At 31.6% G+C, this 280,972-nt stretch overlaps 6 protein-coding genes and 3 long non-coding RNA genes across 23 annotated transcripts; 4 read left to right on the top strand and 5 right to left on the bottom strand.

Annotated features, from left to right (window-relative positions):
• Positions 1 to 19,444: 19,444 nt before the first annotated feature.
• Positions 19,445 to 28,959, bottom strand: LOC143072329 (uncharacterized). Its single transcript, XR_012977139.1, has 3 exons — positions 28,848 to 28,959; positions 20,805 to 20,868; positions 19,445 to 19,875 (listed from the first exon to the last, which is right to left on the bottom strand). It is a non-coding gene; the product is annotated as an uncharacterized LOC143072329 (long non-coding RNA).
• A 3,738-nt stretch (positions 28,960 to 32,697) lies between these two features.
• On the bottom strand, positions 32,698 to 42,273 carry LOC143072328 (uncharacterized). Its single transcript, XR_012977138.1, has 3 exons — positions 42,138 to 42,273; positions 37,138 to 37,199; positions 32,698 to 33,291 (listed from the first exon to the last, which is right to left on the bottom strand). It is a non-coding gene; the product is annotated as an uncharacterized LOC143072328 (long non-coding RNA).
• Positions 42,274 to 50,216: 7,943 nt separating this feature from the next.
• Positions 50,217 to 76,502, bottom strand: LOC143072327 (uncharacterized). 2 transcript variants are annotated; one of them, XR_012977137.1, is made up of 2 exons: positions 76,388 to 76,502; positions 50,217 to 51,172 (listed from the first exon to the last, which is right to left on the bottom strand). It is a non-coding gene; the product is annotated as an uncharacterized LOC143072327 (long non-coding RNA). The 2 variants fall into 2 exon arrangements; XR_012977136.1 differs by lacking the exon at positions 76,388 to 76,502 and adding an exon at positions 53,511 to 53,852.
• Positions 54,108 to 60,064, top strand: LOC143072326 (uncharacterized). Its single transcript, XM_076247219.1, has 7 exons — positions 54,108 to 55,197; positions 56,338 to 56,408; positions 56,998 to 57,054; positions 57,535 to 57,834; positions 58,336 to 58,461; positions 59,260 to 59,353; positions 59,915 to 60,064. Coding segments are annotated over exons 1-7 (981 nt in total). The 5' UTR covers positions 54,108 to 54,866; the 3' UTR covers positions 59,917 to 60,064.
• On the top strand, positions 61,928 to 67,344 carry LOC143072325 (uncharacterized). Its single transcript, XM_076247218.1, has 6 exons — positions 61,928 to 62,157; positions 62,690 to 62,894; positions 63,119 to 63,213; positions 64,110 to 64,281; positions 64,717 to 64,827; positions 65,384 to 67,344. The coding sequence occupies exons 1-6, from the start codon at positions 62,014 to 62,016 to the stop codon at positions 65,962 to 65,964; spliced, it is 1,308 nt and encodes a 435-aa protein (XP_076103333.1). The 5' UTR covers positions 61,928 to 62,013; the 3' UTR covers positions 65,965 to 67,344.
• An 18,019-nt stretch (positions 76,503 to 94,521) lies between the features above and the next one.
• LOC143072323 (uncharacterized) lies at positions 94,522 to 172,581 on the top strand. Of its 12 annotated transcripts, none has more exons than XM_076247209.1 (15): positions 94,522 to 94,607; positions 105,418 to 105,561; positions 109,355 to 109,394; positions 143,989 to 144,032; positions 147,259 to 147,346; positions 149,242 to 149,345; positions 153,351 to 153,446; positions 154,642 to 154,719; positions 157,705 to 157,752; positions 158,472 to 158,823; positions 159,528 to 159,585; positions 161,406 to 161,447; positions 161,847 to 161,957; positions 163,106 to 163,211; positions 164,327 to 172,581. In XM_076247209.1, exons 4-15 carry the CDS (start codon positions 144,009 to 144,011, stop codon positions 164,396 to 164,398), a joined length of 1,179 nt encoding a protein of 392 aa, XP_076103324.1. In that variant the 5' UTR covers positions 94,522 to 94,607; positions 105,418 to 105,561; positions 109,355 to 109,394; positions 143,989 to 144,008; the 3' UTR covers positions 164,399 to 172,581. The 12 variants fall into 12 exon arrangements, with proteins under 12 accessions (XP_076103324.1, XP_076103323.1, XP_076103325.1 ...); XM_076247208.1 differs by having other exon boundaries at positions 105,418 to 105,587; XM_076247210.1 differs by lacking the exons at positions 94,522 to 94,607; positions 105,418 to 105,561; positions 109,355 to 109,394 and adding an exon at positions 118,859 to 118,966.
• Positions 172,582 to 174,778: 2,197 nt separating this feature from the next.
• On the bottom strand, positions 174,779 to 180,406 carry LOC143072322 (sperm-associated antigen 8-like). Of its 2 annotated transcripts, none has more exons than XM_076247203.1 (6): positions 180,237 to 180,406; positions 179,268 to 179,445; positions 178,731 to 178,776; positions 177,743 to 177,863; positions 176,897 to 176,959; positions 174,779 to 175,511 (listed from the first exon to the last, which is right to left on the bottom strand). In XM_076247203.1, the coding sequence occupies exons 1-6, from the start codon at positions 180,318 to 180,320 to the stop codon at positions 175,389 to 175,391; spliced, it is 615 nt and encodes a 204-aa protein (XP_076103318.1). In that variant the 5' UTR covers positions 180,321 to 180,406; the 3' UTR covers positions 174,779 to 175,388. The 2 variants fall into 2 exon arrangements, with proteins under 2 accessions (XP_076103318.1, XP_076103319.1); XM_076247204.1 differs by lacking the exon at positions 180,237 to 180,406 and adding an exon at positions 179,788 to 179,829.
• An 11,313-nt stretch (positions 180,407 to 191,719) lies between these two features.
• On the bottom strand, positions 191,720 to 203,177 carry LOC143072321 (caspase-7-like). Its single transcript, XM_076247201.1, has 6 exons — positions 203,021 to 203,177; positions 197,193 to 197,217; positions 195,721 to 196,238; positions 194,612 to 194,850; positions 193,352 to 193,577; positions 191,720 to 192,151 (listed from the first exon to the last, which is right to left on the bottom strand). Exons 1-6 carry the CDS (start codon positions 203,103 to 203,105, stop codon positions 191,913 to 191,915), a joined length of 1,332 nt encoding a protein of 443 aa, XP_076103316.1. The 5' UTR covers positions 203,106 to 203,177; the 3' UTR covers positions 191,720 to 191,912.
• Positions 203,178 to 205,750: 2,573 nt separating this feature from the next.
• On the top strand, positions 205,751 to 220,121 carry LOC143072320 (uncharacterized). Of its 2 annotated transcripts, XM_076247199.1 has the most exons (10): positions 205,763 to 206,108; positions 206,412 to 206,542; positions 207,151 to 207,265; positions 207,492 to 207,597; positions 207,982 to 208,206; positions 208,789 to 208,895; positions 209,194 to 209,296; positions 209,804 to 209,957; positions 210,300 to 210,389; positions 211,646 to 212,109. In XM_076247199.1, exons 1-10 carry the CDS (start codon positions 206,056 to 206,058, stop codon positions 212,017 to 212,019), a joined length of 1,458 nt encoding a protein of 485 aa, XP_076103314.1. In that variant the 5' UTR covers positions 205,763 to 206,055; the 3' UTR covers positions 212,020 to 212,109. The 2 variants fall into 2 exon arrangements, with proteins under 2 accessions (XP_076103315.1, XP_076103314.1); XM_076247200.1 differs by lacking the exons at positions 209,804 to 209,957; positions 210,300 to 210,389; positions 211,646 to 212,109 and adding exons at positions 216,932 to 217,085; positions 219,776 to 220,121 and having other exon boundaries at positions 205,751 to 206,108.
• Positions 220,122 to 280,972: the final 60,851 nt, after the last annotated feature.

Below are 280,972 nucleotides of genomic sequence, written 5' to 3'. Positions count from 1 at the left end.
AATATTAAAAGATAGGCGAAAGTTACCACAGGGACGCTCAAACTTACAAGTCGAAAATAAACTGACAACGCCATGACTAAAAACACAAAAAAACACCAAGAAGACTAAAAAACAAACAGAGAAAAAGACAAACAAAAGTACACAAAACACAACATATAAACTAAAGGTGATGACAGCACAAAGTTGCAACTGCGATATTTACGAAAAGCATTAATGATATTATATTAATCCAGCCGGTTACGCATAATGCTGGAGCATACTATATGTTAGAACATCTTAGAGAGAATGAGTAGCTCAAATGTACAAATGCTGTTGTCCGTTCATCAGGTATTCAGCTGGTATTGATGATTGTTGTAAAATTAGCGAATAATGATAAAATATTTAGCTGCTAATTCCTTATATATTTTTAGACATTCTATGGCTTATCATAGAACGACATTTAGCTAATAGTTTGAATATATTTTTTAATAGTAATGACCTTCTTAATACTACACAGTCAGGTTTCAGACCTAAACATTCGTGCACTACTGCACTTACTAAACTATTAGATGAATGGTTAGAAAATATAGATAATGGAGAAATAAATGGAGATAAATTTTTAGATTTAAAGAAAGCTTTTGATCTGGTTAATCATATAATTTTATTGAAAAAACTTGAATATTATAATGTTTTAAATTGCACACTAGACTGGTTTAAGTCATACTTGTTTAAGCCAACAAGTTAAGGTCAATAACGTCATGCCTACTACTAAGTACATAAAAACTGGTGCACCACAAGGCTCTATCCTAGGGCCTCTATTATTTATTTTATATATCAATGATTTACCACTTAACATAGAACATTCATAAATAGATTTATATGCAGATGATTCTACATTACATAGTAAAGGTTATGATGTACTTCAGTTAACTTCTAACCTTCAAAATGATATTCATGTAATTGAAAACTGGTGTTCGCAAAATTGTATGAAATTAAATGCCAAAAAGTGTAAATCAATGAGTATTCGTTCAAAACAAAGGCTTTGTTCAACTGGAAATAGTTTAGATATCAATATTTCAAATGAACAAATAGAGACTGTAGTTTGTGAAAAACTTCTTGGTTTATATATTGACAAAAACCTAAATTGGAATGAGCAAATTGATAAAATGTCATGTACAATATCAAATAGAATCAATTTATTACAAAAGATAAATAAACATTTACCTATGCATATCATACGTATTATCTATTTTAATGCTTACATTCTGCCATTATATGATTACTGTTGCGATATATCCGATATCATTTGTGAAACGGTTATTCCATAACGGTCAACCAACTTGTGATGGCGTCCGTAAAATTTACAAAGTGATGATTTCAACTTTGCAATTTGGAACTCTTTGTTTAATAGCTTCCACAGAGCAGCAACCCTCTATCAAGAAAATCATGATAGGAAATGCAAGCACGGGAATATCGTACCAATTGGGAGATATATACCCCGTATGCAGGTGCTGCTGGAATGTTGCTACTCAGAAATGGAAAGTTCACAATTGGAAAGCTGAAATCATCTCTTTTGTCGTAAAGTTTTGTTTTCAACAGACCCTCATTGTCAATTTCTAGATGTAAGTCAAGATAGGATGTCGACTTAACTGTATCTGTTGTATCCATTATCTCTAGTTCGATTATTAGATTTTGTCGCATCATTGAACAAATTTTGAGTCCATTAAATTAAACAAGCAAATAAAAACAAGCAATCCATGTGAAATATATATCTCGTTATTCTCCTTAAATCTTTAATGAGTTTACTGTCTCATAAGAGGAAGCGAGTTATGGTATATTTCAATTTCAATCAGACTTGAGGACAAAAAGTATTTAATAACATTTAATTTTGTGATCACAAAATACGTAATATGGTTCAAAGACAAGGCAGCAATTGACCTTATCGAAAGTGTACGTTGCCCTTTTTTTGATTTGAATACAGTCCCGACAGAAAATCTTACAGTTATTACGTGATGAAGCATATTATGTCTTTGTTTGACAAGTAATTATTGAAGCTAAGTGAATCTCAACGTGAACCTGAGTACTTCATATATATGTATGTATTGTCAATTCAGGTAAACGCTTATGAATAATTAAAGATCATTGAGCAAGGTCGCAGATACCACGTTCCAAACTTATCTATATCATTAACGGGAAGCTTAATACAAAAATTCATGATAAAGAGATGATTTTTCATGTCCTATCGTTAATTATCCATTTTTAGATGATGACGTTCCCTTGTCACCATCTTATGGTGTTTATATATCCTAAATAAACGTATTACATTTTAGCGAGAGAAATTTATGTTTTATTGAAAAATTATTACACCAGGGTTTTCGATATCACAAACTAGTCAAAACATTTACTAAAATTTATCATGATAAATAATTCGTTAATATAACTCAACATGCAGACATTTTATACGTTCAGGTATTTCACATCCAGTCTTTTATGGTAACATTCTTTACAAAGCACAAAAATGTCAATATTCACCTCAAAAGCTTACAAAACCTTTAAACAGACTTATTAAGAAGGGATATAGTTACGATACTGTTCTCAGGCCATTAAAGATTGCATATTTTGGCTTTAATATTGATTCACTTATAGGGTCTTTGCATCTGAATTAAACACATTTATTTAAAAAAAAACAGTTGTTGTCATGACACGGGTTATGTTCTTATATTTTATGATAGTATGATACTAAACCCCTAACGGGAGGGATTGTGCCTGATATTCATATGATGAAGACATAATCTTTCAATCAGTTTAACTGCATGAGGCCTCGAGCTGGCATGTCAGTTAACTGCTAGTATTCTGTTGTAATTTATGTATTATTGTCATTTTATTTATTTTCTTTTGTTACATCTTCTGACATCGGACTGCTCTTGAACTGAATTTTAATATGCGTATTGTTATGCTTTTACTTTTCAACATTGGCTAGAGGTATAGGGGGAGGGTTGAGATGTCATAAATATGTTTAACCCCGCCGCAATTTTGCGCCTGTCCCAAGTCAGGAGCCTCTGGCCTTTGTTAGTCTTGTATGCTTTTTTTAAATTTTAGTTTCTTGTGTATAATTCGGAGTTTAGTATGACGTCCATTATCACTGTACTAATATACATATTTTTTAAGGGGCCAGCTGAAGGACGCCTACGGGTGCGGGAGTTTATCGCTACATTGAAGACCCATTGGTGGCCTTCGGCTGTTTTATGTTCTATGGTCGGGTTGTTGTCGCTTTGACACAAACAATAAAGGAGCAATAATGGCGAGAAGAAATAATAAGGATTCTGTTCACAAGTCCCCTCCCGAATATTTGAGATTTTTCTTTTTAGATAGCAAAACAGTTTAAAATTTAGTTTCGCATTTTGGCTATGATGAATTCTTCAAATTTGAAAGTTATTTTGCAATAAAATGTATTTTCAGATAGCTGAAGAATAATATAGCCTTATAAGTAGGTTTATATAAAAACCAATATTGTTTTGCATGTTTTGTAGGCCCTTTTTACTGTATTTCAGTCCGCATTTATACATCCGTGCCGCGAATGGGTTCATTGAAATGAAATCTATTGTATTGTTTTCAACACATATTTGACCATCAACTTTTCTTGAAATTTTATTGAAAAACGAGATTATTTTTACATCTGTATAGATAAACGTCCATGATTTCAGAAAATGTTCACTCTAATAGATATACAGCCCGTAACAGAGTAGTGATCGAATTCGCGTTTCTTTACCGTCAGAATAAGTTACGTTATCGACAAACTTATTTCAGAAGTGACATAATTTAATTTTCTTTATCGACAAAATATTTCATGTCCAACGTGTAAGTTTTCATTGTTTAAGTCGAAGTTTTTTTTAACACAGTAAAACATTTTTTATAATCAACCTCTGTCATTGGCATTTTCATTTTAACGGTAAAGGATCAAATACGGGATCTCCGAAATTTCTATCATTTGTTACGAGGAAATCATTATTCAATCGAACATATGTCTTTGTTCATGAAACATATTATGAAATACAAAGGAGTTGAAATGATCAAATACTTGCGAACTGACGGAAACAAAAATACATAATCTAGAATGTGTGTTCTGTCATAAACAATGGCTTCGTCTTGCGAATCGACGAGATCATGTTACATGTAACTGATCTTAGCTGTAGAAACAGTTGGTGCGACCTCGATAAAATCTTTATCAATTTAATATAAGCGATAAATATTCATGACTACTTGAATGTTAATGAATTTATTGGAGTCACATCCACTGTTTCTACTGTAAACATGAACTCGTCGGTTAGTGCAATGAAGACACTTTTAAAGATTGAGATTGTTGGTTTATTCTTTACACCTTCGAGGTATCAAAATTATTTCAGTGTTTATTTAAAGTTAAATTTATTTTCAAATCTGCTCTGTTTAAAATTGTCGAAACTTCCGTTTAAGATTTCTGTGGTAAACTATCTATTCTATAGTAGGACCATTTTATAATAAATACCCTTTTGTACAAGAATACTTTCTTTATAGAAGTATAGATCTGCTGGTTATAGATTTTTTTTATAACTTTCATTATTGTGACGACGCGCTATGAAATTCAGATTAATTTATAAATGAAGTTGTATATAAATTTTTGGTCATAAACACAAATCTTTTAAACAGTTCGACGAGTGCGTCAATGTTACAGTAGTCTGTTTACTGTAAGTTACTAAGCTTGGTCTGATTCATCTGTCATTTATGGAAACTAATTCACCACTTTCTGAGACATTCATTTTTATTTCACCATCAGACATGGAGCTACATTTGTAAGTAAAGGAAAACTCTCAAATTAAAGAAATTGGACATGATATACTGAAACTTTCTTATAATCAATTAAACGGCTGCTTTTCTTAGATATGTGATTTTTCATGGTCAAACTTTTTCATTGTTAACGGACATTTTGAGATTTTTTATTGTAAAAAAAATGGTGTTTTTTAAAGAAATCAACATTCAAAATTTAGAACTTCATGAACATGTACAGGAAGCTGAATTATTGCACATCTATGTACTACTTAAAATTGTACTTCGATCTGTTGCGTCCTTAAAATGTTCTGACCGTCCAAAGATTTAATGTACGGAAATGTTTCGGTAAATTAAATTCAAATCCGAATTGAATGTTTATGACACACAAAAAGAGAAACCAGAATCTCTTGATGACCAAACGTATGTACACGTTGGGGCGATTTAGAGCCTTTCAGAAGGAGTGAGATTCCACCCTTGTTGAAAGCCTTGTGGAGACCTCTAGATTTTTAAATTCCCTCCGTTTTTCTCATGGAAAGAGTGTGGTCTCTCTGTAAATTACCCCCATATCTTTTCATTTTCCTATTTACCGAAGGTTCCAGGTGAAAATTTCCATTGGATCATATCTGTTAAACTAAATGTACAAAACAGGCTCAAGAAAAGGCGAAATTTCTTTTTCAAACCCGAACTAGAAATTCATTTTTTTTTTCTAATAGAGCACCTTACATTATCGTCAATGAGTTCAGGCATGTGAAAAATTGTATATAATCATACTCAAGAAAGAAACCCTGAACAGGCTTTTAGCAATAATTTTTACCTATTTAATATTAAGTAAATATTAACATGTACATGTATTTGATAAAGTACAGATATAACAAAGAAACTGCCCGGTATCCGACGTAAGAGTACACTTTTTACTGCACAAGTAGTCGGGTGCGTTCACTACGAGGACACTTGTAATCAACTACGCGTGAAGTATGAGTACAGAATCGTCCCATACAGGACATTTTCTATGTTATCCTAGTATATTATCCGACAGTTAAGAATCTGGTCAAATTTTGAAGTTGAACATGTGGGAATTTTTTATTTTTGCCACGGACCATTTAATTTTAATGGAGGAAGGGGCCTGCTAGTTTTTAGAAAACAATATTCTGACCCTGATTTCGACTTAAAAAATCTGCTGTCTCAATATTTTGTCATATGAAAAAAAAATTGTCAACAAAATTTTCCTGTATAAACTGTAATAGAAAACAGAGAAAATGTGCCCCCGCCAAACAGGAAGTAGACGAATGACAGACCTGAAAAGGGGACACACGGTAAAATTCACCTTGACAAAGCTTCAGACCAAATATCATTTACCAATCCGACATACACAAGCCGATATATATTTGACAAAAATTTTATAGACCGGACGTACAGACGTACAGACAAGGGTAAATCTTAATGCCCCGTCAACTAAAGGCGGGGCAAAAAAATCTGACCAGTGAAGCGGTTATTAAAATATTCTGAGATATATAACTATATACCCCCCCCCCCCTTTTTCCCCTCCTGAAAATCAAATGTTTCGTGCCTTAGCAGATGTGTGTTAGCACTAAGTTGTTCAATTAACGCGGTTAAGCAGAAATGTATGTGTATTTCGACAAAAATTGGTAAATTAACACCAGAGATTCCTTCGTTTGATCGAAGAGTTTTCTTGCTTCAAGCTGAATAATTCACTCCGTTCTACATGGAAAAAAAGATTTGAAAACCTAAGTTCCGGCGGGCTTTTTCACGTAAAGGAAATAATACTATCAAGACGTCCTTCCATAATTCTTTTTTTTCTGTTCTGACTTTGAAGAAATGACTACTTTTCGCCCTATCGAAATGGTGCATGGACATATTTTGTTTCATATTATTAGAATTATTTTCAATATTATCGGTATTGAACTTGATTATCGACACATGAAAGTTTGTCAGCATTGTCAATCTTTTTAACGTTAAAGTACCAATAGTTCGGTCACTACTCAATTAAGTTTGTCGATAACGTAGCTAATTTTGACGGTAAAGAAACATCAATTCGATCACTTCTCTGTTACGGGCTGTAATTTCCTCTTTGGGCAATATTTGGGGACTAAATAGCCATTTTACTCCCTCTCCCTTTTTTAGCAATATTTTGTATAAAATAAATGTAGAATGCAGATTGTTGCCATGATTACACCAACATTATTTATTTATTTTATCCTTTTTAACCATTAGAAATAAAAAAAATCGATCGGAGATTCTGTTTCCATTCATATACGTCAGTGTACGTACGTATACATAACACAAACACGAAGCTCTATTTGTAAGAAAGCAAAGGAGGGAGGGTGGTTAAAACTATGAGTGTCAATTTTATTATTTTCCCCTATGTTTACCTTAAAAAAACAGTGAAGGCACTAGCATGGCGACAACAAAGTGGTTACGGACGGAAACACTGGCTCAAACTATCATACTGCGAGTATCATTTAGAGGTTTGATTAGGTTCTTTCCGTTTTGAATTTACCTCGAGTTCAGTATTTTTTTTATTTTACTTTTTGCTACTATATTGATTTGTATCACCAGATACAAGTGAAGATGATTTCAGTATACACATATTATTTATTCGCTTCATTTGTAAGAAAACAGTTGTTGTGAAAAGCAAAGGAGGGAGGGTGGTTAAAACTTTGAGTGTCAATTTTATTATTTTTCCCTATGTGTACCTTATTTAATTCGAAAAATAGCGAAGTCACTAGCATGGCGACAACAAAGTGGTTACGGACGGACGCACTGGTTCCAACTATTATACTGCGAGTATCATTTAGAGATTTGATTAGTCTTTCCATTTCGAATGTTCCTCGAGTTCCTCGAGCGAAGATGATTTCAGTATACACATATTATATATCCGCTTCATTGGTAAGCACAATAAAAGATTGAAGATGGTGTGCCTATTTGAATTTCATGTGCTTGTCATTCCTTTTGGCGTTTACTAATATTTTTTAACTTTTGAATATGCAATTTATAAACTTGGTATGTTTTCATCTTTTAATTTTGGTATGCTCAATATACAAATCTGATTGAAGTAACGCATTCGTACAATACATAACAGAATTAAACTAGACCGTTACGGAATTTTCATGAAATTGAATATTAAACATTTACTGTCAGTAGAATGTAACTCCATTCTTTCTATCTCTGGAAAAAAAAGTAATATGCGTTTAAAACAATCGAATCAAAATTTACAATGGTAGCTAGGCAACCACAAACCAGATGGCGTTTTGAAAAAAATCAAGAGGATGAACAATAATAATGATAACAAAAAATTAAAAAAATGCTTTCGTTTATTATAAGATTAATAGATTTTTCAATTTTGTTATTTGTCGACTGATTCAGTGAAAGCTACGTATACAAATCAACCACAACCATAAAATCTGAATCAACGGTCACTATATATGCTACTCAACTACAACGATGGACGTCAAGTTGGTTACCTATTCCCTATTCCCTATTCGTTACCTATTCCCTATTCCCTATTCGTTACCTATTCCCTATTCGTTACCTATTCGTTACCTATTCCCTATTCCCTATTCGTTACCTATTCGTTACCTATTCCCTATTCCCTATTCGTTACCTATTCGTTACCTATTCCCTATTCCCTATTCGTTACCTATTCGAACAAAATTTGGAGACTTATTGTTTTTGCTTAGTTCTTATTATTTTTATTATTCTTCTTCTTCCTCTTCTTCCTCTTCTTCTTCCGCCACTTTAAAAATGAACTTGTCCGCAGCATTTCTCCAAAACTACTTGTCAGATTTACTTAGGATTTCATAAAATGTTAGACTAATATGTCTAGGTGGGCCATCAATCGTTCATTTGTGCATTGGGGTCTATTAAGGGGTATTTTTGGGGGCAGAAAGAAGGGAGGTGTTTACTATAGAACCCTATGGGATTTTATTTTCTAAAATTTTCAAATGAATATAACTTGATAGATACATGCAGTCTTCAGAAATGATTAAAGGACAATAAAACAAATCACATGAAATATAGGGGAGTCCATGGGGGTCATCCCTACCCCTTCAATTCGAGAATATGCTTTTAACTTGTAAACGGTCCAGATCCCCACCCCTAAACCATATATATTCTTGTATGGGACAACAAAACTAATCAAATGAAATTAAATGGAAGTTCCTGGGGGTCACCCCCACCCCGTTCAATTTGAGAATGTACTATTATCTTGTAAACGGTCCAGATCCCCACCCCTAAACCATATATATTCTTGTAGGGAACAATAAAAATAATCAAATGAAATTAAATGGAAGTTCCTGGGGGTCACTCCACCCCGTTCAATTTGAGAATGTACTATTATCTTGTAAATGGTCCAGATCCCCACCCCTAAACTATATATTGTCTTGTAGGGGACAATAAAACAAATGAAATGAAATAAATGGAAAGTCCCTAGGGGGTCACCCAACCCCCTCTTGTTTGAAAACTTATAAACAGTCAACATCCCCACCCCTAAACTATATATATTCTTGTAAGGGACAATAAAAATAATCAAATGAAATTAAATGGAAGTTCCTGGGGGTCACCCCCACCCCGTTCAATTTTTGAATGTACTATTATCTTGTAAATGGTCCAGATCCCCACCCCTAAACCATATATATTCTTGTAGGGGACAATAAAACAAATGAAATGAAATAAAAGGAAAGTCCCTAGGGGGTCACCCCACCCCCTCTTGTTTGAAAACTTGTAAACGGCCAACATCCCCACCCCTAAACTATATATATTCTTGTAAGGGACAATAAAACTAATCAAATGAAATTAAATGGAAGTTCCTTGGGGTCAACCCCACCCCGTTCAATTTGAGAATGTACTATTATCTTGTAAATGGTCAACATCCCCACCCCTAAACCATATATATTCTTGTAGGGGACAATAAAACAAATACAATGAAATGTAGGTAAGGTCCTGAGGGGGTCACCACCACCCCCTCCTGTTTGAATACTTGTAAATGGTGGAGATCCCCACCAGTAAGCCATATATATTCTTGTATGGGACAAAAAAATCAAATCAAATGAACATGGGACCATATGAGTAGCGAGTTATGGAAGCTTTATTTGGGAGACTTCGTAACAGCATCCTGTTACAATTACTTCTTGTTGTTTATATAGATGAAATACCCCTATTAGCGCATATTACCCGTTCCAGCGCTCGGATAATACCCGGTTACTTATTCGTTCCTTATTCGCTTTTAATGCGCAGGGTATACGTTGCACCTTGAAATAAATCGTTTTTTAATTGTGTTCGTGTCTCTGGTGGTAACAATGTCTTCTTAGAGATGAAATGACCCTATTAGCGCGCGTGTACCCGTTCCAGCGCTCGGTTAATACCCTGTTACTTATTCGTTACCTATTCGTTACCTATTCACTTATAATACATTTGTTGTACGTTGCACCTTTTACAAAAGGATTTTCAATTGTGTTCATGTCTCTGGTGGTAACAATGTGTTTTTAGAGATGAAATGACCCTATTAGCGTGCATGTACCCGTTCCAGCGCTCGGTTAATACCCTGTTACCTATTCGTTACCTATTCGTTACCTATACACTTATCATACGTTTGTTGTACGTTGCACCTTTTAGAAAAGGATTTTCAATTGTGTCCATGTCTCTGGTGGTAACAATGTGTTCTCAGAGATGAAATGACCTTATTAGCGCGCATGTACCCGTTCCAGCGCTCGGTTAATACCTTGTTACCTATTCGTTACCTATTCGTTACCTATTCACTTATAATACGTTTGTTGTACGTTGCACCTTTTAGAAAAGGATTTTCAATTGTGTTCATGTCTCTGGTGGTAACAATATGTTCATAGAGATGATATGACCCTATTAGCGCATATGTACCCGTTCCAGCGCTCGGTTAATACCCTGTTACCTATTCATTACCTATTCGTTACTTATTCGCTTTAAATACGTTTGTTGTACGTTGCACCTTTAAGAAAAGGATTTTCACTTGTGTTCATGTCTCTGGTGGTAACAATGTGTAATTAGAGATGAAATGACCCCATTAGCGCGCATGTACTCGTTCCAGCGCTCGGTTAATACCCTGTTACCTATTCGTTACCTATTCGTTACCTATTCACTTATAATACGTTTGTTGTACGTTGCACCTTTTAGAAAAGGATTTTCAATTGTGTTCATGTCTCTGGTAGTAACAATGTGTAATTAGAGATGAAATGACCCTATAAGCGTGCATGTACCAGTTCCAGCGCTCGGTTAATACCCTGTTACCTATTCGTTACCTATTCGTTACCTCTTCCCTTATAATACGTTTGTTGTACGTTGCACCTTTTAGAAAAGGATTTTCATTTGTGTCCATGTCTCTGGTGGTAACAATGTGTTCTTAGAGATGAAATGACCCTATTACCGTGCATGTACCCGTTCCAGCGCTCGGTTAATACCCTGTTACCTATTCGTTACCTATTCACTTATAATACGTTTGTTGTACGTTGCACCTTTTAGAAAAGGATTTTCAATTGTGTTCATGTCTCTGGTGGTAACAATGTGTAATTAGAGATGAAATGACCCTATTAGCGTGCATGTACCCGTTCCAGCGCCCGGTTAATACCCTGTTACTTATTCGTTCCTTATTCGCTTTTAATGCGCGGGGTAAGTATACGTTGCACCTTGAAATAAATCGTTTTTTAATTGTGTTCATGTCTCTGGTGGTAACAATATGTTCTTAAAGACGAAATGACCCTATTAGAGCGCATGTACCCGTTCCAGCGCTCGGTTAATACCCTGTTACCTATTCGTTACCTATTCGTTACCTATTCACTTATAATACGTTTGTTGTACGTTGCACCTTTTAGAAAAGGATTTTCACTTGTGTTCATGTCTCTGGTGGTAACAATGTGTAATGAGAGATGAAATGACCCTATTAGCGTGCATGTACCCGTTCCAGCGCTCGGTTAATACCCTGTTACTTATTCGTTCCTTATTCGCTTTTAATGCGCGGGGTAAGTATACGTTGCACCTTGAAATAAATCGTTTTTTAATTGTGTTCATGTCTCTGGTAGTAACAATATGTTTTTAGAGACGAAATGACCCTATTAGAGCGCATGTACCCGTTCCAGCGCTCGGTTAATACCCTGTTACCTATTCGTTACTTATTCGTTACCTATTCACTTATATTACGTTTGTTTTACGTTGCACCTTTTAGAAAAGGATTTTCAATTGTGTCCATGTCTCTGGTGGTAACATTGTGTTTAGAGATAAAATGACCCTATTAGCGTGCATCTACCCGTTCCAGCGCTCGGTTAATACCCTGTTACTTATTTGTTACCTATTCGTTACTTATTCCATATTCCCTATGCGTTACCTATTCGTAACTTATTCCCTATTCCCTATTTGTTACCTATTCGTTACTTATTCCCTATTCCCTATGCGTTACCTATTCGTTATTTATTTTCTATTCCCTATTCTTTACCTATTCGTTACTTATTCAATTTTTGATATCCTCACCCTTTTTAATTTTTGTCGAGCCTGCAACTTTTGTTGCAGAAAGCTCGACATAGGGATAGTGATTCGGCGGCGGTGTTAGCTAACTTTTTAAAAACTTTATATTTTAGAAGGTGGAAGAACTGGATGCTTCATACTTTGTATATGGATGCCTCATATTAAGAAGTTTCTGTCAGTCACATGTCAAATGTCCTTGACCTCATTTTCATGGTTCAGTGACCACTTGAAAATAAAGTTAAGATTTTTTAGTAATGTTGAATTCTGTCTTATTTTAAGTAATAGGATAATTATATTTGGTATGTGCGTACCTTGTAAGGTCCTCATGCCCGTCAGACAGTTTTCACTTAACCTCGACCTCATTTCATGGATCAGTGAACAAGGTTAGGTTTTGGTGGTCAAGTCCATATCTCAGATACTATAAACAATAGGGCAAGTATATTCGGTGTATGGAAGGACTGTGAGGTGTCCATGTCCAACTGGCAGGTGTCATCTGACCTTGACCTTATTTTCACGGTTCAGTGGTTATAGTTAAGTTTTTGTGTTTTGGTCTCTTTTTCTCATACTTTACATAATAGATCTACTATATTTGTTGTATTGAATGATTGTAAGGTGTACAAGTCTAGCGTGCAGATGTCATCTGACCTTGACCTCATTTTCATGGTTGAGTGGTCAAAGTTAAGTTTTTGAGTTTTGGTCTTTTTATCTAATACTATATGCTATAAGTCAAATATATTTGGTGTATGGAAATATTATATGATCTGTATGTCAGTCGCGCAGGTTTTGTTTGACCTCGACCTCATTTTCACGGTTCATTGCTCAGTGTTAAGTTTTTGTGTTTGGTCTTTTTTTCTTAAACTATAAGTAAGAGGTCAACTATATTTGTTGTATGAAAGCATTGTTAGCTCTACATGTCTGTCTGGTATGTTTCATCTGACCTTGACCTCATTATCATGGTTCATTCAATTTGGTTTTTGTTATCTTGCTTAATGTTAAGTTATGTGACAGTTGTTATAAAGCTTTATACTTAAGACTATCAACATAATATCAATGATTAGTAAAGAAGGCGAGACATTTCAGCGTGTGCACTCTTGTTATAGATCTAAATTTGTTGAGGTAAAATGACCTTCTTATGACCTATTTATATGTGTTTGTGCTCAACCGATCCTGTTGCTTTATGTTAGATACTTATTTGTTTATTATTTGATTTTTATACGTTCTACCTTTTAAATGTTTTATATTCGTATGTTTGAAGATCTGGTTCTTGGTTCGAAGAGGTGAGCGCTTGTATAAAAATGAACATTTTAGAAAATGATTTTCAATTGTGTTCTTGTCTCTGGCGGTAACTATGTGTTCTTGGAGATGAAATAACCCTATTAGCGTGTATGTACCCGTTCCAGCGCTCGGTTTATACCCTGTAACTCATTCGTTCCTTAATCGCTTTCAATACGCGTGGTATACGTTGCACCTTGAAATAAAACGATTATCGATTGCTTTCATGTCTCTGGTGGTAATTATGTGTTCTATGAGTTGAAAAAAACTATTAGCGCATATGTACCCATTTCACCGCTACACTGATACCCTGTTACTTAGTCGTTCCTTATTCGCTTTTAAAACGTGTGTTATGCGTTGCACTTTAAAAAGAAATATGTTTGTGTCCCTGGTGGTAACTGTCGGTTCTTGTGGGTGAAATAACCCTATTAGAACATATGTACCCGTTTCAGCGCTCGACTGATACCCTGTTACTTATTCGTTCCTTATTCGCTTTTCATACGCGTGGTATACGTTGCACCTTGGAATAAATCGATTATCTATTGCTTTTATGTCTCTGGCGGTAATTGTGTGTTCTCTGAAGTGAAAAAACCCTATTAGCGCATATGTACCCGTTTCAGCGCAACACTGATACCCTGTTACTTATTCGTTTCTTATTCGCTTATAAAACGTGTTGTAGCGGTTAGTGCATCGGACTACTAACACAATGGTTCCTGGTTCGATTCCCGTTCGGGATGAAAATTTCAGGAACTCAATTTTCGGCTCTCCCTTGACACCATTTGCGACTATGGTCTTCAGGAAACGATGATGGTCCGTCGGAAGGGGACGATAAATGGCTGACCCGTAATAAGAGAGAGCCATATCTCTTGCACGTTGAAGACACCCTTGTAGATTTCGAAAAAGAGTAGGCTGATGCCGCTACAAGTCAGCACTCGCACCCGAAAAGTGGAAAGGGGTAAATATAAGTTGCAAAACTTGTTTCCCAATCCGCTATGAATAAATATGTTTAAATTAAAAAATAAAACGTGTGTTATGCGTTACACTTTAAAAAAAGAAATATGTTTGTGTCTTTGGTGGTAACTGTCGGTTTTTAGAGGTGAAATAACCCTAATAGAACATATGTACCCGTTTCAGCGCTCGGCTGATACCCTGTTACTTATTCGTTCCTTATTCGCTTTAAATACGCGTGGTATACGTTGCACCTTGAAATAAATCGATTATCGATTGCTTTCACGTCTCTGGTGGTAATTATGTGTTCTCTGATCTGAGTTGAAAAAACCCTACTAGCGCATATGTACCCATTTCACCGCTCAGTGATATCCTGTTACTTATTCGTTCCTTATTCGCCTTTAAAACGTGTGTAATGCGTTGCACTTTAAAAAGAAATATTTTTGTGTCTCTGGTGGTAACTGTCGGTTCTTAGAGGTGAAATAACCTTAATCGAACATATGTACCCGTTTCAGCGCTCGACTGATACCCTGTTACTTATTCGTTCCTTATTCGCTTTAAATACGCGTGCTATGCGTTGCACCTTGAAATAAGAAGTAACGAATAGGTAACAAGGTATTAGCCGAGCGCTGGAACGGGTACATACGCGCTAAAAGGGTTATTTCATCTCTAAGAACACATTGTTACCACCAGAGACATGAACACAAATAAAAATCTTTTTCTAAAAGGTGCAACGTACAACAAACGTATTATAAGCGAATAAGTAACGAATAGGTAACAGGGTATTAACCGAGCGATGGAACGGGTACATGCGCGCTAATAGGGTCATTTCATCTCTAAGAACACATTGTTACCACCAGAGACATGGACACAATTGAAAATCCTTTTCTAAAAGGTGCAACGTACAACAAACGTATTATAAGTGAATAGGTAACGAATAGGTAACAGAGTATTAACCGAGCGCTGGAACGGGTACACGCGCGCTAATAGGGTCATTTCATCTCTAAGAACACATTGTTACCACCAGAGACACGAACACAATTAAAAAACGATTTATTTCAAGGTGCAACGTATACCCTAAGCATTAAAAGCGAATAAGGAACGAATAAGTAACCGGGTATTATCCGAGCCCTGGAACGGGTAATATGCGCTAATAGGGGTATTTCATCTATAAGAACACATTATTACCACAAGAGATATGAACACAATTGAAAATCCTTTTCTAATAGGTGCAACGTACAACAAACGTATTATAAGTGAATAGGTATCGAATAGGTAACAGGGTATTAACCGAGCGATGGAACGGGTACATGCGCGCTAATAGGGTCATTTCATCTCTTAGAACACATTGTTACTACCAGAGAAATGGACACAATTGAAAATCCTTTTCTAAAAGGTGCAACGTACAACAAATGTATAATAACTGAATAGGTAACGAATAGGTAACGAATAGGTAACAGGGTATTAACCGAGCGATGGAACGGGTACATGCGCGCTAATAGGGTCATTTCATCTCTAAAAACACATTGTTACCACCAAAGACATGAACACAATTGAAAATCCTTTTCTAAAAGGTGCAACGTACAACAAATGTATTATAAGTGAATAGGTAACGAATAGGTAACAAATAGGTAACAGGGTATTTACCGAGCGCTGGAACGGGTACATGCACGCTAATAGGGTCATTTCATCTCTAATTACACATTGTTACCACCAGAGACACGAACACAATTAAAAAACGATTTATTTCAAGGTGCAACGTATACCCTGCGCATTAAAAGCGAATAAGGAACGAATAAGTAACCGGGTATTATCCGAGCGCTGGAACGGGTAATATGCGCTAATAGGGATATTTCATCTATAAGAACACATTATTACCACAAGAGACATGAACAATTGAAAATCCGTTTCTTGAAGGTGCAACGTACAACAAACGTATTAAAAGCGAATAAGTAACGAATAGGTAACGAATAGGTAACAGGGTATTAACCGAGCGCTGGAACGGGTACATGCACGCTAATAGGGTCATTTCATCTCTAATTACACATTGTTATCACCAGAGACATGAACACAAGTGAAAATCCTTTTCTAAAAGGTGCAACGTACAACAAACGTATTATAAGTGAATTATAGGTAACGAATAGGTAACGAATAGGTAACAGGGTATTAACCGAGCGCTGGAACGGGTACATGCGCTCTAATAGGGTCATTTCGCCTCTAAGAACATATTGTTACCACCAGAGACATGAACACAATTAAAAAACGATTTATTTCAAGGTGCAACGTATACTTACCCCGCGCATTAAAAGCGAATAAGGAACGAATAAGTAACAGGGTATTATCCGAGCGCTGGAACGGGTACATACGCGCTAATAGGGAGATTTCATCTATAAGAACACATTATTACCACCAGAGATATGAACACAATTGAAAATCCTTTTCTAAAAGGTGCAACGTACAACAAACGTATTAAAAGCGAATAAGTAACGAATATTTAACAGGGTATTATCCGAGCCCTGGAACGGGTACATATGCGCTTATAGAGTTATATCACCTCTAAGAACCCAAATCTACCACCAGAGACAACAAAACAATTGAAAATCATGTTTTAAAAGGTGCAACGTATGATACACGAATTATAAGCGAATTATAAGCGAGTGATGGAACGAATTAAACAAGGTAATAGCATGCTCCGAAACGATGTACACCCTGCTAACATGTTTAACCCCACCACATTATGTTAGTATTTGCCTGTCCCTAGACAAGAGCCTGAAATTAAGTAGTTATCGTTTGTTTTTGTGTTACATATTTGTTTTCCGTTTATTTTTTTGTATATGAAATACGGCCGTTAGTTTTGTTGTTTGAATTGTTTGAAATTGTCATATCTGGGCCTTTTATAGGTGACTACACGGTTTGGGCTATGCTCATTGTTGTAGGCCGTACATTGACCTATAGTTGATAGTTTTTGTGTCATTTTGGTCTATTGTGGGTTGTTGTCTCATTGGCAATCTTACCACATCTTTTTTTTTTCGAACCAAGATCCATCTTCAAACATACGGACATAAAGCAGTTAAAAGGTAGAACGTATAAAAATCAAATAAGGAACAAATGAGTATCGAACATAAAGTAAAAGGATCGGTTGAGCACAAACACATATAAATAGGTCATAAAAAGATCATTTTACCTCAACAAATTTAGAACTATTACCAGATATAAGAGTATAAACAACAAGAAGTAATTGTAACAGGATGCTGTAACGAAGTCTCCCAAACAAAGCTCCCATAACTCGCTATTCATATGGTCCCATGTTCATTTGATTTGATTTTTTGTCCCATACAAGAATATATATGGCTTACTGGTGGGGATCTCCACCATTTACAAGTATTCAAACAGGAGGGGGTGGTGGTGACCCCCAGGGACTTTACCTACATTTCATTTTATTTGTTTTATTGTCCCCTACAAGAATATATATGGTTTAGGGGTGGGGATGTTGACCGTTTACAAGTTTTCAAACAAGAGGGGGTGGGATGACCCCCTCAGGACTTCCCTTTTATCTCATTTTATTTGTTTTATTGTCCCCTACAAGAACATATATGGTTGAGGGGTGGGGATCTGGACCATTTACACGATAATAGTACATTCTCAAATTGAACGGGGTGGGGTTGACCCCAAGGAACTTCCATTTAATTTCATTTGATTAGTTTTATTGTCCCTTACAAGAATATATATAGTTTAGGGGTGGGGATGTTGACCGTTTACAAGTTTTCAAACAAAAGGGGGGGGGTGACCCCCTAGGGACTTTCCTTTTATTTCATTTCATTTGTTTTATTGTCCCCTACAAGAATATATATGGTTTAGTGGTGGGGATCTGGACCATTACCAAGATAATAGTACATTTAAAAATTGAACGGGGTGGGGGTGACCCCAAGGAACTTCCATTTAATTTTATTTGATTATTTTTTATTGTCCCCTACAAGAATATATATGGTTTAGGGGTGGGGATCTGGACCGTTTACAAGATAATACCACATTCTAAAATTGAGCGGGGTGGGGATGACCCCCAGGGACTTCCATTTAATTTCATTTGATTTGTTTTATCGTCCTTTTCAAGAATATATATGGTTTAGGGGTGGGGATCTGAACCGTTTACAAGATAATAGTACATTCTCAAATTGAACGGGGTGGGGGTGACCCCCAGGAACTTTTATTTAATTTCATTTGATTAGTTTTATTGTCCCATACAAGAATATATATGGTTTAGGGGTGGGGATCTGGACCGTTTACAAGTTAAAAGCATATTCTCGAATTGAAAGGGGTAGGTATGACCCCCATGGACTCCCCTATATTTCATGTGATTTGTTTTATTGTCCTTTAATCATTTCTGTAGACTGCATGTATCTATCAAGTTATATTCATTTGAAAATTTTAGAAAATAAAATCCCATAGGGTTCTATAGTAAACCCCTCCCTTCTTTCTGCCCCCGCCCCCCCAAAAAATACCCCTTAATAGACCCCAATGCACAAATGAACGATTGATGGCTCACCTAGACATATTAGTCTAACATTTTATGAAACCCTAAGTAAATCTGACAAGTAGTTTTGGAGAAATGCTGCGGACAAGTTCATTTTTAAAGTGGCGGAAGAAGAAGAGGAAGAAGAGGAAGAAGAAGAATAATAAAAATAATAAGAACTGAGCAAAAACAATAAGTCTCCAAACTTTGTTCGAATAGGTAACGAATAGGGAATAGGGAATAGGTAACGAATAGGTAACGAATAGGGAATAGGGAATAGGTAACGAATAGGTAACGAATAGGGAATAGGGAATAGGTAACGAATAGGTAACGAATAGGGAATAGGGAATAGGTAACGAATAGGGAATAGGGAATAGGTAACCAACTTGACGTCCATACTACACCGATACAAATCAGTGACAAAAGTTACCAAATAAATGAATTACAAACATAAAAAAATAATCAGTCGTAAAAGTTACTTCATAAATCATTCACAATAACACTGATCGAATGAGTGGTAACTACACTTTATATACAAATCAATAAAATAAACTGGTTCATTGGAAAGTATAATAAAAGTTAATCACGATCCCTTGTGGTGCGATAGGCAGCGTAAGCTGCCCCACCACCGATGGCCTTCCCTGTCAATCCAATAGCCCCCGTTGCCCCTATGGACTGAGCAATTGCAACAACGCTCCCGGTGGCGACAGGTGCAGAGGCTGACATCGCAGCTGCTCCCAATGAGCCTGCTGCAATTCATGTAGCAGTAAAACCTGCCGCTCCAAGTGCCGCTGGTATAACAAACGGTGCAGCTACAACACCAGCCGCTCCTGCTAAAAACTCTCCAAAGGTCAAAGCTACAATGTAAAAAATGATATCATCATTTTGTTATTGTTTTATCAATGAGTATCCTACAAACTAATTTGGAAAAAGAAGTGATTGGACAAGTTTAAAATCTGACAAATCTTTTTTTGTGTGAGTTTATATAACTGTTTTTGAGTTGTTTCTATGACAGACACACCCAGATACATCGGTGTATAAAACATACGTCTTTGCTAAATGTGACATCATTTTTTATAAACAGCTTCTTTTAAATTTGATATACTGTACACCAACTAAATTTTGCGATCAATTTATCAGAAAAATAATGCGAATTTATATATCGTCGCGAATAAAATTATTTAAAACGTGGACCTTTCCTTTTCAACGACTTCAAACAAACAAAAATCGCAAACTTGATCTGAAAATCGGGTTTTATATTTCATCATCAAATTGTATACATGTATACATGTATCTCCATTTATGAGCTTAATAGGTCTTGAAATTCACAAATCCATATACCGCATTTTGAGTTCTTCCAAAAAATGTTATATAATGAAATAGATTTCAAAACTATCAATAATAAAATAAAAGTAACTGCACAAAACTGAGAGGCCTTCTACATATTGAAAAACATTGTCAACTTTCAAGTAATCGGTCTTTGCATAATTGGGTGAAAAAATAAAATAACAAAAATATCGAACTCAAAGGAAAAATTGAAAACAGAAAGTCCCCTAAGGACCCTTCCTAATGATAAAATCAAACGTGTGAGCGAAAAATAAGAATTGCCTGAAATCTGACGTTCAAATATCTGAACTCAGAGATCTGCAACGACTAGCCGGAAATTGATAGTAAAATCGAAAGGGAGTTATATACGGTTTAATCAGTTTTGACCAATAATACTTTGCATGACGATCATTTATATACCAATGCCTTCTTTTTTTTTTTTAAATCTAATTAAACATACCATGACAAACTGGAGTAGTTAACAGCAAGATACACACACACACATGGGAATTTTCTTTGCCATTCTGAAAATAATGAACCTGAAAGATTATTTAAACAGTTATATATTTACCTGCTGCATATTTATCAAGTGCGTACGACCTATGCAAGATAACTTTAATTTAGTAACATATTCTTTCAATATTATTCTTTTTGTAAAAATATTTCCTTTCTCCCGATAAACTGTATACCTAACAACAAAATTATTTTCATTTACATGTACCTGTGTAAAATATTATTGCTATGGCGGTTTATTGGTTTTTTTTCTAAAATTGTTTAACATTTCACAGCGGTATAATACTATTTAATACTTAAAAAGTAAAATCACAAAAATACTGAACTTAGAGGAAAATCAATTCGGAAAGTCCATAATCACATGGCAAAATCAAATAACAAAACGCATAATAAACGAATGGACAATAACTGTCATATTCCTGACTTGGTACAGGCATTTTCAAATGTAGGAAATGGTGGAATAAACCTGGTTTTATAGCGCTAACCTATAGATCCCTTAATTTATTGATTTTTTGTTTACATTGTGTCATAGATCAAATCTATTCGTTCAGTGTATGTTCACTTGTAATAAAATGTCTTTTGATTGAGTTAAGCCATTTCAATTGATATTTTATAGTGTGTCTTTCTTTGTTTCTAGTTTTGTAGTTTTTTTTGTAATTATTTTATTTTTGAAGATGAAACATGTGAAATTACATAATACAGTATTAGACACAAGTATAAAAAGTTAAATAACACTTGTATGGTCAATTAAATCATAATGGTATAATAAGATATAAATATTACAATTGATTTTGTTAATTTAATGCTGCTTCTAACAATTGCCACTTCTGATCCAATTTTATTTTTTGTGTAGGGGTTAAGAAACATACAGAGTATTTTTCTATTTTGATCCAATACTTTAGATATTCTATCCCACCATATTTTGTGGGCAATACGCTCTTACATCTACATTTGTATATATAGTATTTAAGTAACAACAAAATATTATTAACTGTTTTACTGTTGACAAAATCCTCAGACACACCTAAAATGACCTCTTTTGCACTAAAAGGCAAGAAGATGTCATAATTTCTAATCCAATCTATAATGGAAAACCAGAAGTTTTTTGTTACATTACATTCCCAAAAAATGTGAAAAATATTTTCTCTAACTTCTGAACAAAATGTACAAAGTTCAGTTTCTTTTAATTTACATTTATATAAAAAGGAATTACATGGTAAAATTCTATGAACAATCTTAAATTGAAAATTTTGTAAAAACGAATTTCTTGTTATAATGAAGGGCATGGAATAAATAGCATTCCAATCTTCAATCTGTATATTTAAGTCTATTTCCCATTTGTTACGGGAAGATAGTGATAATACTTTATTATCCTCCAGAAATAAATTATAGAAAAATTTACAAGATTTTGGTTCTTTTTTAACTTTATCTACTAATTTATTTTCAATATTATCAAGTTTAGAACTACCTTCTATCCTACTTTTCTATCTATTTGGAATAGCACTTAAAATACCATAAAACTCTACAAAATTAGTCTTGATATTATACTTTTTCTCAAATTCTTCATATGAGAATAATGTATTATTATCCGACACCAGATCATTGATAAAAATATACAATTTTCAATATATTTACCCTTCAAAATCATCTTGCCATCCATTTTGATGTTTGGATTTAGCCATATGGACTGGGCCAGAATATCGGTATTGTTTTCAACTTTCAACTTATTTTTCAATTTTGACAAATTTACCAGGATATCATGCCAAAAGGGATTGACTTTTTTTGCTAAATAAAGCAATCCTTCCTTACTTAAATGTAAAATTTTGTCCCCCCCAAATTTTTGTATATAACTAAGCAGCAAAACTTTCCAAGGAGAATAATTTTGGGGGTCTAGTAATTTATACAGCCAAGACATTTTTACACTATAACAAAAATAGTAAATATTAGGCATCTTAAGACCGCCATCACAGTGTTCGGACATAACCACTGTTCTTTTCACTTTATCTGGTTTTCCTTTCCATAAAAAATTGAAAAATATATTTTGAATCTCCTTCAAAACCCCATCTGGGGGGTTAGGAAGGACAGTCAGAACTTGAACCAAAATGGGAAGTGCTAAAGTTTTAATAACAACCACCCTCCCAATATATGTTAGTTCTCTATAAGCCCAAGTATTAAGAAGTGACTTGATACTGTTTATCTTGGCTGTAAAATTACATAGAGTCTTATCCCTTTTAGCAAGCTCAAACCATATACCTAATAGTTTGAACCTCCCAGAAAGGTTCCAAACAAGATTTTTTTCTGGCAAAAGTTTTTCCATACTACCGTTTTTTGACCCAATCCATATGGCTTCAGTTTTGTCAACATTACACCTAAGTCCAGCACATTCTGAAAATTTATCAAACAAATTGAGGCATTCATTTAGAGACTTTTGGTCACCATCCAGGACTAGGGAAGAATCATCAGCATACTGACTCAATAAAAATTCAGAGTCATTAATTGATACCCCAGCAACATCAGGGTCATTTTTAATAGCTGCACTAAGTAGTTCCAAAACTAATATAAATAAATAAGGAGACAGAGGATCCCCTTGACGAACCCCTCTTTTCAATGAAAATAATTCTGAAATATATCCGTTGTTTAACACTGCACTAGAGGCATCACAGTAGCATGCCTTAATCCAACTTATAAATGTATGGTCAAAGCCATAAAACTGCAAAGCCTCTAGTATAAAAGACCATTCGACCGTGTCGAAAGCTTTTTCAAAATCGACTAAAAGTAAAAGTCCAGGAATGTCGTCTTCCTCCATCTTTTCCATCAGATCATAAATAAATCTAGTACAATCGCCTATATACCTACCTTTAAGAAATCCTTTTTGTGTTTGACTAATTATATTTACCAGCACCTTTTTTAGTCTATTTGCTAAACTTGCTGTAGCTATCTTATAGTCTACACACAAAAGTGTGATAGGTCGCCAGTTCTTTAAATAAAATTTTGACTTACCCTCCTTTGGTATACAAGTAATGAGTCCCTGCCTTTGTGTGATTGAGAACTTTCCATATTCTAAAGCCTCATTTAAACATCTTACCAGTGGTATTTTAATATCATTCCAAAAGAATTTATAAAACTCAACAGTAAATCCATCTATACCAGGTGATTTGGAGTTCTTCATAAGTTTAAGAGAAGACAAACATTCTTGCATTGTTAAAGGTCCCCCACAGGAACCCACCTCTTCCTCATTCGGTTTTGTAATAAAAGGATTATCATGTTGAAGAAATGTGTCCCTGTGAGTTTTCAGTAACAATGGTTTACAACTAGTATATAATTTTTTATAAAACTGTTTTTGTTCATTTCTAATAGTAATGGGATCTGTTATCTCAGTCTCGTCCTCCAAAATAAGTTTAGGAATAATTTTTTCTGTGTAATGTTTTTTTTCCAAATTACAAAAATAGTTACTTCCCTTCTCCCCCTCTACTTGCCATCTTGCCTTAGCTCTTGTTATTATCCCTTTTACATTTTTTTCCCTCAATATTTTTAATTCTAGTTCGATCCCTTCCCTTTCTTGGTATACTGATGGCAAGTTATTCTCCAAAAGTTTTTCATCTAATAATGATATCTTATATAGTAATTCTTTTTCTTTTTTATTTCCTTCTTTTTTCTGGAAAGACGAAAATGAGATTGCAGATCCACGGACTTTCATCTTAATCATATCCCATAAAAGCTGATAGCTTATATTAAACTGTTTATCCTCTGTCTCAATATCCATAGATGGATCAGACTCGTATTCTTCAATGACAGTTTTGATGTCCCCTTTTACTTTATCAATAAATTCAGTTTCCCTCAAAAGACTGTTATTAAATTTCCATGTACCCTTCCCTCTTATCTGACTAGAAAACCTTAAATTAATCAATACAGGAGAATGATCTGATCTATAACTTATCCCTATATCTGATGAAACTACAAATGCTTCTATATCCGAGGTAATCATGAAATAGTCCAAACGACTTTGTTTGTGATTTGGACCCCGCCATGAGTACCTATTATCAAAAGGGTGCTGCTGGCGCCATATATCTAATAAATCTAGTTCATGCATAACCTCATGAATCTTGGCTTTTGACTGGGGGTTATTTTCATTTCTATAATGTAATGTGTCCATGTCATAATCTTGAACAACATTCCAATCTCCCGCTACTACAATTGACGAATTGCCATAGTGGGATATTTTGTGTTTTATGTTCTCAAAAAAGACTGGGTCATCATTATTCGGTCCATATATAGCTGCCAAAGTTATACGGTAGTCCTGAATGGTGATATCTAGTATAATAAAATTATCCATCAGGTCTATAGTTTCCTCATGGATCTTGAATTCAAAAGTATTTTTGAAAAGAATAGCTACCCCTCTACTTTTACTAGAATAAGAACTAAATTTCCCCACATATCCCCATTCATGAAGCCATTGTTTTTCTTTTTCAGATGTGCTATGGGTGTCTACTAATATAGTTATATCATATAAGTCCTTATATTTTGTAAATATATCAATTCTTTTGACTGTTTCTGATAAACCCCTGCAGTTTACGCTACCAATAGTTATAGTCGACATAATATAATAAAGTGTTTAAAAATGAGTAGCATAAATAATATAAATATCTACAAGCACAATATATCAAAGCAGCATCAACAAAATATACACATATGCATCTATAATACGTAAAAGTTGTTTCACAATGTTTCAATTTTTTACTTAAAGTTACCCCCACCCCCCAAAGATTTTTTGTCGAAAGCACCATGCTATAAATAGAATGAGCAATTACTTTTGTGCTAAAATAGAAATAAAAAATATATCATAAAAGTTCTGTAAATCTCCAATTTTTTTGTTTTTCAATTTGCTCGTTTTAAATTTTAAATTTGTATCGTTTGTATAAAGGAGCAGATAGACAAACTAAGATGAATTAATAATAATAAACATCATAATGGAAAAACTGAAGAAAAAAGTAAGTGAAGAAAAACAAACAACACAGAATATTTAACAACACATAAACATGATAAACTTGTTTTCACACAATGTAAACAAAACACATATAAACATATACACACATGTGCCCCCACATACATTTGCTGAAACCAGAACATACATCTATACATGTACATGTACATGCATATATATATATAAAAATATTGCTGACTCCATCTTAACTGTATATGCAAGTCTCCAATTTTTTAGTTATCGAGAATCAAAAACAGGTACATGTACTATAACATTGATTGTCTTATAATAGAGTACTTTCAAGTTTTAAATGGATAGCGGGAATCATAGGTTTCCTGCCTGAATTTTTAAGCGGCACAGATTTACGACATTTCCATGAACATGTACATGTACATTCTCTTTATTTTGCATAAAATATTGTAAGAAGAGTGCCAATTTTTAAGTATGAGCATACCCAGATTTCACGAATCTGTATAAAGAAGTTATTTTTGCATACACATAAAAGATGATCCGTAATTTTAATAATGAACTATCTAAAAGTACATGTGAACCCATGACCTATCACCTTTCACCATGTTGAAGTTGTAGCTACATGTACTAGTTCAAATGGGAATTATAAGGTTAAAAAACCTTTGAACTGCATTTACACATATACTTATAGTCAGAACTGATTTACCTCTATTTGTTATTAATTACAATGTTATCCTGCTTGTGTACTGTTTATTTTGCTCACTATTTGGAAAGGGAAAAAGAATTCTGTTTGGAGAAAGCCTGTTTCAAATAAATTGCATGCTAGTATGTTTATGCATACATATAAGGTTTATCTCTAACTGGTTCATAATTCCATGTTATCAGACTAGTTTTATCAAAGTATCTAAACGGACCAAGAAAACACAAGTAATAGTGTTCGTTTTTAAGTTTAGATCTTGTCGTGTAGAGTAATTAAGATTTTACTTATATTTCATAGAATACGCAATATTGGGTGCACTTTTGCATATCAGTGTAGTGCCATTTAAGTTTTTGAGTTAATAATCACAGTAAAAAACGATTAATTCCTACCAATAATCTTTATAAAGTGTATTTTCAATGTGTGTTTTGATAAAAAATAAATTAAATTCAGATAATTCTGGCTACAATACAAATATTCATACTTTCAACTCTTATGTTAAATCAATATTCAATAGGAAAAAAACAAAAATACTATAGGAATAACAACAAAAAACTAGTAACAACTTTAAATAGCTTGAAGTGAATGAACATCAAATATTAAATGGACATTACGAATCTAAAATATTCTATGATTTGAGTTTCTGCCTTATGTTGTCATAAATGTCAAAACGATGTCGTTCTCCATTATTGTCAGTGCCATATATGTGTCCGTTGAAATACCACGCACTGGTAACATCCTCATGTAGGTATAACCGATTAAGAAGTCCTTGGTTTAATCTTGTGACATCATCAGAAATCCGAACTTCCAGCTTCTCGTTGATTAGTTTTCTATTTCGGAGTAAAGCAATTTTAGATTCCATGTGGAGAAATTTTACTAGAATTGGCATAGGTTTGCCCGGTTTTCCCGGAATCCTGTGTGCTGCTACAATTTCTGATGGGTCAATTTTAACGTCCAGTTTACCTATCTCATTAAGAAAATTATGAGGCAATTTTTCCCCCCTTTTTTCTGGAAAGTCAAATATTTTAACGTTTTTCTTCCTTGAATATTGTTCATTCCAATAAGATAATTGCATTGCATCAGTTGCTCGCCTACCCGTATTTTCAATTTCTTCTTTCAGTAGTCTGTTTTCTTTATGAAGGCTTGCGTTTTTTTCTAAAATGTTTGCATTGTCAAATTCTACGCTATCAATTCTTGCACTTAGCCTAGATACCTCTGATTTAAAGTGTTGTTCTACTTTCTCTTGGTTAGTTTGAATGTCGACCATCATTTCTTTTTTTAATTCTTTTTTCATCTCTTTTTTCATTTGGGTAAGTAAGCTTGTTACAGTTTTTGTGACTATCAATTTAACATCTTCTTTTTTCAATATGTTTTTCATGGAATTTCTTATTTCATTTAATTCTGTTTCAATGCATAGACTGTGATCTCCATCGCTAGATAGACATGTATGCGGGCGTTTTGCAGATTTTGGTTTTGCGGGTGTTGAGTCACTAAATACAGAATCGTCATTTTCCTGTGTGGCAGATAGTTTGCCAACATTAGCTGTCGATACAAAGCTTGTAATTTGCTGTTGTAGTGCCATTATCGGAGGACGGAAAATGTTAATGTATAAATACTATAATATACAATATAGATATATGGCTTTGTTTTGTTTTTGTTTACAAAGTTGTGTAGTTAGTAAAACCTCCCACTTGTATGACAGTTATTCATTATTGTTTTTATATTGACATAATGGGATGAACAACCCTAACAAACATAGTACTAGGTTAAATGTTTCAATCATATCATTATCGATTAATTATTTAAAATCATCAAACATCGAAAATATAGAAATAAACTTATTAGTAGGCATGTATCACTGTTTACAGACCTAGTGTATATAAGCTACAAATGTTAGACTTTTGTGTTTATTTGGAAGTACTTAACATGTATAAGAGAGCTGCAAAATGTAATTTTAAGTAAAGTGGACCTTTATCTCGCCTATATTTCTCTTGAAAGGAGAGAAATGTAACACAATGACCCAATAAATAAATAGTATTGATTTTTTTTTAAAATCAACATATAAAGCGCGTAGGGCAAATGAAATGAATTCAATACGAATATTTAAGTATGGATATTAATTGCTTATGAGGTAGCATCTATTCTTGGATATTTTTTGGGGTACTCTTGGAATGTTCATTTTATCAATATCTATATAAAACACGGTTTATAAAGTATTCCGTCGTAGATACAGAATCTTTATGGATAGCATTGCATACCAAATCCCTACAAATTAGATAATTACCGGTTTGCAAAAACACCGGTAATGATAACAAAATTTTGATGAAGATATAAAAACTTACCTTTGATATGTTTTGAATGACCACACTATATAGTAAGCTGGACCCCTGTAGTTGTTTCGAACCTATCTATATTTGTGTCGAAGTATCAATCAGAGGGTGGCCAGTTAAGACTATATAGCAGTTAAGCGTCCAATGAAAAGCAAACACGTTGACTCATTATATTTAACATTGACAAAACATAACCTCGGTGGATTTTTGTATTTATAATTTTTGGTAATGTTTATTTATAAATATCTTTAAGTTAAATGAAAAATGAACTCAGTGAGTGACAATTTAATTGTTCCAAATATAATAAACAAAGAACATTCCAGCGGCTTTTTTTTTAAATTTAAATGTTTTAAAGTTGAAAACCGGTGCATATTGTTTTTAAAACCTGTATTATCCGAATGATTTCATAAGATTTTTTTGGTTCAGAATGTATTCAATCAATCTTTTTCTATTTCTTCCGACTAAGGTCTACAAACGAATAATCATAATAATGTTTTATCTTATCTTTACGATATGTCATTTAGTTTGAAATCATTTCAAGTGCAATAAAACCATGGAGAGAAAAACTTAGGCCTTTCAAAAGCAAAATATCTACACTCAGTCTGCTTTAAATATCATACCGCTTAATTCTTCTCTGAAAAATCAGTCCCTCTCAAGTAGACGTGATTTTTTTTCCCTTTTTACAATGGAAAATATTCTCACTCATTCAGTATGATGTTTTACTATTATTTAAAATATTAAAAGATAGGCGAAAGTTACCACAGGGACGCTCAAACTTACAAGTCGAAAATAAACTGACAACGCCATGACTAAAAACACAAAAAAACACCAAGAAGACTAAAAGAACAAACAGACAAAAAGACAAACAAAAGTACACAAAACACAACATATAAACTAAAGGTGATGACAGCACAAAGTTGCAACTGCGATATTTACGAAAAGCATTAATGATATTATATTAATCCAGCCGGTTACGCATAATGTTGGAGCATACTATATGTTAGAACATCTTAGAGAGAATGAGTAGCTCAAATGTACAAACGCTGTTGTCCATTCATCAGGTATTCAGCTGGTATTGATGATTGTTGTAAAATTAGCGAATAATGATAAAATACTTAGGTGCTAATTCCTTATATATTTTTAGACATTCTATGGCTTATCATAGAACGACATTTAGCTAATAGTTTGAATATATGTTTTAATAGTAATGACCTTCTTAATACTACACAGTCAGGTTTCAGACCTAAACATTCGTGCACTACTGCACTTACTAAACTAGTAGATGAATGGTTAGAAAATATAGATAATGGAGAAATAAATGGAGTTAAATTTTTAAATTTAAAGAAAGCTTTTGATCTGGTTAATCATATAATTTTATTGAAAAAACTTAAATATTATTATGCTTTAAATTGCACACTAGACTGGTTTAAGTCATACTTGTTTAAACGAAGCCAACAAGTTAAGGTCAATAACGCCATGCCTACTACTAAGTACATAAAAACTGGTGTACCACAAGGCTCTATCCTAGGGCCTCTATTATTTATTTTATATATCAATGATTTACCATTTAACATAGAACATTCATAAATAGATTTATATGCAGATGATTCTACATTACATAGTAAAGGTAATGATGTACTTCAGTTAACTTCTAACCTTCAAAATGATATTCATGTAATTGAAAACTGGTGCTCGCAAAATTGTATGAAATTAAATGCCAAAAAGTGTAAATCAATGAGTATTCGTTCAAAACAAAGGCTTTGTTCAACTGGAAATAGTTTAGATATCAATATTTCAAATGAACAAATAGAGACTGTAGTTTGTGAAAAACTTCTTGGTTTATATAATGACAAAAACCTAAATTGGAATGAGCAAATTGATAAAATGTCATGTACAATATCAAATAGAATCAATTTATTACAAAAGATAAATAAACATTTACCTATGCATATTATACGTATTATCTATTTTAATGCTTACATTCTGCCATTATATGATTACTGTTGAGATATATCCGATATCATTTGTGAAACGGTTATTCCATAACGGTCAACCAACTTGTGATGGCGTCCGTAAAATTTACAAAGGGATGATTTCAACTTTACCATTTGGAACTCTTTGTTTAATAGCTTCCACAGAGCAGCAACCCTCTATCAAGATAGGAAATGCAAGCACGGGAATATCGTACCAATTGGGAGATATATAACCCGTATGCAGGTGCTGCTGGAATGTTGCTACTCAGAAATGGAAAGTTCACAATTGGAAAGCTGAAATCATCTCTTTTGTCGTAAAGTTTTGTTTTCAACAGACCCTCATTGTCAATTTCTAGATGTAAGTCAAGATAGGAGGTCGACTTAACTGTATCTGTTGTATCCATTATCTCTAGTTCGATTATTAGATTTTGTTGCATCATTGAACAAATTTTGAGTCCATTAAATTAAACAAGCAAATAAAAACAAGCAATCCATGTGAAATATATATCTCGTATTTCGTTATTCTCCTTCAATCTTTAATGAGTTTATACATTGAAGACCCATTGGTGGCCTTCGGCTGTTTTCTGTTCTATGGTCGGTTTGTTGTCGCTTTGACACAAAGAATAAAAGAGCAATAATGGCGAGAAGAAATAATAAGGATTCTGTTCACAAGTCTCCTCCCGAATATTTGAGATTTTTCTTTTTAGATAGCAAAACAGTTTAGAATTTAGTTTCGCATTTTGGCTGTGATGAATTCTTCAAATTTGAAAGCTATTTTGCAATAAAATGTACGCCCTTTTTACTGTACTTCAGTCCGCATTTATACATCCGTGCCGCGAATGGGTTCAAAATCTATTGTATTGTTTTCAACACATATTTAACCCTCAAACTTTTGTTGAAATTTTATTGTAAAACAGGATTATTTTTACATCTGTATAGATAAACGTCCATGATTTCAGAAAATGTTCACTCTAATAGATATAATTTCCTCTTTGGGCAATATTTGGGGACTAAATAGCAATTTTACTCCCTCTCCCTTTTTTAGCAATATTTTGTATAAAATAAATGTAGAATGCAGATTATTGCCATGATTACACCAACCTAATTTATTTATTTTATCCTTTTTAACCATTAGAAATAAAAAAAAATCTATGGGAGATTCTGTTTCAATACATATACGTCAGTTTACGTACGCATACATAACACAAACACGAAGCTCTTTTTGTAAGAAAGCAAAGGAGGGAGGGTGGTTAAAACTATGAGTGTCAATTTTATTATTTTTCCCTATGTTTACCTTAAAAAACAGCGAAGGCACTAGCATGGCGACAACGAAGTGGTTACGGACGGACGCACTGGTTCAAACTATTATACTGCGAGTTTCATTTAGAGGTTTGATTAGGGTCTTTCCGTTTTGAATTTTTCTCGAGTTCAGTATTTTTTTATTTTACTTTTTGCTACTATATTGATTTGTATCACCACATACAAGTGAAGATGATTTCAGTATACACATATTATTTATTCGCTTCATTTGTAAGAACAATAAAAAATTAAAGATGGTGTGCCTATTTGCATTTCATGTGCTTGTCATTCCTTTTGGCGTCTTCTAATATTTTTTAACTTTTGAATATGCAATTTATAAACTTGGTATGTATTCATCTTTTAATTTTGGTATGCTCAATATACAAATCTGATTGAAGTATTTTCATGAAATTGAATATTAAACATTTACTGTCAGTAGAATGTAACTCCATTCTTTTTATCTCTGGAAAAAATGTAATTTTCGTTTATAACAATCGAATCAAAATTTACACTGGTAGCTAGGCAATCACAAACCAGATGGCGTTTTGAAAAAAACCCAAGAGGATGACGATTATAATGATAACAAAAAATGAAAGAAAACTGCTTTCGTTTATTAATAGATAAATAGATTTTTCAATTCTGTTATTTGTCGACTGATTCAGTGGAAGCTACGTATACAAATCAACCACGACCATACAATCTGAATCAACGGTCACTATATATGCTAATCAACTACACCGATACAAATCAGTGACAAAAGTTACCAAATAAATGAATTACAAACAAAAAATTAACCAGTCGTAAAAGTTAATTCATAAATCATTCACAATAACACTGAACGAATGAGTGGTAACTATACTTTATATACAATAATATAAACTGGTTCATTAGAAAGTATAATAAAAGTTAATCACGATCCTCTGTGGCGCGATAGGCAGCGTAAACTACCCCACCACTGATGGCCTTCCCTGCCAATCCAATAGCCCCCGTTGCCCCTATGGACTGAGCAATTGCAACAACGCTCCCGGTAGCGACAGGTGCAGAGGCTGACATCGCAGCTGCTCCCAATGAGCCTGCTACAATTCCTGTAGCAGTAAAACCTGCCGCTCCAAGTGCCGCTGGTATAACAAACGGTGCAGCTACAACACCAGCCGCTCCTGCTAAAAATTCTCCAAAGGTCAAAGCTACAATGTAAAAAATGATATCATCATGTTGTTATTGTTTTATTAATGAGTATCCTACAAACTAATTTGAAAAAAGAAGTGATTGGACAAGTTTAAAATTTAACAAATCTTTTTTTTTAGTGTGAGTAGTAGTTACATTTATATAACTGTTTGAGTTGTTTCTATGGGGAACAGACACACCCAGATACATCGTTGTATAGAACATACGTCTTTGCTAAATGTGACATCATTTTTGATAAACAGCTTCTTATAAATTTGATATACTGTAAACCAACTAAATTTCGCGATCAATTTATCAGTAAAATAACGCGAATTTATATATCGTCGCGAATAAAATTATTTAAAACGTGGACCTTTCCTTTTCAACGACTTCAAACAAACAAAAATCGCAAATGGTATCATAAGGGGTAAAGCGAAATAAAAGAGGGACGAAAGATACCAAAGGGACAGTCAAACTCATAAATCTAAAACAAACTGACAACGCCATGGCTAAAAATGAAAAAGACAAACAGAAAAACAATAGTAAACATGACACAACATAGAAAACTAAAGAATAAACAACACGAACCCCACCAAAAACTAGGGGTGATCTCAGGTGCTCCGGAAGGGTAAGCAGATCCTACTCCACATGCGGCACCCGTCGTGTTGCTTATGTGATTACAAAATTTTAATCCGGTAAATAGTCTAATTCGGTAGGTCACATTCATGAAAGGGAAGGGAATTGTAGTTACGACGTAAGGAACATATCCGATATCATTTGTGAAACGGTTATTCCATAACGGTCAACCAACTCATGATGGCGTCCGTAAAATTTACGAAGGGATGATTTCAACTTCACCATTTGGAACTCTTGGTTTAATAGCTTCCTTTTGAGCAGCAACCCTCTATCAAGAAAATCATGATAGGAAATGCAAGCACGGGAATATCGTATCAATTGGGAGATATATACCCCGTATATGCAGGTGCTGCTTGAATGTTGCTACTTAGAAATGGAAAGTTCACAATTGGAAAGCTGAAATCCTCTCTTTTGTTGTAAAGTTTTGTTTTCAACCGATCCTCATTGTCAATTTCTAGATGTAAGTCAAGATATGAAGCCGACTTAACTGTATCTGTAGTATCCTTTATCTCTAGTTCGATGGGATAGATGCGTTCCACATAGTCACCAAATTTTGAATTGTTTAGTGAAAGAACATCATCTATATAGCGGAAAGTAGAGTTAAAGGATATTGCTAACTTCTTATCTTTCTTCCTAAGAAGTTCCTGCATGAAGTCAGCCTCATAATAATAAAGAAACAAGTCGGCAAATAGAAGAGCACAGTTTGTTCCCATTGGAATGCCGACAGTCTGTTGAAAAACACGTCCTCCGAACGTAACAAATATGTTGTCAATCAAGAAATCAAGCATCTTGATAATATCAGTTTCAGAGAATTTTTTGTTTGAATCAGAGTGATTCTTTACAAAGTAGGATTTATCCCTCCCTAAGACAAGATACTTGTATCTACGTTGGCCATTCTTTTTTATGAAGCAAAGTAATACCAACTCTTTCAATTTGTCATTTAGTTTGGAATGTGGAATACTTGTGTAAAGAGTAGAAAAGTCAAATGTTTTAATACAGTTACAAGATGAAAGAGAGTTAGATTGTATGTACTCTAAAAGATCTTTGGAATTTTTAAGTATCCACATCTGATTCACGCCACCTCTAGAATAGGCAGTTTCACAATAACTTTGAAGCCCGTCTTTGATTGCTGATAAAAAAGATGTTAATAATTTAGAAAGAGGTTTCGTGGAGCACTTGGAAGACCCAGCAATATACCGTTGTTTGTAAGGACACTTATGTAGTTTAGGTATCCAATACAGTGATGGAAGATCCAGTTCTTCATCTTTGGTTGAAATTCCAAAGGAACATAGAACAGACCTATGATTATCCAGGATTTCTTCTTTGGTAAGTGTCGTGAGGGTATATGTTGAGTTTCCAAGTGAATTGTCAATACCTAATTCGTTTATCAAGCATTTAATGTAATGACTTTTACACACAAAAACAATGTTATTTGGGGCTTTATCTGCGGGGACAACAACATATTTGTCATGGAGGTCGGATAGGTCTTTTGCAACATTTGGGTTTTTAAAGATTGACGTAGCATGGACATTGATGGACCCATTCAGTTTCTTAATTCTGATTTGTATCAACGACCTCACTGCCTCAATCCATTCGGAAAGAGTGTAAGTAACCGCGAAAATAAGTTGGTTTACAGTAAATGTATTGATGCTTATTGTAACAAAAAAATAACTTTCGACCGATGACCAAAGAATAATGCAATTGTATTGTGATCAGTTCCGGCTGTTCTTTTTATGCTTTCAACCATTGATGATCAAGCTTTCCATAATTTTAGTCTCGATATCACCTGCTGAAGGTTATACTAAAAAATACTTGATCTGAAAAGCAGGTCCAAGCTGTAATTTAAACATCATGATGAAATTGCTTATGTAGACTAAACGCACGTATGGTGTATTATATTATAAGCCTGGTACCTTTGATGACTATTAGCATGTTGTAATGTCCTATTGTAATGTTTATTTGTGTATTTCTTTGTCCTGAATGTTCTTGTATGTATTTGTACGGTATTCCTGTCATGTAATCTTGTCATTTTAATGTTATATTAAACATTGCCATTAAAGTGCGAGGTTTGGCTAGCCGCAAAACCAGGTTCAACCCACCATTTTTTGTTCTTAGAATGTCCTGTACCAAGTCATGAAAATGACCATTGTTATATTATACAAGTAGTTCATTTCTGTGTTTGTTACATTTTAGTGTTGTGTTTCTGTTGTGTCGTAGTTCTCCTCTTATATTTGATGTGTTTCCCTCAGTTTTAGTTTGTAACCCGGATTTGTTTTTTTTCTCAATCGATTTATGAATTTAGAATCTGGTTTTGTGGCATGCAAAACCTCCCGCTTTAATGGCAATGTAAATTAAAACATTAAAATTACAACATTACATGACAGGACTACACTAAATAAATGGGAGAAAATATAGGACAGAGAACCAAACGGATAATAGCCAACAAAAGGTACCAGGTTAAAATTTTAATAAGCCAGACGTGCGTCACGTCCACACAAGACTTTCCAAGAAGTTGTGACCAATACGGCCAGGGTTACCCGCCGGGGACAAAAACATCCTTATTATTTAGAATAATTCATACTTTTGCAAACAGTAAATTTTATGAAATGACTATATAATAGATATACATGATTGAACTGCAGCAGTGACTAGCTACAAAATAAAAACGGATATATTACAAAAGTACACAGCCGAGTTAGCCAAAGCCAGCGCAACGCCCAAAGTGATCTCACATTTGAATTTCTAAAATAGTCAAATCTAGAGATATAAGATATATTTTGTCTGTGTTTACTGTTTGTTCAAGATAATATTAATGCCGCTACTATGAGGAAGTAGTTTTAACAACAAGTTTTTTTTCCTGTTTTAATCACCCATTTAACTTTTAAATATAGAATTCTCTTTCATATCGTAAAAAAACAAGCATTTTGATGTGTTGTTTTGATTTCAATCAGAAGAGTTGTTTTTATTTCAATCAGAGGAAAGATTCGTGTCTTCCCAAAACAAGAGTTGTATCTATATTTGCCATTCTTTTTTTTTCTATTAAACACAGTTGGACTAATTCTTTAATTTGTCTTAAATTTATAAGATTAGAAGTTGGTAAAATGATTAAAATTTTGCACTAGGAGAGATTTAGAGTGTATGTTCTAAATCAGATTATTGTACTTTCTTATTATATATTTTGGCTCTGAAGCGTTCCCGGTGAAGTTTGTAAAATCTTTTTTTTTACATACCATGACAAACTGGGGCGGCTATCAGCAAGATACAAACGATAACGGGAATTTTCTTCTCCATTCTGAAAAACACAGAATTATCTTGTAGGGTAGCATCATACAAATAAACAATATTCGGACAACCATAATTCTTAAACTATCAGACATTGAATTATTTTCCTTAAAGTGATATGTTTAGTTTAAAAATTAAATTCATGTATCCAGCAACTACCACTGAATTACAGTCTTCTGACATGGAACTATTATTTTCGACTATTGGTTTATCTGTTTTTGTTGACCTAATTATTTTTAATTAACACATATCGATGTTTTTACGAATCGCAAACTCTGATAACATTGAATCATTTTGAAACAGTTGTTACTAATTGGTCTATAACAACAAGTAATATCTACCGCCTTGTATGGGGGTGTTAGACAAGTGATTATATTCGTGCTAGTCTCACTTTAAGTGAAACAAGACGATCAAAGCAGAAAAAAGAAAAAGAAAACGTATAAAAGATCAAATAAAGGCAAACAAAGCATATATATACCCAAGTGAGTATGGATTATTTCTGAATATGTTATGTTGGATAATGTTCCGTTAACTGTTGTGATCAATCGACTGAATTTAATTTCAACATTTGTGCTTTTAAGAGGGTGTCCATAGAAAAACCAGGCAGTGGATGGCACATGACATATTTTGTTTTCAATTTTTTTTTTATCTATTTCATATCACAAATTCATTCTTTCTCAAAGTTAATTTTTTTTTTTTTTTTATTAACTGCAACAAATAAAGAGAAAACAAATACATAGAAAGCACTCATTGAAAATGGGAGATAACTCTTCATTTTGTACAAAATTTTGTTGCATTGTTAGTGAACTTTAAAATCATTTTCTGAGCCATCCACTGTTGATTCAAAAATATCTTTGACACATTTATCCTTTGTATGATATAAACATTGCACTGGAACCAAAAATTCAGTGGGAAAAAAAATTATGTTGTGCCACCCATATTATATAGGATTTGCCTGATATTTTCTTGGACAGCCTCTAAATAAGATGAGTAAGCGAGTTACGATGATTTTATTTAAATTATATTATTAATACCTGTAGTCTTTTATAATTGAATTGACAGTTTTGTAAGCTTTTTGAAACAGATGTTGCGAATCAATGAATGTGTTTGTAGACAGATGTGGTTTGTGTTTTGTTATGTATAAACATTGACAGACAAAAATATGTGACGTATATCTATATGAGGTATTAAAAGATGAAGAAGTTTTAATAAAACATTTTCAAGATCAAGGTAAACCTTCATCTATAAATAATGCTTTTATGATCGACATTGAATCACAATTAAAGCTATTAGAAAATAATATAGATTTCAAAGCTGAAACAGATGCTCCAATATCTTGTTCAGAAGTAAATAAGGTAATCAGAGGACTAAAACTTCAAAAGTCTGCTGGACCGGATAGAATTATAAATGAAATAATTAAAACCTCAAATCACGTAATAATTAAGTCAATTGTTAAAATATTTAATTTAATTCTAAAAACGGGTATATACCCAAAATCATGGAAGGACTCATATATAATTGCACTTCATAAGAAGGGAGACAAATTTGATCCCAATAATTACATCTAGGTATATCTTTAATCAGTAATCTTCCTAAAATATTCAATACTGTACTCAATAATAGACTAATCACAGTTGTGGATAAACAGCTGAATAACTGTCAGTTTGGCTTCAGAGAAAACCACAGAACTGCTGACAGTATTTTCATATTAAAATCTTTAATTAATAAATATATACACAAAAATAACAAAATAATATATGCATGCTTCATTGACTTAAGAAACTGAGGCATTTGACTCTGTATGGAGGACAGCCCTTCTATATAAATTATGCAAAATGGGAGTAGGAAAGTCTTTTTACAGGGTAATAAAACAACAATATTTAAATACAAAACCTCTTTAAAATATAAAGATCACATTTCTGACTATTTTGACATTACTAGAGGTGTGAAACTAGGGGACTCATTAAGTCCTACTTTGTTCAATATTTTTATAAATGATATCACTAAAGGTTTGGAAGTCCGAAGATGACAACTCAAGTCCATTAATGGAGCTCATAAATAGTAAACTAGGCTCCCTCCTGTTTGCTGATGATCTGCTTTTACTATCAGAATCTAAGGAGGGTCTCCAAAATAGTCTAAATAAAGTTTCTATGTTTTGTGAAAACTGGCAGCTTTCTCTAAACATAAATAAAACAAAAAGTATGGTCTTTTCAACAACAAAGCAAAAGCCTGAAACATCTATACTTGTATATAAAAACAAAAAAAAATAGAGAATGTTATGGAATATCCTTACTTGGGTCTGCTGATTAAATCAAATGGTAATCTCAGTCATAGTACAACTGAATTAACAAAAAAGGCAAAAAAAGGTTTTGTTTTCTATTAAAACATATACTAATTATCTTGGCAGCCTTCCTATCAGAGTGTCAAATAACTTATTTGACACCTTAGTGAGACCTATATTAACTTATAATTCTGAGATAACATATTTGGACTCATATATAACATATTTCAAAGCTAAAAAAAGAGCTTTGGTTTCGGGAAAAATTGTGGACCCATTTAATTTTATTGACAAGACTCCAATAGAAAACTTGCATCTTGGTTATTGCAAGTTTACTCTTGGCACTAACAAGAGTGCCTCAAATTTTGGTACAAGGAACGAATTGGGAAGACTGCCTATTGAATGTCATATAAAAACCCAAACTATTATGTATTTAGCAAGGCTTTTCACCTCAAATTTGAATCCCTCATTACATGAATCTTATCAATTAACTAAAACTTTGGATTCTAGTGGCTCCTATTCATGGTTCACTTCTGAATCTAACATTGATATAGATAGACTAAAAACCTGTAATAATTTAAAACAATTAAAAAATATTAAAAGCTATATTAAACCCCAAATAAACTCATATTACAACAACCTGTTGATGAATAAGTTGAAATAATTATTGATGATAAAAGTAAATTAAATTTTTATAAAGGACTTGAGCCAAATCTATTGATCAAACCTTACCTCTCTAACCCAAACTTTGAATTTAGAAAATTAATTACAAAACTTAGAATCAGTGACCATTCATTATTAATTGAAAAAGGAAGGCATTTTAAAATTCCTCGCGAAGAGAGACTTTGCAAAAAATGCAAAGTACTAGATGATGAGAAACATTTCTTAATAAATTGTTCTCATAATTCAAATATTAGATTAACATATTTTAATTGCATTAACAGAGAAAGTAATTCATTTGCTAATCTCACTGACAATGACAAAGTTATATATATACTTAACCCATCAACACCAACACAAGTGAATAAACTAGGATCCTTTATAAAAAAAGTCAATGGAACTGAGGACAGGGGACCCTTTAATATTTACCTGAATTTGTGTATATATATTGAGTCACTTAGTTATTGTCTTTATTTGTTTGTGTTGTTGTTATATGTCACAAACTGTATAGTTTATATGGCAATAAAACTTTGAATTGAAAAAAAAATTGAATTGAATTATATAAATTTTACTGACGTCAGACACGCGAATCAATGAATGTGTTTGTAGATAGATGCAGATGATTTTGTTTTCTGTCATATTGTTCCTTTTAAAATTGTTACACGATGATGACTGCTGTACGGTACCCATATTTTGACTATTTTATTTATTATTTCTGTTTAGTTCACGCATCATTGTAAATATAACGGAATTTGATGAGACTGTCATCAAAGTGAGAGGTTTAGCGCTTTAAACCCAGGTTTAATCCACCATTTTCTACATTTGAAAATGTCTGTACCAAGTCAGGAATATGACAGTCTTGTCCATTCGTTTTTGATGTGTTTTGTCATTTGATTTTGCCATGTGATTATGGACTTTCCAATTGGATTCTCCTCTGAGTTGAGTAGTATTGTGATTTTACTTTTTACTTGAAACTGCAAATCAATGAAGACATATCTTACTAGTATAAGAGGGAATATAAAGGATTAATTTCTTGCTGTTTATTTCCCATGTTTTCCTCATGATTAAAATTAAACTTACAAACTGTATTTCATTTATCTTATTGTTTTAATGACAGCAATATGATTAATTTACTAACTAAAAAGTATCAAAGTTCCAACTAAGAGTGTTTGGGTTCCTGAAATTGCTATAACCAAAATATATTCTTATGTTATATCTGAGACTACTGTGTTATAGTAGTCTCAGGTTATAGTTGTACAAAGTTTCGGTGATTAACACAAGTTATACATATTTTTTTTTTATCTCTTTGAAATTAAATGATAGCAAAGATAACGTTTCCTATATTATAATTAACCCAATCAACCAAGATAGCTTTTTTATTATGCCATTTCTAGTGCAGAAATTTCTTAACCTTCTGTCTCTCTGAAATGGAGATCTAAAATCTTAGAGGAATATGTAGACTGGTATAGTATTGTTCGTGAAATGCGTTTATGATATATCATGTATTTCGTTCTAAAATGGATCATTTGCATTGTAAAAGAATGTAGAAAATTAATGCACAATTTGATTAGGGACTTTCCGTTTTGAATTTTTCTCGGAGTTCAGTATTTTCGTGATTTTACCTTTTTTTCTAAAAGTAAAAAAAAATTCTGTGTAAGCACAACTTTATTTGTTCTGATGTTGATTTCTTACTCTACAACTAACCTCGCATGCATGCTACTACAGAATAGGATCGTCTGTCTTAAACTATAATACCTTTTTAGCATATTAAATTTCTTTTTCTCGAGCATGAATAGGTTCATATGAATGTAAAAGCGAAAAGTATGTTTTAATCAAATTTATGATCAAATGTCTCACATTATTGCATTGCAGCTGTTTGTCTACTAAACTTGGCATTTACAAAAATATTTGTATATCATCCTGATCATTCAATATAAAAAAAATTCAGAGCCATTGCGGTCACCGTAAAGTGAAATGACCACTGATAAGTTCAGAAATTTCCCAACTTACCTTTGAAATGGTGTGTCGAATTGTTATAACCAGTAACAGTTAAACTGTAAGTAAAATTCAATTACAGGATATATATATATATATATATATGATATCTTAGCGACCACTGAAAAAAGACTGTGACGCATTCAATTTGTTTTTAAATGTGGCATATGTTATGTCATAACATATGTCACATGTTTTTTTATCAACTTTTCAATTGAAGTTTTTATTGACAGTCCTTTCCATCAATATTTTAGTTTCATTTATTTTCGGGAATTACATTGTATTTTCACTTTTAATTTGCAGACATTAGGAAACTATCATTAAACTTAAAAGGGGTGCATGAGGGTTATAATTGTTTTTTCTGAAAAAAAAATATATTCTGATCCCCAATTAGATGAAAAAAAAATTCTGGTCAAGCATAGATCAACAAATACATATCCTTTTTCCAGTGCACATGAAAAGCGAAATTATGTAGATTTGATTTATTTGCAATAAAGAACATTTTTTTTATAGGAAAGGTACATATATATTAGTTACGACTCCGATCGATGTTCGGCCTCTAATCGACGTCCATTCCTTAAATTTACAAAAGGAAAGGGTGTTTAAATTGAAAATACAAGTGATTTGTTCATATTTACAGTAAAATGCAAAAAATAAATTGAAATTAATGAAAAAAAACAAAATAACGAAATTTTCAATAAAGGGGGAGGGCTAGAAAAAAATTGTCCTATCCTAGGTACCTATGTCATTCAAAAGCTATTCAGATCAAGCTGTCAACTATTGATTCTAAATATAAACTTTAAAATGTATTATACCTTGCAATCTTTCTTTATACCAATAAACTGTTCACATATATATAGCTCCTCTTTGTGTAAATTTGATAGAATAATGCAATAGGGTGAGGGTTTGGATCCCGCTTACATGTTTAACCCCTTATGTGCCTGTCCAAAGTCAGGAACCTGTAATTCAAAGGTTGTCGTTTGTTGATGTGTAACATATTTGTTTTGTTTATTTTTTGTTAAAAAAAATTAGCCAGTTATTTTTCTCGTTCGAATTGTTTCACATTTGTCATTTCAGGGCCTTTTATAGCTGACTATGCGGTATGGGATTTACTCATTGTTGATTGAATGCCGTGCAGTGACCTATAGATGTTAATTTCTGTGTCATTTGTTCTCTTGTTGACAGTTGTCTCATTGGCAATCACACCACCTTTTTTTTCTATAAACAACGATAAAGCTAAAAAGAAAAAGACAAACAACAGTACACAAAACACAACATGCAGATCTCATATGCTCCGGAAGGGCAAGCAGAACCTGCTGCATATGTGGCACTCGTCATGTTCGTTGGAAAAGTGGATGGGATTGTAGTTACGATTGAAGCATATCCGCCATCATCTGTAAAATGGATATACTATGACGGTCAACCGACTCCTTTTAATTAACGCAGTGATTACTTCAACTTAATCGTTTGGAACTCTTGGTTTATAAAGCTACATAATGAAAGTTATAGTTTATCAAAGAAATTTGATTGGAGATACAAACACTTAAATTTGTTATCAACTGGGGGATATATATTCTGTACATGCATGAAATCATCTTATAATAGACCTTCGTTGTCAATCTCTAGAGTTATGATGCAGACTTAACTGTATTCTTCAAGTTCGATGGAATATTTCACCAAATTTTGAATTATTTCGTGAGAGAACATCCTCCTTCCTTTTCTGCCCAAGTTCCTGAGTGATGTCAGACTCATAAATAAAGTCGACAAGAGGAGCACAGTTGATCCTCAAATGAATACCGATCGTTTGTTGTAAAACAGTCCTTCAAACGCAATTAATTTGCTCTCGATCAAGAAATCAAGCATAATGTCAGTTTCAGAGAACTTTTTGTTTGCAACTATGCAAAACATTCAAAATCAAAGAACCATGATTGAAGGTGCCTGACCAAATAGTCACCATGGAAACCAATAATATCATAGCTATAACAATTGTACACTAAATACCATGGACTTGTCTGAAGTTGTTCCATTTGATCTAACCTATATTCTAAAGGGAAAATAGGCAACCTAGCAATTTAATGGAAACTGCCGTGTGGGTCATATTTTTGTCGACTGGTTCTTTTTGCTGGGGCTGAGTTTCTTTCTATCAATTATAGTTATCAAGATAATTGCCAAAAAGAAATGAGGTATTATATTGACAGCAGACTCACCTGTTTTCTGAAATAGCTAGGGCAGATGGTACAAATGGAAGTTGTGTTTTTAACGACGGTTTACCCAATTATAGATCAAAGATCACATTTTATATACATGAAGTCAATTCTGCCTCCATTTTGTCAAATGCAACCACATCATCAACTAAGGGAGCTACCATTTGATTTTTATGGGGGGGCTAGGATGAAAAATTTTGCCCTGCTTTTTTTTTTAGTTGTAATCTCTGTCCTGCCTTTTTATTTTTTACTCTATTCGTTCCTGCCTTTTTTTTTTACTAGTTTATCCTGACTTTTTTTACACAAATTGTCATCCTGCCTCTTTTTTTTTAACAAGTTTCTCATCCTGCCTTTTTTTTTACTCAAAACTCCTGTCCTGCCTATTTTTTTCAAATTTCATCCTAGCCCCCCCCCCCCATAAAAATCAAATGGTAGCTCCCTAAAGAGCCTGTATTGCTCATCTGCATCTTCCGACTATCAGATGTGCTTTTTTAAGTTTCTATCTATCTATAACAGTTTTAAGATAATACTAGTAGATCCTAGAAGGCATTACGCAAATATAAGAAAAATCGTCATTGAAGGGCGATAACTTCAATGAGAAGTCAACTAATCATTTCGGTCATGTTGATCTATATATGTAGACTTGCTGATCAGTTTTGGTCTGTATAGTTTTTATTAATAAATTAAAGAACCTTAGTGAGCACGCTCACATACCCCACGTCCCCACATTGTCATTGGAGAAATGAAATAAGTATAAGAAAAAATATTGAATAATAATTTCCTGTCAATATACATAGTATGTCCTTATTATCTACAAAATTTCATGAAATTCTGTTGTGTGTTTTCAGAGGAGTTGAGATGACAAACTGTTGCAGAAGTACATTGAAGCAAATAAGTTCAAAGGGGCATAACTCCTAGAAAAAAATTGAACCGTAATTTCCTGTTGATATGCACATCTACATAGTATGTCCTTATTATCTACAAAGTTTCATGAAATTCTGTTGTGTGGTTTGAGAGGAGTTGCGATGACAAACTGTTGCAGTAGTACATTAAAGTAAATAAGTTCAAAGGGGCATAACTCCTAGAATAAAAATTGAATCGCAATTTCCCGTCGATATGCACAACTACATAGTATGTCCTTATTATCTGAAAAGGTTTCGTGAAATTCTGTTGTGTGGTTTGAGAGGAGTTGCGATAACAAACTGTTGCAGTAATACATTAAAGTAAATAAGTTCAAAGTGGCGTAACTCCTAGAAAAAAAATTGAATCACAATTTCCCGTCGATATGCACAACTACATTGTATGTCCTTATTATCTGAAAAGGTTTCGTGAAATTCTGTTGTGTGGTTTGAGAGGAGTTGCGATGACAAACTGCTGCAGTAATACATTAAAGTAAATAAGTTCAAAGGGGCGTAACTCCTAGAAAAAAAATTGTATCGCAATTTCCCGTCGATATGCACAACTACATAGTATGTCCTTATTATCTGAAAAGGTTTCGTGAAATTCTGTTGTGTGGTTTGAGAGGAGTTGCGATGACAAACTGTTGCAGTAGTACATTAAAGTAAATAAGTTCAAAGGGGCGTAACTCCTAGAAAAAAAATTGAATCGCAATTTCCCGTCGATATGCACAACTACATAGTATGTCCTTATTATCTGAAAAGGTTTCGTGAAATTCTGTTGTGTGGTTTGAGAGGAGTTGCGATGACAAACTGTTGCAGTAATACATTAAAGTAAATAAGTTCAAAGGGGGGTAACTCCTAGAAAAAAAATTGAATCGCAATTTCCCGTCGATATGCACAACTACATAGTATGTCCTTATTATCTGAAAAGGTTTCGTGAAATATTGTTGTGTGGTTGGAGAGGAGTTGCGATGACAAGAAACAGGACTGACGGACGGACTGACGGACGGACGGACTGACGGACGGGTCAAAAACATTATACCCTCCGCAACTTCGTTGCGTGGGGTATAAAAAAGTAGTTTTGAAGATGTGAGCTTTAGACAAAAATGCAAAATAGTTAAAATCGTCATGTTAGGCCAAGAAGTCTAAAAAGCTGTTGACTGAACCGACTTATTTGTAGATCTTGTCTTGCTGCTCGTTTTGCTCTTTAAAGATTCTGTCTATGATCTATTAAAATTTTCAGGACAAATAGCACAGGCACTTGTCTCAGAAAAGAAAATCCTATATACATGTTATATAAGTATATAGCAAAAAAATTTCAGAGACAAGTGCATGTGACAAATAGGCGAATAATTTTAATAAAATGCTTCGTTGAGCGAACCCTGATACGACTGCAGAGGTTTAACCCTGAACAGTTGGACAAAATTTGGACACGCGACAATATTCAAGATTGATACTATCTGAATTTGGATTGTTATCATTTTTTTTTACAGAAAATAAGTTTCTGACACATAACAAATATCAAGATATTACAAAGCTACATTTTATTGCGCAATACTGTGCAATTAAAGATTTCTTCTTGAAAGTTTATACAAATTTTGAAGAAAAAAATGAAACCCTTTAAAAAAATGAAACCACTAAAACGTTTTGAATCCCCCCTTGGAGCAATTTCCCCCACATTCGATCCCTGCCTTCCTTTGTAGTATGGAACCCTACAATTTCAGGAAGAGATCCATACACTTACAATGTAAACACAAGTTAGTATCTGGAAACTAGATATATGCTCGTTTTGGCCCCTAATTTCTGCATGAAAGGGGCGATATATAACCCCCAAACTCAATCCCAACCTTTGTTTTGTGATATGGAACCTTGTGGTACAATGTCAGATAGATCCATACTCTTACATACAAGTTATTGATCAGAAACTACGAAAATGCGTTTTTTTTTACCTTTAATTCCTCAACTGTTAGCACCATAACCCCAAAAATGAATCCAAACCTTCTACTTGTGGTATTAAACATTGTGGAACAATTTCAGAGCAATTGAAATACTTATACACAAGTAATTATACTGAAAGTAGAATAATGCTTGTTTTGGGCCCCTTATTCCTAAACGATTGGGACCATCATCCCTAACCTTACCTTTGTGCATGGTATTGAACAGTTACCTTCTTATTAAATTTCAAAGAGATCCATTTATATAAACTTAAGTTATTGTCTGGAACCAATGCATCTTTGGACGACGCAGACGACATCATACAATTAAACAATCCTCATGTTTTATTTTTAGCCGTGTCAGCCTTCTTGTTTGGTTAGCAGGGTCATTGGACCGTTTTTAAAACTAGATACCCAAATACTAATTGTGCCTCTTAAGTTCCTGCAATAAAACTCAACTAGTGGCTATAAGGAGTGTGTCACTTGCCCATATCTATGTTGATTTTCAAGATTAAAGGCTTAAATATAATTCCTGACTCAAACCTTTCATTGTTGATTAGTTTTGCTGATTGTTGTACTGGTTTCAGTTAATCTCCTGTCTCGATCTACCATAGTTAGATGTCCAAAGTACAAAAAATGGTCAATGTCATCAGTTAATTAAGAACAAAAACCTCTGAATCAAGAAGTGGACTGCCAATTTTCATCTTTGTTGTTTGTAAATCTTGTCTATAGCTAATCCTTTTAGTTGTGTTGAGTTTCTCTTTATCTTATATAGTTTTGCAAAACTAGAGGCTCTCAAGAGCCTGTGTCGCTCACCTTTGTCTATGTGCATATTAAACAATAGAGACAGATAAATTCATGACAAAATTGTTTTTTGGTGATCGTGATGTGTTTGTAGATCTAACTTTACTGAACATTCTTGTTGCTACAATTATCTCTATCTATAATGAACTTGGCCTAGTTACAGTGGAAAATATTTTCTAAAAATTTACAAAAATTTATGAAAATTGTTAAAAATGAATATAAAGGGCAATAACTCCTAAAGGGGTCAATTGACAATTTTGGTCCTGTGTGACTTATTTGTAGATCTTACTTTGCTGAACATTATTGCTGTTTACAGTTTATCTTTATCTATAATAATATTCAAGATAATAACAAACAAGAATGTGTCCAAAGTACACGGATGCCCCACTCGCATTATCATTTTCCATGTTCAATGGACCGTGAAATTGGGTAACAAATCTAATTTGGCCTTCAAAGTAAAAAGATCAACCAAAAGGGAACATGTGTACTAAGTTTCAAGTTGATTGGACTTCAGCTTCATCAAAGACTACCTTGACCAAAAACTTTAACCTGAAGTGGGAAGAACGGACGGACGGAAGGACGCACAGACCAGAAAACATAATGCCCCTCTATACTATCGTAGGTGGGGCATAAAAACTGCAAAATTTCCTTAAAATTACTAATTCTGGGGCAGCAACCCAACAACGGTTTGTCTGTTTGTCAGAAAATTTCAGAGCAGATAGATCTTGACCTGATAAACAATTTAGCCCCTGTCAGATTTGCTCTTAATGCTTTGGTTTCAGAGCTATAAGCCAAAATCTACATTTTACCCCTATGTTCTATTTTTAGCCATGGCAGCCATCTTGGTTGGTTGGCAAGGTCACGCCACGCATTTTTTAAACAAGATACCCCATTGATAATTGTGGCTAAGTTTGGTTAAATCTGGCCTTGTAGTTTCAGAGAAGAAGATTTTTTAAAATACATAAATTTTAGAAAAATGGTTAAAACTTGACAATAAAGGGCAGTAACTCCTAAGGGGGTAAACTGACAATTTTGGTCATGTTGACTTATTTGTAGATCTTACTTTGCTGAACATTATTGCTGTTCACAGTTTATCTCTATCTATAATAATATTCAAGATAACAACCAAACACTGCAAAATTTCCTTAAAATTATCAATTCAGGGGCAGCAACCTAACAACAGGTTGTCCAATTCATCTGAAAATTTCAGGGCAGATAGATCTTGACCTGATTAACAATTTTACCCCATGTCAGATTTGCTCTAAATGCTTTTGTTTATGAGTTATAAGCCAAAAACTGCATTTTACCCTTAAGTTCTATTTTAAGCCATGGCGGCCATCTTGGTCTGTTGGCTCACTGGACACATTGTTTTTAACTAGATACCCCAATGATGATTGTGGCCAAGTTTGGTTAAATTTGGCTGAGTAGTTTCAGAGGAGAAGATTTTTTTTAAAGTTTAGACGCCGGACGCCAACTGATGAGAAAAGCTCACTTGACCTTTCAGGTCAGGTGAGCTAAAAAGGGTTAAAATCCTACTTGAAAATAAAATAGCAACACTAAACAATGCAAGTTTTGCAAATAAGTCAATGAACTATGACTGAAAGTACATGGCTAAACAATCCCCATGAATGGGGATGTGTCAATGCTAATACAACTGCATACAAAATACCATTGACTTATCATAAGTAGTTCCCTTTAAACAAACCTAAACACAAACTAATACATGTAAACTAAGCAAAAAGTCAATAAATAAACCATGACTGAGGGGGCGGGGTCAAAGGATCTCCATGGTATTGAGATGTGCCAATGGTTATACAACTGCATTCCAATAAGCATTAACTTACCCCTAGTGGTTCCCCATAAACTGACCTAATCACACACTTATACATGAAAACTAAGCTAAAATTTCAGTCAAAAGACCACGACCGAGGGGGCGTGGCCAAATTATCTCCATGGAAATGAGATATGCCAATGCTTATACAACTGCATATCAATTGCCATAAACTTACTACTAGTGGTTCCCCATAAACTGACCTAATCACAAACTACATGTAATACATGAAAACTAAGCAAAAGTTGCAAAGTCAATAGACCATAACTGAGGGGGCGGTGCCAAATAATCTCCATGGTAATGACTCCTAATGATGTCCAGGAAAAGAAGGTTTGAGAGATTGATATCTCAGAACACATTGTATCTGTATACATGAAATGTAGCAACTCAATGTCTGGCATTCTGCAAAAATTAATTCCAAGTTGATAAGTCCTTATACATTGTATAGGGAAAATTTAATTTACATGTAAACAGTGTAACAAATAAACAAAACTACTTTGAAGCTAACTACAAACTGGAAGCACTGTCCAACATTTACAAAACAAAAGGCTGTAATAGTTCTATATAATCTACATCAGTGTACACTTATGTCAAAATGACTTACAATGAATAAAAAAACAACAAACTTTACATTAAACGTACATGTTTGCACACAAATTTTAGCATGCTTAACTAGAAAAGTGAATTTATCCATGCACATAAGCTTGTTTAATTTAGGTTCAATTCTTGCTATGGAGCTTTTCAAACTAGATTGAAATCTAAATATCGATGAACATACACGACTGATTTTCCAGAAATCCACAAAAATAAGGCTTTTTAATTTTTCGCATAAAAAAGTCATTTATTGAATGGTTTAAAAATGGCAGACATTTTTTCTTCCACTGGTCTTTATCAATGGAAAACTCTTTCATCACAGCCTTTGCAGTAGCGAACAAAATATCATGATCAAGCTCCAAGTATTTTTTTCCTTTCTGTCCATTCTTCCAGGCAACATATAATTCACCAATATTGAACACTCTCCATATAAGATCCCTTGCCAAGATATGAGGCTTTTCAATATCGGTAGGACTATAAAAATCAGGATCAAACTGCTTCATGACTGGATCAAAAAAGTTGCCATAGCCTTCTTCATATACAGGAGGTATATTGACGAAGTTTACCCAAGCTTTTAATTTTATTTCCTCTGCATAAGGTTCATATTGGAACAGTCTTGGTTTTAACTGCAGCAACCTTTTCATGATTTTCCTACTATTTTTGGCGGGAAAGTTATTTGTTATCTTAATGCCTCTGTAATCAGAACAGATCAACCCTGCCAGTTCTGAAGGAATGTCTTCATTTTCTTCAGACATGCCTTGCTCTGAACATGTACATGCCATTCCTGTAAAAAAAGAAGAGTGTACATGTACTTACATTGTTTGTCAAGAAAGTTTTCCTTAAATAGCAATTAAAAATTTGTGAATTTTGAAGAATGGACCAAAATGAGAAGTTAGTTATAGCTATTTCATGAAAAATCTGCATATAGACATATCAGATATAAATTTTATAATGCGGCTTCCTAACTTTGAAATGCTCCCTCAATTGTAATGTTTGCATCAATAAGATCCTCAAATAAACAGTGACATGCACTGTATGTCTAACCTCATATGTATCTCTATAACAATACACTTTTAAGTAATATCCTTTACCAGAAAAAATCGTCAGTTATGCGTCTCTTTCAGATTGCATCTACCAGAGAGCATTGAGAGAGGGGACCATCTGTATCCCTGCCCTTTTAAAGCTCATCAAGTATCTTATTGATCGTCATAATACCAGATACACTTGTTTGGTCTGCAGTTTCCCTAATGACGGCATTGTGATTATTGATTATAACAATTAACAAATCATTTGTGCAATATATGGCATCATCTTTATTCAATCGCTGGCTTCACATTGGAAGGAAGTGATGATGCCCCTAAACACACAACTATACTAGCTTTTCAGCCATTCTCGAGAGTTGTCTCATTGCCTCTCATACCTCAAAGCGATGGATACATTAAAACAGCCTTAGAAAATAGAATATGTCCTTTATGCCATAAAAAGGTGATAGATGAATTCCATTTTATTATAACATGTACTGAACTTATAAACCTAGGATCAAAATGTTTAATGAAACTTCAAATATTGTCCCCTGTTTTAATTCAACAAGCAGTGAAAATAAATTTGATTTTGTATTTTACTCGTGAATAATGTGACACATGTATATTAATTATCATTGTTGACAGTATAATTCAAATGTATAATGAGAGAAACTATAATGTCAATATATATAAACTGTGTAGGATTGGTGACTTACATGATATTTGAGATGAGAACTTAATAGATGAGGCATGTTGTAGAAATAGTATTTTAATAAATATTAATAATCTTTCTTTTTTTCGATGCTACATGTTTGTATTGTTTTCTATCTATCTTTTTTTTATCTACAAATGTATATGTTTGACAACTTTGTTTGTTTTACGTTTATTTCGTAACTATTCTTTTGTTTGGATTTGAGACTAATAAAATTCTTAATCTTATTTCCACAACTTCCAATCTACATTGTACCTGATCTATACATACACCAATACTTTATGCATGTACAAAGAATGCAATCGAGAAAAAAATACAAAAAAAATCCTTTGCTCAACCCTTCAAAGCTGTGACCATCATATGACGACCCTGTTATATGGCTCCAATGGCGTTCCATACTTTCAGAAGTCAATTTTATGATATTTATATCAAAAGTATTGCATGTTCCGTCAACCTGAGGCTATCTATAGTCATGTTTCATGTACAGTATAAATTGTATTTTGAGCTCAAATACAGACTCCATAAATTGAGATTGGATGAAACTCGGTTTTCTGGAGGGGTGCATAGGCGGATCCAGGGGGGGGGGGGGGGGGGGCCTAAGCCCCCCCTTTCGTGGGAAAAATTTGGTTGATTATATAGAGAATCATTGAAGCATGACTGTAGCGGCCCCCCCTTAGGAAAAGTTCGGGATCCGCCACTGCAGTGCATTGCTTCCCTTCAGTCGTTTATCCAGTGGTGTAGTTGTTTGTTGCTGTATGTCATATATGTTTTTCAATCATTTATATTTTGTACATAAATCAGTTTCAATTATTTATATTTTGTACATAAATCAGTTTCAATTATTTATATTTTGTACATAAATCAGTTTCAATTATTTATATTTTGTACATAAATCAGGCTATCAGTTTTCTTGTTTGAATTGCTTTATATATAGTTAATGTCATTTCCAGGCCTTTTATATGTGGGTTTTGCTCATTGTTTGAAGACGTTGCAGCAAACTATGTGATGTAGTGACAGTGGATCTTGCCATTTATAGAAAACAAGTGCCTGTGGGTTGGTGTTGCTTTTAAATCTTCTGAGTAATGGTTTACACGAACTTTTATCTTTTTTTCCTTTCCTCTAGAATACCAGTTTCACTCCAATTTCAGATTTTTCAAATACACAAGTTTTAAAAGTATTACAAATGACAAATGAATGAGTTGCACAAGGAATAAAGGTGTGTGGGTTTGTTTTTTGCTTCAGTCAAGAAAATTGCATTATGCCATTAGCAAATGTTTTACATATCTAAAACAATTTTTGAGAAGTTTCCTGTGTGATATTTATCCAAGGATTTGTATAGTAATTGATTTATCTAATAACGATTAAAACACGTGTATGTTTTGTCATACCTGTCTGAACTGTCACACCACGCAAACTTCTACAAACAAACGAAAGATCAACTTTTTTAACAGCAAAGAAAAAATGACAAGCATTCGCGGGCTTTTTATATAAAAGAATTAGGGGAGGGTCTAAAACGCGGAAGTGGAAAACGCGGAAGTAAAAATTGGGTGTATTGTAACTAATATCTCTGGGACCTCTAAAGCTAGATTGATAAATAAAACTGATTTTGAAAGCTAATATAATAGACTATCAGATAAAATTAAAACATAATATATTTAAATATGCTTTTTTACCGAAAAGTTGACCGGAAGTCTTTCTTAGCGTGACTCTGGCAACACATTTTTGAGCATTAAAACTTAATTTCCTGAAAAAGCATATAACCCGGTCCAAATCTGTCAATTGATTCTTAAAGAAAATTTAGTGAAAAATAATATGATATAAAGAAAAATATGAAAACATTAAGTAAAAAGGGTAAAAAGTTGACCGGAAGTCACAATGATTCTGAAAGACAATTTAATGGCAAATAATATTATATAAAGAAAAATATGAATACGTTACGTAAAAAGGGTAAAAAGTTGACCGGAAGTCACCCTTGTATATTAAAAGCAATTATCTGTAATGACCAAAATTAGCTGGAAATGCATGGTTGCATATTTTTTAAATTTCAACATAAATTTGAAGGACCTCCTGATATATGTTGAAAAACATAACTTTGATTCATTGAAATGTTTTGGTTACCATGGTTACGGCATGCAAATTTTCCTTACTCCACATTTCCTGTGAAAATATAGCTAACATACTACAAAGATGTATTTTGATGCTTTCTCTAATAAATAAATCTCCATGACTGGTTCCATTTATCAGAGTGATATCCAAATAATTCTTAAATTTGGAGAAAGAAAATTTTATGCAAAAAAAAAATAAGTTTGTTGTCCCATGAAACTTAGTAATATGACCTAGATTCGGTCCAGCTCACCTATTTTTGAACACAAAAAAAAATATTTTGTCAAAATCAGAAGATTTAATTCTTTTTCCCATTTGGAAGAAAAAATATAAAACTACATATTTTAAAACAAAAATTGGTGGGGTCTATGCTTATTTAGAAACATTGGCCTATTGAACTCCCCCAATTTCCCTCATTTTCAACAAGAGTTATTTCCCCTTGCAGAACTCTTCAGTGTAAAAGTCAGTAAGGAGTGTGTGTCTGGCAGACACAATCTGAACACTATTTTTTAAAGTAAAACATATTATCCATACTTAATTTCTTGGAACATTTGTTAATTTTCAAAAGAGATCCTAGTTAAAAGCCATATGAGGAGATGTTGAAACAAAAGTAGAAAAACATTGATTTGTAAGTGACTGGCATGAGTTGTAAATTTAAAGCTAGTAAATATTCAGGTGTAGGGTGTGATGGACAAATTATTCTACTAGCATCTGTACAGTCGGACGATGCAGATCTACTGTTATCTGAAATCGGTCTGTTAAACACCTACAAAACAGAGGAGTACACCATTTGTGGTGAACATTTCAAGTATATAAAAGAAGAAAATCGTCTTTCATGGGTCAGGAGAAAGTGCTGCATTCCATCCTCAATTTCAGCACACAAAAGTGTGGCTAAAGGAGACAGAAAAATAACAAAAGATGTCATGTATAAAATTCTTACTACAACTGGAGTTGTAGTGCCTATTGGTGCACGTAAGTAGTTTTATATTTATAATTTATAACATATACTTCATTTCAAGAGGGTGGTCGGAGGGGTCCTGATCCAGAAATCCCGGGCGTAAAAACATGAAATCCTGAGGTCATGAATTTAAAGAAATTTAAATCCCGACATCCTGAACTTTAAAAAGAAAGGGTCAATCCCGAAATTACAAGCTTAAAAACACCTGATCCCGATGTCCCTAAAAAGGTCATGCCGCCCCTCTTTCAAGAACATATTAATTTATAGTTACAATTCTTTAGTTTAACAATTTCCTAATTTTTTTTAATAAGAGGCCAGGCTTTTTTTAAAATTTTATACAAGAGGGAGGGTTGCAGTTTTTCTTCTCTTTTTTTTTGTCCCCCTAAAATTATTTGAAGGGGAAAAAATAATTTTAGAAAAAAGGGGGATCCAGTAATGTTTTCCTTGACACGAAGAAAAAAAGTGAAATCTAGTATCTACTAAATCAGATACACATCTAGTAATGTAGTCTTACTCTTTCAATTTTACAGATACATTAATTGTGAATATGCTTAAAAAATAAACAAATGAACAAATACTTTATGTTTTTGACACCTTTAAAACCTTTCATAATTTCACATGACTGTCAAGGCTACATGTAGCTATAATGAGAGATGAGAAGTTGGATTCAAAGTTCAAAATTTTATATATAGTTTATCAACATGATCAAAGTATGGAAGTCTGTTTAATACTTTTGCCTCTTTTCTGTGTAAACTGTTGGCTGTTTTTGTTCATTGTAAAGAACTAGGAGAAAAAACTTCAACCTAGGGAAGGTTTTTTGTTATTTGTGAAATATTGGTGCAAGTTTACTTTTTACTATTGTACTGTAACATGTGTGATGACAATATGTTTAACAGCCGACCAACAATTTTGGATGAGACACAGACACCACACATACTCTAAATTCTCAAATGTACAATGTCATATATGAATGGAACAAAACAGATACTAATACAGAGGTGTATTGTAACAAAATAAATTGATAGGACCTCAGAGCTATACCAACTTATCTTAATCTTACACATTATGACTTTTTCTTATTTCCTAGTACTAAATGTATTCACAAATGATTAATATATATATACATAATCATGTAAACTGTATTTTTCCCCCAGCAATTTGCACAAACTGCAGAAAAGAGTTGTCAGTTAAACCAGTAGAGACTATTTGCCATGAATCTTATGCAGTAAGTTATTTACAAAATGTATTGTTTACAAAAATTATACCAGTTGCACATTTTACTTGTTTCGGTCTCATATTTGTTGTTCATAAATTATTTTGTTATAAATTAAGTAGGCTGTCAGTTTTCTTATGTTTTCACAGTTGTCAGGATAAAACCTTTTATTTGTTCAACAATGTTCAACTACATGTACCTGTATATGGTATGGGTGTTTTACAAATTGTAAACAGTACTATGTTTTATTACATAATTATTTAATATAATATATTCATTTTATTATATAGATTTAGTAGTTTCATTTGCAGTAATAACACACTTATTTTATGCAAAAATATTAAAAAAAGGAACATAGTTTATAAGAAGAAAGATGTTTCTCTTGTTTATACAATTTGAATATATATTAGCATACATGTTTATTTTTTTTATTAATTGTACATGTTCATCTTAGAGTCAACAATTTAAAAGTGATATTATAAAACTTATACAATCATATGCAAATGTGAAATAGCAAAACTGTTCATTTATTTTAGGATACTAGTACATAGGTGTATTTGGGCCATTTTTCTCTAAATAATATTTTTATTTATTTTTGTAGGAGGGTGCCACATCATGCATTGCTGAGGAAAAACGAGAACGACACACTATTGTTGAGGTTAATATAAATTTAGCTACAAATAAGCATTTGAATCACAGCCTGAACAGTAAATAATGCTTGTAATTGGAACTTGTGTATATATATGTACATTTAAAAAAGATGTGGTATGATTGTCAATGAGGCAACTCTTCACAAGACAAGAAACCAAAGTTAACAGCTATAGGTCACTGTATGGCCTTCAACAATGAGCAAAGACCATACTGCAATATATTTATGTAGAAATATCCACTATATGATATATTAAGATTGATCTTTTTCACCTACACGAAAATAGCACTGACCTAAGTTTGTTCCCACAATGCAATAAGTTTCTATTTGTTTGTTAGGATATTTAACAAATAGTCTTAAAGAAACAGAAAACCAACATAAAGGTAAATAATGACCTAACTTAAATATTAGTGAGCTTCTAACACAATTGATTAAGACATCCATTTCTTTCATATAGACAAGTTGTCAAGTTTTCTATCACTTTTACAGGTAAATTGTTTTTCTGATGCTGATAGTGAAAGCCAGCCAATATTCAGCCAAGACTCTGAGGCTTCTGTGTGTGGCATTGGAAAACTTGAGAAGCTTAATGCTTATCTTGAAATAACAAATGTTTCTCCAATAAAAGAAAAGACAACACCATTAAGTACTTCCTGTGAGAAAACAAGAAAAAAGTGTGTATCCAAAGCATTGGAGTGCCTTACTGCTATTTGCAGCACAATATGCCCAGGTGAAGGGGAAGAATTGGAAACCATGGTTTTACAGGCAAAACAAACTCTTCTTAATGAAAAGGTAAGAATTTAAATTGCAAATATGGCAGTTAAACATGATAAACTAAAATCTGTAGTTAAAACAATTGTCCCTGAATATAGAACAAATCAATTGGAAATTAGCCTTTTTAAAAATACCTATAATTGCTTACATCTACTATGTTTGAAATTTGATGGATAGTTGTCTAATTGGCAATTATACCACATGTCTTTTTTATATTTTTGAATTGTATTAATGATGTATGACCCCATTACTCTGATGATATCTATATACGTCTGTACATGTACATTACAATTAAAATATTGTTTTTCTAGAACTCTTTATTATATATCTAACTGATCCTGTAATAACATAATTATTGTGTTTTGATGTGTCATAGATTTAGTGTTGATATTGCCTTTATTGACCTAGACTCAGTCTCAGTCAGTGTTGGTTCTTTATGTGGAATCTCACCATATATGTATGTACATATATATAATATTGACTCACGTTTCTAAAAATTTTCTATTGTTACTATTATAGATTACAACATTAGATCAAACTAGCTTTATACTGAAGGAAGTGTATTTACAAGCTGAGTCTTGGACTTTACAGAGGCAAATACTGTCTATTATTTGCAAGGAAAGAACTTTTGGAGAGATTAAGGAAGTAAGATCATTTAATTATAGAAATAATAAAAAAATGATACTAGCTGCTTTGTGTAAAATATTATCCTGATTTAGAGTAATTTCTTGCAATTTGCTTGGCTGATATTGTCCTAATAAATTTCAGTACAATTTTTAATTAAGTCAATTGGAATTATCTCCCTTATACTATTGACCTAATAAAATTTAAAAAAAAATTAATTGCTTTATAGTCCTTATATTTTAAATTTTTCACGGTTTTAGATAAAATATTAAAAAGGACCATTTAAGTGTATTTTCGGGAATTTGAAGAGTATCACCAGAATGCCAATCAATAACTTTGTGGAAAGGCATGTGATATAAGTCGAAGCATGTGATAAACTTTTCATATCAGCTCGCTAAGCGCCAATTTGAAAAATACGGATTTTACGTGAATTAAATGATAACAATCATACAGTAAAAACCATATGTTATTTAGTCTAAGTATAGGATAAATATATATATATGTATAGGCATCTATTACTACAGTTATGTGTATGCCATAAAAGACTATTTATATTCTCAAATATTTAGAGGGTTATTGTTCATGATTAATTTCCAAAAATAATTCATTTTATGGATTTAATAATAGTCAAAGAATAGATCTTTATTTAGAATTTTGGGGGATTTTTGCCAATAAAAAAAATGCAGTTATCAGATCCTAATTCAGATGTTATATTATTGACAGGAAATAATTTACTTTCTAGACTTACAGACAGTTATATTAAAACATAAATTTCCTGGCAAAATATTAAAAATATTTTACTTTATCACTTTTTTTCAGTTATTACCAAATGTGTCAGCCTGGAAGTTCAATAAAGCCAAGCACCATACAAACGATGTTGGATGTGGTATGCCAGTTGCACTTGACAAAAAATGTAGGAACAGGGTAGACAATGAAAAACTTGAACATTTTATTGACTACATCAGTCTGCACTGTTAGCCACTAGTCCGATGCCCCAGACTAGTAAAATTTCATTCGGACTAGTAAGTTTTTGCAAAATTTTGTTTGGCCCAATAAGAAAAATGTCAGAATATTGGTCTTCGGACTAGTAGTTGAAAAAGTTTTTGGTGCAGACTGCTACATACTGTCATCTAACATTATAAAGGATTTGCCTTATGGGACAAAGACCATGAAACTTTCTTCAGGAGAGGTTGTTGAAGTCCCAAACCTGATAAGAAGCCTAGCACCATCTTCACTGATAACACAGTACACACAATACTGTGAAGCAGAAGATATCAAACCATTAGGTATAATAGAATATTAGAGTTTGCATATTTTTTCTTTGAAATGTTTTAATTTTGCTAATCAGAGATATAACGACACATAATAAAAATTAAGTTGAACCTCTATATAATAACTACATTAATATTAATTTTATCTTCCTCCAACTCAAAATTGGATCTTTACGATTCACAATTTATACTTCCTTTTACAGGATCCTCAACATTATACAAGATTTTAAATGATTGTTCTGCATCTGTACGAAAATGTATAGAGGGATTAGACTACTATGTGGCTGAGGGGGGAAGATCTTTCCTAGACCTGGAAAACATTATAGAAAAATTAGAGATCACTGATGAGAGAAAGAAAGATTATGATTTCATGTCTTCTTAGTGGTAAAAGCTATCTAAAGTCAGACTTTTAGGTAATATATATAGAGTATGCACATATAAACCAGAATATTTAGATCAATGATATTGGAAATTTGTAAAAAAAAACAACTTGAATGGCTAATAAATCAGAACATGGGCAATATGTTCCTCATAGCTTCATATTAAACTAAGATTTATTTGTGGCAAGCCATTGTCTTTTCTATTCTAACTTTAAGTTATTTCATATGATATAAAAGATATATCATATAATATGTAAGATATCTCATATAATATGTAGGATATGTCATATGATTTATAACATTTCTATATCTCAATTAATATAGTTTTTATGAGATACATTGTATTAATTTACTTATAAAATTTATTATATATTACTTTATAAGATATAAAGATATCTTCTTTAAAACTTTTTATATTTAAGATAACTTATTAATATTTTTTATGTAGGATATCTATCTTATATAGTTTATAAGCTATATCATAGGGAGAGTTTATTAGTAATCTCATGTAATTTGTAAGATATAAAGAAAATTATATGAGATAGCTTATAAAATATATGAGATGTGCTGGCTGGTTTACCATCCGACTTTAGAGGAGATATGTTAAAAAGTAGCAACTAAACATATATGATCTTTACAAGATCAAGTATTTATTTTATGCCATCAGTCATGAAACACAAAAATTAACAAGACTCTAGAATCAAATTTAATGCTTGTTCATTTATATACATGATATATGTTATTTCTTCAAAAATTCTCAAATATTGACTTGAATTACAAGAACAAATTATTTTGATAGGTTCACATAGAGGCTGAATCAAATATAGCAGATCATTGCAGACTTTTTGCATTGAGTGAAGGTGAAGAGCAGTGTGGTCACAGTCATACAGAAATTTGTCTGCAATGCAGAAATCTTGATGAAATCTTGAATGAAATTTCCACAATTGTTCAGAGTGTCAACTGGGAAAACAAAGATGCAGTACTTTTTCAGGTACTATACATGTTTTTTCTACTGTAAAATAATTAGAATATGATTGCATCATTTTGTAGTTATGATTTAGAATGTTCTTGAGGCATGTTTTTAGTACTCCCTTTTTGATCATTTGTCAAGTAGGTTATCTTTCAATCAGTTTAATTGAGGTCTGGAACTGGCATGTCAGTTAACTGCTAATAGTCTGTTGTTATTTATGTATTATTGTCATTTTATTTATTTTCTTTTGTTACATCTTTTGACATCGGACTCAGACTTCTCTTGAACTGAATTTTAATGTGCGTATTGTTATGCATTTACTTTTCTACATTGGCTAGATGTATAGGGGAGGGTTGAGATCTCAAAAACATGTTTAACCCCGCCGCAATTTTGCGCCTGTCCCAAGTCAGGAGTCTCTGGCCTTTGTTAGTCTTGTATGATTTTTAATTTTAGTTTCTTGTGTATAATTCGGAGTTTAGTATGACGTCCATTATCACTGTACTGGTATACATATTTTTAGGGGACAGCTGAAGGACACCTATGGGTGCGGCAATTCTCGCTACAATTTGAAGACCCATTGGTGGCCTTCGGCTGTTGTCTGCTCTATGGTCGGGTTGTTGTCGCTTTGACACATTTCCCATTTCCTTTCTCAATTTTATCATTATGTCATTTCATTGAGAGAGGTTTTCCTTTATATTTTTTAAATACTTTTGATGAATGCAGTGTTTAAATTGATATTCGATTACAAGTTGCATTGCTTAAAGTATAACCACTTTTTATTTATTAATTTTCCATCAGGTTGAATCAGCTGTTGATAGCATTACAGACTGGAAAGCTTATATATAATATATAATATAATTATATAATGAGATCACGAAACCAAGAAGATGCAAGGTTAGATCTTGTACGAGATTTGAAAAATGGACAAGTATTAGTGACCTGTGATTGGGCAATGAAGATGTTGCCAAGAAAGTATAGGGAGGGTCAAACCGACTGGTTTGCAAAGAGAGGCATGAACTGGCACATATCCGTGTCAGTTTTTAAAGAACAGGGATGCATCAAAAACTTCACACATGTGCATATATTTTCAGCTCAGGTATGATTCTATATTTTTACTTGCTAAAACACCATTTAATTCACTCACCAATTTTTGAATGTTAGTTTTAGAACAACACGTAAACTCACATACAGTGAAACAAGAAAAAAAATGCATTGCAACAGCCCTTTTATTTAATTTTTCTGGATCAGAAAGTACCTGCATGGAGGCCTTCATCAAAAAGAAAGCACCAATAGCAAACAGTAGTTCTACATCTATGCCTGTTTTACTCACATATGAAGGGCTATCAACAAATTACAGAATAACTAATAAGATATGTTTACAAACTCTTTAGTGAAAAACAGAACAATTTGCGCTACAACAATGACAAGATAAATGTGTAGGAAATAATTGTCAGGAAGCAGAAAGAATTAACATGTACACGCACAAGTGCTGCAAAGAAAAAATAAAATAAAGTTTAAAAACAAACATTTTTGCATATTTGTTGTTTCAAATTTAAGTTTAGAAATATGTGTCTGGTTATTATTTGTCTTATTACATGTATTAATTAAGTCCACATTTTGTTATTCAGATATCTCAAGATTCCCCTATAACATCATCTCTGATCAAAGATACTGTTGCTGATCTTCATACCTTGATACCAGATATTCAAGAAATCCACATATATTCAGACAATGCAGGATGCTATAAAAACACATTAATGATGGCTTCACTCAGAAGAGATGTTGGCAATAAAATCAAATCGTACAACTTTTCAGAAGCTCAGGATGGCAAAGGTATGATCTGCAGCATTTATTGTATACACTTGACAAAAAATGAATCATTTCAAAATTTATTTTGTTTTAAAACTTTACATTATAAGGACCGCTTACAGAAAATTGGCAAAATGTCTAATGAATTTCTTTACAACTTAAAGTTAAAATGATGACACTGTCTGCATATTTCTGTGCAGATACTAAATTAATTTGCTTAATTGTTGCATTTTGTCTCTTTATTTTAGGGCCATGTGATCGTAGAGCCTCCCATATTAAGTCAGTTATCAAGCGATACATAAATGAAGGTCATGATGTTACTTCAGCTGAAGAAATGAAAGTAGTATGTATATATATTAAATTTGTAAATATATCCAGTAATTTTGATATCTCATCATTTTTATATGACCGTAAAACAACTTAATAAATATTTCTAGTAGTATATATTGGTATTACTTTGTTGTTATCATCCTCGTCGTCCGAAGACATTTGGTTTCCAGACAATAACTTTAGTTTAAGGGCATGGATTTTTTTACTAATAACTTGTGTTTAAGTGTATGGTGCTCTCTATGCTGGGATTGAGTTTTGTGTTAATTGGTCCAAAAAGGGGTGGGGGGAGTATTTTTTTTCCAAATTCTTTAAGGGGTTCATATTTTTTTTCAAATTTCAAATTTTTTAAAAGTTTCAAGAACAAATCTTCAATTGCACAGTTATTGCACAATAGACTTGTTAAATCTTTGTCCACATTTATTTTGTGTCAGAAACCTATAATATATCAACAATTTGATCACAATTCAAATTCACAGCATCAAGCTTGAATATTGTGTCCAAATTTGCCCCAAATGTTTAGGATTTAATCTCTGCAGCCGTATCAGGCTGTGCTCAGGGAAGCATTATATTCACATGTAAAATGCAATTGTTTTGTATGATAATATTTAGCATGCAAAAAGAAATTATTTAAAGTAAACAAACTTCATAAGTCTTTTAAACTATGAATTGATGGACAAACTTCAGTGACAAAACAGTGCTAAATAGTTCAGTGATTTTTCTTTTCCTGTATTTGTGTCTGTTTAGATATACACTATATTTGGTTCTGTACAGACACAAGTGGATGCCGACTTTGCTACGAAATTAATACATCATAAAATAGAAACCCTACTAATGTATTATGTGTCTTATATAAATGTGTTTTCAGACACATCCATAATAATACATGTATCAACAATGTATATTTTTTAGGCCATAGATGCAAGACAAAATGATCAATTTAGAGTTAAAGTTGTGGACACAGTAACCGTTATCGATGGTGAAAAAAACAATACCAAATCAATTGCAGGAATTACCCAACTCCATAACTTTCACTTTGAGTCTGATGGATTGAGAGTATGGAAAGCGTACAAAATAGGAAAAGGTAAAGGGTTCTGTGAATTACATAAAGATACTTTCTCATATACCAGTATAAATAAGAAGATATGGTGTCAGTGTCAATGAGACAACTACAAAAAATGTATCCATCTAAGTCCCAATGTATAAAAAGTTAACAATTATAGACCTGTCAAGGTATATCATGCTTTATCAGTAATGTTTTAAGAAGTATTTATAATTCAACCCAATAATTTGATCACTCTAACCTTGAAACAACTCAAGCTTTTGTGGCCATATATTGTCCATCCATCTGTCCCTCACTAAGCCATTACCAGTCATAAAAGTGATAACTGTAAGCATATATAGTGTGTCCAATATTTTCTGTATGAATGACTTGATGACTTTGCTAAGTGTTTCATTTACATTTATGTTATCATTTAGCTCCTATTTGTAGAAAACATATTTGTTTCATTTATTTTAGGACAACTTATTCCTTGGAAATCACTTGGGTCTCCACCAAAGCCAGCTGAACTTCTCATAAAATTGAACTGGACAAATGAGGAAACTGTCAGCAGATCTTTGAGTACTGAAGGTAAGGAACCCTAAATTATAATGTTGCATTCAGCTGGCAGTATGTTATAATTAAGAAAATATTAAATCAGATAGGGAAAATATTTCCCACTGGATGAGATAAGCATTGCTCTAATGTTGTGATTATTATACTGAATGTCAGTGGCTAAATTTTAAATAGATCTAAAATGAAACCTCAGTGCATTTACCAACTTTATTAAGTTTGTAACATGACCCTAGAACTAAGACATAGAGGAAAGATACAGATGACTTGTAAATATGATTCATAAAAGCAGACAAAGTTGCCTAAAAACAACTTTGAGTGGGCCTTCAAAATGTTCAATACTTTGACAACCTAAAGAAAAAGACAGATACAAGCACACAGGAACACATAAAGACATGCACATATATACACAAATATGAAAACTAAAGCTTTGACACTATTAACATAAAGCGATAATGCTCCTGGACAGGAAGGTAATTTCTGCTCAGCCTGTGATAACACTCATTTTAATAAATCGCCTAATTAATTGTAGGCTTGAGTAATGTATTTGACAGTTTTATCCTTTTTTTTAAAGATGAAGATCTACACCCTAAACCAAAGAGAAGGAAACTTTCGTATGATTGTCCTAAAGATGGCTGCATCAAATCATTTAGCTCTAATGAGACATTGGATAACCACCTTCTGCTGGGAGATTGTAACTATGTACAAGTCATTTCTGTTCATGACAAGGCTAAAATTATGTATGGCACAAAAGTAAACAGCCTTTTCATTAATACCCAGTCAGTGTCAATACCATCAGACTCAGTTGTAGGAGAAAGTGGGCTGCGTCAGGGATGGGCTCTGAAAACCAAGAAAAAAAGAGTAATTTTCAGTGAGGCTCAGCGGAAATACATGCACGATAGGTTCTATGCAGGAAAAAGAACTGGCAGTAAGATAGATCCTTTTAGAGCTGCAGAGGAAATGAGAAATATGAAGGAAGAAGATCAGTACCTTTTCAAAAGGAATGACTATTTGACTGGACAACAAATTTCGTCCTATTTTTCAAGACTTGCAATGAAAGACAGGAATTCTGAACCTGGGGATTTTAAATCAGCTGAAGAAGAAGACAGCAAACATGAACTGAAAATTAAAATTTTGCAGCAAATTTCTAAATAAGTCCAATTTAACTAAATTTCAATGCTACTTATTATCTTATCTGTTATTTGTCAATTTTACACTTTAAAAAGATTTATTAAAGTTTTCAGTTTGGGCTGAGTTAGGCCTCTGAACAAATTTAGTTTTTTATACAACTTCTGAAAAAATGATTAAGTGATTAATATTATTTATGTGAGAAAAGAAAAACATCTAAAGATTAATGTTCCATGTTGGAGACCATAAGGTAACATTAAATTGTTTTCATCAACAACATTTGGTTTTGGATGTTGATTTGTTTCATTGGCAGTCATAATTTTTTTTATTGTTATATCATTAAACAAAAAATGTTGACCTATATGCAATAGACACGAATTAATACAGACAAGATATAATATAGAATAACATGAAAATGTTTCACACAAAGTTTATTTATATGATGTAAAGAGGCAGTTAGAAATAGACTTGCCAAGCATTTCTATCAGGTTACATGCTGAGTGTAAAACCATCTGTGATCTCTATATTGCAAAACTCAAATTGATCATCAACCATATCCCAGTAAAAAGTAGTTAAAACTCAGATTCTTTAGGAGAGTAAGAAGTTTATTTTGCTTATTAAAGTCACCTGTTGTCAAGTTCTGTTAAAAAAACATGATCATAGAGAATTTGATAAAGGTCGAATGAAAAAATCAAGGGAAACAAGAATTTTAAAGTTGATGTTAGTATTGTTGCTATGGTGATATAGCTGTTTCTATGGTATATTTTACATAGCTGTTTATCAGTATTGAAATATGCATCTATCTAAATATTATCTATAAATAAAAAAAGAAATTTCATTCATTGTTATCTTTAGGAATTTTTGTATTCATATAAATTTCTTGATTTTTTGGGAAAAAATATGTTACTATGGTAACAATATGTTGCCATGCACACAAAATAAGGCATTCCCTTAATTTTGAATCTTTTTTCTTTATAATTTGAAAACCACACAGTGATCCATATAACTACTGATCAATTATATAAGCAATTGTGAAAAAAAAATTTAAAATAAAGATTTTGGTTGTATTGGCTTAATTTGACCTAATTCCAATTTATGCTATTTTTAGCATGATTTTTAATGGATCATCCATCGAGACCCCACTTATTTTATTTTTTTTCTGAATTTATTAATGATATACCTACTTGGTGAACAAAAGATCAATTCCAATTTATGTTGACAACTTTTAGTAAAATTAGTTTAAATTATGCCAAAAAATGCAAAATTCTGAAATTGTAGATTTTCTGAAATTAGCACATGTTTGTACTATTTTTTTCTTGAGAATGTGTTAAACTGAAATGATTGAGATGTAGTAAAAATATTACCAATAAAGTGTATAATGCATGAATGGTATTGCATTTCCTTCAATTTGTAGTTGTTTTGTTTTATTTGAGACTGGAAAATGCTCTTTTTTCCTTAAAAAAGGCCTAAAACAGAGCCGAAATCGACTGGTTCCCGTAACCATGGTAACGCACTAAATTTTTCCAAATTTTTTTTCTTGCAGTAATGTTATATGATGAGATGAATCATTTGACAAAGTATGACTGAATTCTAAGATCATTCATTTCCAAGCTCCTATTTAAATAGTATGGTCCTTACAGAGAATTGGTATTAATGATATAGTAAAATTTTCCACTGTGAACTAAAATTCATAAAAACATAAAAAGCACGGTCAAATTAAAGAACATGATTCTGAAAGTCAATTTAATGGCAAATAATATGATAATCATATCTGACTTTTCCAAATATGCAAATCCTAGAAGGGGTCTGACATATTCCCGTATATGGTATATACATTAATACAATTATACCGCGGCTCGTACGTCCTTGGTAAACCGTCATTCTCTGTATATTAAATTTGACTAAAGATAGCACCCTCACTTATAAAAGATTCTTGAACTTACGTTGTAGAAGAAAAATATATAATATATATTACTGTGTGGTATGTATAATTAGAATCTATAATGTATTGTTGTAACATATTTATGTGTAATAAATTGCAAGTGTTGATGTTTTGCAGTTATGTTCAGTATAGATACCAGAGAGTGCTTAATCTTGGTAGTACCTGATTTAGTGTATTACTTTAAAAATAATAAAAACTTTCGTAAAAGTTTTAGTGTATATTGTCAAATTCAAAGGGGTTATGTTTTGTTTTTATTTAGAAATCTTAAACTGATAAATGTTACCCTCAAGCTCTGTTACAACTTTTAAAAAGCCAATATTTAGAAATGAAAAAAACCAAGGATTTGTATAGTAAATCTATATCTATAGTAAATACTATACAAATCCTTGAAAAAACTAAAAAGAAAAGGTAAATAATATATATCTACCAAATTCTACTGTGAGCAGAAAAAAACGTTTTCTTTTTTATGCGTCAAATATGTTTATAAGTTTTGCAAAACATTTTCTCATTTCTTAATTGACAATGTGGATTAAGTTAAAAGTGTTTCTCATTTCTAATTAACAATGTGAATAAAGTTTGCAGTACTTCCCTTAATTTATTTTTTTTTTCTTGTGTTTATGTGTTCAAATTTGTGTATACTGTGTTATGCCAGAGACATATATACACATATGTGTATATATGTCTCTGGTTATGCATTGATATTGTATTCGCATCACTATCTCTGCTAAGGGAGGCTAATAAAGATATATACTCATGTTTCCTTTTGGGAAAAGAGTAACAAAGTATTTTCTTTTCCTGCCATTTCATATTTCAATATACAGGTCCTTGGATAAACGCACCTTGTTGTGGAACCAAAGTTATTTTATTGTCAACAATAAACCATGCCAAACTTTGTTGACTGCAATCAGTATTAATTGTCCGGTAAATTATGACAGGTTGTTGATTAACTACTACCTCATTATTATCTAATTAGGTCTGATTAGTGTTCTCATCAGAGTTTATCAATATTATCTGTTAAATTTCTTAAACAATACTGATTTCAATGTTTTCATACAAACAATTAATTTAAAAGCCATTAGCCATTTAAGACAATTGAAGACAACTTTCCTACGAACAAAGGTGGGTGGGCTTAGGTTTACTCCTGGTTTGGCCACTTTTAATTCTATCAATTTAAACAAAAAAGACAAAAGGTTTAATGAGCATACAATTGTATAGTCTGTTCCAACTTAGGTATATATATATATATATATATATATATATATATATATATATATATATATATATATATATATATAGTTTGTAAGTGTTTTCTATATATTCAGGTTGGTTTTTTTTGTCTAGAAAAAAAAATAAAAATAAAAAAAAAATTTTCAATTATTTAATATAAACATACATACATACATGTACACAACAAACAAAAAAAAATGATATTCAGTTACAAAAGTGTCTTTATAGTTCATTAGTTTCTGAATTGCATAAGGAAATATGTAAAATGACGAGAAATACAATCTTTTATATATACATCAAAAGTCACAAAACATTATATTTACAAAGTCATAATTTACAATATTTCACTTCATTGTTCAGTTCAATGGAGAAGATGGGATCAGCGGCTGCGTAAGATTAATCTACCACGTTGATGAGTCCTTGTTGGAATCGGTCTTTCAGTAGTTGGAGTCTGGTGTCTATTACTCTGTATCGTCGTCTTTTTGGTGGGCGGGCTCCTCCTGCTGCATACTGGATAATGTTGCATTCTGTTAGTGCCTGTGTCTTCCTTCAGTAGCTCATATATGTTTGGGTGAGCATGTTTGAGTCTCTTCTTAAGTTTTTTGTGCCATTCTTCCAGGTGATTTGTGGTGCAGGGTCCTTCTGTGTAATAGTGATTCCATAGAAAGCGGTTGCTTTCAACCCAGAACTCTGTCATGTATTCTATAAATGAAGTTGTAGCGGGTATGATTTTAGCTTCTCTAATGTCTTCTTAAGTGTTTAGCCAAACATCCTCAACAAGATGGGTTGGAACAAGAGGTAGTAGTGCGGCTCCTCGTATCAGTTGAGTAATGTCTTCATTTTCTTTAAAATAGGACTGATGTCCATATTTCTGTGCCTATTGCCAAATAAACTGTGTGAAGTGGAAGAGGCAGTCTTTCACATTTACCCTTGGTCACACTGTTCGTGCTGCGTTGTTGGTTGCTGTCTCATAGTCAATAAATAGTCTTTCTGGTTGAAATTCTTACTAGTGTTGTTAGCAATCATTATTAATTGAATATTGTTGTTGTTGGTTTTTTTTTTTAAGAAAATGGTAGCTTGTATGCAGATTACTGTTCAAATGTTTCATATTATAGCTTGGCTGCTAAACAGTTGCATTTATATTCTAGTTGTTGGAATTAATTGGATATTTTTTTTATATTAAATTTCTTAAAAGTGTATTTTATCAAAATTTAAAAAAAATTAAGTTGAATAAAGTCAAAGATATTCAAATGAGATTTATTCTGATAAATTTTTAGTTTCATTCTTTTACTTTTTACTTTTTTGCATGAACCCCCTGAGGGGTTCATGCTTATATATTGGCGAGTTTTGGATGTGTCTATGGGCCACTCGATATCTCTCGGCTGGAAGTCAGAATAAAATTCTCGGAACGTCTCGAAAGTTTTCGGTCATTTATACAGGTCTTAACAGGTTGCTATCTACGTCTTTGATATGGTCCCTTGATGGCCCTTGACGACGCAATTATATTTGTTACCACTGTACACTGTGTGTATCTGGGTCAATTATAACGTGGTATTGTATGTTGTCTCGATAACATGTGAACTAATTATGTTTGAAGATTTAACCACGCGATACTGAGTGTGTATTTCATCATAGACTTACGGGAGAGAAGATTCTGGTTAAAATACTAATATTAGATCGGAAAACAGAAAGATAATATTCTTATCAAAAGTATTTAATTCAATCGGAATCAAAGAAATATATACAAAATATATACTGTATTTATGTTTCTGAAGAAACTAACAATGATTGAAATCAGAATATTTTCAGAGTTGCAATTAAGAAATAAGTATTTTACATTACAAGATACTCTGCTTTGGTATTTTTAAATATTCATTTGTAAAGGAAACATAAAAATCAAATCTAAATAAATTCTTGCATCCTACAAAAAAAATGTTTATAAACAATAATCATTATATTTCTACGTTAATTATTTCATACCATTTTAGTATTTAGGTTTTATGAGAAATTTTTTTGTTTTTTTGTATTGTAATATATCCATAAAACAGAAAGTAAGATAAATTTAGTAAATATATACAGGAACGTTAGTTTTTTATAAAATTTAAATTCAATTTTTGTTTGTTTGTGTTAATAGTTTAACCGTATAGCATCTACATATTTGTACTATATTCAACGGTTTTGAAAATTGTATTCATTGTGTTGACCAACTATCCTACACCTCTTTGATTCATTCACATTATAGATCACATTTCAAAAGCACACTATCGATTTGCATTCTCAAAAATTTCGGATAAATTGTCAATGAATCCGGAGTCAAAACATTTAATGTATGCCGTTTGACATTCGAATTTAACTATTAGATTAAGATATGTGATGATGCAAATGCGTATTCTTTTCCTGAGTATCAGTGAGATGCTTTCTATTTACTATTTCGTGCGCTAAGATACTACTTGCATGCAATACTATTAAATTCACTCGTGAAAGCTTATTTTCATTTTTGTTACCTAAATTCAGGACACGGCAGAAAGAGCTTCACATGCATGTGACTTTCAAGCACGGTCATCATTTATAACGGTATTCTGACCTCGAGTTGTTTCTCTTTTGTTTCTTTTTTGAGTCACTGTCCTATTATAAACTTTGACCTTTTCGAAAAGCTAAGGATTGTCTACCCAAGGAATAGATTCCTTAACTTTGTAATGCATTTAGCCTTTTAACTTTTTTCATTCGAGCGTCACTGATGCTTTTTTTGTATCTACTGAACTCGTGTCTGGCGTACATCATTTTAATTCTGGTATCTTTTTATATCTACATACCTTTTTATATAAATTGGTTATTTTGAAGAAATTCTTTGGCAAAACTAAGTTTCCCTGTAGAATGTTTGAATTGATTTAAGTAAAATCAGGAAATCCTTAAAATTTGAGATGTTTTATTGAACCAAAATAAGTCTCTTCATAAGAGGTCCCAATCAATTGCATGCCACAGGTTTCACCGCATACAACATCTACCATGAGTAAAGACAGCTTCAAATACGAGTTGAGAATATAAAGGCCTTCATGTAGGAAACAAAATATAAAGATATGATAGATAACATAAATGCATCCAGAATTCCAGATTATAAAGCAAACTGAGTAGGTTTGTGCAATTTGCATAAGTCATCCGGCTAGTAGAAATTAGGATTTGCCAAAGCTTTGGTTATAATCGGAAAAATTATGTACATTCCCAAGTAATAAATAAAATAGTCGAGCTTTAAAATAACTATTCAAATAGAAGCTGTAGATATATACTTTCAACTGGCTTCTTATATTCACAGTCAATTATTTCAATTCAAAAGCAAACACAAATTCAGCAACAATCTTTTGGTGACCCGGCAGTCAGCGGTCTTAGGTTCATGTATTGCTTTTCTTTTTTTAAAGAAAGCAACTTGTTCAGAATGTTCACAATAATTAAAACTATTTGTTGATAAATTGGAATAATAATTCATTTTGAGTGCACATTTTTTCCTATTTGAAAAAAATACATTTTCTATAATGTTGAAATGTTCCTGAAATTTATCATAATCATACTTAAACAAATTACTAGAAGTTTGTTCTTCTTTGTAAGTGTTTAAACACTCACCAGAGCCATTAGTTCTAACTTCTTTATTGATACCTACTTTACTTTTCTTATTTCTTCTTAAATATGTTAAACTTTCGTTTGGAACTTTGTTGTGAGCTCTTTTTCCCTTAATAGATTTTTTTGTTCTGATAATTTTCGTTTTTCAGTGCAATGCACAGTCGAATCCCTGTCAGTACTAGAAGTAGCACTTGTCGTTTCATGGATCAATTCATTTAAATGAAATAATACTGGTGATACGTTGAAGTTGTTACCATAATACGTGTTTATCAAATATTGCATTAATGTTTCTCTATTCGTAAATTCTAATAAAACTGCTGTACCATGTATAGCGATATTACCGTGTCTATCTCTGCTGTGAGAGTCGTAAATAAAATAATGATGATTACTTCTGAAAACAGCTATTGTCAGGTCATTAAAAGTAGTTAATAAAAAGTTTGAAACTTCAAATCCCGTTTCGAAAGCTGTGAAAACCGACACAGAACCAAAATCTGAATCATAAGAACGCCTGCCTTGATTTACAACCCCATAAAATATATCTGTAACAGTATTTTTTTTTTTCATACATATATGGGTCATTTTCAAAAAATGTCGAATTTTGAAATTGAAAAAATTATTAAAAGTTACTTATTCAAACAACCCTCTACATAAGATAATCAAAACAAACAGTACTTTAAGAACAACATATTAAAAGATGCAATCTTAATGATGTCATACAAAAATATGTTGAAACATTTTTTGATCGGTGGTACATTATTTTGTCTATCCTGTTACCATTTTCAAAAGAAATTTTGGGTTATTAAGAAAAGGTTTAGATAAAATGTTAAGCTTGTTTTACGTAGACAATTAGATGGTTTTAAAGAGAATAAACTTCTATATATATTCATTCTGTAATATAATAGATTATTTGCCAATTTAACAGGTTGTACTGAAAAATGCCTCTAAAAATTGGTTTTCAAAGGTTGTAAAAATTACCACCAGTAATGCAAGTCTAAGATAGCATTTATATTGTTCGGCATTTTTTCACCCTTTCAAATAAACCCAACATCAAGTAAATCCCTCATAAGTTAGTTTACTTTTCTCTATATTTCATTGGTAACAGGAACGTACGTTTCTGATATATTACTATATAAAAGTCTATCCTGTTACCTTTTTGTCTATCCTGTTACCGATATCAGTATTGCACCTGCGAATGCTTAATTGGGAAGATTAATACGTTATAACCTTAAGATGACTTCAAACAACGAAATATTTCATTCGTTTTGCACCTATATGTTAAGATAAAAAAAAATAACGACGTTTTTGTCTACAATTGTCTATCCTGTTACTGTAACCATAGCAACAATAGTAACAGGATAGACATAACAGGATAGACAAATTTCCTCGTTTTTGATTGCTGTTGTGAAATAACTACTCCCTTTGGTGGAGTGATTACGTTTTTCTATTGTGAATTTGGTTTCCAACACGTTATTGCACTTTTCAATGAATCCGGAGTCAAAACATTTAATGTATGCCGTTTGACATTCGAATTTAACTATTAGATTAAGATATGTGATGATGCAAATGCGTATTCTTTTCCTGAGTATCAGTGAGATGCTTTCTATTTACTATTTCGTGCGCTAAGATACTACTTGCATGCAATACTATTAAATTCACTCGTGAAAGCTTATTTTCATTTTTGTTACCTAAATTCAGGACACGGCAGAAAGAGCTTCACATGCATGTGACTTTCAAGCACGGTCATCATTTATAACGGTATTCTGACCTCGAGTTGTTTCTCTTTTGTTTCTTTTTTGAGTCACTGTCCTATTATAAACTTTGACCTTTTCGAAAAGCTAAGGATTGTCTACCCAAGGAATAGATTCCTTAACTTTGTAATGCATTTAGCCTTTTAACTTTTTTCATTCGAGCGTCACTGATGCTTTTTTTGTATCTACTGAACTCGTGTCTGGCGTACATCATTTTAATTCTGGTATCTTTTTATATCTACATACCTTTTTATATAAATTGGTTATTTTGAAGAAATTCTTTGGCAAAACTAAGTTTCCCTGTAGAATGTTTGAATTGATTTAAGTAAAATCAGGAAATCCTTAAAATTTGAGATGTTTTATTGAACCAAAATAAGTCTCTTCATAAGAGGTCCCAATCAATTGCATGCCACAGGTTTCACCGCATACAACATCTACCATGAGTAAAGACAGCTTCAAATACGAGTTGAGAATATAAAGGCCTTCATGTAGGAAACAAAATATAAAGATATGATAGATAACATAAATGCATCCAGAATTCCAGATTATAAAGCAAACTGAGTAGGTTTGTGCAATTTGCATAAGTCATCCGGCTAGTAGAAATTAGGATTTGCCAAAGCTAGGGTTATAATCGGAAAAATTATGTACATTCCCAAGTAATAAATAAAATAGTCGAGCTTTAAAATAACTATTCAAATAGAAGCTGTAGATATATACTTTCAACTGGCTTCTTATATTCACAGTCAATTATTTCAATTCAAAAGCAAACACAAATTCAGCAACAATCTTTTGGTGACCCGGCAGTCAGCGGTCTTAGGTTCATGTATTGCTTTTCTTTTTTTAAAGAAAGCAACTTGTTCAGAATGTTCACAATAATTAAAACTATTTGTTGATAAATTGGAATAATAATTCATTTTGAGTGCACATTTTTTCCTATTTGAAAAAAATACATTTTCTATAATGTTGAAATGTTCCTGAAATTTATCATAATCATACTTAAACAAATTACTAGAAGTTTGTTCTTCTTTGTAAGTGTTTAAACACTCACCAGAGCCATTAGTTATAACTTCTTTATTGATACCTACTTTACTTTTCTTATTTCTTCTTAAATATGTTAAACTTTCGTTTGGAACTTTGTTGTGAGCTCTTTTTCCCTTAATAGATTTTTTTGTTCTGATAATTTTCGTTTTTCAGTGCAATGCACAGTCGAATCCCTGTCAGTACTAGAAGTAGCACTTGTCGTTTCATGGATCAATTCATTTAAATGAAATAATACTGGTGATACGTTGAAGTTGTTACCATAATACGTGTTTATCAAATATTGCATTAATGTTTCTCTATTCGTAAATTCTAATAAAACTGCTGTACCATGTATAGCGATATTACCGTGTCTATCTCTGCTGTGAGAGTCGTAAATAAAATAATGATGATTACTTCTGAAAACAGCTATTGTCAGGTCATTAAAAGTAGTTAATAAAAAGTTTGAAACTTCAAATCCCGTTTCGAAAGCTGTGAAAACCGACACAGAACCAAAATCTGAATCATAAGAACGCCTGCCTTGATTTACAACCCCATAAAATATATCTGTAACAGTATTTTTTTTTTTCATACATATATATCACTAAAATTCAAGCGACTGTGTCGTGAGCAAGAAACTGACCCTCTCGAAAACTTGAACTGTCGTATATTATATTATCATAGAGAAAATTTCCCTTAAAAAGAATGTCATCTACGTGAGAAGATTGAAAACTTTCGGGGTAAAAATCAAAAATACTACTGTGGAAAAAAACAAAAGCTAAAGCATAATACGCAATAGCAGTGCACTGAACGCCCCCGTTCCTAAATACTGAATTTGCTTGATGAAGCGTTCCAGAAATAACCCGCAGCATCTTTAAATTAAAAAAATAACAAAATTGCTTACCTTCTACTGTAATTTCTTCTGTTTGTTTTCTTACAACTTCTTCTCAACAACTTGGAACAGAATGACCTGGAGACAGACCGATGTGACCAGCGTCCCGACACCACGTGACCATCACACTAATTAGCATATCATTTAAATAAAGTGAAACTTACATAAATGATCGTAGGAATCAACCATTCTTTATTAGGGTGCAAGAAAATACAATTTTTAAATGAACTAACAATAATTAGTTAAAACAGAAGTATTTTATATTGTTACTCACAATTTAATAATTTACAATATGAAAAGCGATAGAACATGAAAATAGGGTGTACTTAAGCAAAAATAAGTAAATCACTATTGTAAAGTACACCCCTATAAAAATTGCGATTCCGAAATTTTTGGCATGTTTATAAGTTGTTTAATGCTTCATGTTTAAACCGATTCTTATTCTAATTTCAAATACTTTTTACAGTTATAAAATAAAACGAATAATTCAATAAGTGCCCAATCAATTATTAAGGAAAACATAACATTTAATTGCAATACAAATGCAATTACATAAAATACAACCAAAGCTTGAAATCATTAAAAAAAATCCTCGTTACTGCTAAAAGTGACTCTTTGATAATTTAAAAGGTTTAAGAACAACTATTTAAGGAGAACAGTAGGAAAATAATTTGTTTTTGGCCAGCTAACTTCGCAAAATTATTAATGGATTTAAAAATACAGTGAATTGGGAGACACCTGCAATGTCGTCCCTCCTCTGTGTACCTCCGGTGGGGAGAAAAAGATTTTTATTGTTGCGAGCAACCATTTGAAGAAATATAACTGGGTATAATAAACTTTTTAACTAAGACAGGAACATAAAAAGTAATTCATCTTAAGGGCATACGATACAGTTTTGATCCCGTATTTAAGTTTTGATGAAAATTTGCATGTAGGCTATTTTTTACCTGATTAAATCAAATATGTAATAAAAAATATACCTTCATATGCTACTTTTTGAGTTAATTGAGGTTCAACTTTCAGATATTTCCCCAAAATACGGATTTTTGGACGTATTTTTCCTTTCGATAGAAATACATAACTTTTTTGTTTTAAAAGAAAAACGACATTTTGTTTCATTTTGCAGGGAGATTATGTCGACCAAATTTTATAAAACTGTAAATAGTGCAATTTTTTTAATTTTGATAAATATACAGCAAAAAAATACGTTTTTTTCTCAATTCATGACCATTTGATATATACGAGTTATTTCTGAATAAAATATGCATAAATTTTTAGGATACTTATAAAAAACAGAAATTACAAATTATTTAACATAAGACAATTTGTGTTTATCTTTTAAAACAAAAAAGTTATTGCTTTCTTTCGAAAGGGAAAATACGGCCAAAAATCCGAATTTTTAGCAAATATACAAAATTTCTACCTGATTTAACTCAAAAAGTAGCACATGAAGGTATATTTTTTATTACATATTTGATTTAATCAGGCAAAAAATAGCCTATATGGAAATTTTCATCAAACTGTAAATACGGAATCAAAACTGTATCGTATGCCCTTAAACCGGCGTTTTGCATTTGCGCCGATTTGCATTTCATTGTAACGATTTTTTGTACTGTCCTTTTCTTATAGTTGGTAATTTCTGTGTCATTTTGGTCTTTTGTGTTGTCTCTTTGGCAATCATACCACACCTTCTTTTTTATATCTATTGTACACATTTTGTTTTTGTCTCTAATATAGTCACCTTAAAAGGGTTCCTTGATAGAATCTTAATTGTCAAAATGACTGGTTTTGTGCTTATTTTCACTTCAAATACCATAGATAAATATAATAGGACAGCAAGAAACAACCAATGCAATGCATATGCAATGCATGTGCAATGTATTTGATAAATTTGGCCAAGCAATTCTACAGGAAAGCTCCAAGTGATTGTACAGGAAGGCTCCGAGTGATATTACAGTAAATTTGCAAACGATTGTACAGTCAATAAAAATATCCGACATGGAGAAAATGAATATATTTGGATTTCTACTGGGACAATGGCTTTGAAACTTTCAGACAGGTAAGACTATATATCAGAAAAGGTACATGTGAAAATTCAGGTAGCAAACATTGATTTTTCGATGTTTATTTGACATTTTTGATCGCTGTTGTGTGACAATTTTGATCGTTTTACACGGAGCTCCACCATTCTAAGGAAAACGTTTGGATGCATATATCTTTCTTATTATTTTATTGGTTCATATTTACATAAAGAATGTTTTAGCTATCAAAACTTGAAACAGAAACGTTTTATAGTAGCATAAGAGTTCATCAAAGTTTCCATCAAGCAACTTGTTATTTTGCAAATGTCGGAGCCCCGCTTGACAGTCTCCCGCATGACCAATTTATTAGAAAACCGTACAGTTCCGTTCCCACACTGTGAGTTTTATACGAGAGCATGTCATATGCAAGGTTTCCTTAAGTAGTTAACGACTAAAAAAATATAAAAACGTTATTATAATACGAAAAAAATCATTAACCTCGCAAGATTTTCTGTTATTTTTTTTTAGTATTTTTTTCTTTCTAAATTAGATTACTAAAAAATCATTTGAAAAGGCTATTGTCTCATTCGTAAAGTTTACATCTCACTAGACCTGCTTGGACTTTACAATGTAGCTATTATGTCAGCAACAAATGGTAACAACAGGCGTCGCTCTATATAATTAAGAATCTCTCTGTATCAATTAAAAATAATTTTATATTCACTTACTGTCTTGTTAACTAATTAATTAGTACAACAACCGATTTGTTTTTGAAAGGCTAATTTAACACCACAAAGAAACACATACAACCCATACACCGTAGCGATTATATAAGACATCAGCAGTGGCGGATTCTTGCTCGGACTTTTTTTCTTTTCTTTTTTTTTGTAAAATGATTAATCAGACTAGACTTCGTGAATTTTGCCATTTCCCGTGTATTTAATTTTTATACGATAAAATTGAGAATGGAAATGGGGAATGTGTCAAAGAGACAACAACCCGACCAAATAAAAAACAACAGCAGAGGGTCACCAACAGGTCTTCAATGTAGCGAGAAATTCCCGCACCCGGAGGCGTCCTTCAGCTGGCCCCTAAACAAATATATACTAGTCCAGTGATAATTAGTCTGTTTCCCGGCCGTTATTGAAATTCTTGACCTACTGTATTGTCGTATGGCGTTCATTATCACTTAGGTTGGTCCCCTCCGTAAAACATTCGGTATGCCTTCGGAATATACAAAGGCATACTGAATGTTTTACGGAGGGGACCAACCTAAGTGATAATGAACGCCATTATGGCATAGGACAATACAGTAGTTCAGGGAAAGCTTGTTCGCGACCTAGAATTCTGAGTGGGTCAAGCGTTTAATTAAAACTCATGCGAGAATATACGAGATTTGGTTGAACTGGGGGCAAAGTCATATATGGTACACATCAATATTCGGTGTTTAATAGGCGTTTATTAGGACGCCTGCAGCTTTCCCGTTTACCTGTGAAGTCGTTGAGTGTCATCTGTTTTTTGTTTGTTGATATTTATGTGTAATAAAGTAAAATAAGTAATATTTTGAAAAATTTCGGGACATAGTGTTTAAAAATTACGGGAGAAAATTGGAAAAGAAAATTGAAATTACTGCTTGCAAAAAGCCAAAACGAAATGTTTGATAAAGAAGGAACGAGGTCCTTCAAGTCCCTGGAAGCTGTTAAGAACTTTGAAGAAGTTTATGTGCAGAAATATAATTTTTTGTTGATTGAGAATAATTTCCAGAAACATTCTGGCGTAATGGCATTAATTGCCAAAACAGTATAGCATACAATGGTGACACTACATAATTTATTCTCTTTAGCCTTTTTTCGGGAGAATATAGATAAACAATCTAAACCATATGAATGTCATGTAAGACGGAGCTTTTTGAAAAGTTGTTGCTGGTCATAACACATAGTCGTAATAAATGATATTATGCGATGTATTCAATAAAAAATAAACATCATGGCTTCATAAATGTTATGTTTTCAATATTGTATAAATAATCTGACCGTTAAACCTTGGTACAGTATATACGTTCCTTGTTCAAACCATAATAAAAATATAAAGTTCCGATAAAATCAAACAGCTACAGATCGTCATATGGAATTAAAATCTTAGCAAAAAAGCCGCACCCACTTATAATATATATAAATGTCTTTACTCTGACTGTTGCATTTTGAACACACGAGTGAAAGTCCAGCGCAATGTAGAACAAAATAGTTTCAACATTCATATATCATTATCATGATCTTGACCTGCATGGATATGCATTTAACTTGCAACTGGACGATTAAACAAAACGGTTATTGACGACTGCACAAAAACCTTTACTTCAGACAAAACATGAAATTAACTGTTCAGGAAAAACGAAGTCCATCTAGTAGTAAACTACGGAAAAATGAAAATAAATATTTGCAAAATTTTGCCCTGGATACTGTATTTTGGACAGAAAGAAGCTCCCAATTTCCCGAAATTCCATTATGTTTGACAACGATTTTGATGTAAAACAAAACTTTAACCACAGACTGAACCTAAATGCTGAATTAGTCGGCGTGAATGCTGACGACGGAACCTAGCATCGCTAAGTATCGCTTTCGGGAAACTTGTCAAAAAGAAGGATGTATGTCAAAAGATCCAAGTAGGCAGCTATTTCACTCATAAATCTTAAAGACCTCCTTGCTTTCGACAAGACGACAATAATTGTTTTATTTTTCTCTAGGGGGGGGGGGGGTGGGGTTCTTTTTTCTATAGTAATTGTAGTAAAACAAAAAAAATCGCATTTAGTATCATTTTTCTACCTACTAACGTGAATTTTCTGACACAAAAATAAATATACGACAGAACTGTGCAGCCTTAAAAGTATGTAATCAAATGCCAAACTATATATATATATATAAAAAAGTCTATAAAAACGACCAACCAGCAAATTTACTATGTACCGGATCGTCTAGAATAGGCGATACTATGCAGATAAGGAAAAAATTATATCAGTCTAAAGATTTGCACAACGGTACTGATATAAGATGTTATAATACGAAAATGTTGTTATTAAATCGTGTTGACAAATATTTCGGCTCAACAAATGGCCTTCTTCAAGTGTCACAAGTTTTAACAATACTGAGACATAAATGTATAAGGTGTAAAAATAGATCAGTAATAATACAGGTAAGTTTTGGTCGATTGATTTTAATCCAAAATCCTGAATATCATAATATAAACAAAACACTATAATTCAATAAACGTGACTGTGTATATTAACAATAAAAATGAGTGAAAAACAAAACCGTTAGTATTTCTTATTGATGCCGTTTGGATGATGTACATTAAGTTCCTTTATCCAAAAGCTTTCCCGAACCTGTCGCTGGGCATCACTCCAGTGAATGTTCTGTTCAATCACTAGAATTTTCATGCGGTTAAAGTCATCAGGTTTGTGACCCGACTGTCTGAAGTGCTGAGAAACTGGGAGAAGTGGCTTCTTAGAGATATCACTCCTATGGCCATTGAGGCGTTTGTGGATAGGCTGCTTTGACTCACCAACATATTGGAGGCCACAAACCGAACATTCTAGTATGTAAATAACATTCATACTTTTGCAGGTAACATTGCAAAATATCTTATAGTTGTTTTCGGTTGCCTTACTGTGAAATGTTGATGAATGCTGCATCTGTAGGCAGCATTTGCAGCGTTTTTCTTCACACGAACGACATTCTCCAGAAGTACTTCTATTATCATATATTGGAATTAACTAGATGTTCTGTATACAATATTATGTATGCTTCACAATATATCAAAATAAAATGCTGAACGACCCATCTCCCCCTCCTTTCAAAAATTGTCAATATCCGATGCATTTGAATTAAGCACAAAACATTTATGTAAATACACGCATGCAATCAGGGCTAGCATTTTGAACATATATTTTAATGGTACCTAACTGTCAGAACATGATTACGGTTATTAAGGGTATATAAATTGTCTCTAACTGTCGCCTGGTGACATTAATAGTTTAAGGTAAAACTTTATGATACCATATGGCCTAGGTGTTGATTGACTTTTATTTTTATGACCTAAGATCAGTTCCTCATATATGGTAATGAAATAGCACCTGTACCTTCTTGAATATACAGACGATCTGCTAAGTGAACATCACAGCATGAATCTGTCCATTTTTGCGTGAAGGTAACATTCAAAGTCAGGTGACATATATCTAACCGTTCCTTTTGTAATTAAGATTAATTAACATAACGGTCAAAATAGTCTGTTTTAATATGTCAGTGGAATCTTCAGCTTTAGAAGAATGTAACAAACTTTGTATTTATAAACGATATAAAGTAGTATTTGGTTTTGAAAGATACTTGGATTTTCATTGTAATGTATCTATATTAACAAAATTGCGTAGCGGCACACTTAGATTAAATGTTGAAGTTGGTCGTTATCTGAATACTCAAAGAGAAAATAGAATTTGTATATGTTGCAATATGAATGTTTTGGAAGACGAATATCATTTTGTTTTATCATGTCCAACGTATAGATCTGTGCGCATAGAATTTCATATTTATTCTACTATTCTTGGCCAAATCGGCACAAGTTAGATAATTTATTCTAAATCTCTGACAGTAAAACTATGCATTTATTCAAATGCAGCCGCTTGGAAAATTAGATCACATATAATGTCATAATATTATTGGTCATTATTGTATACTCTGTAACTTCTGTTCTCTGCTGCCTTTTATTTGTCATATGTTGTATATATTTTCGTTTGCCATAGCATGTGAAAATAAATTATGCATATGACTACAGTAATAACGATGCCGATCTGGTAAATCAATAAACTGATAATGCCCCCAGTTTATCAAATCTCGTATCTAATTAGTCGATAATGCAAAATCACGATCGATCTTGCACATGCGCATTGCTTCCCTGAACTAGAGTATTCTTTACTTATAAAGATATTTTAGCTGATATTTACTGATTGTCAAAAGGCATGTGATTTGCTATGGTGGAGGTGACCACTGCGATGAAAAAACGTCACTCGGTCATTTTGAAATTCAAATTACAGTAACACGTTGCTTAGGCTGAGGATGTCATGACAATCATGAAACCTTCAAAGCGACACAGGATTGAGCAAGAACGTTTTACTTCTATTTCACTATTCCACCAAACAGAAAGTAATAGTAAATACTCTATAGAGTATTACACTCTCATGAAAATTTTTTCCACCATATTATTTACCTACAAATGTACGAAAACATGTTTAACCCCAAATGCCCCAACCTATTTTATAAATAACAAATTTAATAATGACCCCAGTCAGTATTTATAAGCTCTAAAAAGATTTCAAGTCTCAGGTACGAACCATTTAATTTGAGGTGGCAGTCTGAGATATTTGAGAGAAAAAAAAACTGACTCTGATTCTTACCTTAAGCAAAACTCCGTTCTGGCCGTATCTGGATTGAAACAATAGTCTTGTCCACTTTTTTGCTATTAGAAACTAAAATCCCAACAAAATTATTTAGCATTAAATGAACATGATGAATAAAGCGGGCGTATTTTTTTTTTGTGGCCGAGGTTTGCATGTCTGACCGGAATGTCTGTTTCGCCGGACTTATATATTGAATACTTTTTTCAAGACCAGACTGTAACCTGCCTGCTAGGTGTGGCCTTTATGTCTCCATTTGTCGACCGTTATTCATAAATTCGTTGTCATTTCAGACTCTTTCTTAGCCTTTGGTTGATTTGGAACCCCTCACTTTCCTTAGTTTTGTTGGGTGAAAACTGCATGTTTGTCTTTTTAACTCGTGTCGGATGTATTGTAAATTTCATCGAATAGCCCGGCGTATATCTTGTTTACAAGAAGAAATCTGTGAGGTTATGACAACTTAACTTGCAACAAACCGTCGAGAATTTCCATGTCTATTTTTTACTGACAAATCCCACATCAAATATATCAGTACATAGTTTTGGATCCATGCTATCATTATATGATAGACAATTAATAGGGAGAATACAGTATCAAAAATGTCCAACCCTTACACTTTACAGCAACTATAAAATATACATGCCCCACGCAAGGAAACCGTTTAAATAGTACATATACTGACACTTATTTTATGTTTTTTTAGCCCAAAAAGGTCCCAAAATTTTTTCGCATCGCTCCGCTCGGCGAACTTTGACACTCCCGCCCCCTTTCCAAAATTCTGGATCCGCCCCTGATCAGAGGAAGTTTAGTTTACACAGTTATGAGAACAGTTGACCAGGAGCTTTTAATTAATTTATAGATAACGCGTTTATATCAGTACATTATCAAAATGATCACACAAAGCTTTGTTGCTTTTGATAAAAATTAAAAAAAAATATCATTAATAAAACCATGGAAGTAATATTTAAAAGGAATAACATCGACTAATTAGCATGTATTAACGGCCTGCAGAGCCCTGTACTAAAGTCATATGATTTTATCCAATTATAGTCTCAGCGGTAAGACCCCTTAAAGCCTTTGGTTACTATCTGTGATACCGCGGTTGTAAAATGGCATCTGGAATTTCTTATCAGTCACGTGATTTTATCGAGTCCGGTAATTATAAAGTACCTGTGTGAAATCCGAGGATTATTAATAAGAAGGTGGCACTGTATCATATAAAATCTCTACCTTCAGATGAAGTCGTATGATGTAAAAAACTTGAAAAACGGATCAGAATTGTTCAAACTACAGCAGTTTAGCATGGAAAATTGTATTTAATTTAGCATATTTTTGCTTTTTACCGTTTGTTTTAAACTGTTCTAAAAGTATTTTCCGGTTAAAAGCGGATCTAAATACTGATGAATCGATCAGGTTTCCCATGATGTTTAATAACTCGAATAATTCAAGCCCTTTCCGTGTCCGATTTTCTCCCACACGAGGTTAATGTAGCCCTAGTAGATCAGCGGAATATAACGACTGAATTATTCGGGTTAGATGTTTAACAAAATAATGTAGGCAAATCTAGACATAGATTTGTTTACTGTTGAAATGTGCAAAGTTTATCGAGATTGAAAAAGAAGGGTATTTACTTTCAAGTATTCTAAATTTATGTATATGTCATAAATGTCATTGATTACATTATTGAAACTGGACAACTTAAATGGGGATAATATTTTCGTAAATATATATTTTTTTAAAAATTGTTTATTGTGGAATGCTTGTATAAAATAACAAGCTACAGCAAAAATTATAACAAACCGACGAAATGGGCTTGAATCTATCTGTCTTAAGGCAAATTCATTTTTTACACAAATTAGTTTATGTATCAAGAGCTTAAATTGAAGACTAGAACCGTTTAGAATTGTGAATATTTTAATTGACTAATACACGAAAGACTTAGATTTTTCGCATTTAATAAAGGGGGTCCAAACGTATTTTTTGTACAATCATCTTCTTATATTTATATAATTAACTTACGGAAATGTTTTTTTTTTTAACTGTATGTAAATATTAAAATTGAAAATGACCCAGCCTTGTTCTCCAATTTCGTATGTGATAGGTGTCGGTTTAAACTATTAAGACTGAAACTAACCAAAAATAGGAAAAAAATGGACTAAAATAAAAATTAAACGAATGACTCTATTCGGTAGCGTATATCAACGGAATGTAACGAATGGACTATTCGGGTTACCTCGCACGTATATACGACAAAAATTTGTTTGTTCGTAATTCTCCGTGAACACGAAAATGACTGATAAGTGTCAGTGATTAGATTGATCACATGCGGAGAATCAACTTCCATGCCAGCTATTGAACCAATTAACGAGTTATCGAAAGATGGGCGGTAACGCAGATGAAGCCTTTGAAGTGACGACGATGTTATTCCTTTCAATATTACTTCCATGATAAAACAAACTACAAAATTTCATAAAATTATTTTACATGCATAAAAAACCTAAATATCAAATTAAAACATAATCTATAAAATCCGAAAATTCATTATCTGATTGTTTTCACAAAAAAATAATTATTTAATTTTTACGTAATGTATTCATATTTTTCTTTATATCATATTATTTGTCATTAAATTGTCTTTAAGAATCAATTTACAGATTTTGACCGGGTTATATGCTTTTTCAGGAAATTAAGTTTTAATGTTCAAAAATGTGTTGCCAGAGTCACGCTAAGAAAGACTTCCGGTCAACTTTTCGGTAAAAAAACATATTTAAATATATTATGTTTTAATTTTATCTGATAGTCTATTTTATTAGCTTTCAAAATCAGTTTTATTTATCAATCTAGCTTTAGCGGTTCCAGAGGTATTAGTTATAATACACCCAATTTTTACTTCCGCGTTTTCCACTTCCGCGTTTTAGACCCTCCCAAGAATTAGAGTTATCTAACTTTTCCCGTCTATTTTCGAACCACTATATATAGTGTTCATCTACGCGCTTGTATCGTTGTATTGATTCAGATCCATTTGAACATTTACATATACAATTTCTTAAGGAAATTTTAGGGGTATAGTGTAAAACAACAAATGTTCCCGGATGTGGGCCTGCGCTGGCCCCTTAATAAAAATGTGCACTACTTCTGTGAAAATGAACGTCATACCGGCCTAAGACAACTATAACACAGGTCATACTAAACTCCAAAACATAAATTAATGAACTAAAATTAAAAAAAAAAAACAACAGACAAGACTAACAATGACCAATAACTTCTGACTTGGGACAGGTGCAAAAATGCTGCGGGTTTAAACAAGTTTTGTGAAAATTGAACCCTCTCCCTATACCTCTTAATTTAAACATAGTTTATTGTCTATATATACAATAGGATTGGATACAAGTTCCATATAAGTACAATATTCAAAATTTCAAGATGACAGCAAATATATAATTCAGTACAATATGAAAAATATACACAATAAATATATTATGTCAAACAGTAACAGTTCGATACGAGTACACTTTAAGATACAACAATATTAATCAACAGAATCTTTGTGTATGGCGTATATAACTATGCACATTTCTGAAAAGGATTGCCTTTTGTTCAACAGCAATTTCGTCTGTTCCAAATAAAATATGATGCGAGTATGGAGATAACCTCTAGCAGATAAATCTCTACTTCTTGCCAATGTAGAATAAAGAAACGCACAGCAGTATTCAAGCTCAGTAAAACCTATTTTCTCACAATTTGATCATTTTCCTGTAGCATAATGACGATCATAACACTGCATGAACATTTGCGCAGATTTTAAAAGAACAAATATGTTGATATGATTGCCAATGATATAGTTTGGTAAATTCTAAATTCAAAGTAGAAACGGAAGAGAATAATTACCGAACACTATCACGGTTCTCACAGAACGGTGAATCCAGGAGTCCAGGCCTTGAAGGCATAAAACTTTGCTCAGTGCTTGGAGCACAAAAATCGTGCTCGAAACATGAAATCCAGCAATTTGATTGGTTGATTTTCGAGTCCGACTGAGTTCAAAAATCATGCTCGAAAGTTTTATGACCGTGAGGCCAGGCCTTGCGGTCATAAAACTTTCGAGTCAGTTTTTCGTACTCGTACTCGAAAATCAACCAATCAAAATGCTGGATTTTATGTTTCGAGCATGATTTTTGTGCTCCAAGCACTGAGCAAAGTTTTATGACTTCAACCCCAGGACTCACGAAGAATTGTCTGAACACACCGGCAATTTAAAAACTGGTGAGTCCAAAGATGCATCATGAAAGATAAGGTCATGGAGACTAAAATAACAACTTATAATGCAATTAGATATATCTCAGTTCTTGTTACTGTTGGACTCACCGTGGCCAAAAATGACGAGTCCCTGCGCTCGCCTTTATAAATCCTTAGTTAGAACCCTACACGATGTGTCCTTCAACAATGAAATAACCCTAGACCATACATATAGTAAATCCTTGACTAAGTTATTTTTGATGTCTGCTTCATTTATCAGATTCTATTAATTTAAAACCATGCTCTGTAAGACAACACGATAAACAATAGAAAAAGGGACCACCGTCATGAAAAACGTTCACATAATTAAAATAAAACACTGAAAACAAAAACGAAATAAAGGCACATGGCAGACATGACAATGACTGAATAAGAGGTTCCTGGCTTGGGACAGGAAAAGGAAGCAGGCATGGGTAGATATCATAGGCTGTCGGTTGGCACACAACCCCCCTCCTAGTGAGACAGAGGTGTAGCAAAAAAAAAAAAAAAAATGCATTATCACAGAACTGCGCAAATGATTGTAAAAATAAATTTAAGTTTATCATAACAGAATTAATAAAATAAAACCGTGCACTTGAATTAATTCATGCCATAATCATGCAAATAGTTGTATAACTATGCACTTGAATGGAATCGTTGCAGATATGTGCAATGAAAATTGTAAATGGTGCATTTGAACTGGAACTATTATACTCACTGCTATGATAGTCTCAGTCACACTTGAATGGATTATTGAATCATGCGAAATATTTTATTTAATTGTGATCGGTACAAAAATAAATTGCAGAATTATATTGCAAAAAAAAAATAAACGCCCGTTTGCACTGGAAACACAAATGAAAATTTTAAATAAGTATATGAGGATTTTATACTTCATATGCTAATACTAGTAAGGAAAATGTATTAAAAGAAGGTTTGGTGTTTCGCAAGGCAACATTTTTTTTTATTATTATTAAGTGGTTGTCATTTGATGCTGTATAACATATTTTTTTTTCGTTCATTATTTTGTACATAAATTAGGCTATTAGTTCTCTGGTTTGAATTGTTTAACATTTTATTTTGGGGCCATTTAAAAATGACCATGTGTCATGGGCTCTGGTCATTATTGAGGGCAGTTCAGTGGCCTATAGTTGTTAATTTCTGTGTCATTAATCTCTTGGGTTGTTTCATTGACAATCATAACACATCTTCGATCATTTTCTAAAAAATAACAATTCATGGCGGGATGAGATGATGTCTTTTTTTTTTTAAAATTTGACATGATAAGTTTAATTCAAAGTTTTATTTGAAATCTACATTATAAATACTATAGATATGTAGTTTTATGGCAATAAAGATTTGAATTGAATCATATTCAGTAATAAAAACGCTACATAAACACAAATTGTAGTGAACTTTTCAAATCGAATTTGTTGATATATTATATTTCAAATGCGTTCACGGTTGTCTTATTATTAAATGCCTGTAAGATTCAGTCATCTTAAATATTGACTGTAAATTGACTTGGGTTGTTATTTTTCCAGGCGTTTTACAAAACACCAGACATTAATTAACATATTGAAATGTTCGCATAAACCTATTGATGAAATCCCCACAAGCACTCAGTCTGTACTTGACATGCAAATATCTTTTGTTTCATTAAGTGGTTGGTTGGCCAACATTCTGTCAATCATAGCTTAATTCAAAGAGGAATTCTTTTATCTGAGTCAACCCATTACAGAACGTAAAAAATCCTATATATTTGATATGCTATCAGATTATTTTTTTCTAAATTATGTACGCAATACTGCTACTGAATGAATACCAACGAAAAATCAGTCAATGAACACTTTCTTTTTCTCCACTTTAAATTACACACATTTGTTTTGAAACGTTAGTTTCTAAAAACATAATTGTAAATTTTGTTATATTGTAAAAGTTGTTTGTCCTCCTTTCATCTTGACAAGAGGCTAATAAAATTAATATCTAAAAATACGAGAGTGGCTAAATTCTAAACGTAGTTTTGTTTGTTATATGTAATTAAAGCCATGTCTATGTTTTTTTTTATTTCTAGTTCTGGAAATATATTTAAATGGAATCAAATCAGAAAATTTTGAATGTTGATGGAAAAAAACACCATCAATCATAACTGGATGTGAAATTAAAGGATCACCGCCAGAGGTGAAATGACATAGAAGTTATCAGCTATAGGTCACTGTCAGCCAGCCTTCAAGAATGAACAAAAAGGTCTTGAAATCACAAATGTAAAACCTTTTAAACGAAAAACTAACGGCCTAAATTATGAAGGAAACAATAAATGATTTACAGTAACCATTGAATTACAGTCTCCTGACTGTGTGGGACAAACACTGAAACATAACGTGGCATTGATAAAAATATGCTGGCGCCAAACCCCCCTAACAGGGACTATAGTGTAACTGTTCATCGGAACAAACTATAAAAAAAATCGTTCAACGAGCTTAACTCATCAGAATGACACAAAGTACATAAAATCATAAAACTGACACTGTATAAGAGTACTCGCAGTTACTTGTTCAAGCCAAGAAAAACTATTACGAATCATGTGTATAAGAATAAAATATATCAAAGACTACGTACACATCCAACATCCAGTTAAATACGCAACATGCCAAAATAACTTGCGGTATCACTGACAGATTATAGAACCGTTAATTTACATACATGTATACGGTATGGCAAGCCGTTCTCATCAAAACTATGTTTAAACCCTTTTTTCGAAAAAAATACACACTGAGATTTAAAAACCTAAAATAACACACTGAGAAATCGAAATTACACACTGAGATTTAAAAAAAATAAAAAACACACACTGAGAATTCAAAATTACACACTGAGATTTTAAAAAGACACACTGAGATGAAATAAATTGAAAAACACACACTGAGAATTGTTAATTACACACTGAGATTTCAAAAATACACATTGAGATTAATATGCAAATTACTAATGAATATTCATGAGATGAATAATTCAACAGATTAATATCTTGATCTCAAGAACACTTGTCATTATAATGAAATGCGATTCCTTCAACCAACATTCGTAATAAATTTCAAGACTTAACATCGCTCATATTCATAAGTTTGTTGCCTATAATTCAGATCATTACTACCATTGTATCGGGATGATTTTTTTTTAACTTAAAACCGTGGGTCCCTTTTCAAAAGTCTTCCAACTATCTCCCTGATTTCGCTAGTTAATCTTTTATATTTTTGTTACGTTTATATGCTATAATAGACACTTTCAGTAAAAATTTCACTGCATTCTTTTGCAGATTGTTCCAATGTTTTCTTATAATTTCAGTAAAGTTTTTCACCATTTGGTTATATTTTGTAATAAGAGTAAGTGGGTATTTTTCTTGTTCTTGTATTTTTAAATTTTTTTTTTTATTAATAATTTGTAACCAAATCGAAGGACTAACGAGTTATGTCCCCTTGTTGTTTTAAGCTTGTAATAGATTCAGATTAAGTATGCTAATTAGATATGTGCGCATAAAAAGTGCGCACAAATCTCAGTGTGTAATTTTAAATTCTCTGTGTGTAATTTTAAATTCTCAGTGTGTAATTTCAAATTCTCAGTGTGTGTTTTCAGTTTATTTATTCTCAGTGTGTCTTTTTTAAATCTCAGTGTGTAATTTTTAATTCTGAGTGTGTAATTTTCAATTCTCAGTGTGTAATTTTCAATTCTCAGTGTGCGTTTTTCATTTTTGTAATCTCAGTGCGTCTTTATGAAATCTCAGTGTGTAATTTTTAATTCTCAGTGTGTAATTTTCAATTCTCAGTGTGCGTTTTGAAGTTTTTAAATCTCAGTGTGCTTTGTTGTAATTCTCAGTGTGTAAATTTTTCGAAAAATGGTTTAAACATAGTTTTGACGAGAACGGCTTGCCATATGTATGTGTATTACAACAATATTTAGCTTTGTTTTGATTGGATGATAACAAATTATTATTTATACTATAAAAACAATACTCAAAGATCCGTAATCTGACAGTGCCGGATCAGTGAATGCTTGAGTTTCCCGTGTAAATATGATGGAAATAGTTATATATAGGAAAAACAGTTCTTATCGTTTATATTTGATGAACTAAAGGTTTCTCTTGGTATTCTTAGGCAGTTTAAACGACAGAGTTGGCATTAAACCACAGTCATAACAGTACCAGTCATATGATAAAGAGGCGCCGAATTGGTGCCCATAGAATCTGTACAACATGTTGATAAACTTTAAATTTATTGTCGAAACTTATACAAAAACTAGTATCTCAAATGTTTGTAAAACAATTGAAAGGTCTTTTCTGTAAAAGTGATGTTTTCGTAATATACATTGTACTTGTTACGACCTTTCATTTGATATACGACAAACATACCTTCGGAACCTTTTGGCTTTTTACACTTAATGACCCCATCCGCCTTAATTTTCGAGATCAGAAGTATGATATATGTAATGTAGACTTGATGATCTTTCATTTGATATACAACAACCTTATCTTAAAAGAAAATTTATATTTTGCACTCGATGACCCCACCCAACCCATTTTTTTGGGGGGGTATCAACTTGATATTTGAAATGTACGCTTTATGGACTTTCATTTGATATGCAACAACCTAGCCATCTGAGAAGTTTAAATTTTTTGCACTAAATGACCCCACCCTTTCCCCTGGGATGAAAAAGGGGTTTAAAATTTTCATTTTTAAGTAGAGTTTATTAAGACCTTCAATTTGATATATCAGATGACCCCATTTGACAAAGTGCCAAAAATGATGCAATATCAATTATATAAATAGAACTTTTGCAACTTACAAAGTCAATGCAAAACATGAAAATTTCAAATTGATTTTTTGGTGGGTTTTTTTTCCATGGAATGTTTTTTGTATTTGGTCAAACATATAACTATGTTAACCTCTTCAATATCTAAAACATTTTAAGAGGTAAGCTGTTGTTGATTCAGAAATACATGCCTCCGCTCGCAAAATTTCAAACTGCATTATCTCTAAAACGACAATAGACATCTCAAATCTGTTAAATGATAAATGATCTACAGTTGAAGGACAATATTAAAGAAAAAAATCGGGACAGTTTCAAAGTTCATCAAGGTCATAATGAATAATCAAATATATGATGCAATACCAAACTTGAGAACCGGAAGTCGTGGAGACATTCAACTCAGGACCACTTGAACTTTCAAATATCACAAGGTCAAGGTCATAGTTTACTGTGAAGGTCAAGGTGAAATTTCATCATGACCTTTCATTGATCTCAAATTGAAGGTCTTGACTTACGGATCATCTTTGCAGTTTATAGTACATTGATATCTGTGACCTTTAAAAAAGATATGCACACAATACTATACTTTTAAGAATCATCCCGTTGTAACTTTCGAATAGACGGTCGGACATTTTTGGGCTTATTGTATAAAATGTAGAGCTCGTCGAGAGGAACAATTTATACGCTGTATGTATGCAGCAAAGTCTTATCGTTTTCCTAATATGTAAGCTTGAAATTGCAGCGTATTTTTTTGCACTCGATGACCATTGACCTTGGGTGCAAATTGAAGGTCACGTAAACCTAAGATTACTGGTGTAGGTCCCAAGTCTCTATGACTTCCGGTTCTCAAAATACATTTTTTCAAAAATTGTGTACAATTTTTCAAAAACTGTGTCGATTTTTCAAGGGGAATAACTCCTTATAAGGGTTGATAGCAAAATGATTGTATATGTTCATTAACATTGCCATATGTTCCTATACATTTTGCTGTTTTTAAATCGATTCTATCTCTAATACTTTTTGAGAAAAATGCAAAGGAAAGAAATTGTTTCAAGGGGATATAACTCTCATAGGGGACGATGAAATCCTATTCAGCCTCATATGGTAATACATCATGATGAGATCTACCTTTGGTCCAAATAAGGTCATGATATCTTTAAAAACAACAAGGGGGCCATGTTGAAAAAAATCAATAAAAGGGAGATACCTTCTTAAGGAGATGATGAAATCCTTAACCGGGTCATCTGGTACTACTTCATGATGAGGTCTATCAATGGTCCATATTTGGTCTTCACAGCTTCAACAGAAACAAGAGGCGGGCATGTCAAACAAATGTTGGAAGAAAAAAAAAGAAAAAAAAAACATTAGAAAAACAATAAGGTCTTTCTTCGCGTAGAGGAAGACCTTAATTATCAAAGAGACTATTTACAGTTTCAATTACACCTTCAGTCTACGGGGAAATATATTTTGTTTATTATCGGGCAAGTTATTAGATCTGATCTGAGTTAACAGTACTTTAGTACTTTGATTTATAACAGAAGCTGAGGGTGTCTTCATAGACGTCCGCGTTAAATGAACATACAATTAACACTTTACCTATCATAACATATGGAATCAGCTGATACTTCCGGTCAGAGACGCCACTCGACCGGGTAAATAAATAACCTAGTGATCAGGCCATAGAAGACAATCGGTAAGATGCATTGTGATGACAACTCTGTTATAAATGACATTAAATGTCATGTTAAAACATGATTAAAAAAGACATTCAAGATGCCTCCTTATATTAACCGTAACTAAACCGTTCGCCCTTGGCCTTGTGATAAATTATCAAAGATCGACACTTAAAAAATGAGAGATATGTTTTTGCCAAATTGCAAATGACACAACTGTCCATCAGAAACCTAAGGACGAGGATGTCAACAACTGCAAGTTACCCTATGGTCCACAACAAAATGCAAGTCATATTGATTCATTTATAAGGACTAGAGTATAAATATGACCTATACCTGCCAACCCTCCTGTTTAGAGCCAGAGACTCAGCTCAAATGGTGAGATTAGGGAAATCTCCCCCTTACCTGTACCCTCCCGAACATGAATATTGAATCTCCCGCTTTTGGATATTTTAACCATGAATGACAAGCTAAGTCAACATTAATTACTTTTGTGTCAATGATAAAGGTTGTTGTTACATGACATACCTGTAAATCACTGACCATTTGAAATTAGATGGCTTTACTTGACAGCTTGGGTTTCAAACATAGTACTAATTAACAATCATTAACGACTTTTGCTTCAAGCTTTGTTTTATTCAAACACTTCATAGATATTTCAGGTTAATTTCCCTGTTTAATCCTGTTTTAAGTTACCCTTCTAATATAATAATACTTTATTCTATATAAAAGCAAAAAATACTGATATAGTATGGTATTGCCCAATATCATAAAATCTTGAATTGCACAATAGCAAGAACTCTTCACGTAGCATTGGGCAATAGCACCAATAGCACACTATTGCACAATAGCAAGAATCTTTCAATTGTAAAGTATTGCCCAATAGCACAGTATTGCGCTGTAGCACAGTATTGCACAATATCATAGTATTGGGCAATAGCAAGAAATCTTCAATTAAATATTAATACAAATATTTTAACCCATTTCAAATTTTAATAATCTTTCACCACATTAATTTTGTGTCAGAAACCTACAGTATACGTGTAGTTTGCATCTGCTTCTTTTTAAGTTAAAACACTTACAGTTGTTTAATATGTGGGTCTTTTTTATGCTGAGGCTGCCAAAAGTAAATATGCTGGTAGACTAATACAGATAGTATGTCTATATATATATATATATATATATATAGACATAAAAGTTGCCATCCTGCTCATCTTACCAAGAGTATTCCATACAGTCAGGCACTTAGAGTCAAGCGAATATGTTCCAACACAGAAACAACTAAAAGACAACTACGTCAACTTGAAACTCGCTTGAAGAAAAGGGGCTACAAACACAGAAATATCAAAAAAAGCTTTCAGAAAGCGGAATCAATTCCCAGGAGTGAACTATTGGAATACAAAGTTAAAAAGAAAAATAAAAGGACTCCATGTGTTCTTACTTACCACCCATCTCTCAAAAACAGCTTTGGTGTCATTCGTGAGCATTGGAAATCAGTTGAAAAGAATTCCAAACTATCCAAGATTTTTCCCGAGCCTCCAATGATAGCTTTTAGGCAACCTAGTAGTCTGCGGAACCTGCTGGTGCGGGCTGAAATGTCTGATAATAGAAGTACTTCTGGAGAATGTCGTTCGTGTGAAGAAAAACGCTGCAAATGCTGCCTACAGATGCAGCATTCATCAACATTTCACAGTAAGGCAACCGAAAACAACTATAAGATATTTTGCAATGTTACCTGCAAAAGTATGAATGTTGTTTACATACTAGAATGTTCGGTTTGTGGCCTCCAATATGTTGGTGAGTCAAAGCAGCCTTTCCACAAACGCCTCAATGGCCATAGGAGTGATATCTCTAAAAAGCCACTTCTCCCAGTTTCTCAGCACTTCAGACAGTCGGGTCACAAACCTGATGACTTTAACCGCATGAAAATTTTAGTGATTGAACAGAATATTCACTGGAGTGATGCCCAGCGACAGGTTCGGGAAAGCTTTTGGATAAAGGAACTTAATGTACATCATCCAAACGGCATCAATAAGAAATACTAGCGTTTTTGTTTTTTCACTCATTTTTATTGTTAATATACAGTCACGTATATTGATTTATAGTGTTTTGTTTATATTATGATATTCAGGCTTTTGGATTAAAAATCAATCGACCAAAACTTACCTGTATTATTACTGATCTATTTTTACACCTTATACATTATGTATCAGTATTGTTAAAACTTGTGACACTTGAAGAAGGCCATTTGTTGAGCCGAAATATTTGTCAGCACGATTTAATAACAACATTTTCGTATTATAACATCTTATATCAGTACCGTTGTGCAAATCTTTAGACTGATATAATTTTTTCCTTATCTGCATAGTATCGTCTATTCTAGACGATCCGGTACATAGTAAATTTGCTGGTTGGTCGTTTTTATAGACTTTTATATATATATATATATATATATATATATATATATAGCTATCATACATGTATTGACAGGTGTATTGCTTAGTCTAACATTAAGTATTTTACAAAATGTATGTTCAAAATGCCAAGTACAATGATATCCATGTACACATATGTCCTGTAAATTAATTGAACTCCTTGCTATTTATTTAAATCCTGATAAGTGATAAGTTTCAAAATTACACAGCTTTTTCATGACATCCCAAATCAGTTGATGGGAAAACCAATTTATTGTATGTACATAAAACTTTTCAAAGAGACATGTTTAAATAATTGTTTAAGTCATATGAAACGAGTGACTGGTGAAAAATAATGTTAATCCAATTCTTGAAGCAATGCATGTACATGTATATATCATAAACTTAGTCTTCTGTACACAATTTTATAATTTTTTACACAAATATATAGTATAATTGTTTTCTCTCTCTCTCTGTTATGATTTAGCAAATATGGCAGCTCATTAAATGCTGTGATTTGACTCTGAAGTTTACCGATTGTCACCTTATAGTAAACATTCAACAAAAAAGAATGGATATTGAGCACACGTTTACATGTACAATCAGATAATAGTTTATTTCAGTGAAAAATCCATGCATATTGCGATCTACAGATTTTTACGAGAAGGTTCACGCTAAGGTCACTTTGCACACGGAAAATATGTCGGCGAATTGCTTCCTGAAAGCAGCAATTAAAAAAAGTAAACTTCTTCTAAATGTGTACAAATTAAAGAATTTTCTTCAGAAAAAAAGTATATGTACATATAAGTTAAATAATGACAACTATCCATTTTGTTATAAAAAATATATGCATCATTTTTTTTTTTAATTTGAGGTTTCATATGACTTTAAAGTTTCTATAAACAGCATTTTTATGACTTTTCTTTATTTGAAACAAAAATGTCTCCCTCAGATCATTACTAGTGGCCTGTGTTTTTGCAAAACTTGATCCAAACAAGAAGTTGTTTTAGTAACTGTTCTATTTTGGAATAAGGTCAATGATAGAGAAATTGAAGAAATGTGATCAATAGACTTTTTTAGTCATTGAACAAAGACTGACAAAGAACAGATCAGATTTTGTAATTTGAGGGGATTTGAAGTGAACCTTATAAAAGACTTTGTCATGCCTCGTATTTGTCAATGAAATTGCTGATATTTTTTCGTTTAAAGATCAATCTTTAATCAACTGTCAAGTACATTTACATACTTTGAAGTGAAAATATACTTTTGTTTAATTGATCATTGACATTGAATTTACAACAATTGTCAAAATGTGTTATAATCCATTAATGATATAAAATTTTACTTTATATTACCAGTGTTTGAAGTGGTATATAATAACACTCATAAGAAGATTTTAAAAAATAATACTAGCAATACATCAATAATTATAAGCCTATAAGGGACGACATCAAAAGATCGATGTAGGATAAAAAACTTAAATTAAATAGTTTGGGGTTGGGGGTCAACATTGCTTCAAGTTTTGTTAATCTAAAAGCGATTTTACATATATCCCTATTGGTCTGACAATAAATTTTTCCCAAATTAAGTTAAGAGGGAGGGGGGGTCAGTGAAAAAACTATGTGAATTAAGTTTTTTATCCTTCTGAAGGAACTTCTTTGATGTCGTCCCTAACATTCATTGATTCAAAATTATGAATCTTCATTAAAATATTTAAATTTTTATGTTTTTCCAACCTTTATGATGTACATTTTTGTACTCAACACAAAATATCTTGTTTTAATTCCATGATGTATGTAGCAAGTTCTATAACACATGTGTAACTATATTTTTCTGAAATAGTCCTATCAGTGATGATTTTTTTCAACATGTTCAAGTAATGAAATCAGAAATGTTGTACATTTGTTGTACTTATAAATTTGTTAAATAGATTTTTAGCTTACCTACATATATACAAAAAGTTAACAGGGCTGAAATAGTCAGTCCACTCCTTACTAAATTAAAGTTAATGCTCTTTTAGTCACGATTTTACCAATTTTTTGCATTGCCTTTTTGTCTTATATTTTAAAAATTATAATAGATAGACAGAAACTTAAATGATTAAAAATGATCAGACAGTAAAACAAGATATTCAAGTAAAACAATATGCCCTTTTATGACGATTTTTACCATTTATTTTTTGCATTTTGTCCATTTTTAACTGATAAAGATCAGCAACCATAATGTATAAAACATACATGTCCATTACTGTAACACAAGTCTATTTTGTTAAGAAAACATATAGAGTGGGGCGCTCATATTCGCCGTGGACACAATTTCGCCGTTTTATGATTTTGAGGTGTAAAAACTTCAAAGGATGGTTGAAATGGAAGAAATATGCCGGTAAATTATATTTTTATAACAAATATGATTATTTTTGAAAATGAGACTAAATTTCGGCACTTACTGCAAAGGACCGAAAAATGGACAACGATTTTCAGCCAATTTCCTGAATGAAAAAAACGATTTAAAAGAAGTATTTCTTAGTAATTCTGTGACTTGTTGCCCTAAACTTCAGTTTTTTTTACACCTTTCAAATGTCTGCTATTCATCTATAATGAAATTTATTTGATAAATATTGTTTAAAGCTGCAATTATTTGGTTTAAATTAGATGTGTAAAAACGGCGAATATGTGTCCCCCGTTGACAAAACATTAGGAAATTTCAAACACCCTTTAATCCAACTTTTCAGATGATTTTTCTCAAAACAAACACGTTTTAAAGCTCAGAATATTTTGCATGTGAAGTTATCTTCATATAGAAATATCAGTATACTTCAAAAACATAAAGACCTGAATATAAACCGAAGAAAACATTGAAAGATATGGCGAAAATGAGCACCCCACTCTAATTTTGGAAATTCTGAAGAATTTATACTGTGAACATCAACAGTTTTACGAAAAAATCTCATACTCTTGCCTGCAATAAATGTATCTTTTGAACCAGAAATGTATGTTCATCTATTATAATTATTTTAATAATGTTCCATAGGTGATATTGACACCACCAGTTGTACAGTTGTTTAAATGTGAAAGCCTCTCTTTTTTTTTTTTTTTTCTTTTTTTTTTAAAGTTTTGTGAGTGACAAGTATGTATGTATGTATATGTGATTGATTGATTGATTAGTTATTTCTTACATGTAATGTCCAGTTGGGATGTACATTGTACATTTGTGAGTATGAAATTTAGTAGCAAGAAACTTTAGATGAAGATTTTGCAAATTATAAAAGCAATAGATTTTTTCATAGACTGAAAAAGAACCCCAAAATAATAATATTCAATACTGGTATTTCAAACAATATACATGCATATCATAAAGCAACTCTGCATTGTAAATTTGTTATTTCCTTTAAAGAAGTGTTTTGGAAATCTAGGACATCTTAATGAGGTATCTGTATGTGTACATAATGTCTTATAGACATTCCTGATTTGACCTTTACTACAAGTCTGATCAGTTCTGGACATTAATTTTACTTTAGATGTTTGTAAATATTGGTTTTTACCCACAAGTGTATTGATTTTATTTGAAAACTTTTCTTCAAAACCTTAAACAAACAAAAGAAATACAGTTTTGATGGTTTTATTGAATAGAAGCTAAACGTTACCTAAGCAGGGTTTATTAACTTTGTTTTAAATGTACTTTAACTTGAAATAAGTTAACAACATGAATGGAGAAAATGGTGGTGGTAAATTTTGTGGCAAAGCCATCTTGTGCATTCATCAAAAATATTTCCTATAAAAAAGTTTGACACACAGAAGAAAGGAGTTTACAGGTTCTTCAACTTTTAATGGTCTGCATATTTTTCATTGAGGTAAAAAAAAATACCATAAAAGATGATGTGGATTTGACAAATCCCTCCTTCAAGGTCTATGGAAACTTGACTACTTCAGAGTCACTTTTGTCAAACATTTTAGAATTTGAAACAATAACTGAAAGGACAAGGTTCACTTATGGCACAAAATGGCCTCAAATATCAACTTTATCATAAAACACCCAAAAGGTCTCAATTATGTTCTTAAATGGGTCTTTTTCAAAAGTCTTAATGCTAAATATATCAATTATGCCAAAAACAATTAAAATTATGGGAAAAAAGTACCAAAATTAACCGTTTAATACAAATTTCTTTATTTAAGGGGTCATAGCTCCATAAATTATAAAGGAAAGTGCCAGAAAAAATATTTTTGTCTTACTAGCATTATCACAAGTATTTTTATGTGAAATTTGTAAATTTTTGGCCCGATTTAAAAAACATAAAAAAATCAGGGCCAATTTTAACCCTTCTTGAACCTTCTCCTTTGACTATGCCAGTATTCACTGATACATTTCATATTTGTCTTTAGATTTTAGAAATGTGAATTTTCACAGTAAACTGTTAATAATGATGAATAACTTTTAAAACTCTATCAGACACTGTGGATATATTTATTTTTGTTAGTACCAATTTTCATGGATGTTTAATCTCATTGGTTTTGCAAAGTCTGCATACATCTCTTAAGAAGAATTGTAATTCCTTGAACATTTAAATCGATGGTTCCCCTGTACCAATGGAATTCAAGAATATTAATGAGTCCACCCTAGTTACATGTAGTAGATAGACTTCACCTGTCTTAATGAAGGTGGTACCTAACACTACAGGGAGATAACTCTGTAAAATCAGCTAAACGTTTTAATTACATTGTGTTGTTAAGGGAATATTAAGCTTCTCAATGATCAAAATAAGTGTTTGTCAAACTGCTATATAACCAGTGTAATTTTTCTGATAAAACGGTTGGTTCAAATTTTTTGAAATTTTTATATTTTTGTAAAAGGGTCAAAGTAAATACTTTGTCAAAATTTTATGAAAATTAAACGAGCCAAATTAATTTTAGTTAAAGTGTTGGGTACCACCTTAAAGTGCCATTAGCTACAGGATTTAAAGAAAATTAAAAATGATTATTTTTGTTCAATCATTAAAGAAAGTGTCATAGTGAAATAATAATTCACATTTAGAAGCAAGTTTGGTTCAATTTAGTAAAAATAAGCTAAGAAATATTACTGTGGAATTATTCATTTGCAAGTGAATTATTAAATCTCATTGAATCCATATTCATGCGACTTTCAATTCACCCCATACATGTAGGTAGAGATGGGTTATAAATGAATACGGCGTGTTCAGTTATTAAAAGGAAAAAAATGTCAACATTGAAAGTGAAACAATTGCAAGGGTAAATATTTGATTGACTGATTTGATCCTCAAAAACTCATTCTTTAACAATAGGTAAAAAGGATGATGCTGATACATTATCAAGCCCCTTTATGTTTTGTCAACTACAAATGTTGGCGAGTGTTAATTTTTGCTTATTCATGTACACCTAGGTGTGTGACACTAGCTCTTTAGAGCCTCTAGTTTTCTTTGTTCAAATTATATACCAGTCACAATAAAGTTTTCAAGATTAGATCTCCTTCTAATTTACTCTTAGTAATAGGCCAATTACAATTTTGTCTATAGATCTTTTGTTCAATCTATCTGACAATTTGACCTTGAACTTATTTTCAGGTTTCATTGATCCACATTGAGCTTTTTGATATATATTTAGTCAGCTCTTTCTTTCCAAGACTATCAATATATTTAATGGTTGCTAGTTATTGTCAATTAAGCAGACAAGATCATTCCACCTGTCCACTAAAGTGCAAATTACCAGTACTGAGTAGTATTGGTGGTGTAGTACTGAGTAGTAATTGTGGTGTAGAAAAGATTTGATATATAGACCTAGCAAACCAGATTTCCAACTAAAAACTAATTTCTCTAACTCTTCGTGAATTTATCCCTTTCTGAACCCATTGTATAAAAAAATTTAATCAACGTGTGGTTGGTTTGATCTCAGTTCATCATTGGTTAAAATCCGATTATGATGTTGAATGTTCTTGCATTCCTCTGAATATCCTATTGTGACGGCATGAAAAAAGGCAACCATGCCTGATGACGTCACATAGAAAGAACACATCTTTTTGCAGATCATTCGTAAAGAAGGTATATGTTTGCCTGCATATTGTTAGAAAATCATTAGAGAAACAGATTCTACCACAAAATATCGTGTAATACGATATTTATCCACTCTCGACAGTTAAATTTTAAATATTTAAAACGCTCGGCGAGCCTCACGTTTTAAATTTGAAAATTTAACTGTCTCGCGTGGATAAATATTGTTACAGCAGTGTTCCCGCCTGCCCTAAATAGAAGGGCGCCCCGCCCTTGGTGCCCTTACCCCCGCCCTTCTGCCCTCCAAAGCCAAAGAATGCCCCCCTCTGCCTTTTCAAAAGATACATTTTACAAATTTCATGCCTTCTGGCGTTTCCGGTAAAATTGTTACCTGAGTGATTGTGTAACACTAATTATTAACTGACAATAGGATTAAGTTAAATACCTAATGCCTTTGGCAGTTTTATCACCTCTGCTAATGATTGTTCACTGCTAATTAGTGGATTAAAGATAATTGAACAAATACCAGATATTTAATACAGAATGAAAATGCTGACGTTAGCCATTTGTAATGTTTACGTATCATAGCATATGTACACATAAAAAAAAAATATTTTTAAAGAAAATTTAAAACAATTTAAAAGGCAGACTAAGTTTTGAGTAAATTGGTAGATTGGTAAAAACGTTTTGTTTTTATAACCACGAGTATGAAATTAAAAGAAGAACCAAAGAAATTTGTATTTGAACATAACAAGATTGCACCACTTCCTGTTTTATTTCTTGTATTACAATCCTCCTTACATAGGAGCACTTAACAAATGCTTTTATTTTTTAACCATAATGGAGTTTATACCTTCTGTAATATATGCAATGTATTATTGCATCATTATAATATAATCATCTCTTGTATCACCTGTTATATTTATAAAACTCCCTACTTAGGAGCACTTTGCTGTGCACTTCTTAATACTTTTTTGTAACAATTTACAAGTTAGGTAACTTTCAATAACACAAATACTATATGTCTAAACAAGTAGTTTTAATGTAAATAATTTAATTACATAACAAATTCAATTTTGTTTAGCTCCATCTTTCAGAACTACTTGTTTATTTTTATAGACTTGTATAATTAAGTTATATAAATTATAAAATAAAAAAAAAGATTTTTCTAAGGATTTTTTTCCTGATCAAAATGCACAGTTTGCATAAATTTACATCAATTAAAATGATATGCTTTGTGTCATGGTATGATAATTTGATAATAAAAAAATCTTACTGGAACCAACACTTGGAACACACATTAATTTCTGAATAAGGTTAAAATACAAGTAATGTTCTGCAGCTGAGCCTAGCAATATATAACATGTATAATACATATATTCAAGGTTATTAATACACTGCCAAACAGTGCCCTTACAATTTGGGTTATTGCGCTAAAGTGCCCTTTCAGACAAGTAGCACCCTTCTGCCCTGAGATTCAAGCTGGAACACTGATTGTATTACACTCGATGCAGTGGTAGAATCTATATGTAACCGTCTATAGAACTGTTATATATATATTTATGGTAACCACCTATTTATATATAGTTGTTTTACCCAACAATGGGTTATAATTACTGCTTTTATATGACAGTGATTCATTTCTGTACATGTATATATGTAATATGTACATGTACATTAATTAAAAGGTGATATGTGGTATAATTGCAAATGAATCAACTATCTACCAGAGTTCAAAAGACAAAGATATTAGCAGTACTACTTTTTTGCCTACGGAAAAAATCTGTCAGCAAGGAATCATTATAGTCTGCTACTGTTGCAGGAAAGGACGAAGTTGTCATGATACATACATATATACTTGTATACAAAAAAGAAAAAATATAAAACCACATTGTAAGGTCTGTGTATCTTGACAACCTAACTTTGTTTCTAGGCCAAACAGCTCTAAAAGTATTTTTTGTCTTAAATATATAATTGTAGAATAGCAGAAAATTAACTAGCAGAATTGTAGTCTTAAAATGAATTACAGGCATATAGTGAAGACAGCAAATTATGCAAATTAGAAGTGTTTTGAGATTATATAAAGAATACTTTAAATGTAAGACTTAAACTCTTGGAACTAAAAACGATAAATATTTATTCCAAAGATACTTTTTATACACCCACATCACACATTTATTTAAATGGCATTCATTGTTTTGACTGAATCAACTATCTGAAATAAAAAACCAAATAAATTTCAATGTTTATCATTTACACAATGTTGGATAAACATGCATTAGGTGTTAGAATCAGTCAAACAAATGTATTGCCGTGTTTTAATTAAAAGCGTAATCAAATACATATAGTAGATTTATAAAAGGGCCTGTAGCGATAATCTCTGTGCAAAGAATCAATACAATGTTGTCTTTATTTCAGTTGGAGAAGAAAGGTGGAGAGAACAGCATGTTTTATCAACTCGTAATTATATATTGACCGCCAACAAGGATTTTTAAATTCAGGAAATTGTGATTAAAGCGTAGAAAGCAACGATAAAGGAATGGCATAGTTTCACATCTGCCTGTAAGTGATGCTACGTGTTGACATAGGTAATAGATTATTTTATATCGATATTTAATGCTTTCTAAATGCATGTTATGTTGTGCGTGTGTGACAAAAGTACAAATTTGAGTGGTTTGCAGTGACATCATTTGTAGCAAGTGGTGAAATTGTCTACCATAATTTGATCAATCATGGAATGTCACAATCATTTCAGATAATTTTTCTGTTTACAAACATTAGTAAGATCAGAATAGTTTGTATGTTTTTATTGTCATCACCAAATTGTTTGATAAGATATACATAAAAGTTGAATTGCTGAATGACATGGAATTGATTTTCTTTCTCAAATCTCATAAAAAAACAATATTTGTGGAGATAAAAGAAAAAGTGATTCCATAGCATATCATTTTTGTGGGTTTTTTTAGAAAAAAAAAAGAAATATGAAAAAAGTCATTTGACATTTAAGAATAGTACATGTATTAGTTTATATCATATATGTAGGTGCTCCTTGACCTTGTCATTGCATTGCAAAACTGGTTTTTGGTCTCTAACTTTAGTTTGCCTCAACCAAATGTTGTGAAAAAATATACACAATGCATATTACCACAAAACACAGTCAAGTACAAATTTGGGTAGGGTCAATTGGGGGCATCATCTGTGTCCTATGGACACATTCCAAATTTACAAGTCCACTTCCAACAAAGTTGTATCTGACTTGAGGTTGGCACTCAGTCTGTATGTCCAGCCTTCTGTTCAGTAAATCAGTTTTCCATACTTTTTATCTTTGTGCTTGAAGATTATTTTTATATTTAGTGTATAATATTTCATCATGACAAGTTACAGATCAAGTTCGAGTTATGTTCCGGTTTTGATTTTGTTAAGAGTTTGTCTTAGAAAATGTACTCAAATAATCAGTTTTTCATAATTTTTTGTCATGTTTGAAGATATGGATCATATGATATTTGGTATATATTTTTTCATGGCAAACTACAGATCAAGTTTGATTCCCTTGTTCCAGACTGCTGATTTTGTGCAGAGATATGGAGATATAGAGATGACAAAGTCCAAAGCTCCAGATCATCTCCAACCTTCAAAAATGACAAAGTCCAAACCTCCATACCATCTCCGACTTACAAAAATGACAAAGTCCCAAACTCCGAATAATCTCTAAGAGCTCTGACCTATAAAAACGACAAAGTCCAAAACTCTGGACAATCTCCGACGTATAAAAATGACACAGTACAAAATTCCAAACTATCTCCGACCTATAAAAATGGCAAAGTCAAAAGCTCCGAGCTTTTTCCAAACCATAAATTGACAAAGTACAAATTTCCAAACATTTTCCAAGCTAAAAAAAAAATAAGTACAAATCACTGAATTATGTAGGTCGGAACGGCTTATTCTCATTTCACCTTAGCTGTCAAAATAATTATACAAAATTATTCCCAGTTTGCCTTAGTACAAATTTCCAGGTACATAATAATTAACTAAGGCGAAATGGGAGCTTCTGTAAACATTGTAATTAAGTTATGTTTTGTTGGTATTGCAATTAGTTATTATTTGTTATTTTGATGTCAAATTCTACCATGAAATATTATTTATATTTGGTGTCCCACTTTTTAAATAATTCTTTTTTATAGTTGCTTTTCCTTTTCTGATTTTTTTTTTACTCATGTGTTATATTTTGTAAATAAAATCTTATTAGATATGACAAATTGTATATGGATATTTTATATTTCAATGAATAGATAAAGACAAATATAATACTATCATACTTCCATAACAAATATTTATTTTTTGAATCAGCACTGAATATTTTATATTTCAATGAATAGATAAAGACAAATATAATACTATCATACTTCCATAACAAATATTTATTTTTTGAATCAGCACTGAATTCAAAACACAATTTTAAATTTGCATACTAATAGAGAAAATGTACATGTTATAATTAGTAGCATGAGAAAAAAGCACTAATATAACATAAGAATTATTTCTATGAGATTCCTATATAGTTTATATTGGGAAAAACAAGTCACTGATATACACATTTGAATATTCAAAGTTCATTTACTTTCTAAGTTTGAGGATGAAAGATGCTGCATCACCATACTGAATATAGTCAGTTGTACCATTGTGTCGGGTTTCCTTCAAAGTTGTGAATCTTTCTTCTATTTCTCTATACTGCTTTGCCTTTCTCCTCATTTTTGTACATAAAAAAGGCCGTTAGTTTTCTTGTTTGAATTGTTTTACATCGTCATTTCGGTGCATTTTATAGCTGACCATACGGTAAGGGCTTTGCTCATTGTTGAAGGCTGTACGGTCAGTTTGGTTTCTTGTGGAGAGTTGTCTCATTGGCAATTATACCACATCTTCTTTTTTTTATATTTTTACATGTATTATCTTTTATATTATAATAAACACAATTTAAAAAAACAATATTATTTTATTTAGTTTATTAAAGTTTCTGTAATATATGTAAACAAGTTTGTGGGAATACATTTTGTTTTTTCTTTTTTAACTCTTTGTGTTGCACAATGTGAAGGATAATTGACTGATTATTAAGAATTTAATATTGCATAAAATTTATACAATTAAATTTATATTAAATTAAGCATGAAAGAAGCAACTTTCCTACTAACTCATGTTTTATTATGGATTTTTTTCTTTTAAAACCATAAAAATGGTCACTTTTATCAAAAATAATAATTTAAGAGAAACAATTCACTAATTAAATGTTGTTAAAATTGCTATAAAAACACAGAGGTTTAATTTGTTTATTTAATATTTTTATCTAAATTCACATTTCGCCTTAGTTCAATTCCCATCTGGCCTTAGTATATTTTTTACCTTTTTTACCTGGAATTCACAGCTAAGGCGAAATGAGAACACACCGTCGGAACTACAAGCTCACAGCTCAGAATTCCGACCTTAGCTTGGAATCTCCTGCTAGAGGTATGAGTCTCAGAATGCTTGTTTATATATAACTAGCTCAAAATTCCTAACCTGGCTGAGTAACAGCAGCTATAAACACATACGTTTGGGAGTCCCTTTTGATCCTGCTTTCTGGTATGGCTTCTTTATAAGGAAGTCCAAGACCTTCCAGAAAATCAAGATGAAGTACAGAAGTACAGCTATTGTTACATGTACATCTTAATAAATACCCTTTCTTTCTATTTAGATTTTGGGAAATCTGATTTTAATCTTAAATCAGACATCCAAACTTTACCAAATTTTAAAGATCCAATCAAGTATGTGTTTAAAAGATTTTAGGTGTTAAGATAATTCTCCTTTAACACTACAACAACTTCATAACCATAATGGCCTGATCAGGTGATTTAATCAGGTGACATGATTCCAACATGGTCATTCATCAGGCCATATTCTAATTACTATGGATAGATTTGAATGTTAAAAAAAAAGAGGATTTGGTATTTTTTTAATGTCTGATTTTTTTGAAAAATGTGATGTCAGATGAGGCAGCTTAGATCATTTCATTCTGTAGATATTATAAAATAATCTTTAAGGTGTTTTACGTATTAAGGTTATTATGCTCAATGTAAAACATTACTTTAAATAAGGAGGCAATAGTCAGGAGGTTGACAAACTTTAAGGCTTACATGGAGCTAATCTTTTAACTGACAGGTGTGTCTGGAAAATTGATATATTCTAGTTCCTTGTCAGACATGTAAAAGAGCATTCACATTTTGCAGACCAATAAATATTGATACAGTTATAAAGAATGATGTTCAAATATGTAGGTTTATAACATGTTTTAAAAATTGTATGACGTCTTTGGTTTTCATTGTAGGAAGATGACAAGATCAGCATTGTACAACGTTTTCACATAGGTGAGTACCAAGTTTGTAAAATTGTAGTGTTTGGGAATCAAAAAATTAAACTGTTTGAATGTATACTGCTGTCTATCAAATGATATACCGTACTGATTTTTTCCTAACTTTGTAATATCTTATTAATAATTACGACTTGAATATTAGTGTAAGAATTGTATTTAGTGAAAATATTAGTAAGTTGTTGCAAATTGTGTTTGCATCATAGACATGGTTGTTCTAATTGTCAAATTTAAAAGTGGCAAACTTCATACTAGTACTTGGCAGTTTTCAGAGAAATATCACATAACAATGTTATGTTACAAAAACATTGTTGATGTTATTTTATACTTTAATGAAATAAATACTGTAAATTCAGAAATTATTGTGTACGTTCATTATTGCAATTTTTGAAGAATGAAAAAAATTTGAGATAATAAATATTGAATTTACAATACAGTATTGAAAATGTCAAGTCCTCAAAGAAGTCATTGCATTAAGCAATAAAAAAAGCTGTAAATTAAAATAATTCCATTCCAATTGAAATAATAGCCTGTTTATACTTTTGTCTTTGAAACCTTGAATGAAGAAGGGCAGGAAAGATTGACCTAAGGATTAGTAACGCTATTGGATAAAGAAAGCTGTCTAGAGAGAATTAGTTTTATACTTACATTAAATCATTTGATAATCTAAATGACTAAACATTGTCAGTTTCAATTATTTTAACTTCTATCTTTTGTTAATAATTTTGCTAAAGGTTCTAGCTTCAAGTAACAATGTGTCAAATTTCAAAGTTATTCTGCACACGTCTCAATAATCTATTGGGATGTTGGCTGTTACATATAAGGAGTTATGTCCCTTGGGAATAGGATAATCAACAAATTTGATGGTTTCTGGATAACTCTAGAAGGTTTTTAGCAAAATTTGTATAACAATGAGATTAGTGTATAGTCCAAATTGGCCAATGAGTTCTAAAACTAAAGATATAAATAATTATAAGACTTCTTGAGGTCAATATACAATAGACTGGTATTTATTTAGTATCCCAGGTTCTAAAGAGGGTAGACCTATATATATAGGCTAAGGGAAATAGTCAGTACGTTTGTAGCAACCATTTTCATGAATAGATTGTAACCTTGTAGGTTACATGGACTGCTTCCAATCTGTATCAGGAAAAAGCTTAAAATACGAAACTTGACTTTAACAAGCTCATAACTAATTTTTAGAGTTATCTGCCTGAACCAAGGTCTACCTAATTTTGTTAAATGACATTAAGCCTGGCATATAAATATTGATAAATTTAAGATCAAAGAGTAGGAAATGATTGTAAAAGAAACAACTATCCTGTAAAAGGACTAAAAGACAGGTGCTTGACTCAACAGATTGGTACTAAGCACTAAAACTACGTTACTAATTGAATTGTTTTATATTAGTGATTTCGGGGTCTTTTATAGCTGACTATGTGGAATGGACTTTGCTCATTGCTGAAGGCTGTACAATAACCTATAGCTGTTAATTTCTGTGTCATTTGGTCTCTTTTGGAGAGTTGACTCATTGGCGATCATACCACATCTTCTTTTTTATAATAAAAAGACCCTTTCAAAAGTCACAAAGTGCCTATCAGAAAGAGTCCCAGTGCCTGAAAACTTGTTCAAGCCAACTTTATCTTCATTATTATATGTTTAACAGTATGCTGATTGATATCTCCAAGAGTTATGGTTCTTTAGAATAGGAAAACATTAACATTTGGTGGATGGTTGTTTTCAGCTGTTCATTAGTGATCGGCTCTAAAATATCTAGCCAAGCAAAAAATACTATTTTATATGATGAAAATTCACAAACATGTAGTTAATCAAGTTTGTGTAGTTTGGAATATTTGTAGATTTATTGAATTCTCAATTATATTATTGAAAACTACAATACAAAAAAAAGTCACAGTGGAAAAAAATTTGAAGCTTAATTTCTTGTCATAATACTATTGTGAATAAACGCACCACCCATTGCCATAGGATTGATTTAATTCAGAGCATCCTTTTTTAGTCAATATATTGACAAAAAAAACCCAACACCTTCAATTAACTTTGATTGAAGATTATTCAAGGATCAATTCCTATTTAGGCGGAAAGTTTTTTTTAAGTATTTAGGTCAATTTTAAGGACAAAATGGATTTTGCAGTTGTAGGTACTTCAGACATTCACAGTTCATTGGGTAAATATTACAAAGTTTTTCTCTGGTAATTTATTGATCTCTTATTTCAATAGAATGTTCTACAATATATAATGCACCCAATTTGTTAATTCAAAGATTTTAGTTTCACTCTAACTTCTGATCTCATTTTAAGAGATGTCTAGAATACTTTATTCTTAATCTTGAGTTTGAGTTTGAGTTTCTTAGCTGAAGACTCAAAATCTTCTTTTGGAAATATAGTTCATTTTCTCCCATAATTCAGCTATTTTACTGGCCAATGTTAATGTTCGTTATATCATATGGACATGATGATAAAAAAAGGAGTGAAGAAATGAAATCTGATATGATTTAATTTATTAATCAAAAGTCATTAAAATAAAAGTTCATATCTCAAAATACATTGATAAGATATTACATATACAAAAATATAATTTGTGACGTCAAGTTTTGTTATTTTATATCTTTGCATGGCGTAAATGATTATTATTATTAATCATTGTCGACAATTCATCAATTTTTTGTACTTTGGTTTCATTGATCGTAAAAAGATACTGTCATTCAATGAAATTGAAGATTTTTTTTTTAATAAAGAGTGAAGGATTTGGGTTCTGATTTTTCTTGGTTTATTGAAATAGACAGGAACCAAATAGCTAAGGTAAGGCTTTATTTGTTATCTAGATTTTAGGTCCCACTGGTTGATTAAAAGTCGGCAAATCTTATTAATTGTCAACTGACCATGAAAAATGGTAATGATTTTTTTTATTAATGAAGATTTATAACATAATTAATTTATTGATTTGGGGATAGTATTTGCAGGTGTTGCCGCCTGCTCCTAGGGATTCTTTGCCATAAATTTTAGTACTTCTCATGCTTTATGAATTATTTTGTGTAGTTTTATGTAAAAGACACATTTTTTGCAAGAGTGACACATGAAAGTCATTATTTTGCATGAATATGACAAAAAAAAGTCTGGCGGAACACATGATATTAAAAGCTCTTATTATAGTAATATTGCAATGGTAAGCAGATCACATGAAATTACAATCGCTAATTATAGTAATAATGCAATGGTAAGCAGAACACATGAAGTTACAAGCGCTAATTATAGTAATGTTACAATTATAAGTGCAGGATACAAGATTCTGACAAAACAATAAACAGGATTCAGAATTCTGACAAAACAATAAGTGGGATATTTGGGATCAGTCCCCCCCCCCCCCCCCCCCTCCTCAAACTAGTATTGCATTAAATAATTATACAAAAGAACAATTTCTTTAAACATCATGATACCTGTAGAAATAAAATACTGAATATTGTAGTGTCCAATTCTGTTAACTAAGCTATGAATGTTCATATGGCATGACGTTGGTTTTAAGTTACAGACACTTTACAAATCAATGTATACCGGTAAATCATGATAGCATGCAAATTTATGCTCTTCTACATTATATTTATATAACTTTGTTTGTAAGCAATATCAAACATTGGATGAAAGATTTATATGTTTGAGGTATACAGTAGAACGGGTGTCTTTTTACATCTTGGATTGTGTAATATCAGAACACCATTGGTCTATATCCTGTATAAAATATGCAAATTTTGGTAAATTATTATCATAAATTTGTTTTTTAAAGCTGTTTAAGCCTTAAAAGCTTAACGAAGAAACTTTTAAGTGTTAAAGCAAATCTTTAAAAAGATAAAACAATTTTTTTTTCAAGTTTGACATATAAGGGGAGATAACTAAAATAACATTACTTTTATAAAGAAATGTGTAGGAAATTTGTCTGTTCGTTTTTTAACAACAGACTAGTCCCTTAGCCCCAACTTTGTTTTTATTTTCAGAAAGCACATGTTAGGAACTATCATGTCATTTTATCTATAAAAAAAATTAACCCCTACTTCATACATTTTTGAAAAAAGCTTAATATAAACCACATTCTGGCAAATTATCAAAATATGGTCTTATTTTTTTATTTAGCCCATTGAGATGAAAACTTTACTTTCAATAAAATCTTGTGTAATGTATAAACTGTCATCTAATATTCGGGGAAATATTCAAAAAAATCTTGAAAATATTTATAATCTTTCACTGGTATTATTTAAAAAAAAAATCTTTTTCACATCTTTTAAATAGTTGTTGTATGCTTAATTTTCTCCTAGATAGTGAAAATCTGTGTCTTGCTGTTGCAATAATTGGATTTTGATCTCTTTAAGGAGATGTTGTTAAATCACTGCATGATCTTGGTGACACAGAAGGAATAAGCTGATTGTCAGATAATTAGTTGTAAATTTTCACCATTGATATAGTCTTTAGCTGTAATTATTATTCTATACGAAAGTTGCATGAAAGATTTATACTGATCACCAATAGAAATGCATCAGCTCTATAATTTGGGGTTCAAGCATTTTATTGCTATCTGAAATCATTTTTAAGTACAAGTATTACTATTGATTTCATAAAAAAATATCAACTATTAGTCATTAAGCAGCATAAATTATTTGAATTAAGGTACATAACTCTGGATTTTTGTGTTGTTTGAATGTTGTCATATTGTTATATACCTTTCTTCTCAAAAATTGCAACAGAAAAAATAGAATTTTTATAAGTTGCATGTGCCTTTCCTGTAATAAATGTTAATTTATATATTTTCAACACCTGTTCATATATGTAATAACTTAACTAAATTTTCTTGATCTGGAAAGTGAAAATATGTCAGACACCTACATTCCATTTTCTGATCTTTTGAATTACACGTGCTGGACATGCTTAACACAACGAAAAAAGTGGCAACATCACATGCATTCTTGTTATTATATTTCACTTGTTTCTGACCGGTACATGAAAGGTCTTGGAACCATCTATTTGCAAGTTAAAATTTGTTTTGTAAGTTTTAATTAACATAATCAGGTTTTACCATTCAGTTGGACTTATCTTGAAAGTGAGTTGAAACATTCAAATTGTAGTCCTGAAAAAAAAAAATGATGAAAAGTTACAAATATAAGAAGACACCAGGGAAGCAATAAAAAAATGTCATGAACAAGGAAAGAAGAACAAGATTATGACTATAACAAAAACGAAAAATATTTATAGTCTCATGCAACATGGAAATTCCATAAATGTCATTCAAACCATTATTGTATCTAAAGCTTTTAGCTTTACAATTGATTAAGAACTATTTGTTAAATAGTCTCTATGATAGTATCAACCTTCTAATCTATGGAAAACACAAGCCCTGCAACAATGTATACGTATTATATGATCTTTTGTATGGAGAGAATTTAAAATGATTTAGATTGTTTCCTCCATTATGAAGAAATTTGATTTTTCCAGTAAGCTAAATTACTTCCTTGTTCATTATGTTCTTTTGAAAAGATTATTCCTTTTGTCATCTGAAAACCCAGATTATAAAACTATGGATCCTCAATACATGCAATGAAATGTGAGATTTTTGTAATAGTAATTTGTCCATTATGATTTATTAGTATTTTAAAAGAGATATAGATAAACTCAAACAATATTGGTAAAGTAGACAAATCTTTTCTTCTGGTATCCTGTTTCTGTCACAACTAAATGGTAAAAATATACAATATTATGTCCTTTCACAAGAAATATGATCATATTCAAATTACTGTTTATGTCACAATTTTCTGCCATTTCAGGGTTCATGTCTGAAGTCAATATTCTATATGAAAAATGAAAGATAATGGCTAAGAATTTGAAAACTTAAATAAATTTATATGAGCCACTACATGTCAAAAAGGTACACAAAGTTTTTTGTTACAGGACACGTTAAAGGAAGTTAAAACATTTTCGAAAATGGATTTTATCCGTAAAAATTGGTATTAATGTAAACAATCATAAAATGGTAAATTCTGTCTTGAAATAGTCAGTTAAACTAGAGAAGACGTTGAAATATCTGAATTTTTGTACTTTTTTTACCTGGAACAATGCTCTACTGAGCCAAAATAAAACCATTTTACTACATCATTGAGAGAAAAGTTCAACAATTTTCATCGTCCTATACTTAAAAGCTTAAAGAAAGGAAAACAACAGTTAAAGGTAAGGGAAAATGCAAAAATGATTTCATCTAGAGCTGTTGAAGTGAAAATTTAATTTAGATAAGTTATTTTATATTATATAAATCAACCTTCCTTGGACAGGATTTGAATAGATGCACACATAAAACTGCACTAATTTCTGCTTTGTAAGCAAGAGTCTTATCCCAACTGCTAAAATGAAAGGTGTGTATACCTTACAACTATTAATTGATCAGTGAAGAAAATTAACAGTGTTTAATGGAACACACTATTCACTACCAACAATTAGGCATGCACACTTTGAGGATTCGTGAAATTTTTCATTTTTAGTACCTTTTTGCATGGACTGGCTCATATCATAGTGTTTTATATTTACTATTTTCCTAAATATAATTTTTTTTTTTTACTAGTCTAAGATACAAAACAAGAGAGAAGCTTTTTGAGCATTGCTTTTCTTCCTGGTTCCCAGGTTAAAAAAAATATCTATAAATTAGATAATTTTTTTTCAATGTACTTTTAAAATTTATATTGTTATACATTTTTATTATCAATCACTGATTTTAAGAACTGTGAAGAACTTTAATTCTTTGATTTATAATGGGCATATGCACTGAATATATATTGCAATTGATGATTTTGATAAACTCAAGCAGCATGCATATATCTACATGTGAAATCATAAATATGTATTGACAATAACTGAGGGTAGATAAATATAATAAAGTTTGTGAATATTGAATCAATAAGTAAAAAGTCAAATCACAAAAATATTGAACTTTAATTAAAATTCTTCACAGAAAGTCCTTAATCAAAAAGAGTTATAAAAAAATCTGAGGACCTACTCATGAACCACTCCTACATTGAAATCAAGCACATACTTAAATCCCACTTACCCTTGGTCTGAGGACAAACATTTGCATGTTTTAACATTATACATCGATATAACTTAAATCAGTAATATACAGTCTTGTATGTAACCTTTGATAAGAAATAAATCAGATCTTACAAGGAGATATGCTCTTCATGTTTATGAATAAGCTTACTGTTTCTTGTATTATCCTTGCATATTTTTACCAGTCGACTAAAATGTTTTTCCAAGTACTTATTTGAAATTATTTCTTCAAATCATTTTGTTAGAAGTTGTTAGAATGCTGCAAGTGCAGTGGGCTAAATAGACAGAAACATTCCACTAGTTAATTAGTCTGAAGACATGGCAATATAAAATGAAAAATTCTATTATATTTGTGGAGAGAACAGAAATTGTTTTTTTGTAATGAAAAAGAACTTAGCCAGTTGAAGGACACCTCCCGGTGTGGGAGTTTCTCGCTGCATTGAAGACCTATTGGTGACCTTCTGCTGTTTTCTGCTCTTTGGTTGGGTTGTTGTCTCTTATTCTCAATTTTATAAATGATAAAGAAAAATATCTATGTCTTGTCTAAAAATTGTAACTGTTGTCTTGTGTATTCCCTGCTACTGCTATTTAGATTATTGCGATTGTCTTGATGAGAAAATTTGAGGTGGCATTTTCCATGAATACAAATTAAAAAAAAACTCTGTTTTTGTTTATTAATATGCATACATGTATGACGTTAATTTACAAATTGGTTCTTGTAAATGATATTAAAAAGATCATTTTGTCAATCTAATTCTGATTCTGTTAACATCATGATATTAGCATCATCAAAGATTCACCAATAGACCATTGATACAGAATTATTTGAGTAGAAATCTCAGAATTTTTTGTCTTTCATTCATTATTTAAGATCTTGCATGTCTGTTACAAAAGTCATGCAATTTATTCTCTGAAATATTTATTTTGATTGTCTGCAAGCAATCTCAGCTCTGTTGAATTGCTGGAATCTACTGGTTGCTCAAAGAAAGCTAAAAAACTGTTTTTTTGGCATGCATATTTTGTAAGTTCTATGATTTGGATTTAAAAAAAAAAAGATGAATGTGAAAAAATTTAAAGTTAATCAGAAACAAAAAGGTTAGTAACTTGAATAGATACTTACATTGACATTTTCTGAAGTCAGTCAGTTCAGTGTGTACATTGACAGCCTTATGTAGCATATTGGCACATTATGTTTCCGATCTTATATTTTTATTTCAATGATTTGACTTAGGTTACTTAAAACTAAACATAAACTAAAATATAAAACTTCTAGCATGTAAAAAGGGGTTAGTTAATACTAGCATCCACAATACATTGTACCTTTTAACCACTGCATGACTCAATTTAAACAAATTTAACAGATTTTTTATTTATAAAATTCCATGTTGCATTTTTTTTTTTAATTATGTGTATTTTATTAATCTGTCTACACTTACATGTTCTAGTTTTTATAGATTTTCATCTTTTTAATTTGGCTGCAGTTATTCCTTTCAATTTATTGATATATATGATATATTAAAAAGGGAGATATGGGAAATATATGTCAATATGAAAGCAATCCTACATCACAAACAACCAAAAACATCTAGTAAGAGATCATCATTATGCCATACAGAATGTCTATATAATATATCACTCTTTTAATTATCCTGAAAGTTGATAATAAAACAACACCAAAATCTCCAAATAACTAAAAAAATGTCTAATAATGCAACAACTGACATTATTGCTGATGGCATTTTAAATTTAAAATGTTATATCAACATAGACAATTTTTATGTTCAACTTGAAGGATAAATTTAAGAATGTTCAAGTATACTTCTTGTACTTTCAATTTTATGCAGTTAATCTTTTTAGGTTAGGATTATTTTACGACATATATACTGTGTGACTATATAATGTGTCCATAATATGGCCATAAAGCTTTGGAAATATTTGTTCCCCTAGGAATTTTGATTTGTATATAAAATCAATATTGGAATAAATGTCAGATAAAACATTTATAGACATAGAACATTTAGAATGAACTGACTTATAAATCTATAGACATTTCTGTATATCAAAATAGATCTTTCTATCCTTTTTAATATCATAATTGTCTTTGGGAATTGCTTGCTCCTTGATGAGTGGATGTACTTTGATCAAGGCTAATTATGATCTGGGATTCACAATTTTTAACACATTTTTTTTTCTATTCGACAATTGAATATCTTTGTTATTTTTATCAGAAGTTTGGTAATTTTAAAGGATTTCCCCCCAAAAATATAGGCCTTTTTTGTTATTAACAATGTTTTTTCACACAATCCAGAGTACTGTTTATTAGAAATGAATATATAACATTTTAGAGTAACTCCCCTTTCCATTTTGTCTTCCCGTGAAGCAGGAAGAAAAATTCAATTGGATTCAACATGTGTTTAGTCAGGTAAAACAATAAACTCTGAAGAGTATGTTAGTGGAAAACCTGTGCTCAATCAGGGTAACTATTTATTTTGATATTTGTAACTAATTATTTAGTGATGTCAGATGGAAATTTTAATTGGTTAAGATAATATGCATTGTTTATGCATTGTTATTTTTCTATTTAGGTCACATGTTCCATTCATGTGAAATTAATTTGTAGGTGTCATCTAAAAATACATTAAATGAGGAAGAGGCAAATTTGAGATTTTTAGATATTGACTGTTTAACAGTTGGACAATAAAGCCATAATGTTTGTTATAGACTCTGATGTTAAAATGTTAAACTATATATTTACTGCATTATGTACAATTGATGATACATGTTATGCTTTGAATTTATGCAGACCAATCTTTTAAGCTAACCTGGCCTAAAAAAGGTTAAGCAACAAGTTGAATAAGCTATGGCCATGGTCCTTCTGCTGTCATCATTAAACTTTACACATAAAATTGTTATCTTTAGAACTGTAAACTGCACTGTGAATCATACTGATTAGACCGTTGGTTTTTCCATTTGAATGTTTTCACACTAGTAATTTTGAGGCCCTTTTATAGCTTGCTGTTTGGTGTGAGTCAAGGTTCCGTGTTGAAGGGGTTACCTTGACCTATAATGGTTTACTTATATAAATAGTTACATGGATGGGGAGTTGTCTTATTGGCACTCATACCACATCTTCCTATCTTTATTGGCAAAAATAAAGGTGTTTTATAAGAAATCTACATTTGTACTTTTCATGACATAGATGTAGGTAATTGCCCTGAAGTACTCTGGAGAAGATACAGATGGTGCAACTAAGAACCAAAAAACAATGACAGCATGATGACCAAAAGTAATCTGAAATTAGGAAAAGTGGACAGGATATATATATAGCTGCTATGACAATTGAAAATATCCATGATCTAAATGTACACACTGAAATAAAAAAAAAAAAAAAAAAAATGGAGAGCAAACTCTCACAATTGAGTTTTAAATTAAAGTATCACTTTCTGAAAACTAATAAAATTTAGGTATCAAATTGTTTTGATTCAGAAAATTTATGTTGAAGGGGTATGTAAATTTAATTCAATTTATTTTAGATTTATTTCAAAAAATCAATTTACTCTTACCCAAGGTATCTGGGCTATCAGCTATTGCTTGCTATTGTTAAATTATTGTAAATAATAGATTTATTGACTTTAAATGGGTTTTAAATTCAACTGTTTGAAATTATTGATAACAATTTAATTTAAAGTTTGTGTTTTTCACTGGAATTTAATAATCTTGTTTGATAAATGCAACACAAGCTTGCAGCATGCATGCTGCAAACACATCTTTATTTTTGGTTACAAGATGCTCGCAGCAAGCTAGTAGATGATTATATTACTTTCTGCATGCATGCTCAAGCAAGCTTCAATGTACAGTACACATGTACATTGATGTACAGTAGTTGTCTTTTGTTTATGTAATTTATATGTGTTTTTCGTTTCTCATTTTTTATATAGATTAGACGATTGGTTTTCCCGTTTGAATGGTTTTACACTTGTAATTTTGGGGCCCTTTATAGCTTGTTGTTTGGTGTGAGCCAAGGCTCCGTGTTGAAGACTGTACCTTGACCTATTATGGTTTATTTTTATAAATTGTTATTTGGATTGAGAGTTGTCTCATTCACGAGGCACTCATACCACATCTTCCTATATCTATCAAGTCAATGACTGCAGGAAAGTCTACAGGGATTACAAAACTTATTTTGACTGATATAGTGCAACCTGCCTAATCCCACACCTGAGTATTCCAACATCCTGCTTTATCCGACACATTTTCAGGATCTGAAAATATGCCTATTCTTGCAACAAAACCCCTGTCAAAATGCAACCATGGTTGACCATGGTTACCATCGCTAACCATTGATAACCATGGTCAAACCATGGTTGACTGTGCTTAAAACCATGGTTAACCATGGTTAACCATGATTGTGACCATGGTCAACATCTGACCATGGTTGACCATGCTCTATTTAACCATGGTTAACCATGGTTTTCCACGTTTGTGACCATGGTAAACATCTGACCATGGTTGACCATGGTCTAATCAACCATGGTCAATTTGACAACCATGGTCTAATCAACCATGGTCTTGCACCTGACCATGGTCAACTTGACAACATGGACCATGGTGAATAAATATTGATCTGGATTATACCCATGGGAATTTATAACAAATTGTAAATTACTTTGAGACTTTCAATATTAAAAAATCGTGCTCATTTTTTCAGTGGTACAATGTTATTGACAATTTTTAATTTCTTTCTTCCCAAGAGGTAAATTGTGACCTTTCATGATTATTTCAATAACAATATATTCTCTATACATTTTAAAACACGCATAAACTGAGCAGTAAAGCTATAGTGGCAGAGAATGCTAGTTACAGTCGGGTCAAATTTGGGACTTACAAACTTTTACAAACTGGAAGTTGGAACTTACTTTCGATCAGTATTCCTTGTTTTTTAACAGTTGTACGCTGTCATTTAACGATGTATTTCTTTCTTCCAAAGACGTTATTTCTGACTTTCTCTCCAAGTTCATGAATCTGCCTTTCTTTATCATTATACGGCATATTTTAAGAACTTGAAAACATTTCAGAGTGATATCTTTAGTCTTTATTGTTTATGTTTATCCCCCAACCGGAAACACATGCGACGTCATGATCAATTATTATCACCAACCGTTAACAATGATTCACTCAGTGCGAAACATTTAAATGACTTGGAACAAACGTCACGTGATCTCAGTAAAGTTATTTCGCGCTTTAAAAATCAAGTGAAGGATTTGATGTCCAGTGTTGTCACGTAAAGAAGATTTGTTATCAGATAAGTACATTCACAGGAAATCTGTTTGATATTTTGTTTAAAAGATGTAAAAATTGTTACAGTATTTGATTTGGCTTTCATTAATTGAACACATGCCACCTGAAATGGGTCTTTAAATTTTTTTGTCAGTGTCAGTTATCCATATCAACATAAATTTTATATTTAATTGTTTTTAATTCCAGGTGTCACTAATAAAACTGTACAATATGAAAATTTTGTTAATGGTAAAATAATTTACACAATCATTCTTTTGTTTGAAAGGTAAACCAAAAAAAAAAGGGGGGGGGGTACAATTATTTGTTTAAACAAAAACATGTTCATAATGTTTATTTTGTTGGGTGTTTTTATTATTGAAAATTTGCAAAAGAAGATAAAACATTTTTGATCCTTAAAATCTGTTATTGTATACAAATTATCAAGAACAATTGATTCTTTGTGGAAAATTTTATGTTCTTGCAGGTGGAAACTGCTTTGCATTTTATGGATGAACATTTCTGCAAGGGTAGCTTTAAAGAGTTTCATGCAATTTAGCATTTGTTGGTAGTCCTGACACAAAAAGGAAGAGAAGTATACAGGCTCCATAACAAGTAGACTAACTGTTTCAAGATAATTGAAGATTGATTTGACAAGAATGTAAAATGGCCAACCATGGTTTAATGGAGATGGTTGACCATGGTTGACTCATTAATAACCATGGTTGACCATGGTTGGAACCACAGTTGACCATGGTTCGAACCACGGTTGACCATGGTTGTAACCATGGTTGACCATGGTTCCTACCATGGTTGACCATGGTTCTAACAATGGTCAACCATGGTCATTAAAACCATGGTTAACCATGGTCGGCCAATTAACAATTTTGTCAAACCATGGTCAACCATGGTCATACAACCATGGTTGACCATGGTTAACCATGGTTCTAACCATGGTTCAAACTGCACATTGACAGGGGAAACAACCTGAGTATTCTGACACCCTGCTTTAATCTGATATTTTTTAACACAGGTTACACCGTATAATTATGCAGCAGGGGATTATTCATGGTTATCATCTTTCAATCTGTATTTTCAACCCTGTTGGCTAAGATAATTTGATATGCTTATCATATTCATATTGAACATAGAAACGTTGCAGCCAGAAACTAGACAATATCTGTCTCATTAGGAACTATAAAATTAATCAATTGTTTTTACATTATTTTATTATGAAAGGCAACAACTAGATCCTTTAGTTTTATGGCATATGAAGACATTTAAATGTATGTGTGTCTTTATTTAGAATAGTTAATTCAACACCTATAGAATATTCTAAAAATTAAAATGCAGACAATTAAAAAAATAAAGCTATGATGTTTATCAAGGTTGGTCACAGAAATCAGTCAACGAAATTAAAATAAGGGGTTTAACTGATAGCACACTTATAAAATTCCTAGAAAACAGATTTTGCTTGTCACCTTTAAAATGTATTTACTTGTAAAAGTTCTATGGATATATATTTCTTTAGAATTGTTTTCTCTGAATTTCATCTGCCATTAAAGAACTTTTTACAATTTTTTTTAAACATATATATATATATATGCATGTATCAGACTACATGATAATTTTTAAAGTAAGTTTATAAATCCATTAAAGAAATGAACTCTAAAAATTGTCTTATGGCAATTCTTTCTCCTATGAGCAGTAGTATCATTATCAATACTTTTTTTTTAAGTAAACCTTTATTTGTTTCCATTGAATGTGATTTGTATGGTATTATTATGTACATGACTGCACTGGTGAGTCCAATTGTACATGTCCAAAGTATCATTATAAAGGAAATTGACATTTTGTTTTGATTTTGATGAAATTAAACCCACAAACCCATAAAATTGAACCTTTTTTGACTTCTGCTTGTATTTTTAAACCAGAAGTAATGTGAAGTTGATATTTCATCCTATAATTAACTTTTTCAAGGATACATTTTATTGGTTAGGAATTCCGTCTTGACAATTTGAATGTATGTCAGTTTGATAATGATTGGGGTCATGTTCTAATTTTAAAATTCATTAGAAGTCCAAACCTGGCCTTTTGGTCTGTGTAACTTCTGTTGGATTGTTTGATAGATTTTGATGAAACCAAAGTTAAAAAGTTATAAATGTTACTTTTATACTGTTTGAAGATGTCCAGAAAATAAGAGACATATATACCTTAAAAGGTTTAAATGAACTTTTATAGCTGACTATGAGGTGTGGGCTTTGCTCATTGTTGAAGGCCGTATAGTGATCTATAGTTGTTAATTTCTGTGTCATTTTGGTCTCTTGTGGAGAGTTGTCTCATTGGCAATCATACCACATCTGTTTAATATTTCCCATTCTTTGTGCAGGGTGTGGCTATTTAAGAGTGAGAGAGGATAGATTAATAATACTATATATGACTCAATCTCATTTGATTAGTATCATCATTGATATGCATGAGGATGCGTTACCATTTGATGTTTTTTCACATCCATTGCTCCTGTTTTTTTAATCCCCTCTTAAAAAATCATGCAACAGAAACAAATCAAATTTGAAATGACAGATTCTTATAAGAAGAGTTAACTTCGTGCAAACGTGTTGTGTTCAATATATAGATTTCTCAGATTATGTAGCTTTTCTGTATGGATTAGAAACACATATTTCAATAACTTACCGGTAATTTAAAATACGTAGGTGACACATGCTTTTCATGGAAAAAATCACATCAAATTTATTTCATGTTTTTTTTAATCCAAGATTGGGGAAACAAAATTAAAAAAAACGTTACAGTTGAAACAGAAAAAAATTTATGCAGAATTTTTTAATAACTTTAATAGCATAACATACAATCCACAGTCTTTTTTGTGAACATACTACTTTTCTATTCATGGCACAATCATGTGGAGTGTTAACATTTGACAAATTATGGAAGATGATTGTGTGGACAAAACTTTGTCGAACTCAAGAACTTGACTTTACATGGTCATACAGGATCATTTGATTAGTTTGAATATGATTTATTTATCTCACAGACAGATGTAATAACAGTTCTGTAAATACATTGGTAATACATTGAAAGACTGATTAATTGTACCAGTTGTTTGCCTTATGTCCAGTGGCAACTATTTCATTCATAATCAGAAGAGGAGAACAAATAAACAGGTATATAAAATGTAGGTTTTGTATAGTGGGCTTACAGAGATGAAGGGCATGAAAGGGTTATAAATAGCAGTCTTCTATATAAGAAGTACCAATTTCTTTGAAAAAATCTATTTTGGGACCCTTTATAGTTTGCTGCTCAGTGTGAGTCATTAGGCTCTGTGTTGAAGGACGTACCTTGACCATTAATGGTTTACTTTTATAAATTGTTACTTGGATGGAGAGTTGTCTCATTGGCACGCATAACACATCTTCCTATTTCTATTTACTAGTATTTGTATTTTTTAGAAGTAAATGGCTTGCTACTGCATAAAATTTAATATATGATATTAAGAAACATCCCAGATATGAAGAGGAAAAACATGAAGCTAAAAGGCCTCACAAACTAGTATGACCCTTGAAAAAGAAAAACTTAAACTCAGTGAAAATTAACAACTTCAATGTAGTAAATTGATGGTAACATTATATATTTTTAGGTCTCCCTTAGGCCAAATAAAAAAGTATGTGTGGTTCCAGTTACATCTGAAAAAAAGTTAGGGTAGGTAGGTAGGGATTTTTTTTTATTTTATGTTTTTTTTTTACATTTGTCTATTGGAGCAACATTCTGACTTTAATAGTGCTTAATGAAAAATGACAATAAAATCTTTAGGGTAGGCTATTTTTAAGCCGAAAAAGTAGGGACGGTAGGGTAACTGGAACCACACGTATATTTTTATTTGGCCTTAGCAGCAATACTTGATTATTTTGAGTTCATTTTTGAAATTTTATAGCTTCTGTTTATTTGTTTGTATTGGATATACTTTATAGTATAAAGGATTCTCAGATTGTTTGTTGTCTTTGATGGTTGTTAAGTTTATTTGCTTTCTCAAAACCTCCCACACTTTTAGCTATTTCATCATTTATAGGAGAATTTCATGTGATAAATGTTCCTAACAGGTCAAAATTTAGAGTTTTCTTTCCCAGACTGTTTTGGTGTCTCTAAGGTCACTTGATTGTTGTTTCAAAACAACCTTAGAGGATCAATCTTTATTTGTCTATATTTTTGAAATCCCCCAAAATGACCTTTAAAATCTTAATAAAAAAGTCAGCAATGGTCTCAAGCTGAACTCTAATTAACATTTATGATTTAAAGATAATTTGGATTCACCTCAGTGGTTTCATTTCTAAACCTTATTAATATTTAAATGGCCTTCGTTTATTTTTTATATGTCAATTGATCGTTTTGGTCAAACAAAAACCCATACTATCAGATTATTGTTAAATATACACAGCCGTTACCAATGTGTTGAGTTCTATGAGTTTAAAAACTAGTACTATATTCTGACTGGTCGAAACTACATTCAGAAGACTTCCAGAAAGTCAAGGATTAAAAGAAATGATATATAAGAGTATTAACTGGAAAGTGATTTGATCCTGTGTTGATAAAACTGTGATAAATTTCTTGCTTTGGTAAGCTGTGTTGTAAATTTATACAATAATTAGAAGTACATGATATAGATTTAATTCTATTGATAAAATTATTCAAATAGTGAAAATGAGCAGTCTTATTTTAAAGTGTATAGCAAAGGATTTATATTTGCAAGTTGTTGTAGGGGTAGTTGTAGAGATTTTAAAACAAAGTGGTAGGGTCAATTTCTCCTGAATTTATTTTGCACCTGGGTCATTTTAAATGTCTTTTTCAATTTTAACTTAAATTCACTGTATCACAGATGTGTTTAGTCTGTTTAAGTTCTATAAATCTTAAAAAATCAAGATTGAAAATCAGAATTATAAGTTTGCTTTTATTTAAAAAATTTGCAGGGCATCATGTTGTATATTACTTTAACATGATTAATAAATGGTCAATGAGTGAATTTTTTTACCGCCAATATTCTATTGGTAATTCTATACAAAATAATTTAAATTTGAATGAAAACCATCTTTGGTCAATGGTCCTTCAATTATATTTGATTAAATGGTATTGCTAAGGAATGGCGTGTCAGGTCATAAACTGTACCTCAATTTCTGTGTAAAAGTTCAATTGTGAAATACAGGTTGACTTCAACAAAAAAGTTAACTTTTTTAATATAATTAGTAATAATTTTATTTGCAAAATACACCCATATGGGTCAAGCAAACACAAAATACAACATTTAATACAGACAGTGAAGAATTACAAATATAAACATAAAAAAAACATAGTTATAAATGGTAATTAATGTAACCTTTGATGGACATGGACCTCATTTTCGCAATTCTTAAGATTGCTTTATAAAGTCACCAATTTCTTTTGACAGACAGAGTTTGTATAGTGTGAATTCATTGTTATTTGTTAGATACCAATTTTCGTTGGTTTCATGGGTACAGATGAACCACAAATTCAAATGTTCAACGAATAATATATTTTCAATAGTCTTTGTATACAGAGATTGGCAAAACATGAAATCAAATATCCACGAATGTGCAAACTTTCTGCAACCACGAAAATTGATACCCTCGAAAATGAATCCACAGTAACATAAATTGTCAAAGTTGAGGTAACAAATTTTGATGGATTTTTAGAGTAAAAAAAAAAAAGGCTTGAAGATTATCATAATCATTGGGCAGGTAATTATAATTAATATTATGATAAAAGTCTAGGAGTTTATGGCACTTTCAACAATATAAAATATTTATTGTAAATGATTTCTAATAATTATGTTATGTAGATTGAAATGACCATATTACACCTGTAAGGGGTGTCATTACTAATTAATGTTACATTCTGTGACATAAAGTGTTCTGGTGGGATTTAAAGTATCTATTTAATTATATGTTTTGCCATTAATTAGTTATTTCTTATTACTTATTTATCAATTGTTCATTGATCTATTGAAATACAATATTTCTTGATGGATAATTGATGGGGAATCGTACATTTATCCAGCATTTCATTGGGGGTTTCATTTTGATTGTTGCATTATCATGATGAATCTTATTATACCTTATTAAGATGAGGCATAGTTGTAAAAAATTGTGTAGACTCAGAAAAATTAAGCCATGGACAAATACAGAAAAAGATCAACATGAAACGAAAGGTATTGTACTTTTTTTTTTTTTTTTTTTTAAATATGTTTGAGGGTATTTTTTTAAAGTCTAGATTAAGGTTATATTATTGTCAAAACTGACTTAAATTGATAAATTTAGAATCACTTACCATTATATAAGTTTTTTAAGTTCCATTTTTAGTGGTGTTTATAAAAATAAGAAGATGTGGTATGCTTGCATGTATGATTGCCTAATTCATTGAGACAACTCTCCACAAGAGACCAAATGACACAGAAATTAACAACTATATGTCACTCACAGTACAGCCTTCAACAGTGAGCAAAACGCATACCACATAGCCATCAGTTAAAGGCCCGGATATGACAAATGTCAAACAAAACAAATGAGAATGTATGTACAAGGTAATGAATGAAAACCAAATATGTTACACAGTAACAAACAACAACCACTGCATTACAGGCTCCTGACAATAAGATTTTAAAGAAATGATTTTTTGGCGGAATATATGTATATTTTGTTTATGGATTGAATTAAAATAAAAAATAAGAAAAGAATGGCATGCAGTTAAGAATGTTACCTTGTCAGATTTAGGGATCTAATAGTTAATCTGTAAAATCTTCTCAATGACATTAAAAGCCATTTATTAAGACAGATATTTTTTTTATGTTAAAACTGCTCACTTGCCTAAAAGAAAAAAAAAGGGTGGATAAATGATTACCTTCTCAATGAGACAGTTATCAATAAACCAAAAAGAAAAATGACTTACAAATATCAAGAGGAGTTGAGTTTTCATGGAAGTTTTAGCTGCAAGGATAGTCAAAATCCTGGTAATTTAAGTTTGTACTACATGTATATTGTATTTCAAGTCAAGAAGGGGTGGATAGGATTATGGAAACATTGGAATTAGGGGATGGGAAGTGGGAGTCAGGCAAGGGAAGTAGGAGACAGTTAGAACTAGGGTAGAGCCGGAGTAAAAATTGAGATATTTTGGGAATTTTTATGCCCCACCTACGATAGTAGAGGGGCATTATGTTTTCTGGTCTGTGGTTCTGTTCGTTCGTCGGTCTGTTAGTTCGTCGGTCTGTTCGTTCGTTCGTCCCGCTTCAGGTTAAAGTTTTTGGTCAAAGTAGTTTTTGATGAAGTTGAAGTCCAATCAACTTGAAACTTAGTACACATGTTTCCTATGATATGATCTTTCTAACTTTAATGCCAAATTAGAGTTTTTCTCCCAAATTCAGGGTCCACTGAACATGGAAAATGATAGTGCAAGTGGGGCATCCATGTACTTTGGACATATTCTTGTTATTAACTGATTTTCATGGTCTGGGAATAAGGATGACCACTATTTGATAACTTCAAATTACTGCCGAAAATATAACTTGAACTATCAATATATCTTTCAGTGGAAATAAAATTTTGCTATCTTGAAAAAAGTTAATTTAAGATTTTCTTTCATTAATATTAATATTTCATTAATATAAGAATTATGATAACAACTTAAAACAATATTGTTTGTTTCTTGTTGTGAATATACAGTTAATCTGGAGTAAGGTAACATCTCAATCTGGTCCATAACTACATACACGAAAGGCTGCTAACATCCTGACTGAACTCGAACAGTATGATCAAGTGTTAATTTTTCTGTAACATACAATGCATATAACTTATATATAATCTAGGTCCTGCAAGGCCTTAAAACGTTTTCCAGGTGCATACACTAGTTTGTCTGTACTCTTGAGTAAATTTTGTGTTGTAAACAATACCATATTTCCTTCAGATGAATTTTAACTTATTCTAAAAGACACTTATCTGTTGTTAAGATACTGTTACATTGACGTAATATCATAAAACTTCTTGTATTCATATTTTGTCAATTGGAACACAGTTTTGGAATTTCCTTGTTAAGATGCCAAGGTCACATATATAAACTATAAAATCATTCCAAAATTTAAAAGGAGTGACATTAAAGATTAAGCCTATTACAAATTTTTTGGCAATTTTTTTAATGTCATTCAGTTGTTGTATTTTTGAGACACCAGGTTAATGTGTTAAAGAAAAGTTGTATTCATTAAAACTGTTTCATTGAAAAAAGTAGATATTGACTAATAGAATATTGGAGCAATGGCCAATTGTAAATAAACAAATTCTATGAAAAATTAAAAAATGACACAATCTTGTCTTTATATAATCACTGCCTTTGATATGTCAGCAATAAATTTATTTAAGGAATGACTAATATTTTTTCTGTCTATGAAGAAATAACATAAAAAATTTGGTGCACACTGAATAACGCGCGTAGCGGGTTATTTAACAGTGTGCACCACATTTTTTATGTTATTTCGAATAGACAGAAAAAATATTACAGTAATTTCTTATAATTTAATTCTAAATTCCATTTTAAACCGTAGAAAACCATGAAAAAACGTTGATGACGTCACGGTCACATGACTAAATTATGTCTATGGGCTCATAACAAAATAACGTCAGCCAATCAGAAGACTTGTTACATCCAAAATTAAATTATAATTCTATGTTAATGACACTTTCTGTTTAAATTTCTATATGAATTCCTTTAGTACAAAAAGGAAATGGCTCATACTTCATAAATAACAATGGATAAACATATTTGAGAATTGTTTCCTATTAAGTGGTATATATTGGACAAGTTTTCAATGGTCAGCACTTAGTGATAAAAGCTTTGTTATTTCCCAGAAATCTGTTGGTTTATATGGTGATCAATCATTAAAGATAAATCAGTAATTTCTTATTGGAGTTGAGGACAATTTGTTACTTTGTATGTATGACATGCATAAATTGGATTATTGATGTCCTGGGAGACTGGTTCTAAACTGGTTCCCTGTATATAACAGCTGTAGGTGTAAACATGCTGGATATATTTTGATTGATTAGCTTCCGTTTGCTTTAAGAGCCTTGTGGTAAATATTTCATATATTATAAATTGTGGGAAAATGTGAGATTATAGAAAGTGAGCGAATTTATTGGGAAATGAGTAGGAATGGCGAAGAGTGATGAACATCAATAATGAGAAAAAAATTGTGCATACCTGCCAACTGTCACTATTTGTGGGGGATTTCCCCCATGGAGGCTCCCAAATGGAAATTTTGAAAGAGCAATTTTGTCCACAGTTTCAAACAAAACAATTAATCTAACAATGGCTATACGATTGTTAAAGTATGAAGAAGCCAAGAAACAACATTAAAATGTATTTGAAGGCGCCCTTGAAGGTTTTCTGGGACTATGGGAGCCAATGGGCATTTTGAAAAGTTGGTAGGTATAATTGTGTTCAGAATAAACTGGAAATTTGCCTTTTATGGCAACCTTGTTTCGATTGAAGGATTTTTGGCTCATCTCGCTCAAAATCTTTTTTCATTCATTTCTGTAGTAGTGGTTTTATTGAAATTATAACCAGGAAAGATCCTGTTTTCAAACTTAAATAGATTGTTTGCATATTTTTAGACACTTGTTTTTTTTTTGTATGCTGAACTTCTTTACAAATTGAATGCTAAATTAATTTCATATAGTTAATGATTAAATCTAGTTGGAAATTGTTTTGCAGGTAGGAATCTAAATTGTATTTACTTAACATTTTTTTTTTGCTCTTGCAGTAGCAGCATTTATATGAAAAGACATGTGTAGTTTGTGTACAATTGTGCATCCTTTTTGTTTTATAAACGAACTTCATCAAGGTGTATTATGGCAGATCATACCTCTCTTATTAAGGTTCATGTTTTTTGTTATGTTTGGTAAACCTTGTGAATCCAATGAGTCTTTCTCCATTATAATTTTATCGCCTATTACTAGAAAGAAGTAAAATCACAAAAATACTTTACTCCGAGGAAAATTCAATTGGAAAGTCCCTAATCACATGGCAAAATCAAATGACAAAACACATCAAACGAATGGACAACAACTGTCATATTCCTGACTTGGTACAGGTATTTTCAAATATAGAAAATGGTGGATTATTTTGAACCTGGTTTTATAGCGCTAAACCTCTCACTTTTATGACAGTCTCATCAAATTCTAGTTTTGTATGTAACACAAAATTATATAGGAATTGAGTTCTTCTTAAAGTGTGGGTAAGGTAACAAAACACTAGTATCTATAGTTAACATGTAGTTGACAAAAACTGCATTATTCATCAGGTTATATAAAGAAACAATTATCAGGCCTTGCGGTCATAAAACTTTCGAGCACTATTTTTGTACTCAGACTCAAGAATCAACCAATCAAAATACTGGATGTCATGTTTCGAGCATGATTTTTGTGCTCTGAGCACTGAGCAAAGTTTTATGACTTCAACCCCAGATATTATTTTCACTAACTGCATAGTCGGATCCAAAGCGGGTCCCCTTTTGTGGGAAAAATTTTGTTGGTTATATAGGGATTCACAGACAGCATGACTGTAGCGAGACCCGACCCCTCTTACAACAATCAGTGCCCCTCCTTTATAAAAAGTTCTTGATCCCCCACTGACCACTGTGGATTCATTTATGATAGTTGAATACTTACAAATTTTGGTGGTTAAGAATACTTGATGAACTTTACTTAAATACTCTATAAAATACAAAAAATAAATTTCTTTGATACAACAATGAAATAGTTATACTGAGTTAAGTACAAATGTACCATCAAATAAGAGATTTTTGTTTAACCATGAATAATGTGCACCAAACAAATGAATACCCAGTACAATATAAAATCTTTTGTTGCCTGATCAGCTTAACTTAAATGGACATCTATGAGAAAACCATGCAGATGGTGCTCCATGCAAAGTTGTTTGATTTTGATGAAACTTTGCTGACATGTTCAGGTTGACATCATATGAAAGTCATGCAAGTTTGAAGCCCTTACACTGCTGGTTACCATGGCAACGATAGGGATTTAGGGTATTTTCGAGTTTATTTATAGATGCATTTACTGAAATGCATAGATTTCATAAATTTGTCAAATAGAAATAAACACTATAATACTTCTGAGTGTTTAAATACTTTAATATCACAGATAGGATGTGTATGAAGTATAAATCACATAATTTTATTAAACATAATGATATATATAGAAAATAAGGGTGTGGCAAAACACATAAAATGATGAAAAATATGGTCTTTTCATCAAATCACACTAAAACAGACAATACAGCCCAAAAGACGCTTTAATTTACCCTAAATTTCAGAAATGCTTTGCATTTTCTTTGGCTGCCAAAATTTTTTTTTTGTATTTTTTTTTATTCCAAATTCCTTTAGTACACTTGTCCCTATTACTTTAAAGAGTAAAATCCATTCATTACTTCCTAGTAATCCCATTTTTGGTTATTGCAGCTTGCTAATTACTAAAGTTGTATTCTGGTTACTGAAAAATGATATGAAATTCAATGTCAAGTTCATCATATTGAAAACTCTTAAGTATTGACATTCAGAAGTTGTGTCTGACAGGTAAACAAAATTAAGACACGTTGCAACCTTTTACTGGAATGCTGGTTACCATTATAAGTCATTTTGATCATGAGTACCTGAGACAGTGTGGATAAAATCTGAATTTTTATTGTACAAAGGGAGATAATCCAATAAAAATGCTGATTTTTAAAACCTTAAAATTGCATGTACATATTAATTTAAACAAACATACACTTCATCAATTTAATAAAATATAAACATATCTCTATTTGGTTATCTGGAGAGAGAGTTAATTAGTGCATTTGAGCATATACTATTGGTTTGCTTTTGTTGTAGTACTTTCTAAAATTCTCCTAAAAAATTGTCTAAATTTATAAATTCTCTTTTAGCATTGATAAATTTTTAAATATCTCAATCTGTATAAATGATCATAAATGTTATTATTTTTTATAGCATTAGTATTATATTTAACAATCAATGAAGATGATACAATAACACTAAATTGGTGCTTACATGCAAGAATAAGATTATTATAAACATACATAAAAGTTAATTCGAATTGACTTAGCAGCACAAGACAATTATTGCATTAGGTATGGAATTTAGGGAAGTATTAAATTGTTTCCATACTATCTTATAAGAATTTACATACATGTAACTACATGAACTATGAAAGGTAATTTACTAATAATCCAATCAATAAATCTAGTTAGTCAATCTAAGAAACAATTTCTGACAAATGAAAATATTATTATGTTTATCAAATGGCCAAATACATTCGTAATCTTCGTGATTGTCTTCAATACTGATGACTTTTTAATACAGAAGTAACTTTAGACTTCTTATTCGCTGATAAGAAAGCCTTGCTGACACTATATAGACACTACATTCAAACTTGATTCACATGATACAGTTCAGAATTTGGATTGTGATGAATTATTAGACACATCATACATGTAGGTTTCTGACACAGAATAAATGTGGTAAACGAACTGATGATTTTGAAATTGGACTTGTACCAATATCCAAAATCTAAAGTCTAAAAGACATGATTAGATTTATCACATCAAAGAACCCCATATATGCAATTTTTAATGAATTTAAACAAAGTTTAAGTTTGGACCCCAATTTGAATCAACTTGAAAACTGAGCCCCAATCATAAATCTAAACATGCTAAATGCATATTAACATTTAGCATAGAAAAAAAACTTCAATAATATTTTAATAAACTAACAAAGGTTTTTTTGCCCCCGTGATCTTTTTTGCAATTTGAAAACGAATATTAAAAATCTAAACATAAAAGAAGTATTTAACCCAAAAAAGTACAATACACCATTTAATTTTGCATAATATCAAAGAACACCAATTATTCAATTGTTTTATGAAATCAAGTTTAACTTTGGACCCTTTTGACCCTATAGCTGATATAGACCAATTTAAAAACAAGCCAAAACATTTGAAATTGGTAAAACAATAAGCATTGGAAACAAATATATAATTAATTTTACAGCTTATTTCCTACGGCATGTAAATCTAAGACTTTGGTTAGCTTGCATGGTTTGTTTGTATATTGTACAATTGCAATTGACATAACGTCTAATCAAATTTAAAAGTGCTCCATAAAGGTTAAAATATGCCTATATTTATTGTTTTTGAAGATATCAACCTTAATTACAAAGCTTGAATCAATATTTATACAAACAGAGCAAGCAAACCTACCAAAGTTTTACTCTACACGCATTAGGAAAATAGCTGTAATAATGGTAAAAGTGTTTTTTCAAAAATGAAAAATACAAATGTAGTCTTCAGGTTTACCATAAATGCATGTTTACTATAAATGAGGATCTGTCAAGCTGACAAGAACACATATTTTTTTCTAGGTTTAATTCTTATAAAGAGAACAATTCCAATGATGAGTAATTTTGTTGTGTAAATTGTACTGATATGGCCCTTAATTGATCATAAAATAATAATTTGAGTGTTCTGTGTGTTATTTTTACTTTTTGTTTACCAGATTGAACTTTTAAAATTGAAGGGTTAATCTAATTTATTGATTATTTATCATGTTTTTACAATAATAAATGTAACTGGTCAATTTCCAATTTCTATATATGATTATATTTCACAAATAATGCCACAACACAGGTCTTATTTGCTGTCTATTTAGTAGTCTCTTGTTATGACTTGTTTGATTCATTTTTTTTTATCAATTATATCATATATTTACCTATATGATCTCCTATCATATCTTCTTTCATTTTAACATTGTTTTCGTGCTTTTCCATCTTCAACATTAACCTGTTGATAAGAAATAAAATATTGCATATTTGTACATTTTTATGATCAGTACAGTAAGTTACATCTACATGTACATTGTACATTAAGTTGGCTTAACATAATGCATTGGTTCATTGAAAAAAAAAGTTTTGTAGATATGATAATTAATTTGTGTAAATGTCATAAATGCTATGATATCAATCACATCATCAAGTAATTCATTTCTTCGGTATTGTTATTTTGAATTTGTTTTATCTGAGTAATCTGTAATGTTATAATCTCATGTTGCCCCTTCTGGGCCCTTTAATTTGGAATACATTTGTAAGCATATTCTATTCAGATTCTATTTTATTAACGATAGAAGTAAAGACATGTACAAGTTCTCTTTCCATGTTTATAACTGTGATACATGACCTGCACTAAGGAAATGTAAAGAAAAAGTCTCACAGTAACCAATTTTTAGAGAGAAAAAAAAAACCAGCTCATAGTCTGTAAAACATTTTTTTGAGTTTGAGAACCATATATTGTATCAATCTAGCTGCATTGTACAATGTACATGTAGTACTGGTAAAGGAATGAATAAAGACAGGAAATTCACAACTCTTTGGGAGCTATATTGTGACTTTAACAGTGCTTAATCAAAACCTGTCACAAAAATCTTTAGGGTAGGGATAAAAATAAAGGTAGGTAAGCGTAGTGCGGTTAAAACACATACTTTTTAGTTGGCATAAATGTACAGTAGTTTTCGTATGTTTATGTAATTTATACATGTTTCTCGTTTCTCCTTTTTTTTTTATATAGATTTGAAGCAACCATTATTTTTAAATTAGTAGAAAAAAACCAGAGTCAATGGACTCTATTGACAATTTGGCAAACAAACTCAGGGCGAACAGACCTGATACCGGAGGGCTTTGTAATAGAATATATATTTTATCATGATTATTATAGATCTCTTGAGAGACTGAGAGAGAAAAAAGTTTTTCTATTAAAATTTAGAAGGCAAACACATAAATCTTTTAGTTTCAGAAGAATTTTAAATCATTATAAATGTATGTCAATGAAAATTAAATCAGTGTTTGCTTCAAGAAAATTATGTAAATACCCCCCTTTTTTCCCCAAAAAAGAAATGGTCTAAGCTCTTCTTCCTATATTTATGATTTAATGTGATGTTTCTATAGTAGGTCTTTTTATGGTGTCAAATTGCTTTTTCTAACCACAAAAAAAAATTCACAAACTTACCAGAACCAACTGAAACTGAAAGTTGCTTTGGAATTTCCGTTGCGAAATTTGGAAGGGTCATGAAAGGATGACAGCAACTCATTTTGTCTTCTTGTCTACTGCAATCCAACTCCTGTCCATGTTTGCAGCATATGCATATTTTTAAAATGTGAGTCTGAAACCTAGACATGATAGTGATAGTCTAGCCTCATGAGTCATGTCTAGACTATCTGATCAGGATCAGACTTATCCCAGTGGCAGTGGGAATGTCTTTGCCACATAGTTTGCTATGTCTTTGTTACACTCTTTCAATAAAAATAAGTTTTTAGCTACACCATATTCATCAAAAATACCATTATTTCCTATCCTTCTGCACATTTGTTGATTTCCCTCCTTCTGTTATTGACACTAAATCGACCTTTTATTGTGAAGAGTTTTACAAAGGGAGATAATTTTAGCTATATTTTTCAGTTTTTCATCTTTTATTCAAATAAGCTTATATCAATTTGCAACCAAAATCCTGTTAAGGAATATTAGTTTGTAGTGAACCATAACGTTTAACAAAATATTTTTTCAATTTGAGTGACTTTTGAGGTTTTATGGACATTTTCAGTACAGGCTGAATTCAAATTTAAAAAAAACACAATTATGTCAATAAAAATAAAAACAAAAATAAAGGTCGAAATAAGATCCAAATTACAGTTTATTTTAGTAGAAAGTCTGAATTTTAAGGCCAAACAAATTTTTTTGTCATATAATACTTTGAACTATTCAATAAAAAAAAACCAAAAATGTCAATTTTCAACAACATTTTCCAGCAAATTTGGTACTAAACTAGAATTGCTCTGTATTCACATAATTTGAGATAAATTGTCATTTTTTAACCATAGAATTATTAGATGTACTTAATACTTTACTAGGAACCTAAAATCAGCTGAAAATTCCACAACCCCTTTCATAATTTTTTTTTGATTTTGCATGGTTTTCTCGTAGACATCCATTTAAGTAATCCTGCGTGTTGTAAAATTTGCTGATACATTGTAACTATTTTATAATTCCAATTAAGGATGGCTTCCGTGTTTGACTATATGCAGTAAAAAACAGTACATCAGATAGGCTGTTAAACATTAATAAATCAATTTGCTATGTTTAAGGTATAATTTACCATCCTCTCAATGTTAGGTTTAAAAAGACAAAACTATATTTGATTAAGTTTTTATTTACAATTTTGCTTTTAACTGTAAAAAGGGATTTGTTCTGTTAAAACATGAATTTATTTCATCTGACGATCATATTTTAATGAATGTTAATTTAATATATAAAGTCTCTATATACCTTGTAATATTTTAAGAATTTAACAATGGTTTCCTGCAATGACCAAAGTTAGCAGACATGGCATATTTATACGTACACCAAGGTTTGAGTATCTGAAAGAATCACTGTAATAATAGTCTATTTTCATATTACCAACTTTTGACTCTTGGTTCTATATTTTCTGGACAGGTTACCTACTCTGTCAATTACAAGCAAGCAAAAGAAGTAAAATCAAAGTTTAAGAATGGTGCAATTTGGCGGGAAAGTTTAATGCTTTCTGATGATTTAGTCATGTATAGAAAGCATTAAACAGCTGTAAACTTTCCCTCAAAATCGTACCGATTATAATCTTGAATTTACTTATTTATGTTGCTCTTGCTTGACCAAGTACCAGGATGTCCAACCACAGAAAAGGTAACCTTTTGAAAAAATATAAATTCCGGAGTCAAAAGTCAGTTCTATGAAAGTAGTCTATCAGTTTAAGAAACTATATAAAAAGGAAATAAATTCAATGGAATGATCATGAAAGATAACATATTTTTAAAAATAGTCAATTTCAAAAGGCTTTGTATGTTTTTTTTAAAAGCTCCTTTCCTTTTACAAAATTCATTTTTTTCTGTGACACTTATTGTCAAGTATTGTTAGCCATGTTACACATGCAACAATTAAAAAAGAGGCTATAATATGTATTTGAACCATAAATTGAGGTTTTCACCAATTTTCTTAAGGCTTGTACTCAAAATTTATGAAAACACTGAATCAAGAATGCATCATTGAAGACCTATTGGTGACCTCCTGCTTTTGTCTTTTCTGTGGTCAGGTTGTTGTCTCTTTGACACATTCCTCGTTTCCATTCTCAATTTTACCAAAAAAGCTTTTTTTGGCCACTAAAATTTATACTCACAAAAATAGTCAAACTTTCAGTATTTAATCTTAAGAACTTTTTACAAGAAAAATTAGGCAGAAATTGTCACAAAATTGTTTTTAATTTACTAAATAACTTAACAACAAAAAATTAAAAATATAAATTCGATCCTGTTTCCTCATTGATAAAGATAACGTTGGACATAATAATACTAAATTAAAGGAAGTGATTATATATTATATAAATGAGAAGTAAATAAAACAATTATAAGTATAACAACAAGGAAATTATCTAAATTGTCCAAAAATAGAAATACAGCATATTACAATACATCTAACATAATTGATAATCTGTAGAAATGAAAATCGTTGCAAAATTAATGATATAGATGGATATATATAAGGTCAGGCAGATGACATTTCTACCATTGCATGATAGCCACACATTATATATGCAATCATGTCATCACACCCAGCAGACTTTTTATATAACAAGTCAAGCTACAATCTGACAGATTCTGATATTGATCTTGCATTGATATTTGTAATGTGGCAATGGAACTATATAGATCCAATTTCTCAGAATTTGTTAAATCAGATAACACATTTAAGTTGCAAAAAGTAAAATTATCTTGTTTAAATGGTAGGTTATTTTATGAAAAATTGTATTAAGTGCCAAGTATCAAACAGTGCCAAACCAATCGCTCCATGTCAAAATGAACATCTTGGGGTAATTATACAGTATATCATAAGCTATTTGAAATGGAAACTTTAATTTCTTTGTTGGTCACACTTAATGCTGGCCAGAAATTAATTGTTTTGTAAGATTGTAAATTTATTGATACATTACAGTAACAAAAATTTACAGACTTATGGAGGAGTGATATTGCTAAGACTAGAGGGTAGGTGTTTTGACTGGCGGGTAGGTGGTTAACTACAGTGCTTATTAAAGTTTACATTGTGATATGATTGTAAATTCATGTTGATAGAATTTAGAATAGTTAAAAACACATGCCTCTAAACGGATGTAAAAAAAAAGGGGGGGTGTCAGAATCAGATTCAATATTTTATTATAAAGTCTCTCTACATATAACAAAAAAATTCATATGTCATATCTAAAGTATAGCATATACTAAAACTGTTAAATATCCTAATTATAAATACTAAAACGTCAGGGTGTAAATATAGGCCATGCAAGATGTGACTTTCATCACAAATAGATCCATTTTTTTGTAATGTGAAATAAAGAAGAAATTTGAATTAATTTGAGTTTGAATTATGTTGAAGAACTTATTTTTAATGACTTTGTTTATTTGTTTTCTCAAATGCCTATTTTTCTTCAAAATATATTATGTTTATAAAGAAGTTATATTGTGTAAAACAACATACTCTGTATACACACTTAAAATTTGTAATTCAGAACTGAATATAGAAAGTAGGGACCTTGGTGGCTAGGTGGTCTAATATATAAGTAGTTACTACTGTAATCATTAACCAGTCAACACTGAGGTTGTGAGTTCGAACCCTGCTTGTGTGGGTGCACTCGACTACAATCTTAATTGACTAGGATTGTCAGTTTTCCTATCCAAGATCGGTGGTTTTCTTTGGCACTCCTGCTTCCTCCACCAATAAAAACTGGCCGCCACGAAATAGTCTAAATGCGGTGTTAAAAAGTGGCGTTAAAACACCAAAAATAAAAAAATAAAATAAAATGATATGCAAAAAATTTGACTGGTTGGAAAATGGCAAATTGTTCCTGGTTTATATACTAAATTTTTGAAGGCCAGGCACCTGATAAACAAAATCTGCAAAGAAATTATCCCATGATATTTCAGACTGATATGTAATTTCCTGATATATTTATTATATATGGTATAATAAGCAGATTTTAAGATTATGAGTTAAATTAAAGAACAACAGTTAATTATTAGAATGATTGTAAATGTAATATGGCTAGTCATACCATGCTTGATTAGTTTTAGTAGGTCAGTTTATGGAATGAATGTTTTTTTTTAAATTAATGTAATTTATAATTGACTGATCATTAGAATTAGAATTACCAATAGAAACTGTAGTAAGAACATGTTTTTTTCAATGATAAAAGAGGGGAAATGTATCAGTATCTGTGTCTTAGGTATATGATCTGGAAACTATGAAAATTTCTGCATATTTTGAAAAATATGTCAAAACCTTTTGACTCTCAATTTCTGCTGGTTGAATATACATTCGCTTCAAAATGTTTGCTCCTTTAGTTTTTGCTCAAGTATTTATTTAAGTTAAAGAAGCAGTATATATATTATGTCTGTGGTAAAGTAGTGAGATCTTCTATTACCCGTTTTTTTTTTTGCATGAAAATTAGAAATATAATTAGCTTTAAGTAAGTTTATCATATTAAAAAGATAAGGGGAGGAAAAGTAATTTATTTGTTGATTTTGGGGTAAAATAATCTGTTAAAATGTATTTGCTCACTTTACATATTCTATTCTACTCCATTTTGGTAGTTACTAGAGGTATTAGATAGACACTTGTTTATTAATGTTGAAGATCAAAGGTTGAGACTTTTGTCTTTATTTATTTTATTGTTGTGGTTGGTTGCAGTTTATATATATTATTCATAATTCATACTTCATATTATACAATTAAAAAAAAAAAAAAAAAATGTGTGTGTCCATTCCGACCTGAAATGACCAGTTGATTACAAATGGACAGGTAACTCAAGTGGTAACATGTTTAAAAATATTGATATTTTAATTACTGGTCATTGTTGTCTAAATACTATAATCTATTATTCATTTCCTATTTGATAAAGAATGTCATTATATCCTAGTTAAAATTGTAAGTTTTTCAATTGATTTGTGGAAACCTATTATAAGTACTAGATTTTCAACTATTCAGGGCTTTTGTTTTGGTTAGTAATAAAAAAAACAAAGCATTTGACCAGGTTTTCAAATGGACATTTTTAAAAAGTCATAAAATTACAGTTTAAATTCCATTCATTCTGCTGTATTGGATTTAAACTTATTTATGTAAGTAATATATATGCTTTCAAATTTATTGAACTTGATTTTTTTAAGTCATGGTTGGACATCTGTGTTCAACTTAGCAAAAATATTAGAAAACATTAAACATCAGCATATACTGTTGAGGAATTTTCGTTGGAAAATATCATAATAATTGAACCCCAAAAGGTAAACAACTGATAATGATTTAAAAGTAATTGAAAATAATTGGAATATTTTTATTTTAATGTTTTATTTGACTTATTTTAGCAAGTTTCACTGCAATTTTTTAAGTTTTCAAACATTATGAATTTACTTCAATATTTGTTTGAAAACCTATTGAATGGAGTATAATTATTTATACTTTGCAAATACCAAAGATGGCAGGCAACGAATATGCATGAGAAATTTGAGTGAAGATGCAATACAAAATTTGACAAGCCGTATATGGTCTTTTACATTACTAACCAGTGGCGGATCCAGGGGGGGGGGGGGGGGTTCCGGGGGTTGGAACCCCCCTTTTTTTTGGCCGATCAATGCATTTGAATGGGAGCATATAGTTGGAACCCGCCCTTTACTCTGGGTTGGGAACCCCCCCTTTTTAAAATGGCTGGATCCGCCACTGCTAACACACATAAAATGAAGGTTTTTAGGATAATCAATGAAGAATCTCTATAATTGAACTTTTCAGTACAAGTTTTACATTTTATTTTTTATATGTTGTACATCTTATACTAAACTTCATTAGAAAAGTCATGCATCATTGTATGGAATTCAACTGTCTATCAAATTTGAAATCATGGTGTTGAAGGATTTGTTCAGCAAGTCTTGGAAAACATTTTAATATCAATTTGTATACCGGTATGCATTCAAAATCAGAAATCACATTTTCATTTTGAAATAAAAAATTTGCGTAACATTGAATAAGACTTCAGTGAATATTTACTTAATGCACAAGTTGATTTTTGTCCTTAAAAAGGGAAAAATCAAAAAGATATACAATTTAGATAAATATAGAATAACTTTCCATTGCCTCAAAATATAAGTATTTTTGAATGAGTTTGATTAAGGCTTACAAACATGAAGAATATGAGGCTATGTATATCTGTCAGAGAGTGGTGTTAGTTCAAGCCTCAGCTTTGAAACTTTTGAATTCTGGAATGATTTTGTATTTAGAAGAAAAAAAATCATTTTTTTAAGTGATAAATAGATAGATTTACTTCAACCATGTCAACTTACTTATATTAGGTTTAAGCCCCACTCCCGATTACAAAACAATTGATACGGAAATAACAAGCCCAAACAAAATCTTACTTAAATTTTGTCAAGTAGATGTAATATACCACTTGAAAACATTTTATAAAGAAGTACATGTACTCTTAATGTATTAAATACCACTTTTGACAACTTAACTTTTCTTGTAGAAAATTCTTTTTGGAATTGTTATTTAACACTGACAAGTAAGTGAATGAAAATGAACTCTGTTAATGATAAAAGAATGGTAATTGAATGTAGTTCAGATATTTTCCCAGTCATATGTCATTTCTGATGATTTTTAGAAATCTTTATAGAAATTAGTTGGAAATAAAACAAACTTTTTCCTAAGAATTGAAAAATGGTTAAATGTATTATTGCTGTAACCTCAAAGAGTCTGAAAGAATTATTCAAAATAACAAATACAAAACCTTATTTCATGACCTTATATGCAGATCTAGTATATATATTTATTTAGGGGCCAGCTGAAGGACGCCTCCGGGTGTGGGAATTTCTTGCTGCATTGAAGGCCTATTGGTGACCTTCTGCTGTTGTCTGTTATATGGTCTGGTTGTTGTCACTTTGACACATTCCCCATTTCCATTCTCAATTTTAGAGCTTAAGAAAGGATGTACAGAAAACAATGACCTCATGATTTTTATTATTTTTTACAGGTAGATCTTGGTGGACAGTGATGAGCAAGAAAGATACACACAAGGTAGGGCTTATATTAATTACTGTGGATTCATTTATTTTAAATAGGGGGTACCAATTTTCGTTGATTCAGGAAAATGTTCATGTTCATGGATATCTAATTTTGTGGTTTTGCAGAAGTCTGTATACAAGCCGTAACAAAATTTGTCAGTCGTTGAACATTTGATTTGTGGTTCACATGAATTGGTATCCAATGAATAATAATGAATCTACAGTAAACACTAGTTTAGATAGACAGTTACTCACATACATTGTGCGCTCAAGTGTGTTTAAAATCAGACTTTCTTAGCATTTTTATAGGGAAGTACAATTCAGGGTTCAGCTTCATATCACATTAACATATTCTCTTCCTGATATGCATGTAATATTTGCCACTGAACCTTAAATGTCAATTCGCCATCATAATAGCAGGGATGCCTGAATAAAACTGATTGGGAAAATCTCATTCAGTCTTTAACGAAATCTGCTGATTTGATCAGTATCAATTTAGACTGATTCAAATGAGGACCAGAGAAAAAATATTGATCTTTTGCAATCATTTTTAAATGTGATTAATAGCTGGTTTTTTTTACCAAACTTGATAGAATCCCAGATGACCTTCTTTACGATTTTTCTTATTGAATTCATTTTTTTTTGTGAATTTTCCACTGGACATTAGGCAGACAACACTCAATCAATTCAATGTTCTACTTTTTATAAGAGGAAGCAGACTGCTATCATGGCTATAGAATATTGTTATAATTGGCACATTGCAGATAAATAAACTATCTGCTTTCCAATTGATTAACAATCGATTGTTTATTATAAGAACTATACTCATTCTGTTAGTCATATCATATTACTTTTTTAAAAATAGTGTCCATTGTTGATGATGCTGTAAGATATAGCGCTTTTTGTTTGTGTGTCATGAAATGGAAGGGAGAAGTATCCATTATTTGAAAAACGTGATGGAAAAATATCTGCAATTTAAAAGGATGAATATTATTCCTTGTTGAGTTGTCAATATTAACATGTAGACGGGGAAAAACTGAGTGTCTAATGGTGAACAGAAGTCTCAAAGGAGATAATAATTATTGACATTTAAAGAGAAGTCTGCACAGATGAAATTATTGTTTTAAAAGTCACAAAAACTGATAAAGACGTATTGACAATTTCTGAAGTTTTATAATTTAATGCTGTCTGAAAGCTGAGGACATTTTTTTCCTCTTTTATATGGAATTTCCTATAAAAGTATGTCACTTGTAAAATTGGTAGATAGCTCGAATTGCACATGATTTGTTATATCAGACATAAAGAATAAAAAGGAAGGGAAAGATACAAAAGGGACATTGAAACTCATAAATTGAGAATGTCATGGCAAAAAAACAAATAAATGTCATGTTATATAAATGTTACTGCAGAGGCAGTCGTTTATGTTGCTCAGAGGACCAACCTTCATTGCTTTGATAATAACCATTTGCATCATATTTCAATTTATTTTCATCATTGATATAAACTGATGATATTATAACAATACATTTGTGGTGACTTTTCAAATTGAGAAGTGTTAATTTGAAATCTAGAAAATTGGAATATATTAAAACGGTAGATCTCATTAAAAATTAAAATGATTTTAATTAGTTTTCTAGGATAATTAATTTTTTTAGTTTATCAATTTACACTCTCTTTTTGATTATAGAGCGTGAATGGTTTAAATTCAAATTTTGGTTGAAATCATATTATTTCAGATTGTCAATGAAAACTATTGAAAATGCAGATTTGTTTTAAAACTGTTAGTATGAAGATCAAGAGAGGCACATTGTCTACAACAAAAGCAGCTTATATTATATTTTTGATTGGTAGTGCATTGCTTAATGTCCTGTGTCATATATATTTCATGCATGTTCAAGACAAGCAGCTATTAGCTTCAGACTTCTGATTAATTTTTATTTGTGAGTTAGCAAGGACAGATAAGCATTATTGGTCAAGTTCAAAGTAGTGTTGCCAATAACATGCAGTAGTTCTGAATATCACGGACAGGTTGCTGACTGAATGCAATCAATGCTTCAATCAAACAGCATGAATATTTTTGAGAACAGGTTAAAAATATAGTTTAGGTCTTTCTTTCCTTCAAAAGTTGAATTGAAAGAGACTATTGTATAAAAAATGAGACCTTCAGAAAAAGATTGTATTTATCTTATTTTAGCAATCCCATAGCTTAGGCATACACTGATCTCTTTCATTTAAAAGTCAGCTAAATTGAGCTAACTATATAATTCTGTTTATTCAGTCTTTGTCATGTGTTTTTGTAGACAGATTGACTTTTCAAAAACTGACATTATTTGGCCCAAGGTTTTTATTTGACAAAACTAAATGCTTTTGGAGTGTTATATGTACATAATAATTGTGCAGTCCAGTTTTATCAGATTTTCCATAACATTAGGAAGTATTGTATTGGAATTTAAATTGAAGTTTTTTTTTTAAATTGAAGTTAATTTTAGAAACTTTTGTCATGTTTTGATTGATCGTAGTTGAAAACATTGATTTGTTCTGAATAGGATTGGTTTAAGTTTAAGTTAAATTTGATCATTGAGTTCTGACATAATTTTACTACAAAAAAACACTATAAAAGTATTAGGTCAAGAGAATTAAATCATGAGGACCAACTTATGTTACATATTAAAATGCACAAGACTAGCAAACCTAAAATTAAGTAGAATAGGTAAGATAAGATCCATAGGGATCTACATAAAATAAAAAGTTCACATAAATAAAGATAATGAAAACTTAAAACCCTACAAGTCAATTTGGAACTTTAAACCAAGAAAAAGAGAGAAACTTAAAACCTTCGATAATATTAAATTTAAGGGACTACTAGAATAGAAAAAAGAATAGAAGATTTACACTTACCATATTACTGGCCCTTGTTTGGTGCTTTCTTAAGTCTTAAGCCTCTGAGCATCAGGTATTCTTTAGTTTCAGAGAGTTATAATTTACTATCATTTTACTGAATACTTTTCTTCCTTGAGGTTTGCAATTTTAGCACACCTCCTCTTGTAGTCTCAAGCTGAAAGTAATTCCTAATGGCACCTTTAATCCCTTTTTGGTATTATTGTAATGGTTGAATGTTGTTTTGTTATTTATTTTTTATTTTTTTCTTTGTATGGAAGGGGTGATAAGGATATTATTAACTATTTTCGTTACAGTTGATAATTCAATTTTCATTTAATTGATCTTTGTTTATGTTTCAGGAAACTTCACCAACTCGCAGGAACTCCAGATATGAAAAGTTTCACAAGTTGTTCAAGTCTGTCCCACCAGAGGAATCCCCCATTGACTGTAAGTAGAGTGGTGTGTTAGTTATGAATATTGATGTTTGAGTCGTACATAGCTATAATATTAGCATTTGTATATGCATTCAGTACCAGTACATGTAGGAAAATTTCTAAATGTGATAAACAGACTTTTGCCACTGAAATATTATAACCCAAGATTTTTAAAATTTTTTACCCATTTTAGAAACTTAAAGAAAGAAAGATAGTCAAGCTCTTGTCTCATGTATTCTGATAACTAACAATTACACTTTATGAAATCCTTTTTTTTATCCTTTTAATTTTAGGCAAAAACTCTGCATTTCCCATTCAAGTCTTCTAAAATTGAAAAGCAGTTTGTGCAAATTCCAACACTGGTAGTTGGATTTCTGTTTATCTGATCAAGTTTTTGTAATTCCCTGAAACCATTACTTCAATTTGAAACACACTGGGTCTTAATATTTTTGAATGCATGGACATAACAATTGTTCATACAAGTATAACAGTATAAGAAATTAGCAAAGGTTAAATTGCATTTAATGCTGATCCTTTGTAATAAACATCCTGTCATGCAAGCAGTTGTAAGTTTCTGACATGAACTGTAACATCTTTTGAAAATTACTGCAATTAAAATGTTTTAATCTGTCATTAAGCCCTATCAGTGAATCAAGTCTATTTCTAGATGGTATTTATAGGTTTAATTGATTCATGGCCTTGTAATGTTTTAATTCATTGTTAAAATATATGTCATTGATTTTTCAACTTAGAAAATATTGATCGATTTTGGTGGCATTATTTCTTGTGATAGCACCGTCTATAATTAAAGAGCGTAAAAGATTTTTCCTGAATTGTTTGAAATGAAATGGCCATTAAAATCGTCTCACACTTTTTATTTTATAGATAAATGGGTTTTAAAAATGATTTAAATGGCGAAATGAATTAGGTTCTGAAATTTGACACAATCAAAAACCCAAGTTCAAAAGATATAAAGGGGCTTCAAATGTCAATATTGTAAGAAAGCATAGTATTATTTCTAGAGGAATTATTTTTGTTGGAAAATATAATTACTAGTTCAAATCGTTGTTGATCAATCAAAGACATAAAAATGTTCGATATTTATTAAAATTTTCTATGAATGATTTGTAATTATAGTGAAATTATATACAAACCAAACAGTCAGAGGGGATATATTGACAAAGTCTTTTTAAATATCCAAATATATGGCAAAGTTCTTGTAATTTTTAACAAAAATAGATCAGACTTTGGAATTATCAATTGCTTGCATATGGTACCTTACACAATTTCAATGATATTATGTAATTTTATTGAAATAATGTTCAGAGGACATTTTTCTGTTCTGTTTGGCAATACTTTTAGGAATTTTGGTCTTCAATGCTCTTCAACTTCGTACTTTATTTGGCCTTTTTTAACTTTTTTGGATTCGAGCGTCACTGATGAGTCTTTTGTAGACTAAACGCACGTCTGGTGTATATATAAAATTCAGTTCTGGTATCTATGATGAGTTTATTTACAATAAAATTGAGAATGGGGAATGTGTCAAAGAGACAACAACCCAACCAAAGGAGCAGAAAACAGCTGAAGGCCACCAATGGCTCTTCAACACAGGGAGATAATCCTTCACCGGGAAGCAGGTGTCAGCTGGCCTATTATCCAAAATGTGTACAGTTAAGCTGTACTATGAAAACAAATGTTTTATACTAGAATTATATGTAACAAAGCTTATAATCCAACAGTCTGCTGAAAGACAATACACATAAAACACATATAGATTCAAGTTACATATAAAGTAAACAGAAACATTTCAATGGTTTTTAACCATAACATCAAATCCTTATCTACAATGGTTTAGGATTATATTAAATTGATCATTGTTAACAATTATTAACATTTATATTTTGACAGATTTTTCCTGTGCCTTTATTGGGGACATTCTACTCCAGGGACATCTATATATCTCCCAGAATTTCTTCTGCTTTCACTCCAAGATCAGGGGGAGGGGACGATTGGTAAGTTACAACACAATCATATTGTTCATACATGTGTAAGTCATCATCTGTTTTGATATAACAGTAAACACCCAGGAAACCAAAGCATTGCTTAAAATGAAGTTGTAACTATGTTTATTCCATTCTATAACGACTAATTTAGATGAAGACCACATCATAGCAAACCATTTTTGTCAAGTTCTTTGCTGAGTTTCCCCTTAAATGACACTGTATATTAATAATACATGTTTTACTTGTCTCAGAGCTGTCTGAAAAGCAGAAACTAGCATTAAAGGAGAAGGTTCACGAAGGGTTAAAATTGGCCCTGATTTTTTTATGTTTTTTAAATTGGGGCAAAAAATTACAAATGTCACATAGAAATACTTGTGATAATACTACTAAGACGAAAAAAATATTTTTTCTGGCACTTTCCTTTACTATTTATGGAGCAATGACCCCTTAAATGAGCATAATTTGTATAAAAGGTCAATTTTGATACTTTTTGTCCATAATTTTAATTGTTTTTGGCATAATTAACCTTGGCCTCCATCTACGATCCAAAAAGTTTTTATATTGATGAAATCTATATCAAAATTGAAATCTTTTGGTTACAACACATTCTGGATCGTAGGTGTCGGCCAAGGTGTTTCAAAAGCTTTTAGGTCTGAAAAATGCACAAAATCATCATATTTTGACAAAATGTCCAAAATGGGCTTACTTTGGCGAAAATCTCGTAGTCTTATGAAAAGAACTGATATATTTAGCATTTATACTTTTGAAATAGACCCATTTACGAACCAAATTGAGACCTTTTTGGTGTTTTATGATAAAGTTGATATTTTAGGCCATTTTGTGCCATTAGTGAACCTTGTCCTTTTGCATAGGAGCAGTAAGTCAAAAACATGGGGAAACAAAACTATGGAGAGATTTAATACTATATTTGTAGTCTTGTTTATGCAAGTTTCATGAAATATGATTTAAATTCAGTTAATTCTTGAGATCATTATATGAACTTGACATTGTTTATCACTAGGATTGAGAATATAGATTATGTTATAATGAGATTTTCTAACTTTACATGTTTGATTACATAAAAAGGTATTATAATTAAGCACATATTATTACATACCAGAAGATTTAAATGTTGTCCTTATTTATATTTAATTTGACATTAATCCCTATACTATAAACTTTTCAGAATTCAGTTTTCTACATAAAGTTTTTGATTTATTTATTGCAAAACTTGGCCTGGAATGCTGTCATAAGTTCAGTCTGCACCAAAAACTTTTTCAACTACTAGTCTGAAGACCAATATTCTGACATTTTTCTTATTGGTCCAAACAAAGTTTTGCAAAAACTTACTAGTCCAAATAAAATTTTACTAGTCTGGGGCAATGGACTAGTGGCTAACCGTGCAGACTGTAAGTTTAAATCACATTTTAAAAATTAAATTGGGAATAATGAACTTTGAAGACTTTTGTAATTTTGAGGCCTTTTTTTAGCAGAATATGTGGTATTGGCTTTGCTCATTGTTGAAGACCTACAGTTGTATATTTCTGTGTTAGTTGGTCTCTTGTAGATAGCTGTCTCATTGGTAATCAAACCACATTATATTTATACAATGTATTTGAAGAAGTCCTTAAAATGTGCCTTATCCATTTGGATGTGAAAATGACAAAAAATGACATTTGAGAAATTAAGGGAATAGAAAATTCATCAAAAACAAGGACGACTCACATCTTGAAAATTATTTCATGTAGAAGTGACTATATGCTTTGATCAATACCTTTTCAACTTGAAGCCTTGGAATCTTTAAATGTCATTTTATACAAAAATGTACAAGGGAAAATAATGTCTCGGTTATATTGTAGCAGTGACTGAAATTTCAAAGCATTCGTTTCTGTTTAAGTCTGCTATTTTGAATAAGTTGAATAAGTACAGTGTATTTCATAATACATTTGTAGTTGCAAAATATTTTCATAGATGTTAAATGTCACTTTAAGAAATTCGTATCATGTAGTGCAGTTAGTTTTTAACCTAAAGTTTTATTGATAGTTCACTGATTGTATATATGATCAGTCATCTAGATCCATTCAATATCATATACATTGCATAAAATGAAAATGAATAGTAAAAAAAATATATTATATAACTGTTGGGTGTAAAAGGTTGTCATAAATAACAAGTACTCTTGATTTTAAATGTTTGCTTGCATTTATTAATGTGAGTACATAAGGCTTATAAAACAGAAATTCTTGACTTCTTACATAATGAAAAAGATACTATTCAGAATGAATAGGATATTTGAAATTTAAAAAAAAAACTTTTGGCAACAATTGAGGTGATTTTTTAAATATTAAATTTTCTCAACACATTTTAATCCAATAGTTGTCTATCAGTTTTAGTTTGAATAAGGTTACCCCGTATATAAAATCTAAAAAGTTTGTTTCTTTTGGATTCCTTATAAGTATCAATCTAACATTTGAAAGAAACATAAAAAGAAGTAAATTGAAAATAAATAATTTCTGGACTGATAAATAGTAAGTTCATGTTATCAAGGTCACATGAAGACATAGAAATATAAATGAATCAATAATTCAACAAAAAACATTGATGTTTTTATTTGCTGTTCTGTAAAAGTTGATATTTTTACCTTAATTGCTGTAAAAAGTCAATATATTTGTACATAGTGCAAAAGAACCTATACATTTATAACAACAGAAACCCGAGTTTCAACATCATTAACCAATAAAAGTAAAAGTACATGTTCAGTATCATTAACTATCAGGTATATCTGATACGGCTTTGTTTACCAAACATATAGATGACAATTATAATATCAGTTTACTACCAGAAACAGCTGATTTTCATATGGTCGGGTAAATTTACATCCAGGGTAGAAATGATCTTTAAAAATAGTTAATCTTTTCTTCAGTACTTGGTAGCTTGCATATTTGAATGACTATGTAAATTTTATATGGTATCATTTTCAGTTCTTTAAATATTTATTCTATCAGCGTAAACACTTTCCTTAAATGAATTTTGTTGATTTAGCATTCATATAGTATTGGGAAATTAAATGTTTATATGTAATTGATATGTTCTGTAACTTTCTATAGAATTCAATACTTATTCATGTCACATCGATATATATAGTTTAGTCATTATAATCAAGTAAGGCCATAATCACTTTTAAAAATTGTGCTCTCTAAAAATGTTAGTTCAAAAAATGTACATCAAGTTGAAGGTTATTCTGGTTCATCAGTTTTGAAAACTTACCACATATTGTGGTTGTTACTTTCAAAAGTTAATATATATTTATGAAGTATATATATCAATATTCTGGGACCAAGAAAAAGAGAGGTAGTATCCATTTTCTAAAAAACCTTAAGATTTAAAAGTTTTCAAAGGTTTGTGTTTTTTTGTGTATGCCAACTTTAATCCAAATGTCAAATTTTCACAAAGTCTAATAACAACTTCTTCATCCATTCTTTTATTTTTTGGTATTTTAATGCTCATACCAATATTTACTGGTTGATTGCTATATGTTTTGATTATAAAGCTGACGATAGCATTTAGGAATAGACTTCACCATTTAATGTTCAGTTTCTAGACTATTGTATATAGTAAGCTCTTTCAAAGACTTACAAAGTAGCTATTACAGGTGTGGAAAAGAATAGAAGAATATTAAGGAGTATGGTATCTCTTTAATCCATTCTATGGACTGTTTTAATGTTACTATAATATACAGGATCTGAAATGGCTCTGACAAACACAACAACTAAAGTGCTATACCTTTGATATATGTAAAAATAAGACGATCCGGTGTGATTGCTAATGAGACCACTTCTCAATAGAGCAAGTTATAGTTGACATGAGCTATTTCCTTTCTAACATTCGATGTGGATTATTATCTCATGTACATACCTTTCAGCTAACCTTCCAGTTCACTTTTGAATTTCAGATTAAAATTTTTAGCAATAATAAAAGAAAGTAAACATTAATCTTTGTTCTTTACACTTTCAGTTGGAAATTCCAATGAGCCGAGTTATCAGCATTACACGGGAGAAAACAGCACTTATCATTCCAAATGCCATTGGTTTTCAGACAGCTGGCAAAAAGGTAAGACAGATTTGTATAAAATGTATGAATTAGGTTCAGTATGTCTTATGTTCCAAAAAGCTTAAGTGTGTTAAATAGGTCTAGTTTAAAATCATATTCCATTATGTGCATAAAATGTGTTCACTCTAGGTGGCTGTGTGGTATGGAGCGCAAGGCTCAGTGCAGGCAGTGTTGTCTTGATATCCCAATAGCACAACTTTGAATCCCAGTGAGGGAAGAACACAAAATTTGCTTTTGCAAATTTGCAGATTAAATATTGTTGTGCTGATATTTAGAATTATTATAAAATGTGTACATATATACACATTAAATGTATATATATTTATAGGTAACCAAAATAATTTATAGATCAGAAATATTAAAAAGAGACATTAGCATATTCAGGGAGAATGTATGAAAATAAAAAAGAAGATGTGGTATGGTTGCCAATGAGACAGCTCTCCACAAGAGACCAAAATGACACAGAAATTAACAACTATGTCACTGTATGGCCTTCAACAATGAGCAAAGGAGTTCATCTAAACCTTCTTTAAGACTTGCATATAATTATAGTGTGCTATTGTCCATAAGAAGTTTAAGGTTATGAATGTAATATCATTGAGACAAGCAAAGCAAACAAACAACTTTAGAAGGTTAACATACATTCCTGAATGATTTACATTAAAGTCTTAGTTATAATCTCTCAATATAGTTTGTTAATGGATTCAGACAAAGTATTTGGATTCAGCATGTTTCAGTTATAACTTGGTATGTTGTGGACAAAGCATTTACATTTAGGACATGAAAGGCCCACCTCAGCCATGCGTCAGTGATTCCGTTTATATATAATCAACCAAATTTTTACCACAAAAGGGCAGGGCTCAGACCCCCTGGATCCGCAGCATATGTAATGAATGTTATAAAACACATCAACTTTTGAACTTTTAAGTTGATTACTAAGTCTAAATACGCTGCTTACATATTAATGTTCATGTTTTTGTGTCAAATCGAGTATTTAAAGTATGAATTATTTAGTTTTTTTTTTGTGTTTTATCTTTTTTATTATGATTCTAGGTTTTTAAAAGTACAATTTTCCATGCTTTAGTGAAAAACCATCCACCCTAAACATTAATTATTTCTTTTGATGTTAAATTTTGTATTTAATTTCTTCCAAATCTGAACATATAACTTACTATAATTATTTGTATAATTTCAGTACACATTTGGTTCATTCCTTACAAGAGACAGTACATACAAGTTTGTGATTAGTCATTGGAAAAGATGTCAAGAAATGGTCAGTATTGCATATCTATATGTGAACTTGGGTAACAAAAAATTTCATGTTTTTTATGAGTACAGACGAAACTACAGATTTAAATCCAACAAACTATAATTTTTTTTTAAAGGTTTTGATGCAAAATTTTGAAAAACCATAAAATTAAGTATGAGTGAGAGTATATTTTTTCTTCATTCACGAAAGAGATACTCACGTAAATAAATTAATCTACAGTTCATGCACTAAATGTTCAGTTAACTTTCTCAGTGAACCAATTCAGAACATAAACGAATTGAACAGGTGTGAGGTTCACATAGTTTGAATTATTGCAGAATACTCATTTTGTTTTAAGGAAAATAGTCAAGCTGGTCATACATGTGACAGAGTTGTCAAGCCACAACTGGAGATTTGGAAATTTTCAGCTGGAGTTTGGGCCTCATAACTGGAGATTTTTTATCGACGTACGCAATGCTTTTTTCGTGTGTGTTTAAACTGCATATCTTCCTTTTTTGTTAAAAAAAACAATGATTCCATACCTTCAAGCACCTGTATAGCCATTTTTACTTAGTAAAATAGAAGATAAGGAGGGGGGATTCAAATATTTATTCATCATATATAGTTCAAAGATAAAGTGATCAGCCATCATACATAGTTGGCAAAAAGTACCTCTGCTTTAGCCACATTGTCAACTTTAGTACCACTACTGAACATGTTTGTAACAGAAGGTGTTGAATTGATAGAGTTGTGGGCTGTCTGGTGGGTAGCTGTCTCCATATTTTTGGTCAAGTAAGTAGGGCCCCATAGTCAGCTTTGCATGAAGTGTAGTAAGTATGGTCTTGACCATTGGCACTGGACTTGCACCATTTTTAAATTTGGCTAGATACTGTGTCCTCTTTAATATTATGCTGGGGTACATGTATTTGATGATAACATGATACAGTTTGTATTTTGTCAAAGTATAAGACAAACACAATTATATAGGTATTCCATTGGCCTAGATAGAAGACAAGCCATAAATATCATATTTGAGTTGATTTTATTGTCTTTGAGGTTCAGTATAAACTAAGTCTGTTCCATGTTTTCAACAGCATCAAAATTTATTAAAGTCGATGTTTATACAACTGTTCCATTGTCAGTATTTCACTTTTAATCATCCAGACATGTATATTTAACTAGCTAATTGATTACTAGATAAATGCCAATCATCTTTTATTGTTGTATATACAGTCTATAATCCTTAACACCTTCATTGATTACTTGAGGCACCTATTTACCTTTTTGACACAAATTCCATTACAGGAAACTTCCGTTTTTCTCGGACTTTTCCCATATCAATTTAGAGTTTTTCAGACTTTTTCCCTGTCCGTATCTATTTTGTAACCAAAAATGTGTACTGAAATTTTTTCGAGATTGACATTTTCAAAAAGCGGAAGATTTCAAATTTCAACGGGAGGGACGGAAGAGGGTCTGAAAAGCGGGAGATTTTAACTCCCACCGGAAGAATCACATGTATGTTGACCTCAGAATAGGATTTCATTGACCTTTAATGGGTTGATGTGTATACAATATTCCATGAAAAAAGAAAAAAAAAGATTTTCTTGCAAAAAATGTAAAGGCAAATATCTGTTGTATCTACATTTTTGTTTTGTCATGAGTTAAACGTAGACCGATATTCCACTATCCAAAATGTTTTTGCAGTCCTTTTTACAATTTCATTGTTCTCAAGTTTTAATCATTGCTATTTTTAGAAGAAAAAAAACCAAATACAATGCGATTGAGCTATACAATACAATACCAATACAATTGTTTGTTCAATTGTTTATTATATTAACATGTGTTTTACAATTTGAAACAATAGTAAAAATTTATTGAAACTACATATACCAACACCTGGCCCTCCTTAAAATTTTTAACATTATTGAAAATACATATATTGCTTTTTGTATTGTTTTGATTGGAATGAAAGAAGTATGCCAAGAAAAATCCCATAAGTGCTGACCCTGTATGACATTACTGTCAAATTAGTCTACTTTAGAAAATCGTTCACTGGTGAAATATGTAGGAATTTAATTGGTTGAAGGATTTGGAAATATAATACCTTTTAAAAATAAAAGTTAATGGAAAAAATAAAGAGTATATAAATGTTAGATAGATTTCGATTGAATTGATATGATTTTTGTGTTCAGGGATTTAAATATGCGTTTTGGTATTATTATATACTTTCGAAAATTTTTAGATTAATTACATATAAAAACAGCGCTGTAAAAATTAATCAGGTATAATGCATCAACTTGATTAAATAAATATCTCATACTTTTTTGGTTCAAATTGTATGATATAAATGTACTTGTAACAAAAGTATGGTAAAAAAAAACCTGAAGATATGATTAGCCTAGATTCATCAATAAAAATCCTAAAAAGCAAATTTCCAAAGATGTGTTACTTTTAAAATATTTGATTTAGGTAATAAATGAATCAAAATTATTTCTAATCTTGTCTGTTCTCAAATAAATAATAAAGTAATAAGATTTAGGTCGCACATATATACCAGTATATGACAAGTACAGGAATATATTTTTCTGATGGAGAACCACTTAGATAAATGTTTTCATTGTATGTATACCAAAATTAAAAGGGTTATGCCATTGTAGAGTATCCTTTGTGTAAGATATGATGTTTCATACTTTTGAAAATATTACCCCAAATGCCCTAAATGCTGAAATAGTGAATAAAAAAGCAGTCATCATATTTCTGTCATGGCAAATTAAAACGATATCTTATGGTAGATCAATTTATACTTTTTTTGGCTCCATACCTTTTATTTACAGCCATCCCTTGGGCCACAATAGGGAACATCCAAGCAATAATAAACAACAAAGGAAAATATAAAACATGCCAAGTAAAGTAAAGTAAATTTCAACGGTTTTCATTTTTTTATGGATGATTTAATATTGTTTGTCCACGACTTTAAAACTAAAGTGTTTGTTTTTGTTTTGTTTTCAGAGCAAGAACTTGTTGTTACAAAATCAGTCAAGTGGAACAGAATCAGATGTAAGTTCTTTATTTGAGAATTCAATATAGTTCATATGCTGGTTACAAATAAATAAAACATTGGTTTTACTCTTAACCATTAGTTCTTGGTTAACTTGAATATCATGTCATCAGTTTTGCAGTGGCGGATCCAGGGGGGGGGGGGTTCCGGGGGTTGGAACCCCCCCTTTTTTGGCCGATCAATGCATTTGAATGGGACCATATAGTTGGAACCCCCCTTTACTCTGTGTTGGGAACACCCCCAACACCCCCCTTTTTAAAATGGCTGGATCCGCCACTGTTTTGCATTGGTATCTGGTGTTATAAGTTTTTGTGATTTAATAATTCTCCATATTTTTATATTTTTTGTACCTTTGTACCAGTTTGTTGCTGCTAATTTTTGAGATTTTTTTTTTTTTGTATGTTCATATACATGTAGTAAGATGAGGGGAAAAAACTGATAATGAGGCAGATCGTGTATATAAGTCTCAAAACCACCTGATAGAAATTTGATAGCATGCTTACTGTAATTCAGAAATTAAAGCATTGTTTTAAATAATCCTCTTTACCTATATTTCACATTTTTGTCAGTGGTCAATGATTCGCAATACATGTGTAATAAATGCACACATTAAATACTATTTTGTCTTATTTGGATAGAGATTTTTTATTCAATTGATATGTAGAATCTTTGTGACTCTTCCATATCAGATCACAATACATTTTTATTTTCATTTCAGGTGCCGTATTCAATAAGGGACCAAACTCCCGACACACCAATGGACAATTCAGACATAACAAAAATGTTTGACGAGTCACAAAACAATGATGTAGACAATAACAATGTGATAAATGGACATATAATATCCCGGCCAGACACGGAAGATTCAGACGCTGGCGTGTGCCTTGCGTGTGGGTCAAGGGATGCAAGTGATGAAAATGTGAAAAATGACATATCAAACAATGTTAATAAGTCACTTCAGAACCATGTTCTTATTTCTCAAACCTCAACTGTTGTACATGAAAAACCAAAACCTGTGAAACCTCGATTTTTTATTGGCGGTGGAAAGTTTGTTCCTTATTTTTTTCAGTGTAAGTACACCTATTATTATTTACAGTTCAAACAGTCAAGGATAATCTTGTGAAAAAGTTTATTTAAAAGTTCGCAACATACAAAACAAAAAAAGAAGAGGTGGTATGATTACCAATGAGACAACTCTCCACAAGAGACCAAAATGACACAGTAATTAACAAATATAGGTCACTGTACGGCCTTCAACAATGAGCAAAGCCCATATCGCATAGTCAGCTATACAAGGCCCTGAAATGACAATGTATAATAATTCAAACTAGAAAACTTAAGTCCTTATTTACGTAAAAAAAAAGAAGTTTGTTTGATCCGATCAATTCACAGAAAATTAAAAAAAATGTAATACCTTTTATTTCACTTTTTTTCTTAACTTTTCAATAAAACTTGTAATTTGTAAATATTAGTTGTGACTTGATTTTGCACTGACTTATTTGTCAAAATACAAAAGAGATTTGCTAGACCTTGACAAGAAAGCTGATTACAGGAAATAAACATTAAAAACTAGCATACTAAATTTTATCTAATTTAAAGTGGGCATTGTTCTATATTACTAAGATTTCAAGACCCGTTTCTGAAATTGTATTTTAGAGTAAACTACAGATGAATGGTTGCAAGAAGACAATAAGTTAGAATGATTTATAGATAAAATAAGTTTTTGTTATGAATTGTATTTTTTGCATTTATATGAATCTTGTAATTTTCACAGGTTTTGACTGTGAGAAAATGTATGAAGCCTTTTCACAGCTGTCTCTCAAATTCCAAAGGTAATTATAAAAATTGACATAACTTTTTACGCAAGTACTAGCTTGTCTAAAAAATAAATTCACAGTTAGAAGCATGTAAGAAGAAAACAATACAAAGTTATAAATGCTCCAGAAATAACTTGAAAACTGTTCTGTTTGGAAAATATTTTGATGTTAAATATTATAGAAATCTTTGGATTACAGGTCAATCAATTTAAATTGTCTGCAAAAAATACTTTCTGGAACCGAACAAACATCACCTCAAGTTCTAGTGCTTATAGAATCGCCTACAAATATCCATTGAACAACATGGGTTGATAAACAGGCTGCATGGAAGTTGTGTTTTCAAAGAAGACTATGAAATAATGGGAGCAATTTTCCTAGTACCAAAAAAAAAAACCTTTTTAATTCCCGTTAAAAATCAAGTGATTACTTAATAAAGTCAGGACAAGTTGACAGTACATTTAAAAAAAGTAATGCCACATCTATTATTTATCATACTGAAATCAATAGAAAACCTCTATTAATGACCCATTAATATACGATGGATTATATTTTAAAGTACATGTAATACTAAGTTATTTTTGGTAAGAAATAATGTTGTTTTTAGATGATAAAAGTAATAGGATCATTTTTATGTCAGAAATGAAGCCTATGAAAAGAATCATAATGAACATTTGATGACACTTTCATCAAACTCGTGATTAAGTTCCGACATACTGTGTTATAGAGTTGCATGCAAATAAAAAACACTAATAGGATTTCTTAAGAATTCATTTGAAAATTGAAAATTTCAGGGTATGATAATGTAATAAGGATATTATATGGAGTTATGTCTTTTTTCTGGATCAATTTTTTTTTTATTTGTCTTCTCTATACTTTTAGCGATGTGATTGCGAGATATTTAAGGAATGGCTGAGAACTCACAAACAAGCTCTCAGTGACCACAATTAAATTGCCCTTGTCCTAAAAAATGACCTTATACATTTTGAAATTGGACATTCTTTTATATTCTCTGTTGATTTCAATTAAATTTTTATAGCACCTATTTTCATGGCATCATTTTTTCAAATTGATGCCATGAAAATGTCCAAGTAAGCACAGAAGATGTATGACAGATTTCAAATGTATGATTTGATGTTGTTTTTTGTCAGTTTCATCAGAATGGAGATAACAATATTATATTTTAAGCTCGAACTGCATCAATTGATGATTTGATGGTTGCAAATACCTGTTTACTGGCTCCACTGAGGCATTCCCAGTTAACTAAATTTGTAACCATCAAATCACCAACTGATGCTGTCAGAGCTTGAAATACAATACAGTTATCTCCTAATTGAATTATGTTGATATTTGAAGATGCTGATGATGCTGATGACTGGGTTCATCAAGCAGTGACAAATATTACATGCATATCAGGACAAGAGTATGTTAATGAGATATGAATATTAATCCTGCTTTGTACTAGATGAACACATTGATTTGAATTTTTCATGTTCTTTTTTGAGAGGTAACAGTCTGCAGGAAGATAGTCATCCTATGATCCTAGCCAGACATATTGTTCTGACTCCAACCAACAAGTTTTTTTATCTTACTGCTGAATTCTGCCTGCTTGACAGATAAGCAGCTAATACCAAAGGTAAAGTCTTTGAGTTGACACAGAAACATGGCCCGCCTGAATACAGATAATCACACTATCAAGAGAGCACTACTATAGGCAATATATAATTCAAGATCCTAAGTTATCTTTTTGATGTATGTTATATAGGATAAATATTATAATCTTTGTCATGTTAATTATATTGTAGAACTTGTTCAAATGTATTTATTTTATTTGACAGAATTCCAAGGACCAATATAATCCTCGCAATATGCATTATCATGTAAGTATAGACTTTCAGTGTTGTCTCAAAAATTACCAATCAGGGAGAGGGTTGAATTTATATTGTTTAATTGTTCAGTTTATGAAAAGTAAAATTTATTTACAAAAAGACTCATATTTTGAATTCATCAAAGTAATATTTGCAATTTCTTTGTGGTAATATAATGTTTATTAACTTATTTTGTGATCCTGAACTTGATATGCTTGAAGAATGAAAAAAAATATATAATGTTATTAATAGATATAAGAAGATGTGGTATGAGTGCTAATGAGACAACTTTCTATCGAAGTTACAATTTGTAAAAGTAAACCATTAAAGTAAAAGTAAATATTAGTTCTGCCAATAAAAGTTTATACTTGTACATACAGTATATTTTAATGGTGACATTTTGGTTTTCAGGACATTATTTTTAATTGTATCAGCCATGGCATTAACCTACAAAATCCTTTTGTTGCAAGTCAGGATTGATTCCAAAGATATCTGGTCGCCATCATCTAAAGCTCAGTGGAGGTAAGTACATTGATGTTGGTCATGTGATTATTATATTCCCACTCTAGCAATTGCCTTGTCCCTCTGTTTGTTCAACAAGTATTTTCTTCATACTTATCTCCAAAACTTGTATGGTTTCATTTTTTTCATGGTAAAAAAAATGACAGCATATTTGGTCATCAGCTTGTGTTGTTATGTGTGAAAACTTTCGAGATTTTTCAAATAACTACTTAGTACCCGTTTTATGATACATCACTTTGAATTTTTCAATTCGTTGACTGAACTAAATAATTTTCGATACACTTTTCTCTGATCCTAACAGTATTTGATGCAATCACTCATAAAGCTAACATTTTTTTTTTTTTTATTTCATAGCGAAAAAATTGTGCACAACGAAAATATAACACATTTATATGTTTATTATAATTGAATGTGCCACCTATTTACACCAAGCAAAAATGTATCTATAAGTTTGTTACAATACTTTCTCTAATTCTACTTTCTACAAAACCTAATGAAATGATTTACATTTTTATGTGCATGACTTATTCAAGTTTATTTTATCTTTAGTTTAACCTTTGAGACTGACTTTCACATTTCTTTCAAGTCTGTAATGATTTGTCAGGAAAAACAAGAAAGTTAAGGTGTGCTGTCAATGTTGTGTGTCTTTAGGGAAAGCAAATGCTATTTCAGTTATTTCAGGGATACTGGTAGTTGGTTTTAGAAATTTCTAAATTGATCTGATGAACTTATCATTTTTAAATCTAAATTATCTCCCTTGGTATGTTTATTATTTAAAATGTCACATGAGACAGTTATGTTTACCAGTGAAATATTGATTTTTACCAATTCCAATTTTTTATAATTGAAATGTCAAAATGTCATCTCATGAATTAAAGAGAAAGTAATATGTCCTTCAACTGATCATAACTGAAAAAATGTTTTAATAGTATATTGTAAGTTGAATTCATTTGTCTAAAAATGGTGGTGTTAGGGGTGTTATGTTTCATTCAATGAAACTGTATATTATGCTTGAGTTCAACCACAATTTTTCTAGTCTTTTAGCTTCATTATGAAGAGATTGAATAATTTTAAGAATGTTTGCAGTTTAAGGATAATAAAAATTGACTAGTATAATACCTTCTTCTTTTATTGACCTATTTTTTCAGAGAGAAAATGTACTCATCAATATATGGTCTACAAAATCAGAACCATTTCAGTGTGGTGAAACAAATGAATGAGATATTGAAATCAAACCTGCAAGTCTTAGAAGAGGTAAGATCTCAAAACTTTAATGTATGATCCTGATAAATGGGGGGAAAACATGTAACACTAGAAATAAGAAGATGTGGTATGAGTGCCAATGAGTCAACTCTCCATCCAAGTCATAAATGTGTAAAAAGTAGAAGTACAGCCTTCAACATGGAGCCTTGGCTCACACCAAACAGCAAGCTATTAAGGGCCCTAAAATGACACGTGTAAAGCAATTCAAACCAGAAAACCAACAGTCTAATCTATATAAAAAATGAGAAACGTGAAAACACATATGAATCGCTTCAACAAATTAGAAATAGTTGCTGTGTAGTACAATCCATTAAAACTAGTTATTCATTACTTAAACAATCGAATTTCATGTTAATAGTGAAGGTACAAATGTAGGTAAATTCTTCAATGTCTGTTTTAAATGGAACTGCCTTTAATTATTTTTATATTGTTATGTTAACTGCTCTATTGATATTTGATGATAGAGACATTTAAATAAAATAAGTAGTACACCACATCTTACTTGTAGCCAGGTAACTGAAAAAAAAACCTCATACACAATCAAAGCTTCCACTTTAGCCTTAGATGAAGTACATTAAAAAATAAAGTCTGCATGCTTTGAAAATAAAGAAAAGTTGAGGCTTGCACACATATTTTTATGCCCCACCTACGATAGTAGAGGGGCATTATGTTTTCTGGTTTGTGGGTCCGTTCTTTGTCTGTTCGTCCGTCGGTTCATCCGTCTGTTCGTCCATTTGTTCGTTCGTTTGTTCGTTAGTTCGTTCGTTTGTTCGTTAGTTTGTTCGTTTGTTCCGATTCAGGTTAAAGTTTTTGGTCAAGGTAGTTTTTGATGAAGTTGAAGTCCAATCAACTTGAAACTTAGTACACATTTTCCTTATGATATGATCTTTCTAATTTTAATTTCATATTAGAGTTTTTACCCAAATTTCACGGTCCACTGAACATAGAAAATGATAGTGCGAGTGGGGCATCCGTGTACTGGGGACACATTCTTGTTTTTAATGTTTTTTTGTTTTGATTTTATTCTTGTTTTAGAAACTGGAAGATTTATTAACAAACTGTGTCGATTAAAATATTTTAAGTAAAATAAGTTTCTTCTTTTATAGTTAAGTGAAGATTTGAAAAGATTAAAATCCTGGGGACCAGGGAGAACTCAGTGTGAAAAGGAAGAGACTTGATGCAGCTGATACATAACATTCCTGTTCATGTGTATAGACTAGTCCAAATCAAAAGACAGAACATTCCATTGTTTATTTATAGTGTGGATATAACCTGTATCAGGACTGTTGAAGTAGGGCACATTTTCTGTGTTTTATATCTGTGATGCAACATTTTTACAAATTGTGAAATGTTTTGTTATGATCAATTTTTGTGCAATATTTTATGAAAGAATACATGTCAATATTTATGTTGCTTTTCTTATTGCGCTGGTTGAAAACAATCATTGACCTATGATCTTGCTTTATACAATCAGTTAAGTGTTACGTAGTTTATGCATATCTGTAGGCAGGTAGAAAATAGTTAGTGTAGGCTGTCAAAAAATAATGTTCTTTTTCTTAGGTCAAGTCCTTTTCTGTTGGAAGGAACAACAGCAATCAGTTCTATTCAAATTCAACATTCCTACTTTTGGGAAATTTTAAATGTACAAAAATCAAAAGGATAGATTTGAAAACTGAAAAAAATATATGAAATGATAATATTAGCTAGTCCTTACTAGATGGCTGTTTTAAATATGTGTTTAGAATTATAAAGAATAAACCCACCAAAAATGCTTTTTTTTTCTTTCACTCTCATCGGATATATAATAAAAAAAAAGCCCCAAGATAAGAACATTATATTTTGATGGCTGTTGAATTGTCATTTTGAAGAATGACTTTACTGCCGTCCAATGTGATAAAAGTTTTTCCTTTCATTAAATTTGTTATCTATTATATATTTTTGTAAGCTACATTGGTGCATGTCAAGTATTAATTTCGAAGTTGCATGCTGACTAAATAAAATAGTACAGTGAGCAATTTTCTAAGAAATTTAAAACCTTGAGAATTTTAATGATGTTAAATATAAGCAGCTTTAGTGTGCAGATATTCAGTAGCCTTTTACATGAACAAAATTTCTGATAAAAAGTACTAATATGTAATGAAAATTTCAATGCAACTTGTGGTTAGTACTAGTTGTAAGATTTGTGTAAAACTTTCCGGAACTCGCAAAGGATATTTAGCTATAATCCAGTTTTGTAATTGTAAGCAAAGCCCTAATTTTCAGACTTATTTTTATTTTCTCAACTTAAGTTTCCAAAAGTGTGCAAAATTTATGAGAAGAGTATTAGAAAAAACCTTCCATTTTATATTGAGATATGTCTGCCTGACATAGCCTTTGTACTGGTTTATCAAAATATTTTTATTTTTACTTTTAATAACTATCAAATATATTATATATAAAACACATAATATTAGAGATTTTTTTTCAGAGATTTTAACATTTTATCTCAAATCATGATTCAAGATATTTATGATTTTTTGACAATATACTAACATTATTATGTATAAATGGTCTATCGTTATTTTGGTCTTTCATCTATAGTACAGCTTTCATATTTCATCACCTACGAATGTTGATAATAAATAGGATCGAAAAACTGTTGTTACTTTATTTCATTACATGTACTAACATGACAATCATTATAAAATCCAAGTGCTGTATTCCAAAACCAAGATGTTTCATTATCTGTGAATCATGCTAACAAAAAAGGTGATTCTATAAGGAGGTATATCCAGTTTACAACTACTATGCATTTTACTAAATCCATATGGATTTTCTTAATTTTTTTGAATTTTCTTGATTTTTTAAATGTTTTTTTAAATGTTTTTTTAGTTAAATTAATTTTGTTACAGTACTTTAAAGTGGGTCTCATTGGGGTCTAAGCGTGACACGGGATTGCTGATTTTTTGAAAGCATGACACATGAAAGTCAAATTATTGTGCCATGAAAAAGGGAAATGAAGTCTAGTGGGACACGTGAAATTACAAAAAAATGAGAATTACTTATGTATATAGTGTAGCGGGATACAGGAATCTGTCAAAACAGTAAGCAGGGTCCGGGATCAGAACCCCCCAATGAGACCCCCTTTAAAAACAAAATCAAGTCTTTTCTTCATGAGTCACTTGATTAAAAGATCAGTTTACTTACATTTTTAAACTGATCAAATTAGATATTTATTTTAATCTGTTAATATCTTTGCTTTTTTAAATGCATGTTCAAATAATAGAATTTTTTTCTCAATTGACATTTATTGAGGATGGATTATCATATTTATAGAATTTTATATGTTTTGTATATGTGTATGGTGTCTCTGTGCAAAATTTTGTGAATCACATACAAAAATGGATTTACATTGTTTTAAAAGTAAAAATTCTATTTTGGATCACTTGTAGTAGAGTTTGTTAGGCTTATAATGTTACTAAGACTGTCTATTTTGTTGCTCTTTGCTCTTTTCTCTTTTCTTTTAGTGATTGTAAAAGGTGGACTGAAATTAATATATATCTATATTTTTTAATGCAGATCAAATACAAGAGATATATAACAAGAAGATACTTTTTGTGAATTCATTTTGATAAAGCATAGAAATTTAATTTTAAAAGAAAAATTATGTGCAGTTGTTGAAAGTGGGAGATAATTTGTCAAGTAATTTTAATGAATTTTCTTTCTGTTGTCAAAGTTTCTTAAAATATTTAATATAGATTTTATTATAAATTGCTTTTTTTTCTGATAAATCTCAATATTTTCCACAAACACACTTAAATATATTACATTTCATCTTGAACCTGTGGTTATGATTGAAAAACCTATATACTTGATCTGCTGAATGAAAGATAATTAAAATAACAAAAGTTTTATTCTCAGGACATCATGACAATCAAAGACTTACTTGTGACAATTTGTTTTTATACGGCCGCCAAAAAATTTTTGTGGTCGTATATTGGTATGACGTTGGCGTCGTTGTCGTCCGAAGACATTTGGTTTTCGCACTATAACTTTAGTATAAGTTAATAGAAATCTATGAAATTTAAACACAAGGTTTATGACCCCAAAAGGAAGGTTGGGAATTAGGAATTAGGGGCCAAAAAAGGGCCCAATAAGCATTTTTCTTGGTTTTCGCACAATAACTTTAGTATAAGTAAATAGAAATATATGAAATTTTAACACAAGATTTATGACCACAAAAGGAAGGTTGGGATTGGTTTTGGGAGTTTTGGTTTAGGAATTGGGGGTCAAAAAAGGACCCAAATAAGCATTTTTCTTGGTTTTTGCTCTATAACTTTAGTATAAGTAAATAGAAATTTATGAAATTTATACACAAGGTTTATGACCACAAAAGGAAGGTTGGGATTGATTTTGGGAGTTTTGGTCCCAACAGTTAGGAATTAGGGGCCAAAAGGGTCCAAAATTAAACTTTGTTGGATTTCATAAAAAAATGAATTATTGGGGTTCTTTGATATGCCGAATCTAACCGTGTATTTAGATTCTTAAATTTTGGTCATGTTTTCAAATCGGTCTACATTAAGGTCCAAATGGTCCAAAATTAAATTTTGTTTGATTTTAACAAAAATTGAATTCTTGGGGTTCTTCGATATGCTGAATCTAACCTATTTAGATTTTTGATATTTCGGCCTGGTTATCAAATTGGTCCACATTAAGGTCGAAAGGGTCCAAAATTGAACTTTATTTGATTTCATCAAAAATTGAATTCTTGGGGTTCTTTGATATGCTGAATCTAACCATGTATTTAGATTTTGGATATTGGACCATAATAGGTAAATGTCCAATTTAAAATTTTTAAGTTTTAAGTTCTAAGACCACATTCATTATGTGTCAGAAACCTATATTGTGTCAACTATTTAATCACAATCCAATTTCAGAGCTGTATCAAGCTTGAATGTTGTGTCCATACTTGCCCCAAATGTTCAGGGTTCGACCTCTGCGGTTGTATAAAGCTGCACCCTGCAGAGCATCTTGTTATTTCATATTATAGATGATATGGATGATCTCTAACAAACATTTGGATAATCTCCTGAAATTTAAATAGTTGTGATGTCAGTTCTAGAATGCAGAAGTATTGTTCAGTTACACATTTGAAAGACCATCTTTTCAATATGTTGATTAAAAAACCAGTGTTAAGTCAGGACTTTTTATTTGCTGTAGTAGTTGTTGTTATTGTTTAATTCATTCCATTTTAAAATTTTAATTTTACATCATAATTTTTTTCTCAGAAAGAAATATAGGTGAGATATGAAGATAAGTTACTACAGATATAAACTGTTGTGGGGGTTTTAAAAAATCAAGAGCCCACTGCTATTTTAGGAATATCTTTATCTTAAAAAGGGATCGTTTTCTTGTAATTTGCTTTACAAACACAATATAGACTATTATTTTCATCTTAAAATTGCATGGAATTATTTCAAGTGAAATTTATGTAATATATTTAATAAGCTCTTGTTTTAAAGAAGCTCTTTCTGTTTTTAAATATAAACTTCTGTTTTCTGTAAAAGTATTGTACTATCCATTGATAAATGTTAAGTATTTGAAATTGTTAACAAGTCTGTTGTTAAGTTTGAAAAGTCAAATATTTGTTTATATGTACATGCATAGATTTTGTAAAATCTGTTCATTATTTGTATCAATGATTAAAAGATTTTTTTTGGAAGCCAAATAGATGTTCAAAAATCACTGTACAATCTTGTGTTTCTGTTGATCAATTATTTGTAGTTAGAAGTAGTGATTGTAAGCTATTGACTTGTACTTAATTTTCACATAACTCCTGTTAATCATTTGTTCATACCAGAAAAGATAAGTTGCACTAAGGACCCTTTTTGGCAGTAAAAAAGTAATTTTTCAAAATTTAAAGCTAATTTGTATATAAAGATTCTGAATAAATTTAGGCAAAGTTTAAATTGTAAGATTCTTTTGAAAGAGAACATGATTTAAAATAATCTTTGAAATTTTGCAAAAAATGTGAGGGGAGAATGTTTTCTTAAATCAATCTTGGATTTTAAAAATTAATATCAAAAGATTAAATAATTCTTTTGATAAAAGTAAATTTCCTTTATTTAGTGCGCCAAAAAAATCCCTAAAATTGGTACCCCCTGTAAATGACATTGCATGTACCATAGCTGAAATCCTGGCATGAATAAAATGTATGAACTGGATCATTTGGTGTGTATTATACAGGGAATTACATCTCTGTAATCAGTGCTATATTTTCATCTGTGATATTAAGCTTGCTATGCACTTCAGTTCTATGCTGAGGGTTGTAAGCTTCTGGTGTATGTTCATGCAGTTTTATGATTCTGTTATCATTGTAACCAAAAAGTACTTAATGAAACCTTCATATGACAGTCTTTGTAATTTAGCTAGAAAAAAATGTTCTAATGAAATATCAATGCATCATTGAGGCTGATATAAAAAGTATTCTCGTTTGCTGGCTATCCTAATGAATTTTTAAATATTTGTTTCAAACATTTTAATTTTGGATTTATTTGTAAAAAAAAGTTTTAAATCTAAATATATTATTCTTAAACTGATGTTTTAAAACAATTTATATAAACTTTTGCCAAAAATATTACAGGGATCTCTCTTTGTAAAGGCACTTTTTTCAAATGAAAAATGAGAGATCAACTGAGACAGCAATGGAACATGACAAAAACAATCTAAAAGTAAACCCATGGCCCTCTTAAAAGTTTCTTGAAACAAACTGTAGTTATGAATTGGGTGCCTGCAGAATATAAAATTACATTTAGAAAAATGATAATGCTGAATAAAATTGTATAAAAAAAAAACTAAGTGAGAATTTTTGTCATTCTAGTTTTAAAGTAAAACAGTCTCAGAAACTGATTGAAATATTTAATATGACTGACCTAGTATTCTGGTCATTTTGTATGTACATTTCTTGAATTTATTTATGTATTGTTTGTAACTTGTCTCATTTTAACCAGGAAACAAGTTTCAATTTGTATATTCTATCTATGCAAGTAGATACATGTATGTTCTTAATTTTGTTATTTCTGTAAAAAAACAAAAACAAAAAAGACCTGACACCATGTAAAATTTTCTGTTGCACATTCTTTTAAAGACTGTTAAAAGTATTTGTACTTTTTAACAGAAAGATGAACCATAATTTTTCATCTTAAAGTGTTTACTTTAGAAAGTTTAGAGACATATTTTTGTGTGCTATATAGATAATGGTGATTTCATTGAATTCCCATTGTGATAAATAACAATAATCTCATATTTGAAATAGTTTGTTTATTTTCACTCGAAAGACTTTCCTCAATTATTATCAAACCCTAATTTGAGACTTCTTACTAATAAACTGTGTCACATATCAAAACTTATTAGTTTGGATGAATTTAAACAGCTTCTTGCTTTAAAATAATTGCAAAATCTGCATCATTCGTGTCAAAGTGAGGATCTTCAGTTTTTACAAAAGTGTGCAATGCACATAACAGTATATAAAACTAACCTAAAAAGAACAGTGAATTTAGCAAGACATAAAGCCAGTCTAAGAAACGAAAAAACACAGAAAGAATTTTGATCTGCTGGTTCTATTTGGTCAAAAGAATATAAAATATAAGAATACTTGTGACCACCATGGATTTAATTTGTGCTGCACATTCGTTGATTCCATGTGCATTCTGTCACATATTGTTTAATTTTCTATATTCAAATACAGAGATTAGTTTTATTAAATTATTATTAAATGAGGACATCATTACAAATCAATTAATGATGTAGATATGTTTGTTTTTCATTCATTAGATTTAGAGTAATTTTAGTTTTATCAATAATTTCATAAAGATCATCACTTTACACTTTTTATTTAGAAAAGGAATGGGTGGTGGACAGGCATAAATGTTTTCGACAGTGTTATATATTTAACACTTTAGAAGTAGAAATAAAAATGGCAGTGTGAAAATCTTTGGATAAGTACAGGTATATATATATTTCATTCTTATGTGAAACAGTCGACATAATGTAATTTTTTTATATACAAACAAGACGTTCTAAAATCATTTTAAAAGTATTTTATTTATTAATGATTCTATTTGAATATCATTTTTTTATTATCATGCCTGAATTTTTCAAGGTTACTAACCATGTTTCTGTGAAAAACAGAATTATTTTTATTATTTGTTACATTGTATTTGATCACTAATCATATATCCAATTATTATGACCAAATTTTGACATGCATGCAATCTTTTGATCAAAATATTTAAATCATTGAAACAATTTTTAAAATGAATGATGCAATTAATTATTTAGTCATTGAAATGTTTTATTGATTATTTAAGGAATGACTGTAATATTTTTTCTGTCTATGAAGAAATAACATTAAAAATTTGGTGCACACTGAATAACGCAGGTAGCGGGTTATTTAACAGTGTGCACCACATTTTTTATGTTATTTCGAATAGACAGAAAAAATATTACAGTCATTTCTTATAATTTAATTCTAAATTCCATTTTAAACTGTAGAAAACCATGAAAAAACGTTGATGACGTCACGGTCACAAGACTAAATTATGTCTATGGGCTCATAACAAAATAACGTGAGCCAATCAGAAGACGCATTACATCCAAAATTAAATTATTGTAAATTATAGTAAAAATAATAACAAAAAGTACATTAATGATGCAAGATAATTTCTTTGAACAAATTCATTTTGAATTTCTATAAATTAGTTATGTTTTTAATATAAAAAGTATTTAAATGGTGTTACACTTTTCAAAACAGTACAAATTATAATATCATTTTCAGAACCTGGATTGGGAATTTGCTTTTTTATGTCATAAAACAAAAATATACCATTTGAAAAAAAAAATCTAATATCAATCAATTACCTTGGAGTGTTACCTAGAATTCAAGAGTTATAAGATTTGCAAATTTCATATTTTCATACTGTGAAATCATTTCTTTTTGTGGGTATCAATTTTCGCAGATTCAGGAAAACTTGCCTTTTCTTTGATATTTGAATTCTTGGTTTTGCTAATCTCTGCATACAAAGCCTTTAGAAAATTTGCAATTCATTGAACATTTGAATTTTTTGTTCAACTGTACCCATGAAAGACACGGAAAATTGGTATCCATAAATAATAATGAATTCACTGTAGTCTAAAAATATACTTTGATGTGAGAAACAAAAAACCATTTGATATGGGTATACATTTATTAACTAATCAGATATTTGATCACTATCTACATTTTTTATTGTTTGTTGTTATGATGTATTATATTATTGAAGATTATTTATTTTTCACAAAGCAATGAGTGGAAGCTTCACAGTAAATAAAAGTTTTTAAAATATTTGATACATTTATGTTTTTTTTTTTGCCAACATGTACATTGTCAATTATGGTCCTTTGATTGTGCCAACTTTGGAGATCTACTAATGGATTTAAAGAAGATAAACTATAAAGTAAAAGAGACTCTCTTTATTCTATTTACAATAAAAAGAACTTATGTTGTGATATTGCCAACCTATTGTTGTTTGAAGCTGTCGACATGTATATGCCACTCGACTTCCAATATAAGAGTACAAGGATGTGGTATGATTGGCAAAGGACAACTCTCCACCAGTATACAAATAATGTACAAGTTTAGCAACTGTACGGCTTTTAAAAATGACAAAAGTAAAACAATACACTATAATACAGATGAGAAAACTAACAGCCTGATTTATATTACGAAATAATATGCATCTCTATTTTCAAGTTTGAAATTGTAATCATACCAGATTGATGTTCAATTATTACCATTTGAGACCTACATTGAATAGTCAGGTCGTTGAACACCTGCTGTTGTAGTTCTAATGATTTAAATGCAACCAGTTTTCTTCTTCCATCCTGGTAAACAAGGAATTTTGAAATACCATCTTGTTTCTAGAATCTAAATCATCACATCCATAACACTAGACTTGCTACATGTCCCTTCAATTATGTGTTTTCTTTTTTTATTCAATTTTGCCCCTTTAATAATTTTACTGCTATAACTAGGAGATTACAATTATACTGACATCTGCCTTTCTCCAAGGGCAATCAGTAGGCTGGCACTTATCAGTAAGCATATAAATTAGTAAGAGAGATATAATAGAAAGGGAATTGTAGCAAGTCTACCATAACACAATCTATAAGAAACTCATTTCAGATGTTATCACTTTCTAGCAATATAGCATGATATTACCATGGTGCTAAAAGGCTCTGGGGAGAGCACTTGGCAATAGTATACATAATGTCATTCACTGTCATAAGTATGATATAAATCAACATAGCAACACTTTTTACAGCTGCAAAGCTGTTGAATACATTGTGTACATGAGCACATGGAAACTAGAGGCCCCTGAATTCCTCACTAGTATGTGGTTGGCCTAAATAGCATGAAAAATCTTTCATCAGAACCTAAGTAATTAACCAGTAATACATTAAGAATATTCTTCTGGACATGTCTACACGGCCTGTCTTTTTCCTTTCAATTATTAAGTGCAATTTTCCATTGCTTTTCAGCAGAAAATGTTACCTCTGCTGGCAACTTTTTCATGGTTTGAATTTTTGTTGCAGACCCTCTAAGGACATCCCTGTCAAATTGAAAGGACACTATTTCAGGCATTTCAGTATTTTCATTGTTGCTGAATCAACATGGATCATAATTTGTGTACATCTATTTTCTTTAGTTTAATTCAAGACTAACATGCTTGTGATTATGTTTAGTTATTCAGTCATATTTTTTCTCCTAATGGAATAAGATAGTGATAACACCACTGTCCCAGAGTTGAAGAGGTTTGTGTGCTTACAAACATGTTTAACCCCACCATATGCTATATGTGCATGTCACAAGTCAGTAGCCTATTGTTCAGTGGTCGTATGTTCTAAGTGTCATATTTGGTTTTAGCAATTTTTTTTGTAAATTTGGCCATTAGTTTTCTCAATTGAATTGTTTCATATTTTTGTAGTCTTGGCCTTTTATAGCCGACTATACAATATGGTTTTTCTCATTGTTGAATGCTGTATGGTTGCCTATAATTGCATACATCCACTTCATTTGAGTTTTGGTGGGCAGGTGTCTCATTGGCAATCATACCACATCTTAATTTTTTATAAAGGTATTTGCATGTGCTTAATAAGGTTATTATCTTAAGTACATCTTCATATTATATATCTATTTACTCAAAGTATTACAATCCTTTACTTGCATACTCAGTTTGTATGGGAAACTTTAAAAGTATGGACAATGGGAGACAACTCAGTTTCATCTCATATATTTTGAACTGAATATTTTTTTTTTGTACATTTGTTTTGTACAAAACCATCATTACAAGTGTGAAAAATAATCATCTTTCCAAAAGTATGAAGGCTATGTATGAGCCAGTCAATATATTGTTGTAAAATTTCTTTTCTACAACCCATACAGTAACATCATGGTTACATATCTACAGCCAAATTTAGAACAGAAAATCCCTCTAAACTAAAAGACTGAAGATCCTGTTGCAAAAATTAAAAGTCACATGTGATATATATATATTTTATTTCTCGTATTAAGTATTTCAGTCATTTTTTTTTTACACAAATTCTGTATCACATGATTTAAAAAACATGATAGATATATAAACAAGTTAAAACAATAAATAGCATTTTTTCTTCAATGCATCTATTTTAATCTAGATACAGATTGAAGATTGTATATACATAATAAAACAGAGAGCAATGATAGTATAAGTTAAGAGTAAACACTGTAAAATTATAACATTTCTTTATATAATGAATTTCCCGCCAATTATCAAGACTCCTTAAAATGTTGGAAATAGATTACCCTTTATAAACTGTATTGATAATAAAATACATATCACAGAACATAATGCATTGAAAATTGATATTGGAGAAAAACCAATAAATACTCAGTGCAATAAAAAATCATTCATTTACAGTATTTAAACTGCACAGGGTAACTCATTTAAAGTGTTTTTCAAACTTATTTTATAAAATTTATTTGACTGTTAAAAAAAAACAGTAATTACATGGCAGTTGACAATGCTTGCACCTTAGTCTTAACTTCCAATTGCTTCACCAATAGTTTCATAATTGTGTCATATAAATGTTCAATATCCCATGTTTAAATTTTCACATTTTGGGGTAGTTTTCCAGTTCATAAGGCTGTGTTTCATCCCAGTATTCTCCTATAGGTTTGCTGAAGGCATCATTTTTCCTGAATGGTGTGTCACCTGTTTTTTCTGAACTAACACCCTGAAAAAATATATTTAAGTTGCAATTTAATTTGTAACAGTTAAAAAACTGGAACATACTATTGTCATCGAAAATTTATTTCTGACATCTAACTATAATACTGTAAATTCAGAAATTATTGCGAGGTTTTTATTATTGCGAAAAATGTGACAGAGTTTTAAACGCAATAATTTAAAGTCGCATTTTGAAATGTTTTATATGAATTAAACAGGATTTTTCTCAAAATCGTAATAATTAAAATCGCATTTAAGTCTAAAATGACAAAATCGCAATAATAAATGCACACAATAATTTCTGAATTTACAGTCGTGAGAAGTTTTACAAATTAAACTCTGGTAAGAATAATGAACTCAGTTGTTGGGGTTTGGCTAGACAATCAGTCTTTTAAAGTTTCAAGTTATATCAGCTCTTCCACATTCACAAAATCATTTTGGCCTTGTGCAACACTGAAGAGAAATGCACATCTGGTGTAGTAAAAATAGTACTGTTGATTGTTATCAAAGGACTTCATATTGTTACCTATACAGTTTGTGTTTTCTCATTGTTGAAGGCTATATGGTAACGTTCACAGGCATTTGTCTCTGATATTCTTAACCTTCTATACCTTAATTAGACAAATCATGTTATTCTTATTTTGCTATATTTAGATTTGATCTGTACAATATATAATCTTACTTCTTAATACTGATTTGAATATTTTACTTCTGGGAATGAAATGCTACAAAATTTAGTTTTAAAGGTAAAATTAGTTGTAAATAATATTAGTAGAAAAAGGTGCTAAATATGTGCTGCCTTGTAGATTCACCAGATGTGAAAATAGGTATGACTGTTACTATGGGTGTGTTTGGATGTACACCTGAGGCGTCCTATGGTTACCCATAGGTACCTATGGTTTGATATTTTGTGTATAAAATATCAAACCATAGGTACCTATTGGTAACCATAGGCCGCCTCAGGCGTATATCCAAACACACCCTGTGACACCAGTTACTCTTATGATTTATTAAGATTTGCATGATTTTAGCACAATTTTGTCTCCTGGTCAAAAACATAGACTGAAGAAGAGCACATACATTGACAATATAACTATTTGTCAGCAAATGGGTTTCAAAAGATATTCCCTGTGTAAATCTTGTACCTCAATTATGATGTTGGTTGTTTTTTCTCCAGATAAGTGGGACAAAAATTCAAAATTCAATACAAAACTTTGTTTTGTGTCCTTTTTGTTATAAAAATTCAGATTTTAATAAATAAAAATGGAGTTTTCTGACAGCGCTAGACAATGATGACAACAGACCAAAAATAAATATATACATATGTACCTGTATATAATGACAAGAAAATATTTTGTCACATGAAAATAGACCTAAAATAATTATACCTACATGTACATTTTTCTTGTGTTCTGACCAATATGTGACAGGCTGATCTTTCTTGTAATTGTGATTCTGAAATGAAAGATAGTTTTTATATGTATTAATAAAATTAATGGTACCAATTTTGTTGCACCAGATGCGCATTTCGACAATACATGTCTCTTCAGTGATGCTCGTGGCCAAGATAACCAATGTTATATCCATCTGAGATTCAATGTAAATTCAGAAATTATTGCCATGTTTTCATTATTGCGAAAAATATGACAGGGGTATAATCGCAATAATTTAAACCTTGCATTTTGAAATTTTTCATATGAATTAAACAGGTTTTTTTCTCAACATCACAACAATTAAAATCTTGTTTTAGTTAAAAATGACAAAATCACAATAATTTCTCAATTTACAATAATGTACATTGTAATGATAAATGTTTAAAATTGTGTGGAAGTAATTAATCAAGAAATTTCTGACAATGGTTTCTTTAGAAAAGAATTCTTCCAATGGTGTAAAAAAAACAGCCCAGGGTTTCTGACAATATTATTGAGCTAGATACAAAAACATTTTTCAATCCCACTTTACAACATGAAACAAAATACAAGGAAACAAGCAGTATGAAATTATGAAATTTTGAATATTAACAGTATCTAAAAAATTGTATTTGCTTTATTTTGTGCATAAAATTTGTTATTTTTTTTAAGATGTCATGAGCGAGTAAGGACAATAAACCCTTAAGGTGAAATACACCAATATTTCAAAAATAATTTGGAGCTAGTCAAACATTTTCATAACCTATTTGTAAACGAAACAGAAACAATTCTTGTCGCATATTTTATAATTCAAATTTATTCTACTGACCTTTGTAGGCTGAGGTCGTACAGATTTAAAACCTTCAATATTGAAATCTTTATTTGTAACTGATCTAAAGTCTGTTGGTTCTGGTTGTGATGCTTCTAATTCTTCATTGAAAACTTCTCTCCTGTAAATGAAATGTATTTGTAACAATGCATTCTGATTTTTCCTCTGTAAAAAAAAATATTAAGACCTTGCAGAGTATCTTTTTGCAATCCATACTGTAAATAAGTTGCCTTTTTCATGAAATAATGATCTCTTTTTTTACTCCATGCCTTACTGAATAATGTTGAAAATTAAGGTTGTATGGATGGATATCACATCTTACAGCACAAAATTGCTTCTACATGGAAATCCAGAATATTATACTGATAGATTTTTCTATGCGTCATATAGCACGACAGATAAGGTAGAGGCTCTTAAGAGTCTGTGTTGCTCACCTTGGTCTATGTGAAAACTTTGGTACAAAATCATCACCAAAGGGCGACAACTTTAAGAAGAAATTGACTGAAGATTTCGACTCTACATAGCTATTTGTAAATTTTGCTGATCATTTGAGCATTGTTAAGCCCCTCTGTATCTACAAATGTATTATAGTTTTCAAGATAATAGGCAAAATTATTAACAAAAAAATAGTAAAACGTCATTGAAGGGCAATAACTCCTATAACAGACAACAATGAAGGTGATGAGTCAGCTTGCTTGGCCATGTCAGCCATCTTGGTTAACAGACAGAGTCAATAGTGAGACATATCTATAAACTAAATAAATTTTGCCCTATAGCCCTATAGTTTCAGAGAAGATTTTTGTAACTTGGCCATATCAACCATCTTGGACAAGTTGGTTGGCAGGCAGGGTCAACACCACAGAGGACAGACATAAAAAGATAAGAATTATGAAATGCTGACTTAGCTGAACAATTTTTCTTCTCCAAATATTAATAAATGAAAAAAAAAAAATAAAAATTATAACTTCTACCAAAAGATAAAACATACCCAACTTTTTCAAAAAACATTTCTCTCATCATTTGTTCTTTTTTACCTACAAAAATATTATTTCATAAATTATATAAACAATTTTACATTAAGAAATAAATTCAAAATAATTTCTTGAAAAAATTCAAGTCGATGTATATGTAGTAATTATTCATACATGTATAAAGCACTTAAAAAAAATGACCATGCATTGTACATGTTGGAGTTATAAGTAACAATTAATAACATGTTTCTTATAAAAGAGTTTAATTTCAAATAAATATAAACACAGCAGTTGAAATCTAAATAAATATGACAGTTCTAAATACTTGTAACAGTAGAAATCTAAATAAATATGACAGTTCTAAATACTTGTTACAGTAGACATCTTAATAAATATGAGTTCTAAATACTTGTTACAGTAGAAATTTTTAAAAGTATCTTACCATTTATTTGACAATAAAAAAAACCCCGTCTAAACACCATTTTTATATATATTTATTTGACATACAAAAACATTGTTGTTTTATTTCATAAATTATGTAAATGATATCTTACCCATCAATCGAACTCCACAAGGTTCTGGTTTTTTATATGATTCTCTGACTGTTGTGAGTTTTGATGCAGGTGCTTCTAACTCTGTTGTTAGTATTCCTATATGACCATCTTTAAATCTTTCAGCACTACTTGTGACCTTAACATCTTCTTCTACACAATCATAAGGATTAACTGACCTCTAAAATAAAGAAATTGTGAAAAATAATTCAATATTATTTGGAATAAATAGTTATGTATTAAAATAGAATTAATCAAATCACTGTTATATTTATATTTTATTTTTTCTATGCACCAAATTGCAATGTAACATGTTATTACTGAAAATTTATTTCTTTTAAATTGTAAATAAGTCACGCATGTAATGGCTCATACATGTAATAGTCAAAGTTGTGACTGAGTGGGGAAATATGATAGATAGATAAAATATTAATATTTTTTTTTTTATGTTATTCCAAAATTATCCAAACATTATTTACATGTACATGGTACATGTATAAAATTTCTATAAACCAAAATATACCTTTTTATGGCCAACTTTTCTGTACATATTTATAATGATAAACCCTTGAAAATTAATGTTACTATAAACATACATGTAGGAACAAGTAATTGGAATCAGGAAATATATAGAATATTATATATACACTACCAGCTACAATTAGCTTGGTATAAACAACACTTGTATGTGACATTTGACATGAATCACAGTTTGATACATATAAAGTGTGCAAAACTCTTTTGACATACATTTTTAAAAGTAAATAAGTAAAAATTGACATTTATTTGGGGCCCTCTTTAATGAAAATCTTGATCTTGGAAGGACCATGTGTTACAATTTCCATAAAAACATGTTTTTCTATCACAAGACTGGCTAGAATTGATTTAAATAAAGCAATAGCTGACGAGAAGTGGACCCCTCAAGAAAAATAGATCTTTGAATTATTGACAATATTGCATCCGTTTACAAACCTCCTCGACCCAGTTCTCAAGCAAGCATTTTCCATCCGCATTATTGAACCTTATTTCATTTCTGCCTTGGTTCAAGATACTCATTGTGGTGTGTAATTAGTGGAAATACTGGTGTTAAAAAGTGCAACAATTTGACCGGATGTAATGGTTTCTAAGGTAAAATGTCAACAATGTTTAAAAAAGAACGATAGCAAGGGAAGTAACTCTAGAAATAATAATGAAGAGGCCCCTATGGCACCTGCTGAAATACCAAACACTTTTCTATAACAAACCAAAATGAACACCCCCTAAAAAAATATACAAATGAGGAAAAACTATAAACAAATTAAACTGAAATTATAAAAAAATAATTTACAAAAACACAATATTTTTTTTAGAAAATACACAATTATTTTTTATCAACATTTTGTTATCACTTTCCTTTTGAAAGAAAAAGATTAGCATCTTATTGGAACCAACTGTACTCGTCTTCCTGCAATCTTTTCTCTTGTTTTTAGTGAGCAAAAATTTAACTTCAGGGGGAGGTGTATGTTTTTTGTCTTTTTTTTCTGCACAAAGTGAAAATATTTTCTTTATTCTACAATTACCAATGCCCAAAGACTACCAAACTCTATACACTTAACCTCATAACGCTAATAAAACCAATCTAAAGTCAAATTAAATACCCACACAACAGTGCCACATGCCGATTTTAACTGCACATTAACGATGCATAATATCATGTCGACAAAATATAGTCAGTAAGCTGTGAAAAATGTCTATCAAGTCAGCCCTTTTATAAATTTAACACTATAAGCATGATAGGTATGGGGAAAATCTGGATTCCTAATTTTTTTTTTGATATTTGCAAGTTGACCACATTTTTTTTTAATTCAAAATTCGGGATCAGGATATTTATTTAGGAAAAAAACATACTGGCTACTTATAATTTTATTCAAATTATGGTTTATATTGCCATAACCCCCTCTCCCTTTTTTAACTTCAAAGGGGGTATGTTTTCTTTTTTAATCCAGAATTATTTTTTCTTGCAAAACGCCAACATTTAGTTTTTTATACTATCAATCAAATTATTTCTTTCAAAATTTATCACTATAAGGTATGTGGGAGATCTGCATTCAGAATAATTGTGTTTGTCATCTGCTTTATTTTTGTCATTTTTTTCCCTATCAAATTGGTGATCAGAATAAATTAAAAAAAAAAAAACACCACAAAAACATTGTTTTGCTTCCAGGCATGATGTCAAATCAAATTTTTTCACTCACCATTTTTGAAAGTGTTTTATTTGTCCTATATCCATGTAGTTGAAGGGGACTTTAAATTTGCACTCTGTCTGTCTGTCTGTCTGTCCATGAGTCAGTTTGGCAAATCAGTTTTCCACACTTTTATAGTTGAAGATAAAGTTTAAATTTTGTTCCAGTCTGATGATTTTGTGCAGAGTTATAGTCCTTTTACTTAAAAAATTCCCTCAAATAATCAGTTTCCTGCATTTTTTTTTTTGCTGTTCTTGAAGATATTGATTTGATAATTTGTGTATAGTTTATTATGACAAGTTATAGTTCAAGTGTTGGTCTGATTTAGTGCAGAGTTATGGTACTTGGATCTTTTTTTGTCATGATTGAAGATATTGACTTGATATTTGTTTTATAGTTTACACCATGAAAATTTATAGATGATGTTAGAATTTTGTTCCAAAACAATGAACTTTTAACTGGTAGAGGACTATGTATTGCCATTCAATACTCAATTGTTTTTTATTTGATTGCAAAATAAATGATACTGTTTTCTGAAGGAAGAACAAAATGCCAGTTTGTCAGCTTAGAATAATGATGTAGAATTGCTGTGATCTCCTGAAATCAGGTACATGTATACATATTTTCATTCGGGTATAATAAATTTGTTCTCTGTTCAATTGCATATAATATTTTGTACAGGATGTCACTTGTAAAATTAGAGATGTGGTATGATTGCCAATGACACAACTATCCACCTGAGTTAAATGAAGTAGATTGTTGTAAGCAATTATAGGCAACTATATGACCTTCAACAATGAGAAAAACCCTACTGTTTTAAAGTGGGGCATAAAACAAAACTTATACACATACCTGATTTCAGTAGATCATCTTTAGCTTCTGATGGATGCAGCCTTATTGGTTGACATTCAACTGGCATTTTGTTTTTCCTACAGAAAACAATCAATATTTTGCTATCCAACCATATGCATCACATTAGCAGACAATTGTTCAAATAAATCTCCTTCTGGTTCACTTTTTTTAACATCATCCCATTGTGTTCTTTTGTTATCTATGTCTGTAAAAGTTCCATCTGATGACCTTTATTTATACATCAATCAACAAAGTTGCGGAGGGTATAATGTATTTGACTGTCAGTCCTGTTCTTGTCATCGCAACTCTTCTGAAACCGCACAACAGAATTTCATAAAACTTTGTAGATATAAGGACATTCTATGTAGATGTGCTCATATCGAAAGAAAAAAGTTTCAATTTTTTACTAGGAGTTATGCCCCTTTAACTTAGAATTTTGCCAAAATATACTACCACATCAGTTTGTCATGCAACTTCTCTGACACCACACAACAGAATTTTAACCATGCCCCTTTAACTTAGAATTTTGCGGAAATATATACTACCGCATCAGTTTGTCATAGAAACTCCTCTGAAACCACACAACAGAATTTCATGAAACTTTGTAGATATTTATAATACTATGTAGATGTGAAGGAGTTATGCCCCTTTGAACTAAAACTTTGACCTAAATATACTACTGCAACAGTTTGTAATCACAACTCATAATATGTAAATGTGCATATCCACAATATATAATTTTTATCAGTTGACTTTAGTAATGAGTCTTTGAACTTAGGAATCTGATTAGATTTTGTAAAATTAATTATTGCATTGGTAGTTGATTTAAAATCAATTCTAGACAAAGGAAGATAACTCAATTTTTTTTAAAGATGATGTTAACAATGACATTATTCTATTTTTAGAACAGATATTAGATTCCTACACCTTCCAAAAGTTGTGCAATTTTCTTGACAAGTGTAACATCATTTTGTGTCTTGAATATCTGAGCATATATTACATCCATGTTTATGGATAGGATGTACAGAATGTTATAATCAATGCACTATATTATGTGAATCAAAAAAGGTAATGATAAGCCTTGGAACATTTAGATAACAAGTCTGTCCCATAAGGTTTTGATTGCAATTCATGCAATCTTTACCTAAAAATGAAATATGCTTTTGTTTTTGTTGAATTTCATTTGAAATTATTTTTTTCAACCACAGCACAATCATTGATAAATGAAAGATGAAGGTTTGGAATGACATGTAAAACTCTTTGGTACTATTAAGATACAAACAGATTTTTTAAAAAGTTTATTATGTAATAAGATTATCTGAAAACTACTATACACAACAAAAAATAATACATTGTACATAATGCTGATAATTAAATATTTAACATTTGATATAAATGATTGTTTGTAAATAAAGCATGAAGGAAGCTTATTAGTTATGATTCATAGCAACAATTTTCTACAAACATTTCTTAAACAAAAATAATAATGAGCAACACATCAAAATATGAATAAAGTTCTGATATAAGATCTTGAGGTAGAATTTAGTTAAATCGAAAGAAATACAGTAGTTTGGGGAAAAATTCTATAATTGGATTTCAGTTGTTTGAAATAAATAGGGACATAACTCAAGAACATTAATAAGAGCTGAATCTGGGCAATAAAAACGCTAGTTTGGGGAAAATTCTATAATGCATTTCTGTTTGAAATAAATGGGGAATGTGTCCATGGGACATAACTCAAGAATGTTAAAAGATAAGTCTGGGGCATAAAAATACCTAAAAATTTAATAAAAGTATTAACTCAAATAGAATTAAAACTTTTTTTTAAAAAGAGCTATAAACATCCTTTATCAGAAAAAAATTGATTCACAATATACATGGACCATGATTTTGTCCTGCTATAGGTAATCACAGTACATACTAAAACAGTTCTGGAAAATTTCATCTACCTTTACTTACTATCATTACTCTTGTTACACCATTGTTAGTGAATCTCCCTAACATGACTCTCAATCTTTTAAACTGATGAAATTCATTTTAAAATTCTCCTTGTTTTTTTCTCTTCGAAATATCAATCTAGCATTGGTACTGCCTTAATTTCATTAGGTTCTGAGGTAAACCAAAACACATGTTAGGGTGGATCCAGGATTTTTCAAAAGGCATATTTCCATAAAATGGAAGAAAAGAATTTTTCCTACCAAAACTGGGGGAGGGAGATACGAATTCTACGCCCTCCTGAATCTGCCACTGTACAAAATTTTTACAGTTATCTCAGACATGTTTAAACAGAAATGAAAAAAAATATGTTTGCAACACAAAAACTATGTAAAAAAATGTTTACAAAAGGGAGAAATAAATTAAAGTTTTACAAACACTTAAAAGTAATATGCCCAATTATCTAATCACAACTAAATATAACAAGTATGTTTTAAATTTGTAACACTGTATAACCAATAAATGCTAGTAAAAACATGCAGTATTCATGATAATAAGATATGGTTAGATCGACAATTGAAACAACTTTAAATCCACCCAAGAACAGAGGATGAGGATGTGAGCAACTCTAGATTATGAGCTATAGATGTTAATTTGTATAGCAATATGTTGCATAACAATTAAGTGGCACATTTTTCTTTAACAATAACCTTTAAAAACTAGAGGCTCTTAAGAGCCTGTGTCGCTTACCTTGGTCTATGTGCATATTAAACAAAGGACACAGATGGATTCATGACAAAATTGTGTTTTGGTGATGGTGATGTGTTTGAAGTTCTTACTTTACTGATCGTTCTTGCTACTTACATTATCTCCATCTATTATGAACTTTGCTCATTAGTAACAGAAGAAATTATTTTGTAAAAAATTTGCAAAAATTTACCAAATCAATGAAAATTGTTAAAAATTGACTATTATTGGCAATAACTCCTTAAGGGGTCAACTGACCATTTTAGTCATGTTGACTTATTTGTAGATCTTACTTTGTTGAACATTATTGCTGTAAACAGTTTATCTCTATCTATAATAGTATTCAAGATAATAACCAAAGACAACAAAATTGCTTTAAAATTACCAATTCAGGGGCAGCAACCCAACAACCAGTTGTCCAATTCATCTGAAAATTTCAGAGCAGATAGATCTTCACTTGATAAACAATTTTACCCTGTCAGATTTGCTCAGAGTTATAAGCCAAAATCTACATTTTACCCCTATGTTCTATTTTTATTCATGGTGGCCATCTTGATTGGTTTGCCGGGTCACTTGACACATTTTTTAAACTAGATACCCCAATAATGATTGTGGCCAAGTTTGGTTAAATTTGGCCCAATAGTTTCAGAGGAGAAGATTTTTGTAAAAGTTAACGATGACGGACAATGGATGAAGATCTCCAAGTGATGAGAAAAGCTCACTTGGCCCTTTGGGCCGGGTGAGCTAAAAATTGTGATTGAGATATTACATTTAAGAACAATAGATTCTATCCCAAATTTCATTTTTTCTTTTCTGTTTTGGTTTAACCAGTCAAAAGAAAGTTTTAAGAATTTTGATTCTTTCTATTACATACATGTACATATATGATAAGTTTGTTTTTTTTATAATTGCATTGTTCACCTCTTTATTTACATATATGAATAAAGGATCAGTTTTATCAAGTTCATGATTCCATCCTTTTTTGTCTCATTCCCCAGGCCAAATCTTAAATACTGTTTTGCCTTGACCTATAATTCCCCAAAGCAGTAGCTGGTTCTCTTTAAAAAAAATAGATACCAGTGACAACTGCAAGCAAAATCTCACGACTTAAAATTGCATACAATATTACATTCTACATTAAATTGACAAATAAAAAGTTACTTTGCAAAACTGCTGACCAATTACTCTAATAACTATGCAATTAAAGATTTCTTTTTGAATCTTTTCTAAAATTTTGAAGAAAAAAAATTGGTCCCCCTCAAACCTTTTTGAATCCCTCCTTCCAAACTATATTACAGCCTTCTCTGTGTGGTATAGAACCATGTAGTACAATTTTAGAGAGATCCATATTCCATACACTTAAACACATTTTCCCCCTTTCTGGCCCCTAATTTCTAAACTGTTGGTTCTACAACCCAAACCTTCCTTTTGATGTATTGAATCTTCTGATAAAATTTCATAGAGATCCATTAACTTAAACTTAGTAATTGTTCCAGTAACCAAATGTGTCATCAGATGACGACTACGCTGCCAAGGCAGATACTGCCAACGACATCATAGCATTATGTGAACGCAAAATTTGTTTTCAGTCATATCAAAATCTGATTGTGTTTATATTTTTGAAACAAAAATGTTAGGTATGCCTGTCCAAAAGATTGAAATTTCTTAGAAATCAAAATTTTGAGTAAATGTCTAAATTTCAACCCTATTAATATTTCTCAAAGTAGCACAGTAAGATATATTTTTTTTATAATACATTGTATATTTAAATTGGCTAGGTGAACAATAGCTTATACACAAACTTTTTATAAAAAAAAAATCACTGTGGGATTTAAACTGTATTGTATGCCCTTAATATCTAAATATTGCATTCTATTAACTTCATAAAACCACTCACTAACTTCTCATTTTTCAAAATAAAAGCAGATCAAAGACCGTGATAAATTGGTCAAGATATGTACTGATTACCAGATATAACACAAAATAGTCCATTCATTATACTGTAATAAAGACAATTAATTGCAATATGATCATAATGGTCAATTACAACTCAATTAAAAATTTCCCAATGGTCAATAAACATCTCATTTTAAAACACAAAAACAGACCACAAAAAACATTTTACCATAATTTTTAACATTCAATATTTCATTCATAATCTCTCATTTTAAATTTATTTTCCATATATTTGTAAAATTTAATGCACTTTAAAAGACTATATTGTCATATGATCATTAGTTAAAACTTGGTAAACAAAATACAATTATAAATAATTACCCTTAATTTTCTTCTAAGAGCTGTAAACAAAAGAGACCTTACTCTATTTTCTATAAAAATTTCTACTGATTGATAAATATTTACATTCTTTTATATTTTCATTGACAGCTGCAGAATAAAACAAATTGATTCAATTTATTTATATTAATTGAACCAATGACGTAGGCACAAATAAACTTGATATTATCATATAAGAGTTTCCAGAATGCATCCCAACGTTTAGTCTTCAAAATGTTTGTTGATGTCCTTCTTGTGTGCTTAATATTTAGGATTTTAAATGTAACAGATTGCCAAGACATAGATAATTACGAGAAACTATACGATGACCTATTCAACAGTCAATATAATCCAGATCTTAAACCAGTTTCAAACGGTACCATGATGATTACTTTATCTTTTTTCAATCTTGGATTAAACCACTTTGATGAAGTGGATGGAATCTTATCTTTATCAGGGGGCTTGGAGGTTTCATGGTTTGATAATTCTTTGAAATGGAACCCAGAGGACTACAATGGCATATCAGAAATGTTGGTATCTAAATCTGTTATATGGTTTCCACATATAACACTAATGACAGATGCACAGCAACTTCAACCATTCGGGGCCAATAGTTTATTCAAAATATTGATTCGTCATGATGGATTTATATATTGGACACCTGCAGACATAATTAATTCTAAGTGTGCAGCTAACATTAGAAAGTTTCCATATGATGAACAAGAATGCTCAATTCTATTTATGGCATGGGATATTACGTGGAAAACTCATCTTCAAGCAGCATCAATTCCATACAATGACTATTACGAAAACAAGCACTCAGACTGGAATACGATAAGTGTTATTTCGAGGCAGAGTAAAATTTATGGTAATACTTCTCATGAATTTGTTTTTAAAATAAAGCGGGAACCACTTTACTATAACATATTGGTATTTTTACCTGTGGCTCTTCTTTCACTTCTAAATCCGCTAGTGTTTTTACTTCCACATGAATGTGGTGAAAGACTTGGATATGGAATAACAATTCTCTTATCTTTTGTTATCTTCTTGACCCTAGCCTCTGACAAGATCCCTGCCACATCAAATCCTATATCATTTTTGATAATATTTATCATTATGGTTTTCGTAGCAAGTGCTGTTATCACATTATTGAATATTATTAATGCATATTTATTTTATAAAAGCAACTATGAATTAAAAGGAATTTTTAAGCACATGTATGTAATATTTAAGAAACAGAGAAAAAATCAAGTATTTCCTGTTGAAAAATATACAGTCACCTATAAAGACATAGCAATATGTTTAGACAGAGTTTGTTTTGTACTATCCTATATTGCAATGTTGTCTTTTATCACAGTGTACTTTATTGTATTACAGTACTAAGATTTATAATAGTAAAAAATTGTGCATATAATTTCGTAAAACTTGTATATTAAATACATTGTATATTTTAAAGTGTGTAAACCTTAGTAGTTATTTTTAAATAGGAGAGCTATAGGTCCAATTTTAACATTGACTACTTTGTATTTGTGTTATTTTTATTAAAACAAGTCAATGTTTTAAACAAATGACTTCCTTTAGGGAGCTACCATTTGATTTTTATGATGAAAAATTTTGTCCTGCATTTTTTTAACTGTAATCTCTGTCCTGCCTTTTTATTTTTCACTCTGTTCGGTCCTGCCTTTTTTTTTTTAGTTATCCTGACTTTTTTTTACCTAAATTGTCGTCCTGACTTTTTTTTTTGCAAGTGTCTCATCCTGCCTTTTTATTTTACTCAAAACTCCTGTCCTGCCTATTTTTTTCAAATTTCATCCTAGCCCCCCATAAAAATCAAATGGTAGCATCCTTTATGTCTACTGTATACTGTAAATTCATAAATTATTTTAAGGTGTTTATTATTGTGAATATTGAATGAGACTTGATAAGTATCGCAATAACAATAAACAGCTGCGCCATGAGCGCATGATACGCCCGACGTCTTGTGTGGAAGTTTTATGCAATAATCATAAATAGTTTTTGAGAAAGTTTTAAGCAACTACCATTTATTGCTTTTGAGACACGGCGGGACATGTGAAACCCCCCCCACCCTGTTTTTTTTTTTACAAATATCACTAAAATAAAATTTTGAATCAAACCAAAAAGTATACAGATCTTTAGATTAATATGACAAAGAAGTGTGTACAGTTTCAAGCAATAATCATAAACTGTTTTTGAGATACGGCGCGACATGTAAAAAAAACCCTCCTCTTTTTTACAAAATACTCAATAACTCAAAAATGAAATTTTGAGTCATCACCAAAAAGTATACAGATCTTTAGATTAATATAAAAAAGAAGTGTGTAAAGTTTTAAGCAATAATCATAAATCGTTTTTGAGATACGGCACGACATGTAAAAACCCCCTCCCCCTATTTTACAAAATACTCAATAACTCAAAAATGAAATTTTGAATCATCACCAAAAAGTATACAGATATTAAGATTAATATAACTAAGAAGTGTGTAAAGTTTTAAGCAATAATCAAGAATCGTTTTTGAGATACGGTGCGACATGTGAAAAAAAAACACACCCCTGTTTTAGTTACAAAGTGCCGTAACTCAAAAAGTTTAAATCTTATTTTCACCAAAAAGTATACAGATCATTTGACCATCATAAAAAACAACTATATTAAGTTTCAAGAAATTTAGATAAGTCGTTCTCAAGTTATGGTGCGACATGTTTACGCTGACTGGACGGACAGACGGACGGACACCGGACATTTGTATACCATAATACGTCCCGTCAAAATTTTGACGGGCGTATAAAAACTAGCATTTTCAAATCATTTTATTCAGCTTTTCTTTTAGTCATAATAATTATTCTCACATTTTGGTCTGTTATGTCGAAAAAGCAATTATAAATGCATGCAATAATTTTCGAATTTACAATATACCTTTGAATTTGGCAAATTATTCTGCCATAAGTATTTACAGAACTGATTATACTACTTTTATGTAAAACTAATTAGTTGATCTTATGTTTTAATTTACACTTGATATATGCATCAGCAGTTTTTTTCAAGTGTTAATCAAGTTTAAAATAAGTCAATGAAGTGTACTTTAGTGTTCTTATTCTTAAATTATCAGATCATTTAAACAAAAAATCATTTTTTTACAAAAATTAGATAAAGCCATAAATGTCCTTCTTTTTCCATATTTCTAAATGGAAATGGTCAACAGTCACTTATTTATATACAAGAAAATATTTTGCTGATATTTTAGCTACATATATAACTTTTATACACAGTATATATAAGTAAAAGAAACATGCAAATAAAAAGTAAAAACAGGATTTTAATTTCATCATCAGTATACCATACCAAAAAAAGACCCATTGGTGGACTTCGGCTGTTGTCTGCTCTATGGTCGGGTTGTTGTCGCTTTGACACATTCCCCATTTCCTTTCTCAATTTTATTACAATGGAAGACAATATTTTTTGAGTAAAAAACAGCACATGCAAATATATATAACGAAAAATTGTAATTCTCAAAAATGTTGTGGCGCACTAAAACCCAAAAGGGATTTTCAAAAGTTGACAGCTGTGAAAATTTAACAAATGCATAGATATCATAAAGTACTGTCACAGAATCTATAAATAATTCATGAAAAACCATCAGAGGTTGAAATTTTAGAAACAATAAAAAAATATATTACACAGTGTACAATTTTACAAAAATAAACATTCATGAATATATTACTATTAATCAGATACAGTCATAGACTTTGAATTTGTCACTGTGTAAAACAAGAACAAAGTTTATATTGAAAAACATAACTTGTTGGCACGTTACCCTTTAACATCATTTACATGTTGATTCTACAAATTAAGTAAAATGTATATGTCTATTTTCTTTAACATTGAGGTGGTCATGCAAGAAAGATGGACACACTGAAAATTATCATAATATAAACCACTGTAAATTTATAAACTATGTGCCTGTCCCAAGCCAGGAGACTGTAGTTCAGTTGTTGCTGTTGGTTCATGTCTGTCATATTTGTTTTTCATAAATTGTTTTGTCATAAATTAGACCATAAGTTTTCTCAATTAAATCTCATGTCAAGGTCTTTTTAAGCGGACTATATGGTATTAGGGTTTTCTCATTATTGGAGGCTGTATGGTAGCCTATAACGGCTTACATCCACTTCATTAGAACCTTGGTGGATAGTTGTCTCATTTGCAATCATACCACATATTCTTTTTTTTATATAGATACATGTACAATTATTTCAAGCAGAAAAGAGAAAAAATGCAACATACGTAAAATTGTGATTCATATATTTTCAAAAGTGTGAATTACATGTATTTGCTTTGAAAATAGCAGCTGCTGAATTATTTTTTTTTAATCAATAAAACTTCTCCAGTGACTTTTAAACAAATTTTCAATGAAGACTTTTTATATCATCAATGTTACAATTACACCTATGGAAACATACTTTATCAATGCAAAAATTATGCAATACAATCTAATAGCACCAATAAGGCAAAAGCTTATCATTTTCTCAAAAATATAGCACATATAAAGGGATTTCATTATGCAATCTGACTGAATCAGAAAGCTGCTACAGAAAATACAAAGAAGTTAGTATTTTGGTTTAAAAATAATTTCTTCTCCTAACATATGAAGAAGACACATAACAGCTTTAGATCTGTCATACCGTTGATCAGTGAAATTTGACTCATAGTCCATCATTTTGCTGCAGACTTCAGTCATGGTTGGAAGTAGGTCAATGTCTTGTTTATTGTCGATCTTCTTCTTGAACACATTGTACATAGCGGTCAACAATACACCACCTGAATCTTCTGACCAAGCTATATGCTCTGAAAAAGAAATGAAGTTTTGCATATCTTTAAATAAAAAGTAAGATTATTGTTGAAGGTTGTTCGGTGACCTATAGTTGTTAATTTCTGTGTCATTTGGTCTCATGTAGAGAGTTGTCTCATTGGCAATCAAACCAAATCTTCTTTTTTTATATTGGCATTTTAAAGTGAGGTTGACAGTCATTTTTTGTCACTGACAAGTTTTTTGTCATAAAAAATAAAAGTTACTTTGACCAAATGATGTAATGAAATAAGAGAGAGCAAACAAAAGTGAAAAAATCAGAAATAATATCTTTATTACTAGAGAATGGTACCTATTTTGAAAATGTTATTTACAGGTGTCAGAAATAAATTTGAGATTATTGCAAAGAGTTATACTCATTGTATGTGTAAAAATTATATTCATCCATGATGTCTTCCTACAATTGTTAATACAGATTAAATTTACTGCTATTTTAATTATGTATGCTTTATTAACTTAGCAGTTAGTAGTAAAATATTTGTTATTTACAAATGTTAACATGTTTTAGTCGACCATGGAAGTTTGTAACGACCTTGACTGGCTATACAGCCCTTGAACGGTCGGTCAGTACACCTTATTAAATCATTATTGATAAGGGGAAATACTTAGAAACATTTTATTAGTTATTTTAAATGGGAATTCATTATTGAAAATTTCATTTTAGTAATTGTTTAAAGTTTAAAGGACTTGATCATTTATTAAACTTATTGATAAATTAAGTTATGAAAGGTATTTTAGTGAGAAAATCAAATTAATGCTATAAGTTAATATTGTATTAAATTTAAGAACAGAAATGAAATATACTTATAATCTTTATTTTTATTTCATTTCTATTGAATACATGTTAGACATTGCCTAAAATTTATATGAATTGAACTTTAAAAATGGAAGAATATCTATATCAATATCTAATGTGAAATTTTTACAACAGAAGAAAATTTATGTTACGAAATACCATTGTGATATAATATGTTTGTAGGATTTATCCATAATAAACTATGATTATTTACACATCTTATTTCATAACGGCTGTGCTGTTACATATATTTTGACATAAGTAACAGCTGAAAGCAATTCATTATTGATGCAGCTCCTAGTAATATAAAAAAAAAGCTTTTGTTTCGAAAAACAGAGGTGAATTTGTATTAAAAGCTGATTCTCTATAAGTGCAACAATACCTTCAGTGCTAGCAAAAGCAACCATAAAGTCTTGATAACAAGGTGTCAGTAGCATATCTTTCATTGTGACTGTATTATATATAATGTTGGTATCATCTTCCTGGTGACGTGGATCCATTGTGGATCTATTGAAGAAGTCTCTCATTTGTGTAATGTCTTGTTTTTGTGCTACATGAATATCAAGTCCTTTGTCTACTGCCTTCATGTTATTTCTGGATCTACAGGCCTGGAAAATAAGTCATACAAAATATTTATGTAGAAGTCCAATTACAAATAAGTAGTATTCACATTACTATTAATTTCTTATTAAATGACGAAAAGTATATAACAGTTCAGTTCCCATTAAAAGATCTTGGTTTCTGTTTAACAACCAGTGTTCCTAATATAAGATATACATATATGCATTATGCTTTAGTGTATAAGCAACACTTGGGGAATGTATCAAAGAGACAACAGCCCTGATAAAGAGAATAAAGCAGCTCAAGGCCCAATAGGTGTTCAACACAGCAAGAAATCACACACGCGGACACATGATTGAATAATTCTAAGGTTTGTTTCTGAGGCAACAAAATATAATATCCTGTCCTATTTTAGACTTTGTGATATATCTTGTCTGGAGAAAAAAAATAATACAAAAGTAAATTTATTGTGAATAAACATGACAGGAAAAGACATAAAAGAAACAGACAGGAATAAACAACAGATCTTGCATATGCAAAACAATCAGTATTTAACATGTAACATGAAATTAGTGTCTTGGTAAGTTGAGTCATATACAAAAAATACATGGGGAATGTGTCCATTGGAAACATGTGATTCCCCTGGATTGCATATAAAGGGACATAACTCAAGAACTGTAAAAATGATGATACCCAAATTTGTCCTTGGTTTTAGTTATGTGTGTGGTACATTGTAAAAAGCATTGATTATAAGATTCATAACATTTGTTTGAGGCAAACTTAAGTTAGAGAACAGAAACAAAATTTTAAGCATTTTTTCCATTTGAAAGGGGGCATAACTCTAGAACAGTAAAAGTGACACCACCAAAATTCACACCAGATCTGTGTTTTGTAGTAATTAGCATCGTGTGTAAGTTTCCTAACATTTGGTTGAGACAAACTTAAGTTAGAGAAGGAAACCAATTTTGAGATGTACATACAGATGGACAAGGTTTAAATTTAATACCCCTCCTCTCTCTATGGTGGGGGGGATAAAAATTGTCTTTATGATTTAAAACAAACAAAGTATTGACATTGTCACCTGTATGAATAAAAGTTTAGGTTTTCCTTCCATGTATGGACAGCTGTCAACATCAAATATTTCTAATATATCATTTGTCGGAATCATTGCATCGTATGTATTGATGGCATGCCCATATACATTGATATCATGGGGAATGTTCTCTGGTCTGTAGGGTCTTCCCAGCTTTACTTCTCCTCCATGTGATGTGACAACAATTACTAAACACTTTTTTTCTTTTAACGTTGGGTCTTCAGCACCTGAAAACAAACTTAAAGTACTATATACATGACACTAGTTATTTGAATTTAATCCAAGATTGTTTAAGAATAAAACAAGATGTACTGTAGCCAGTTTCACGCTGATGTTAACCTGCTCAAAGTATTTTGTAAACATTTAATTGATGAGAAATAAAAGAAAAATGCCTCACAGATGATACCATATTTCAGGAAGCCCTAATTTGCAAGATGAATGGACAGACAGAGGTAAACTAGTGTACCCCTTTCTCCAAGTGTGGGTATTAAACAATTAAATTTAGCTATCAACTCGTAATGCTTTTTCTGATGTTAAAAAAACCTTAAACAATGTATTTAGGTGATCTAAGGTAAAATATAATAAATTAATAAATCAAAATTGATGCTTTAAGCTGGAAGAGTATTAGTTAAGGATAAAAATAAGCTAAAAATAATGATAGGTCATGGAGCTCCTTTTTGAAATATTTGATTTATTAATTATGGCGGGAAAAGGCTGACTGTGCCTTTTACCTTATATTTGCATTGGTATTATTTGGGTCTCAAATCAATAGAAAGAAAATTAATTAATTTTGACTAAAAACAATTGTGCTGGTTTTTTTTTTGTGAATTTGACTTCTTTTAAATTTTCAGTCTTAATTGTCTGCAGGAGCGGATCCAGCCAACCATGGAACACCATGAAATGTTCACATAATAAATAAACTGTTGACACGATATGACTTGCCAAACAAGGGTCTTTATTGTGGTTTATGGCTCTTCTCCTTTAGACAAATAGATATCTGTTCTGTTCTGACTTTGCTCCCCTAAATTATTTTTAGTATTAGCTTCACATTGGTTTTGCTCTATTTCCAGCCTTAAACTACGTAAAAATATACTTACATTTAATTAATTCATTTTTTAAATCTTCTGTAGTTTTATTTGCAAATGGTTCCCATCTAACCTCAAAATTTAAATTGTAAAAGGTTTCAAACATATTCCTAAGATCTTTTTCAGCACCATTTCTGAAATCCCCATTCCCTATTGCAAATTTCTGTCCTGTGATGATGAGGGCTAAACCTGGTCTCTTATTTTTTTCATCAGGGGAGATAATATATTGTGTGTTTACAGATAGGTTTGGACTTTGCTCTTGTGAATTAACTCCTCTTCCACCTGTAGCTTGTAAGGATTCAGAAGTTTGAGAATTGCTAGCCTTCATGGCTTTTCCTGTGTCTTTGTAAACAACTGTTGTGGATGAATCCTCTGTTCCTTCTTTTTCATTGTCAGCCTCTCTCCTTGAATCTTTTGGAGATGTGACCTCTGTGATGGTTGATTGGTGTGGGTAGTCTTTAGCACACCCAGCAGGAATCACAGTTGCTGTGTAAGTTTGAGAACTATCACTTTTACTGATGCCAAAAAATCTGTAAAAAAAAAATATCATATGGTAGATTCATATAAGCATGTATAAACATATCTAATAGAACCAAGATTTTATCTTCTGACTTTAATTTTTCAAACTCTACTGACATTTTGCGAGACTTATTGACCAGAAATTGATAAAAGAAGGGGTATGATTCTCTCAGATCAACATTCAAACATAAAATATTACATTTTAATATATTCATTTGTTGCAAAATAAATTTAAAAAAAATGAATTGCCAGATTATTATCAGTTTCTCAGTTTTTCTGGTGCAAATACAAAAAAGTGTTATCTATGAATGTGCCTGTCCCAAGTCAGGAGCCTGTAATTCAGTGGTTGACATTTGTTTATGTGTTACATATTTGTTTCTCGTTCATTTTTTTTATATAAATAAGGCTGTTAGTTTTCTTATTCGAATTGTTTTACATTGTCATTTTGGGGCCTTCTATATCTGACTATGCAGCATGGGCTTTGCTCATGTTGAAGGCTGTATGTTGACCTATTGTTGTTAATTTCAGTGTCATTTTTGTCTCTTGTGGAGAGTTGTCTCATTGGCAATCATACCACTTCTTCTTTTTTTTTTATTATCTATGGAGTTTGTCCTATAGGCAATGAATTATCTATTTCACAGATGATAGTGGATATGTTCCTAATGTTGTGACTACAATCCAGACTCCTTTTCACAATCTGACCTACCAAATAAGACTAGTTACCAGGTGTGTACTACCATGATCAACAACACAGGTGCCACATAAGAAGCAGTATCTGCTAACCCTACACCTGAGATCACCCCCAGTTTTTGGCTGGGTTCGTGTTGCTTAGTTTTTAGTTTTTTATGTTGTGTTTTGTGTACTATTGTTTGTCTATTTGTCTTTTTCATTTTTAGCCATGGCGTCAGTTTATTATGGATTTATGAGTTTGTGTCAAACCATTTAATGATATGATACCTACTTACTTTTTTATGTTTTTCCCCAATCCATCTGAAAAATAAACATGGATATTTACAATTGAAAACAACTAATGATTTTTTTTCAGCAAAGATATACGTCCTTAAAAGTATCATTGTATGGATGACTGACTCATTAATAAAAGTATTGGATTATCAACAGACTGACAATTGACAGATCAGTAAAATGGACCTAAGGCTTGTCTTACTACTATGAAAATACAATTCGAACAGTCAAACAGAAAAATAATAGGACATAAAAAATGTTAAAAAATACTCTTGATGTTCTTTTAAACCAACTTTGAAGGCTAAATAAGTACTCAGTTGTCTAAAAATGAATGCTATTGCACAATAACTTTCATATTTGAAAATTCCACAGGGCCAAAATGTTAAACAACACTCCTAACTGTGTATTGCTAACTTATCTATATTAGTACCAGAGGCAGCCCCCCCCCCCCCCCTCCCCCCCCATTTTTGTAGGAAAAATTTGGTTTATTATATAGGGAATCTCGGAAACATGACTGGAGTGGGTGCCTCTTAGGTAGTCAGTGGACACCCAACCCCTTGTGAAATTTCTGGATCTGCCACTGGATATCTACAATAAAAGAATGTGATGTAGACCATATTTTGCCTAAAATGTTAAAGAATTGTACATAATATAAAACAACAACTTGAATTTAACATTATGCGAGTGAAAATACAAAAATTCTTCCCTTTTCCTTTTTAACATCGAACCCATTCTTTACACAGGTGAACTGCAAGGAGAATAAAAATCTTCACCTTTGTCAAATAAGAGTCCATATGCTGAAATGTCTCACCTGCTTCACTTATCATGATTAAAATATATGTTGAAAGTCTGTAATATGAAGGTTTTACTACAAGTACCACATACAAATGATATCATCAAGATCCATGAATATGAGGTCAAGGTCCTACACACTGCCCAGGGGCGGGACCAGGTAAGGGCGTAATGGGCGTATCCCCCCCCCTTTCAAAAAAAAAAAGAAAAAAGAAAACTATCGTAACTCTGCTAATATTAACATATTCATTATAATTAAACACGTACTCTGATTTCTTTTTATACTGATTCCCTCATCCAATGGGTGACTTTGACACCTTTTTTTAAACAACCAGAAACGGTAGGTAAATCTATACATGAAATGGTTGTTTTGTATGACACTTCCCCAATGGCCATTCTACATCTATCCGGGGGATACTCGCTTTATATATGATAAAGGATATGTTCCGACAAACAGGGTTGCATTTTTAGCCAAATTGTATGAAATAGGGTAATGTTTTTTTCATCTTGCATTGGAAGAGGTCAGGTTTGATTATCCAGAACGGAGTATAACAAATACAATGTACTTTGACCTATAATTGTTTACTTTTATAAATTGTGACTTGGATGGAGAGTTGTCTCATTGGCACTCATATCACATCTTTTTATATCTACTAACTTGAAAACAACGTTCAAACCTATAATTGTGTTGGGTAAAACCCCCATTTTTCATTTGTGTGCATGCAAAATGAATTTCTTTGTAAAGTTGTCTAAATACATCACAAACAACATTTTCCAAAAGACCAAAACAGTGAAAAGGTATAGTTTAACAAAACAGGTATATATATATATATATCAAAAGTTCAGGAAAAGTTATCATAAACGATTTATTTTTATTGTTCATGCCCATTTCATATAACCTTTTAACTGAATTTACAACTTCTTCCAAAGATTTAATATTCACATGTAAATGATAATAAATAATTTAAATGATCCTAAGGCGGATTATTTTCACCTATTTGTATCATGGAGTCCGGTATAATACTTCATAATTTGATGCTAAATTGTTGAAATCCAGAAGCTTCAACTGACCCTCACTATGGACCCCATAACAGAGCAACCGGAATTATGCCCCCTGGTAATAAAATCCTGGCCTGCGACTATTGAAATGTAAAGTAAAGCCTTATACCCTAGAATTTGGAATTTCTCGTTATTAGTCTACTGCTGTTAAGATCCATTCAATCATTTTAAAATACCAAATATAATTAATGGAGAGAATTCGGCATTAAAAATATCAAACCTTGACACTTAAACTATAAAATGCACATGCACCAATTTAGGAACGGTTCCATTAGTACATTTCACAATTATTTTATGTTTTTTAGCCAAAAAAAAGGTCCAAAAAATTTTCGACTCGCTAGCTAGCCAAGAGATTATATTCTACACCCCCTCTTTCAAATAGTCTGGAAACACACCTGCTGCCAGACAGATAAATGTACACATCTTACAATCATTCCATATACTAAATATGGTGACCCTATCACTTAAAATATTGTCCTATGAACCACAGACAAAAGGTAATGGTCAGATGAAACCTACCAGTCAGACAATGCACAATTTAGTCATTTCAAACATAAAATATAGTTCAATTTTCAACTATATTTTAACTTGAAACAAAGAATTATTGGAATTTAGGAGGGTTAGTCATGCATGCATGGCTAAGAGAGGTTAGTTAGTTCATACTCAGTAAAGGTAAAATAAACCTTAGCCTTCCTAACTTAAGGTACCTGCAACAAGGTATGTCAGAAGTACCGAAGTATTCTACCATCTAAAATACAAAGCTATTACACAATTTTTATATATATAGAGTTAAAATGTGGCCTTTTTTAGTCTTGTATTATTTTTAGTTTTAGTTTCTTGTGTACAATTTGGAGTTTAGTATGGCGTTCATTATCACTGAACTAGTACATGTACATGTATATATATTTGTTTAGGGGCCAGCTGAAGGACGCCTCCAGGTGTGGGAATTTCTCGCTGCATTGAAGACCTGTTGGTGACCTTCTGCTGTTGTCTGTTCTATGGTCGGGATGTTGTCTCTTTGACACATTCCCCATTTCCATTCTCAATTTTAATGCTGTCCTTGCAGCTGGAATGTAATCCCAATTCTTGTCTACCATGCCTACTGCAACGTTGTTTGAGTTTTTAACTTGTTTAATGGTATTTTCTGTGACTGATTTTCATTTTAATCCATATGATTATGTTGATATATTTAAATAGTCTGTATCTTTAATCTTATTCTTATTTTCAAAAAATTCTAAACAGAGAAAGGTAGTCATCATGAACATGCATGCCAAATCTAAATTCTAAATAGAACCAAAAGATTGGCAGACCTTGTATGCAATTTTCTAAAAGACATTTTGTTTCCAAATTTGTACATACTTATCTTTTTCTATTTTTTTTCCATACATGGAAATGTGAGAAATACAAATAGTATATATTTTTTTCAAATCCAAATTTTAATTTTGAATAAAAGATCATGAACAAAGATGAACAAATAAAATTTTCATAGATCTTTACAATATCATCAATATGACTAGTCCATAAAATTATCAAAAATATGATGGATAACTTGATACCAGAAGAAGAAGAAGAAGACCTCATACATAAATATTTGGACTAAGAAACAACATAAACTTTATGATAAATCCAAGGATTTGTATTACTATACAAATCCTTGATAAATCAAATACAATTTCTAAATTTTGACCCAAGTTATTTAGAGTATAGCTATATAGACCCTCTTTTTGGCCTAAATGCTATAAAAAAACAATATAAAAAACACCGGCATTGAAATAGGTTAGTTATGGGTTTAAGAGACTTACTATATGTCTAACAAATTAAGAAGGGGTCTTTATGCTCTCTACAAAAAAAATAATATTTGCCTGTAAATTTTCCTTGTTCAGTTGTTGTGACTATTAATTATACTACATTGTAATGGAACTGGAAACTGTTCGATCTGTTGAGATTTCAATGCCCTGATAGTGGGATTATTGTTTTTTTGTTTTGGTTGTCAGATTATCTTGTCATGTAGTAAATTAGCATTTGGTACATGTAAACAAGTCAGCCAATATAAACTGTTAAAATTGGTGGATTTGAAATAAAGAATAATTATTAAATTAATTAGTTTATATGCAAAATTCTAATATGACGTGCTTCTTTATCTTTGTAAACAACACTGTGATAAAATTTGCGATAAAATATACTTAGCGCAGACTCAGAGATATACATAATAATGGCTGTTACAATATACTTCCCACGTAAATCTACATGTATTGGAACCTATTTGCAGACCCTTTGCCGATTTTATTGTTATAAAAAGTGCAAATAAAAAAGACAAAATAACTTTTATTCTTATTCGTATGCATAATAAAAAGAAGTAATGCACAAGAGCTCGGAGAAATCAACAAAATAAAAAATTAATAAAATTCTGTGAAAGTCTATTGATCTTTTTGGCGCATTTAAGTCATTTCAAAACATGACGTCATACAAATGAAACCGCTAAAGTTGAAAGTTTTCTGTTACGTGAACCATCGGAATTTGTATGATATTGTATTAAAACTGATTTTTTTAGGTAGGTTTTGTTTTATTTTCTATTCTATTGCATTATTCGCATATTTACTCATTTCAGCAAGTCAACATGGCGGCTCCTTAGTTACAAAATGTCAACTTTTGATTTGATGGAAGCTTACAAGAAAAACATGTAAATTAAAAATGGCAAATGTTGGGTTTGAGAATTTAAAGAATTAAATAGGTTTTTTTTCTAGCAGTTAATTCTCGAAATAACCTACGCAAGCTACATATTTATAAAGACATTTGAGCTTTATCTAATAGGGAGTAAAAAAGAACAGACACACACACAGCATACCCACCCTTGCTTCAGTTTTTTAATGACCGTATTTGTCCTATTAAAATCGAAATAATTCATGGAAGCCATAGATTGTTGGAAATTTACACATACCACTGGGCCGTGATATTCAATTTTATCCCTCGCTTACACTCAGGATAAAATTTGAATATCACGGCCCAGGCCATGTGTAAATTTCCAACAATCTATGGCTTCCATGAATTATTTCTTAAATAGTTATTAATTGTTTACCAAAAAATATTAATAAATTGTCAATGTATAAGTGTTGAAAATAAACCAGAAATAGTTGAAAATTAAAGTGGTCGACACTTTACTTGACTGCTAAGAAAACAACGTGTCAAAGGTTAACAGTTACAGATCATAAATAATCCTGATAAAAACAATTAACTAGTGTGCAATAAAAATAATGTTCACAATTTCAGTTCCTAATTAAATTATATAATGAAAGCATTCTGGGTCTCATGAAAATATAGCCACATTGTTTTGAACTTTTGTGAACTTCGTATTTCCACCAAAATTTCAAAATGGTGGTGCACTGTCGGGCCTATTTTTGTAGTTCTAATTGTGGAACCTACATGTAATACTATATTTTTACGAAGTCATATGCTAATGCCACCTGAGAGGGGGATAGGACATTTATCAGGACTCCGGGATCAGGTGTTTTTAAGCTTGGGATTTCGGGATTGATCATTTTTGGATCCGGGAATTCTTTTTTCGAATTTCAGGACCTCGGGATTTCGTGTTTTTAAGCCTGGGATTTCGGGATCTGGTGTTTTTAAGCCCAAGATTTTGGGATAAGGACCCCTCCTACCCCCTCTCACCTGAAGACCATTACTAAGAAAAATCAATCCTGATTATAATAAAATATTGCACACATAAAAAGGAGTAGGCAATTTTATAGGAACAGTATAATTTATTTACACTGAATTTGGTGTAACGGTTTCAGTCCCTTTCAATAGTATAATCACAAGCACTTGTTTCTATCAATTGGAGGACCAACTATCAACGTATATTTACGTAAATATACGTTGATAGTTGGTCTTCCAATGGATATAAACGAGTGCCTGTGAGTATAATAGTCCCAGGAACAAGAACAATCCAAACAGTTTGAAACTTAACGATTCTTTTTTATACCCATAGAGCTATATGTTTCATATTTGCAATCGAGATCAGGAAATTCATCCTTTCTGTCAACATTGTCGGCTTTTCTGTCATCCATTGCTTCAGATGTTTCGAAGAAAATATGGAAAGTTCGGAAAATCCAAAGCGAAAGTGAAAGCGGAAAGGACAAGACAGCAGCCCAAGTTCTATCCTGGTTCCCGGGACTACGTTCCAGGTATTAGCTATTAGCCATACTCTCTCACGAGGTATATGTGTAACATACTGAATATTGCGATCGGGAACCAGTCTACCCAAGTTCTCGCTAGCCTGGGATCCGGCCTAATCTAGCTGCGCGTCGTACAAGATTAGCCAGGACCCCAGGCTAAAGTTCTCGCTAGAATGTTTTCTTAAAGATCACAAAAAAATATGACTAAATACCAACTTGCATAAAAAAAAAAACAAGAAGTAACACTTCGATTAATTACAAACACACAAACAAACAAAAAAAAAATGATGAAAACAATCTAACAACAGACATTAGAGATGACGAAACAATCAATAAATCAAGGAATTAATTTTGCAGCCAATTATTATCCGGCATTATATACACCTTATCTCTATTTGTCCGCCATTACTGGATATCACACAGGTTCCCGTAAAATTTTGACTTCATAAAACAAAATATCTGACGCCACAATGGAAAAGTGATTGTTGTATGCGTCAAAAGTTCAAGCGACCGGGTCAGCCGGGATTAGCGATAAGGTGTATTAGAAACCGTTCTCACTCCATAGAATACCGAGATGACTGATAGGGCAGTTTTAAAACCATTTTTGCCTTCTTCAATATTCGTGCATGGAACTTATTGACGTTAGATATCTCATCTATCCAGTCTTGTTGGAGATATTGTTTCAGCGGTAAACCGGCTGAAGTACTAGAAATTTCTGGATTTTAATCATCAAAACCAAGATCAACACTAATAATCATTCCCCGCATCATGTAGATTTTTTTTTGTGCAAACCGCTGAACTTCTACGAAAGACACTTACCAATAGGCCCATCTATAAAATGTTGCAATGGACAATGATGAATTCAATTGTTATTTCAAGAAAACTTTAACATTCGTATGTTTATGTCAATGAACTACCTGTTCTCTTTTCTCATCATTCTCTGCATAAATTTGAACATTAGAATTGCAAAACGTGCTATCCTACTTCATGCATACATACCTTATCTTGTTTGATCTTGTTTGGAATAGAACTGTAATGACGTTACAGACTGTCCGTGTTGTTGACATTCATCTATTGCCTCTTTCCATTTCAGTTTCTGACTACTAAATAAATAGCACATTCCATTGACTTTTATCCAATTTCCTAGCGGACAATGATCGGCAATAACTGAAACTAAGATTTGTACAGTGGGTTTAATAAGTTGTACAGTCATAAGTAGTGCCAAACGAATCTTCAAAAAGGAGGCAAAAATTCGAATTTGATAACTTTCTATTTTGATAAGTGACACGCAGGGTCTTACTTTTCAAATATTGTTTTGTTGAAAAGTTATTATTTGTCTTTTTCCCCTTTAAAAAATAAACACAAATGCAACGCATTTTATTAATACGTCAAATGAAATATTTCTTTTCTTTTGTGTTTTGCATTAGCAGAAAAATATCCTTTTGAGAAGGTTCATTCTAGATTTTGTAAAGCAGTATATATTAGGACTGAAAAAGACAGCCACTTACATAGGTACTAGATCAGAATAATGTATATTTACTTTCGACTCTTATATAAAAACTGAAACACTCATGTATTTTTATAGAATAAACTATAATGATATTTAATTTAATCCTCTGCATGGTTAAAGAATCATAAATTTACATTCGGCAGGAATTTATTCTTGGAACTCATTTGCAGATAAAAATGTTATAGATATGAAAATAATCACAGAAAATTACTCTAATATTAATGTACCTTTTAAACAATAAAAAAAAGTGTTAAAATGTAATATGAAAAATATGTGACAGAGGAATATGAAAAAAAACTACTTTAAATAAACTTTCAAAAATAGATTCCTCATCCAAACTTTGTCTTTATGGGAAATTAAAACATTATTGTCAGTCTGAGGAATATTCAAATCGCAATATTTTTTTACATAGGCAGGTACTCTCAAAATTTAGACTTTGTGCATTGAATTAGGAAGGTACATGATAAACATTCCAAGAGCACAAAGATGTAAAAAATGAGAGGTCCTGGATGACGAATTTCATTTCATTTTGCATTGTAACATTAACATATCATTGCGTTCATGCACCATTTTCTAAACATCTTGATGCATTTAATAAAGTAAAACACATTCTTAACCCCATCCCTTAACTTGTTTGTCACAATGAGGTCTTCATTAAGCAGTCTTTAGAACCTCAATGAAGTCGACCCCATTTCAGACAAGCTTATTATTGTGTTTTTTACATCAATTTTTATTGAACTTTTAAGGTATGTTCTGTTATTCTATATATTGTGTTGTATTACATTGTATTGCATTGTATTACATTATATTGCATTGTATTACATGGTATTGCATTGTATTACATGGTATTGCATTGTATTACATTGTATTGCATTGTATTGCATTGTATTGCATTGTATTATGTATAATGGTATTGCTTATCCCTTTTGGGTGTAATTTTGCAATAAAGATATATATAATGATAACTGATAAGTCATAGCTATCAATTAAACATATATGCTAAATTAGTTAAATTTTGCGCATCATTCATCCATATGTGTCAGATATAATTACATATTCGCTTAACGGGATCAAAATGTACAGGAAAAACTCGTGCTCATGCATGGACCATTTACTCAGAGCATACGCAGTGGAAAATGTTAATGGAAGAAATCAGAAAAGTCCAAGAGACGGCGAACAACATCCGAATGTCAACGACGTTGCGGCCGCAACATTGTGACGTTGTCCAGCTGAGGTACCTTGGCGACGTTCAGTAGAGTTGTCGCTTTAGAAGTAAAGAAAGCGCTTATAGTGGAACTAAAAAAAAATTGAAAAAATCAACTGTTCTTAAAGATGGAGAGTATTTCAATTTCAAGACTTGACTTAATATTGAAGCAATTTATTAGGTATGTATTTAGTTACCATTAATTTGTGGATATTAACTTTATAAGTTTTTATTTTAATATCTGTGACTTTTCTTCATAGACTAAAGGTGATAAAAATGAACGTAGTTTGGCATGTTTTTCGAAATAAAATGTATCACAGGCTTCAGACAAGATAATGATTTTTTACTCGAAAATGAAAAAAATATATCATTGATAGTTATACAGCTTATGAGTCGCTTATGATAAAAACACTGGTAATATTAGTCTTCCGTATAACTTTATTTTATTTATTACCAATTATTACTTATTATTGTTTTCGTTTAGAATTGACCAGTACAAAGGGTACTGTAGCCTTTTGAAGGAATACGCAATGGAAGCATTTACAGTAAATGGAATGCCAGCACCAATATATGTAGCGAAGAGAATGGCATATTCCCAGGAAAATGACAATTTCGGTATTTTTGTTTATCATTCAATTTGTAATGTTACAATTATTGTTTCGAATCGAATAAGTTAATAATTTTCACCTTTGAGCATATATCTTTGAAATAATTCAAATATAATGAATTCGAAATGTGACCCAAAAAATAAGTATAAGTGATGAAAAAATTGAGAATGGAAATGGGGAATGTATCAAAGAGACAACAACCCGACCATAGAACAGACAACAGCAGAAGGTCACCAATAGGTCTTCAATGCAGCTAGAACGCACCCTTTAACCTTTTTGAGCATTTATGGTTAAAAAACGTTTGTAGTACTAAAGAAATTGTCCGTCTTATGTTTGGAATCTCTTAAATTATATATTGATATTGCTCATATATGATTTGGAGATGCGTTCTGATCTTTGATTGTATTAGCATACTAATACTATCCACACTGATATGTGTCCACACTTGTTAAGTTAATTGTATAAAACTAAAGAAAAAGAAAAAAAAACCAGAACATTGCTATAATTAAATATGTAGACAGCTCTGCAGCCTATATAAAATTATTTCATATCTTTTGTATGGACTGTGGATTATTGATAACTTGTTAATGTATATTATGTATTATTATTTGACAGGTATTGTTGAAATGGAGAACTTGTTGGTGCCACTTTGTAACACCGCCTATCTTCTACACTGTCAGACACCAGAAATTGCTGTCATGAAAGAAAGGAAACCAAACTTTGACGTGACGTGAGTACATGTATAAGATGAATATACAATCACAAATGGAATATTGTTAACGTGTTTGATTGTATATTATTAAATATTATATATAAGCTAGAGTCTGGTTAAGCTAGCTTAAATGTTGTAAGAACTTTGCTTTAACAACACATTCAAGAGAAAGTCTTTAGATACAGATCGCAAAATATCATTGACATCACCAAATTATATAACCCGCATTTCATTCTTCTTTCAGATTTGATTCTAGTATTTGTCACGATATTATGATAATGGAGAAGGAAGTTAGTCGTAAAATAAGGAGTCATATCATATGTCTGGAGGGACTCAGGGATTTACAGAAAGTAAGTTATAAGAACTATACATGTTAATGAAATAAAGAAAAAGAAAACACAAGACTGGACATCGTACGATTATTATAAGATTCGGACATTTATAAAACATCAAATGAATTACATTTATATGGTTTAATCAAGTTGCCATCATTTAACTAACTCCCCTTTAAAAATTGGACTTATACTCTGAATCTGAAACTTTATCGGAAATTTTTAAATGTATCATAAAGAGAAATATTGTGGAAAAAAGTCCTCATGATGACGTCATCAAAACGAGCTTGGAATTAATTTGGGATTTCAATGATCTTAAATATGCATGTACATAGTTAATATTTGGATAAAACCCTTTATTTCTTAAACTTATGTACAGTGTTTGATTTTTATTCTTTCAAGGATTGTTGGTCCTGGGAAAAACGCCTGAAACACAGGAACAATAGAATGGACACTTTCTTGAAGAAAAACACAGATGAAGGACAAGATGTTACTAGTAAGCGTCAAAGCAAATATGCTAATCTAGTATTAAAGCAGAGTGAGGCAGCAAAACGTTACAGAGCTATACTGGTTTGCTTCCAAGAAAAAATGGAGGATGAGAAGAAACTGAGGACAGCTGTTTTGCAGGTAAAATATGTTTAATTTGCTGTAAACTATGTCCATCAATTTTCTGTTCACAGATTATTTTCTTTTTCTTTATTTTTAATGCAATGATGGAAATCCTATTTAGTCAGGTTGTCAAAATGAACACCAGGCAACGAATTTGGTGTTCCAATTTAAAATTTGTTGGTCCTGCATTTTTAGAAATATTTACCAACTACTTGTAAAAGATGAGAAAATAAAATTTTAGTCACTAGTAACTAGTCTAAGTTCAAAGGCGAAAATCAAAATCGTTAGTAAACCTTTTGAAAACATTGACTCGTTTTGACTTAGTGAAGGAACTTTAGGATACATTCGTCCCTGTTGTTCCAATGTCGGTACCAGTATCATCGAAGAGGGGCGGGGAGGGAGATGAAGGCAATTGAATACGAATGTCAATAATGAATGGAGCTGCAGTAGACAACACATATTTATGGCCAGAGGAAGGAGCCTTAACAACTGTTTGTTGTAATTCTTTTTGAGTTAATTCGTTAAAGTTACTATCAGGTTATATTTATCAATTTTTTGTTTGCAAAAACACATATTTTCAAACTTATTATTTTCTTATAGAAAGTGGCTGCCATCCGAGAAAAGTTGTCATCTGTCATGAAAGAAAGCTTAATCCATGCCTACAGTGACATGATACAGGCTGTATACATGGCAAAGGAACAAGACGGGTATGAACTTGCATTGTTTTTGTAATAATTTCCTCTAGAATAGTATGCGACAGTGGTAGAACACATCCTATATTGATCTATAATTAGTATGCTTAAATATGTTGTTTAATAGTTTTTGAATGTATTGCCCAATGGACAAATGTCTCAACTCGATGATTTCTATGAACCGTTAAAAATATCAGGTCACTCTACAATGTTGATTGCCATAAATTTAAAGAGTACAATATAATCAGTAAGACCTCCAGTTTCATGCGTGGAATTATAGATGAATTTGATCTTATGCGATGATTTTTTTCAGATTTAACTTGGTTGATCAACAACTAACAGCAGTTAACATTGATGGCATCGTTGAGAAGATATATGAGATAACATCAGCCACCTACAACACACCAGTACCTGAGGTTTGTATACTTCAAGTACGACCCCAAATTACTTATCTTTACTTAAACAATATCATTCACACAGATACAAAGTAAATTCAATAACGTCCGTATTTTTTTAGGCTGATCCAAGGGGGAGGGGAGGGAGCCCATACCCCCTCTTTTGTGTGAAAAATTGGTTGATTATATAGGGAATCACTGAAGCATGACTGGACCCCTCCCCACGCCCTTTTTACATAAACTTCTGGATCCGCCACTGTTTTGATATTTATCGAAGATTCGGTGTATGAGAATTCAAATGAAATTTCTTACATGAAGCACAGTGTTTAAATTTGAGATTTTTTTGGTAATTGTAAACAATGACTATTGGTTATAAATATAACGTGTTGTGCAGAAACACTTCAAATTCTTACAAAACTTTAACTGTAAAATAACTTCTAAACTTATGTCATTTTCTCAACAAAAAAAAATATCATCATGCAGTTTTCAGATTTTCATGAAAAATAATATGCGAGATTTGTTTTGTAGGATTATATCCAAGCCACTGGATCCGACGAAAAGTTGGCCGAGATATACTACAAGGAGTGTGATTATGAAGTACTAGGAATGAAAAATGGAAACTATTTTAGAAAATTTAACACTGAGAAAAAATCTTTGTTTGAAAAAACGGAGAGTTGTAAAGGTAAATCTTCTTTCTTGTATATTTACAATATTTATGGTTTTGCTTTTATTCATATTTTATTTATATGTTAAATTGTAAGTAACTCTTTCGAACTGTCGTTTCTGAATAACTGCATATGAACATTTACATAGTAGTATATATTTGTTGTTATAAAGATAGGAATACAGATAGATTGATATTCAAGCTGATCAAAGAGAGTAAACATATTTACTACAAAAGAGGGACGAAAGATACCAAAAGGACAGTCAAACTCATAAATCTAAAACAAACTGACAACGCCATGGCTAAAAATCAAAAAGATTTAGATTCATTTATTTAATTTCATTTTAATAATTATTTTAGAAGGCTGTTTCTTCCCCATAAATGGTGGAATTCGAACAAATTCAGTAACACGTGATGAAAAATGCAGAGGAATTATCAACATCAAAACAGGTTTGTTAAGTATTTACTATCAGAATGGAATGCTCCAACCGACCGATTTTCAATTATATCCGAATCGAATCGTTAAATCAATTTTCAAAATAATCATTTTTTTAAAACTGAGAATGAATTATTCTGATCACACAAATTCCCTATAATACTAGTATATTGACTCTTCATACAGAAGAATACGCGATTAAAAACCAAAATCTTTTTTTAGTCAAAATGCAGAACCAAGAGTTTGGAAACGTAGGTTTTCCTTCTTTTAGATAAATTGCCAAATTATAAATCATGTAAGAATAAGATGATTTTGGTAAATAAATAAGAAGATATTGTATACATGCATACTGAACTATTAGTTCGGTCAAGAAAGACAACTCGTACTAAATAAGGGGAGGTAACTCAATTTTCTTATAAAGGGAAACGAGTTTATCAGTATTTCCGAGGAGGCTGTCGATTTTTGCACGCCAACTTGTGTACATAAATAATTAAATGTCGGATCACAACGTGTTTTGAATGTTTGATGATCGATGTCCACGCTTAATTCCAATAGTATAATAATTTGTCATCTTAATAGAAAACCGAGTTTAGAATCAAATTAGGATTATTACGGTTTATATATAATAATTTCAATTAGTTTTTATTATACGAGATGCGTAATTATTGTGTAACATAATTCTTTCTTATCTTTGAACACTTTACCAAACATGCAAATTCTGTTAAGAAAATAAAAAGTATTTGATTTCATAAGACAAATAAAAAAAAAAAAAAAAAAGAAATAAATCTGCCCACCTAAAACATTGTATTTTGCAATGTCTGGTTGAACTTTTCATAACTTTTCAAGTGAGTCTTCCTGGTTAATCACCACTCTTCGGTACTATACTGTTTATTTTATTTTATTTCATATTTTCATCTCATCTTGTCATGTGTGTTTGTGTTATGTTATATAACTTTTGATGAACTTCTTTGTACCATTGTAACTTTATGGTGTTTGAGAAATATAGAATCTTGAAATCTATATATATTTATAAGGAGATGTGGTATATATATATATATTTATACAATGGGTTTGGAAATGGATAAATTTCCTTAGAATTAGAGAAATATATTTATAAGGAGATGTGATATATAATTAAGAAGATGTGGTATATAAATAAGGAGATGTTGCATGATTGCCAATTTTACAACTCTTATTACTACATGCTTGTCAATAAATGAATACATTTTAGTTTGTAGTATGTATCTGATGTTTCATTTTATTACAACAGGTTACCAAGTCAAATTAAAGTTGTCTTTAATGGAAGGTAATGTTGGTTTTGGGTGGGTCAGACAAAATGCATTCTTTAGAAGGAAGACATGGGGGTTTTATTTCCTGACATCAGAAGATGCAACAACAACATCAACAAAAGGTGTGCCATCAGTATCATCCCTCAAAGATATTCCAACAATTGAAGTAACCGATTGTTCTGACGATTTTAGAGGACAGGGGGATAATCCATGTGTTGTAGCCCAGGAAAACGACAAGCACAAAAACACAGAAAAGAAAGAACAAGAAGATGCAGTTGTAGTGCCTATGATCGAGAAAATTATTGATGAATGCATTCACGAGATTAAACTTGAAGAAAAAATATTGGTAGTTTGAATTTGAATAAAAAACCCAATTATAAGCCGAATGAATGTTTGAATTGTACATATAACTTTTTAATTTTAATTAATCTAATAAAATTTTGAAAAAAAAGAACGATTGTGTTACTGTTTATGGAATCTTAGATTCATATATAAGGACTGAGACGTGATACGATTGTCAGTGAGACAGCAGGGGCTGGGCTGCGTTTAATATCGTGCCAGCTACGTATTGCTACGTAGATTTTGACTAATGAACGTGTAGCTATAGACTAGTTGTAACATAGATATTGATAGCTGCTACGTAGCTGCTACGATATTGAACTCAACCCAGTTGAAAGAATCAACCAAAGACCAAAGGACAATGATGTAAACAACAACAGATTAATATAAAAAAGAAGATGTGGTATGATTGCCAATGAGACAACTATCCACAAAAGACCAAAATAACACAGACATTAACAACTATAGGTCACCGTACGGCCTTCAACAATGAGCAAAGCCCATGCGGTACCGCATAGTGAGCTATAAAAGGCCCCGATAAGACAATGTAAAACAATTCAAACGAGAAAACTAACGGCCTTATTTATGTGAAAAAATGAACGAAAAACAAATATGTAACACATAAACAAACGACAACCACTGAATTACAGGCTCCTGACTTGGGACAGGCACATACATAAATAATGTGGCGGGGTTAAACGTGTTAGCGGGATCCCAACCCTCCCCCTAACCTGGGACAGTGGTATAACAGTACAACATAAGAACGAACTATAAAAATCAGTTGAAAAAGGCTTAACTCATCAGATGGACAAAAATACAGTGGACGTGGCCCGGTACTTATACATCCCGACACAAAAAGACACAATGAAGATCTGAGAGTACTCGCAGTTATCTGACAGCTAGTTCAAAGCCACTAACAACTAATAAAAAAATCATGCAACTAAGACTTAACTATCAATCCGTACACATCCAACATCCAATGGATTTAGTGTAAAAACGTCATAAACAGCCAGAGAAAAACATGAATTTGTGCAATGCCAAGTTACAGATCGACAGATTGTAGTTCAATGAATATGTATATTTAGTTAGCCTTTAATTTACTGATAACAAAATCAATATTTATACCAATAAAAACAATATTAAATGATCTTATTACAGTGTTGAATAGGTAACCTTTTAGAATAAGTTTATTTAAAGGAGCGACAAGTTTACATGGATCATTTCTAAATTTCCAGGCACGGTTAACAACATCTCCGTAAAAATAAGGATGTGCTATCCCGTTTGAAATAAGTTTTCTACAGGTACAACCAAACTTCAAACCATATCTTTATATCTATGGAAAAAATTAGTAAAGGTTTTAAGTAATTTATGGTAACGATATCCCTGGTTTAATAATTTACCAGTAATACATAGGTTGCGTTCGTTAAAATCAAAAACGTCACAACAGACACGGGCATAGCGAACAAGTTGTGAAATATAAACACCGTAAGATGGTGCCAAAGGAACATCACCAATTAAAAATGGAAAATTAACAATAGGGAACGAAAAATCGTCTCTTTTGTCGTAAATTTTAGTGTGGAGTTTCCCGTTTAAAACCGAAATATCTAAATCCAGGAAAGGATAATGTACGCTTTCAACAATTAAACTTGACAACGCATACCGTAACCGTATACTAGTAAAATAAGCAATACAAGACTGTACCATCTTCAACAGCTAGCAAAATCATTTCGCATATATGCCACAAAAGGGCAAAAATAAGAATCTCCTGCACATGATCTGCATTTCCGAACGAATGATTAGAAAAATGTATGATTATAAAAAGACATATTGAGTGCACAATGCTGTTTGGACATGAATTCTCCCTTTTCTTGTTCTTTTAGTTTCAAGATTGTTTAATTAATATTTTTCGAATGAACTTATTTCATGTGTTCTTAAGCTTTCTTATCAATAAAATCTTACAACAACTGTAGCTGGGAGTAGAAGGACAGTATTATCAACTATAAAAGAAGATGTGGTATGATTTCCAATGACACAACTCTCCACAAGAGACCAAAATAACTCGGAAATTAACAATTATAGGTAACCGTACAGCCTTCAACAATGAACAAAGCCAATACTGAGTAGTCAATATAAAAGGCCCCGAAATGGCAATGTAAAACAATTCGATCGAGAAAACTAACGGCCTTAAATATATATATCCATGCCTTATATATCATGTACTGTAGTACGCCGCTAGATTAAAACTGACGAGGAAAGGTAACACACGGCCACTGAAAGCTTTATTATTGTAGAGCCCAGGTGGTCGTGTGGTCTAGCGGGACGGCTGCAGTGCAGGCGATATGGTGTGACGATATCACAGTAGCATGGGTTCGAATCTCGGCGAGGGAAGAACAAAAAATTTGCGAAAGCAAATTTACAGATCTAACATTGTTGGGTTGATGTTTAGACGAGTTATATATATACATAAAAATGAACGAAAGCAAATATGTAACACATGTACAACAAACGACGACCACTGAATTACAGGCTCCTTACTTGGGACAGGTGACACAAACATACATAATGTGGCAGGGTTAAACATGTTAGCGGGATCCCCCCTCCCCCCAACATGGGACAGTGGTATAACAGTACAACATAACTCTTTACTTGATATAGTATTAACAATAATGTTATGTTAACTTTGATTTTCAATATTTGGTAGTGCATCTTTCATAGCACCGATCGAACAGCAACATTTAAATTTATATTTCATATACATACAAATATATATATACAAGTACACACCCGTGATATCGCGGGTCCGTGACTGAATTAAAGTATATAACTATGCCTAAGCCTTATTTTAGTAATTAGTATTGTCATCTGATAAAGTCATGTCGATTATAAGATACAAAGTTTTCTCTGCTTTCAAATCTTTCTGTTTGAACCCGTCGACCTGGAACTTATCAATTATTGGTAATATTAATTATTTGGAAAACAAAAAGTCCTGGCTATCCAGGAATGGAGTATTTTTTAATCAACAGCATTGTCCTATATTAGTTATCTTAGAAAGTCTTGCTGATTGCTGAATAAAACTACAATAGGGAACAATTTGACAATGATTGAATTTAGTAGTGTCAGCCCTTTGATTATGACCCGTGTATATAGCAAAATCCTAAATACACCGTTTGGTGGTGCGCCTGTCAAATGCGGAACGAACAGATAAGGTAATAGCTAACAGGTGAATATACTATTGGTATCGGTATCGGATTCGACCCGGAACTTGTTAATTATTGGCAATATTAATTATGTGGGTCTGGAGTGGTGTAATTTTTAATCTACACCATTGTCCTATATTAGTTATATATAGAGTTGAATTCTTTGATTTGTCGTTTTTACCCGATGACGGCTGACAAATTGGACCTCGTAATTTTAGTATTATAGATACGTACGGTGACCTATAGCTCTAAGTTTCTATGTCATTTGGTCTCTTGTGAAGATATGTCCCATTGGCAATCATACCACATCTTCTTTTATATAAAGAGTGAATATATTTTCATTGTCATTCGCACACTTTCATTTTTTTAGGAAAGCGCACACACGATGTACACGATTTGTCTGTTAAATAAGCCAGCCTTTTATAAACTTACCGGAAATAAATAAAACGGTAAAAATTTGAATCCACTCCATTTAACTTAAATATATATGTATACCTCTAAAAAGATAACACTTCAGTACATATACTTTAATCTGTTAGATATCATTTAATATCTCATGTGAAAATTAATTGAATATCGTGTTTAAAAATGGTGATCAGTATAAGCTATCTCAACATAATTGTTTGTAGTATGCAATTTTTGATATTATAAAGGGTGAGTACAGGATATTGCTTTTGGAGTACTTAAATAGAGCATGCTTTCGGAGTACTTAAATAGAGCATGCTTTTGGAGTACTTCAATAGAGCATGCTTTCGGAGTACTTAAATAAAGCATGCTTTCGAGGTACTTAAATAGAGCATGCTTTCGGATTACTTAAATAGTATGTGACAGTGGTAGAACATATCTTATATTGATCGATATCTAAAAGTAGTATGCTTAGATATGTTGTTTAATAGTTTTTGAATATATTGCCCAATGGACAAATGTTTCAACTCAATGCTTTCTATGAACTGTTAAAAAATATCAGGGCACTCTACAATGTTGCTGGAGTTTTCTCTTATATTTTAGTGTGAATTCACATTACTGTAAGACGTGTCACGGTATTTTTTTATCCCAAATTCATGTATTTGGTTTCGATGTTATATTTGTTATTCTCATCGGATTTTGTCTAATCCTTAGTCTGTTTCTGTGTGTGTTACATTTTAATGTTGTGTCGTTGTTCTCCTCTTATATTTAATGCGTTTCCCTCAGTTTTGGTTTGTACCCCGATTTTGTTTTTTGTCCATAGATTTACGAGTTTTGAACAGCGGTATACTACTGTTGCCTTTATTGACATAAATTTAAAGGTACTGTAGAATCAGTGAGACTTCCAGTTTCATGCATGGAACTGTAGGTGAATTTGATCTTATGGCCCCGACCTCTTCATTTTGGGGGAAAATTTGGTTGATTAATTAGGAAAACAGTAAAGCAATACTGGAGCCCACCGTTTTACATAAACTTTTGGATCTGCCGCTGGCTTTAAATATTTATCGGGGTTAGTTGTATGAGAATTCAAATGAAATTTCTTATATGAAGCAGTGTTTAAATTTGAGATTTTTTTTTGGTAATTGTAAGCAATGACTATTTGTTATCAATTGAATTAATGTGTTGTACAGAAACACATCAAATTCTTACAAAATTTAACTGTAAATAACTTCTAAACTTATGTAATGTAACTTTGTTCTAAAAAAAAAGTATCATCATGCAGTTTTCACTTTAACTGAAAGATAATATGCAAGATTTGTTTTGTAGGATTTTATCCAAGCCACTGGATCCGACGAAAAGTTGTCCGAGATATATTACAAGGAGTGTGATTTTGAAGTACTGGGAATGAAGAAGGGAAACTATTTCAGAAAATTAAAGACTGAGAAAAAATCTTTGTTTGAAAAAAACGAGAGTGGTAAAGGTAACTCTTCTTTATTATATATTTACAATATTTCCATGGTAGTATATGTTTATGTTGGTTGTTATTAACAGATAAATACAGCTAGATTTATAGTGCAAAGATATTCAAGCTGTTCAAAGAGAGTAAACATTTTATAAACTGCAATTTAGTTTCGTCTATTTAATATTTCATTTTAATTATTATTATCAGGTACATAGTGATGCCCTATGGTTATATGGTTTTAGTACAGAACTGAGGAAGTTTAGGGCACTTTTGGTCTGTAGTCTGTCACTCTGTCCATCCTCCAGTCAGGCAAATTATCATCCAGTAACATGTGATGAAAAAAAGCAGAGGAATTATCAACATCAAAACAGGTTTGTTTTTTTACTTTTAGGATGATTGATTGATTGATTGATTATCTTTATTTCCTCCATATATTTAAAGATTTTACAATTTATATTGTAAGAACAGATTCAAGAACATAAGATTAACATATTTACATATTCTAAACAACATAAAGTATATAAACAGCAAATAAAAAGTAGTAGGTAGTTACATAATTATATGAAATAGAGTCGAAAACAAAACGTCTATAATTCACCAATTTCTTGCAAGAACAACATTAGTTTAGATCAAATATGTAACTATAAAGATCATAATTGAAGACCTGGTATAGTTTATACATATAATCTGCTATGTGGCACATCAAGAGGCTCCATACATCGGCATTTAAAGTTTTCATGGTATGATTCATACTTCAAAGTAACGACTCGACAATTTCGTCATCATCTTGATTATAAGAAACGAACAGAATCTTCTACGTCAAGAATATCAACAATTTTGTAGAACATTTCTGTCCGAATTGGTAAAAGAGATGTACAGCAAAGTATATAAGGCATAAGTATATGGTCCGTATTATACAAGTTACACAAGGAGCACTTGCCTGTTTGAATAGCTATGGCTCCTAATTTCACAAGCGTCATAAATTTTGAATTTAGAGATTGATAAGTTACCGCTAGTCGTAACAAACGATGCTCCGTCAAACATGTGTGTATTTTATGGTACCGCTTAAGTTCTGGTAGCCATTCAGTTGAGTGTTTCTATTTGTTTTCTTCGTATATGTCTAAAGTCTGTTTTACTATTTTGCTCCACAGTAGCTTGTCTGGAAAAAAAATTTCAGCCACAAAGTTTTCAACAAAAACATCAAATTCATATTTAAATTAAAATTTTGATATAATCGTAAGTCAATGATATTTGACTGGACTCACCGGTTAATATTTGTTTCATACGAAAATTAAACATCCGTTTATGTATTGTTGTCGATTTTGCACGACACAATCTTCCAAAAAACAAAAGTTCCATTTTATCAGTATATCCTTCGACAGACCACAAACCAACATTACTAATACAAGAGTCAGTCGGACTACGTTTATCCATCATTAGTATAAATCTGACGAAATATATTTGAGTTATTTCCAACATTTCAGCTTCACGGTAGGGTAGCTGACCCCAAGTTTCACATCCATAAAGTGCATTGGAAGAATAACTCTTTTCCATATCAAGTTATTTGTTAAGGCACTCATCCCTCGTGGATTAACACCAACAGTATATAGTGAGTGAAATTTCTGTTTTAACTTTTTACTCTGATCTATCGAAAGTTTTTCCATCTGAGTTTAATAAGTGTTCCAGTGTAAATACATGTACGTTTTCTTTCGAGTACAATATTACCTAAATTAAGACATGCTGCAGAGTCATAATTGTTGTGAGTCTTTCTTGGTGGTGTAAAAGTCAAAACACTACTTTTCGATGCATTATATTTTAACCACCATTTGAGCGCATAGCTGTTAACAACGTGTAATAATGTCTGAGCACCATTTACAGTTGCGCTTAATAAAGTTGTGTCATCAGCTAACAAGATTGTTGGTATGCTTATCGGGCCTACTAGTACTCCACAATGTGTCGATAAGAGTTCACAAATCAAGTCATTGATAAATACGGAAAATAACCAGGCAGACAACACACGGCCTTGACCTACTCCTTGTTCAATCCGAAACACTTGACTTGTTAGTCCACTATGCTGCACATGTGCTGTTGCAGTTTTATACGACATATATATATCAGATTCCACAATTAACCTTGAATTTTAATTTGGTTCAGTTTGAAAAGTAGTCCATCTTGCCACACTCGGTCAAAGGCCTTTTCGTTGTCAAGAAAAATGGCATAAACAATCGAATTATGTTCAAGATATTAAATAATGAATTGCTTCTTTCAAGGTGTAAATAGCTGGTATCGCACCATGTTCTTTCAACCGACCGATTTTTTAAACTGAGAATATATTGTTCTGATCACACAAATTACATATACTAGTATATTGATTCTTCATACAGAACTTGATTCTTCATACAGAAGAATACGCCATGGAAATTTTGAGTTCAAAATGCAGAACCAAGAGTTTGGAAAACCTACATTTGAAGTAAACTTAATCAAAGTTTTCCTTCTTTTAGATTTAAAGATTGCCAAATTATAAATCATGTAAGATTAAGAAGATTTGGTAAGTAAATAAGAAGATGACTTTTAAGAAGATGTGGTAGATAAATAAGGAGATGTGGCATGATTGCCAATTTAACAACTCTTAATTACTTTATGCTTGTCAGTAAATGAATACATTTTAGTTTGTAGTATGTATCTTATGTTTTTTTTTATCACAACAGGTTACCAAGTGAAATTAAAATTAGCTTTAATGGACGGAACAGTTGGTTTTGGTTGGGAGAGACAAAATGCATTCTTTAGAGGGAAGACATGGGGTTTTTATTTCCTGACATCAGAAGATTGAACAACAACATCAACAATAGGTGTGCCATCAATATCCTCCCTCAAAGCTTTTCCAACAATTGAAGTTACCGACTGTTCTGACGATTTTAGAGGACAGGGAGATAGTCCATGTGATATAGCGGAGGAAAACAAGCACGAAAACACAGAAAAAAAAGAACAAGAAGATGCAGTTGTAGTGCCTATGATCGAGAAGATTATTGCTGAATGTATTCACGAGATTACACTTGAAGAAAACATATTGGTAGTTTGAATTGGAAAAAAACAATTATAAGCCAAATGAATGTTTGAATCGTACATATAACTTTTTAATTTTAATCAATCTAATAAAATTTTGTTACTGTTTTTTGAATCTTAGATTTATATATAAGAATAAGGAGATGTGATACGATTGAATTTGTCAGTGAGACAGCAGTTGAACCAAAGAATCAACCAAAGACCAAATGACAATGATGTAAACAACAACAGATCATTGAACACTTTCAACAATTACGCATACCGTGTACTAGTATAGTAAGCAAACCAAGACCGTACCATCTTCAACAGCGAGCAAAAATCGTTCCGCATAGTATGCAATAAAAGGGCAAAAAATAAGAATCTCCTGCAACATGATCTGCATTTCCAAACGAATGATTAGAAAATGTATGATTACATAAAGACAAATTGATTGCACATGCTGTTTGGGCATGACCCCTCCTTTTTCTCTCTTTTTTTTCTTGTTCTTTTAGTGTCAAGATTGTTTAATTAATATTTCTCGAATGAACCTATTTCCAGTGTTCTTAAGCTTGCTTATCAATAAAATCTTACAACAACTGTAACTAAGAGTAGACAGCCATTATGTATCAACTAGGTTATTATAAGATCGAACATAAAATATGGCAAATAAGTTAAAATATAAAAGAAATAAAAAAATAAAATTAAAAAAAATGTACCCTCCAAGACATAGACGCGTGTGGTTCCACGCCAAACGGTCTATTGAAGATTCCAGTATAAAGGCGAATGTCATAGGGTACTCATTGGAAATCTTGTATGAAAAACATAGTGGTGTGTCTTATGGTATGCAGTTCTTGTAATAAATATACCGAAAGAAATAATACGATGTTCAGAATGTACAATGTAGCTGTAAACATACGGAAGTCATCAATAAATATTTTTGAGTCGCGCCTTATATGACACTTGGGAAAGGGGTAACTATGTGGTGAACTCTACTTAATTTAGTATTTAAAACTGTTTAATATGTTTACTTTGATTTCAATATTTGATAGTGCTATCAAGCGGCGATCGAACAGCAACATATATTAAATTTATATTTCAAATACATGCAAATATATATATGTACGGTGTAATTGGTCTCTTGTGAAGATATGTCCCCACAGCTTTTTTTTTTAAGAAAGAGTGCCGAATTGAATACATTTTCATTGTCATTCGCACAATTTCATTTTTTTTAGAAAGCGCACAAACGATGTTCATTATTTGTCTGTTAGATAAGGCCTTTTATAAACTTACCGGAAATAAATAAAACGGTAAAAATTTGAATCCACTCCATTTTACTTAAATATATACCCCCAAAAAGATAACACTCTAGTACATGTACGTTGATCTGTTAGATATCATTAATATCTCCACAGTAGGTATAGTGTCCGGCTAGGATCGTGGTTTTTCGAGTGATTTGGTCCATTTTTTTCGAGTGTAGTTCGGGCTTTTTCGAGTGATAAAACATGCGATAAGTTCAATTAACGAAAATTTCGTAATTATAACAGTTTTTAACATTACTACCCATCTTAAATTGAATATTATATATGTTTTAATCAACACTGAAGCTCAATTTCCTTGTATTTAATAAATAAATCAGTGTTTGTTATTGTCCGGGTTTTTTCGAGAGCAACTGTGAATTCGCGTTTTTAGACAAATGGTCCGGGTTTTTTACAGAAAATTGAAGGTATTCTAGGCTTTAAAACAAGACTTTTTTCTAGTTTATAACTGTAATTAAGTGAATGAAAATATCATATATTCCCAATAAGTCATCAAAAACATATCAAAATGAATCTTTTTTCAATTTTATACAAATATTCTGTTTGGAGAGCGTTATACAACTATTTTCCAGTGTTCATTTAGAATTAACTGGATCCTTAACAAAACGGTGTCTAGAACATTATGCAGGGATCTCATATTCATTTTAACTTTATTTCATCCTACTTTTGATTTTACAGTTAATAATATTTCTTGTTGTGAACTCCAGAGGTTAATAATAGAAACATTAATTAAAAAAAACATACAAAACACACACACTTAATCCATTCCATTTTTATTGCCATTAAACACAAAATTTGAATAAAATTTCAGATAAAATCACAATGAAATGAATATATGAAGTTCATTACCCTAAATATGATCCTTTAGCAATGATAGACAAATACAAAATGTGTATAACATATACTATCACCAGCTAGATTGTCCAGTGCTTCGAATGACACCAGGAACAACATTTTAATGTCTGGATTAATATTCATATTTTCTACTTGTTAGACCCTTTTCTTTTACTAAAAGGAAGTAATCAATGTGTTTAGTTACTGTATGACCAATTATTATATTTGTATAATCAGACTCCTCCTCACAGTTGTAGCATTTAGTCATTTTCGGTTTCCATTTCTTAAACAATCAAATAAATAATACAAGATGCAAGACAAATAGATCATGTAATATCTAAGATGTATACTCTTTAAAGAGCATACATCTCATCTTATACAATATATGTATGTACGTCTCAATTCGAATTGTCTATGCTTATGTTCCGGACCATATGAGTATTAGGACCATATGCATATTTTCATATGGTCAAACTGTACGCGTATGGTCGGACCATATGATAGATATAGGAAGATGTGGTATGAGTGCCGATGAGACAACTTATAAAAGTAAACCATTATAGGCCAAGGAACGGCCTTCAACACGGGGCCTTGGCTCACACCGAACAACAAGCTATGAAGGGCCCCTAAAATAACTAGTTCAAAACCATTCAAACGGGAAAACTAACAGTTTAGGGGTGGGATGGGATTGAACAAAAAATTTAAACGAAAGATATAGTTATGTTACTTGGCGAAAAAAAGTAATGAAGTGGCGAAAAATATATTGTTTTGGCGAAAGAGGTGGCAAAAAAAATAAGTGCCCAAGGGGAAACCAAATTTGGAACCATATAGGTATATCTTCTCATATGTATGTGATGGTATGATACTAAACCTCTAACGGGAAGGATTGTGGCTGATATTCATATGATGAAGACATAATCTTTCAATCAGTTTAATTGAAGTCTCGAGCTGGCATGTCAGTTAACTGCTAGTAGTTTGTTGTTATTTATGTATTATTGTCATTTTTTATTTTCTTTGATTACATCTTCTGTCATCAGACTCGGACTTCTCTTGAACTGAATTTTAATGTGCGTATTGTTATGCGTCTCCTTTTCTATATGGCCAGAGGTAAAGGGGGAGGGTTGAGATCTCTTACATGTTTAACCCCGCCGCATTTTTGCGCTTGTCCCAAGTCAGGAGCCTCTGGCCTTTCTTAGTCTTGTATTATTTTTAATTTTAGTTTCTTGTGTACAATTTGGAGTTTAGTATGGCGTTCATTATCACTGAACTAGTATATATATTTGTTTAGGGGCCAGCTGAAGGACGCCTCCGGGTGCGGAAATTTCTCGCTGCATTAAAGTCCTGTTGGCGACCTTCTGCTGTTGTCAGTTCTATGGTCGGGTTGTTGTCTCTTTGACAGATTCCCCATTTCCCTTCTAATACATTAGAAACGATTCAATAATTTAATAAACTTATCTATAACAATGACGGTTACATGAAATGTATTAATTTTAAAGTTCAAAAGCTACCCAAAACAGCACAAGTTACAAGTTGAAACCCATTGTCTTTCAATTAATTGTCTAAGTTGGGTGTACTAGTATATGTTTTCTGTCCGTCTCTAGTATCAACTATTAAACTCTTTATCATATCGATTTTTTTTGTCAGTTAGTAAAACAGTTGAACACTTGTTTAACAGTTCATTAAGACATTTTTGGAAGTTATTTTCCAAGTCGACATGTTTGCTGTTCAGTAATAGTCATCCCATAAGGTCCAAATACTTATATTACCGGAACACTCACATTAGGTTGTTGACATCAAGGATATATACTGTACATGCAATTTATAAGATGTGAGAAAAAGAATATATACAAATGAACGATACTTGTTTCATGATAAAATGCAAGTGTTGATACACCATGTGCCTTGAAAGTACTTAATTTGAGCCTTTATCTTATAGTTTTTAAACGTAAACACATAAGATGTTTAGCTATAAGAAATGTGTATAATCACTCGATAAAAAAAGGACACACTCGAAAAAGCCCGGACTGCTCTCGAAAAAAAACCCGGACATGAAAAACTGAATTTACTCTCAAAATGTCGTTTTCAATGCAATAACAATTGTTCTTGTAAAGTGTCTGTATATGCAAGGATATAAAGATTCCATGTATGCATTTCCGTCGACATTTGCATTGGTAGGTGTAAGAAAATGGCTTTATTTGGTATTTTGGAATAAAAGCATTTTAAGGCTAAATTTTACTTTTTAAACGAAAAGCAATGTCAGAATGATACTATCTTTATATCTCAAATGCTAACATATCATGTACAACCTTGTTTATCAAACTCAAGCTTCTATATCACGTCTTGTTAGAAAAGAAGTCTGTTTGTTTACATTTTTGATCATATTCACTCGAAAAAAAAGTGGTCACACTCGAAAAAGCCCGATCAAATCACTCGAAAAACCACGATCCTAACCGGACACTATACCTACCGTGATCTCATGTGAAAATTAATTGAATATCAAGTTTAAAAAAAGGTGATCAGTATAAATTATCTCAAAATAATCGTTATTATTGTTTGTAGTATGCAATTACTGATGAGTCTTATGTAGACGAAACGCGTGTCTGGCGTAGTAAATTATAATCCTGGTATAATACTATAAAGAGTACTTGCTTTTCAGGAGATTGCTTTCGGAGTACTTTTAATAAAAATAGAGCAAGACAGTCATTCTTCATATCTACATTCCATTTGAGATACTATAAAATTGAGAATGGAAATGGGGAATGTGAATTATGTGTCAAAGAGACAACAACCTGACCATAGAATAGACAACAGCAGAAGGCCATCAATAGGTCTAACTCTTCAATACAGCGAGAAACTCACGCACCCGGAGTCGTCCTTCATCTGACCCCTAACCAAATATCTATGCTAGTTCAGTGATAATGGACGTCATACTAAGAAGAAACACAAGAAACAAACTAGAATTAAAAATCATACCAGACTAACACAGGCCAGCGGCTTCAGACTTCGGATAGGCTCAAAAATACAGCGGTGCCGTTAAACATGTTTTTGAGAGCTCCCCCTCCCCCAGGGGCAGATCCAACCATTTTGAAAAGGGGGGGTCGGGTCCCAACCCAGGACAAAGAGGGAGTTCCATCTATATGTCCCCATTCAAATGCATTGATCGGCCAAAAAAAGGGGGAGTTCCAAGCACCCCCCCTTGATCCGCCAATGCCCCTATACCTCTAGACATTGTAGAAAAGTATCCAAAATTGTTAACATGAGAAGCCCTCATTTTTGACAACCCTTACAACAATTGATAACGTCACGCTATTGTGCATGGTACCTGCATATGATTGCTCGTTTTGATGACACCACAGCTGTCTGCTGCGTAGATTTATCACTCTCAAGTGTTGAATTTTTTAACTGTATTTGTTTTTTTTTTATTTTGGTCTTTTAATTGGTGTTAATTGTAATTTTATTAGTAAATGTAAAAACTGATAGCCTTATTGACTTTAATGGTATTAACAAGTTCTGTGCCACATGGCCAATATTTTGGCCTTTGTTATTTCTCAAAAATGCCACGGCCCATTAAAAGGAAACCCTGGGCTCTATTTTGAAGAATATAAAATTCATCGTTTGTGTTGTATGAAATAAACCATAATTAGTTATGGTGACAACAACAGTGTTTAGTTTTAAATATTTAACGGTTTTATTTCGATTGACATCAGTAGAAGTGTGCATGACGTCTTTTGCGTCACTTTTAAATTCACGACAGGTTCCCGTTCTAGAACAAACTCTATGTGTAATATGCTTTATCAACATCAAATGTTCGGATTTGTGTACCAAATTCCATTATCAAACTTTAGAAAAAAATAAAAAAAAAATTAAAAGCAATAAAAAAACTTCAGGCTTTGGAAAAGGTTATTTTTCTGATTCTGTTCTACATGCCTATAGTTTTTAATAATATTAAGCATAGTCATAGCAAATAGGTATTTCATTCATTTCGGTGAATGATAGAGCTGAGAATATTAATTTATTTGTGAAAATTGCCACTGTGTGAAATTGAGCTTCTACATTTACAGATTACAAATTTTCTATGTCTTGTCTTACTTTTTAGTTGATGATAAAATTGAGAATGACAATGGGGAATATGTCAAAGAGACAAAAATCCGATTAAATATGTTAAAGGATGGCTGCTTAACGTCAAGTGACAAATACATATGCATATAATAAGGACGATAACATGCTAATGTTTTATAAATATTTACTCTACTTTGTACTAAAACGACACCGCTTAGCCGGATGTGTAACATGCTAGTTCACACAAGATAACTGTCCGCACTACCGGCACAGGATGACATACCATCTTACTCAGACACATTATTCTGACTCCGAGACGACGAGTCTTTGCTCTTACTCCTAAATACCACGTGCTTAGTGGAGAAGCAGCAAATATCAATTATAAAGTCTTTGATTCAAGGACCTCCAGCATTCGAGACGAATGCGCTAATACGAGACAATGGAGGTGGTGTTTTATATGAAATATATAGTCTAAAATATTTATATTTCAATTCTTTCTGTTATTTTGCAAAATTCTAAAAATACTAGTATAACGTGAAAAAGATGGAAAATAAGTGTAAACAGGACAAGTCCTCTCGGCAATTCTAGAATTGTGTTAGGCATTTCTTGTTTCTGCCCCTCCCCTTTTCCATCCTCCACCCACACACACATATTTCAGCCCTTTGCTACCTTTAATTTTATGCTTATAACAAAAATAGGAAATATTAGGAATGAAGGTTTTAAAGCCACGGGAGATAAATTAATGCTCCACTTTTAGCAATTTTAAATCAGAAAAATCGATATTAGTTTCTTAAGGTAATAAAATTTAAGCAGTATCCGTATATATTTCTTTTCATAAATTAGGTTTAGAAATACCTTTGAATGATCATATTTGTCAGATCAGTTCATGTTGTACCCTGTCCATATGTACTTTGTGATAATGATGCTAAACTATGACTGTCGTAAAATGTGTGCCTGTGAATATGGAAAACAACATTGTGTATTCTCTTGTGATCTTTACAGGTCATGAACTTTACTTGGAAAAATGATACTATTTATGTCTCCATGTCAATTCGGTGGTACAAAATGTATGTCCTTTAAAAAGTAAAACGCTTTTTGCAGAGAAAAACATATTTCAAAACGTCTGTTTTTATATTAAAGATATTATTAAGTATATGCAAAAATCATAGATTTTGATTAACTCAATACTATAAAACGATTCTAAAATAAATTTTAGTATTAAAAATTCTTAATTTGATGTTCCTAGTTTCAAAAGTGCGATAAGGAAAATACGGAGAAACTAATATTTTAAATTGTAAAAATGTGAAGGTGTTTTCACTGAGACTTGTAAAACTGAAAAAAAAAAAAAACATTTTATTTTTACGTATTTATAAATAGATAATTATATATAATGTTTGGGGACACGGTGTATTTTTAATAATCGGTATTATAATGAACCTATATTATTAAAGGAAGAGGCCTATTTCATTGGGCAGCAACTCCTCTAAAAAACAAAGAAAGTTAGAAATACTAGTAATATGACGTATGAATGAAGTGTTTTGTACTTCTTAAATTTGTCATTTTTAAAAAATAATCTTTTTTCCGCCATTTTTTAGAAAATATTTAAATTTGGAGACCTTTAACGATCAGTGTCTTATACGCTTTTATGCATGCTCAGTGGACGTAAGGCCTGTGAAGTTTAAAATACAATTCGTGTTAAATATTATATAATTAATCTAAGTCAATCAGCATATCAATGCAAAATTTGATGAATCGTCAATCAGACAAACTTTTAAGCCCTTATTCTTTATTTTTGTCGAGTTTGGGGTGCGAATGCACGGATGCAAAAGTCTTTTTTTTTTTGTGTTAATTGGACAAAAACTTTATTCTGTTTCAGTTGAAAACAATTGCATTTCAGTCACATACAGGAAAAAGTACTTTTTTTTTTTATTGAAAACGGAGAGTTAAATTATTTCCCTAATTTTCAATGAAAACAAAGTTCTCTTTTCAATTTAACTTCTAAAATATTTTTTTTGGGACATTTGAAATCAACCAATTCATTACTAAAAAAAATGAATGCGCCTTTATCTTCATTTGTTTATAAAAATACTAGTATGGAAGTCAATCGTTACATCTTCACTCAAAGAACAAACTTAAGATGAACATTTATTTGTCTATGAAATAAACCGAAAAACGCTTTCCAGTCCTAATATTATCAAAAACTTACGAATTAAATTTCGTTGATAATTAAAGCAATCTTTTTTTAAGATTTCAGATTCAGTTTTGGTGGATAGTCTCATTGACATTCATACCACATCTCCTTAAATTTCTATTTAGATGGTCATATCATTGAACAACTACAGTGTGGAAGTAAAAAGATTAAATTAAATAAAGTAAAATGCATAATTTTTTTTTTATCCATAATCATGATTTTTAGGCATAAGAAATATATATAACAGATATATTACTAAAAGCGGTAACACAGGAGAGAAGGACGGACTGTCAATTGAAAAAAGATAAGACAGATATTGGTGCATATTTTGACTATACAACAGGCCACGTACGGACAATTCAAAGAGGTTTTGAAGTCGCAAGACTTTCTAAAGTGCATGAATCTCCCTTTGGGAGTTATCGGTTTTGTGTCCATCTTTATACATTCGGTCAACACCGTGGACTGAAAAGACAGATTGATATTGGACCTATGCTTATGTTTTATCACAATATGATTCAATATGGCACTTATGTAAAGTAGAAAAGTACATGAGCCCGGTAGCAGAACTCTGAACAACGGCTGATTTCCTTTCTAAACCAGCTTGCTTCGCAGGGCACTGCGAATTCTCTATGACGTCAAGGAACAACGTCACAGCGGAAAACAACATCGGCTTTGGGCCGATCCTTAGCAGTCAAAGGTACTGTTTCTGCATCGGCCAAATCGGCCCTATGGCAGAAAGAAGGTTAAGGGTTGACAACTTTGGATATTCACCTTTTCAATGGGCCACAATTGTTTTTATTATACCGAACTAACAATGGAAGGTCCTTTTGATTTTTGATTGCTGACACAGTAAATACATTTTTTTTACAAGACAAACAAATGACGTTTGAAAATACCTCATTTGTGTTTTAGAATTTCTCGAATGTACAACAAAGTTAGAATCTATGGCCCTGAAAAGGACCGTTACTCTATGAGAGATACCATCGGCTGCTGGCACTCTATTCACTTCCAAAGCCTAATTTCCCGTCGTCTCTCTATCATTCGTCTCAACTTGGCCGATTCCGTACCCTCAACTAGAAGGAGAGTAGCGGATTCTACCGAGGATTGCAAAATGTTCTCTCGATGTGAACGCTGCTATTTTGTTTCTTTACGTATGTGACGTCATTTTCATGGGAGGTAACTCGAGTGCAAATCTAAACACTCAAAAGCTTATTATGTCTTATGTCTTATGTCTTATTCGCCGGTGAATTTTGCGAAACTTGCTACAAAATTTTACTAGTGAAAAATTAAAGAAAACTGAAAATTTTCATTTAAAACTCATTTCCATTGGAGAGGTGTGTTCTCAACTAAAACATCTTAATATTAATAAATCCGCAGGTTTAGATGGAATAGGTCCCAAATTTTTAAAGTTAAGTGCAGAAATAATATCCCCATCATTAACTTTTTTAATAAACAAAAGTATAACTTCAAATCGTTTTCCGCAAAAATTAAAACTTGCAAGAGTAACTGCTATACATAAAGGAGGACCAAGAGATATTCCCTCAAATTATCGTCCAATTTCTATTTTGAATACCATATCTAAAATTTTCGAAAGACATGTATGTACACAGTTATATGAATTCCTTAACAATAAAAAATTGTTACATATCGCCCAGTCAGGTTTCAGACAAGGTCATTCCTGCCAAACAGCGCTAACTAAACTAATTGACGAATGGTTAAAATATTTAGATAATGGAGAAATAGTTGGTACAGTGTTTTTAGATTTCAGTAAGGCTTTTGACCTTATTAACCATGCCATACTTCTAGAAAAGTTAAAATTTTATCATATCGGAAAACATATAATAGATTGGATAAAATCATATTTGTCTGACAGACAACAAGAAGTCCAATACGCTAACATTAAATCTGATAAATCGTTTGTAAAGTATGGAGTGCCTCAAGGTTCTATTTTAGGTCCGCTGTTATTTTTAATATATATAAATGATTTACCACTTCATGTTAAACAATCCAATATGGATTTATATGCTGATGATTCAACATTGCATTTTCATGATAAAAACATTGAAAAAATAAACAGCATATTGCAAAATGATTTAAATGCTATACAATCTTGGTGTAACAATAACAGTATGAAAATCAATGCACAAAAAACTAAGTGTATGAAATTGGGTTCAAAACAAAAACTTAAACAACTATCAGAATTATGTATTACCGTCAACGAAACATGTATTGAGAATGTCCATTCTTTCAAATTACTTGGAATAGACATTGATGAAAATTTAAGCTGGGAAGATCATGTTGATCGTATATGTAAAATTATCTCATCTAAAGTATCACTTTTATATAAAATTAAAGTATATTTGCCAATACACACAAGGCAACTATTTTAAAATGCATATATTCTACCATATATAGACTATTGTAGTTCAGTTTGGGGAAATTTATTACAAAAAGATTCAGATAGAATCATAAAACTTCAAAAAAGAGTAGCAAGAATTATACTGGAATGCGATATTTCTATTCCATCTAATTTCATGTTTTCTTCTTTAAAATGGCTATCTTTTACCAAAAGAATAAAATACCAACAATCAATTCTAATGTATAAAATTGTAAATGGGCTAACACCTGATTACTTAGCAATACTAAATATTGATGATGTGCAACGCCACAACTTACGATCTGTCTCTAATAATGATCTTTTTGTTCCAAGACCAAATACCAATTTTTATAAAAAATCTTTTCATTATTCTGCAACCAAAGTATGGAATAATTTACCACTCGAAATAAAGAAATGTCCTAATGTGGAATTATTCAAGAAACATAGTTATAATCATTTTCTTGAAAATTATATGCAAGTCAACTAATTTGTTTTCCTCTAACAAAACTATATCAAATATTGTCATTTATTACCCTTTGTATATTTCAATGATTGAATTGTGTATATACTAGTAATATATATTGTAAATTATAGTATGAATGTATGAATGTTAACTGCATGCATGTATTTTGTTTGAGGGCCTCAATGAAAATTAGACTATTTCTAATTGAGTTACCCTCTTTAAATAAAGAATTTATTATTATTATTATTATGGAATAATAGGGATATTCACCGCTGGTGTAAATTTTAAAGGACATACGATACAGTTTTGATTCCGTATTTACAGTTTGATAGAAATTTCCATATAGACCAATTTTTACCTGATTAAATCAATTATGTAAAAAATATACCTTCATGTGCCAAATTTATATCAAACGTAAATACGGGATCAAAACTGTATCGTATGCCCTGAAAGCATGACAATACAAATCCTTGAATAAATTCATATTATCACGATAGACTGAATATAAACTAACTTTCATATTCAACTGAACCAAATGCAACTTGTAAAATTATTGATTTTATAAATTAGTTCATTTTCTTTAATTAACAAGAGAAAGTAAGTATTGCAAGGTTTCATACGGACCAGTGTCTATTTGTCATAGTATTTAATGTAGTTCATGCACAAAGTACAATTTTCCTCAGTTAATTAGTTGAGACTACTAGCTACCACACCAAGTCAAGTTATGTCAGGTTTAAGTAAATAATTGCATGCTCAAATATAAATAACAGAAAAGCTTTAAAATAAATTAAATTGGCGAAAACATGTTGATATATGTTTCCATAATTTCATATTGCTTTAGTTGATATTGTATGAACAAGACTTTTTATAAAATCAAAGGTTTACTTGAAATACATATTTAATTGACACAACGAAAAGGCTAAAAACCATATACTTAAGAAATGACTGTAATATTTTTTCTGTCTATGAAGAAATAACATAAAAAATTTGGTGCACACTGAATAACGCGCGTAGCGGGTTATTTACAGTGTGCACCACATTTTTTATGTTATTTCGAATAGACAGAAAAAATATTACAGTCATTTCTTATAATTTAATTCTAAATTCCATTTTAAACCATAGAAAACCATGAAAAAACGTTGATGACGTCACGGTCACATGACTAAATTATGTCTATGGGCTCATAACAAAATAACGTCAGCCAATCAGAAGACGCGTTACATCCAAAATTAAATTATTAGTATATAATCTACATTTATAATTCTCTTTATAGCATTTTTTTTAAGTATTGCATTGTTTATCTAAAATATTAGAAAAGTGGAAGGCTTCTTTCCCCTGGATTTTTTAACAGCATGCACACATGGCCATTTTTATGGAGAATTACGTTCGTACATGTAGAATTTAATGACACTTTTATAATTCAGAGAAAAAGTATCTTTTGAAAATATATGTTTTTCATTTTCAGTATTTTTCTTATATAGTGACTTTTTTATGTTACACTTTAACACTGACAACATTAATCGAAGGCGAGACACAGGGTTAAGCGGAACCCCTTACGAACATTCATAACTTCCGAGTTTAAGTCTTTCCTTTAATTTTACTAAAGTCTGACAGACGAATACGTTTAACAACATTTATGTAACTTTTTTGATATAAGCGTCACTGATGAGTCTTATGTAGACGAAACACGCGTCTGACGTACTGAATTATAATCCTGGTACATTTGATAACCATTTACACCACTGGGTCGATGCCACTGCTGGTGGACGTTTCGTCCTTGAGGCTATATTAGCCCAGTAGTCAACACTTCGGTGTTGACATGAATATCAATTATGTGGTGGTTATTTTCATAAATTCCTGTTAACAAAACTTTGAATTTTTCTAAAAAATAAGGATTTTTTATCCCAGGCATAGATTACCTTAACCGTATTTGGCACAACTTTTGGGGTTTTTGGATCCTCAATGCTCTTTAACTCTGTACTTGTTTGGCTTTGTAACTATTTTTATATCAGCGTCACTGACGAGTCTTATGTAGACGAAATTAACGCGCGTCTTGCGTACTAAATTATAATCTTGGTACCTTTGATAACTAATTATGCTTTTTTTTAACAGGTCACCAAATCATAAACACTCGAAGAATGCATAAAAACTCGCTTTGCAGAGATTTTGGCAAATTTTGAGAATTTATCCATAAAAAAAGTACAAGAAGAATATCGTTTTCAAAACCAAAATTATTTGTAGAAGTTAGGCTGTGGATTGGTTTTAGGAACAAATTAATTCAAATTTTGTTAGCGATGTCTTTCGATGCAAAATTTGAAAAAGACATATGATATAGAACCTCTAATATTTCATGTATTTATTTCCAGAGTTTTGACACTATTTAGATTTTGACTGATACAGGGGAAATCGGCAAAACACCTTTTATTTATGTTATCTGTCATGATTCAGATTTTATTTTCGTTAACTCGGTTATTGTCTATCTCAGTTAATGGCATAACACTTGTCAGCATGGGAAATAGTTCATAGATCACAACAATTAATATAATGTAATAGGGTAATAAAATGAGACGTTTAATTGCTTATTATTTTGAACAGTTTGAAGCAAAGCAAAACGTAATATATTGCATGGTTTTTTCGGCAAAGCAAACTTACAATTTGCGGTTAATAAAGCAGTAAATCATTCAAAACACTAACAAGTATATTGACACCCTGCCAATAATGGAATATGCCATTTCTTGTACTCATTTTGAGTTTGAAGATTTGTACCACCGATTAGTCGATGCCACTGCTGTTAAGAGAATCGTTCCACATAATATCTTGAGCTCAGAAGTCAAGTTTGCTGACATGATATATCATTGGTTATTTCATGAGGTCTTTTTCATTTACTGTTAATAAAAACGTTTAAATCGATCAAAACACATATTTCACAGTTCTTTCGAAGACACACATTGATGACCTTTGCTAGATTTGGCACAACTTTTAGAAATTTTCGTTGTGTATGAACTTTCAACTACAAAAACTTTTCGATGGTGTTTTTTTTTTTCAAATTAGCTATACATTTGTATTTACTACAAAACTTTCTTCAAATTGTCTAGCAATCACCACAACGTTTTGTTGGCGTCTTTGTTCGGTTTATCTTTTCCGGTAGTTTTGTATGCTTACACAGTTTTGGCCGCTGGATACCAATTATGACACGTTAACCTACAATATCTTTTTGGTTGCTTATCCATTTTTTTCAATATGAACAACTAATATCGTACAGTAGCCTTACAATCATGTTTAAGCTGCAATTTTCTATGGAGAATGCCTGTACCAAGTCACTGATGAGTCTTATGTAGACAAAACGCGAGTCTGGCGTATTAAGTTATAAGTCTGGTACTTTATGATAGCTGTTATTTATTTGTGTGTTTCTCTGTCCTGTATGTTCTCCCATTTATTTGTATCGTAGTCCTGTCATGTAATGTTGTCATTTTAATGTAAGACTGACCATTGCCATAAAAGCGAGAGGTTTGGATAGCCACAAAACCAAGTACAATCCACCATTTTTACTTAAAATGTCCTGTACCAAGTCAGGAAAATGGCCATCGTTATATAGTTCGTTTCTGTGTGTGTTTCATCTTAATGTTGTGTTTCTGTTGTGTCGTTGTTCTCCTCTTATATTTGATGTTTCCCTCAGTTTTAGTTTGTTATCCGGATTTGTTTTTTTTTCTCAATCGATTTTTGAATTCGAACAGCGGTATACTACTGTTGCCTTTATCTATATATGATAGTTGTTTTCCATTCGTTCTGTTGGTTGAGGTTGAAAGTCTAACGTTTGATCTTGTCAGTTTTTTGGGACTTTCCCTTGTTAAATTCACTTTGAAGTGAATACATTATATATCGTAATCGGTTTGACCTCCCAACTTGTTTAATTCGGCACCACTGTATAATCTAATGAAGAAGTTAAACACATAGCCGGCGTATTGTAAGCATGGCATCCTTCATGATTGTTTTAAGATAAATATGATTCCTTATGGTACCCTCTTTTAAACCACACATAAAGAACTCCTTCTTCATTTTCATGTTTTACTACAAAAGCATGTATACATAAACCGTATGCGTTCATATGTCTTACAGACAAAAGATCTTTTTTTTTGTTTTTGTGAAAACATCGCAGTTGAAATAAAGGTGATCAGTATAATAAGGATCATTGCAACAAAAAGTTCTTGAAAAAAACCACACAACAAACTACAGCACGACTTTAAATAAATGTACAGTTATCTATATAAAAATAAGAATGCGTGGCACCAATCACTGAGAAGGAGGTGATAGCATGTGCTTTGGAAAGGAAAGCAGATAATATTCCACACGTGGCATCTGTTGTCTAATACATGTAAGAACATAACCCTGTAGTATTATAATTCGGTTGGTCATAATCGTCATCTGTGAAATAGATATGCCTTTACGGCTAAACAACTCGCAATGGCGTCCGTAAAATTTTCAAAGGGAATATTTCAACTTTACCACTTAAAAACATAGTTAAATGGCCTCCATTTAGGTAAGTTGTAACCCTCTTTCACAGAAAACAGTATAGGCAATTGAAGCTGTTAGTCAAATTGTGAGTCAAACTTAACAGTACAAGTATATATCCTTTTGATCCTCAGAGCTGTACAACTTTGTCCCCCTTTTTTTGACTTTCGAACTTTTATATCTGGGCGTCACTGGTAAGTCTTGTTTGGACGAGGCGCGTTTTTGACGTAATGAATTTTAAACCTGATGCCTTTTGTTATCTATTATTCATGTGTTTCTATGCCTAATACGTTCTGCTATTTATTTGTATTGTAGTCCTGTATTATTATGTTGTCATGTTAATGTTATATTTAACAATGCCATCAAAGTGCGAGGTTTGGCATGCCACAAAACCAGGTTCAACCCACCATTTTTTTCTTTAAAAATGTCCTGTACCAAGTCAGGAAAATGGCCATTGTTATATCATAGTTCGTTTCTGTGTGTGTAACATTTTTACGTTGTGTTTCCGTTATGTCGTTTGTTTTCTCCTATTTTTGAGTGTGAATTCACATTACTATAAGACGTGTCACGGTACTTTTCTATCCCAAATTCATGTATTTGGTTTTGATGTTAAATTGGTTATTCTCATCGGATGTTGTCTAATGCTTAGTCCGTTGCTGTATGTGTTACATTTTAAAGTTGTGTCGTTGTTCTCCTCTAATATTTAATGCGTTTCCCTCAGTTTTAGTTTGTTACCCCGATTTTGTTTTTTGTTCATAGATTTATGAGTTTTGAACAGCGGTATACTAATGTTGCCTTTATATATCGTATCCTGTATTTCAGGTTCGTTGGGAAAGATACGTTTAACAAACTTACAATAATTGGAATGCTATATAGATATAGTTTAAGCTTTCCAATCTTTCGGTCTCGAATCTACATGATTATGATTGTTCAAGAAACCCATGATGTTCAGCAACATTATATGGTTTTGATACAAAAATCGATAGAAGATAAAACGGACAAAACAACAATTATAAGTACGTAAGAAGAGTAACACCATGATTAAAATGAAAACGACGAAAATGCCAAACAGACGAAGATCGAGCAACACAAACCAACCGAAATACAGGGATGAAATCTGGTGCTCCGGAATGGTGAACCTTTCCCGCTCAACTAGTCGCCCTCATCGTGTTACTGATTGCAAATAAGATTTCAATGTTGTTGTACTAACTTATCATGTACATTTTGGGGTTATTTGAATTCTAAAGCAGCCAATTAATCGGGTATGATAACTTGTTAGTTGTTGCTGGTATGCTGGTATGCACAAACTTTCATATCAACATTTTTATAAGGAACTGATGTTTTGTTTTGGATCAACACACTATCATTTACTAGTGTCTTTGCCTCTCCCTGAACCAGCCCTATGTCTAAACATCTTTATGATGCAAAAATTCTTGCAATGGACCGACCCATCCTAACATGGTATTATTGTGCCCAGAACTTAATAAATTCGCTCGAAAATGGTTCTTCCTCTTCTGATATCGTGAAATAATATGTACTGTTTTCTACACTCCCTGTTCAAGCTGGACAAGTGGGAATTACAGGAAAAAGGTTGTAATAGAAATGAAAAACATTCAGTTTCATCATTTCCATGTAATTTATTTGCACCTTAACAATATACAAATGATAACATAATAAAGCAAACATGACACAAGGCAATTCATTATGAAAAGTGCCTTAATGAGAATATGATTCAATAATAACTCAATAATCGGAAATGAAGTAAAGTACTTTTAGAGAGCTTTTAATGAGGAAAATATTCAAATAAATGTCAATTTATTGATAAAAATAGAAAATGAATAATGGCATATGTTGCAATTTAACCAAATCTATACTGACAACTTGTGAGAAAAGTTTGAAACGCTTTATAGTGCAAAGATGAAACACTGTTAGTAACATGTATGGTGTTTATAGTTGAGATAATAATGGACAAAGGCTACAGAAAAAGGGTAGAAAAAGTTACCAAATAACGAAATACATTATATGTAATAGAAAAGAAAATAAAGGGCATAAAAAGAATACAGGAAAGAATGATCGGATCCACCATTCAGACTCTCTCCCTAAGGCAAACACCATAATACAGTGCTGATTTGAATTCATCTTCACATGTTTTTAGATACTTGTTTGCAACTGTGTCTTTCGATAAAACTTACCATAGTTTAAATTTTTGTTTTCCTTATGTCTATGAAATCTGGACGTCCATTTCCTCTATTTTTCTTAGAATAATGATCCCACCTTCTGATACGATCTTCTTTTGGTACCATGTCAATCTGTGCTACACCATATAAGGCCATGAAAGTTTCAACAAATATGGAAGTTAGCAATGCAAGAGTTAAAATACCACATAAAGCGCAGGCGGAGCATATAATCTTTCCAGCAACAGATGTTGGGACCACGTCACCAAAGCCAACCGTTGTTATAGTAATGACCCAAGCCACCACCCTTGTGGTATACTATCGAGTATGTACCCTTTGTTTACATTTATACATGTAGCTCAAAAATGCATAACAGTGGGATAAGATGCAAACTTTTATTCTTTATACATTAACATTCTTGCTTATTTGTGAAAGCAAAATAAGCAAGTTAAATCAGACACTTTTACACAGTATTAGGCTTCACTACAATTTTTAAAAGTACAAAATTTATAATATTTATATGCCCAAGTTGAACCTAATGTTTTGCATGCTTTTTTGTCTTTAAAATATGTTTTTTACATAAATGTTTTTAAGTCACTCCTTTTCTTCTTATGTTGAATTTTTGTACATATAACGATACTGATTAAACTTGCAACACATCATACCTTTGTTTTGGAATTTCAATTCCCTTTTTCTTTGGCTTGGTTTAATAGCTACAAGGATTTGTCTCTTATAATAGAGCTATCTGGTCTTTCTGATAATGGTTGTTTGAAGTTATTTTTGTGGAATAATTCTGGAATATTGTTTTGTGCAGTCATTATACCACCAACAAAATGTCTACTACAAACACGGTGCCAAGCAGGGGGATCATAATTAGCTGGTCTATCAATCATTTTTAACCTCTTTTTCCTCAACTGAGCATTTTTTATCTTTGTTGGGAATGGATAAAACTCTACAATTTTCATAAACTCGTGTTTGTCAGTGTTCTTTCTAGTATCTGATTTGCAACCGGGAACAACACAACATAAATTTCGTTTTCCGTCGGCTTTCTTGGCTCTACTCATTGTTTTGAAAAATTACCGCTGTTGAACTAAAAGTGCCCTTAATGTTGACGTTGTCACGTGATCGACATACCGTTTCTAGTCTTACGACAGAAGAGTTCCAACATCTCGGAAACGACGTATTTCTCGAATGTACAACAAAGTTAGAATCTATGGCCCTGAAAAGGACCGTTACTCTATGAGAGATACCATCGGCTGCTGGCACTCTATTCACTTCCAAAGCCTAATTTCCCGTCGTCTCCCTATCATTCGTCTCAACTCGGCCGATTCCGTACCCCTAACTAGAAGGAGAGTAGCGGATTCTACCGAGGATTACGAAATAATCTCTCGATGTGAACGCTGCTATTTTGTTTCTTTACGTCTGTGACGTCATTTTCATGGGAGGTAACTCGAGTGCAAATCTAAACACTCAAAAGCTTATTATGTCTTATGTCTTATGTCTTATGTCTTATTCGCCAGTGAATCATGGAATAATAGGGATATTCACCGCTGGTGTAAATTTAAAGGACATACGATACAGTTTTGATTCCGTATTTACAGTTTGATAGAAATTTCCATATAGACCAATTTTTACCTGATTAAATCAAATATGTAAAAAATATACCTTCATGTGCCAAATTTATATCAAAATGTAAATACGGGATCAAAACAGTATCGTATGCCCTGAAAGCATGACTATACAAATCCTTGAATAAATTCATATTATCACGATAGACTAAATATAAACTAACTTCCATATTCAACTGAACCAAGTGCAACTTGTAAAATTATTGATTTTATAAATTAGTTCCTTTTCTTTAATTAACAAGAGAAAGTAAGTATTGCAAGGTTTCATACGGACCAGTGTCTATTTGTCATAGTATTTAATGTAGTGCATGCACAAAGTACAATTTTCCTCAGTTAATTAGTTGGGACTACTAGGTTACCACACCAAGTCAAGTTATGTCGGGTTTAAGTAAATAATTGCATGATCAAATATAAATAACAGAAAAGCTTTAAAATAAATTAAATTGGCGAAAACATGTTGATATATGTTTCCATAATTTCATATTGCTTTAGTTGATATTGTATGAACAAGACTTTTTATAAAATCAAAGGTTTACTTGAAATACATATTTAATTGACACAACGAAAAGGCTAAAAACCATATACTTAAGGAATGACTGTAATATTTTTTCTGTCTATGAAGAAATAACATAAAAAATTTGGTGCACACTGAATAACGCGCGTAGCGGGTTATTTACAGTGTGCACCACATTTTTTATGTTATTTCGAATAGACAGAAAAAATATTACAGTCATTTCTTATAATTTAATTCTAAATTCCATTTTAAACCATAGAAAACCATGAAAAAACGTTGATGACGTCACGGTCACATGACTAAATTATGTCTATGGGCTCATAACAAAATAACGTCAGCCAATCAGAAGACGCGTTACATCCAAAATTAAATTATTAGTATATAATCTACATTTATAATTCTCTTTATAGTATTTTTTTTAAGTATTGCATTGTTTATCTAAAATATTAGAAAAGTGGAAGGCTTCTTTCCCCTGGATTTTTTAACAGCATGCATACATGGCCATTTTTATGGAGAATTACGTTCGTACATGTAGAATTTAATGACACTTTTATAATTCAGAGAAAAAGTATCTTTTGAAAATATATGTTTTTCATTTTCAGTATTTTTCTTATATAGTGACTTTTACGTTACACTTTAACACTGACAACATTAATCGAAGACGAGACACAGGGTTAAGCGGAACCCCTTACGAACATTCATAACTTCCGAGTTTAAGTCTTTCCTTTAATTTTACTAAAGTCTGACAGACGAATACGTTTAACAACATTTATGTAACTTGTTTTGATATAAGCGTCACTGATGAGTCTTATGTAGACGAAACACGCGTCTGACGTACTGAATTATAATCCTGGTACATTTGATAACCATTTACACCACTGGGTCGATGCCACTGCTGGTGGACGTTTCGTCCTTGAGGCTATATTAGCCCAGTAGTCAACACTTCGGTGTTGACATGAATACCAATTATGTGGTGGTTATTTTCATGAATTCCTGTTTACAAAACTTTGAATTTTTCGAAAAAATAAGGATTTTTTTTATCCCAGGCATAGATTACCTTAACCGTATTTGGCACAACTTTTGGGGTTTTTGGATCCTCAATGCTCTTTAACTCTGTACTTGTTTGGCTTTGTAACTATTTTTATATCAGCGTCACTGACGAGTCTTATGTAGACGAAATTAACGCGCGTCTTGCGTATTAAATTATAATCTTGGTCTTTGATAACTAATTATGATTATTTTTTAACAGGTCACCAAATCATAAACACTCGAAGAATGCATAAAAACTCACTTTGCAGAGATTTTGGCAAATTTTGATAATTTATCCATAAAAAAAGTACAAGAAGAATATCGTTTACAAAACAAAAATTAATTGTAGAAGTTAGGCTGTGGATTGGTTTTAGGAACAAATTAATTCAAATTTTGATAGCGATGTCTTTCGATGCAAAATTTGAAAAAAGACATATGATATAGAACCTCTAATATTTCATGTATTTATTTCCAGAGTGTTGACACTATTTATATTTTGACTGATACCGGGGAAATCGGCAAAACACCTTTTATTTATGTTATTAAGTCTCCCAAACAAAGTTTTCTAGACTTATTGGTTTTGGTCAGTTCTTATTATTTTTATTATTCTTCCTCTTCCTCTTCTTCCTCTTCTTCTTCTTCCGCCACTTTAAAAATGAACTTGTCCGCAGCGGTTCTCCTAAACGGCTTGTCAGATTTACTTAGGATTTTACAATATGTTAGACTAACATGTTTAGGTGAGCCATCAATGTTTCGTTTGTGCATTGGGGTCTATTAAGGGGTATTTTGGGGGTAGAAAGGAGGGAGGGATTTACTATAGAACCCTATGGGATTTTATTTTCTAAAATTTTCAAATGAATATAACTTGAAAACTGTAAGTGATAGATACATGCAGTCTTCAGAAATGATTATAGGACAATAAAACAAATCATATGAAATATAGGGGGAGTCCCTGGGGGGTCATCCCCACCCCCTTCAATTTGAGAATATGCTTTTATCTTGTAAACGGTCCAGATCCCCACCCCTAAACCATATATATTCTTGAATGGGACGATAAAACAAATCAAATGAAATTAAAGGGAAGTCCCCGGGGGTCATCCCCACCCCGTTCAATTTGAGAATGTGCTATTATCTTGTAAACAGTCCAGATCCCCACCCCTAAACCATATATATTCTTGAAGGGGACAATACAACAAATGAAATGAAATAAAAGTGTTATCCCTAGGGGCTCACCCCACCCCCTCTTGTTTGAAAACTTGTAAACAGTCAACATCCCCACCCCTAAACCATATCTTTTCTTGTATGGGACAATAAAACTAATCAAATGAAATTAAATGGAAGTTCCTGGGGGTCACCCCCACCCCGTTCAATTTGAGAATGTACTATTATCTTGTAAACGGTCCAGATCCCCACCCACCCGTAAACCATATATATTCTTGTAGGGGACAATAAAACAAATGAAATGAAAAAAAGGGAAGTCCTGAGGGAGTCACCCCACCACCTCCTGTTTGAAAACTTGTAAACGGTCAACTTCCCCACCCCTAAACCATATATATACTTGTATGGGACAATAAAGCTAATCAAATGAAATTAAAGGGAAGTTCCAGGGGTTGCCCCAACCCCGTTCAATCTGAGAATGTGCTATTATCTTGTAAATGGTCCAGATCCCCACCCCTGAACCATATTTATTCTTGTAGGGGACAATAAAACAAATGAAATGAAATAAAAGGGAAGTCCCGAGGGGGTCACCCCAACCCCTCTTGTTTGAAAACTTGTAAACGGTCAACATCCCCACCCCTAAACCACATATATTCTTGTATGGGACAATAAAACAAATCAAATGAAATGTAGGTAAAGTCTCTGGGGTTTACCACCACCCCCTCCTGTTTGAATACTTGTAAATGGTAGAGGTCCCCACCCGTAAGCCATATATTTTCTTGTATTGGACAAAAAATCAAATCAAATGAACATGGGACCATATAAATGGCGAGTTATGGGAGCTTTGTTTGGGAGACTTCGTAACAGCATCCTGTTACAATTACTTCTTGTCTGTCATGATTCAGATTTTATTTTCGTTAATTCAAAGCACTCGGTTATTGTCTATCTCAGTTAATGGCATAACACTTGTCAGCATGGGAAATAGTTCATAGATCACAACAATTAATATAATGTAATAGGGTAATAAAATAAGACGTTTAATTGCTTATTATTTTGAACAGTTTGAAGCAAAGCAAAACGTAATATATTGCATGGTTTTTTCGGCAAAGCAAACTTACAATTTGCGGTTAATAAAGCAGTAAATCATTCAAAACACTAACAAGTATATTGACACCCTGCCAATAATGGAATATGCCATTTCTTGTACTCATTTTGAGTTTGAAGATTTGTACCACCGATTAGTCGATGCCACTGCTGTTAAGAGAATCGTTCCACATAATATCTTGAGCTCAGAAGTCAAGTTTGCTGACATGATATATCATTGGTTATTTCATGTGGTCTTTTTCATTTACTGTTAATAAAAACGTTTAAATCGGTCAAAACACATATTTCACAGTTCTTTCGAAGACACACATTGATGACCTTTGCTAGATTTGGCACAACTTTTAGAAATTTTCGTTGTGTATGAACTTTCAACTACAAAAACTTTTCGATGGTGTTTTTTTTTCAAATTAGCTATACATTTGTATTTACTATAAAGCTTTCTTCAAATTGTCTAGCAATCACCACAACGTTTTGTTGGCGTCTTTGTTCGGTTTATCTTTTCCGGTAGTGTTGTATGCTTACACAGTTTTGGCCGCTGGATACCAATTGTTGACACGTTAACCTACAATATCTTTTTGGTTGCTTATCCATTTTTTTCAATATGAACAACTGATATCGTACAGTAGCCTTACAATCATGTTTAAGCTGCAATTTTCTATGGAGAATGCCTGTACCAAGTCACTGATGAGTCTTATGTAGACAAAACGCGAGTCTGGCGTATTAAGTTATAAGTCTGGTACTTTATGATAGCTGTTATTTATTTGTGTGTTTCTCTGTCCTGTATGTTCTCCCATTTATTTGTATCGTAGTCCTGTCATGTAATGTTGTCATTTTAATGTAAGACTGACCATTGCCATAAAAGCGAGAGGTTTGGATAGCCACAAAACCAAGTACAATCCACCTTTTTTACTTAAAATGTCCTGTACCAAGTCAGGAAAATGGCCATCGTTATATAGTTCGTTTCTGTGTGTGTTTCATCCTAATGTTGTGTTTCTGTTTTTCGATTTTTGAATTCGAACAGCGGTATACTACTGTTGCCTTTATCTATATATGATAGTTGTTTTCCATTCGTTCTGTTGGTTGAGGTTGAAAGTCTAACGTTTGATCTTGTCAGTTTTTTGGGACTTTCCCTTGTTAAATTCACTTTGAAGTGAATACATTATATATCGTAATCGGTTTGACATCCCAACTTGTTTAATTCGGCACCACTGTATAATCTAATGAAGAAGTTAAACACATAGCCGGCGTATTGTAAGCATGGCATCCTTCATGATTGTTTTAAGATAAATATGATTCCTTATGGTACCCTCTTTAAACCACACATAAATAACTCCTTCTTCATTTTCATGTTTTACTACAAAAGCATGTATACATAAACCGTATGCGTTCATATGTCTTACAGACAAAAGATCTTTTTTTTTTTTGTTTTTGTGAAAACATCGCAGTTGAAATAAAGGTGATCAGTATAATAAGGATCATTGCAACAAAAAGTTTTTGAAAAAAACCACACAACAAACTACAGCACGACTTTAAATAAATGTACAGTTATCTATATAAAAATAAGAATGCGTGGCACCAATCACTGAGAAGGAGGTGATAGCATGTGCTTTGGAAAGGAAAGCAGATAATATTCCACACGTGGCATCTGTTGTCTAATACATGTAAGAACATAACCCTGTAGTATTATAATTCGGTTGGTCATAATCGTCATCTGTGAAATAGATATGCCTTCACGGCTAAACAACTCGCAATGGCGTCCGTAAAATTTTCGAAGGGATGATTTCAACTTTACCACTTAAAAACATAGTTAAATGGCCTCCATTTAGGTAAGTTGTAACCCTCTTTCACAGAAAACAGTATAGGCAATTGAAGCTGTTAGTCAAATTGTGAGTCAAACTTAACAGTACAAGTATATATTCTTTTGATCCTCAGAGCTGTACAACTTTGTCCCCCTTTTTTTGACTTTCGAACTTTTATATCTGGGCGTCACTGGTAAGTCTTGTTTGGACGAGGCGCGTTTTTGACGTAATGAATTTTAAACCTGATGCCTTTTGTTATCTATTATTCATGTGTTTCTATGCCTAATACGTTCTGCTATTTATTTGTATTGTAGTCCTGTATTATTATGTTGTCATTTTAATGTTATATTTAACAATGCCATCAAAGTGCGAGGTTTGGCATGCCACAAAACCAGGTTCAACCCACCATTTTTTTCTTTAAAAATGTCCTGTACCAAGTCAGGAAAATGGCCATTGTTATATCATAGTTCGTTTCTGTGTGTGTAACATTTTTACGTTGTGTTTCCGTTGTGTCGTTTGTTTTCTCCTTTTTTTGAGTGTGAATTCACATTACTATAAGGCGTGTCACGGTACTTTTCTATCCCAAATTCATGTATTTGGTTTTGATGTTAAATTGGTTATTCTCATCGGATGTTGTCTTATGCTTAGTCCGTTGCTGTATGTGTTACATTTTAATGTTGTGTCGTTGTTCTCCTCTAATATTTAATGCATTTCCCTCAGTTTTAGTTTGTTACCCCGATTTTGTTTTTTGTTCATAGATTTATGAGTTTTGAACAGCGGTATACTAATGTTGCCTTTATATATCGTATCCTGTATTTCAGGTTCGCTGGGAAAGATACGTTTAACAAACTTACAATAATTGGAATGCTATATAGATATAGTTTAAGCTTTCCAATCTTTCGGTCTCGAGTCTACATGATTATGATTGTTCAAGAAACCCATGATGTTCAGCAACATTATATGGTTTTGATACAAAAATCGATAGAAGATAAAACGGACAAAACAACAATTATTGGTACGTAAGAAGAGTAACACCATGATTAAAATGAAAACGACGAAAATGCCAAACAGACGAAGATCGAGCAACACAAACCAACCGATATACAGGGATGAAAGCTGGTGCTCCGGAATGGTGAACATTTCCTGCTCAACTAGTCGCCCTCATCGTGTTACTGATTGCAAATACGATTTCGATGTTATTGTACTAACTTATCATGTACATTTTGGGGTTATTTGAATTCTAAAGCAGCCAATTAATCGGGTATGATAACTTGTTAGTTGTTGCTGGTATGCTGGTATGCACAAACTTTCATATCAACATTTTTATAAGGAACTGATGTTTTGTTTTGGATCAACACACTATCATTTACTAGTGTCTTTGCCTCTCCCTGAACCAGCCCTATGTCTAAACATCTTTATGATGCAAAAATTCTTGCAATGGACCGACCCATCCCAACATGGTATTATTGTGCCCAGAACTTAATAAATTCGCTCGAAAATGGTTCTTCCTCTTCTGATATCGTGAAATAATATGTATTGTTTTCTACACTCCCTGTTCAAGCTGGACAAGTGGGAATTACAGGAAAAAGGTTGTAATAGAAATAAAAAACATTCAGTTTCATCATTTCCATGTGATTTATTTGCACCTTAACAATATACAAATGATAACATAATAAAACAAAAATGACACAAGGCAATTCATTATGAAAAGTTCCGTAATGAGAATATGATTCAATAATAACTCAATAATCGGAAATGAAGTAAAGTACTTCTAGAGAGCTTTTAATGAATATAGTATTCAAATAAATGTCCATTTATTGATAAAAATAGAAAATGAATAATTGCACAAGTTGCAATTTAGCCAAATCTATACTGACAACTTGTGAGAAAAGTTTAAATCGTTTTATAGTGCAAAGATGAAACACTGTTAGTAACATGTTAGTAACATGTAGGGTGTTTTATAGATGAGATAATAATGGACAAAAGCTACAGAAAAAGGGTCGAAAAAGTTACCAAATAACGAATATGTAATAGAAAAGAAAATAAAGGGCAACAAAAATAACGAAGAGAGAAAAATGGCATAAAAAGAATACAGAAAAGAATGATCGGATCCACCATTCAGACTCTCTCCCTAAGGCAAACACCATAATACAGTGCTGATTTGAATTCATCTTCACATGTTTTTAGATACTTGTTTGCAACTGTGTCTTTCGATAAAACTTACCATAGTTTAAATTTTTGTTTTCCTTATGTCTATGAAATCTGGACGTCCATTTCCTCTATTTTTCTTAGAATAATGATCCCACCTTCTGATACGATCTTCTTTTGGTACCATGTCAATCTGTGCTACACCATATAAGGCCATGAAAGTTTCAACAAATATGGAAGTTAGCAATGCAAGAGTTAAAATACCACATAAAGCGCAGGCGGAGCATATGATCTTTCCAGCAACAGATTTTGGGACCACGTCACCAAAGCCAACCGTTGTTATAGTTATGACCCCAAGCCACCACCCTTGTGGTATACTATCGATATTGTGTCTATCCTCAGACAGGTACACTATGTTTCCAAAGATCAACACAATGAGAGATATATGAAAGAAAAGTAGGATAAGATCTTTCACATTTTTCTTTATCGAAAAGGTAAGCACGCGAACTGCTGCCAAATTTTGACAATATCGCAACAGCCGGATAACTCGAATCATTTTGATAAAATCCATGAAATCTTCAATGACACTCATTAAATCAGTACATGTAGGTCTTAATTTTGAATTTGAAATCGCTATCACGATGTATGTTCCAACTAAAATAAACATTTCAATCAAATTGAGGATACTTGTGAACAAAGCTTTCATATTGGGACACACAAACAGCCTTAGCAAAAATTCAGCTGTAAAGAATGCTGTAAAAAAGTGGTCAATTTTGACAAACATTTTTGATTTTTGAGTAACTCCTGTATGATTTTTTGCAAGAAATTGTTCGAATTTTTGTTTAAGAGAATCATTATTACTAGTATTTGTTTGGTCATCATCATAGAAATACGGGTCCATATAGTACATATAGGATTCATCTTCCTTATATTTCGCTTTTAGTGTGTTGCAGTCTTGGTCTGCGTATGCTGTGGCAATGCTGCATTCTGCTTCCCCAAATGACATATATTTGAAAGCCTCACAAAGTGGAACAGGACTTCTGAAGTTTGACAACGTACTTAAGGCCAATACTCCCACTGATAGTAACACGATAGTTATCCCAACTATCAGGTACAACTGAAATTAGAAAAAATAGGCATGAAGCTATCAATGTTGGCTTCAATTTGTGTAATGATTTTTATTGGCCAGTTAATCACAGGTTTAAGTGCAGTTGGTGCGAGGCACTGTTGTCTAAATTCAATGTTTGACAATCGCAGAACAATTTTAGGAATACTGGCCGTTGTTATAGTCTTCGTTTTACTATCTTTTTAACATTGAAAAAGAAATCTGCCATATTCAATTTTTACTTTTTTATCTACATGTTACTTCATTATGTCAACATGAATTATTTTCCTGCTACAAAAAAAAGAATGTTACAAAACAAAGATATTCTGGTAATACCCATGCAGAACTGAGGTTCCACTTGACCCTTATGTATATCAGTTTTATATGTCAAAGATCAACATTCAAACCTATGAATGCGTTGGATAAAAACCGCAATTTTCATACGTGTGTATCCAAAAGTATATTTTGACAAAACGCATAATTGTAAACACAGGCTCGGGATTCGTGGGATTGTAGCCTTTAACAATGTTTTAAAGTGTTTTTCGAATGCGCATTTCTAAATTCATGTTAAATTGTGGGGAAGTTAGAAACATTGTTGTAATGAAGACATTAAAATTCTAAAACAAAGGTAGTATATATACTTGAACAATTCAAGATGAATAAGATATAAAGGGACTTAGAAATAGCTAAATCCACATTAGGTCAAATTTCATATCAGTGGGAGGTTTAGTTTCCTATCTTATCTTCTTCGGAAAATGGCTGTACTAAATCAAGAATATGACAGTTTTTTCCGTTTGCTGCGTTGGTAAATAACGTTTGATTTAGTCGGTTTTTGTGACAAAAAGAGTGACACGAGAGTACAACATATAGTCACTTTTGGTCCTCTTCTAACCGTTAGTAAAACCCTTGTCAAAAAGGCTCATCCGCTTCACTGTGCCATGCGGATAAACAAGTACGCAGTTACGTGTACGTCCAGCTGGAATTCTGAAGCTTTATGTAGAGAAAGTGTCTTAGTTTCAGATTTGAAATCGCTATAACGATGAATGTTCCGACAAAAGTCTTTGAAGGGCACCCTTTTTAAAAAGTTACCGTGCAGTTAGATAAAAATGATAAAATCCATGGTGCTCATTAAATCAGTAAATAAAGGTATTAATTACGAATTTGAAATCGCTATAACGACGTATGTTCCGACTGAATTGAACAATTCTATCAAATCAAGGATAAGTTTTCACGTTGGGACACACAAACAGTTCAATTTAATGTTCGTATTTTTTGTTATACTGTGTTGCCTGAGTTGGAACAATACTCTTTTATCATTTATAATACTATCAACGAAGAAGCTTGTTTTAAATCATGTTTGTACCAAAGGCTTAAAAAAACTGAACTGAAGATATCATCCAGGACATATTCAAAATAACTGAAAAAAGGTTATAAATACTAAAATTTATGATAAAAGGGATGATTTTTCATTTCCTATCGTTAATTATCCGTTTTTAGATGGTGACGTTCCCTTGTCACCATCTTATGGTGTTTATATATCTCAACTTGTACGATTCGCTCGTGTATGTAACAATGTTTTAGATTTTAACGAGAGAAATTTATGTATTACTGAAAAAGTATTACACCAGGGTTTTCGATATCACAAACTAGTCAAAACATTTACTAAATTTTATCATCGGTATAAAGACATCATTCGTAAATATAGCTCAACATGCAGACTTCTAATACGTTCAGGTATTTCACATCCAATTTTTTATGGTAATATTCTTTATAAAGCGCAAAGGTGTCAGTATTCACCATCAGAAACTTACAAAACCTTTGAATAGACTTATTAAGAAGGGATATAATTACGATACTGTTGTCAAGTCATTAAAGATTGCATATTTTGGCGTTAATATTGAGTCACTGATAAGGTCTTTGCATCGGAACTAACCACATTTATTCTAAAAACAGTTGTTGGTATGACACGGGTTATGTTCTTCTCATATATGTTATGATGGTATGATACTAAACCCCTAACGGGACGGATTATGCCTGATGTTCATATGATGAAATCATAATCTTTCAGTCAGTTTAATTGAAGTCTGGAGCTGGCATGTCAGTTAACTGCTAGTAGTCTGTTGTTATTTATGTATTATTGTCATTTTGTTTATTTTCTTTGGTTACATCTTCTGACATCAGACTCGGATTTCTCTTGAACTGAATTTTAATGTGCGTATTGTTATGCGTTTACTTTACTACATTGGTTAGAGGTATAGGGGGAGGGTTGAGATCTCACAAACATGTTTAACCCCGCCGCATTTTTGCGCCTGTCCCAAGTCAGGAGCCTCTGGCCTTTGTTAGTCTTGTATTATTTTAATTTTAGTTTCTTGTGTACAATTTGGAAATTAGTATGGCGTTCATTATCACTGGACTAGTATATATTTGTTTAGGGGCCAGCTGAAGGACGCCTTTGGGTGCGGGAATTTCTCGCTACATTGAAGACCTGTTGGTGACCCTCTGCTGTTGTTTTTTATTTGGTCGGGTTGTTGTCTCTTTGACACATTCCCCATTTCCATTCTCAATTTTATGTATGATAAAGTCATCTGATATTAGTTTTGGCTATTATAGATCGTTTTCTATTTCGACAAATTATTTTGAGAGGCAAAAGTAAAAAATTAAGAAGACAATTTATGTCAATTTCGTCGAACTTGCGACACTTATGTCGCGAAATCGAGAAAATGCGATCCTAGATTCCGTCGTCGGTGTCGGCGGCGTCATCTTTAAGGTTCAGTATAGTCGGTATACAAAAATTTGGACACCATTAAATTAGTCAAATCGTCATGGAATTTTATAAAATTTAGACAGAAGCTTGTTTATCATCAAAAGATAGCATCCAGAGGAAAATACTCCTTTACCCGAGAATTCATTTTGTGGCTTCAACGCTTCTAATTTGGTACTTTTTAATTGGTCTTTAAGTCGAGCGTTTATTTTGATTATGGATAACAAAATATCGTTGTCAATATGATGGAATTTAATGCGACTTTCATACAAGTGAGAGTTTTAGCTAGCTATAACACCATGTTTAATCCACCATTTTCTACCTAAGAAAATACATGTACCAAGTCAGGAATATGACAAATGTCATCCATTCGTTTGATGTGTTCGAGCTTTTGATTTTGCACTTGATTAGGGACATTCCGTTTTGAATTTTCGTATTTATGTGATTTTAATTTTTATCATTGCAAAATTCCTACCTTTGATAACAATGTTGCCTCATGGTAGTCTATGATTTTCCAAACACGGTTTCGCATTGCTGAACATTTCGATACCACAGTCTTTGATAAAGTTTCATTCTGTTCATGCTGAAATTCTATTCTAGCTGTGTGCATATCCATAAATTGAATGAACGAATATAAACAGCATTTGTCTAAGTATTCATAGTCAATCTGCCAATAATCTAATTCTTCCTTGAACGAGTTTGGACATAAGTTTGGTGGCATATGCAGTTTCCGAGTCTGGTAAAAAGTCAAAATAGATTCAAATGCTGTTGCAGGTCGATCAAAATATAACTCTTTCTTTTCAGAAATTGACGTTAATAAAGCAATCTTCCCTAAACGAGTATCAGGCTGTGTCAACAACGCTGCCTTGCTGATTTCAAATTTGGTTCCAGAAACATTTATGAAAAATCTATCCATGTCGACGTGTGACAAAACAAGATTTGAATGTACGAACTCGTTTAGATATTACATTATACGAATTCAATTAGATAACAATTTAAAAACACAAACAAATTGATTTAGTTGTTCCACATTAACTAATGAACTGTTTGCTTCTTGAATTATTGATACATGGCAGTTATATACAAGATTTTTTTGTTTCCCCACTGAATCAAACATCATTACAGATAAAATTCACATTATAAGCTCTATGGTGACATATTATATTTTCTGTATGTCATTCCAGGTAAAATAATAAAAGCATTTGTTAACCGATATATATCAAGTTCCAGTTTAAAGATTTTGCATTCAAATATTCTAAACATGAACAATCTTTTTAAGGAAAGTATCCAGTATCAATAAATTGATAGAAATATGCACTTTACAAACATAAATGATTTAAAGGGTGTCCTTGATCATTGCTTTGAGAAACTTGACACTATTTGCATAGACTTTTGTCCTAATGCCTTCTATTTATATCCTTTCGAGGGAAGTTTTGGTTCACTACAATCAATAGAATAAAACAGTTTGTAGACATAATGCAGGTTTAAGATTTATCGCCTTTTTTATGTTATTTCGCGATTCTTTGCAGAATCCAAGGGAAATAAACATTGAATATATTTGTAGTGCAAGCTACAATATGAAGATTGGTTTATCGGTTAAAATATAACGTAATGGAAGTTACCTAAGATAGTAAAGAGTAAAATCACAAAAATACTGAACCCAGCAGAAAATCAACTCGGAAAGTCCATAATAACATTGCAAAATCAAATAACAAAACGCATCAAAAACGAATGGACAAGAACTGTCATATTCCTGACTTGGTACAGGCATTTTCAAATGTAGAAAATGGTGGATTAAACCTGGTTTTATAGCGCTAACCCTCTCACTTTAATGAAAGGTGATTGCTTTTCAAGATACAGATTAGCTTACGGTTGCCTATAATTTATTACATCCACTTCATTGGAACGTTGGTGGATAGTTGTCTCAATGGCAATTTTACAAAACTTCTTATCTTTATATATTATTGAACAAGAAAGGATGGCAGTACATTGAAGCAGTTCGACAAAATTTCGACAGCAGCTTTGAAAAATAAAATCACATCCCATATCACAGAATATTAGCTCGCTGTCACTCGATATGATATTTAATTCACCGATCCCACATATATCATCTAAGGTCAATACCAAACTGTGTTACACATTTATTTTACCGACTAACTTAACATGTGGCGTTTATGATAGTGGCCTATCAAAGTAATCAAGTCTTCAATATGAAAAAACCCTACTTCTATTGGTCTATTGTAACGAAAACAAATACCAACACTAACAATTTGTCTGCTTTAAATGTATTTTCTGCATTTATTTCAATCGTTCATCATTAATTTCTTCAACTGTTGTCCGGATGAAACGTTTCAGATTTGTTCTCAACGCTGTTATTTTTAAAGAGATGTTACACAGCGCCACATGTGAAGCAGGATCTGCTTACCCTTCCGGAGCATCTGAGATCACCCCAAGTTTTTGGTGGGGTTCGTGTCGCTTAGTCTTTAGTTTTCTATATTGTGTCTTCTGTACTATTCTTTGTCCGTTTGTCTTTTTATTTTTAGGCATGGCGTTGTCAGTTTAATTTCTATCTATGAGTTAGTCTCTCCCTCTGGTATCGTTCGTCCCTCTATTACACCGTGTATTGAAATAAACCGTGCCTACTTTCGCATATTGAATATACACGATCTTCACGCGGTCGATTGAAACCAATGAAATTGCTAGAAATGTATAGGAGGTAAGATAAAGTTAAATATGGCCCCTACTCTCGGTCTTCCAATGGAAGTAGTTTTTTTTTTCTTCATATAAAGCAATGGCTCATTTTCTAGATACTACGTTAATTGGTCATTGTTTAGTGATTTTCTTTTTTAGTTTACTATACTGTAGATCAAACAAAAAGTCATTTGTTAAATTTGGAAATTCTGTTTAAATATTCGCTATATTCTGTAATTTATTGTGTGTTTTTTTAATCTTTTGACTTTCTGCGTTGTTGAAGAAACGAATTTCTTGTTGTATTGTATACATGGCTTTCTATAACTATTTTGCTTCCTTACACATCAAGAATATGTTTTGCATCATGATAAATCTTAATTCCGGTTTCCAATTGTCTTTTTTTTTGTTACCATCATTAACCCTATTTGAAGAAATCCCTTTTGGAGTTTCTTAGTTCATTAACGTATTTCATATTAATACCTTTGATATTGTTAGCTTATAAAAGTAAACGTGCGTTGCTGTTGACGATTATTTCAGAAACAGGAGCCTTAATCGATACTCTGGGTTTTTACTTGTTCATGATTTGTTTCTTTTCAATCATTATATTGTTAATAATCGATCTGTATGTAGTGTCTGGCGGGCTCTGTTCTTTTAAAGGAGAGATTCGTTTTGTTTCTCAATCGATATCCATGTGTTTCTGTTGGTTAATATTTTGTTTCCTTTTAATCATTTCTTTGTTATCTTTGTTAATATATATTCGGCGGTGTTTTGTGGCCTGTGTCTTTAAAAGTTTACATAAAGGCAACAGTAGTATACCGCATACAAATCACCAATGACATTAAAGTTCATAAACTTTTTTTGTTAGAAAAAACTGATATGTCTTGTGAGATACAAGTTATCTCAACTCGAGACAGTTATGCATACCTATCTGGTCAATCAGTTGTCCGATTTAAAATAAACTTCTGAGCAAGGTTCGTAGCTCAAACGTTTGGCAATATGCCAATGAGTTCAGGAAAGTAAGTAGATTTGACAGCTTTAATACGGAATTTCTTTTGAAATAGTAACAATTATGAGTGCAGAAATGTTCTATCAAATGATATTATAAGACAATTTAATATGGAGGCATTTATTGACGATTCTATTCTGCAAAACATGTAAGTCATCAGAGGAGGTGTTTCGTTTTGCACACGGCACGCATATTCAAACTATATTATCGATCGGCGGAATTCGTTTTGTTAGTTTAAAATGGCCGTCAAAGTATCAACAACAACAAGCGTAACGTCATCTACTATGATCGAAGTTTGCGTGATGTCAAGATGATAGAACTTGAAAGAAATTGGTGTCGTGGATGAGTTTCAGCAACTGAAGAACCGAATTTCGGACATTGCGCAGTTATGGAACAAAAATAAACACAGCATGTAGTATGTATTTAACTATTGCATTTGATGAAAATACTGGGTTGATATCGAGGGATCGACAACACCAATATAAAACAAAAAGATTATCAGACAAACAATAGTCTCCATAAATCGCTAAACAGAAAATTCAATATCGGTAAGCAAATTCTGCTTTACTAGTATGCCATGGACCGTTACAAGTTAAGAACAGATAACGGAATTATGTGGAGAGTTAAACAGAACATATCAATGGTGTATGGTGACACCAAATAATGATGTTTCCCATTAAACATACGAAGAGATGTAATCTATGGAACGCCACAGCTGTCTTATGTGGAACTCTGATATTACTTGATGTTGTTTTGTCTTTACTTAATATGGTTTTGACATTACGTAGTGATGTTTTAATATAACTCAATATGGAATAGTCATTATTATAGATTATTTTAAGTATATAGCATTTTGTTCCAGTATAAAGAAATTTTAAGCAAGAGGGGACTATGTATTTCTATGCAGGATACTATATTCCGTCACTCTCATAATTATTCTCATGATTTAAATTCGTTATTTTGAAAATGAGTAAAGTAAATTAGAAATTAAATTAATCAATTTTGTTTACATTCCAATTTTAACCATGTATACGAAATAGAAATTGTTCTCAGGGCAGGAATACATGTAGAACGAAATTCATAACAGTGTGGTCGACAGTAAAACGTTTATTAGTAATTGTACTGAAAAGTTTACCTTTAACTTGTTTGTCGTGGGCGATGATTTTATGCTCACTCAGTCTATCGGAGGCCTTCAAGTGGGGATTTAAATAATCATTTGTTACAAATTTTGATACATAAAATGAAACTTTCTTTTCACAAATCATTTAAGGAATTTATTTTAAATAATTGTTATACCATCACTTACAACAGTTTCACTTTTAAGAATATTAATGTCCAGAGCTGATATTAATAAATAATAATAATAAAAAAAAAAGTTTATTCATGGTAAAAAAAAACAAAAAAATTTTTAAGTTAATAGGGACCCGCGTTATTTCAGAAAATATCTTATTGATTAAGAGAACAAAAACTTCTACGTTGTGATCATTTAAGAGTGGCCTTCTATTTATTCAATGCTAACCATGTGGGCTTTGTTTTTTTTTATATACCATAAATCGATTCGTTCATTCAGATATTTGTCAGTTTGCTTTGGCTCTTCAAGTCCAACACACAACTTCTCACGAAATTGGTATTTTTCTTACAAAAATTACATCCATGTGATGTATTCTTTTCATGGAGAATGAGATTTCTCTTGAACTGAATTTTAATGTGCGTATTGTTATGCGTTTACTTTACTACATTGGTTAGAGGTATAGGGGGAGGGTTGAGATCTCACAAACATGTTTAACCCCGCCGCATTTTTGCGCCTGTCCCAAGTCAGGAGCCTCTGGCCTTTGTTAGTCTTGTATTATTTTAATTTTAGTTTCTTGTGTACAATTTGGAAATTAGTATGGCGTTCATTATCACTGGACTAGTATATATTTGTTTAGGGGCCAGCTGAAGGACGCCTTTGGGTGCGGGAATTTCTCGCTACATTGAAGACCTGTTGGTGACCCTCTGCTGTTGTTTTTTATTTGGTCGGGTTGTTGTCTCTTTGACACATTCCCCATTTCCATTCTCAATTTTATGTATGATAAAGTCATCTGATATTAGTTTTGGCTATTATAGATCGTTTTCTATTTCGACAAATTATTTTGAGAGGCAAAAGTAAAAAATTAAGAAGACAATTTATGTCAATTTCGTCGAACTTGCGACACTTATGTCGCGAAATCGAGAAAATGCGATCCTAGATTCCGTCGTCGGTGTCGGCGGCGTCATCTTTAAGGTTCAGTATAGTCGGTATACAAAAATTTGGACACCATTAAATTAGTCAAATCGTCATGGAATTTTATAAAATTTAGACAGAAGCTTGTTTATCATCAAAAGATAGCATCCAGAGGAAAATACTCCTTTACCCGAGAATTCATTTTGTGGCTTCAACGCTTCTAATTTGGTACTTTTTAATTGGTCTTTAAGTCGAGCGTTTATTTTGATTATGGATAACAAAATATCGTTGTCAATATGATGGAATTTAATGCGACTTTCATACAAGTGAGAGTTTTAGCTAGCTATAACACCATGTTTAATCCACCATTTTCTACCTAAGAAAATACATGTACCAAGTCAGGAATATGACAAATGTCATCCATTCGTTTGATGTGTTCGAGCTTTTGATTTTGCACTTGATTAGGGACATTCCGTTTTGAATTTTCGTATTTATGTGATTTTAATTTTTATCATTGCAAAATTCCTACCTTTGATAACAATGTTGCCTCATGGTAGTCTATGATTTTCCAAACACGGTTTCGCATTGCTGAACATTTCGATACCACAGTCTTTGATAAAGTTTCATTCTGTTCATGCTGAAATTCTATTCTAGCTGTGTGCATATCCATAAATTGAATGAACGAATATAAACAGCATTTGTCTAAGTATTCATAGTCAATCTGCCAATAATCTAATTCTTCCTTGAACGAGTTTGGACATAAGTTTGGTGGCATATGCAGTTTCCGAGTCTGGTAAAAAGTCAAAATAGATTCAAATGCTGTTGCAGGTCGATCAAAATATAACTCTTTCTTTTCAGAAATTGACGTTAATAAAGCAATCTTCCCTAAACGAGTATCAGGCTGTGTCAACAACGCTGCCTTGCTGATTTCAAATTTGGTTCCAGAAACATTTATGAAAAATCTATCCATGTCGACGTGTGACAAAACAAGATTTGAATGTACGAACTCGTTTAGATATTACATTATACGAATTCAATTAGATAACAATTTAAAAACACAAACAAATTGATTTAGTTGTTCCACATTAACTAATGAACTGTTTGCTTCTTGAATTATTGATACATGGCAGTTATATACAAGATTTTTTTGTTTCCCCACTGAATCAAACATCATTACAGATAAAATTCACATTATAAGCTCTATGGTGACATATTATATTTTCTGTATGTCATTCCAGGTAAAATAATAAAAGCATTTGTTAACCGATATATATCAAGTTCCAGTTTAAAGATTTTGCATTCAAATATTCTAAACATGAACAATCTTTTTAAGGAAAGTATCCAGTATCAATAAATTGATAGAAATATGCACTTTACAAACATAAATGATTTAAAGGGTGTCCTTGATCATTGCTTTGAGAAACTTGACACTATTTGCATAGACTTTTGTCCTAATGCCTTCTATTTATATCCTTTCGAGGGAAGTTTTGGTTCACTACAATCAATAGAATAAAACAGTTTGTAGACATAATGCAGGTTTAAGATTTATCGCCTTTTTTATGTTATTTCGCGATTCTTTGCAGAATCCAAGGGAAATAAACATTGAATATATTTGTAGTGCAAGCTACAATATGAAGATTGGTTTATCGGTTAAAATATAACGTAATGGAAGTTACCTAAGATAGTAAAGAGTAAAATCACAAAAATACTGAACCCAGCAGAAAATCAACTCGGAAAGTCCATAATAACATTGCAAAATCAAATAACAAAACGCATCAAAAACGAATGGACAAGAACTGTCATATTCCTGACTTGGTACAGGCATTTTCAAATGTAGAAAATGGTGGATTAAACCTGGTTTTATAGCGCTAACCCTCTCACTTTAATGAAAGGTGATTGCTTTTCAAGATACAGATTAGCTTACGGTTGCCTATAATTTATTACATCCACTTCATTGGAACGTTGGTGGATAGTTGTCTCAATGGCAATTTTACAAAACTTCTTATCTTTATATATTATTGAACAAGAAAGGATGGCAGTACATTGAAGCAGTTCGACAAAATTTCGACAGCAGCTTTGAAAAATAAAATCACATCCCATATCACAGAATATTAGCTCGCTGTCACTCGATATGATATTTAATTCACCGATCCCACATATATCATCTAAGGTCAATACCAAACTGTGTTACACATTTATTTTACCGACTAACTTAACATGTGGCGTTTATGATAGTGGCCTATCAAAGTAATCAAGTCTTCAATATGAAAAAACCCTACTTCTATTGGTCTATTGTAACGAAAACAAATACCAACACTAACAATTTGTCTGCTTTAAATGTATTTTCTGCATTTATTTCAATCGTTCATCATTAATTTCTTCAACTGTTGTCCGGATGAAACGTTTCAGATTTGTTCTCAACGCTGTTATTTTTAAAGAGATGTTACACAGCGCCACATGTGAAGCAGGATCTGCTTACCCTTCCGGAGCATCTGAGATCACCCCAAGTTTTTGGTGGGGTTCGTGTCGCTTAGTCTTTAGTTTTCTATATTGTGTCTTCTGTACTATTCTTTGTCCGTTTGTCTTTTTATTTTTAGGCATGGCGTTGTCAGTTTAATTTCTATCTATGAGTTAGTCTCTCCCTCTGGTATCGTTCGTCCCTCTATTACACCGTGTATTGAAATAAACCGTGCCTACTTTCGCATATTGAATATACACGATCTTCACGCGGTCGATTGAAACCAATGAAATTGCTAGAAATGTATAGGAGGTAAGATAAAGTTAAATATGGCCCCTACTCTCGGTCTTCCAATGGAAGTAGTTTTTTTTTTCTTCATATAAAGCAATGGCTCATTTTCTAGATACTACGTTAATTGGTCATTGTTTAGTGATTTTCTTTTTTAGTTTACTATACTGTAGATCAAACAAAAAGTCATTTGTTAAATTTGGAAATTCTGTTTAAATATTCGCTATATTCTGTAATTTATTGTGTGTTTTTTTAATCTTTTGACTTTCTGCGTTGTTGAAGAAACGAATTTCTTGTTGTATTGTATACATGGCTTTCTATAACTATTTTGCTTCCTTACACATCAAGAATATGTTTTGCATCATGATAAATCTTAATTCCGGTTTCCAATTGTCTTTTTTTTTGTTACCATCATTAACCCTATTTGAAGAAATCCCTTTTGGAGTTTCTTAGTTCATTAACGTATTTCATATTAATACCTTTGATATTGTTAGCTTATAAAAGTAAACGTGCGTTGCTGTTGACGATTATTTCAGAAACAGGAGCCTTAATCGATACTCTGGGTTTTTACTTGTTCATGATTTGTTTCTTTTCAATCATTATATTGTTAATAATCGATCTGTATGTAGTGTCTGGCGGGCTCTGTTCTTTTAAAGGAGAGATTCGTTTTGTTTCTCAATCGATATCCATGTGTTTCTGTTGGTTAATATTTTGTTTCCTTTTAATCATTTCTTTGTTATCTTTGTTAATATATATTCGGCGGTGTTTTGTGGCCTGTGTCTTTAAAAGTTTACATAAAGGCAACAGTAGTATACCGCATACAAATCACCAATGACATTAAAGTTCATAAACTTTTTTTGTTAGAAAAAACTGATATGTCTTGTGAGATACAAGTTATCTCAACTCGAGACAGTTATGCATACCTATCTGGTCAATCAGTTGTCCGATTTAAAATAAACTTCTGAGCAAGGTTCGTAGCTCAAACGTTTGGCAATATGCCAATGAGTTCAGGAAAGTAAGTAGATTTGACAGCTTTAATACGGAATTTCTTTTGAAATAGTAACAATTATGAGTGCAGAAATGTTCTATCAAATGATATTATAAGACAATTTAATATGGAGGCATTTATTGACGATTCTATTCTGCAAAACATGTAAGTCATCAGAGGAGGTGTTTCGTTTTGCACACGGCACGCATATTCAAACTATATTATCGATCGGCGGAATTCGTTTTGTTAGTTTAAAATGGCCGTCAAAGTATCAACAACAACAAGCGTAACGTCATCTACTATGATCGAAGTTTGCGTGATGTCAAGATGATAGAACTTGAAAGAAATTGGTGTCGTGGATGAGTTTCAGCAACTGAAGAACCGAATTTCGGACATTGCGCAGTTATGGAACAAAAATAAACACAGCATGTAGTATGTATTTAACTATTGCATTTGATGAAAATACTGGGTTGATATCGAGGGATCGACAACACCAATATAAAACAAAAAGATTATCAGACAAACAATAGTCTCCATAAATCGCTAAACAGAAAATTCAATATCGGTAAGCAAATTCTGCTTTACTAGTATGCCATGGACCGTTACAAGTTAAGAACAGATAACGGAATTATGTGGAGAGTTAAACAGAACATATCAATGGTGTATGGTGACACCAAATAATGATGTTTCCCATTAAACATACGAAGAGATGTAATCTATGGAACGCCACAGCTGTCTTATGTGGAACTCTGATATTACTTGATGTTGTTTTGTCTTTACTTAATATGGTTTTGACATTACGTAGTGATGTTTTAATATAACTCAATATGGAATAGTCATTATTATAGATTATTTTAAGTATATAGCATTTTGTTCCAGTATAAAGAAATTTTAAGCAAGAGGGGACTATGTATTTCTATGCAGGATACTATATTCCGTCACTCTCATAATTATTCTCATGATTTAAATTCGTTATTTTGAAAATGAGTAAAGTAAATTAGAAATTAAATTAATCAATTTTGTTTACATTCCAATTTTAACCATGTATACGAAATAGAAATTGTTCTCAGGGCAGGAATACATGTAGAACGAAATTCATAACAGTGTGGTCGACAGTAAAACGTTTATTAGTAATTGTACTGAAAAGTTTACCTTTAACTTGTTTGTCGTGGGCGATGATTTTATGCTCACTCAGTCTATCGGAGGCCTTCAAGTGGGGATTTAAATAATCATTTGTTACAAATTTTGATACATAAAATGAAACTTTCTTTTCACAAATCATTTAAGGAATTTATTTTAAATAATTGTTATACCATCACTTACAACAGTTTCACTTTTAAGAATATTAATGTCCAGAGCTGATATTAATAAATAATAATAATAAAAAAAAAAGTTTATTCATGGTAAAAAAAAACAAAAAAATTTTTAAGTTAATAGGGACCCGCGTTATTTCAGAAAATATCTTATTGATTAAGAGAACAAAAACTTCTACGTTGTGATCATTTAAGAGTGGCCTTCTATTTATTCAATGCTAACCATGTGGGCTTTGTTTTTTTTTATATACCATAAATCGATTCGTTCATTCAGATATTTGTCAGTTTGCTTTGGCTCTTCAAGTCCAACACACAACTTCTCACGAAATTGGTATTTTTCTTACAAAAATTACATCCATGTGATGTATTCTTTTCATGGAGAATGAATGTTGCACCTTATTTTATTTGTTATCGTTTTTTTTTGTGTGTATCATTGACGTATAAGACAACCTGAATCTTCTTTATTCAAATTTAAAACATACGAGATGGCAATTATGACACAAAATAACTAAATTAAACTTACAGCAGAAGAAAGATAATGAACATCGCTTTTATAGTCTTCTAAATATCGAAGACGCGTGGTCTTTTCAAAAATGATGTAAATTTATAAAGAAAACAACAAACAAAATAGTTCGAATATTTATATTGGAAAAAGTAACGGTGTGTAAATCATAACAATTATTTTATTTCAATGAAAATCAAACTGTTGAATTTTTTCCGCTGCGAGCAAATTTTTAATTTTGGTCGCATTTTGAAAATCAATAAATCTTGTATTCTTGTTGGAAGCTGCACTGTGTAGTTTATACCCGTTTTTTTCAATGCCACACAAATCCAACACAGACAAAAAAAAATGGTAGGTTCAAGAAATAATTGATGCAAACTATACTTTATTGTAGTTTTAACATGGGTAGGCATTATATTCGTGATTATTTTTGCCCGAGCGATATCGACAAACTATTATAAAAAGTGTCCTAGTTCAGTGAAAATGTACGTCATACTTATTTCCTAAACAAATAAATAAACAAACATTAATTAATTAACATACAACACTACCAAAGGCCAGAGACTCCTTACTTGTATGATTTTGTAAAAAAAATGCATCTTTTTAAAACAGTCGAAAACAAAATTGTCTGTCCAATGGAAAAGTCGAAGCCCAAAAAAGATGAACAGTGCATTATAGAAACATAGAAGCTGGTTGCAAAAGTTGACGACAAGATCTATTTTATAACTTGAGTATGGCCTAATACTATTAACCTGAAATAAATATATTTATAGCAATTCCCTTGATACGAAAGATCTACATGTTGCCTTGGGCTTTTTTTTTTCTTTTTTTTTTTTGCTCTTTGGTTGGGTTTTTGTCTCAATGACAATTCAATTTTCATTCTTACAAATGTATCATAGATATAACTGCATGTTAAAATAAGAATATGAAGTGTGATAGACAATCAGACACATTCTTTCCAGGGACCAACAGGCGTTATCAAGCTATAGGTCCCCGTATGGCCTTCGACCATTAGCAAAATACACACTTTATAGAATGAAAGCTCCAAGAGGTCTTGGGATGAAAAAAACAAACATAAAAGATGAGCGAGAAAAAAAATAGGGATACCGCATGGAAATTGGAAAATGGTCCGCAACATTAATTTAGTCAACTCGCTTAGTTGAAATTAAAGACCTGGCGAATTTTAGCCTTTTGCAATGGATGTGATGTATGTTTAAAAAAAAATCATGGTTTGTTTGGACATTTTTATAAATCAAGTCTTGTTTTTAAATTATTTGCAAGTAAGTTTTAAGTCATGAACAAATAATCACTCACAGAAAGACGTCAAATCCATCAACAAAAGAAAAAATTTTTAAAATAGACAACCGACAACGCACAGAATATCATGTATGTGTTCCGGACCATATGAGTATTTGGACCATACGCATATATCATGACCATAAGGGTATACTAATATGGTCCAACCATACACGTATGGTCCAAATACTCATAAGGTCCGGAACATATTTTATTTGCGATCACAAATGCACGAAGACGTCCATTTCTATGTAAATTGGGTCGATTTTTTTTATATAGATAAGATGAATGCGTTTCTGTTGCCAAGTGTTTTTCACAAGTATAGTAGCAGTATAGCAGAACGGTTTAAGTTTCCTATATACACCAAATGATACATTTTGCCAATACAATAACGTAAATGCATGCAAATTTCACAAGGTTTAATCCAAATAGCTTTCTTACTATCCACTAACTTTCAAGTACGAAAAAGACAGGGCAGAAGTATATTTTGTCTTTATGTTTCGTATTTGCACAACTTTTGAAAGTGGATTATGCATTCGTTCTAAAATAAAATTAGACCAGATAAAAGTTAAAAGATTACATAACTCGACAATCGCAATTGTTAAATCCGAAAAAGATAATCAATCAATACATGCATTCAGTAAGTCATTCTTTTTTCTGAAAGAACATGGCTTTGCGATATCTTATTATGAAAATTGATTGTCGAAACATAACAAAAACACAAGTAAAGGACGTTTAATTAATCAATATAAATCAAAACACAAATTCCTGATTAGTTTTTCGAATTATTTTATGTAGGCGTTGAGAACCTTTGGTGACCCCACGGTTTAAATGTTTATATTAAGGACGTCGTGAGCAATGGGCGTTATAGACGAACGTTCACCTAATCTGTCCCAGTCAATGGGATATTAAAGTGCGCCAATCAATGTCCATAGCCACACTGTTATGAATTCGATACTATTTTTAATGTTGACATTTGGAATAGTAACATCATTATTTTGCACACATCATGCACATGAGTAAAAGGAGGTGTGGATTATATGTCAATGGGACAGCAACCCATTATTGTTGATTGTATTAAAATTGTTTTAAAATTGTTTTTGATTATATATAAGATGTTTTTTTTTCTTTCTGTCATAACTTGATTTCTGTTCAAAAGGGTTATATTTGTATATTTAACAATGAATTTTTTTCATATTTTAGGTTGTCCAGGCTATTCAGTGAGCACATACTTCTGAAGCTATTCGTTGCTAGAGCATGTATAGTTTTCTATACATGTACAAGAAAACAAGCCGCCTATGAATGAAAATTCAGCAGTTGAAGCTACTTACTGTTTAGCATGACACACATATTCTTTTTTTTTTCTGTTCATGTCCTGATCTGAACAAATCATGATAGAAGTTGTGGAGAAATTTTAAACTTGATAAAACATGTACAAAATGTTTCAAATGGATAGAAATTAAAAGTATTTGATAGGATAGGACATAGGACAAGACTGAATTTCCAGGTTTTATAGTGCAAATATTCATGTGTTAATTTGGTCGGTATATTGAACTTGTAGTTACATACATGTAAGATACTGAATAAAATGTCAGCGAAATTCATAAAAAAAAAAAAATGCAGTTGGAAAGGGTACATCGCAGTAAGAGAAAGGTATTAAGTTTCACACTGCAAGTCCTAAGCTACATTGTACCTATACATGTATCTGTGAGGCTGGAAAAATTCCAAATTTTATGTTATCATAGTAATAAGTCAGAATGAAGCTCCAAATTACATGAACTACAATAGTTACTCAAGTTGGATACTTTGGGAAACCGATTAACAACTTAACAAACTTAAAAGAATCAATGCATGTTTTCTGTAAAAACCTCAAGTGTCAGTTTCTGAAAATGATAGTGAATAAGTGACGATAGAAAGAACCTACCAAAAATAGGAATTATGCTATTCAGGGTAGATATTAGATGTGTTGATCTTGTTTTTGCGAAAATACAATGAGAATTATAAGCCAGAATAGAAGTGACCATTCGTAGAATAGTACAAGGACAATGATATGGCTACTTTTGCTGTAAACTGAAAGTTGATATGTTTTTGCCGAGTCAACTGGTATCAATGATTTTATGAACTATAAATTTTATAATCATGATAATGATTTGAATGTCATTATGGGCTATTAAAAAGAGATGTAAAGGATTCAGTGTCTTATTGCATTAAAACAAACCAAAAAAGCTAAAATTTTGTGTAATTTACACTTGAAAAAAAGATCGTGATGGGTTTTTTTTTCGTTAAAAATTTATAACAAGTTATTCTGTCATCACCTCTCAAACCTGAACTACATGTAATTAAATTTTTTCGTTGTGACTAGGATTTGTGTTTTTTCTAATTTTACAGCCTCCATATCAGGTACTATTGGACCAAAATACTGAATAACGGGCATAATTACAAACAAATGAATGTTCATGAGTAGCATGTACGATTTGCAATAACATTACATTTGCATAAATATGCAGATCCAGCACATGTCCGTGCTTATATTTCATTTTGAATATTAAAGTGCATATAAAAGCAAGTGCCAGATATAATAATGTTTAAAAACAAAACATGCAATAAGCAGTTTCAAATTGGAGGATTTCGATTTTGAATCAAACCATTTTTTTTTTCATTTGTTAAATGGAGCTTTCCGTGAGAGCTTTTAGTACTTTGATTATTGTTTTCACTATGGTTTAGCTTTGAATTAATAAGAAACAGCAGCTGAAGTATAAAATCACTCATTTTGATAAGAATTGCACCATAATTTGTGGTTTTGTGTTAAGAAAAAGATTTAGTTACATAAATTTTTTTATAAAAATACTATAAAAAGTAGCCGTACAGTGATATATAAAAAATGTATTTCTAAATATTAGCCGTGGGTGGATTTTTTATATTTCTTTAAGCTATCATAGTAGTTCATTTTGATATATTCATCTTTTAATTACAGCTTCACCTTTTCTATATTTTAGCATTTCTTCAGGTCCTAAATTTGGTAAAATAGCCAATTCCTCAATTACCTGTTTAATAAACATAGAGATCCTACTATAAAAAATCCAATATATATTTATTACTTACATTTTTTTATTTCCTTAATAATGCTTTATCATATGCATTGAACGAAATAGATATTTTTCATGGCAAGAACTAATTATTTGGTGGATTTAAATCAATAAAAAACCCTTGAATTTGGAAATTTTCCCGTAAAAAAAGGGTGAAAATAGATGGCGCTACAAAACTCGGCTTTCCGATAAAATTTAAGCAAAATATTTTGCAAGTGATATTGGCATGGCCTAAGTGTTGTGTGTACCAAATTTAAAGAGATTCTGAAAAATTCACTCCTGGACACTTTTGCATGGTTTTCTGTGAGACAAGCTCTTTAAAAATTACCCAGGCATACTGATCTATTGAGTCAGTCAATTAAAACTGTTTTTTAAGCCACCGCAACTTTACCGCAACTGACAGTTGGGGGCATAGTGTTTAACCTCTGTCCGTCCGTCTTTCCGTCCCATTATGGGTATATAGTTATTCCGCATAACTCCTCAAACAGTTTGAATCCTAGTAAGTTTTCTCTTTACTGTCTGTTTGTGGTCCGTGTAACACTTATCAATTCAAAGTTTTTAAAAGTTTTGAAAATTTAGATTTTTGGAATTTTGATCAAAGTTTTAAAATATCAAAATTCCAAATTGTGTAAAAATTTTGAAATTTTGAAATTTTAACAAAATAATTCTAAATATCGTTTTTAAATTTGATAGTTTAGAAATTTGATCAAACTTTAAAAATACTAAATCTAACGTGCAATTTGATTATTTCACTTTTTGAATGTTTGATTTTTTAAATGTTTGATTAAAATATCAAAAATAGAAAAGGGGCGAAAAGAGGGGTACCTGTAAACTGCGAAACGAAATAAAAGCAAAACGAAACGAAACAAAATGAAATGAAAACATGCTGATACATAAGAGTTAATGTATAAAATAAAACCACAGGCACGGACAGATGTGAGCGGTGAAAAATAGGATGACAAAATAAATATTTCTGAAAGGAGAGAATTCATTTTAAAACAAGACACACGGCTCTGATAATAACCATTTTACTTGATGGTTTACCCAGCACTCATATTTTAGGAGAAACAGTAATTTAAAAAACTGACCAACTCGCAGTAGGTCAAATAGTATGGTTAGGTTGAGTATGTATATATATTTACTACTAGACTTTAAGCAACAAAATGGTTCAATACACGTTGTATTATCTCATTTGATTTCAAATTTGCTCTACGATAACGATCATCTTTAACGTTTTAATCAACTATTTATGTTCTTTATTAATTGTTGGCCTTAGACATTCAGCTTTGAGCGTTCCTGATCCAGAAAAGCGCTTCGGTCGTAACTATTAACGTTTTGTTTTCATTTTTTATCGATTGCATGACGATCATATATTGCCTTGTATCAATGTTTTCATTTATAAAAATTGGTACGGTAGGAAATATGAATTCAAGCTGTCGCAATGAACGTTTTGCTAGTCTGGAATGTGGGAGGTTTTTGATATTTTTTTACGCCGACATTAAGACTAAGATCAAATATTAGCATCCTAGAATCAGGAAATTGTTATAAGGTATCTACATAAACTCTTCATAGATAAATACCCGGATGTAAAGTTTGCATTTGCGCCAGACGCGCGTTTCGTCTACAAAACACTCGAATCAAAATAAGTTTTAAAAAAAAGCCAATAAAATCAAATTAAATAAATAAAAAGGCAAAAAAAAAAAAAGAAACTTAACCTCCAAGTAATCGTTCTGGTTTTGTAAAATCTGAACACATTCATCATTAAAACGTATACCATCAACATTAATTTCAGCCTTCATATTTATGTTAAGTTGCCGCTGTACATTATGCGCCCATCTATCCATTTGTAGGTGTCGGCATTTTAAAAATTAAAAACTATTTTGAATAGTTTATATAAGCGATAAATGGTAATCTTTTTGGGAATCTGATATATATAAATATTTTCACTAAGGTGTCGGCACTTTTTTTTATTTTACTTGGATACTTCCACGAGGGACTTCAATAATGGAACATAAAAATATTCTAAACCCCAGTTTGATGGGAAAAAAAATCTGTGTAAGCAGAGGACAAAACAAATATTCTGAATCAAGATATCCCCTATACATTATAGTGTGAAATTTTGAACCAGAATAATTTGATCAATAGCGATGAAAAACTTAATAAAATTGTAAGCTCTTAGCGTGATTTTTTTCTCACTTCAATAAAACAACCATATCCCCACTTTTGAAGTTAAATGGTTGTTCCTTTAGACAACGTTTGGACTGGTTCTTGTAAAAAGTATATGCATTTATCATATACGTAGCTCCATTAGGGGCCCTAAATCAACCTCTGTTTTTAAATAGCAAGTAAAAGGAAAAGGATTTTTTTTTTTTGTATCAAGGGATATCATTGTTCCATATTTGTTATTTATGCATTTTTAAGTTATCCTACGATAATCAACTTTGAGCAAAGTAAAAGAACACAGGTAAGTCCAATCAGAATAGGGCGTGTTGAGAGAGTGCCATGCTGTCAGCTGCATGATGAATTTTTCCATTTTTGGTCATACACCGTAGTTCATACGTGTTTTTCGTTTGTCGTTTTGATATAGATAAGACCGTTGGTTTTCCCGTTTGAATGGTTTTACACTAGTAATTTTTGGGGCCCTTTATAGCTTGCTGTTCGGTGTGAGCCAAGGCTCCGTGTTGAAGGCCTTACCTGAATTATAATGTTTACTTATATAAATTGTTACTTGGATGTCGAGTTGTCTCATTGGCACTCATACCACATCTTCCTATATCTATTAAACACATCAAAATTTATTTATAAGGGCTACTTTGCCCGAGCCAGCTGAATTCTAAGTTTCTTTGAAATTTGTATGTCACCTAAGAACCTATTTTGAATTATCGAGTTTTGGTTGCCAGTGACAAATATTTCATGAATGATAGCAATAAATACAACAGGGAGGGATTGTGCTTGTAATTCATAAGATGAAGACATAATCTTCCGATTAGTTTAATTGAGGTCTGGAGCTGGCATATGTCAGTAACTGCTAGCTTTATATATAGTAGTCCTTTGTTATTTCATTATCATTGTCATTTTGATTAGTTTCTTTTGTTTCCTATTCTGACATAGGACATGGATTTCTTTTAAAGTGCGATTTATTGTGCGTACTCATGTGTTAGTTCATTCTACATTGGCTAGAGGTATAGGTGTAATACCACCATTGATTTTCCCCTATTAGTCTTTGTTAAATTTGCACTTTTCAAAAAAATGTGCAGAATTTATCTTTGTTTCAAATAAAGAAATACTTGGCATGACTAAAGTTTTATCCTGTCCAGTTCTATAGAAAAAAATTCACATAACATTTCATTGCATATAAGAAAATAACCATCATTGGAAGTTAACCAATAAAATTTCTCCCCTTATTTTATCTGTGTACATGGTTTAGTTCCCATGTAACCTCAAGATTACAAAATCTTCTATAGAAATCCCAAATAAAAAATAATGGTGTTTTGAAATACCCAAGACATATGTTTATGACACAGAAATGGTTTTACTGCAATAAAATGTAGGATTAATTACCTACAACTGTCAAATCAAGAGAATATTTTTTTGGACCTACTTTCGTATACAACCGGATGTGACGTACCATGATTTGGTGGTATTACACCTATAGGGGGAGGGGTGTGATCCCACGAAACATGTTTAACCTTTTCACATTTGTGCGCCTGTGCCTGTCCCAGTTCAATTCCGGAGCCTCTGGCCTTTTTATGCCGGTTTAAAAAGGTTTGAATTTGTTTTTAATAGGTGCACAATCTTAAAATTTCAGTACTGTTATCCCATGTGATGTTTAACATGTAAAATAAAAAAAAAGGACTTCTTCTTTTAATTTTTCATTTTGTAATTAAAAATGATTTGATATAGTTCGTGATATTTATTCCAAACTAAGAATGATTATAATCAGAACCGTGTTTACATGTTCCCCTCTTTTCGCCCCTTTTCTATTTTTGATATTTTAATCAAAAATTTAAAAAATCAAACATTCAAAAAGTGAAATAATCAAAATTTTTTTGATCAAATTTCTAGACTATCAAATTTAAAAACGATATTTAGAATTTTAATATTTTTATTATTTGGTTAAAATTTCAAAATTTCAAAACTATTACACAATTTGGAATTTTCATATTTTAAAACTTTGATCAAAATTCCAAAAATCTAAAATCTAAAATTTCAAAAGTTTTTAAAACTTTGAATTGATAAGTGTTACAGGAACCGTTTGTACATATATTGAAGTTGTGCTGCATGTGGTCAGGGTTTAATTTTTTTATTAATATGTGCTCTTTTGGGAGAAAGTGGAACTTTGTCATTTTTGGAAAATTTACTTGCATAAGTAGGGCGTTTCCGCATCACTTTGTCTAATTTACATTTTTTTTTCTCGTGTTGTGCTGTTACACTACTGTTACAGTCTGATTTTTTGCTCACACACATGTTGAACTCCGCCATGTGCACTTTCTTTATGTACCTGCCCCAAGTCAGGAGTATACAGTTCAATTGTTGTCGTTGTATACATATGTGTCATATTTGTTTTTTTTTTTTTGTAAAATAGACCGTTAGTTTTTTAGTTTGATTTTTTTTTCACATAGTGCATAGTGGCCTTTTGTAGCTGACTATACGGAGTGTTGAAGGCTGTATGGTTGCCTATACATTTAAACTCTGGTGGATAGTTGTCTAATTGGCAATCACACCACATCTAACTTTATTTCAACTCCTATGTTGCGTTTTGTATACTGCAACATTGTTTATTTAGTACGCATATCCCGGAGTCCTCTTTTCGGAAGCCCGAGCAAAAGCACTTGTTCCGCGATAGAACATTTAATTACGAACCCATCGAGACATATAAAATAGTTCGAATTTCAACTCAAAATCTTAATTAATATAAATGAGACTTAAATTCGAATCTTACTCAAACTCTACCTCAAGAAGTGACTCAAATTCAAAGTTGTAACTAGAACTCTGCCTTTAAATGTGACTCAAACTCGAAGTCCAACGCTAACTAATACTTTAATTCTAAGCATGACATGAATTCGAAAACTAACTCAAAGTTTAACTCAAACAGTAACCCAAACTTTTATTCTATTGAACAGTAATTAGATGGATGGCCACACGCATTCAAGGCACATACACCATGGAAATCTATCTTAAAATAGAACAGGTTTTCCCGAATTGATCACGTGGTTTTATCTCATCAAGTAATGGGATAACCACATCAAAGAATGACAGGACCACATCAAAGAATGACAAGACCACATCAAATAATGAAACAGGCTCATCAAGTAGTGTAAAATCGTCAAATTTTGAAACATCATTACGTAATGTTTACACCAAATAAAGAATGGATAAATCATCATTACGAAATAACAAAACCACATTAGGTAATGAAACAACTACATTACGTTAAGTCATATACACATCGAGTAATGTTTAAACCACATTGACTAATGACACAACCATATTAAATAATGGTGAAACCACATCGAGTAATGACAATACCATATTGAGTAATGACAAAACTATATCAAGTCAATACGAAACCATATCGTGTAATATCGAAATATCATTAAGTAATAACTATTCCATATTGAGTTATATTAAAACATCATTGCGTAATTTAAAAACCATATTGAGTAAAGACAAAATATCATTTCGTTATAATAAAACAACATAAAGTAATATCAGAGTTCCACATAAGACAGTTGTGGCGTTCCATAGTAATCAGTCAATAAGTCGTAGTCGATGTGAACAGTAACTAAGACTAGAGGACGAGATTGTCGATACGCCAAGTATTTGTGTCACAAATATTTGAAAACGTTCAATACAATTAAGATTTATCTCTAAGCAATATTGGGTCAATATCAACAACACTCTTACAAAGAAATCATAATGAGAAACGCAACCCTGGAACATTGCATCATACTCCATATCAGGCTGGTTTTGTGCTAGATTAAAATGAAAAGTTTACAATGGAAAAACTGAAACCTTGTTTTTGTCAAGTTAATTTCTCAAAAGCATTTTGCTTAGTCTTTCGAGTCAAGATATAAAGCAGATTAAATGTTGTCTGTGGTAACCATTTATTTCATTTTCAAAGGTCCCGATGCGATCAAGATAGTCACCAAACTTTGAAATTGTAAGCAAAAGGATATAAGGTATATACAGGAATGAGAGGCTAATGGATTATGCTAACAAATGTAAAATACATACAATCTAACACTTTCTCATCTTGCAATAGTGTTAAAACATTTGACCCTCGGACACTTTACACAAGTATTCCCCATTCCAAACTTAAAGACAAATTGAAAGAATTTGTTTTGCTTTGTTTCATAAGAAAAAATTCTCTGAAACTGACCATATCAAGATGCTTGATTTCTTGTTTAACAACATATGTGTTACATTTGTAGGACCTGTTTTTCAACAGACTGTCGGCATTCCAATGGGGACCAATTGTGCCCCTCTTCTTGCCGACTTGTTCCTTTATTATTATGAGACTGGCTTCATACAGACACTTCTTAGGAAAATAGATAAGCAGTTAGTAATATGCTTCAGCTTTACTCTATATAGGCGATGTTCTCTCACTAAATAATTCAAAATTTGGTGACTATGTTGAACGCATCTGTCCCATTGAACTAGAGATAAAGGATACAACAGATAAAGTTAAGACTGTTTTATAATATCTTGACTTACATCTCGAAATTCTGAACTTGCTATCTCTATGTAGCAACATTCCAGCAGCGCCAGCATACGATGAATATATCTCCCATTAAAATACGATATTCCCGAGCTTGTATTTCCTATCATGATTTCCTTGATAGAGGGTTGCTGCTCACAAGCAAGCTGTAAAACCAAGAGCTCCAAATATTGAAGTTGAAATCATCCATTCGTAAAATTTACGGACGCCATCACGAGTTGGTTGACCGTTATGGAATAACCGTTTCAAGTATGATATGGGATATGTTCCTTATGTCGTAATTACAATCCACTTCCCTTTACCACGAATGTGACCTACCGAATTAGAATATTTACCGGGTTCGTTATAACATGAGCAACACGACGGGTCCACATGTGGAGCAGGATCTGCTTGCACTTCCGGAGCACCTGCGATCAACACAGTTTTGGGTGGGGTTCGTGTTGCTTAGTCTTTATTTTTCTATGTTGTGTCTTGTGTACCATATTTGTCTGGTTGTCTTTTTGTTTTTTAGCAATAGCGCTGTCCGTTTATTTTCGATCTATGAATTTGACTGTCACTGTTATCTTCCGCCCCTATCTTATGTTCATTCTACCAAGGAAGCCAGCCCGGAACGAAGTATATATTTCAAACAAAAAAGAAACAAGTTTACACGGAGAAGAACCTAGTTAGTACGCAATGAGAACTGCCTGCTGTTTTTTGCCCATAAAACTACAAAAAGTCCGTTGATCGATAAATCAAATATCCGGATGTTTTCAGTTACAGTTTTTCAAATTGTACTTTCATGGTTTTTTTTTTAAATTTTGAAATTATGTGCATATTGTGATTCTGCTATTTTAGAACATTGATTTAACCATTATCGATACAACTTGAAAAGGCGCAATTGCATGATATGTTTTTATCATCATATAATGACTATGACGTTATGAAACATGATATTTTATAATTTCTTGTTTGAGATCATACGAAATCAAATCTAATTCTAGCTGTGTTGACAAATAATATCTTGTCATTACTCTGATTATGTTAGATAATTTGTTTGAAAAAGAATTGCAGTCTAAAATATCAATCGTTTAAGTCAAATAATGGAAAAAAAAATATAATTACCTTTTCCATTTCATATTTTATCCTTTTTACCATCCAATTCATTGAACATCCATTGGATAACATGTACATCTCATCTATAGCCAATAGCACACTATTCAAATTTTGTTTTAAGATTTGATTACAGATTTTCCGCTTTTAATTTATATCGGAGTTCGGTATTTTTGTTATTTTACTTTTTAAAACTGACTGAGTAGCTTGAATCTTATTAAAAGTCTGAAAAGAACTGATGTTTTTAGAAAGGGTAGAGTTCTGTTTCAAACGTCTTGTTGCCTGTTAAAGATCAAAATTCATGATCCAAGTGATAATTATTGGAGATTTAGAAACTGGATTTTGGCTACACCAAATGGTTCATATTCGTGGTCATATGCAGAACAGATATTTCTTAACGGTCATTCAGTTTATTAAAGCGTCCGTGAAACTACCTTTATTTCTTTTCAAAACGTCTTCAAAGACAAAAAGAAAAACGAATGTTGCAATATAAAAAAGAAGATGTGGTATGATTGCCAATGAGACAACTATCCACAAAAGACCAAAATGACACAGACATTAACAATTCGTTTCATTGACCATTCAGACATATTAATGCTGCCTTTTCATTTAATAATCATTATTTCAGTGGTCTATGCATCTCATATATCCCAATTAACTAGCGTTGAGACTATAATGGGAACTATATCAGTGGTTGTCAGTTTGTTTATGTGTTACATATTTGTTTTTCGTTTATTTTTTTACATAAATAAGGCCGTTAGTTTTCTCGTTTGAATTGTTTTACATTGTCTTATCGGGGCCTTTTATAGCTGACTATGCGGTACGGGCTTTGCTCATTGTTTAAGGCCGTACGGTGACCTATAGTTGTAAATGTCTGTGTCATTTTGGTCTTTTGTGGATAGTTGTCTCATTGGCAATCATACCACATCTTCTTTTTTATATATCATTTGCTTTATATCTAGATCTTTTTATCGATATGGACAACTTTAAAATTCAAACAACATTCTATTAAAACGATATGACTTCAACTTTCCATTCGTTAGTTTCTTTCCACTCGTCAATTGCCATTTTCATAGCATTAACGTACCCTCTGCAATACTGTATGGCGTGTGCATAAATCAATTGAAGAGTTACACTCGTGCTTGTTCACATTTTACACTTCATTTGCACATGTGGGCTCTCTCCACAATAAATGCATTATGTAGAGTTAAGAAGAAGAACGAATGAAATGGACACTACACATGTTTTAACAGTAACTATTACAAATTTGTTCACAAACACGATATGTTTGTGTCTCAATTCACTAAGGACATGACTCGCAGTCTTAAATCTTTAGATACCAAAAAGAACGTCATATCTGTGTTTTAACCGAATGTGTACTATTACTGATGGTGTTATTTTGTCTGATTGTGGATTTGAATGGCGGATAATGCTTGCAAAGCAGGAATCGCTTTCTCATTCATCGTACTGATCTCGCCTTTTTTGAAGTTTATGGGATTCCATCACATCATGTTTGTTATTTTAAGTTGTCTCCTTAATCGATTTATAACAATCTAACATGGGTCATTCGCAGTTTAATTTATGCAACATACTGGTCAATTTTAAAAATAGATTAAGAATTCAAAATTATAGTTGAATATTACTTGGTATATATTATATCAGATAAAATGTTTTCAATTTTATTTCTTGATGTATGAGTGTCAAAGGTCAGACACAAAATTAACCATCATCCGTTTTACTGTATCCGTTGATTATGTTAACAAAATAACTTAGCGTGGATTTTTTGTTTGTTAAAATGTGTGAAAAATCTTGTGTAAATTGCAATAACTATAAACGTTATTCTAAACTGTTTTAATGTTGTATGCCTCAGATCCTTTGGCTAGACAACAATAATCTTCGTAAAAGATATTATTAAACGTTTACACGTACTATGCAGTGTTTTGAATATACCAAAGTAAATAAATGCCATGAAGCATTATAAACTAATTTACATGTCTAGAACGGGCGTTCCCAATGTCGGTGTCATTCTGGTCAGCTCTTCAGAAAAAAAGCCGTAACATCATGTCTTGTGTGACTGACGTCAAATACTTTTTATACTGTAATCAGCTATTTTACTAACAGATAAAGCTATACGTATAAACGTTAGCTTTATACGTCAACGACCTCAACTAACCTATAAGCCCCGCCTACTTACCGGAACTACTGTATTTCATCAACAACGTCACGTCACAACCATGACAACGTGTAGTTACAATGGTCAAACTTTTACGAATTTAGACTTGTTATGTCTTCCAATTGGTAATTTATACACCATGTTTATTAAATATTATTAGTTAAGTTAATTTTCCCTTCCTAATTCCTTAAAATGTCAATGTCTTACCGCCTGGGCTACGCTCATAGGGAAATATCCCAAAATGATACCCCATGAGGGAAATTCCAAACACTTTATTTTAACAATGTTTGTTATACATTTTTTTTATTATTAATTTTTTTTTCGATTTGAGTATAAAGACAAAATACGTATAGTGTCTTGAAATATGAAATTTATTTTTATTCGGCACGAAACGGGAAAATGCTCGGTACAACCTCGCATTTCCCCGTTTCTAAGACTCATACAAATAAATTTCATATTTCAAGACACTATACGTATATTGTCTAACAGTTGGACATATCACCAACGTGATAACATGGATAATGAAAGAACTGACAGTGATAAGTTTTTTTCTATGCCTCAATATATTGTGTTATCAAATTTTTTTTCTTCCTTCAGAGGTATTCGAACCCCTGCTGAAGTGACATTTTATCAATACCTCCTGCACTATGTTTAGCAACTGATACCACTCGACCAACTAGGCTGTATTTAATAATCACCATATTTTGTAAAAGAGGAAACGCTAAACGCACATTTTTTTTGGGGGGGGCCTAACTTTTAATGATAAATAAGTTAAGAAACAACATTGTTTGACTTGTTTTATCTGTTGTCTCCATTTCCTTTAAATAATCAAAGTCATTTGTATCATATCTTCTTAATTGTTTTATGTTTGATATTGATCTTTCAGATTCCAAAGTTTCATTTTCGTTCAAGGTACAAGTTAACTTATTACATGAATTTCCATGTTTGTGTTTTTATGGAAATATGGCTCTTCATTGAGTTGAAAACCAAAAGAGTAAAGTAGCTTATGTTCAGTTTGCTTCATAACCGTTTCTAGAGCGATCTTGATGAAATAGTTTTAACATATACAACACCATTATTGTATTATATGAAATAAAGATACACCGACCGCGCGAGTAGTGCTTTATATATAGCCAGTCAAGGTCTCTGAAAAAGTTAATAAGTAATTTTCTACTTAAGAAAATGCCTGTACCAAGTCAGGAATATGACAGTTCAAGGTTATTTATTCGTTTGATGTGTTCGACCTTTTGGTTTTGTCATTAAATTTCCGTTCAGAATTATCCTCGGAGTTTGATAATTTTGTTATTTTACTTTTACAAGCTATAACCGCAAAAACAAAATAGTTGATTAAACTTTTGGTCAATCAATATTGCTCTGTAGATAATAAAATGAATGTAATGGTGGATGAAAAAATATACTCTTGTCAAAAGTGACATCTTGATCATAGTTTTGCCTTAAAGCTACTATTAATAAATAATAAATGGTATAACTTAAATTTAGCCGATGTGGAGTCAATATGGTAAAAAACCCCATCAATTTGATAAAAACAAAAATCTCATCAACCAAATTGGCACCTTCTAACTGTTCCTGACCAATTTTGCAATCAATAGCCTTCGGGCACAAAGCCGGCGTCAAGTCATGAATAATCCCCATCATCCTCAAACAAATTTATGATCACGATAACCATGTAAAACTAAAAAGGTATATTTAATTCATAGAAAACTTCATAGACTTGTTTAATGTAAGGATCGTAAATACATAAAAAAAAAAAAAAGTATTGGGTCAATGGAATGGCGGTTAACTTTTTAGGAAATATCAAATTTGAGAAAAAAAATCAACAATGAGCTTTTGATTTTGGCTTTTTTGACGTATTGCAAAATTGAGACAAACCTTGACTTGGGACCCATCTTACATGTTGTCTTACATGTATACAAATTCAAACTATTCTTTATCATTTAATATATTACACCAATAGTCACAACATCTTTACTCGTCATAAGGCTCCTCATTATATATAATAATTTAATTTATTTAAGAATTTAAAAATAATGAAATAATCATCAAATTTTTTACGCAACAAATCAGAAAACAGAGTTATTTTGATGAATTGTTTGATTATTGTTTGCTAAAGGTCCAGTGGCAAATAGTTTCTGCATATTCATGACAAAAAAATGACAATTACTGTAATAGGTACTTGTTGCAAAGTGGGTCGACTAGGAGAAGAAACGATAATTTTCTAATGTCACTAAGAAATGAAGTTATTAATAATGGATTAAATTATAAATCTTGCCTTTCAATACAGACCACATACGGGACCATTCAGAGTTGTTGCAAGGATTCTTTAATGTGAAAAAAGTGTGACACTTTGTTTACGTGTGACAGAAGATTTAAAGGGAAACTTCGCAAAAAAATCAAAAATTGATATTATGTCCATTCTGTATAAAAATGCTCAAATTTATAGATATTAAAGTTTTATTCCGCTAAATAAGAGATCACCATCGATTTTAAATTTTGAGTATCAGTTCTCTTCTCTCCGCCATCTTGTCACCTTCTCCGATGAAAAATCCCGATATGTCAATAAACCACAAAGGAACAAAACTACAGTAAACGATGTAGTCGTAATTGCGTGTCGATATCTTGTCAATCGTACGGTTGTTTTATCTGACTGACTAACTTGATACGGAAAATGGTCTTATATTTTTAAATAACCATATAGTCTGTTATTTTTAAACTGATAATATTGTAATTAGTTAAAAAGTCAAAGTTCAAATCATAAAATGATAAATAAGTGTTCCGTGGAAATTGTTTTCGAAAATCTAATTCGTTCATAATTCTTTCAAGTAATAAACTTTATTTAAATAAATTCGGATCTTCCCTTATCTGATCACCAGCATGGCTAAAGGTATTACTCCCAAAGGTATTGGAAGGGGTGTAAGGTGACACGTCCAGGTATTCAATCGATTTCCTGTCCGGCGGGCTTGCAAGTTCATGCATCGTTTCACTTCTGTAGGTATTGATCAGTGTACACGACCGTTACTTATAACTTTCCATTTTGAACTATCAGGTGCATGTATAATATACATTTTTGTCTTGCGTGTCCGAAAGTGATATAATATACTAGTTATTACTGAACTCATACGCTTGTTTATAAATAACATTTCTGGTGTAAAGAATATTATTTATAAAAAAAAAATAATACAAAAAAAAATAATTGAAGAAATACAAATCTATTTACATATTTTTCCAAGGCTTAATTTGGGAAAATGTAATATATACTCGTTGTCAATAGTTTAGGACAGATTGGAACATACCAGAATTATTGATCTAAAAAAATGTGCGCACTTGTCGACGATTCGTGTATACATACGCCTGGTAGAAAGTTACGGAACTATAGTCAGTCGCGCAATTTAAAATATGTATACATGTATACATTGAACATAAGAAAGAAACATACATTTTGTGTAAATTGTGGTAAAAGTTTTGTAAATAGACTAGTCCATGTATGCCAACAGTATGTAATCAACGAATTCGATAGACTATTGTATACCAAAAGAAGAAGAAGAAAAAAAAAAGAAACAATTTGATTTAAATACAGGTCAATTTATAACTTGCTTTGGTTCATCGAAGTTAAGAACATAGTAAACTCACAGATTTATATATCAATTAAATTGTTCTCGAATAAAGGACGAAATTCGTCATCATCACAATTGTTCCAACATTCATGTAAAATATATGCAACTGGACGTACACTAATAATCCCCAAGGAATGTGAATATTTTCTAGGAAAACTATTGAGTATCAATTTCGGGATTTATTTTCTTTCTTGATATTCAATGACAGCAATTTAAAGAATAAACTGCTTGTCGGATATTTGTCC

Source organism: Mytilus galloprovincialis, chromosome 4 (assembly GCF_965363235.1).
Source record: "Mytilus galloprovincialis chromosome 4, xbMytGall1.hap1.1, whole genome shotgun sequence".
NCBI classification, from domain to species: Eukaryota; Metazoa; Mollusca; class Bivalvia; order Mytilida; family Mytilidae; genus Mytilus; species Mytilus galloprovincialis.
Note: the sequence above shows the minus strand (reverse complement) of the source record. Positions and strands in the feature narration are given on the sequence as shown.

What these genes read in the sequence shown, in the direction of transcription:
- LOC143072321 (XM_076247201.1), bottom strand. Translation starts at nt 203,105, where the DNA reads ATGGATGACAGAAAAGCCGACAATGTTGACAGAAAGGATGAATTTCCT. An exon ending in TGAAACATATAGCTCTATGG is followed by an intron (nt 197,218 to 203,020) that starts GTATAAAAAAGA and finishes TTTATTTTTCAG; the next exon opens with ATGGATTGGGGAAAAACATA. An exon ending in TGCTTTTGCTAGCACTGAAG is followed by an intron (nt 192,152 to 193,351) that starts GTATTGTTGCAC and finishes TTTCTTTTTCAG; the next exon opens with AGCATATAGCTTGGTCAGAA.
- LOC143072323 (XM_076247205.1), top strand. Translation starts at nt 127,915, where the DNA reads ATGAGGCATAGTTGTAAAAAATTGTGTAGACTCAGAAAAATTAAGCCA. An exon ending in AGAGGAATCCCCCATTGACT is followed by an intron (nt 147,347 to 149,241) that starts GTAAGTAGAGTG and finishes ATATTTTGACAG; the next exon opens with ATTTTTCCTGTGCCTTTATT. An exon ending in TGTTCCTTATTTTTTTCAGT is followed by an intron (nt 158,824 to 159,527) that starts GTAAGTACACCT and finishes TAATTTTCACAG; the next exon opens with GTTTTGACTGTGAGAAAATG.
- LOC143072325 (XM_076247218.1), top strand. Translation starts at nt 62,014, where the DNA reads ATGAAGATGTTGCCAAGAAAGTATAGGGAGGGTCAAACCGACTGGTTT. An exon ending in AGAAGCTCAGGATGGCAAAG is followed by an intron (nt 62,895 to 63,118) that starts GTATGATCTGCA and finishes TCTTTATTTTAG; the next exon opens with GGCCATGTGATCGTAGAGCC. An exon ending in AGCGTACAAAATAGGAAAAG is followed by an intron (nt 64,282 to 64,716) that starts GTAAAGGGTTCT and finishes CATTTATTTTAG; the next exon opens with GACAACTTATTCCTTGGAAA.
- LOC143072326 (XM_076247219.1), top strand. Translation starts at nt 54,867, where the DNA reads ATGAGTTGTAAATTTAAAGCTAGTAAATATTCAGGTGTAGGGTGTGAT. An exon ending in TGTAGTGCCTATTGGTGCAC is followed by an intron (nt 55,198 to 56,337) that starts GTAAGTAGTTTT and finishes TTTTTCCCCCAG; the next exon opens with CAATTTGCACAAACTGCAGA. An exon ending in CTTTTGGAGAGATTAAGGAA is followed by an intron (nt 58,462 to 59,259) that starts GTAAGATCATTT and finishes ACTTTTTTTCAG; the next exon opens with TTATTACCAAATGTGTCAGC.
- LOC143072322 (XM_076247203.1), bottom strand. Translation starts at nt 180,320, where the DNA reads ATGAGTATCTTGAACCAAGGCAGAAATGAAATAAGGTTCAATAATGCG. An exon ending in ATGTTTTTTGAAAAAGTTGG is followed by an intron (nt 177,864 to 178,730) that starts GTATGTTTTATC and finishes TTTCATTTACAG; the next exon opens with GAGAGAAGTTTTCAATGAAG. An exon ending in TACGACCTCAGCCTACAAAG is followed by an intron (nt 176,960 to 177,742) that starts GTCAGTAGAATA and finishes CTTTCATTTCAG; the next exon opens with AATCACAATTACAAGAAAGA.
- LOC143072320 (XM_076247199.1), top strand. Translation starts at nt 206,056, where the DNA reads ATGGAGAGTATTTCAATTTCAAGACTTGACTTAATATTGAAGCAATTT. An exon ending in AAACCAAACTTTGACGTGAC is followed by an intron (nt 207,266 to 207,491) that starts GTGAGTACATGT and finishes TTCTTCTTTCAG; the next exon opens with ATTTGATTCTAGTATTTGTC. An exon ending in TGAGGACAGCTGTTTTGCAG is followed by an intron (nt 208,207 to 208,788) that starts GTAAAATATGTT and finishes ATTTTCTTATAG; the next exon opens with AAAGTGGCTGCCATCCGAGA.